The 236986-nt window shown below is 39.8% G+C and overlaps 15 protein-coding genes, 1 non-coding gene and 1 pseudogene across 22 annotated transcripts; 11 read left to right on the top strand and 6 right to left on the bottom strand.

Annotated features, from left to right (window-relative positions):
* Positions 1-2336: 2336 nt before the first annotated feature.
* On the bottom strand, positions 2337-5268 carry LOC139943030 (uncharacterized). Its single transcript, XM_071939848.1, has 3 exons — positions 5171-5268; positions 4102-4186; positions 2337-3185 (listed from the first exon to the last, which is right to left on the bottom strand). Exons 1-3 carry the CDS (start codon positions 5251-5253, stop codon positions 3027-3029), a joined length of 327 nt encoding a protein of 108 aa, XP_071795949.1. The 5' UTR covers positions 5254-5268; the 3' UTR covers positions 2337-3026.
* Positions 5269-16194: 10926 nt separating this feature from the next.
* On the bottom strand, positions 16195-25613 carry LOC139942945 (sulfite oxidase-like). The gene is made up of 4 exons (XM_071939774.1): positions 25288-25613; positions 24401-24469; positions 22471-22629; positions 16195-20670 (listed from the first exon to the last, which is right to left on the bottom strand). The coding sequence occupies exons 1-4, from the start codon at positions 25544-25546 to the stop codon at positions 19412-19414; spliced, it is 1746 nt and encodes a 581-aa protein (XP_071795875.1). The 5' UTR covers positions 25547-25613; the 3' UTR covers positions 16195-19411.
* A 504-nt stretch (positions 25614-26117) lies between these two features.
* On the bottom strand, positions 26118-111128 carry LOC139942909 (alpha-actinin-4-like). Of its 4 annotated transcripts, XM_071939739.1 has the most exons (23): positions 111056-111128; positions 74393-74515; positions 60759-60993; positions 59605-59691; positions 55811-55898; positions 48856-48934; positions 48216-48297; positions 47689-47774; positions 47058-47150; positions 46469-46546; positions 43603-43758; positions 43168-43244; positions 41528-41657; positions 40647-40738; positions 39264-39372; positions 38424-38564; positions 37959-38117; positions 37636-37720; positions 36926-37074; positions 35031-35132; positions 34463-34609; positions 34097-34339; positions 26118-33472 (listed from the first exon to the last, which is right to left on the bottom strand). In XM_071939739.1, exons 2-23 carry the CDS (start codon positions 74486-74488, stop codon positions 33314-33316), a joined length of 2673 nt encoding a protein of 890 aa, XP_071795840.1. In that variant the 5' UTR covers positions 74489-74515; positions 111056-111128; the 3' UTR covers positions 26118-33313. The 4 variants fall into 4 exon arrangements, with proteins under 4 accessions (XP_071795840.1, XP_071795846.1, XP_071795854.1 ...); XM_071939745.1 differs by lacking the exons at positions 55811-55898; positions 111056-111128 and adding an exon at positions 56609-56696 and having other exon boundaries at positions 74393-74631; XM_071939753.1 differs by lacking the exons at positions 55811-55898; positions 111056-111128 and adding an exon at positions 56224-56311 and having other exon boundaries at positions 74393-74631.
* LOC139941388 (somatostatin receptor type 3-like) lies at positions 77318-80033 on the bottom strand. The gene is made up of 2 exons (XM_071937858.1): positions 79328-80033; positions 77318-77661 (listed from the first exon to the last, which is right to left on the bottom strand). Exons 1-2 carry the CDS (start codon positions 80031-80033, stop codon positions 77318-77320), a joined length of 1050 nt encoding a protein of 349 aa, XP_071793959.1.
* Positions 85090-85806, top strand: LOC139941369 (octopamine receptor beta-2R-like). The gene has a single exon (XM_071937833.1). The coding sequence runs from the start codon at positions 85090-85092 to the stop codon at positions 85804-85806; it is 717 nt and encodes a 238-aa protein (XP_071793934.1).
* LOC139941360 (galanin receptor type 1-like) lies at positions 91887-93305 on the top strand (annotated as a pseudogene).
* LOC139941352 (galanin receptor type 1-like) lies at positions 94552-96318 on the top strand. The gene is made up of 2 exons (XM_071937810.1): positions 94552-95263; positions 95954-96318. Exons 1-2 carry the CDS (start codon positions 94552-94554, stop codon positions 96316-96318), a joined length of 1077 nt encoding a protein of 358 aa, XP_071793911.1.
* LOC139941346 (galanin receptor type 1-like) lies at positions 98988-100732 on the top strand. Its single transcript, XM_071937796.1, has 2 exons — positions 98988-99699; positions 100368-100732. Exons 1-2 carry the CDS (start codon positions 98988-98990, stop codon positions 100730-100732), a joined length of 1077 nt encoding a protein of 358 aa, XP_071793897.1.
* Positions 104054-107399, top strand: LOC139941323 (galanin receptor type 1-like). The gene is made up of 2 exons (XM_071937759.1): positions 104054-104765; positions 107029-107399. Exons 1-2 carry the CDS (start codon positions 104054-104056, stop codon positions 107397-107399), a joined length of 1083 nt encoding a protein of 360 aa, XP_071793860.1.
* Positions 111129-111401: 273 nt separating the features above from the next.
* Positions 111402-114353, top strand: LOC139942999 (COA8 family protein CBG23705, mitochondrial-like). The gene is made up of 4 exons (XM_071939816.1): positions 111402-111576; positions 112015-112245; positions 112477-112540; positions 113104-114353. Exons 1-4 carry the CDS (start codon positions 111460-111462, stop codon positions 113277-113279), a joined length of 588 nt encoding a protein of 195 aa, XP_071795917.1. The 5' UTR covers positions 111402-111459; the 3' UTR covers positions 113280-114353.
* A 145-nt stretch (positions 114354-114498) lies between these two features.
* On the bottom strand, positions 114499-125072 carry LOC139942955 (cryptochrome DASH-like). Its single transcript, XM_071939783.1, has 13 exons — positions 124918-125072; positions 124294-124466; positions 122459-122558; positions 121101-121219; positions 120438-120586; positions 119384-119472; positions 118730-118803; positions 118449-118538; positions 118258-118337; positions 117527-117744; positions 116629-116748; positions 115991-116164; positions 114499-115586 (listed from the first exon to the last, which is right to left on the bottom strand). The coding sequence occupies exons 1-13, from the start codon at positions 124981-124983 to the stop codon at positions 115491-115493; spliced, it is 1548 nt and encodes a 515-aa protein (XP_071795884.1). The 5' UTR covers positions 124984-125072; the 3' UTR covers positions 114499-115490.
* An 82-nt stretch (positions 125073-125154) lies between these two features.
* On the top strand, positions 125155-128243 carry LOC139943010 (large ribosomal subunit protein mL66-like). Its single transcript, XM_071939827.1, has 5 exons — positions 125155-125349; positions 126055-126086; positions 126509-126610; positions 127008-127131; positions 127798-128243. The coding sequence occupies exons 1-5, from the start codon at positions 125175-125177 to the stop codon at positions 127887-127889; spliced, it is 525 nt and encodes a 174-aa protein (XP_071795928.1). The 5' UTR covers positions 125155-125174; the 3' UTR covers positions 127890-128243.
* A 477-nt stretch (positions 128244-128720) lies between these two features.
* LOC139942988 (radial spoke head protein 9 homolog) lies at positions 128721-133445 on the bottom strand. Its single transcript, XM_071939805.1, has 5 exons — positions 133084-133445; positions 132328-132493; positions 131661-131790; positions 130708-130857; positions 128721-129737 (listed from the first exon to the last, which is right to left on the bottom strand). Exons 1-5 carry the CDS (start codon positions 133308-133310, stop codon positions 129577-129579), a joined length of 834 nt encoding a protein of 277 aa, XP_071795906.1. The 5' UTR covers positions 133311-133445; the 3' UTR covers positions 128721-129576.
* Positions 132851-132944, top strand: LOC139948835 (small Cajal body-specific RNA 14). Its single transcript, XR_011787486.1, has one exon. It is a non-coding gene; the product is annotated as a small Cajal body-specific RNA 14 (non-coding RNA).
* A 107-nt stretch (positions 133446-133552) lies between the features above and the next one.
* On the top strand, positions 133553-138490 carry LOC139942977 (uridine diphosphate glucose pyrophosphatase NUDT22-like). The gene is made up of 5 exons (XM_071939797.1): positions 133553-133801; positions 134676-135157; positions 135778-135986; positions 136488-136581; positions 137130-138490. Exons 2-5 carry the CDS (start codon positions 134684-134686, stop codon positions 137223-137225), a joined length of 873 nt encoding a protein of 290 aa, XP_071795898.1. The 5' UTR covers positions 133553-133801; positions 134676-134683; the 3' UTR covers positions 137226-138490.
* A 973-nt stretch (positions 138491-139463) lies between these two features.
* On the top strand, positions 139464-166808 carry LOC139942882 (bromodomain adjacent to zinc finger domain protein 1A-like). 3 transcript variants are annotated; one of them, XM_071939690.1, is made up of 25 exons: positions 139464-139767; positions 139923-140073; positions 141873-142148; positions 142477-142620; positions 143383-143481; positions 144332-144419; positions 144534-144756; positions 145452-145687; positions 145886-145981; positions 146547-146685; positions 147415-147567; positions 147811-147906; positions 148062-148286; positions 149329-149494; positions 149993-151145; positions 152202-152383; positions 153158-153315; positions 153598-153693; positions 154716-154954; positions 155159-155469; positions 156213-156377; positions 160000-160217; positions 160538-160921; positions 161400-161566; positions 162364-166808. In XM_071939690.1, the coding sequence occupies exons 2-25, from the start codon at positions 139961-139963 to the stop codon at positions 162667-162669; spliced, it is 5433 nt and encodes a 1810-aa protein (XP_071795791.1). In that variant the 5' UTR covers positions 139464-139767; positions 139923-139960; the 3' UTR covers positions 162670-166808. The 3 variants fall into 3 exon arrangements, with proteins under 3 accessions (XP_071795791.1, XP_071795807.1, XP_071795799.1); XM_071939698.1 differs by having other exon boundaries at positions 139466-139550; XM_071939706.1 differs by lacking the exon at positions 156213-156377.
* Positions 166809-167700: 892 nt separating this feature from the next.
* Positions 167701-210549, top strand: LOC139942868 (zinc finger FYVE domain-containing protein 26-like). Of its 2 annotated transcripts, XM_071939671.1 has the most exons (43): positions 167701-167819; positions 170086-170366; positions 172243-172327; positions 172705-172794; positions 173319-173990; positions 174480-174650; positions 175348-175439; positions 175838-176007; positions 177085-178353; positions 178871-178948; positions 181156-181325; positions 182222-183257; positions 184308-184428; positions 185263-185510; positions 186302-186531; positions 187215-187381; positions 187645-187730; positions 188245-188345; positions 188764-188856; positions 189554-189764; positions 190130-191169; positions 192011-192232; positions 192951-193016; positions 193476-193667; positions 193980-194075; positions 194488-194647; positions 195184-195345; positions 195885-196144; positions 196883-197022; positions 198301-198362; positions 198982-199199; positions 200448-200608; positions 200759-200935; positions 201573-201738; positions 202581-202673; positions 203196-203258; positions 203949-204098; positions 205575-205772; positions 206741-206994; positions 207159-207339; positions 208091-208150; positions 208463-208696; positions 208887-210549. In XM_071939671.1, exons 2-43 carry the CDS (start codon positions 170134-170136, stop codon positions 209115-209117), a joined length of 9909 nt encoding a protein of 3302 aa, XP_071795772.1. In that variant the 5' UTR covers positions 167701-167819; positions 170086-170133; the 3' UTR covers positions 209118-210549. The 2 variants fall into 2 exon arrangements, with proteins under 2 accessions (XP_071795772.1, XP_071795779.1); XM_071939678.1 differs by lacking the exon at positions 178871-178948.
* The last annotated feature ends 26437 nt before the right edge of the window (positions 210550-236986 follow it).

Here is a 236986-nt window from a genome sequence, read left to right as displayed (position 1 = left end):
GAGGACTTGGGGTGATGGTAGGAGAGTGGGATGGGCTGGTTGGGATAAGGGCTTGGTTGATGGGTTAGGGTTGGGACTAGGGACTTGGAGGTTGCTGAGTGTGCTGATGAGCAGGACCATTGATGGGGAATGACTGTATGGAGATATACATCATTGGGATTGGGTGTGGTCTCAAGGGGAGATGCTGGGTAGATTTAAGTATTGTTTATGGGGGATATAGGTTCTTGGGACTTCACTGTAGTGTGGTATTGTTTTAACGGAACAGTTTGAATTGCATTAAAGGGATATAACAACAAGTAATAAATATCTTGCAATATTGGTTTAAAGGTGTACATGTATTATTTAAGTGTTAGGGAATTTGTTTCTTTTAATTGTAATGATGGTATAAGGAGTGGTTTAAGTTTTTAAAGGTGTGGTACTTTTTGGATTAAAGGGGTTCATTTTATATTAAAGGGACTTGTTTTATTTAATTGTAACAATGGTATAAGTGGTAGTTAGGGTTTTAAAGGTGTGGTACTTTCTGGAGTAAAATGGTTCATTTTATATTAAAGGAATTTGTTTTATTTAATTGAAATGATGGTTTAAGTGGTATTTGGGGTTTTTAAGGTGTGGTACTTTCTGGATTAAAGGGGCTCATTTTATATTAAAGGAACTTGTTTTATTTAATTGTAACCATGGTATAAATGGTAGTTAGGTTTTTAAAGATTAAAGGGGCTCATTTTATATTAAAGGAACTTGTTTTATTTAAATGTAATGATGGTATAAGGAGTGGTTTAAGTTTTTAAAGGTATTGTACTTTGGGATACTTTAATTAGGCTCTATGTCTTCCATAATTAATTCAACAATAAACATAAGTACAAGTATATCACAACAAAATAAGAGAATAAATAGATGTTTTGCTTCATTTAAATAGGTATTTTATTTGACAACTCCAAATAATATACTATAAACAATACAATTTTAAGGTTAATATAAAACCATTAGCTAAATTACTGTACTTTGTAAAGTAACTCGCTTGAAAAACAGAATCTTGTGAAAAGTGATACTTTATCTATTGGACACAATACGTTTGTTACATTATTTGTGAGTTATCTCATTTATCAATAAATAAACAACACTGCTAAGCTGTTACAACTAATTTTGTGCAATAATTTATGCTGATTTCACGTAGTTTTTGGAAGGTTGGTTTCTGTCTGCATGGTTTTACTTTTCTGGTACTTTTGTTTTAAGGAATTGAGAAAAGTAATCTCAATTAGTACAGTTGTCATCTAATAGACCGATCCATTTGGCTCCTCCCACAACGCACGTGGGAGCAAGAACACGTCAGCCTCTCCAATGCCTTTCTGCACAACTCTGCCACGCGCGCAATTGCAAAGCATAAGCGCACCCATGACGGACTTGATTTTCGGACCTTCGTTTTGTCGTGATTGGTCAATACGCAATGGGGTGGAGCTTAATGGATCGGTCTATTAAATGTTCCCATTAAAAGGCTTTAACAAAAATTGTCAGACTTACTAAACATTCTGTATACACCACGTTTACTTTGATTAATTAAACTAAACTTGCCCGAAACATAACTACTTTCTTTACACGATAAATGTTTGACAACAAAAGGTCAACAATGACCTAGGGATGAGTTTGTGAGACTTTTATGTCAACAGTAAGAGAACTTTCTCATGTTTTTGATGAACAATTATAATATTTAAACAAAATTATTAAAATTCCCAATAAAAACACAAAAGGATGACTTTCTTCTTTAAATTAGTTCAACGTCAAGGGTTTACTAGAACCACAGAGCCAAAACTTTTGAAGGGCATTGTTTTACAAAATGCGAGTTATTATTTTAACTAAAACAATTATTTTAAATACTGACATGAGTAAACCATGATTCATTGATGTGTAAGATGTACAGATGTAAAGCCAATGGACACTTGGTAGTTACTTATAATAATTGCTACCATTAAAACTTTCTTGGCCATGAGCACTGGAGAGATGTTTATGGTATAACGGCTCTCTCTGAAGTAACGTAGTTTTTTAGGAGGTAATATCACTCAAATAATAAAAGACTTCAGGTCTGAAGGCTTTTATTATTCTCTTGAAAACTTCGATGACCAATTGAGCCCAACATATTTGATATTTTGGGATACACCAAGTGAGATAATAAATGTGTCCAGTGCCTTTAAGCTATTTGATGGTTCCATTATGCACTGCACTTCTCAAACTCAAAAAACTTATAATAATTACAATAATAATAATAACAATAATAATAATAATAGTAATAATAATAATAGTTATAATAGTAATAGTAAATAATAATAATAATAGTAATGATAATAATAATAATAATAAGTATAAGACTTGTAATGCGCACATATCCACCCCTGCTGGGTGTTCGAGGCGCAGTGACAGTTACTGGCTATAGACGATGTGACCCGTGACATCACATTAACTGCTCTTCTATACACATATCCTACATCTGTAAAACCTTATTAAAGGTAACGGACACTATTGGTAATTACTCAAAATAATTATTAGCTTAAAACCTTACTTGGTAACAAGCAGTTGAGAGCTGTTGATAGTATAAAACATTGTGAGAAACAGCTCCCTGTGAATTAACTTAGTTTTTGAGAAAGAATTTTCGAGATCAAGCATCTTAAATCAAGCATCTTTTAGCTTACAACTTAGTGTGACAAGGTTTTTTTCCTTTCATTGCTATCTCGTTACTTCGATAACCAATTAAGCTCAAATTTTCACAGGTTTGTTAATTCATGAGATACACCAAGTGAGAAGACTGGTCTTTGACAACTAGCAATAGTGTCCAGCGTCTTTAATTAATGAGTTAAATAGTTTTAAAAAGGGGTATTGTTAATCAAAACTTGTTTATATTTTTTAAGTCTGTTATCAATCTGTAGGGAAAACCATTCATTTGGGTTAGGCTGATGCCAGCATGAAGTCCCCAAAATGTTGTGGCATGTGGCGTATAGGGGTGCCGTCTGTAAAAGTGCTGCAAACACAGCCCACTTTTTTCATGTTAGTGTAACCACCGGGATGTTAAATACCTCTATTGTAACCCTCAAACATCTAGACAAGTGCAGGATGGGAAGACAGCGTGTAGATGGTAAGCACTTGTAGGTCTCAGACACAAACACTTTGGATGAGCATTCATTCGAGAATGGCACACATTTCTAGAGAGAGGAGAAATGAAAATCATTTTCAACAAATGCTAGTCATCTGGGCAACCATATTGCAATTCATCTAGGCAGCCAGTGCAATCTGGGCAACAATCGCATGCAACTGGGCAACCAAGGGCACACAACTAGACAACTATTGCCAATGATATGGGCAACCAATGCCAGTCATCTGGGAAACCATTACCATTGCCATGTACCAAGTACAACCATTGCCATACATCCGGGCAACCATTGCATGTCACCTTGGCAATCACTGTAATTCGTCTGGGCAACCATATGTCAATCATCTGGGCAACCACTACCATCTAGGCAACAATTGCTAGTCATCTAGCTGGGCAACCATTGCCATACATCTAGGTAGCAATTGCTAGTTATTAGGGCAACCGTTAGAATTGATCTTGCCAACCATGGCCATTTATCTGGGCAATCATTGCCGTACACCTGGGACACCATTGTAGTCTGGACAACAATGCCATGCATCTGGGCAACAAAGGGCATCCAAGTAGGCAACCATTGTCATGGACAACCAATGCATGGCACCTCTCACCTGGGCAATCACTGTAATTCATCTGGGCAACCAATGTCATTCATCAGGGCAACCATTGCCATAAATCTTGGCAATCACTGTAATTCGTCTGGGCAACCATATGTCAATCATCTGGGCAACCACTACCATCTAGGCAACAATTGCTAGTCATCTAGCTGGGCAACCAATGCCATACATCTAGGTAGCAATTGCTAGTTATCATGGCAACCATTGCAACTGATCTTGGCAACCATGGCCATTTATCTTGGCAATCATTGCCATGCATCTAATTAACTGATTGAGCAACCATTGCCGTATACAGGGCAACCATTGCCAATGATCAATCTGGGCAAATGAACCAATCCGAAATGAGATTTTACATACCTGTGTAGATGGTTGATGGATGATAGGGCAGGCACTTGCAGGTCTCCGACACCTTTGTGTATTCATCCAAGAATGGCACGCATTTCTAAAAAGAGGAAAATGAAATCAAGGTTGAGATTTAATTCAACTGGGCAACTATAGCTCGTCCTCTTGGCAACCATTACCACTATCTAGGCCACAATTGCCATACAACAGAGCAACCACTGACAATGATCTGGGCAACCATTGCCAGTCATCTTGGCAACCATTGCCAGTCATCTTGGCAACCATTGCCAGTCATCTTGGCAACCATACCATTTAACCGGGGCAACCATTGCCAGTCACCTGGGAAACCATTGCCATAAATCTGGGCATCCACTGCCATACATTATGGGGCAACCAATGCTAGCCATCTGGACACCCATACTGCCATTTATCGGGACACCATTGCAATCTGGGCAACAATGCCATGCATCAAGGGAACAAAGGGCATACAAGTGGGCAACCATTGTCAACAATATGGGCAACATGCCATTCCTTGGGGCAACCCTTGCCATACAACTGGACAACCACTGCCATTCAACAAGGCAACAATTGCCCTACATAAGGCACTCATCACCATTCATCTTGGCAACACTTGCCATTCTTCAGGGCAACCAACCCCTTTTCTGGGAAACCTTTGCCAGTCATCTGGGCAATAATTACCAGTCATTTATGCAACCATTGCCCTAGAGCTGGGGTACACCATTGCTATTCATCTGAGCAATTACTGCCAGTTAAAAGGGCAACTATTGTTTACTGGGCAATCATTGACCCATTAACAGGGCAATCAATGCAAGTCATTTTGTGCAACCATTGACAGTCATCTGACCATCACTGCCCTACATCTGGGCAACCATTGGCATTTATCTGGACAACAATTGCCATACAATGGGGCAACCAATGTCAGTCATCTTGGCAACCATAGGCAACTGTTGCCTATGATATGGGCAGCCAATGCCAGTCATATGGGCCACCATCGCCATACATCTGGGCAACCAATGCCAATTATCTGGGCAAATAAACCAATCACAAATGTGATTTTACATACCTATGTTGTGTAGATGCTACATAGATGACTGGGTAGATGGTAGGCACTTGCAGGTCTCTGACACCATTACTGTGTGTATTCATCCAAGAATGGCACGCATTTCTGAAAAAGGGAAAAAGAAATCAAGGTAGAGTGTCATGGCCGAGTGGTTAAGAGCATCGAATTCAAGTTCTGGTGCTAATTCACCGGAGTGTGGGTTCGAATCCCGCTCGTGACACTTGTGTCCTTGAGCAAGATACTTTACTATAATTGCTTCTCTTCACCCAGGGGAATAAATGGGTACCTGCGAGGGTAGAGGCTGATATTGTGAATGAAAAGCTTTCGGAGCGCCACGGCAGCTCGGGGCTGTATACTCCCTAATAGGAACTGATAAAGATTAAAGGGACCAGGGGACTAAAGTAAAGCATATTGATACGGTTTATTGTGAAATGCGCTATATAAGAACTTGTTATTATGAGGTTGAGATTAGTTCAACTGGGCAACTATAGCTTGTCCTCTTAGCAACCATAACCATTATCTAGGTAACAATAGCAATACAACAGCGCAACCATTGACAATAATCTGGGCAACCATTGCCAGTCACCTGAAAAACCATTACCATAAATCTGGGCATCCATTGCCATAAGTTTGGGCAACCAATGCTAGCCATCTGGGCAACCATATTGCCATTATCTTGGACACCAACGAATTTGGGCAACAATGCCATGCATCTGGGCAACAAAGGGCACACAACTAGACAACTATTGCCAATGATATGGGCAACCATTGCATATCACCTGGGGTGGATTTCACAAAGGTAGTCCTAACTTAGGACTAGTCCTAGGCAATGCTAAGAGATAGGATCAGTCCTGAGTTGGGATGAGTTACTGGTCCTAACTTAGGACCAGTCCTATCTCTTAGCATTGCTTAGGACTAGTCCTAAGTTAGGACTACCTTTGTGAAATCGACCCCGGGACAATCACTGTAATTCATCTGGCAACCATATTTTTGATTTTACATACCTATGTTGTGTAGATGCTACATAGATGACTGGGTAGATGGTAGGCACTTGTAGGTCTCTGACACCAGTACTTTGTGTATTCATCCAAGAATGGCACGCATTTCTAGAAAGGGGAGAAATGAGAAATGAAATCAAGGTTGAGATTGAACTCATCTGGGCAACTATAGCTCGTCCTCTTGGCAACCATTACCATTATCTAGGCAACAATTGCCATACAACAGAGCAACCATTGACAATCACCTGGGAAACCATTGCCAGTCATCTTGGCAACCATTGCAATAAATCTGGGCATCCATTGCCATACATAGGGGCAACCAACGCTAGCCATCTGGGCAACCATATTACCATTCATCTGGGACACCATTGCAATCTGGGCAACAATGCCATGCATCTGGGCAACAAAGACCTGGGAAACCATTGCCAGTCATCTTGGCAACCATTGCAATAAATCTTGGCGACCATTGCCATACATTGGGGCAACCAACGCCAGCCATCTGGGCAACCATATTGCCATTCATCTGGGACACCATTGCAATCTGGGCAACAATGCCATGCATCTGGGCAACAAAGGGCATACAAGTGGGCAACCATTGTCAATAATATGGACAACCGATGCATGTCACCTCTCACCTGGGCAATCACTGTAATTCATCTGGGCAACCATATGTCAATCATCAGGGCAACCAATGTCATTCATTGGGGCAACCATGGCAATACATCTGGGCAACCAATGTCATTCATCAGGGCAACCATTGCAATACATCTGGGCAACCAATGTTATTCATCAGGGCAACCGTTGCAATTGATCTTGGCAACCATGGGCATTTATCTGGGCAATCATTGCCATACACATGGGCAACCATTACAATTGATCAAGCAACCATTGCCATACATCAAGGCAACCATTGCAATTGATCGGGCAACCAGTGTGAGTCATCAGGGCAACCGTTGCAATTGATCTTGGCAACCATGGGCATTTATCTGGGCAATCATTGCCATACACCTGGGCAACCATTGCAATTGATCAAGCAACCATTGCCATACATCAAGGCAACCATTGCCAATGATCTGGGCTTAGGAACCAATCAAAAATGGGATTTTACATACCTATGTTGTGTAGATGCTACAGGGATGACTGGGTAGATGGTAGGCACTTGTAGGTCTCTGTCATCATTACTGTGTGTATTCATCCAAGAATGGCACGCATTTCTAGAAAGGGGAGAAATGAAATCAAGGTTGAGATTTAATTCATCTGGGCAACTATAGCTAGACCTCTTGGCAACCATTACCATTATAATGATAATAATTAATAATTTGGGGGGCTAATCGTCCTTACTCGCAGCTAAGAGCTGAATTGCAAAGGACGCGGCTACAACGTGTTCAAGAAGCAGGCATGCAAGGGCACATTCAGCTGCCAGCCACATCAACCCATTAAGACCACGGAGCGCAGCCAAGATCGAAAGTGTTTGATTTTTTCCTGAGGGAGGAAAACCGGATGGTCTGGAAAACCCTCGTGGCACAGCAGAGAACCAACGCACAACTCAACTCACATGTGGCCCCAACCGGGAATTGAACCGGGGTCACCATGGTGAGAGGTGAGCGCTTTACGAACAAACCAACCATGCCGCCCATTATCTAGGCAACAATAGCCATACAACAGATCAATCATTGACAATGATCTGGGCAACCATTGCCATAATCTGGGCATCCATTGCCATACATTGGGGCAACAAATGCTAGCCATCTGGGCAACCATATTGCCATTAATCTTGGAAACCATTGCAACCTGGGCAACAATGCCATGCATCTATGCAACAAAGGGCATACAAGTAGGCAACCATTGTCAATAATAAGGCCAACCACTGCCATTCAATGGGGCAACCATTTGCCATTCATCTTGGCAACCATTGCCGTCTGGGCAACCATCACAAGCATCTGGGCAACCAAGGGCATACAGTTATAATAATTAGTCGACCATTGCCAATGACAGGGCAACCAATGCCAGTCATCTGGGCAACCCTTGCCATACAAACTGAGCACATATTGCCAGTCATCAGGGCAACTATTACTATTCATCTGGGCAACCTAGTGCTATTCATCTGGGCAACCAATGCTATCTAGGCAAACATTGCCATATGGACAACCATCACAAGCATCTGGGCAACCATGGCCATACGACTATAGCCCCTATTGCCAATGATATGGGCAACCAATGCCAGTCATCTGGGCATCCAATGCCAGTCATCTGGGCATCCAACGCCAGTCATCTGGGCATCCAACGCCAATCATCTTGGCATTATATTGCCCAACTACTGGGCAATAACTGCCATCTGTTGTTGTTTGTTGTTTGTTGTTTGTTGTTATCTGGGCGACCATTGCCATACATCTGGGCGACCATTGCCATACATCTGGGCTACCATTGCCAATTCTCTGGGCAAATAAACCATTCAAAAATGGATTTGACATACCTATGTTGTGTAGATGGTTGATGGATGACTGGGTAGATGGTAGGCACTTGCAGGTCTCTGACATCATTACTGTGTGTGGCACGCATTTCTAGAAAGGGGTGAAATTGAATCAAGGTTGAGATTTAATTCAGCTGGGCAACTATAGCTCGTCCGCTTGGCAACCATTACCATTATCTAGGCATCAATAGCCATAAAACAGATCAATCATCGACAATGATCTAGGCAACCATTGCAAAACATCTGGGCAACGATTGCCATAAAACTGGGCAACCATTGTCTATCATCTGGGCAACCGATACTATACATTCTGGCATCAATTGCCCAACATCTGGGCAACCATTGCCAGTCATCTGGTCAACCATAATTTCCCTATATATGGGTATTAACTGCCAGTAATTTGTTCGACCATTGCCATACATCTGGGCAACCATTGCCATTGATTTGGGCAACCCTTGCCAGTCATCTGGCCAACTCTTATCATAGATCTGGGCAAACATTACAAAACAACTGAGCACCTATTGACAAATAATCTGGGCAACCTTGCCATACACTGGGCTCCCATCCATACATCCTGGCAGCAATTGCAAACATCTTGGCAACCATTGCCAGTCATTCGGGCAATCACTGTTCTTCACAAGGGCAACCATTGCAATTTATCTGAGCAACTTTTGCCATAGGCCTACATCTGGGCAACCTTTCCATTTATCTGGGCAACCAATGACAGTAAAAACCATATGTTTTGCATTATCTGCGCAACCATTACCCTACATCTAGGCAAAAACTGCCATCTGGGCAACTATTGCCATACATCTGGGCACCAATTGCCAAACATCTTGGCAATCTTTGCTAGTCATCTGGGCAACCAATTGCCATTTATGAAGGCAACCATTGTCATTCATCAAGGCAACCTTTGCTAATTACCTGGGCAACTAAGCCATACAAGGGAGTTTACATACCTAAGTTGTGTAGATGGACGATGGATGATTAGGTAGATGGTAAGCACTTGCAGGTTTCTGACACCAACACTTTGGATGGGTACTCATCGAAAAATGGCACGCATTTCTAGAAAGGGCACAAACAAAAATGTCTAAATCATGTAAAACTTGGTTTAACATTTAATTCAGTTTTGAAACTTTAGCTAGCTTCTCTTGGCAACCAATGCCATCTTCTAGGCATTCATTGCAAAACGAACAACCGATGAAAAAGATCTAGGCAACCAGTTTTGATACCTGGGCAACCATTGCCAGTCATCTGGGCAACCATAACAAATCATCTGGGCAACAAATGCAAGTCATCTGGGCAACCATTGCCATACAATGGTTCAACCAAAGCCAGTGCATTGATTGCCCTACAACTGGGCAACCATTGCCCCATAGACTGGGCAATCATTGCCAGTCATATATGCAGCCATTGTCGCTTTACTAGGAAACCATTGCTCATTCATCAGGGCAACCATTGCCTGTCTTTTTACAACCACCCCCTACATCTGGGGTAAGCATTATACAGCGGGGCACCCAAATGGCAGTCATTTGTGCTACCATTGCCCAACGGTTGCCCTACAACTGGGCAACCATTGCCATTTATCTTAGCAATCATTGCCCAAACAGACCGGGCAACCATTGCCAGTCATTTGGGCAACCATTATTGTACATCTGGGCAACCATTGCCAAACACCGAGCACCTATGCCAATGGTCTGGGCAACCATTGCCTTAAATCTGGGCAACTGCCATCAGGGCAACTAATACCTTACATCTGAGCAACCATTGCCAGTCATCTGGGCACCAACTGCCCTACATCTGGGCAACCATTGCCAGTCATCTGGGCACCAACTGCCCTACATCTGGACACCAATTGCCAGTCATCTGGGCACCAACTGCCCTACATCTGGACACCAATTGCCATATATCTTAACAACCATTCTGGGCAACCATTGCCAGTTCATCTTCACATGGGCTGAATGCAGTTCCAAGATGTGGTGGCATAAATGTATGATGACACTGCTTTAAAAACAGCCCAATGTACAAAAAACCGGGGAAAATCTGTTTCCTACTTACTCCTACTATCTGGGTGTACATCTTCATTGGGTTGACATGGGATATAGGTGTGCATCTCAATTCCCCTGACATTCACTTGGATGATGTTTATGTGCCAACATCTTTGGAGGGTGGCTCACCTTTTTGTCTGCAGAATAAAAAAGTTAGTTGAATTTAAATGAAGCTAAGATACAATTTCATTTTAGTGGAACAGCTTTTGATGGGAATCCTGCTGTAAAAAGAGTAAAGTTTTATAAGCAAACAGTAGGCCTTTCATATATTTAGTTCATCGTTTTCCAACCAGGGCCCAATTTCATAGAGCTGCTAAGCACAAAAATTTGCTTAGCAAGAAATTTCTTCCTTGGTAAAACCAGGATTACCAACCATATTTTCATTTGTTGCATATTGCTTGTTAGTCTGGTATTCAGCTGTTGTTTGCCTATCCTGAAAATCACGTGAAAATTTGGTTGGTAATCCTGTTTTTATCAAGGCAAACATTTCATGCTAAGCAAATTTTTATGCTTTGCAGCTCTATGAAATTGGGCCCAGTTCTTGACCCGAAAGTAAAGGCAAATTGGTGACACAGGGTATATAACTGAAATAAATTGTGGAGTTGGCTGTGTAGGTCTTGAGTTATGGTCAAGTTCAAGTCAACATGGGGTCACAGTTACCCAAGTTCAATCTTCCTTATGCTTAATCAAACTATAACTGAAAACAAATTGAAAATCGGTTGTTTTAATTTGTTATTATCTGTCATCAATCTGAAGGGAAAAACTATGCATCTGAGTTAGGCTAGCGACCGCATGATGTCTTCAGAATTTAAGTTACAGGTAGATATTATCTACGGCTAGATGACACGCCTTCAAAGTACAAACAGTCTAAAAATCAATTCTATTTCAGGACAAGCAAATGTTTTTTAAAGGAACATTGCAGAATTTGTTTTGCTGGCAGTGTAAGCACTTTATGTAATCCACCATATACATAAACTGACAAACCTGTAGAAGTTTGAGATCAATCGGCCATCTGGGTCACGAGAGAATAGTGACAAACCGATAACAAATGTTGCACTGATCAAAACTAGATTATTTATTTCTCATCAAATATGAAATTTCAGACAGAAACATTTCAAGGGATGTTTTCCACTATCATCATCATTAGACTGTGTAAGTTTTATGTAAATCTGTGATCTTCACAATTTTTGTTTCTTACCAATTCTGTAACGTTCCTTTTACTTTAAGAATATGATATTTAAAATGTTTCCTTTTACTAAGTGTTCAAATGAAACATTACAATTACATGTAAACATATTAACCAATGTCATTCTGCATAAACTTGAGGTTTGTGTAAGATAATTTTTTTGCCACAAAAGAACTTACAACTATTTGCTTCACATACCCCCCCCCCCCCCCTCAAAAAAAGGACACTAAACTAGAATGAAGTTTACTGGACAAAAATCCTCTACTGTAAATGTTTTTGTTACAATGAAATTGCCTAATCCATTTTAAGTTTGGCTTCTCCGCTGTCAACAACTTGAACAACTAAGAGAAAGTGATGAAACATTTTTATATTAAGGAAACTGCAATAGATCAATGAATGAACAGACGTCTCAATGTTCAGGAGTTTCCTTTCACTTTTGTGAAGGAGTGAGCAGTTTATTTACCAGACTGATTGTAGGAACTTACCAACAGCAGGTTACAGTCAAGTTGCTTGGTTGTTCATCATTGATTCTTTGATGTGTAGAACGTCTTAAAGAAATGCTCTAAGCCTTCAACATTGTTACTTGCACACTTGGGTTGTACGTCATCGGCTCCCTCGTGCTGTGAAAGATAAATATAACAGCTCTTATTGCAACATAAACAGTGCGCATAATTTGTTATTTAACCCTTCATAAGACAGAAATTTTTAACTAAACTCATACAAAAGGATTTTGTTTACTTTCAACAAAAAGTTAAGTGCACAAAAGGCGTAAAGAAAAATTTTTGGGTACACATGTGCATAGCATGATTGCAAAAAAAAACAACCAAAAAACACACCATACATTACAGTGAATTTCTATGACATTAGATGCCTAGAAGCTTTCAAGGATTGGTGACGATGTGAGCTCGTTATCACCGAGCTCTCACAATGAAACCAATCCAGTAGATTGCTTGCAAAAAGTGCACAACCAAAACCACCTCTCTTCAGAGGAAGTCACATTCAAATAAGATTTATTTTGATTGTTGCAATCAAAATAAGCAAGAGTTATTTAAAAAATGGTGAGGAATGTTGAGGAATGGTGATGACTAGGTTTATTCAGTGATTTTTCAATAAAACATTTGAGACTTAAAGTTAAGATTAACATGAGTTCACAGTTAATAAGGTTTAACCTTAAGTGCTCAAAGAGTCTTCAAGAAATGTTGTGTAATTCCATAGAAATGGTCCTACTTCCGGTTGAATCAGAATTTAAGGTATGAGGTCAAGCCAAGTTCAATCTTCATTGCTCACAAGGTATATAACTGAAAACAAAATTGAAAATCAGTGATGGTTTTGATTTTGGTCCCACTTCCGGTTGACCCTAAAGTAGGGGTCAAGATGGGGTCACGGTAACCCAAGTTCACTTTCCAATGCTCAAAGGATCTATATAACTGAAAAGAAATTGCAAATCGGTTGTGTAGTTCTTGAGATATGGTGCTGCAAATATTGACTAAATAAATATTCAAATGAAGATCACGTGATTTTAATTAACAAACTAAGAATGTAAACCAAATTCATGGCATAATTAGCAAGCTAGCCAAGCTGTGGTTTATAACTTGAGAACTTCACCTTTTTAAAGGAACACGTTGCCTTGGATCGGACGAGTTGGTCAAAACAAAAGCGTTTGTAACCGTTTTTTATATAATGCATATGGTTGGAAAGATGTTTTAAAAGTAGAATACAATGATCCACACTCGTTTGCCTCGAAATTGCGTGGTTTTCCTTCTACTGAGCGAACTAACACGGTCGGCCATTTATGGGAGTCAAAATTTTGACCCCCATAAATGGCCGACGTGTTAGTCGACGAGGTAAAAGGAAAACCACGCAATTTTGAGGCATGTTTGTGTGGATCATTGTATACTACTTTTGCAACATCTTTCTACACATATACATTTTATAAAAAACGGTTACAAACGCTTTTCAAAGACCAACTCGACCGATCCAAGGCAATGTGTTCCTTTAAGCTCAAGTATTAAGCTTCAATTCCAGAAGAAAAGAAGAAAAAACTTATAAAAACGCTATGGGGATTCAGGCGGAAACAAAGAGTAGAAATAACAATAAGAAAACTAGCCTTTAAGGAGTTGACAAATAAGTTCTGTTATATTAACTTTAACAGTCGACGGTAAAGCTAAAAAATAAATTAAATTATACAAGAATCTTGTTTCAGACCTCAGGCGGTTTGAGTCTATTTAACAAAAAGGTTGGATACCCCGGCGCTGTCATCTTGCCAAACATGGATTGTCCGACAGTCTTTAAAAAAAAACAAGTGACAATATATTTTGTGGACACTTTTATCTTAATCTTGATAAATTATTCCTAAAGAAGAGCATTACGTTGACAACATCAAATGATGACCCCAAAGTTGGAAGAACAAAATCATTGGTATGGAAACGCACGCAATGCTTTGCATACTACAACTTGCACCTAGGCTATGCTTTAATAAAATTTCAGTAACTTCCAGATGCACTCAAGTTATTGAGAGAAAGTTGTTTAGCAACAAATCTCCGACCCAATGTTCAACAATGGCATCGACTGAACATCAAAAGCAAGGCAACACGTTTGGATAGGCAGTTCATTTTAAAACTCGCGCCTTGCATGCACCGAAAAACACTCGAAATTCCTTCAAAACATGGGCAATAAATCCATTCCAACACTTCAATTCTCATGACGAGGATGTTCTCAACTCACCATTTGCACTTTTCATGTAGATTTTCCTCGCAACTCCGGTGAAAAATTCCGTTTTGTTGGAGCAGGACACAGCTCGACGGCCACGGCAGGCAACCATTTTCTTCAGAGGAGCTCGACAGTGCGCCCCCGGTCCCCACACAGGTCTGCTTAGTGCTTTGTGCTGGGTCGTCACGGATGCATCAAGTTTCCTTCATTTGCATATCAAAGCAACTGCCGCGTGTGTTAGGCTAATTTTGCCTCCCTAATCCATATTGGTAAATAAAATGGACTGATTCTCAATAGATGAATATTTATTTGTATTCAAGGGTCAGTCAGAGATTTCTGCTCCTAAAATGACCCTGGCGCTTTGGTTTCAAATAAATATAGTGTTTACCAATCGGTATAATTTTCTTTTCCCGAATAAAGTGTATAATTGAATAGAAAACTCAAAAGGACAGATCAAAGAAGTGCGTCTGAAAGTTATTGAGAATTTATAAGGTTATTTATACACCCATCCAATGGTTAATATATCTTCCGCGCGACTGAGAAACAGAGAGCATTGTTTTGGAAAAGGGTAAGGAGATTTAAAAAGTTATCAATTGACTTACATATTTTAAGGATGCTGTAATTGCAAAAGGTCTTTCGTAAAAATGGCAATTCTTCTGGATTCATACTAGGTTTCTTTTCTCTGGATTTTTTTTTCAAACTATAGGGCCTACTCCTTTTTGAATGAATGTTGTTGATCCGTTTTTTGAAGATCTCAAAACTTTACAATGTAATTACCTTTTCTTCCCAAAATAACCCATCAATTAATTATATTAAGGTGTTTTTGATGTCTGAATAATCAGTGGAGCACGAGGAACCGGTTCTTTAAATTTGGACCAATTTTATGAAGCTGCTTTATAGCAGAAAATGCTTCTTTAAGGCCTAGTATTTTTCTTGACGCAAAACAGAGTGCATCACTAGTCGTGACAATGTAAACATAACGGCATTCCGGCTGCCAACTAATCAGAATTAATTGGAATTTAATTGGATAAGTATAAAAAAGTTCTGGCAGAAAGGGGTTGCAGTAAATATTTTTGTTGCGGGATACACTGATTTTGTTTACTTATAATTTGTATGTATACATATTACGCATTACTTGCACAACTTGAGGTTCAATGTCGGCTGGTATAAAATAATATTGTTTTATGTTTTTGTTGTAGCGGTAACAGCTTTCGCATAACTGTGCTGCGCTTATGAATCTGCTTGCTCCCAAATGGTTTAACAAGTCACGAGTAAGAGTCTGGGAAGAGTATATCACATGCTGTTATACGGAACAACCTAGACAAACATTTTACGACTTGTTCACAAGTCTAAGTTTTCAAATTAATTTCCGTGCTGGCTGTGTAAACGAGGTTTTGCTAGGGGATGTCTGAATTGACAACTGCCAAGGTTGGTAAGGGCAGCTTAAATTAAGGGGCTACTTCACATCTACTAACCAGTCATTTGAGAACTTCTTAGATCTCTTAAAATTTATCGGGGGGGGGGGGCAAAAAGTGTGTGTGTGTGGGGGGGGGTTAACTGGTAATACACAGAAGACAGTACATAATTGTAAACATCAACAAGTTATGTACATAGCTTAAATAGAATATTTATTCCTGAAATTTTAAATGTAATTCTTATACATTCAATCCAATAGTTATATTATATAGAAATATATGTTAACATGCACCAAAGGAAGATGATCATTAGCACATACAGAGAACAATCCACCAGAGGTTCAAATACTGCCAACAAGGTTATCAAACATTCTTTTGCTAATCTACGTTTCCATTATCAGTGTGAGAAGCTGACCCTTGACACAGAGTTGAGCATATATCAGTATAAAAACGTATTAATTTCCACCCACACCCATATCTGCATCAATGTTCTTTCTCCAGTGTGAAACAGATCAACTAAATGCTGATAGGGCTTTTAAAGGCAGTGGACACTGTTGGTACTTGTCAAAGACCAGTCTTCTCACTAGCTGTATCTCATCATATATGCATGAAATAACAAACCTGTGAAAGTTTGAGCTCAATCGGTTATCGGAGTTGCCAGATAACAATGAAAGAAAAAACACCCTTGTCACACAAAGTTGTGTGCTTTTAGATGCTTGATTTTGAGACCTCAAATTCTAAACTTGAGGTCTCGAAATCAAATTCGTGGAAAATTACATCTTTCTCGAAAACTATGGTATTTCAGAGGGAGCTGTTTCTCACAATGTTTTATACCATCAACCCTCTCCCCATTACTCGTCACCAAGAAAGGTTTAATGCTAATAATTATTTTTGAGTAATAACCAATAGTGTCCACTGCCTTTAAGGTCAACCTCTAATTTGTGAGGCACTTATTTCCTCAATAGAGAACAAGCTTGAGACCCATTTTGTTGGGGTCTCAGTTGTCTCCACAGGGCTCAATTTGTATAGAGCTGCTTAAAAAACACAAGTTGCTAATCACAACAAAAGTATGAGTACACTTCAAAGTTATGTGGATATTTGTATACCGGTACACCAAAATAAAAACAGTTTTATGCCCCAAAATCAATTCTGTGAAGTGTTACCGCGTATACGCTTCTCAGATTTTGCATTCCTATCGGACATCCGCTCCAGATTTTCAGCTAATCTATAAAAAACAAACTTTTGAATTTAAATTTTCAAATTTTAGTTTTAATGTATACATCTACATTATTTTATAATGGATAAAACAAACTGAATGGTTCCAAAACACAAAGGTTTGCTTTGGCTTTAACAAAAACAAAACAGTTGCAGCAAATCTGATATATTTGTTTAAAGAAGTGCTATGTGTACTCAGGCTTGTGTGATAACTAACAATATCGTCGTACCCATAGTTTATCTACTATTTGTTCACGCCCAGAATGAACTATGATCAGACAGTAGGAGGGTTGACTGTGTACTGTGTATGCGTTCACCAAGTACAATAGATTGTTAAACAATTAATTCTTCAAATAAAAAATATTCTGTTTATCTTAAAATTACATAAATGTGCTGTGCAACAAAAGGTTGACTGTGTACTGTGTATATGCGTTCACCAAGTACAATAGATTGTTAAACAATTAATTCTTCAAATAAAAAATATTCTGTTTAACTTAAAATTACACAAATGTGCTGTGCAACAAATACAAAACAAGACAAAGCGAAAATCTAGATCAGGGGTGGATTTCACAAAGGTAGTCCTAACTTAGGACTAGTTCTAGGCAATGCTAAGAGATAGGACCAGTCCTAAGTTAGGATGAGTTACTGGTCCTAACTTCCTAACTTAGGACTGGTCCTATCTCTTAGCATTGCCTAGGACTAGTCCTAAGTGAGGACTACCTTTGTGAAATCCACCCCTGGACTATCCTGGACTATTGTTTTTTTTTCTTCAGAAGTACATATTAATTAATTTGGAAGAAAACAACGTTTCACCTGACAACACAGGTGCAACAATATTTTGTTGAGTTCAGACTTCATTTTATGCATTACTTTTAAAACATTTGAGATTAGTTTAAAGGGTTAAAAACAAACTGAAATGGCCCAGATTGCACCAGAGGGCATCAACAACCTGCAGTGTTCCCAGGGCCCTTAAGCAGGTCCCATACCCCCACATCGAAAGGGCTTTGCGCTTCACGCATGAAATGTAGCCTCTTATTAATTTTGTCCTTGCTAGAACCCTAGATGTGTAACAGGCTAGCACCATTCAAAACCACAGTGGATACTTTTGAATGGCCAGACAGTTGAAAGGTTGATTAAACTCATTTTAACTTATAAAAACCACCTTCAATAAAATTAAATCACAATATACTTTGGGTAAAAGAATAACTAACTTAAATTAAAAAGCTACAAAGGAAGATTTGTAATCCACAATTAAAGTGAAAAGTTGTTTACATAATTTAAATTCAAAATTTACTAACACCAGCTGCTTGAAGCAATAGCTTTACTTTGGTAAAATGAAAAGTATTAATAAATACCTTGGACAGTTTCCAGTCTCTGATTAGCCAAACCCCATCACGCGGGGATGTATTTATGGACGATTATTAAGGACGGCTTTGGAAAATAGCGTATAAGTGGTCCCTAAACCAGCATACATTGTGTACAATTAGACAATGAGTCTAGTGTTTTAAAACTCGTAAGACGTAAGTCATTGGTTTTAAATCTAAAGGGCAAGCTATTATTTGAAAACAACAAGTACTGTTTTTACAAAAGCAGTTTTACAATAAAACACAAACAAGAATTGATAATAGGTTCCCTTTCACCATTTAGAGTTAAAACCATACTATTTTGTGGTTTCGTTTGTTAAGACAATGTGTTTAGAGTTTACAAATTTTCAATGCAGTGATTTTAAATCTTATCACTACAACATTTAAAATAGTAAAAAATTGAGCAGGCCTGTTTGCTTCGTTTTTGAAAGGGCAAGGGCACCAAGGCATATTTTCTCCTTGGTGAAGGGCACCCTATGAGGAAATTGTACATTTCTACAAGGGCACCAAGGCAATGACCAGCAGACATGAAGACGATCACCTTTCGTTGCCTCCGTGAGGCATCAGGCCTGATTGAGAATATTGATTCTCTGAAAGAACTGAATATTTCTTTACCATACATATGGGTCATTGCATTTTAAGGAACCCAATGGAAATAAACCTAAGATATTGGTTTTATTGGGGTATCCTTATTTTTGAGCCATATATTTATCTCATGTTTTAAATCGGTTTATCTTACTTCATCATCTTTCCTCCCCTTGTTGTGTATGTGTTTTTGACAGGATTTTTATCCAAATAATTTCAATTCAAATCAAATCAAATCAACCACCTATACCTGTTTATTCGACAACCTTAACATTGACACGATGCCAAGCCGTATTCATCAGTCCCCGGACATTCCAGATTCCCTTCATTGTATCTGGCTGTACGTTATGAGACGAATCAATAGCCTTGCAGTAGATATCCAACTTGCCTTTGTGATCCTTTGGAATGGGTATCTCTGCCTCCCACTGCGTCCAGGCCCAGACGCGTTGGATCTTCTGACCGGCATCTTTCAGCTCCGCAACATGCCATTTCTGGCCACCATCCACGGAGACATCCACGCGCAGAATCCCGCGTCCACCTCCGCTCCACGCATACCCCTTGACGGTTACTTTCTCCTCGTCCACGTCAACACTGCTGCCTTCTTTCGGATAACAGATTGCTGACTGGACGGGGTACTCTTGAACGGGCGGTGCTGTATCATAGTTGAGCTGTCCAAATTCTACGGACGGATTGAAGCTCTTGTAGTCTTTCTGCTGCCAGTGACTGGGACTCTCTTTGTCGCTGACGATGACCTTCGAGAGCCATTTGACGCTTCGTGCTCCTATGTTACCTGGAATGATGACTCTTAGTGGATGACCGTGATCTGCAGGGATGTCCTGACCGTTCATTTTGTAGGCCAGGAGGACGTCCCGGTATGGATTCATGGCCACCGACAACGGGATCGAAGAGCCGTAGCTGCCACCATTGGGGTCTTTATCCAACCCTTCAAACTGAACATAAGCAAACTTAGCCTCGTCTTCCTCTGTTAGACCCGCCTTGAGTAGAACATCTCTCAGCATCACCCCAGTCCACTCAGCAGTGCTGATTGCTCCAAACTTCCAAGACAGACCTTTGACGGTTTTGTAGTTGGACATTTGACTGCGGCGATTTCCAGCACACTGCATGGTTCCGGTGATGGTATGCTCCTTGTACTTCTTCAATTCATCCACAGACAGCTTGATGGTCTTCTTTCCTGGGACCTCGACGTTGAGCTTGAAGTTCTTCTTGTCGAACACGGGGACTGGGAGGTGATTACGGACAAAGAAGAGCTCATTGGGTGTGATGAAGCTATCAATGAGAAGCTCTGGTGGGGGTTCCGCGTTGAAAGGCTTCTTGGAGTTGACAGTGAGTGCTGGGTGTCGGTGCGGCTCGCTGGCAAATGGATCATTTACGTCCTTCTTCTGTATCCTCTCATCATCTTTGTAGTTTCCGATGCGTAAGGTTTCCAGTAGAGCAAGCGTTTCATCGCTCTGATGCACCGCATACAGAGCCCAGAACGGTTCAAGAGAGCCACCTACAAATCGATAATAAAAAAACACAGTGATGAAAATAAACCTGGGGTCGATCTCCAAAAGCATTCAGATTCAATCTTAAGATGAGTTGTCAGTAAAGTAAATATGTATTCATCACACTATGCTCAGCAGTTAAGATTGATTTGCAGAGGTTTAGATCAATCTAACCTCTATATGACATCAACCTTTGTTTATTAAATGGCCTTTTTGTATGCCTCTTTTGTTAATTTACTTAATACAATTGTCTATTTCCTGCATACACTTCTGTATTTTCGTCTTTCTGTGATATGGAAATAAATGTTGTATGTATGAATGAACCCTAATGTGTTATAAATGCACTGTAGACTATTTTTGGGTCTGGTCAGCTGGTCAGCTGGTCAGCTGGTGGGGGAAAACAAATCGACAAACTACTCCGACAGGAATCAAATGAATGATCCCCCATTCTAAAGTAGATGTCATACTTGGCATACTTGGGCCCAATTCAAAGGGCTCCTTAAAGGCACTGAACATTCTTGGTAATTACTCAAAATAGTTGTTAGCATAAAAACTTACTTGGTAACGAGCGATGGAGAGCTGTTGATAGTATCAAACATTGTGAGAAACGGCTCCCTCTGAAGTAATGTAGTCTTTGAGAAAGAAGTTATTCTCACTAAAATATTGACATATCAATAAAGACTCGGCTAGGGTCTAAACGCCAGGCCATTAACAATTTTTTTGCATTTAAAATATTTAAATTGATTTCAGAATCAGCCGAGGTCTCGAATTCATGCATCTGAAAGCACACAACTTGTGCGACAAGGGTACTTTTTCTTCCATTATTCTCTGGCAACTTCGTCGACCGATTGAGTTCAAATTTTCACAGGTTTGTTATTTTATGCATTATATATTGGGATACACCAAGTGAGAATACTCGTCTTTGAAAATTACCAAAGGTGTCCAGTGCCTTTAAAGGGAAGGTACAGCAGCAGCTTTCGATAGGATAAAGCATTTTAAAAAACATTTCAATTCAAATTAATGTGGTTAAATGTAAAACAATCAATGTTTATGCCCCTAACTTTGCATCTGAGAAGTAATAACACTGCTTTAAAAAAAATTCATATAGAGCCCTTTTTCCAAAGGATACAAAGTGTAGGGAGAATGCAACCAAAAACCAAAATGAGAATAAAAACAATACATAAAGCAACAAAATCAAAAACACATTAGATGGAACTATTAAACCGATGTGTTTCTAAGAGTCCTTTAAACTGTTCTACAGAAGAAGCGTTTTGGACTTAAAGGAACACGTTGCCTTGGATCGGTCGAGTTGGTCTATTAAAAGCGTTTGAAACCGTTTGTTATGAAATGCATATGGTTAGAAAGATGTTTTAAAAGTAGAATATAATGATCCATACAAGTATCACTCGAAACTGCTTGGTTTTCCTTTTACGTCGCGAACTATCACGGTCGGCCATTTATGGGAGTCAAAATTTTGACTCCCATAAATGGCCGACCGTGTTAGTCGACAGGGTAAAAAGAAAACCACGCAATTTCGAGGAATATTTGTGTAGATCATTGTATTCTACTTTTACAATATCTTTCCAGCCATATACATTTTACAACAAATGGTTACAGAACGATTTTCAAAGACCAACTCGACCGATCCAAGGCAACGTGTTCCTTTAAGTTGGGGAGTGAGTCCCAGTTGCGGGGACCAGCGATGGAAAATGCACGGTCTCCAAACTTCCTGGAAGATCGAGGTACTACCAATAACTACAAGTGGCATTTAAAAGGTACTTTCTTCAAACTGGTTGTTTTTATCTTACCTCCAGCCAACATGATTTTGTCCCCTCCTGGATGATGAGCTACAAATGAAGTCACATCATAGACGCCATTTTTATACGTCATCCAGATTCCAGTTTCTGGGGAATTGTGTTTTTCAACATCATCATGGTTGTACTCTGGTAGCCCCTTGATGACTTTCCCTATTTATGAAACAATAAATAACTCACTGAATCAATGAATGTTTTATATATAAAAAAAATTGTGCTTTTAAAATTTTTGTTTGTCCACTTGTTTGTCTGTTTGTCTGTCCTGTAAGGCATCACTCTCCAAGCTCTGTTTTTTTTTTATTTATTTGCCCTGCCATGATCACTTCCCCTTTAAGTTCTTGTTTATTATATGGCCATTTTGTATGCCTCTTTTGTTAGTTTATAATTCTGTCACAGAAAAATGCAAGTGCTTGGATGTTAATATGAATATTCATTCCTTGCCTGCAAGATACTGCATAAATTTATTCAAAATCTTTTTTAACCTTGTGTAAATATTCATGAAGGGCTTGGTGCCAGGACCAAATTGGCCATGGTTGTTTGAGTCAATATTAATTATTCATTATGCGCACTTTTGACCCAGAGGGGATACCCCAACATGAGGAGCAGTGAACCTCAAGTTTAACCTTACAGCTTATTTGGGGTAAGTTTATCATAAGAAAGGATCAGGGTGTCGGCTAATAGAGTGTACATAGAAGTGTGTGTGAAGTATATGAGAAAGGATAGTGGGAAGGATTCAGTTGAGTCTCCAGTGGTGAAGAGTGCATGCCATTTGTTCTGCTGCTCTGCTGCTTAATTATTTGTACAGATATAATAGGTACTGTTCCTTAAAACCAATAAATTGAAGTGAACATTTTCTGCAGGCCAGATTCTATTTTTGCAGCCAGATTAATATTATGCCAGGTGAGTGCGGAGGGTTAGATTCATTCACCTAATTTTTGACTTTGGCAGCAAGGGAGACAGGTTGGACGGCCCGATCAGCAACCATGGCCTTTATGGGAGTGTGAAGCAGGCGCACCAAAGTATAAAATTCAGTGGTGTCACATCAACAAACCACCCCTGGACGGAGTGGAAGTGAGACGACGATATAGTCAGATTTGTACGGCGAGGGGGAACGTACGCCCACCATCGTGGAAGCAGGATTCGCTGAATGGGCAAGTTTGGAGTGTACAGCACAAGAGTGAACTGTGAACAATATTAATATAATTCCCCTCGGCCAAGTATTTTACTGTGAGTAAAGTGGAGTGCCTCCCAACCAAGGTGGGACAGACGACAAAAGGAAGTCTGCACATTGGTAGTAACGTTAAAGGAACACGTTGCCTTGGATCGGACGAGTTGGTCAAAACAAAAGCGTTTGTAACCGTTTTTTATAAAATGCATATGGTTGGAAAGATGTTTTAAAAGTAGAATACAATGATCCACACAAGTTTGCCTCGAAATTGCGTGGTTTTCCTTCTACTGTGCGAACTAACATGGTCGGCCATTTATGGGAGTCAAAATTTTGACCCCCATAAATGGCCGACGTGTTAGTCGACGAGGTAAAAGGAAAACCGCGCAATTTCGAGGCATGTTTGTGTGGATCATTGTATTCTACTTTTGCAACATCTTTCTACCCATATGCATTTTATAATAAACGGTTACAAACGCTTTTCAAAGACCAACTCGACCGATCCAAGGCAACGTGTTCCTTTAACAGAGTATCTTAACCATGCAAAAATAATGTTTCAATTGATGTTGTAGTCTGTATGTAATGCTTTTAAAAAATACATTTGATACATGTGTTTGTTTTTGCCAAAATTGGAACAAATGTCTTAATTACAACATTGAGGTCTTTAAGATGGCACGTATATATCTGCCAATAATGTACACAGGTGCTCAAACAAAAAATAGTAGCATTTTTATTTTATAATACAGAGTGTACTCTTACCTGCTGACTGTGCAGCCTGTTTTTTCTCGGCACACTTGGAACTGTTCACAAGGGCACTCAATCCAATTCCTAAAGTGAACAATTATAGACAATATTTGATACCTTGTTTAAATGGTGTTATCATTAATGGAGCTTATCATCTCAAATAGGATCTTTTTGGGAGCCAGACCATTCAAAATATTAACAACATTTCCACAACATTACAACAATGTACATTTTTTCATTCTTATTTCATCTTATTTATTCTGGGTATGAAGCCAAGGACAAAAGAAAAGTTAATCACTGATACTACTAGCCAAGAAACCAATGGAGAGAAGACAAGTAAGGAAGTTTTTAGATGTGGGAGGATTTAACCACAGAGAATTAATCCGGAGAAATCCAAGTAGTCACATAGCATAGGGATTGGTGACCAAACCCAAATAGTGCCACGGCTTGATTCGAACTGGAGTCCTAGAGACGGAACGCCTGAAGTGCTGTTGTATGAGTCAACAACGGAACTACCTCATTTTTTTTTTGGGGGGGGGGGGGGGGGGGTAATATCTAGCACAAACATAATTGCAAGAATCTTACCCCTGCGTACCAACTACTCCTAGAACTATTTCGGTTTCGTCCGCTATCGTCTCCCGGAACGGGAGACCCAACCATCGAGAGAACTCATACAGTGCAAAAATGTTGATGATATTTTAATTAAATGTCTATTTAACTGATTAAATAATATTAAACTTTTTTGTGTTTTTTTAAGACAGGAGAAAGGAAAGGAGGACAAGATTATTTTGTTAGAAAGATAGGCAAATGTTAACCACCAGTATTTTTTTAAGTAACGGTTTTTCTTTCTGGTTTATCATCAAATTAACTGCTTGAGTTTATCGTTGCAATGGTAAACGTACCTCCAATAACAGCCGCAGCTCCAACCATCAGTAACCCCGATGATGTTCCCCATTTACCGGGGTCCGAGCTGTCTTCTCCCGCAGCACCACCATGGCCGTGAAACCCACGTTGTTTACCCTCAAAGTTTGCGTTGCATTTCGTTGACGTGGCCACCACCAGTTCAAATCTTTTCGAGTCCCTAGTTGGCAAGAGATTGCGTCGGGTTAAACGGCAACACCCAACGGCAACTCTGCTACCAAGTAACAGTAGTTGAGACATTTTATGGGAAGAAATCCAGACAAAAAAAAACAAGTGGAATATTTTTGTCACCTCCCCAGCTTGTCTAGTCTGCTGATAACACATTGGCAGAAGTAGCGCCCTCTTGTGGACTAACCCCGACATTAGATTTTCTTGAAATATCCTTCATTAGACTTGCCTCCAGGCCTACAACATGTACATGTATTATTTATCCGGTGTCTGACTGGTTTTAAAGAAAAAAAATCACTTTTCAAATCTGTTTTTGTTTATCTTGTGGAGTTCCATCACACTGTGATGAATACCAAATGTGTTATATATTTTTTGGAGGGGGGGGGGGGGGCGTGACTGAAACTAAATTGTTAACAATGGAAAAACAGCCCTCAAAATTTTGTGGTTTCTTGTTATTCTAAGACCACCTCTTGGTAAATTCAGATCGTTTTTTTTTCCATTTAAAAGTTTCCAAGGCATACTATGGATAAGAATATAACATATTCTATCTAGGCAACTTCTCTGTAACTTTTCTCAAAATGAACTATTTTTAGTAAAGCTATACGCAAATAATAAACAACACAAATCAATTAATGGACAAATATAGATCATGGGAAGATTGCAGGCGGGTTTAATGAGTCAATTTGCATAGTACAGAAAATACACATTGGGAGAAAAACATTAATGAGATCTTGGCAATTCATGGTTTGAAATGTAGAAAGAAAAAAAATACTAAAAAGAAAAGTTATGTCTACAAACCCCCGACTATACTTGATCGATATTTTGTTCTAATTTATCTATAATTATCGGTTGTTGCACAAAAGTACAAAATCAAGTGAGCATTTAAGAACATATTTTGAATTCTTATTGACTAGAGTTTACTCCTGATTATTTTGTTCACAGAATCAATGCTCAAGCAGAAAATAATGCTTAGCACATTTCTGCTAAGCAAAGAACAACAGGCTGCCAGTGGCAGATGGTACATGTGCCATAGAATTTAAGCTGGTAACCTTATTTGCTAAGCAATAGTGGTTATGCTTAGTGACTTCTTTGTGCTTACTAAGCAGCTCTATAAAATTAGAACCTGTTCACTTTACAACGCTCGTATCCTCTGTTGCATTAAGCAGGGTTTTCATTTCAACAGAGTGCACTCAAAGCAGTGTAAAGAAACCACCCTACTATTTACAGAAATCAAAAAGTTATAACTTTTGTGTGTCAACTTATTATACAAGTCTTAAACGAGACAAACACAAAACATCAAAACCATATTAACATACTGAACTCATAACCAAAATTAATAGTTATTTATTACAAGCTGTCCCCAATTCCCATTCTAATACTTAGCATCTGTATAATTATAAGTAAATTATTGTTTTTATTATTAGTTTTCCCCCAGTACTCAATACAATGCAAGGTACACCAGAGAACACTCCATTCCCCAACATGCTCCTGCATATTCAAACCACTTCAAAAATACTCAAGAGTTTGTCATAATGCAGCAGAAGATTGTTAAAACTAAACTACATTTTTTACCCAAACAATAACTATATTTAAATCTTTCAATTTACATAAAGGTAGATTAGGTGGTTCTGAAAACAAAGGGTTGCATTCTAAAACTACATGCCGGTGCTGTTAATCCTGATTATTAAACAAAAAGTTTAAAACGGCTAATTCTATAACGAAATAGTCACAAAATGATTGAGATACATGGGGGCTTTTGCCCAACCTCAATTTAGGCTGGTTCCAGTGTCTGATTGATGTTGAACCACTTTGTGCAACATGAACAAACTGCTCCAAAATTAAAGATGGAGCCCAACCAGCTGAAGCTTGAGCCAAAGTCATAACCAAAATGGCCGCTACAGTTATGGCTACGACTGTTGCCAAGGGTGTTGCTAAGGACATCCTATACTATCAATGCATGATGATGTCGGAGTCTAGCAGTAGCCATAGCTGAAGCCGTCAATTTGGACATGGACCAAGTTTGGAAAATGCCCACAAGTTTAGTTAACATTCACTTTCCTGAGCTTGATAAATTATTCAGGGCTTTCATATTTCTTGAAAACAAAAAATACCAAAACCATTGACATGGATTTTCTTTAAAGATCAGAGAGAAGTGTAGCGTTTTACAACACACACAAGTAAAAAATGATGAAATAAAAGAAAAAAGGGAAACACTTTATTTACTTGTTTTGAATCTCATAAATTTGGTTAACAAACACCCTAATGCCAACGAAAAATACTGCAAATTCCTTTTAAGTACAGATTCCGAAAGACTGAGGCCGCGTCGGTTGGCCTCTCTCTTTCAAAAAGACTTATCACTGGGTCAGACATTCCTATCTTATCCAAGCCTAAACAATTTGGGCTGGAGTGACATAGGAGAGAAGAATATTGAAAGATTGAAGCAACATCTTAACTGCCTTCTGTCAGAGGCACACAAAATACAGGCCACAAATAAAATAACCATTACAGGAAAACTTCATTAAGAAAATGACCAAAACAATACATCCTTTTTTCTTTACCAACTCACACCTGTTACCCCCATGTATTTCCTTAACAGTGAACCCAAATGCTTTTCATTGAATTACAAGCCAGTGGTGCTGCTGATCAACCGCTCATCCAATACCTTAAATGACCCAAGTTATGACAATTTAAACAGACTCACTCTCTAAAAAAAGAAGATGCATAGTTTCAGAATTTCAGCGGCCAGAATTTTAACTCAATTTCTTTAATGGAGGTTTCTGTTAATGATAAGATCCAGTATTTGTTTATTGTAGATGTGCTGTACATTGCCCTGATGAGGATGTACAGTTTCTAATTATAAAATAATCAAAGACTTTTTCAAGAGGGCTCCAGCCTCAAGGAATTTGTTTTAAGATGTCGGAGTTTTATTTAACAAATTACTTCATTGAGCTCATTTCAATACAAATTTATTAGTGCAGGAAGAATTAGTCTGACAACAACCAAACAGTTTGTATCCACAGAATAAAGCCACTTAATTCTAATTACTGTTTACTCTAAACAAAGTGTACCCATAAAAAAAAAACTATCAACAGAATATATATTTTCTTGCATTATTTGAATTAAGGTTCATTATGAACTAACTGTTAAAAAATTGGTTGTGAAATTACATTTCTTAATTGTGAAAATAAATGTTCATATGAATTATGAAGGCAATAATAGTAAACTCTAAACAAAAAGAATTCATGAAATGATAATACATTAAAGAAGGAATCAACATTTGAGAATCAAGTGTAAAATCCATTGGATTAGCTTAAACGAGATTATTTTAACATCCAAGGAAAGGGTAGAAATTTTACATTTAAACTCTTCTACATCAAACTTAACCCGGGCCCAATTTCATGGCTCTACTAACCATAAGCAGAGTGTTGGCATTTACGGAGAGAATTTCCCGCTTAGCATATTTCACAGGTTAGCAGGAATCATTGCTTGTGCGTAGTCTACACGACTAGGCATTCTTTGCTTAGACAAGCGCAGAAATTTGGTGCTTACCCTGTAAGCAAAGAATGGTTTGACAGTACAGAGCCATGAATTTGGGATCTGATGCTTTCAGTAATTTACATTTCCATTTGACTTGGCTATCATAAATTTAGATTTATTCATTGTTTCATAGAGCCCTTGCATATGGCGTCACAAAATGGCGCCCTCACTGAGGTCAAAGTTAGACATATCATTGGCTGAAAGATGGACATAATGTACACAATTATGTACTTTTTGACCTCAGCAATGACGGCCAATGCAATGGGTCTATATCTTCTTTAGACCGTATTGAATAACACTTGTTTTGCTTTGAAAGTCGCCATCTTGTAGGGCAAACCGTATGCGCGTCCAAACGCGTACATCAAAGAAGCACGCAGCATTCCCGGTTTTATTTCTTCGGCACATGCACGCAGACACACACACGCACCCAATTACAGACGCCATGTTGTAGGGCAGATATTTGAACGGTGACGTCATATTCAATACAGTCTATTGAGGCTAATATAAAAATAAACGCAATAATACGGGAAATCAAGCTATATCTGGATTTGCTGGTTATAAAGCACCATTTGAAACAACCAATGCAAAGTTATAATTAATTGTGGGCGGTTGTCTTTACTACTGGACAAGACATCATGCAATTTTACAGCTGGGTTTTGTCACATTATCTTTGAGTTCTACACGAGCAAAAAAACAAAGACTCAAGCAAAGATTACAGCTTCTGGTAGCAAACTTAAAAACATTTTGTACAACGACGCCTAAAAGAGACAACCGGTTAACTGTCACAGCAATGTCTAACTCTTCCCTTCAGCAGACTACTTTGCCATTTATTATTTGTATTACTGTTGAATTCTGCGAGCATACATTTAGATAGTTTAAAATGTGGCTAACGAATAAACTCTCAATTACGGGGCTCACCACTACCGTACAAATGATGAGTTAAGGCACTGCTTAAATCTTTTTTCCATAATCATAAGTAAATTTTTAAACTCTTATTTGGTATAGTTTTTTTTCTTCTTTAAGATTTAGTTAATACATCTTAAATCTACAAACAAAAATGTTAACAATCACCATCAGTCATAAACAGTAAATAAAAATGAGTAATTTTAAAGAATTTGTTTATAGTTAATCTTGCTTTTTATGCAAACGGAAATATATAACAAACTTGTAACCAATCCCATTACTATTATCCCTGAAGTAACTAATTATCTAAACTAAGCAATGAACTATAAGTTGATAGTTATCTAACTAAGTGGTAAAACCAACTAACCGGGTTCAAAGCAAACTATAACGAGAGTATGTTGTACACAGGTCTGATTCCATGTTGATGTATACTGGATATCAGAGAACTGTTTAACGTCACATCACCGCACTGACAACACTTCAGATATCATCACAGTTTAGCAAAACATGCAAAAGTAGTTCTATTGGTTGAATTGCTTCGCGCAGACTACGCGCACGCTTGTTCAACCAATCGAGGGTTGGCATTATTAACGTGATTGTTATCGTTTTCGTTTATTGCTTCAGTGTGACTGGCCCTTAACTGTCCAAAATCCATCAATGTTTGACACTCTGTTCTAAAACTCAACGCCCAAAAATGTGTGGACTGTGATAAGACTCGTCAGCCTGGTCTCATGCCAAGAGTGGATGGCTCGAGTACAGAGCAAATCCATCAAATACAAGCAGTCCATGAGGTGGGTTGGGTAGAGTCAGGATCAAATGTGATTATTCTGCCTAAATCATACATTATATGCCGATATGCATTCGCTACTTGACTATGGCTGAGTAGGCAGAAAAACAAGTAGCAAGTAAAATGACTCATGTGAAAGAGGTGCTCTCCGCGCGAACTGCTGGTTGCGCGACTACTGTGCGCTGCCCGACTATGGGGAGTAGAAGTCGGCAACCAGAAGTTCGCGCGAGAGCAGTGACAACTCAACTATCTCACCACGTGGGACCATTAACAACTTGTCCACAAGTCTAATGTGGAAAGTAGGCAAAAGTGAAAAGCCTGCAAAGGCCTCAGATGTGAATAGCCATAACTGAGCAGGCAATAAGCCTCAGGTTTGATAAGCCAGCAAAAGGCCTTAAGGTGTGAGTAGCCTCAACTGAGTAGCCATAAAAAAAGGTTGAAGTATGTGAGTAACCTGCGAGATGCTTCAAGTGCGAGCAGCCAAATTTGAGTAGCCAGAAAAGGCCTTAGGTCTGATTGGCCAAATCTGAGTGACCATCCAAAAGCCTGAAATAGGCAACGGGAGGCCTCAGGTATGAGGAGCCAACTCTTTGCAGCCAGCTCAGTTTAAAATTTGACACTCTTTTCAATCGCTAAACAAGTGTGTTAGAGCGGACACAGTTGAGTGGTCTGTGAGGCTAAGCTGAGTAGTCCAACTTCATTCTGTATGACACCAGAATGAGTATTTAAATCCTTGAGAAAAAATTTGTGTTTTTGATTGGAGTAAAATGGTCTTGAACCGGGAGACAACATGAAGTGCTTTTTGTAACCATTGTGATAGATGCTGAACAAGACTCCATTAAATATTTATTAAGTTCATATAAATTGTTTTTGTTATTTGTTACTGTAAAATCGCAACATTGCTCCAACAACATTTATTCATTCAATGAAAATATAAAACAGCTACACTGTCACTTCAATGCTGCACATCTTAAATCTATTTTACAATTAATTTATTGGAAAGAAAGTTCATTTTAAAAGGGTGCTACGAATTAACCATTGGAGGAAGGATGGATGTTCATAAATTTCCCCCTGGAAGCTTGACGTCAATGAGGTTTGGGTCTTTGCTACTTACTTAAAAAAAACAAAAAAACAAAACATCTGTAGTTTGGTGACGAAAATGAAACAAAATATAAACATCAACTGACAAATATCTTATAAAACAATAAACTGCGTCTGGCTTGAAAGCATGTCTTGAACAAAAAAGGCAAGACTTTCATTCTGAATATTATGACTTCATTATGAGGGTAAATGACACAATAAAAAGTGAACAATCTCACTGCTATCTACCAAAACACTTCAGTGACTTTGTAATGCTGCCACTGGTTGAAAAACCTGAGCAAGAATTCAGCCTTAGAGAAAAGAAGGCTTCATTCGTCAAGCACCTGTTAGAATACTCATAGAGCATTGGAAGTAGCGAGTACCCCAGCCCAAACACCACACTCCGAGGCCTGTGAAAATAGCCAGAGACTGGCCTTGAGAATCTGGTAGTTACCAGTCGACCTTTGACCTTGCATGCCATAAAATTTGTGATGCGTAACACACACAAACCCAAACTCTGTAATCAGGGACCTCCTAATGTCCCTCTTTTGTTTGTAGTCTGTTTGGCAACAACTCCCATTGTTTTCTGTACACAATCTCCAACTGGGGACCTTCACCCAACTGGGGACCCTATTGTCCTCTTTTGGTTGTACATTACTTTTTGACAACACCTCCCATTGGTTTTGTACACAATGACCAACTGGGGACCCTCACCCAACTGGGGACTCTTCTGTACATTGTAATAGGTCCCCAATTGGGATGTGTATGCCTACCCACACCCACCCAAGTGTGTAGTGTCACTATCAGTCCGGGCCCAACTTCATGGAGCAGTTTCCGAAGACAGTTTTGCTTACCAAAGTTTGTGCTAAGCAAAACAAGTCAAAGACTGTGCATGCGACAAGGTACTTTGGCTGTTTACTTACGCTGGCAAGCATAATTTTGTTGCGCTTAGCTACTTTTTTGGCTTAAACGGCTCTATGATTATGGGCCCTGGTAGGTATGGGTCCTGGTATGTCAATCCAATGAAACCATTGGGTTTGTAAGACCAGTGCCATGCAGGTTAGACAGGGGACCAGTCTATGAGCACCCAACCCTGACTAATATAATATCAGCATAAGTCAGGAAGGGGGAGGGAGAGAAAAAACATCTATGATACATTTGTGTATTATACATCTGTGTAAATATTCGTTGTATATTGATTTGAGAAGCCCACAGCATAACTTCTATCACACCAACTGGCCTACTAACAAAACAAAATGCCAGATCTCTCGTCCAACTCATCAGTTAAAACCAACAACAACAAACAGAAACAATAAAACCTAATGATCTAAATGTGAAAGAGCAGATCTCAAACAAGAAGTTCGGTACTAGAGGAAGAAAGGAAAAAAACAAAAAATGGAAAAAAACAAAAACAAGAACCCAACCAATATACACTCTTGCTACAGCTGTTGGCATCCAACTAAAAGTACCATGAATTCACCTTTGTATATAATAACTTTGTCATCAACTACACTGTACTATTTGTAAAGCTCTTACAAGTCGCTCTCACCATAGAGGGCGGTAGAGAAGGACATATAATCTAAAGCTCCGGGGCTGCCGTCGGGTCCTTGGTAAGGGGCCATTCTGGCAATGCAGTACTCCGCTTGATCTGGGGGCAACTCGCGCATCAAATCTTCTTTCGTGATGTAGTTCTGTTGGAAAAGAGATATGAGTTTTGGTGATTACATTTAAATGAGGCTTGCCAGTTTGAAGATTTGTGTGATATTTTAAAAAGGACAAAAACTACTCAAAACATAAAACCGCAAGCACGGAATATTTTCGGAATACCGATGTGAATCGTTAAGGCCGGTTTATAGTCGGTCATGCGATGAACATCTTGACGCGCTATAAAAAAAACTCGCAGTTTTTAGGCCTCAGCGATGACTTTAAACTGTGTCTTGCGTCAAGATTTCCATCGTGCAACTGACTATAACCCGGCCGTTATGCTGTAGAAGTTCTAGAGTAGAGTGCATGACTTTCAAAACAATTCTGTGTGGGAAATCCTGTGGAATAACGGCTGGTTTTTTGACCCTTTGATCGCTCTTACCTTGCTTTACCCTCGATCTACCCCGGCATATGGGCAAATCCTGGGGAGTAGCCACCCCTGCTCTGGAGTACAAGGTAAGGGGTAAAACCCCAGGGTATTCTTGAAAAGTGCAGTGTGAAAGGGACTGTCAGAGTGCTCTGACATAACATTGGGGTAAATAAACAATCCCAGGACCTCCCCAGGGAATTGTTCCATGGGGATAAGAGATACAGTGTGGAAAGGGCCTTACCTTGTTTCCGGCCAGCACTTTGAAGGATCCCTTAACTTGTTCCGATGTATCGGTGTCCGTGGCCTCGCGGGACATATAATCCAAGAAGGCTTCAAACGTAACATGTCCGTCATGGTTGGGATCTACGCTATCCATGATGCGGTCAAACTCGGGGTTTCGTCCCGATTTGTCGTCAGGCGGGGAGAGACTGAGGGACATCAGGCACGATTTGAACTCGGTGCGGTCTAGCTTACCGGTGTGGTCCTGTGATTAAAACAGATGCAACATAATGAGTACTCTGTTACTGTATCCGCTAAACCAGAATACAGTTCAATCTTCAATTAAATCTCTGCATTACACTAGTCTTTAAAATGAAGTCTGTCTTACCTTGTCGAATATATTAAACGATTGTCTGAACATCTCAAACTGCTCCTCAGTGATTCCCTTGGAGTCCCTCGTAAGGATCTGGTTCTCAATCTCGTTGATGAGACGCCTTACTGTTGTCATCAGCTGCTCGTATCCAACACGAACTGTCTGTCAGTTTAAAAAAACAAACATTCGATAATAAGTCAGGGTTGAAAATTTAAACTGGACTATTTATCAAGCCCAAGGCCAGTGAAACTTCCTGGCGAAAAAACTCAGCATAAAGAAGTGTCCTGCCTAGATTGCCAGGATTTCAGAAACCCAGTAAAAGGCAACAAACTCAGCATAAATAAGTGTCCTGCCTAGATTGGCAGGATTTCAGAAACCCAGTAAAAGGCAACAAACACCACAAATAAGTGTCCTGCCTATTTCCAGCATTTCAAAAACCCAGGGAAAAAACACAAAAATCAGTAAGGAGAAAGGTCTAACGAATAATACTAATATCTAGTTTTTATTAAGCGAAAAAATGGGTGGAAAGAAAACCAACTCTACCAACATGTTTTAACTCGATGAGTTTGACCTATGACCTTACCTCCATAGTATATTCCGTGTGCTCATTCTCAAAGATCATAGCTTCTTGTACTGACTGGTTGTACATCTCAAGCTCGTCCATGTGGTTCTTGTAATCGACGACCTACAACAAAAAGTTAATAATAAACTCATTTAATGCAGAGACAATCAAAAACCACAACAGCTACAAGTACCAAAGTTGAAAACAACAGTGCAAATACAATCTCTTTAGATGTACCTGACTCTTGGTTATTAAACCAGTGATCTCTGCTCCTCTTCAGGGGAAAACTTACAGGTTTTGCTCTGCGATAAGTCTGGTTTATACTTCCTGCGAATGGGAATTGAGTTTCAACGACGCCATAATTGATTCACACTGTTTTTTTTCAATTGTGATGCAAGAAAATTTGCTTTGAAGGGAGCATTCGAAGTATGAACCGGGTTTTACTAAGATCATCAAGATCAAAATTATAATTTGGGAGGCTAATCATCCCAACTCACAAATGACCGCAGAGCACAGCCAGAGATCCAAAGTATTGGATTTTTCCATAGGAAGGAAAACCAGAGGGCCCGGAGAAAAGCCATCATGGCATAGGAGAGAACCATCCAACAAATCGACTCGCATGGCCTAAGCCAAGAATCTAACCCGGCCAATGGTGAGGGCTCCCATGCAACCAAGATCAGGGGTTTGACTTTTGTTTTAAAGCTGTAGGTGAGGTGTGGTGGGATGGTGTGAGGAAAAAAATGTCAAAAGTTCGGGAAAGGTTAATGGTTCGGAAACGTGTACAAAACCAATGGGAGCTGTTGCAAAAAAGAGAGAGTATAAACAAAAGAGGGACACATGAGGTCCACGGTTGCAGGCATATATACAAGCTTGGATAGGTTGGTGAGTTGGTTGGTGTGGGGGATGAGTGTGGGGGTGTGAGGGATGAGTGTGGGGTGTGAGGGATGAGTGTGGGGGTGTGAGGGATGAGTATGGGGGTGTGGGGAAAGAGTGTGGGGTGTGGGGGATGAGTGTGGGGTGTGAGGGATGAGTGTGGGGGTGTGAGGAATGAGTATGGGGGTGTGAGGGATGAGTGTGGGGGTGTGGGGAAAGAGTGTGGGGTGTGGGGGATGAGTGTGGGGTGTGAGGGATGAGTGTTGGGGTGTGAGGGATGAGTGTGGGGTGTGAGGGATGAGTGTGGGGGTGTGGGGAAAGAGTGTGGGGTGTGGGGGATGAGTGTGGGGTGTGAGGGATGAGTGTGGGGGTGTGAGGAATGAGTATGGGGGTGTGAGGGATGAGTGTGGGGGTGTGGGGAAAGAGTGTGGGGTGTGGGGGATGAGTGTGGGGTGTGAGGGATGAGTGTTGGGGTGTGAGGGATGAGTGTGGGGTGTGAGGGATGAGTGTGGGGGTGTGAGGGATGAGTGTTGGGGTGTGAGGAATGAGTGCGGGGTGTGAGGGATGAGTGTGGGGTGTGAGGGATGAGTGTGGGGGTGTGAGGGATGAGTGTGGGGTGTGAGGGATGAGTGTTGGGGTGTGAGGGATGAGTGTGGGGTGTGAGGGATGAGTGTGGGGGGTGTGAGGGATGAGTGTTGGGGTGTGAGGAATGAGTGCGGGGTGTGGGGGATGAGTGTTGGGGTGTGAGGGATGAGTGTGGGGTGTGAGGGATGAGTGTGGGGGTGTGAGGAATGAGTGTGGGGGTGTGAGGAATGAGTGTGGGGTGTGAGGGATGAGTGTGGGGGTGTGGGGAAAGAGTGTGGGGTGTGGGGGATGAGTGTGGGGGTGTGAGGGATGAGTGTTGGGGTGTGAGGGATGAGTGTGGGGTGTGAGGGATGAGTGTGGGGGTGTGAGGGATGAGTGTTGGGGTGTGAGGGATGAGTGTGGGGGTGTGAAGGATCAAGGTGGGGGTGAGGCAGGGGTAGATTGAGTTAAGTACTCACATCTCTTTCAATCCTCTTCAGGAGACTAAGATGGTCTTCTAGGACACCCTTCTCCTGGTACATGTTGTTCACTTTCATGGTGACACTCTCAATCCAAGGGCCGACCACGTTGGCCTTCTTGGCAAACTGGTAGCGTAGACGTTCATTGGCTGTGGGTACGCTCAGGAAAATAACAAGATTTCTTACACACTTTGTGAAGAGTGACTCCTTTGAATATCCATAAGTACCTAGCCCGGGTTTTCCCTGATTATGTTTTTCACCAACATCCATAACCAGGGCTACCCCTTCTCTTTTCGATAAGTGCACTCGGTTCTTTTAAACTAAATGACACACGGGACCTACAGCTTAACGTCCAAAAGCAATAGTACAAGTGTCAGGACCAGGACTCGAACCCATACTCTGGAGATCAGAAACACCAAAGCTTGAGTCCAGGACGCTCAACCACTAAGCCATGACAAACCACTAAGCCATGACAAACCACTAAGACATGACAAACCACTAAGCCATGACAAACCACTAAGCCATGACAAACCACTAAGCCATGTCAAACCACTAAGCCATGACAAACCACTAAGCCATGTCAAACCACAGTGTACTCTATCTACATGCCTACAGGTCACAGTGCTAGTTACTGTTATAAAATTTCTGGTTTCATTACTGCAAATATTATAAATAAATGTCAACCCTGACATCATGCAACAAAAGGATACATTCCTGTTTGAGGAGTTCTGACTGTAGGGCGCCATCTCTCTCCGGTACTAGCCTCAACACCTCTTGCCATTTACTGACCAAATCCTGTAGAGAATCAAACAGACATAATCAAAGCTTGTTAAAGGCAGTAGACACTATTGGTAATTACTCAAAATAATTATTAGCATAAAACCTTTCTTGGTAACAAGTGATGGGGAGAGGTTGATAGTATAAAACATTGTGAGAAACAGCTCCCTCTGAAGTGACGTAGTCTTTATCCCCGATGCAAATTTAACAATCTGTTCTAAAAACATCTTCTACACTTTGTCTAAAACAAACATACCTCTACACTGAGTGTTGAGTAAGGATTGGACTTGTCCATATTCAGGTCATGTTCCGCAAACAGGTTCTTGATCTTGTTGCCGATCTCTACCAGGTCATCAAAGGCTAGCTGGGCGTCGGGAAGAGTTGCTTTGAAGTCTTCGTGAGGTTGAATCAAACCCTGGAAAATATCCACAATAATTTACAATCAGTGAAAGAAAGGCAGATACGAATTACTCTCAGGTTGGTAATCCAATTACAGATCATTCTTCCTGTGAGGACATAAACGCTCCAGGTTTTCGGAGATATCGCAAAAACGCAAATCTACAGCAAATCACAATTATTGGTGAAAGAAAGGCAGCTAAGAGACGTTTCATTCGTGAAACATTTCTCAGTTCAGTATCCCAAATTACAGATAATTTTTAAAATGTATTGTCAACAGTTGACATTAAAAAAAAAAATGTTGTAGAACTTTTTTTTGACTTACTCTGATTTCATCCACAGTGTGAACACTGAAGACATCTACCAGGTCTTCATTGGCTCCCTCCATCCAATTGTTAAACGGTGCGGCCTTCTTGGCAAAGTCTAAGAACAGTGAGTCCACTCTTTGCAAAAGGTTTTCTATTTTCTGTGACAACGGAAAGAAAGTTTGGTGTAATAAATGGTTCCTCAAGGATGCGTTTACAGCCCCCTTTGTATATCATCTATTTATAAACACCCCATAGAGTTTTATTATTCCTATTCGTGGGGTGTTTAAACGTTTGATAATGACCAGCTGGAGCTGTTTAGGACCAGCTGGCTTCGCGTGTTAAGCGCGCAAGCTCATGTACGCCAACTTCACTTCTGCGGAACGCACTTCATAGCTATTAGTAACATCGCGTAATATAATGTGTACACGCGCCTATACACACCACCTGACACACACAAAATGTTTTCACAACAGATTTTGAAAATTTGAAAAATTCGAAAATTCGCACAGGAAACAAGTGGCAGATTGTCTAGAAATGTGACAAAAGGGCATTTATGAATGGGAATAAAAGAGTAGTGACTTGTTCTTACACGGGTTTTAAACATTGCCGGTTTTAAACGGCCGTTTAAGAACCCGTCGCTTCCCTTTTATTCCCTATTTATGGACAAAGAAACCCAGTTTTAACAGTAAGCAACTTGTTTTGACTTGTAATCACATCAGCTTAAAACATCGCTCTGAAATGGGCCTACCCCCCCCCCCAAAAAAAAGGGTTGCGAATTTTGCTGTGCATTTGTGATATTCTGACCCTATGCTAACAATTCTACCAGACTAGAAAGACACTTGAAGACAGGGACTTACTTCCAGTGTTTGTCTGCGTGCAGAAGTCAGGGTACCCAACCGGTCCCATTGATCACAGATTGCCTGGCATCGAGTATTGATGGGTCCGATGTCATGGTACTCTAGGATACTGTGCAGAAAATAAATCAAAACTTGTTTTAATATTATACAGACTCTTGCTAGACTAGAGTCTTTTTCATACGCTGCACCGTTTCTTTGGAGTCGTCTTCCTGTGTATATTTGCCAGGCTAGTTCTTTACAATGTTTTAAGTCCATGTTGAAAACTCATTTGTTTAAAACTGCTTTTTTGTAATTTGCTTATTTTTATCTTGTATCTTTCTCTCATTATTTATTCTATTGTTCTCCCTATGCGCTTAGATGTTTTTTGCATTAGGCGCTTTTCAAATGTAACTTTGTGTATTGTTAGTCAAGAGCAGTAACTTCTTGAACCGGAAACCGAACACCTTGAGTTTGTTCACAAACTCTCAATGTCTAGTTATTATTGTTGCTACGGTCGGGCGTAATTTGGATGTACATGTATGTGTGCAGACCGGGTCTGTTTGTAACACGTTCATCCCGTTCAGACAGACCCAACTTGTTACCAGAATTTAACTGATTAGGGTTACATTATAGATATTTTCCAGCCAACAAGCTAGACAAAATCCATTTTACAATTTTAGGACGAGTTCAGACGGTTTGAGAATTAGTGGTGTGACCCAACCTTTAGGTGTTTAAACTAGCATTTGGCCAGCAGACCACTGTTAAGGGAGAACGCTGATCAACACTTCAGAATCTAATTTCTTGAACTGTTTCCCCAAATCTACCTTTTGCTTTCCTTTCATGCGGTGATTTACAAGTAACTTAATTTCTGACCATTTGCAGTCCCTTCCGCAAAATGATTGGATCCAGGAAGGAAAGAGAGAAATTGTTGCCAAAAGCTTGCAGGAAAAGAGGAACAAAAACTCAAACAGGAAACTCACACCAAAAAACTAAGACCATTTCCCGAAACAAATATAAAAACGAAAAACAGGAAATGACAGAAACATTAGGGCTGTGAACAACGATAACCATTTGATAACTTTCACATGTGTGAAGTTATATTTTAAACACCATATACATGTTTACAAAAGAGCAACAGAGCCAGAACTTCACGCAGGCACAATTTGTACACAGTTCAATGGAAGAAAACATAAAATCTGACATTTCATGATGATCTTATACCTTTTTTTTTAAGAAGAAAGTTCTAAGGCACATCTCAAAACTTGTTCCATTTTTTTTACAATTCTCGTGTGGTGTACAAACATGTATTTATTACAACATGTCAAAATTTAATGGAGTAACACCTTATCTGTTGTGATTTGGATGAAAAACCTCCCTGTCCAAAGAATATAGACAAATTCTTACTTCATTTCTTGAGCGATAGCAGCAATCTGTTCTACACGGTCTTGATGGGCTGCCAGGTCACTCTCAAAGGCCTCGTGTTTCTTCTTCAATGCCTGTGAACAAAACAGAAGATGGGAGATGAAGTAAGTACACACAGGGGGATTGCTTGGCAACAGACAGGGCAGGATAGAGTGAGATGGAGAAATGGTAAAGAGGCTTTCCTCCTGCAGTGGAGTGAAACAGGCTAGACGACGGCCTGTGAGCAATCAGTGGAGAGAATGATTTCATTTTGTATATTTGGCACAATGACCTTTGCCAATTCTAGAGAAAATCTCTCACCAGTAACCACCAAGATTGTCACGGGTTTAAATCTCATCAGAGTAATCAGCTGGGCCCAATTTCATGGCTCTGCTTACCGCCGAATTCTGCGCTTACGATCACGATTCCCCGTTACGTGCAAGCGCCGAATTTCTGCTCTAGCCTTGTAAGCGTAGAATGCCTAGTAACATGGAGTACGCACGCGCAGAAGCCAGAATTCGCTGCTAACCTGTGAAATACGCTTGCCGTAAGCACAGAACTTCCTGCTTCCGTAAGCGCCAATTCTGTGCTTACAGTTAGCAGAGCCATGAAATTGGGCCTTGTTTTCTTTCACAGAACTCACTCAGGAAAGTACCGAGTATTCAGTGCTTTACATGTACAATCGGTAAAACCCAAAAAATATTCTCTATATCAGCAAGTCCTATTTCCAAGATGCTATCGTCGTCATTAGTTATACTTTTTAGGACTTCATCATCCTACATTCAAAACCTCAACTGCCCGAGAAACCTATTGCAAGATCACAGTAAGTTCGGATGGCACTTCTAAAGCTCCGTACTTTCTAATAACCAGAGGTTTGTACTCACATAAATTTCATTGAGCTTGACTCCTGTGTAGTCATTATTTTCAAGGTCTGGTTCCTTGCCTTCTGCCCATCCCTCGTGGATGTTACACTTGTGACGGAACTTCCTTGCCAAGTGATCCAAGCGCTCCAGTCTACAAAAGCCAAACAGTTAGTTTATTACATGCAAATTGTTTCCATGTCCTTACAAATTTTTACACTTCATTTCATTTTTTAATAACAATTAAACAAGTAAGCTAGCTTACTTTCTTTCCATGAAAAAAAGAGGAAAATAGAAAACCAGGCAAGAAAAAAGAGGAACAGATAATATTCCTATACTTTTGTTCACAGAAAGTGAAGAGAAAAAAAAGCGGAAAATCAAAACCAAAAACGAGGAAATCAGCTTAAAAACAGGAAGTCTCATGCGCATGAAGCTAGCGGTACTACCATGTTCATAATGTATCAATCTCTTGTGTTGGCTCTGAGAAGAACCGTGTGGTTTCCTACTCAAAAACCACCACTTCTTCCTTTCTTTTTAAAAGCAGCCTCCAAATCATGGTTGAAGATAAACAAACTGCCAGACACACCAGGGCGAACCCCTTCTTCTAGCGATAAGTGTACTGGGGGTCTTTTATGGGCATTGATAAGTTTTTATAACAACACATGGATGGAGCATTAATGGTTGAGTGTCTTCCTGTGAAGATACAAGTGTCATGAATAGGTCTGGAACCCACACTCTGCTGATCAGAAACACTGGCTCAGAGCTTAAGTTTGACGCTCTTAACCGCTTGGCCATGGGCAGCGTCACGGCAAACGATTTGTACACATGGTTGCACCCCCAATTTTACTACTCCAGTTTTTCTTACATTTTATGATCAAAATAACGCAAAGCTTCAAACATCATTTACATAAAGCAAGGACTTTTTAAGCAGGATTCTGTTTACTTTAACAGAAAGGATAGCTTGGGTTCCAAGTTCTTTACCCCTACATGGTTGTACCCGCAAGTTTTCTAGTCTAGTTTTTCCTATGATCCACGCCACGCAAAGCTTCAAACATCACTTAGACAGTTCTTAAGGATACCTATCCAAACTGCATTCTCAGCTCTTTTGGAGTTTTGAGTTTGGGTAAGCCTTGTTAGACCAGACAGCATGTGCATATTCATGACCCAAACAAATAATAAATTCTTCCTGCAGACACAAGCGCTAACGTCACTGTGTATGAGCTGCCTGCTGTTCCATAATGCACAGACACCATGTGTGGCCTGCAGGCCTATAAATTGTACCAATTCCACGCACCACTGCTTTCTGAATTTGAATCTAGCTGCAATGTACTTTCATAATGCATGGATATAACAAATTGTCTGCCATAGGTCACAGCTAAATGTAAGCAAACATGACATTGATAATCTGTTACCACAACAGCGGCCAATCTGTGGTGTCAATCTGGGGTGTTATTATATGTTGTTTTTTTAGGTTTGTTTTGCAAAAAAAAAACCTCAGGAGTTTTGTTTTAAAACTGAGAATCACATGCCTGTAATTGGAAAAATTTACTTAAGTAGGGAGAAAATCACGCCTGCATAGTACAGCCATGTTTTCACTAAAGACTGTACACAATCACATTGGCCATTTTTCGAAACAACGTAGGATGATGGATGACAATGTTTACCTTCTCATCTCCGACAGCAGCCAATCTTCAAAGCCACGTTCAGACTGCTCCAGCCCCTTCCATGCTTTGGCTATATCCTGGTGAAAAAAAAAAGCAAGAACAGAATTAATACCACAGAGGTACATGTGAAAATCCTTGAGCAAGTTCAGACTACAGAAGCATAGGAAGAATACCATGCCTGCAGTTCATATTTTTTCTTGGTACTTCAAAGATATTAAGGTCATATCAGAATTGGCGGCTACATCTATGGGTACGACAGTTGCTAAGGAAGTCTTATACTTTAAAGCCATTGGACACTTTCGGTAAACAGTATTGTCCAAGGCCCACTTTCCAACAGAGATGGCGCTGTACAAATGTCCGTTGTTATTATTATAGAGATCTGAGTTGAGTTAGTTTGAAAAGAGAAATGGGTTGAAGAAGAAGGTCTTGACGTACCGAGACCAGTTTGCCTTCCTGTGGGATGTACGCAGGTCTGTTGCTGAGACGGAGTTTAGTCTGCAGGGTGTTGTAGTTCGTCTCTAACTGGCCCTTCTCTTCTGTCTTTGGAGGCTTCTCCTTCCCACGGTAGTTGCGGAACTCGTCAAGCTTATCCTGCAAAGAATATCACAAAATAAAATGTCAAAAAACGTAAACATACTATGGTTGGGTGGGATGGGCAACTCACATGGAACTTAAAGCCGTTGGTCCCATGTGTTGTGTAATGCATGTAAAAGAACCCAGTACACTTATCGAAAAGAAAAGGGGTTCGCCCCTGTGTTCCTGGCTGTGGCTGCTGTATGCACCGTAGCACCTTGTAAACCCTTATACGGTGCTAAATAATTGGGTCTCAGAATTCATCACTGCAATAGCCTATCTTTCTGAAAGTTTGAATATACGTACTCAGCGCCTTGAGTACCTTGTGTGGTAGATACCTGCGCTATATAGGACTTTAATATTATTATTACTATTATTGATACTTCTGAATGCACAAAATCTGCACAAAATAAGCCAAAATGCCCTTTTTCTCTCAGCATTCCTGTTATGTAATTCTACAATGTACAGTACAGAATGTACCCTGAAATTTATTTGTGTTAGTTAGTATCCTTTCAGTATAAGCTCACAAACTCTGGCGGAGAATAATAGTCCAGATTTTCAAGTCAGTCAAATAGGGCCTATTCTGTAAAGAGGGGCTGCAGGCACAGTCTATCGAATCTAACAAACAGAACAACACCTACATATTGGGGATTGTATTTTAAGGGGAAATACAGGAATTCTAAACTACCACAACAAATATACATTAATAATAAATAATAAAGAACACTTAGTATAGCGCCGGTATCCGCCTAAAGAAGGCGCTCATGGTGCTAGAGGAGAGAAATACAAATTAGGACTGAGGATTGTGTGAGTATGCTTTTTTGAACAGGTGAGATTTTGTGATGGATGGAGATGATTCGGGAGCAAGGCATGTGATGGGATACCTTGCCCTGTACTGGCAGGCACACATTTCACATTTCCGCCTAACTTTCCCATCTTGTGCCGTAGCGCCCCATAATATTTTGTTACAAGCGTGTACAAGATTGCAATTTAGGGTAAGGTTGGTGACTGTTTTTGCATACATGTCAGCCATTATCAAGGCCCCAAACTGTCTGCAAAGTAGTAAAAAGTACTCCGCATAAAGGTAGTGGGAGTGTGGGTAACAATGGATAACATGTTTGGAATTGTTCAGAATACAACGTTCGTGGTCTGACCAAGACCGTGCCAAGACCAAGGGACAAACTGAATGCACATAAAGGTAGTGGGTGTGTGGTTAACAATGGATAAAATGTGTGGAATTTGTTCAGAATACAATGTTCATGGTCTGACCAAGACCACAGGACAAACTGAATGGAAAAAAACACAGGGTATGTACAAAGTCACTCATGCAAATCTCCAGACTTTTGTATTTACACATAAAACCACAAAATTGGGGATAGACTTTGTGCAGTAGGCACTCTACATCTGTTCACTGTGCACATACTAGAAAAAAACAAAATAAATAAATAAACACTTGATGAAAGACCAACCAGTGCCCAATATCATGGAGCTGTTAAGCAGACACTTGTTCGTACTAAGCAAAACAAAGAAGGATACCAGTCAGAAATGATGCATGTGACATGGTATTTTGGTTGGTAACTTTTTCTACAGAAGACAATCAGAGCATACTGATCGAACCGTTGAGTTGAAACCAACGGTTCTTTTCAGAACCACCCCAACTCGTTTTGAGATTATCATTACATGGCGTCACCGTAAACCTTTCCATAACCTTAATCTGGTAAGCATAACTTTGTTGTGTTTAGCTACAATTTTGTGCTTGAAGGCAATGGACACTATTGGTAATTACTCAAAATAATCATTATCATAAAACCTTTCTTGATTACGAGTAATGTGGAGCTGTTGATAGTATAAAACATTGTGAAAAACAGCTCCCTCTGAAGTGACATAGTTTTCAAGAAAGAAGTAATTTTCCACGAATTTGATTTCGAGACCTCAGATTTAAAATTTGTTGTCTCAAAATCAAGCATCTGAAAGCACACAATTTTGTGTGACCATGGTGTGACAAGGGTGTTTTTTTCTTTCATTTGTATCTTGCAACTTCAACGACGAATTGAGCTGAAATTTTCACAGGATTGTTATTTTATGTATATGTTGAAATACACCAACTGTGAAGACTAGTCTTTGACAATTACCAATAGTGTCCAGAGTCTTGCAGCTCTATGAATATTGGGCTCAGATCATTGCACACCAATACACACTGTATATCTACAAATATAAGCTATATATACGCTGTTCATTACATGAGACAAACCTCTGCTACTTGAAGACTCTACAACAGAAGCGCAGCCAATTTACAAAAGAAAAGTCAACATTACTAAGATAATGTAACAGTTTAAAGATTCTCGGTGTTATTTTTGTCAGATTTAAACCCAACATTTTACTTAGAATTTTGTTAATCAGCTTACTTGATAGATTCGAAAAAACAATCCGCCAATGATGCAATGGTTCTTGCATTGCTCGTTTGTTTGAGGGTGTGTTCCTTGGTTTGTTTGTTTGTTGGGGTGTTGGTTGGTTGGTTGGTTGGTTGTGGTTGGGAGTTGATTAGGTGTTATTTGGATCTCTACAGCAACTCTTTTAGTTTTTACTTGCATTTGTGCATTTTCCACAGCAGAGGCAAGCGTTTGTGTAATGTATGTGCACAATTCATTCAGAGAAAATCAGGGAAAACGTTTTCGCTTGGATTAAAATGAAATGTGGGGGGAGGGGAGGGGAGTGTAAAGGTTCTTACCTGGACAGCTGGCAAGTTGTTTTCTGGCAGAGTTCTGTCCTCAAGCCATGGTCGCTTACGTTTAATCCACTCCAGTAGCTGTGAATAAATATCAAATAAAACTTTAGATTCGGAGAAACACTCTGCGCTATCAGGTAAATGTGCTAGAATTACACGGATTTAAGATTTTTGTTCCATTGTTACTTTTAGCAACAGTTTATTTATTATTTAACTTTATTTTTGATATGTTTACACTTTAACATTGTCCTGGGGAATCAGGTAGGCTCAGTGGTTTCAGGGCGAGCATGGTTGGCTTGTGTATAAAGCGCTCGCCTCTCACCAAGGTGACCCTGGTTCGATACCCGGGAGTCGAGTTGTGCGTTTGTGAGCCACAAGGGTTTTCCAGACCAACTGGTTTTCCTCCCTCGGGAACAATTAAACAATCAAATCTATGGCTGTGCTCCGTTGTCTTAATAGGTTGATGTGGCTGACTGCCGAACATGCCAAAGGCGCCCTTGCATGCCTGCTTCTCAAACACATTGTAACGTAACTGCCGTTTGAAATAAATAAATAAATAAACAAATAAATTTATTTCTGGGGTACTACTTACGTCACTGGCGAGTCGGTCGTACTCATCCATGAGTTTCTCGTTGTCTTGATTCATTCTCAGGACCTTACAGAGACGGTTCGCTGCATTCTCTGCCTGTGCGTCAGAAAAAGTAAAGACAATAAGAATCTTATTGACACTGCTCTAGAATTGCAAGGGTCGTGGGTTCGAATCCCACCAGAGTAATATTTTTTTCACAGGACCCGGGAAAGTACTGAGTATACAGTGCTAATTCACATCGGTCTATGAGTGAAAACCCAAAATTTATATTCTTTATCCCCGATGCAAATTTAACTAATCTCTTCAGAATATTATGAATAACAGTATACAGAGCTGCCAAGATTCGCATCTTGCAATCAGGAAGATTTGTTTTACAACAATCGGGGAGATATTTAAAATAAACACTCACCATGATAAATGAAAACAAATGAAATGAAATAATAGGGGAAAGTTTCCATAATAAACAGAACTTGGAAAGATCTATTTATTTTCACTGAACCTTCTACAGCATGAGAGTTGATGTATCTCTGTATAAACCACACACAGCGCGTTGTGCAGCACTTGCCCGTATGGATCGGTCTATATATTCGCATGTATCTCTTTCAGTTTGCGCAAAAGCTGCGTTCCAACTTACCTGTTGAGCTCCAGCGAATGCGTGGTAGTAGCATGAGACGTAAGTCATGATGGAGCGTTCGTCTGGCTTGGCCGTGTTGATAATATCTGTCATGTAAAACAACACAAACTAGTGAATCACTGAACGACAAATCATTTCACAAAATGTGTTGTTTTTTCCTTTTTTCCTTTCACCTCCACAGACTTCAAGAATGCAGGCCTGGACTTTTCCATATTCTAAAACCATAACCTTCAAGCTGTTACAAGAGTTCAAAGACTCTATGCAACACCTTAAACACTTAACTACAAGTTAGTACATATAATGTACTATTTCCTTCTCCGTTTTGTGAATGCTTTACTTCTCTCAAGATAAATAAAGGGCTTCAAAGAAGATTTTGAGAATATTCTGAAATCGGGGAAAAATCCTCAGAAATTGGTAGCAATGTGTTTCCTAAACCGAAAATGCAACATCCCTTAGAAGTAAAGCATCTTGTGGAGCATGACCTCCACCCCCCCCCCATCCCTAGGGTCTGTTTGAGCCAACCGTACCTTGGGGATCCAACATCTTGGGAATGTCCAGGTGCTTCTCAGCCACTTCAAAGGCAAGTTCCAAATTCTTCTGGGGATCATCCTGTGTGCAAATAGGTAACAACAGAAAAATTAAAAAATTACCAGGTCATTTCTGACAACTCATACAAAATCTCTCCAAACCTTACTGGTTATTCATATATATATATATATATATTAGTAATTAGAGTATAAAGCCACACTAATAAGATACATGTACTCAAGGCAATGGAACAAACAAACATTTTGGAATTGATTTTATCTAGAATGATTCCCCCCCCCCCCCCCCCCCCCGAGAACAAGGTAAGGCATGTATGTCACATGGTCAACAAAGAATCAGAGGGGACCAGTTGCTCATACACCTTATTGCAAATACTTGGCAAACGCGTAATAGGCATAGAATGAGGTGCATGCTGGTCTAGCTAGCGATCAAGCTATAGATCAGCATGCAGCTCATTCAACAGTTAACTGCAATGTGTATTTGGGAAAACTAACATGATGCCTTATGAGAACGGATCAGCCAAATGCTTATTCCAATAGGCCTACTAACAAATACCATGGGTTAAATAAGCAAGCAGCGATCGATCACCCCTGGGAACGAGGTTGGGTACAATGTACTTACCTTACTTAGACTGTTGTAATCAAGAAGGTCAGGACGATGTCTGTGGATTAGAGCACAGAACGCCAAACCATCCTTCCAGCTGATGATCAAGGGGGAAAAAACAAAATAAATCAGTCACAGGTTTCGTTATGTCTTACCTGACAGCATTATTTATCCCAATGCAAAATTAACATCTATTATATCGTTGTGGTGCCCGCTGCTAAAAACATAGTATTTGAACTGCCTCTAGCTACCGGCAATCACTGAATAGGGAAAGTACTATGTATACAGTGCTTACACCAATCGGTGTTAGGGTAAGGGCAAAACCAAAATTAATATTCTGTATCCCCGATGCAAATTTAACATCTATTATGACAACATGGTGTTCCAATTTAAAACACGCAAAATGCATGTAAACCTTTTAAGGGGAAATGTTGTTTACAAAAATGCTCTTTTAGTTTGCATCTGAGTAGACTAGAAATTTTATTTCCAGCAGGGCCTAGTCTTGGCCCCTGCTACATTTTTCATGAAATGAATGGCATTTTAGTTGGTAACCTAAACTCTTGTAAGCATCATTTTGTGACGCACCAGCAGCTCCATGAGATTGGGCCCAGGACACAGAAAGTATTTAGTATGTGGCAAATCACTTGGGTGTCAGAAAAATGAAAAGACAAAAAAAACTAAATCAGACATTGATCTTGATTTTAGCATTAAATGGATGTGCGAGAAGCACTGTATACTTAGTGTTTTCCAAGTCTTGCGGGGGATAAGGAATACACAGGCTACTTGGGTGGGATTCAAACCTGGTGTTGTCAGATTTTGTCAAGACTCGTTGAAAGACATTTGTTTCCTTTTCTGTGAATATCTCTAAAATGTACACAACTTTCAGTACTTGCTTGGAGTATTCAATACATCTTGTAATAGATCTTCTTCTGTTATTGTAAGTGAGCTTTTTTAATAACTAAACTATATAAGGACACATTCCAGAAAATCAAATGCAGTTAAAGACAAAAAAGCAAGCACACCAAAGTTAAGTAGACTTTTCCATTTTTTGTTATCCTACTAGGAAATCCAACTAAGAAATTATTTGAAATTCTTTTTGCAGGAATGAATGTCAATTGTTGTTTGTGAAAGATAGTTCATGCTGCTGCTTGCTTAACCCTCCAACACTTGGTTCAATTTTCAAGTGAGTTGAACAAATATAAATAAAATAATTTTAGGAGAGGGGATTTTGGTGAAACACAAGATTTCAGAGGAGAAGAAGCAAAGTGAGATCATTCTAGCAAGTAATTGATTTGTGTTCAATTTGTAACTTTTAATGCATGCTGTCGCTGTCAATCTTTGGTGACCCATACAAATTTTACTCCAAATTTGGAATGAACCTAAATCCCCAGTGTATACATTCAGTGCAACTCTTATCAGGCTTTCCCATGCAGGTCTTGAAAAAATAAAAAATCATCTCACAAATAAACTTGTGATGATAAAGAAAGGTTAGATAAACGGATGCATTTTATCTTCACATGCAAAGACAACAAGCAAAGTCAACCCTTGCCGTATATTAAAATTTGTAAAATTAAATTTATTTTACAAACCCCATTTTTATGTTTTTGTTTAACTTAACTTGTAGGTTTCACTTTTTTTCTATTGGGAAATAAATTTAAATGTTCACTTGATTTGTTTTGACTCAGCAGCCAACACTTTTAAGACAATTTGTATTCATCTACTTGTTCCTTTTTTTTGCTATAAGTAAGCAATATATTGTTCTTTTATTTCAACTTTTGACCCTGTTAAAATTCTAGACTTCTTTGGAAAAAAAAAACTGGATATGATAAATGACCATGGAACTGAAAGGTCAAAATAATGTAAATTTATTTTCAGCCTTCACCAGATATTTATTATCTGTCACCAAACTGCAAATTGAAACATATCTCAGATTGATCCCCGCCCTAATTTTCGAACCCCCTGAAAAAACCAACAACAGCATCAAACAATAACGATGGTGTTAAAAGTGAGTAAACACACACTGTCTGTGCTATGCGACCTTTGACATGTTATAACACAGGCATAGTTTCTATTGCTGATGCACAAAGTGATAGCGTTTTAATAGATTGCTTTGTGCTGGAGTGTAGATATCCAGGGCAGATACACATTGGATTATTTACTCTTGGCAGTAAGTACACATATGTACATTGGGAATGGGATAAGAAAAAATGCTGATGAAAATAAACCAGTCTGAAACGGCAGCACTGGTAAACAGTGCAGTGACATCTCAGTGTACAATTAATACTGTAGGAAACAGGCCTGGAATTTCATCTTTGAGAGGGCAAGGCCATTTTCAGTTTGCAAAGGGCACTTCCATTGCAATATCTTTTAAGTCTATGGGAAACTTCTGAAGGGCATCAAGGCCAAGTTGCCTGTGTGTAATTCCAGGCCTAAGAAAGTCAAGTCGTTTTGAGCCAAAAAAATGAGTAGGAACTATTTGCCAGTTTGAGTTTTAGTTTCAAACATTTTTGCTGTACATGCATCCAAACTCCAACGAAAATCAAACTTCTGCTGTAAACCGTTTTCATTTTATCCCCCAAGGAGATCATCCAATGCAGGAATAATATACACAGGTATCATGTAACTTCGCTCAATAGCTTGTTCAGACAACTAGCTGAAATAACATTCACAGCACTGCATAGTGTACATTAGATACTGTGTCACCGTCAGACATGATAAAACAATTATAGAGGCTGAAGCCGTGGTGCAGAGATGTGTGTTTTCATATTTTCATAAGAACTACGCTTTTTCATTTTTTATATCTGTGAAAGATATTGATTTTGGCTTTCAAATGATAACAAATATGCACACTAGTGGTGAAAATAAAAATTAAAGGGACTTGTTTTTATAAAATGAGAAGTAAAAGTACATGATGCATTGAAAGAAACAGTTTCCATTTTGGCATTCTTTCAAGTCAGGTTAGAGTGAGAAGCGATGAAAAGTGATAGGAATCCGTGATGAGATGATGATGAAAGGGTGTGGTCAGAGGGTATGGTTAATGGTTGACAGGTGTAAACAAAGGGCGTGGATGATACAATGTAGGTTTAGGATATAATATGGTTAAAAAGTTTAAGGGTGTCCGTAGAGGGTGTGGAAAAGGGTGTGGTGGGCATGCACGTGCGTGGTAAATGGGTGTGTCAAATAGTTAAAGGTATGGGCAGATGGGTGTAAACAAAGGGTGTGGTCAAAAGGTTTGGGGTATAGTTGGAAGGTATCAGTTGAAGGGTTTGGAAAAAGGGCATGGTGGGCGTGGTAAATGGGGATGTCATATAGTTTAAGGGGTACCGGTTGAAGTATGTAAACAAAGGGTGTGGTTAAGAGGTTTGGGGTACAGTTGGAAGGTGATGGTGCAGTAATAGGGTGTGGTTGAAGGATTTGTGGGCAAGGATGAAGGATGGGTTGTTGTCAAATAAGGTGGATGGGTGTGGTATACAAGAACAGAAACACACATATAATATACAACTATTTAAAGACAGTGGACACTATTGGTAAATGTCAAAGACCAGTCTTTTCACTTGGTGTGTTTCTTCTCACTTGGTGCTTTCTGATGCTTGATTTCGAGACCTCAAGTTCTAAGTTTGAGGTCTCGAAATCAAATTCGTAGAAAATTACTTCTCTCTCGAAAACTACGTCACTTAAAAGAGGGAGCTGTTTCTCACAATGTTTTATATTATCAACCTCTCCACATTACTCGTAACCAAGAATGGTTTTATGTTAATAATTATTTTGAGTAATTGCCAATAGTGTCCACTGCCTTTAAAAAGTGTCATATGAAACGAACATGACCAAAAACACAATGAGAGAATGAAGAGAAATGAACCAGGCTTGAGGGCTCCCAGCAATCATTAATTCTAAAACGTACTGATAATTAATGAATCTTCAATTGAAAGAAAAATGTACTAATAGGAACAGCCCACTATCTATTTAAAGCATAATTATCTGAAACCTCTGTTACAACTTGCCTGAGTAAATTTCAGTTTCCTAACATGCTTCATCTTTCCCCAAAAACTGTTGAAATTAACACATTTCTTTTCAAACACTATACTTTCCATACTGTCAGTCACACATGTATCTTGCATTTTGTCTTGAAAACCATTGACCACAATCAAAATGAGACAGATACAATGTTCTATCTACACTTTCACATTAGACAAATTCATTTATATTTTCATTTGACTACAGTCTCTGTTTCATCTCATGAAACCCACACAAGGTTTTCCACCCAGCTACAACTGTCAAATTTAATATCCAGCGTTTCACATCTTAATCATTTGATTGCAACGTAATACTCCCACTGTCTACCTGAGACATCAAACTCACAAGGTCCGACCCCATGGGAGCACGTGCCCGCTTGAGGCCGGCCCAAGCATTGGAACTATTTTCGCCTTCAAAAGTCGTTCATTCTCCGCATTAACTGAATTCTTGTGGCTATATCTAAGAGATAAGAGTGGGTATGGTGCGAGACGGATGTGTCTCTGTACTGTCACTACACACATGCAGTCATCTGCAGACTATTACAGGCGACCAGTGCGTTTCAACACTGTGTGGTAAACAACGCGAGGGTACAGATTGCTGTTCAATTGATTAATGTAAGGTTTCACTCCTGATACAAAACGCATTGTGAGATTTTGTCTGACAAGCCTTTTTTCTTTCTTAGTCTGTTGTTGATGTTCCGCCATTTTTAAAAAAACATGACATAAAGATAAAACAGTTTTCGCTGATCTTTTTATCATGTATGAAGATGCAATAAATAACAAATAAACAATTGAATAAAGAGGGCCTCCAAGGTCCAATAATTCAGTTTTGTGACGACGCACTCATTTTTCAATAGATAGCATTCTCAAGTCTCTAACCTCACGTTTTGTTTTATACTCTTTCAGAACAAAATTTGAAACGTGACGTCATTGGATATTAATAACAACTGAACACTCTAACGAGGAATTGTGCGTCGTCAAAAGATAAATTTCAATGCCGCTTTGATTTAATACCATCAAAGTTCAGGAATGAACTAAAAATGAAACTACAGAAATAAACAAACCCATCTACAACTTCAAATGTCACGTCAAGTGGATGACTCAGATATTGACAAAGTTTGCACTGGAAGTGTATCAGGTAGACCATCAGATTAGATATCTCATTTGTCCACACACTTTTTATTGGAAATGGAAGCATACAGATCGAAACGTTGAGTCGTTAGTCATCATTTTTTTCCCAGAACAAACACTTCTCTAAAGAGATTTTCACATGGTATTACTGCAAACCTCTCTAACATGTCTTAGTTATTGGCAAATGAGTGCATTGGACTGAATATCGACCTTGGCACCCCTCTACTTTAACCAAATGTGCGTCAGTAGCACTCAAACTTCTGAAATACTACTTAGACGTTCAATTTGATGCCAGAGAATATCATTATTTCCATTCATCCTGATTGAGAAACCAGAAATTACAACCTTTCAACCTCTCAGCCCTGACTTTCAGTAATGAATGCCAATATAATGGGGAGGTCAAAAATTAATTATTTCAATATCACAACCGACCCAGAACGAGCCGAGTTGAAGATGAGGTTAAATGAATTGACTGGTAAATGTCAAAGGATGGTTGACAAGCCAAGCTGCTTCAGACGAAGAAAAAAAAAAACTCATCATAAATTGAGGCAATAAAATATCTGACTATGATCGTATGACATGAATTACGAAGATAAAAATATCTCATTGAGCCCTGCTCTTCCTCAGCATCATCCCAAAATGCGAGCGCCAATATTCCCCATAAATTCCTATTTCATATAATTCTGATTATATCCTATTGTATTTTACATGTTCTTGTAGTTTATCAATATAAACCACAAGGGAAACTGACTGGGTAAATTTTGAAATGATTTGTGGGGTTGAACAAAGAATTGACTAGAGTGGGATTCAAACCTTTAATTTAAGCATTTATAAGCGACATCTGTTTTCTACTGTAAAGTCATAATGTGGTACAATTCATACCTAATGTTTTTATCTTAGGTTTTGTAACTTTATACAGTAAGGGACGAGAGTTGTTGTTGACCAAAAAAAGTCTAAAACTAGGATCAAAACTTTAGGCATGTTGAGATGAGTGTGTTTCCACCTGGGGTTTAGATTTCACAGAGCTTTAAGGAATTCACAGAGCCTTTAGGGATGTGTATTCAGCACTAGCCGACTAGGGAAACAGATCAAAGAGCACAATTTCTCTAGAACGATTTACAGCTGACTTTCTTCACCAGGCTGACACAAAAAGTCTGACTTCAAAGAAAAGTGTACAATTTATCATTCCTACATTTACATACTGAAGTTGTGATTTCTTTTTGCTATGCTGTTGTCTATCTTGAGTAAGTCGACTTATTGTCTGAACAGTTTTATGATCAGCATGATCAAGGTCGTTTTAAATTATTTAATCGACTACTGTACATGTATCTGACCTGCACAAAACCAATAGATAACAAATCTAAACACAATAGGCCTTTATGATCGTACCATCATGTGGTTTTTACTACCCGTCAAATCAAAACTGAAACAGGTTACATTATCATTTTGATTCTGGTCTTCTGATAAATGTCTTTTCTCATTTTGAATCTGGTATTGTGAAACAATTTCTGCCCCAGTCAAAATTAAAAGCTATTAAGCCCTTCCCCAAATTGTTTTATTTCATAAAGCCCTGCTTACTTTGTTCATTATGCTAGGGAGCCCTCGTTCTGGTGAGGGCACCATTTTAATCAATTTGACGTCAATAAGCCCCTTTAAATTCCGTCAAACCGACATAAATTCCTGGTGGATAAGCAACTCTGCTTCAAGATCACAGTAATTTAAGTACAGACGTTTACAGACAGACTACTGTTGCAGTAGAATAATGAAGGAAGGAGGGTGGATGGGTGGGTGAGAGGAGTGAACTGGGACAGTCAACAATATGATATCACCTCGTGTGGAAGTTCTGGACGCGTACATTGTTGTAAGGGGCCGTCTTCCTCTGACACCACAAGAGCAGCCCTTCTTTGGCCGTGGATTCTGTGGTTAGACAAGATAACAAACCAAAATGGCCATGCCAAAAAGGTTACATGCAATGCACCAACATGCACAGTTAATGTGTTGCTACAGACCGATTGCATTGGCGGCCATCTTTGATGAAAAACACTGGAAATGTGTGCGTGTGTAGGCGCTGCGCATAACTCGCAGCCAATGATAACTCTTCTTGAGTGCACACGTTTCATCAGAGTGCACGTTTCATCAGCGTGTACGATTCATCAGCGTGTACGATTCATCAGTGATGGCGATCAATGCAAGGGGTCTACTAAACTATTAAAAGTCCGCCCTAGTGGGCCAGACTGATTACCTTGTGTCAAAGTTGGTGACCCTTACATTCTTATAGGGTTGTGTTTTGCGTTGACACCACAGCAACAGACCTTCCTTAGCGGTCATTTCTGTACATTTTAATTACCCAATGTCGGTAAAAAGGAGGGAAAAGTTCACTTCATGCACATTGTTAGTTTAAAAAACTCATGCCCTTTTTATAGTATACCAACACTAAAACAAAGTTACTCTAAAAAATGGATAAAAAACGCTTGATTAGACTCCATCGCAGGTCACGGATGCTGTTATTAAATCGTCAGTAGGAACACACTGTCTAGGAAATCTACATAAATAAACCTAAAATCGTTTGATAATAGGAGTGAAACCACGGGTGGGCTTTCGGCATGCTCTCTTTCACTCAGCGTTACCTAAGATGGAAGTTGGAGACGTTGACGTTGCGGTAGGGAGCAGTCTTGCGCTTGCACCACAACAGAAGGCCGTCCTTGGAGGAATGGGCTGAAACAGGCGTACCATCATTAATATTGTCATATATGAAATCAAGTCTGGTGTTCACTTTCTTAGAAAAGGGTGACTCCAGGGTTCTCCCCCGGATTTTACAAAAGCTGTGGGTCTTTCTGGCCCCAAAGTTTTGAAGCTTGGCCGAAGTACGCTGAATTGAAAAGAGATCCTTGGAAAATTTTCTACTTGGTGTGTCAGTCCTGGAATTTCATTTTGCAAAGGGCACTTCCATTGGAAAATCTTAAAGTCAACGAGAAATTTTTGAAGGGGCACCAGGGGCAACGAAGGCAATGGCTTCCGTGTAACTGCAGACCTGGTGTTTATCTTGGCGTAAAAGCTTCTAAATACTTCTTGAGTTATTTTGTGAATTTGATATGCAAACAGGCTGCAATTTGTGCTTATCGGCACGATACCCTATCAGCTCAAGTGCATGGGGAGAACCCTGGTAAAAAAATTATTTTAAAGGCAGTGGACACTATTGGTAATTACTCAAAATAATTATTAGCACACAACCTTACTTGGTAATGAGTAATGTGGAGAGGTTGATAGTATAAAACATTGTGAGAAATGGCTCCCTTTGAAGTGATGTAGTTTTAGAGAAAGAAGTAATTTTCAAGGAATTTGATTTCGAGACCTTAGATTTAGAAAGCTGAAAACGCACAACTCTGAAAGCGCACAACTCCATGTGACAAGGGTGTTTTTTCTTTCATTATTATCTCGCAACGAACCGATTGGGTCCAAATTTTCACAGGTTTGTTATTTTATACATATGTTGAGATACAGCAAGTGAGAAGACAGGTTTTTGACAATTGCCAATAGCGTCCAGTGTCTTTAATCCCCCAAATCTAAACTAGCTCTTACTGTACTGGGGTACAACAACAATTCTACGAACAAAGATTGGGAAGAAACAAGTTGTTAATATGTTGTGTGAAAGGCTGTCTCCACTACATGAAGTACCTGCATGAAAACAAAAACCTCTCATGTTACAGTTCTAAACACGTGTATAAATGGACATGCATGTTTTTCTTAACATTCCGATCAGTGTAAAACAAGTTTTGTTATGACAAAATGAAACTGAAGAGAAAATGGAATCGCATTATTTGTACAATGTACAAGGAATTATGACAAATTGTGTGAGCGGAATGAATTAATGATTTGGTGAAGCTCTTCATGGTTTAAAAGAGGACATTGAAGGCACTGGACACTATTGGTAACTACTTCAAATAATTGTTATCATAAAACCTTTCTTGGTAACGAGTAATGGGGAGCTGTTGATAGTATAAAACATTGTGAAAAACAGCTCCCTCTGAAGGTACCAAGTCTTTGAGAAAGAGGTAATATCTTACTAAAAATATTAAAAGACTTCAGGCCTGAAGCCTTTTATAGGCATCTGAAAGCACACAAATTTGTGGTTTTTCTTTCTTTCATTATTCTCTTCCAACTCTAATGACCAATTGAGTCAAAATTTTCACAGTTTTGATTAGTTTAAATGTTTGTTTGGATACACCAAGTGGGAATGCTGGTCTTTGACAACTACATGTACCAAAGGTGTCCAGTGCCTTCAAGGTCTCTGTTGCCTTCGTGTACATAATTCCAGGCCTGAACTTGTCAACATTTTCAAACAGTACAGAAACACTCATCATAAAAGATCAAAACCACAGTGGATGATACTGAGGGGCCAAACAGTGGGAGGGTTAATGTGTCTCTACTTTACCAAAATACCTACAAGAACCAAAACTCATGAAAATCTTGAACTTTGGTTTCATGAAGCGTAAATGATACAGTGGGCGAGCAGTTGTACAATGATCAACTTATAGTGGCGTCGATGTCGGAGGGCTAACTGATTACTAGCGTTTATTAGCTTCTCACTGTACTTGAGTTTCAACTCAGCTTGTTATCCTTGATGGATTTATTACCAAGCGTTTAATGCAGTTCTATGGCTAGGATTGGCAAGGTGATCCGCCCGGTAGTCAGCCATCCGGAACCACAGGGACGCAATCTAAAGTCAATCAGCAATGTGCGACATCTACTCATCTGGGGGGGGGGGGGGCTGACCTCCAACCAACATGAATAGCTACTAGATCTCATAGAGGCTGGGGATATATGATACAGTACAGGCATGCCAACCATGCAATGGATATAATAAACATACAGTAAGTTATAGATACCATTGGATACAGGGTGATTTTTATACAGAGCTCACCCACAAATTGTATAATACGTACATGCAATAATTCATCAGATTAATATTAGGTTTTAAACCAAATCCTTTGAATCAAATGAGTACAAATGGAGTGGAGTAAAGGGCCCTGGACACATTTGGTAATTACTCCAAAAAACTTACTTGGTCACAAGCAACATCGATAAAATGTTGCGAGACACAATTCTATTTGAAGTAACGTACATAAGTTTTTGAGAGAGAGGTAATTTCTCTCAAAAGTATTTAAATCTGAGAAATACTTCAGGCCTGAAGTCTCTCTCAGGCATCTGAAAGCACACAAATTTTGTGCAGCAAGGGTGTCTTGTCGGTCAGTATTCTCTTGCAACTTCAAAGACCAATTGAGCCCAAATTTTCACAATGAATTTGTAATATACCAAGTAAGGATACTGGGGTCGATTTCACAAAGAGTTAGGACTCGTCTTATCTGGAGTTAGGACGAGTTACTCGTCCTACTCGTCCTAACTTAGGATTAATCTTAAGGTCTGCATGCTACAGTGCAGGGTTGGGAATCGTCCTAAGTCCTAAGATTAGTCTTAAGTTAGGAAGAGTTTTGTGAAATCGACGGCTGGTCTTTGACATATTTTTACCAAAGGTGTCAAGTGCCTTTTAAATGAGGGACTGTCATCATGATCATAGCACGGCTTTGAAAAGTAAATGTTCAATTTTTGTGCGTGTATAAATTACCTTCAACAGAAATGTCTTGGATGGCAAAGCGGAGAATAATGGTCCAGATCATACCCAGCGTCATCTTCAAATTGCTGTCAACAATCTCTGCAAAAGACAAAACAATTCTTTAGAAGAATTTTAAATTTCAAGAAAAAAATATCCACGACATGAGGTTCAAAATTCAAAAATGCTTGGTCAGATTTTTGTTAAATTTGGCCCCAAAATTATTTGATTTGGGCTATTGACCTTGCCACCTACTGGGGGCTGAATACTGGGCTACCCCCTTCAGGGTGCGTTCGTTTAGCTTCCCTGGGTCGGCCCCGCAGTGCTCACTCGGGTGAGCCCCTGACAAGAGCTAATTCGAACGATCACACTCGCCCTCTCGTGGTGACAGCATGCACCTCAGGTCACCCACAAGTGACCCACTCCACAAGCAGGGCACTGGGGGCTGACCCGGGTGAGCCCGTCAAAGCTATTCGAACGTACCGGGACAGACCGGGGTCGACCCAGGGAAGCTAAACGAACGCACCCTCACATTCCTTTGGATGTATGCATTGGTATCATCCACTACGCGACTGGTAGAGCTGAGTGCAATACCTTCAAACTTTTTTTACAAAGCAATTATAGGCCTACAGTGTGTGCATGGTTATGTGCCTTGCTCAAAGGCACAAGTGTCACTACCGGGATTCGAACTCACACTAAACTGCTGAAAAAAACCAGAGCTATCGTCCGGTGAACTTAAGCGCCTGGGAATAACATGTTTTCTTGCTATTACTGCATTTAAGATCTTTGTCGTTTATAGTTAGTGACACGCCAATTATCAGGAAGTATTAGGGCTAAATACTTTGTAATTCAGAATTGGTTCAATGCATGCCTGATCAGAGGAAATCACCCCCAGGATTGTGCCTTGGTGTTCCTTGCCCGCATGGCAAGCTCTTTACTAAGGAAAAACTGCCCTGCCCTGTGTATGCACAGCTGCCAACATTTGCAGAGAGCCAATTGTTTTTATCATGATAGAAAGAGATTGTCAAACTGTCCATCAGAACATGGAAACATTGGTTTATTTTCAGACACGTCAGGGAACTTTCTGCAGAATCAGGGAGAGTTGTCAGCTCTGTGCTGTTAGTTTTAGATTTTGTGTTGACGGTGTCTGGGCACCCAGCAAAACCCACCTTCTGCCCCAATGCTGACCAGCCGCACCCCTTTACTCTGGATGTAATCCAAGGCCTTCTGCACGTTGGAGATCTTGTGCACCCTCATCTTTCCCTTCTCAGGCTTCGCAAGTCTCTCCCCGGAGATCACCTCCAGGAGGTTGATCAGCTTCAGCCCATTGCAGAAGTCTTTGCCAATATCCTCGATCTGCGTTCCTGACTTCCGAAGATGGGAGTTGCACCACGCTGTGAATGTCTGAGGATGACAGAGAGAGGAGAGTTAATGTCAGTATGTCTGAGAAGTTCATGAAGGACAAAATACAGTGCAGACAGTATGGGGTCCACACTACATTGTCATCAACCCAATTACCATACACAGTGTAAACTAAAGACACAAAAGGGTCTCAAACTATGAATTGGGGCTATAGCCATTTTCAGACCATCATTTTTTATGAGTGCAATCATTTAATTTCATTCCGTTAGTTCAATGTCATCATTACTTTCTATGTATCCAAAATTCAATCTGTCTCATCATTCTAGATACGGTATCAAAATTTCAATAACAGTAAATTTCATTCCATCATTTTATTCTATAATTTTATTCTAATTATTCATTATGCACTGTACCAATTCATTCTATCATTTTATCCTATTACATCACTCTATTAATTTATCCTATCATTTTGTTGTTTCGTTCTGCAATGTACAGTGTATAAATTGAATGTGTACAAATGCAATGACCGCATCTACACTGCACACATTAAGCCCTCTTGATACTATTCATTCATTAAACGTTAGAAGAAATATGTCAAGAATTGTCTCAAGGCAGTCTTATAAGAGCCAGGTATGAAGTTATGTGCCTGAAGGGTTTTTCTATAAGGGGATACATGTATACATGTAGATGTGCACATAGAATAGTTTGTGGCCAAGGGAAAGTCATCACAGTACAGTGATGTGGCGTGTCGTGGCCGAGTGGTTTAGAGAACAGGACTCAAGCTCTGATATTTCTGATTACTTAAATACAAAAAAACCAATCCAGTTCTTATAAACTCATTTTCTGTCACACCCTTGTCACACGAAGTTGTGTGCTTTCAGATGCTTGATTTCGAGACCTAGAGACCTGAAATTCTAAACTTAAGGTTCTGAACCAAATTCATGGAAAATTCTTTCTTCGAAAACTATGTCACTTCAGAGGAAGTTTCTCACAATGTTTTATACTATTAACCTCTCCCCATTACTCATTACCAAGTGAGGTTTTATGCTGATCGTTATTTTGAGTATATGCCAATAGTGTCCACTGCCTTTAAGATTAATTCATATTTCGTCACACAAAACCATTGTATCAATACAATGTACGTTGTACAAATATGGCATACATTGTAAACTACAATGCGTAACATTTTGCGCTGGACAAGTTCAAACCCAGCATTTCAGTTTTTCACATTATCAAATTTTTCCCCCTTGTAAAACATCCTGTGTCCATGGACGTGCTAGAGCGTTCAGTTTTTCACATTATCAAATTTTTCCCCTTGTAAAACATCCTGTGTCCATGGACGTGCTAGAGCGTTCGTGACGGATCGCACTTCCTCTGCTCCCCTCTTGACATTCACGGCTTATGCTCAAGGCTCAAGCCAGGAAGTGATGTTGTTGTTGCAGATACTCATGATCAAATTAGTGCAAGGAAAGCAACCATACATGTATAATAGATGCAGAATATCAATCAACTGCTTCACCAAGTTCACGCATCAATACTTTCAATACAGAAATATGAATCATAATATAATTTACATGCACGTCGTAATACACGGTCTGCTTATTATTTGCTAATAAAGTCTACAGTAAGGAGTTTCAACTTACAAAAATTTATAAGACAGGGTAGTTGTACCAAGTGTCTATTATATGTTTGAAGATGGACAATGATGATTTTAAGCTTTATGTTCAGTGTACGCATTATGTATAAACAGAGGTTCTGTAGGATGCTGCATGCTGATAAAAGCAGGGACAATTAGGGGAAATGTCACTGGTCAGGGTCATACATTGTACATGTATGTCATGCCTTGAGTGTCATTTAATAGTGTACACTGTTACACATGTACATGTAGGGACAAGGTCGCTTGCCCTTGACAAAATCCATTCTGGGGAAAACGTACAGGAACCGTGGTCAAGATCAGAGAATGGCAATACTTTAAGAAATCCCCTACAATGATGTAATGTGGGTTACTAGTTGGGCAAAGTTACAATTCCAACCGGGGACCATGTAATGCTACATATATTTGTACAAAATGTGTGCAGGGTTCCCAATTGGGTGAAGGTCCCCAGTTGGACAGTGTGTACAAAACCAATGGGAGGTGTTGCCAAAAAGTTGAAGTACAAACAAAAGAGGATAATAGGAGGTCCCTGATTGCAGGGGTTGACACTCTTGCTTGAGTGGGTGTGTGTGAACCAGGAAAGGGGGTGGGGGCACTTCACCTAACCCCTGAGGGATTGACACTCTTGCTTGAGTGGGTGTGTGTGAACCAGGAAGGGGGGGGAAGATGCACTTCACCCATAGAGTTACATGTATACAAGAACTAGAGGGCGCACTACACTGGTGATGCTTCTTGCACAACCGCAACGGGACCGCACTTCAATATGAAGTACACGTTGGAGTTTGTGTTTATTGAACGCAACGCGATGCTGTTTTGTCAACTTACACTGCACAAACACATGCTGGCTGCACAAACACACGCTGTGGGATGCCTGTTTTGTCAACTTAGAAAATGGCTGCCTGCGTGCATGCCGGGTCGCGTATATAGGCCAGTGCGCCCTCTAGTTCCTATAATATAACTCTATGACTTCACCTAATCCCTGATAATCTCTGTGTTAATCATGAGCAGAGAGTCATGAATCACTATCCATAGCCAGTGCAATGCCCACTCATGTCAAATCAGTAACTGTATCATGCTAAGCTATAGATGAGGCCTCTTGGTAAACAGATTAAAAATGTAGACCTATCATTAATAATCCCTCTAGTCAAATATTGTGAAATCTTTTGAGCTTTGCTCTAGGCCTACTGTTCCGAGTGCTACCATGAAACAATGGTGCTACTACACGTCATCTGTAGGGGGCCTGTGTGAGAAAAAAAAAGGGTCATTTTAACCTATGCAGGGCTCACCCTTAACACTAGCCTAGCAGCGTACATTATCTATTTTCCGACCTACGTACCTGGATTTTGTTCTCAGATCGCTACCAGAAACACAACATTTATTTTGTTTGGCCCTAGTAAAAAACGCTATGGGGTACATGAAGTAAACACCACTTCCAAACTTGTCCTGTGGGCTACTTACTAAAACTAAAACTGTGCAACTTAATAACAGTTAATCAAAACGCTCCTAAACAAAAATTTCATTCATTTTAATAAAGCATTCCTATGTCATTCATTGGTATACATTATGGACATTTGAAAAAGCTGAGTGTTAAAAGGCCAGGCTAACTTGTCCTGCTGGCCAGTCTGTACAAAAAGTCAAAGGGAAACACACCAAATCTGAGAGACATTTTTGTTTAAATGCAATTAGCAAAGATTCACCGCATGTTTTGAATCTATTCTGTGCATTCATTTGGAAGTGAAGTATTCAAAACCACCACAAAGTTGATTATCTATTGACCTAGTTATTTGTTAAGAGAGGGGGGGGGGGGGCAGACAATAGGGGTAGTTGGAGTCACTAAATGTGTAGGAGTTGGTGACTAACCATTAGTCTTCACTTCTTTGTCAGAAAGAGATACCTTGGATAGTAAATGGCAGAGGATGACTTATAATGGGTGTACATTATCATGTGTGTGTGTGCTACAATAACCTTTCACAATTCTGCGATCGAAATTAAATGGCGTCTGTAAATATTGAGTAATAGCATAGAAAGCAATGTATGGGAAGCACTGTGACAAAACTTGTTTAATTATCTGTTTTTAAAGGGAAGGTACACGTTTGGTAATTACATGTACTCAAAACAAATATTAACTTAAAAACTGACTTGGTAACGAGCATTGGAGAGCTGTTGATGGTATAAAACATTGTGGGAAGCGACTCCCTCTGAAGTAACATAGTTTTTGAGAAAGAGGTAATTTCTCACTAAAATATTTAAAGACTTCTAGCTAGAAGTCTTTTATTCCTATCTGAAAGCACACAATTCGTCCAACAAGGGTGTTTTTTCTTTCATCATTTTCTCGCAACTTCGATGACCAATTGAGCCCAAATTTTCACAGGCTTGTTATTTTATGGTTATGATGGGAAACACCGAGTGAAAACACTGGTCTTTGACAAATTACCATGAACGCGTACAGTGCCTTTAAAAGAATATTTTATATTCTGAGTGTAAGCTCTGATCCCACAAAATGATCATCCAAAATCTTGGCACGGAAACTGAAATGCTATAAAAATAGAGGAACTTGACAAACAAACTTGGCAACCGACTCATTCTGAAACTAGAACCAAAACAAAAAAGGGAACTTCCGGCAAAAGTTTTTCATTTTGTATTAATACACACACAAGACTTGCAATATGAATAATACATAATCCTGATTGCAGTAATTTACAACACGTTCTCATAGAAGGCCTGGTCTCGTATGTACTTATTAAACTGTGAAAGCATATGTAAAGTGAACTTTTGGTGGTGCAATAATCCGTTCGAGCTTTTCTCCCTAATTGTGAGCAAGAAAATTTGACTTGCTTTCACTTTCCCATGAACATGATAAAGCTTTACAAAATGTGTGTACGTAAAAATCAATTAAACTGTAGGCAAGGTTCATGAGTGAAATAGAACTAGAATTATTTATTGAGCCAATGCTAAAAAATGTTAAAACAAAAACATCGGAAATTGTAGTGTGCACTCCGAGCTCTCCAGATTTTACAATCTAACTAACAATAATTTGTGATTCATAAGCTGTGATTCATATTTCACAAATTCACTTGCTGTACTTTTGTGCGTAGTTGATATTGATAAGTACTCAACATGATTATTATTTTATCAGATTTTGAATTACGAGACACATTTACATGCAACTTGAAGGGTTTATAAAGCACTAGCTCTACATGTATACGCCTCTCTTATTCTTTATTCAGAGTACATCATAATTCTAACCCAAAACAAGGCCATAGGCGCAGCCACTGCAAAAATTTAGCATAAATTGCTTCTCCGATTAGTAGTACTAATTTACTGTTTTAAAAGCTGCTTGATAGCCAAGGTTCATCAGCAAAGCAAGGATCATATTCTGCAGCTCTTGTTCATAATAAACACAGTGCAGCTCATGTAAAGAAATAGCCCCCGAAGTAAAACTACCCCATGCAGTGAAGTAAGAACCCAGGGTAGACTTTCTGCCTTGGCACTATAGACAAGGGAGGGCTCAACGATTTGTAGCACTTTCCCTGAAGGTCCATTCTGAAGTGTCATTGTGGGGTACAATAACATTATTTCCCTGGGATAATACCCAGCTAAAGCAGGCCTTCAGAGCTTCTAAAGACTGGAATGTGACACAAAGGTTCAACTTAGACCGTATTCACTAAAGCGCTGCTTTATAGCATTGAGAGCATACAGGGCCTTTTAGAAACCACAGCTTGAGCTTTGGGCTCCAGCTTGGGCTCTATCAGTTACTTTGATGTGCTTTCCGTACAGGATTTTGAGTGGAGCCTAAGCCATTGCCCAAGTCAAAACCATAGTTTGGAAAAGGCCATGTAGTACCTGGGTCACTCCAAATATGTTGATTGACTTGATTTGGTTGCATGCATGTCTGATACTCCACAGAGGCAACAGAGGCAACTGCATCCATGCCCCTTGTCACTGCCTTGGTGCTTCATAATATGTTCCAATAGAAAGGTGCCCACTACTCGGGACTTGAGTTTGAGAGAAAAATCCACATGAGGGTTTGTAGCTCAGAAATTATACTAGACCATAAAGTATTTGTACAAGACCTACTGTAAGCTTAAATCAAAATGAGAAAAGAAATTGCCTCGAAACAGAATTTAAATAAGTTTATCAGACTCAAAGACAACATTTGATACAAAAATACAGAAAATAAATACTGTACAAGTTCAAATGATTTTTGTTTTTAGGGGAATGGACAGTTGCAGTCCTTGGCCATACACCTAGGCCATACTTTGCATTTTACAAAGGTATACAATTGTAAAGCAAAAACAACAAGTTCAACCACAGTTTGACCTACATACTTGAGAAATTATGCCTACTGAAAGACCTTGCTGAACACCATCCGGCAGTATCTAAATGCTCTTATAAAGACTTGTGAAATGCTGTCATTACTTTCTTTATTAGGTGTGAAAGACTGGACAACAAGAGAATGACTTTGCACAAACGGGAGCAACTTGTATACAATGCACCTTGGCTGATTTGGCCAACAGGCACCTGCAGAAGGTGTCGGGAGAAATTATATCAACTGGATTCAGCAAGTGTCAGTTGAAGTCATTTCTTAGATTGTATTATAGTCAACCAAGTCTGGAATCTAAAGAGGGCCAAGGTCTTCGTTGCCCTGGTCTTGCACTCTGTTGCCCAGGTCTTGCCCTTTGTTGCCCCTGTCTTGCCCTTTGTTGCCATAATCTTGGTATTGGTCTCTACAACTTACAAGATTCTATCTTTTAAGAAAAGTTCTACACCAAGTCTGGATTCAAACAGAGGGCCAGGAAGGCTATGGACTTTGTTGCCCTGGTCTTCGCCTCTGTTGCCCTGCAATTTGAACAGGGCAAATCCATGGGGAAAAGGACGTGACAAAAACAAAATTTTATTTTCTGAATCTACAAATTTGTTTTGCTTAGAGAATTTATGATGTCTGCTTCTGATTGTGTTTTTTTTCTTTTCCCATGGGGGTATTTCAATTCAGAATTTTACTATGAAATCATATGTGAGGAATACTATTTTAGAGTTAAAAGTCTAGCAGATCAATCAGCAGGAAGCAGTATGCCTATAGCCTTGTCTAAAAATACACATTACATCAACAACAAAAATAAATTCAAATGCCTGTCACGGTTGACTTGTTGTGTGACCATGGAAACATGACATATTGAAAAATGAGTACGCTGTGCACGCTAAGGAGGAAATTACAAATCCAATTGTCGTCTATATAAACAAATTGCTCCCTTAAATGAAAACAATAGAACTAATGCAAATTTTCATAAACATTATCAAACAGTTTTGTTGAAAGGGTTTGTGATATTACAATTTAACACAGTTTCATTTCATAACTCTAACACATCAAGTCAAATTTAAAAGCAAAACAAAAACTGATTTATTGAAAGAAAATGTTTTTTTTTTTTGCAGTTTTATAAGGGACGGTCATACTTAAGTAATGACCCAAACTTTTGTGTGTGCCGTAATTTCTATTGAAAAGCCTCCTTGTCCTTGTTTTAAAATAAAAGATGGTAATAGTCGTTAAGGTACAAGTCTGTTTATGGTCGAAAGCCTGATCCCATGTAGGACAGGTTTTGTATTTTATTAATTTTTCAGGCATTTAATTCAATTTGAGTGAAGTCCTCGTCCAACAGCATCAAACAAAACATTCCAACTTGAATCTGAGCGGTTGGAGATGATTTTAAGGGTTGGTGATAAATTCTAAAATACGTGTACTTCCATCATCTGATCATGTGAACAAGAAAAGGTAATTTTATTAGGGAGGCAGGTTTTTAAGTCTGGCAGCTGTAAAAATTATAACTTGGCATTGACGTAAAGAAGGATCGACCATCTTCAATAACATTGTACAGCCTTCCTCAGAAAGATTATCGTCCACATCTTCCACCCATCTTCTACCCACATCTAATCTGTAACATTCTTGAAATGCTAGGCATGTATGTCAGCTATCCCTAAAAATAAACCGGGTCTATGAACAGCAGACAGTGCCCGGGAATGTGGCCAGCTCAGACAGTAGAATTCAAGCCAGTCTCACACAGTGTAATTGGTAACACGGCAGAAAAAAAACACATGTACATTGTACTTGTAGGTCAAGGGGGCTTCGTAAACATATGAGTACACTATGTGTTTAGATAAACAGGGTTGTGAGCACTGGAAATGTAAATCACTCTATTGCGAGGACCACATCAAATGCGCCGGATCACACCCGACTCATTACATAGTACTACACTGTAAGCCACCAAGCTCAAGTACTGTACATTGTACCATTGCTAGTATTGAACTGATAAAACAAGTAAACTGAAAGGGCAAGGGCACCAAGGCATTTTCAAGGGCACCCTACATGTACAGGCCTGGAAATTCATCTTTTAGAGGGCAAGGCCATTTTCATTTTGAAAAAGGGCACTTCCATTGGAAAATCTTAAAGTCTATGGGAATTTTTGAAAGGGCACCAAGGCCAAGACAAGGGCAACGGAGGCCATAGCCTCCGTGGTCTCCGTGAAATTCCAGGCCTGGCCCTATGAGGAAATTGTTAATTTCTACTGTCAGCATTTTCAAGGGCAACAAGGCAATGGCCAGGGGGCATGGAGGCATCATGCCTGCATAGACCGTCTTTTCAAAACTCTTTCTGTGACCAGCCAGCAGAACCAGGTCGATATTAGTATCACTGTTCTGTCAGCTTATTGTCAATAATTAATATTAAATAGGACAGGCTTTAATATTAAACACTGAACTAGCCACCCACAACACTTGAACTTGAAGTGAATTTCGACTGGTCCTTGGGTGTTTTAAAACTAGCTATTTAGGCCAGCAGACCACTCACTGGTAAGGGAGATCTCTATATTTATTTACTCTATTTATTTATTAGACAATGTATGCCTTAGGAAAAACAACAAAATTACATACTGTTTTTCAGTGTACATGGTCAATATTCTGTTTGAAAATATGAAACTTGAGAGAGCGTTTACTCCTCCAATATTACCCCACCCCTCCCTCCCTCCCTCCACACACACCCAGGTTTCACAAGCGTACGGATACAGTACAGATTCTGATACGTCAACACTTTGTGTGTTCACGTGACGTGTATCCGCGCCTATCATATTTTGCATACATGTTAGCATCGGATATGGGAGCTCATACACATCGTAGAAAAACACATACTGTTTCGCAGACTTTTAGTTGTATTTTTGTCTCAGATCAAAAGCATTTCCCGCGAAATTGCTTTCACTGGCATTGTGCGATATAGATAGAAAATTGTTACTCATTTGCAAGCAAAACGATGAGAAAATGCAGTGTACATGTATAAAACACAGGGTCTCTATTGGTCATGTTTGTCAGAAAAACACTCATGAAGAATGCGAGCGCACTCAAGTGAAACATACCTACAGTTTGAAAAACAAAATTCAACACGGGGCTGGCGTGAACGGATACGGTTATCATATCCGTATCTGTATCTGCACGCTTGCGAAACCTCTCTAATGTACGCATAGTCTAAAACAACAACTTGGACATTGGACTACATGTATTCTCTACACAGAAGCAAAGTGCAATTGTTTGACATTCAGAGAATTAAGGAATACAATGGCCATTCAGGAGGGGAGGAACCATCCAATTATATACAGTTAGCTGAACTTTATTTGATCCTCTCAAACACAGTTCGCCCCTATGGTGGATACCTACACATCTGGCATTGCTTCAAATGACACCACTGTGGTTTACTATTTCATTCGAAATTTTTCAGAGGACTTTTCCAAATTTAAGCACGGTTGTTAAAACAAGGCTCCCTGCTGGACAACAGATTCAGGAAGTGGAAGCTGGGCATACTCAATGTGACATGCTGTGACCAAAGTACACGGTCATTCAAGCGGAGGTCAAAGTCAACATTATTGTGTGGAATAGAAACACGTTAAATGTGGATCCAATGTTCTGACTATAGCAGAACTAAAATAAGACAACAAGATGAAAAGTTTTAAAGGTACTGTTGGACACCTTTGGTAATTGTCAAAGACCCGTCTTCTCACTTGGTGTATCTCAATGCATAAAATAACAAACCTGTGAAATTTGAACTCAATTGGTTGTAGAAATTGCGTGAAATATTTGAAGAAAAAACACCCTTGTCACACAAGTTGTGTGCTTTCAGATGCTTGAATTTGAATCCTCAGTTGAGGTCTCGAATTCAATTCAAGTATTTTAGTGAGAAATTACTTCTTTCTCAAAAACTACATTACTTCAGAGGGAGTCGTTTCTCACAATGGTTAAATATATTATCAACAGCTCGCCATTGCTCAGTACCAAATCGGTTCATATGCTTTAATTTTTTGTCTGCAATTACCAGTGTCTTTAAGAGTGTGCTTAAATTTCATCCCACTGGCAGGCCTGAACTTCACTCTTGAAGGGGCACAGCAATTTCCATTTCGTGAGGGGCACTTATAAAAGTTTGTATTAGATTCTTGCCTAGATGTAGGGCACCACAGCAAAAGCACAGAGGACTGTGTCAATTGCTGTGGATGACATTGGTATTTCAAAGCCTGTACTGGTGTGTTTAACCAGCATTCTCTTTATGGGTCAACTAGCCAATAACAAAACAACCCTGAGGAACTGACAGGCCTGATTCTTCACGAAGGCAAAGAAGGCGAATGCATCCATGCCCCGGTCATTGCCTTGGTGCCTTTGAAGTAGAAATCTTACAATCTCCTGATAGGGTGCTCTTTACCGAGGAGAGAATGCCTTGGTGCCCTTGCCCTTTCAAAAACGGAAGCATACAGCCCTGGGACCAGTCATACGTCTCAAACTGGTCTGGCTTGCTAGTTCTTAGTTGAAAAGAAACCATTAGCATGAAACCATTAGCATGAAACTTTGATGAGTGAAAACCTGACAGACTGGTGTCACATTGACAAGCTAACTGTGGTCCTGCTGGCTAGTCACTCAAAATGTTTGAAGGCAAAATCCTGTAAATAGTAATGTTTGTTGCTCCAAGCCTGGAATAACATGGAGGTCATGACCTTAGTCTTGGTACCCCTACAAAAGCTTCCCATAGACTTCAAGATTTTCAAATAGAAGTGCTCTTTGCAAAATGAAAACTTTTAGTCGATAAATATAAGTTTGATGGGGGGAAATGAATCAGCACATGGATGCTTGACAGTTTTGTTTACACATTTTGTCTGGCATGCATGCCTGAAGAATGTAAGTCCGAGCTCTAATAGAAAAACAAGAATTTATGATTGGATTAAAATCACACCAAACACAAACTATACAGTACAAACCCCGGGCAAGGACCATACACAGAACTGGCAGCAAAGAATAATGGACAAAAGATGAGGATTATGAAGTCCATAGTATATTTACTTTTCTTCTTGACCCTAATGCAGCGAGATTTACATACATTCCATGACTCAACATTATTACAGAACTGGAACAAAATATTTAGGCCCGTCTTGATAACACATATTAACAAACTGACACTACAGATGGTGCAGTTTGGCGAGAGTGTGGCCTGAATCCTCCAATGTCCTTTTTTTCTCAGGCCTTGAAATACCCCACAGCATCCACTGCAGTTGCCTTGGTGCCCTGTGTTTTTGTGTTTCAAGGTGCATTGACACTGAAGTCGATGGAGGTTGTTATGCATTATCCCAGGCCTGTATGCTTCGTTTTTGAAAGGGCAAGGGCACCAACACAAAGACAATCTCCTTGTAAAGGGCACCTAGGAAGCTATGAGGAAATTTAACGGAACAGGATACCACGGCATTGACCAGGGGCAGCAGAGGTCAGAGTCGGAGGCAACTGTCTACTTGAAGAACCAACCGCCTGTTTAGAAAAGTGTCTTGCTCAAGGACACAAGTGTCATGACTGGGATTCAAACCAACACTGCGACAATGTAAACACCAACAGTCAAACGCACTACGTGCTCGGCCATGACACACAATAGAACAACCTACATGTACATACCAATACAAATGAGATTTTTCCTCAAAAGTATCACATTGATATGACCATAAACATGACACCAATTCTACTAGTAGCTAATAATACCCCAAATTAACAGTTGGGGTAAGTTTCAGTTGAAGAACGTAACCACTGTCCAGCATACGTACAGTATGTAGTTTCTTCTTACTCTATCCGGTTGATGAGGTTCATGAAGCAGGCTTGTACTGGATGGAGACTAGCAGCTGTCAGACCTGCGAACCATAGTGGCAGCTGGGATGGGATATGGTAAGTGCTATACTTCACTCCGAGGTGTTGAACCGCTCAGTGTGTCAGACTCTTTAGGCATCATGTGTTCGGGTGTGACATTTAGTGCAAGGTTGTTGGGAGAAAGTGTGTCCAACCTTGCTTACCCTACATGTACTTCGGATATTATCGCAGGCAATCACAATGTGTGTGAGGGTGCGAACTTCCACGTCTGGAACATTAATCACCGTGTAAACATTTGGCATGGCGGTCACTTGTTATTGCTGGTACCATAATTAATTAAACTTGTTTTATTCTTAATTGGCATTGAGTTAAAATGGTGTGTTTATTAGTAATTAATATAATATTATTTACATCAAATATTTCTGGTATTGCAACCAAGGACACTGTAGCTTGAAGTCTGAGGAAACATGTAAACAAGGGTGCTTGCTACATTGTATGTGAACCAAAAACACAAGCGGTTAATCTTTGCTCTTCCATGATAAGTGTTCTGGGCATTTTTACATGCACCCTCGTACTCAATAGTAGCACATCGGGCCTACAGCTTGAATAATGTCCTATCAGAAGGACAGAGTGTAAATGGCTTGCTCGGTTTACTGGGATACAATTACAAATACAAGTGTCATGACCAGGACCTGAAAACTGAACCACTTCTCATATGATCAGAAACACCAGAGCTCAAGTCAGGTGCTTTTTAAGTTTAAACCACCTGGCCAATGTTTTTCCCCTACAAATTGGGATTTGCATTAGGTTGCGTACTCACTTTTGTGTTCATGTATAAATTTGTTTACTTGGAGTTTGACTATCATCACTAAACAAATAAGTAAACCTAGTAGTAGTACATTTTTTAGCAAACCAAACTATATGATATTTCCCCAACATGTGAATTGAGAGGTTGGTAGCAATGTCACTACATAAACTTAAGCAACTGTTTGGGTGAACCCATAAACAAGTAAAGGCAGTTGGAATTATTGAGACCCTGGGTGACTGACACTCACACCGACACTGAGTGTGTGACACTGGCGACACACACATGACACTGGACAGGTTGCAGTGTGTTCGAGTCATTACATGTTCTCATTCTAAACAAATTGGTGCACCTCTCTTCTGTTTTATCTTGTTTACAACATACACATGATTACAGAACTGCAGTTTATATGTTATTTAATAATATTTATAATACTTCTACTAAAAAATTGTTATTCTGATCATGGAGGTAGAAATTTCTACCTCCATGTTCTGATCAAGGCCAGCATGGCCCGGCGGAGTGTTCAACTCCCATGTCCGAAATTCCTAAACTTCCTAACTGCAAGCTCGGAAACCATGCAAGAGCACCAACCAATTAATTTGGACCCTGAGAACTACAAATTAAATTGGTACCACACCAGTTTAAGTAAATTATTGAATAAAACAACAGTATGAATGTGGGAAGGGCAGTTAAAAAGCTCCCCTTCCGGGGTCACTCGTTGTCAAAGCGATGGAGTTAGTCAATCAACATTTCGGTAACGATCGGCGGGCAGACCGCTACATGTTACACGGTCGAGCCGTGTCAGGTTTTACGGTGCACTAAACTTAAATTTTTACCTTCGTTTGCTGGATTTCCCACATCGGATCGAGCACAGTGGCTCTATCCCAGTCATCGGCCTGGGCCATATACTCATCATCATCGTCGAAGCTCATGGTGGTTGATTATTTGGGGAAAACTTTCTGCAAAGACAGAAAATCACTGCAGAGTTTACAGGATTTTTCGGCGAGATTTCGCTGAATTCACAAACCCGTAAGGTTGTGCGAAAGTAATCAGTTCAGTTCGAACCCACGTACAGTCTATCCATGGTCTATCCAAAGGCCACGCCAGTATGCCATGTGACCCGGAAGTAAGTTGGGAGAATTTAGAAATGATCAAACATTACATCAGCGTATTCAACAGTCGACTTTATTTCTTCTGGTTTATTTGAAACACAACTTAATATTTCCTACGACTAGCATCTTGCAAGTACATACTGTTGTGAATAATATAAACATAATTTCTTAAGTTTATATTAAATGTGCAGATCAGGTAAAGTATTTGTGATTGCTGAAAACCTTGTTTTCTCATTTCCCAGTATTATGTTTAAATTCTTCTAATTCTATTGTCAATCTCCCCAAAGAAGATGAGCTCTTCAACATGATCTGATTAAATAAAAACAGCAAAAAATTTGATGAAAACTTGGGAGCAGACTACAAAATGGCTGCCGTTTGGTGCGTTTGTATGTTAAATTCTCCCAACTATTCAGAGGTTAAGATGTAATTCAAGGGCCATATTAGGGCCCCGCAATTTTAATGACAGAGCGCATTATTAACCCTGCCAGTTTGGGTTTACACACATGCATACCATTTCTTTTCACGTCCCATCATGCGAGGAATTCAAGAAAAAAATGCTTTTAACTGAGTTTTAGACCTAACATTTTGTACTTTCTTAAAAGTATGTCTGTCATTTTGTCGTTTGAGGAAATAACATGTATAACTTTGTTTGATTGCACCATGATTGCACTCTGAAAACATGGATTGAAAATTCATTGAGCCTACGCCCCCTTTGACTTTCGATCATGCATTGTATGTAATACGCGCGCGCAGTATCTCTTTTAGCGCAAAAGTGATTAGACTCAACACAGTCGACCGCCAGCGCGGCTCCTCTCCCTATTTGATAATGAAAGAGGGCGCCCTGTTAATATTTTACGGCACACAACCGTACCACCAAATTAATCACAACTCTTGAAACTTCTTCTGCACGGCAACACGATACAGGAAGCTTAGCCAAGTCTCGTCTGCGACTGGCGGGAGTAATGGAAGTTTGGGATATATACGACAATATTATCGCTAAATTTTAAACTTTTGAAGTTTTTTTTATCAAGATGCCGGAGCCATGATTAGTTTCCATTTCCTCTAGAAGTGCTTACAAGCTATGTCCTATAATTAGTGGTTTTTTTTTAAATTTTAGTTAGATAGCTAGTTGTAGTGGTCATAATGTTATTTAGTTTGGCTTTTAAATTCGGTAATGCGACGATTTTTGTAGGCGATGCAAGCAGCCAGGAAATAGGGTTACTACCACACATACGTATGGGGCTACTAGGTATTACTGAGACAAGCAAGAAATTTCCTGCCGAATAATGGCTTGAAGTAAATTCTGGTGGTATGCTCAACAATAAACATGCTAAAGACACAATTCAAAATCTGCCTCGCATACTCCTGCATCTGGAAATGGTAGTTACTTAGAAAAAGAAAAATGTAATGTCTCACGGAATGTGACGACTTCACTGCAGGGTAATTTTTGGGTTGGTGGATTTCACTGATCTTCAAGATGCCGTAAATGACTTTTAAGGATAACACTAATTGTTTGGCGGGTCATCAGTAAACGCTTCGAGCCGTCGTGCTTCGAGAATCCGGAATACACTACACATTTTGACATGAAGTGAAAAGTTATTTTCCAAAACATGACGCCATCCCAACAATTTTTTCAGCTAGTGTGGAGGTCGAAGAACGTACCTGAACGACGCAACGAACCTAAAGGAGCATTTGGCTAACGTGAAAAAAAACTTTCCAACTTTGAGGGCATGTTTTTAGCTTGCGCCAAGCGACACTATCTGGTGTTGGCACTGCATGCATCACGCCTCGATTGACGTCGGCTTATTTTCAAATTTGTAAATAACATGGAAACTAATTTGTTGAAACCTTAAATAAATTGTTTATTCGTATTCCACTCATTAAAACACATATTTTAGTGCAAAAGCTTTATTTTGACAAAATGCCACTTCCAGGTGACTTTAAGGAGTAAATAAATACGTATACTTTTATTTATAAACTTGCAATGTGCATGCAATACCAATATAAGTATACCATTAAGTTGTAAACTTGAAATACGCAATATCAATAAGTTCATCATTGTAAAAATTTTAATATTAAAGAGTAATGCAATATCAAATACATATACATAATAATAAGTAGGGTAATAAACAGGACCTTCTTCAGAGGCATAAAACAAGTACACAAAAATACATATCCATAGAAATAGGAGGGGAAAGGGATTAAGGGAAGGATCCAGAAAGAAGCTGGAACATTACAGCCAATCAAAGTTTCTATTTCAGAACAATTGGTGTCTATGAACCATTCGGAGGAAAGTGGTGCATGAAGAAAAAGGCTTTAGTATGAAAGGATGGATTGCTGGACCATTTTTTATACATAATAGGCAATAACAATAAGTATCGCATTACTTGAACTCTTGAAAATAATGTATATTATGCAACATCAATGAGTATAATATCATAAAACACTACTCACGATTGCGTGTAATGACCTCATTCCCCTATAAGGTAAAGACCAATCATTGGTATATTGTCAAAGACTATAGCCCGGCACACTTGATGCGTTATCTTGTTTTTATCAAGGAAGAAATGTCATGCTTGGCAAATTTGTGTGCTTGGCAGCTCTATATGAAATTGGGCCAAGCAGGCCATCGGATGGAGAAAATGAAACTCATCCTAAAGCCACATTTTCCGGTGTCCCATCCCCAACACGGGTAGAATCGCCCCCTTTACTGAACGCCTGCCGTATCCCCACACGGAACGACTTGTTTGTCATAGTGTAAATAATAGGGTTCACGCAGGAATTACCAACAGCTAAAAACACACTAATGTGATAGGTAGGGCTGGTGAAATCTGCATGGACACCGAACATGTAGAAGAGGTAATAGAAATTATTGAGAGCCAGGCAGGCAGCGAATGTTAAAACGAACGTCATGAGGGTCTTGGATAGCTTTCTGGATGTCCGAAGCTGCCACATTTCCCGCTCACCGTCTGGGTTGCGGATAGCAGAAGAAGCTGTGGGGCAAACAAATAAAATGATGACATAGGGTATCATTATCTTGGTTGCGGAATGCTCAAACATTGAGAGCATTATGCGATTTGTGTCTCTATGGGGGCGCTATGTTTGGGTTCTGTATGTCTGTGTCGTAGACCTTTTCGTAAGAATAAATATCCATTAAAGTCACCTGGAAGTGGTATTTTTTTCAAAATAAAGCTTTTGTCACTAATATATGTGTTTTGATGAGTGGAATGTGAATAAACAGTTAACTAAGGTTTAACAAAATCAGTTCTTATGTTATTTACAAATTTAAGAGTAGACCCCGACCCGAGAGGGCGCTGTTCGTGACGTCAATCGAGGCAGACTGCCTGTAATGCGTAGAGTAAACACAATTGCAAAGTACATGTACGGACCAAGTCGTGAGTTTGTACGTTTAAAAAAAAAAAAAAAAAATTGTTTTTTCCGGCAATGCCGACCAGGTGTATTGCTGCTGAATGCAGAAAAACACTTTTTGAAATGTACCAACTCACGACTTGGACGTACACGTACTTTGCACGTGTGTTTACTATACGGATTGCAGGCAAAGTCTGCCTCGATTGACGTCACAAAAGGGGTAGGCGGAGTCAGCCCCAAACAACTTTATATATTTTTTTAACATATAAATCGTGACAAACAATTACTAAACAAAAAAAATTGTTTTATTGTTCGTAAGCATATACTCTTATGTTTGAAAGAAAAAAAATTATATTTCCAGGTGACTTTAAGCGAGCGCTAACTGTTTGAATTAGGTGCATGCTGGTATAGCAAACGATCGCTAGCTAGACCAGCATGCTCCTCATTCGACGCCTTAAAGGCAGTGGACACTATTAGTAAGTACTCAAAATATTTAATAGCATAAAACCTTACTTGGTAACGAGTAATGGGGAGAGGTTGATAGTGTACAACTTTGTGAGAAACGGCTCCCTCTCAAGTATCGTAGTTTTTGAGAAAAAAAGTAATTTCCACGAATTTGATTTACAGACCTCAGATTTAGAATTTGAGGTCTCGAAATCAAGCATCTGAAAGCACACAACTTCGTGTGACAAGGGTGTTTTTTCTTTCACTATTATCTCGCAACTCATGGATTATAAGAAAAAAATAATTAGTAAACTTGCAGGCATAAAACCCTTTTGGTGTGTCAGGCCGAGTTAAAGGCAGCAGATACTACTAGTAATTCTTCAAAATAATTATTAGCATAAACCCTTACTTGGTAACGAGTAATGAGGAGAGGTTGGTAGTTAAAAACATTGTGAGAAACAGCTCACTCTGAAGTGACATAGTTTTTGAGAAAGGAGTATTTTTCCACGAATTTGATTTTGAGACCTCAGATTTTGAATTTGAGGTCTCGAAATCAACCATAGTGTGACATGGGTGTTTTTTCTTTCATTATCATCTTGCAACTTCGACGACCAATTGAACTCAAATTTTCACAGGTTTATTATTTATGCATATGTTGAGATACACCAAGTGAGAAGGTCTTTGGCAATCCAATATTGTCCAGTGTCTTTAAGAGTGCGTTCAGAGTATTTTTTTCCGATAAGGTCTAGCTGTGCAGAGCCGAATATTGAGACACGTTGCGATTTGAAGTTCCTTTTGTATGTAAGAGCTCATTATGCAATTTTGAATTCTTACAATTTGACTCACCCAGTCTACTCTTCAGTAAGTTTACTTGTCGGTTTAGCGTCGTAATGACTCTCCATTGCATGAAAGTCATCAAAGCAAATGGACCAAAGAAATAGAAGGCGACATTTGGAATTCCAATGGCTATCCGGAAACCTGGGCTTGGCCAATCCAAAAACTTGCAACCGACTTCTTCGTCTTCGCCGTACAGGAATACGCTAAAAGATTGCTCCATGGCGGCAATAATCCAGCATGAGGCAATCATCAGGTATTTCTTTCTTCTTGTCAGCAACAGTTTGTACTTGTGTGGGTAGACGATGGCTATGTACCGCTCCAGGTTGACCGTGACAAGACACAGGATCGAAGTCAAGGAACAGACCCAGAAAATATACTGGCTGATGTAAAGTCGACAGATAAGTTCACCCAGGAGTCCTGGATGCGGGGCTGCCGCGCCCGTAGTTGGGACGAGTTTAAAGGGAATGACCAGTACACAAACCAGGCAGTCAACAAGCGATAGGTGCACCAATAAATCACTGGTGTTCGTCCGTAATGACGGCACACGAAGGAGTACGAAAACTGCCAGTAGGTTACCAAGGATACCCAGCGTGCAGACGATGCCGTAGAAAGCTGACACCAGTTGACTATCGGCAAAGTTTCCCCAGTAGATAGTGACCTCATCGTAAACGCTCTCACCGTCCGTCGTGTTTTGTTGTGTCATGGCGATCGTCATTGTCGTTTTAACTTGACACTTCAACAATTAACGATGGTCGGACTGTGTTCACTTCTACAACATAAACATCATATAAAGAAGAAAACAATTACTATGAGTTACTCAAAATAATTGCAGTGTTTCCTGTAGTAGGAGGGAGGGAGTTTTCTGTTGCATTTGGCCAATAACTGGGCAGGTTGAGAGAATCGGTCTGAAAGCGTTTCAAACCCACAATCCACGATCGCATATTGTATATAACAAATGTAGCTTTGTATCTTACATGCTCTTTGCACGTTTGATGAAAATGTTATTAATAAAGTAGTGGTAGAACTAATGTTATAGGTTTTCTCGGTCAATTTCGGAAAACCAACCCCTTAATTTATTGTAATCACTGCACTTCTGGTATTTACTTTGTATTGCTTTGGAATGTCCAGTATGCCCGGGTACAAACGTAGTGGGCGTTGGCTGCTTTAACAGATTCTTGCAGCGAACACCGTAGGGTCACTCCTGTTCCTGTTTCCCTTGAGTTCTGTTCGGGTTTTATTATAGCTGCTCATGTAATTTTCCGTAGGCATCTCCAGTAAGTAAACCTCATTTTGTTTACAACTGTGTTATTTCTATTAAGCATTTGTTTAACCTTCCCAGGCAAAACTTTCCTTATGTAAATATTTCCTTGTTCGGTATATTCGGCTAGATTTCCTTACAATTATTTATCGCCGTTGAGCAAACCCTAACTCGGTCCCCCTTTTAACGGCCCACAGCCTTTGGAGTTAATTTCTCGTGTAATTCATTTTCTTACTATTTCATTCAGTATTCATTATTATTGATTGGAATGATTTCTTAGTGTATAAATCCCCCGTTGGTTCCTGTATATTTATTGTTTGCCTTTAAGTGTTTAATGTTTAACGTTCACTCCATCAGCCAGTCCTTAGTGTTTGCTCGTTTTATTGCTGTATCTCGTTTCTCATTTAAAGTCGTTTTCATTTTGACTATACTGTTCACTTTTGTCTCGCTTCTCTCAAGTGTTTAAAGGCTGTGTACACAATTGATAATTGTCAAAGACCAGTCCTCTCACTTGGTGTTTCTCAACATCTGCATAACATAACAAACCTGTGCAAATTTGAGCTCAATTGGTTGTCGAAGTTGCGAGATCATAACGAAAGAAAAAAACACCCTTGTCACACGAAGTTGTGTGCGTTTAGATGGTTGATTTCGAGACCTCAAATTCTAAACTTGAGGTCTCGAAATCAAATTCGTGGAAAACTACTTCTTTCTCGAAAACTATGTCACTTCAGAGGGAGCCGTTGCTCACAATATTTTATACTATCAACCTCTCCCCATTACTCGTCACCAAGTAAGGTTTATGCTGATAATTATTTTGAGTAATTACCAATAGTGTCCACTGCCTATGCCTTTAAAGGCAGTGGACACTACTGGTAGTTACTCAAAATAGTTATTAGTACAGAACCTTTCTTGATAACGAGTAATGGGGAGAGGTATAAAACATTGTGAGAAACGGCTTTCTCTGTGGAGTAATGTAGTTTTTGAGAAAGTAGTAATTTTCCACGAATTTGATTTAAAGACCTCAGATTTATAATTTGAGGTCTCGAAATGTTTGGCCTGTTTCAGATGTTCCACACAAGCTACTTATTGAAATAGGAATGTATACTTAGAGTCAGGCCAAATAATTGTGCAGCATTGTCACCTTGATGTTGAAACAGAAATCGTTTTTTTTTTGCTATAGAATGCCCATCATACAATGACCTTAGGAAATTATGTTGGCTTATATTATTGATCAATACAAAGACTTTGAAATTCTTGGTAGGGAAGATAGGTTTAAGTTTTCGATGGACACTTTCGACGAAGCTATAATTAATTGCGTTGCCAAGTATGCCTTTTAATTTACTGTTTCAAAAGAAAATCAAACTGTGTGATTAGGCTTGTCCAATGTAAATGTTTTAGTTCTAAATTAAAATTCCTTCCCGTATGACTTACTCATGAACTGTAATTTATTCTTATAATATTGTTACCCTCCCCAGGGTTATGGGGTATGTCCCAGTTTTGAATAAAACATAATACAGTACAATACAATACAATTCAAAATACATAAACATAACCTTTAAAAAATTACAACTATGCACAGGCTGAATACTTAGAGAAAAATAGCCAATAATTTGGGCACAAGAGCACATAATGAAAGAAAGTCAACTTACCTGCTACTGCGTTCTTTACGTGTAATCTCCTGGTTCAGATTGCACTAAGAAGTTGTTCGTGTGGCTAGCTGCGACAGAAAGTGACTTGTGATTTTTGAAATGCGAGATATATATACCTTTTTCTTTCAACTTGTTTATACCCTTTTAAAAACGTCCAAACACACAATTAATAGATTTTCTTGATTGTTTGCATTTCATCATTGTTTTCCTCCAAGACATCTTCAGACTTTTGGAGTTTCCAGTGCAACGAACCCTCTAGGAGGGTTGATTACCCTTCGAGAGTTGATTGAATAATAATTTCACAAAATGTCAGTATTATGCTTTGCAGTGACGATATTTCAAACCCAAACAACAATTTTAATTAACTTCTTTAGAACTCTCGCCTTCCATTTTTCACCCACTATTCATTTTAATGTTTGGGTAGGCAGTCAGTGTGATTTTAGTTTAAACATCTCTTGAACATGTTTACTGTACTATTGGACTCTACCTTTGTTACATCTCTAAAGTTATTACAACCATGAAATGATATCTTGAAAAGTGGTAAACAATTATTTACAAAAGAATTTTGTTTGCAACGCCCGTAAACTATTGTTGGTAACGTTATTGTTAGCATGCATGGTGATGATGATGTGTGCACGTGGTACAGGTTTTATCAATAGACACTGGACACTGGACACTTTTGGTAATTGTCAAAGATCAGTCTTCTCACTTGGTGTATCCCATCATATGCACAAAATAACAAACCTGTGAAAATTTGAACTCAATTGGTACCGGTAGTCGAAGTTGAATGGAAGAAAAAACACTCTAGACCATACAAAGTTGTGTGCATACAAATGCTTGATTTTGAGATCTCATCAAAATTTAACTCGTCTCGAAATCAAATTCGTTGAAAATTACTTCTTTCTCGAACACTATATGTTAATTCAGAGGAAGCCGTTTCTCACAATGTTTTATACTATCAGCAGCTCCCAATTACTCGTTACCAAGTAAAGTTTTATGCTAATGATCATTTTGAGTTACACTATTGGTAATTGTCAAAGGCCAGTCTCCTCACTTGGTGTATTTCAAACTTGTGAAAATTTGAGCTCAATCGGTTGTCGGAGTTGCGAGATAATAGTGAAAGAAAAAACACCCTTGTCACACGCAGTTGTGGGTTTCAGATGCTTGATTTCGAGACCTCAAATTCTAAATCTGAGGTCTCAAAATCAAACTCGTGGAAAAACTACGATACTTCAGAGAGAGCCGTTTCTCACAATATTTTATACTATCAACCTCTCCCCATTACTCGTTATACCAAGAAAGGTTCTGTACTCATAATTATTTTTGAGTAACTACCAATAGTGTCCACTGTCTTTAAACACTTGAGAGAGGCGATACAAAAGTGAACCGTATAGTCAAAAATGAAAACGACTTTAAATGAGAAACGAGATACAGCAAGAGAGGAATGAAGTGCTTTAATATAACGCATCAAATCCTCTTATATTACACAACAGCGTCAACATATTCTTAAATTTTTATATGCGCATTTTACAATAACCGTGTCAATGCGCTTTACATTAGTGCCATGGTCATTGGGCCAATAACATCCCTATAATCTTTCTCGGCTCCCTTTGGAGAATACAGCTGAGCTCTGGGCTGCCGTGGCGCTCCGAAGACTTTTTCATACACAAAATCAACCACTACACTCGCAGGTACCCAATTATACCCCGGGTGAAGAGATGACTTAACCAGAACTTGATTTTGATGCTCTTAACCACTCGGCCATGACACTCTAAAACTCTTTTTACCCACTCTATCTCGTTCACATAGGGTGCGTTCGTTTAGCTTCCCTGGGTCGACCCCGGTGTGTGGCGGTTTTTTTTTCCTGGACGAACGTGGGTAATTATCTGCCCACGTTCGTCCTAGGAAAAAAACCGCCACACACTGGGGTCGACTCGGGGAAGCTAATCAAACGCACCCATAACAACTTTCTGTTACGTTTACTTGTACATCAAATCGCAACCTGTCCACATTGTCGCGTATCTTTTCGACTCCGATTCTATTACAAATTGGTAATCAGCTCTGAATAGAAAGTCATGGTTGAAATGAATTTGGTCTTTAAAAAAACACAAAAAAAACAACAACATTTACAGAAAAACCTCGTTCTGTGTCTCGCAGACGGACGTAGGAGAATCGGGTGAAAATCTTGGATCCAAACTGAAAATCGAAACAACTATTGTTCTATATATCAACTTTTTTTTATGGTTAAAATACCCCACAAATAAAGAGAATGCAAACTTACTTATAGGCTTTTCAGCTTTTAATAGTTTTGAATTATTACATTTGGTCAAAGTCGTTCGATTGTATATACATGTTTATTGGTTCCTCTAAATACCATGAGACAACTTGAAGAACTTGAGATGAACGTCAACAGTGCTGCCTTGAACGATGCCATAAAGCAGATAGCCTTAATACAGAAACACAATAACGAGGTAACCTCAAAGACTTCTTGACGAGCGGAGAATTAGATCTGCCAAGACCGGATGATTGCCACCCTGAGGACATCGGGTAGTCCTTCGTGTGCACATCAGGGCTCCTTAATTAACTACTCTTCACTAAGTTTACCACGTTCATTTATTTTAAGACATGTTCACGTGAATACAAAGTCGCAGCCTTTCTCCGTTTGCGCACATCTTTTCGACAAGGTTGCTCTTGTGCGTGACGGCGCAGACAGGGTTGCCTTTGAAGATTTTAGTATAAAAAAAAACCGCTTAAATAAACCCATTCAACGAGTAGAACATGCACATTTAAAGGGGTTCTTGTGTCAATTCAAAGAAACGTTCGTACAGACAAATATTCAAAAACAAGACACACGTCGAACCATCATGGATCAATTTGAAAGTCTTTACACGACGCTGCCGACAATTACAAAAGGAGCGAGCAAAGAGGAGCTTGCAACGGGAGACAGCGATGGTTTCGCCAAATTCATTTTAGCTCTCTACTGCATAATCTGCGTGGTTGGTATCACAGGTAACTTACTGGTTGCCATCGTACTCCTCCGTGTGCCGTCCCTGAGGTCTAATACCAGTGATTTCTTGGTGCATCTCTCAATTGAAGATTTCATGGCTTGTGTTCTGGTCATCCCCTTTTATCTCATGCCTAGGCCCAAAGCTGCTCCCAGCCCCGGGTTCTTTGGTGAGTTTTGGTGTCGATTTTACAGGAACAGCTTCCTGTTTTGGTTCTTCACGATGACATCAGTCTTGGGTTTGACGGCGGTCAATTTGGAGCGCTATGTAGCCATCGTCCACCCACACAAATACAAGACTCTTTTCATCAAACGAAACAAATACATCATGATCGCTGCGTGTTGGGTTTTGGCAGCAGTTTCAAGATCTTATTTCTTCTTCATCATCTATGAAGAAGATGAAGTAGTGGGATGCCATTTCAAAGGCTGGTCTAGCGGGGGAGCTCAGGTGACATTCGGCTTGTACACGTTCACGGTCAACTTCTTCGCTCCTTTCATTGTGATGATCTTTGCGCAGCTGAAAGTTATCTCGACGTTGAACAGACAAGTGAAGATGTTAACTTCTCGAACAGTTTAGTTAAAAAGTCCGTTTTTCCGTTGCTTATTCTTTGTCGGTCCTAACCATGTTTTCCAGTTTTGCAAAAGTCTCGCCATTGGTTCATTCACCATCCCGTTTATATCTCGTTCCGTTTATTTGTCTTCCCGTTCAGTTTATTTTGTTTCTTTCCCGTATCGTTATAAGTCCTTTTTCAATTTTTTTTTTAGGGGGGGGGGAGATCTTGGAGTGTGTTATTATTTTCTCGTCCCGTTCTCTATCATTAGTTTATTCCCGTCCCTTTGATTTTCCCCCGGTTGGGCGCTTGTCGCATTGGAATTGTTCTTTGTTTTTTGCAAATCCCTGTGCTGCGGATCTTGATGGAGTAAAATTTTAAGGCGTGTTTTATTCATTTTGTCATAATTTGCATTGAGGAGGGGGGGGGGGTAACAAACTCCAAATATTCCCTTCCAGATCTCCTTAAACATGTTAGCGTAATTGTGTAATGTTTTTATTTTATTTTATTGTCATTTGCTTCCTGGCATTTCCGAATTACAAAGAAAATCGCGTGTTTGGGAGTAAATTAATGTTCTCGTCCCTCCGCAATTACATTCCGTCCCCGTACTACCACCGTGTGACCCTTCCTCTCCCCGTCCCAAGTACTCTAACCCTTCACTCCGTGCCTACATCAGTCACCGTGATACCCCGTTTCGATTATTTTTGCTCCCGTTATTTTCCTGTCGAGTATCTATACTATTAAAAGCGTAACCTGCGCCATCTTGGATTGAAAATTAGAAGGTCCAGTGGTATGGCATCCTTGTGGAATCCAACACGGTTGTTTGTGTGGAATTCAATACGTTTGTGTGGTTTCAGACGTCGGGTTGCAAGTCTGCAAAACCCGGATCCAAACTCGCACTTACAAGTCATGTGATTGGAGGAAGTTTGGGCGGCGACCGTGCGTTAACCACTGGTCGATGTTGTTACCAGACTTCCTAGAAATCTTTCTGACAGGCGACTCATTGGACAGTGTTTCGCAGATGGTGCTCCGGATTGGTTCATTCATTGCCCCTTGAACGCCCACCCGCCATTCGATCCGCCCTTTTTGGTCAGGTTACTTTCGTGTTGTACTAAGCATGGTTCTCCGGATTGGTTCATTCATTGCCGCGCAGGGTCGAAAGGGTCGAAGAGGCTGTGTGCCAGGACAAATCCGAAACCAATCTCACGAATTTGACCGAATTTGCATTGAATGGATTAAGTACCGTAGATTGATGTTTCGCAGGTGACCATGTGTCAACCACTGGTCGACGTTGTTATCAGACTTCCTAGAAATCCTTCTGCGGGTGACTCATTTGTTGAAAAGATTAAATGGAGAATATTTATAAAAAAGCATTCACTTCCAAACGGCATGAGAATTATCATGATGAACAAGGATGGGATCAAACGGAAGCTTAATAATTTGGAAACATTGGGTAGGGCCGGCTATAGGTTGGAAGGTGTCTAAGGGAACTTTACAATTAATAACATTTTGGGGGTGGGGGGCCTTACACAAAGAGCCATTCTGGTCAGTGTATTGAGAGCGGTGTGTTGTCTGGTTTGAGACAGGCCACCTGTTGCTTGGTGAAGAAGGTCGCCGTGGGACCACTTTAGGTTGACAGTGGGTGGCGACCTTGGACCTTTTGCCAGTAAACTCAAATGGGTACATGAATACCGTTTTAGAATACGGTCTGTTCATGTAGGTATAATGTTGCAGTTTCAGAGTTTAACCATGGCGGTAGAATTGTGAAACCATTCCTTACTCTATGGTGAAACTTATACACACACGTCAAAGGCTGTTTTGAAGCTGTAAAAAAAAGAACTTTGCTTTGCATTTGGTCAAAGTTGTTAAGCAAAACGACATTAAGTTTCCTTTTGAATAAGTCCATTCACAAAATTGGTTAGAGCAGTGTGTCGGTCAGGTCTCAGAATGTACATTTTGCCAAATCCATTATGAAGATTAATTTAGTCATCGGCCCGTCGGGTTGGTTACTGATGAAGATAATATTAACAAAAGAGACCTCGTGCGGCTGAATGGGGTACATTTTTAGGAGTTTGTCTATTGACCCAAACTGGACGTAATAAACCCTAAACATGACTTGACATGCTTTCTGAAAGTGAAATAAGTTAGAGAAAATTAAGGAGTGGGGACGAGTTTATCGTTTTTATTTAGTTTGTACGATATAGGGTTCCAGAGATATGGGATGTATGGAGGGTTGTTCCTAGAGCAGCGTGAACATGAACGCGGTCAGAAATTGTGTCGTTTGTCGTTCAAATTTCGCGAGATGCAATAAGCCCAAAGTGACAATAAAACAAAACCAGACCTGCCAAGTCTCACGCATTAGGCGTGAGACTCACGCATTTGGGCTCTGTCTCACGCTCACACGCACATCAACCATTATTGGGGCGAGATCGGGAAAAAAAATTAACGACATTTTTTGTACAAAATTTGTACAAACAGAGCGCAAAATTGCAGATTGCGCACGCGTTTGCTCATCCAGTAGGTTCAGCTCAAATTCGGCAGAGCGCAAAACGCTTATTGCGCACAAGTTTGTTCCGATTCTTTTAGCAAATTCGTTGAAATGCGCTCCACTAGCGAAGACACAACAGGCAGAAGAAGTGAGCGATTGATTTTGGACATCATTTTTAGTCTATTTTTTTCAAGTTTGGAAGGATATAATCTGACACAATCGAACCTCCACATTAACCATCAACATCTCCTGTGTACCTCAAGTGAGTATTAATTATTCTGAGGAGGCTTTTGATGCATTTTGAAACACTTTTTGTCCACAATTAAATTTCACATTGTTTTATTTATTAATAAAAAAAAAAAAAAAAAAAAGGTTGGGCGGCGATTTAAAAAGGCCTTCTTAAACTGGCAATTTTTTTTCCGGGGGATGGGGGTTGAGCTTTGAAAAATCTCACATATAGCTAGCCTCTGGACTTGGCATCTCTGCCTGCAAAACACTTTTTTGACGTTCACGTTAAGTGCTCCCGTTATACATGCAGCCTATTGACCAGAAAGTTTACAAGACCAATTCAGATGAGAATAAACTAAAAAGAGGCCTACGCTCTTACCACCCCCGCCCCCCCCCCCCCGAAAAAAAAAACAGTAGATAAATTAGATTTGTGGCACACAGCATGTTCCAAAAACTCGCTTTACTTATAGTGCTGTAGCAACGCTATGTATCGTGGGACGTAAAAATGTCATTTTTGACGATGTTTTGTAAAAAGGAAATGCAAGCATTATGAATGAATATTGAGTGTGTGGAGAAAGTTTTGGTAGTGTAGTACAAAAGAAACTTTAGTTATTGCTGGCTAACGGTCAGTTTCACCTATCAACGCTGATTTGAAAAACGTGTAACGTTAGGGAGGCCCAACATATTAGACCCCTATAAGGATCACGGGGGAGCCTTATAGTTTCTAGATGCATAAGGTACGTTGTCTAACCCAAAACGAGGTGGGTACAGCCACTGCAAGTAGTGGTGGACGTGCGAAATAGCTTCATTTTGGGTTAGAATTATGACGCCATGCATAAATATTGAGAGAGGCGTATAACACTCTCACCCACATTTCGAAATATTTGTGTAAAGGATTTTTATATCCTAGCGGGGTGCCGCGCGAAGCGCGGCATCCCGCTAGTAATTTATTATGACCTTTTCTTTGCTTTCGTTTCCCGTTTAATTTCCCCATCAGCCGCGTTCATATTTTACCGTCCTATAGTTACGCAGTAAGTCGGTCCAATCCATGTTTTCAGTTTCGCACGGGTCCCGCTAGCTATTTTCATAAAAACGCTTAAAAACCGTTCTGTGTGCGAGATATAGGTTTGTTCGTGGTACGAGCGACAAATATCGACTGTGAGGCAATGATCAAAAGTGTTCAATGGTAGCGCTTGTGACAACGTATAGTCGACTCCTCTGATTTTTAAGTGAAAAGTTGCGTCAGACTGTTGATCTCTAACGGCAAAATCGATCGATTCACAAGGTACAATAATTGTATCAATGGATACCTATCACAAACGGGACAAAATGGTGGGTTTAGAGCCTAATGTATTATAGTATTTTCTTGATTTTGCCTTTTCTTGCAGCCTCTTTGGGAGTAAATCCAAGAGACCAGCGTGAAATGTGACAGCTCCGAGCCTCCCAAACCCTGGTGAAGACACTTCTGGCCTGCGTCATCACATTCGGTGCGTGCTGGATTCCAAATCAAGTCTGGTACCTACTCTTCAATGTTGGCGTTCCAATGGCTCCAGGTGGACCTTTCCAACACATCACTGTCATCTTGGCCGTTGGTAATTCCTGTGTGAATCCAGTCATTTACACAATGACCAACAAGCCGTTCCGTAAAGGGATCAGGGAGCAGGGAGCTGTTTTGTAAGCAGCGGGATTCGAACCAGGTGGCTGACAGTACTGTAGCGACTGGTACTGTATCCGAGACCGTCTCCAATGGCTCAAATCAATAGGAGAACAAAAATCACGATGGAAACAAACGTCAACGCAAGGAGTTTTGGAACAACGGTTTCCATGTCGTTACGGTTAAACCCCTTTTAAGCACATTACAAAACCGACATGTGAAAATTCACCTCACTTAATTCAGTATTCTTCTACAAAAGAAGTTTGTCTTTTTAGCTATGGTTTAACTAAATAGCGACGCTCTAAGCGGACAGCTCGCATCGCGTCCACGGTAATGTTTGCACTGTGTACGGCCCCTTATAAATCAAAGCGAAGTGGGGCTCTAGCTGTCCATGCCAAGGGAGACTGAAGTTATTAGAGTCTAGCCGACATTTACTTTTTCGGAACAAATAGTACAAGGGAAACAATGAAGGAATTTGCAGCTTATTCCTATATATTTTCATTCGGCAGCAAAATCATTATTGGGGGCAGTTTATAGAAAATCCGTTCAGTAAAATATGCCATACATGGTGCGATATTCTCCGAGAATTTCCTTGTTGCAGAAACTGGCTAAAAACTCCGGAATAAACTCTGGGATATTCTTTAGAGGGTTCAAGAAGAAGCCTCGATCAAACACTGCAAAAATAATCGAGTACTTTTAACGCACTTCGGTGGTGGTTTCCATGATATGGAAAGGTTTGCGGTAACACATGTAATGAATATCTCTAATGAGTTGGGGTGGTTCTGAAAAGAACCGTTGGTTTCAACTCGACGTTTCGATCAGTATGCTCTGAGACAGCAGAAGACGATCAGAGCATACTGATCGAAGCGTCGAGTTGAAACCAACGGTTCTTTTCAGAACCACCCCCAACTCATTAGAGATAATCATTACATGGTGTTACCGCAAACCTTTCCATATCGTATTACCACCATGCAAGGTTTCAAATCCTACTTATGTTTGATGATGTTCACCGACCATCTCAGGTCACGTGACCAAGCTTGCGCAGTCGGTCTAAGCGCAGAAAGGACTGAAAATTGAACCAATTGAACAAACCTTTGAAGCTCAGCCCATATTCCAAGATGAAACTTAGTTTTTATACTCATTCACAATGCAAGCGCCGTTCTTGAACTTCATTTCAAATGACGTTTATACACATTTCACAATTATCTCTGTTTTAGCCTTGAATAGCAAGCGGATAACACTCAAAAACCAAAAATCAATAAGTTGCGGTGAATTCTTGCATGAAAATACTGCGTCACCTTTTTAGCGCTAAAAGCAACCTTGATGTTTATGGGGCCTTTATTGACAGGCAGCACACAGTTTTATATTAGAATTTCTGTAGTTTTTTTTTAGCAAGACGGGGAACTAAATTAAAAAAAAGTAAGGTTGGGAGATTTTATCAAGGCCACCCCATTTACTGTCCACCAATCTGTACAATTTGGGACCAAAATAAATAAATTGGCGTTCTCTGCATTGACGATTGAAAAAAGATATAAAATTAGTAAATTCCCAACAACTGTATATAAACTGCCGTCGTAGAGTTGCAGAAGGATATTCGTAAGTACTGTGGTGTGTCTTTATATACGAGCTGAACATTAGACGACAAAGAAAACTCAGCTGAAACCAACGAAAGATAAAAGTGAGTGAGGATATAAGACGCCAACAGTACCAGTTAAACAAAAGCCTTTGTCTTTATCATGGAGCAGCTCAACCTCTCAGAAGCATCAGTCAAAAGTATTGACGAATCACCGTCTGAAGGAGACTCCACAATGGGAGACACCGAAGGTTTCACCAAATTCACCTTAGCTCTCTACTGCATAATCTGCGTGGTTGGTATCACAGGTAACTTACTGGTTGCCATCGTACTCCTCCGTGTGCCGTCCCTACGGTCTTATACCAGTGATTTCTTGGTGCATCTCTCAATTGTAGATTTCATGGCTTGTATTCTGGTTATCCCCGTTTACCTCCTGCCTAAAACACGCCCCGCTCCGAACTCTGGGTTCTTCGGTGAGTTTTGGTGTCGATTTGACTGTTGTCAATTTGGAGCGCTATGTAGCCATCGTCAACCCACACAAATACAAGACTCTTTTCATCAAACGAAACAAATACATCATGATTGTTGCGTGTTGGGTACTTGCCGCAGTTTCACAATCTTTTTCCTTCTTTACGTATGAAGAAGATGAAGTAGTGGGATGTCACTTTAAAGGCTGGTCTAACAGAGGAGTTCAGGCGGCAGTTGGATCGTACACTTTCACATTCAGCTTTTTCGCTCCATTCATTGTGATGACTTTTGCGCAGCTTAAGGTTATCTCTGAGCTCAACAGACAAGTGCAGATTTTTAGTACTCGAACAGGTTAGTTATTCAGTCATTCTAGAATATTTTTTAATAATATATCAGGCTCTCGATCAAATGAAAACTTTCGGCATTTGACTCGTGTTTTTATTAACAAAAATCATAATGAGTAATTGCATTGAACCGATAATCAAATTTGTGGAAATCTTTTTGATGAAAACTGCTTAAACCGGTGTGTGGATGAGCATGTTAGAAAAAGACGCCGTGTGTTGCCACATACTTTACCAATAAACTAATACATTTTACACCAAAGGGTAATACAAAAACACTCATTTCTGGCAAAACATTGTTGTGTAATAAACATCTATCGATTGGTACCGCGTACCAAACAAATTGGAAGATGTCACTCTGTTTCGATTTGAATCTATATTGCGTTAGTTTGTGCCTTCTCTTGCAGCCTCTTTGGTAGTAAATCCAATCAACCAGCGTGAAATGTGGCAGCTCCGAGCCTCCCAAACCCTGGTGAAGACACTCCTGGCCTGCGTCATCACATTCTGTGTATGCTGGACTCCAAACCAAGTCTGGTTCCTGCTCTTCAACTTCGGTGTTCCATTAAATCTAGGTGGAGCTGTCCGATATCTCACTGTCATCTTAGCCGTTGGTAATTCCTGTGTGAATCCAGTCATTTACACAATGACCAATCAAGCCGTTCCGTAAAGGCATCAGGGAGCTGTTTTGTAAGCAGCGGGATTCGAACCAGGTGGCTGACGGTCTTGTGACTGGCACTGTGGCTGAGACCGTCTTCAAAGCCCAAGAACAATAGGAGAGAAGAAGGTTACGATGGGACCGACCATGCTAGGAGTTTGTGGACAATAGTATTTCCTGCCCCTACGACAGCAACCCACTTGATGATTTTGTGTTCTGCAAAATGGTCTAACTGATTAATCATTGTTTAATCAATGTGGCGTTTCGAAGAACAAAATAGACAGCACTCGAATTAGAAAACAAAAACCCGGGTGCGCTCCGCTAACGCAAAAACTAAAAATGATCGCCATCAACGTGTGCGAATATTTATGATTTTATGTATTAAGAACTTACAAGTAAACACAAAAATGAGTTTCGCATAAATAATACCCACTATATACATGCACAGTACACAGTATTCAAACTAGTGTAATTTAGAAATTGTGTGATAATTTAACTAAAATTTCAGTAAGACACGCAATTATGAACTTCTTAGAAATAAGGCCTTCCCGAACACTTGGTGGCTTACTACATCGCGTTGTAAAATAATTGCACCTATGTATTTGATGTTACATGTAGTTATGCACTATTGTAATATTCGTAACTTTAACTTTAAAAAAAATGTAGTCAAAAATTAAGTATGTAACGTAATTTACATTTTGCGTATAAGAATCTACACAGACATGTTTAATGGTTTTTGACTTTTCGACACTTACAGAGTTTTTCTCAAAGGTTGAATTACAGCACAACACAAAATAAATAAATTAAAAAGTAATTTAATCATCAATCAATCAGAGGAACGGAAATGGGACACACACACAAACTGCCATTAAATGTAACGGCTCCCTTTTATGAGAGAACAAAAAACATTAAATGACAACTCTTTTCTTGCACCTTTTAAATGTTATTACTTAACAAACGTGTGTTTATCATTCTTTCACTCATGCTAATAAAAAACGGCCTTGGCAGAGCCATAACAACGGAAACATTAATATTCTATATTTTATCAACTGAAAAGTTGGTTGATGAAGAGTTTTGAAGAGTTTTGAAGAATCATTCACTGACGTCAAATCACTCGGCAGTTTTGTATCAGTCACTGACGTCAAATCATTCGGCCGGCCTTTTGGCGGATTTATGCAAAGGGCACATTTTCGAGAATTCATTGCGGGAGCAGACACGGTAGCAAGTTGAGCAGGCTGCAACTGATGTCCGTGTGATAACCGCATGATAAATTCACTCAACGAGCACTGAACTTAATTCCTGTGAGCAGAATATTCTGTGACAAAATATTCCAACTCAAGACACACGCCAATAACTAAACCATCATGGATCAATTTGAGAGTCTTGGCACGGCTTTATCAACAGTTTTCCAAGGAACGAAGAGTTCTGAGGAGGTTCCAATGGAAGACAACGATGCGTTTGCCAAGTTCATCTTATCTCTCTACTGCACGATCTGCGTGGTTGGTATCACTGGTAACTTACTGGTTGCCATCGTACTCCTCCGTGTGCCGTCACTGCGGTCTAACACCAGTGATTTCTTGGTGCATCTCTCCCTTGTAGATTTCATGGCCTGTGTTCTGGTCATCCCAGCTTATCTTCTGCCTAATACCCACTCTCCTCCAAACCCCGGGTTCTTCGGTGAGTTTTGGTGTCGATTTTACACCAGCGGTTTCCTGTTTTGGTCCTTCGCGTTGACGTCAATCTTGGGTTTGACGGCGGTCAATTTGGAGCGCTATGTAGCCATCGTCTACCCACACAAATACAAGACCATTTTCATCAAACGGAACAAATACATCATGATTGCTGCGTGTTGGGGTTGTGCCACACTTTCAAAATCTTACAACTTGTTTATATTTGAAGAAGATGAAATAGTGGGATGTCATTTTAAAGGCTGGTCTAACAGAGGAGCTCAGGCGGCATTTGGCTTGTTCACTTTTACGGTCCAATTCTTCGCTCCGTTCACTGTGATGATTTTTGCGCAGCTGAAAGTTATCTCGACGCTGAACAGACAAGTGAAGATGTTAGCTACTCGAACAGGTTAGTTAATCAGTCTTTACATATCTCAAGATTGACGAGAGTTTTAATGTATCAATATTTTCCATTCTTCAATGGACTCTCAGTGCATACAATTTGTTTTTCTTTTTTGGTTTTCAGCAAATATCGTGTTATGCATCATACATTGATACGATTTAGTTGTGGCTTACACCTACTCGTCTATAGGCGCCTTTATAAAGCCGGCACCTTTACATTATAGAAGGCCAGGGCATACGTTTTCATTAATGCCATTGACCCAACGAAAACATCCGGCACTCGACCGCGATCCAACCGGTGGTTGAATAATTTTTTTATATTTTATAATAACCGTTATAAGTAATTGCATTGAAGCGATTAAACTATTTTTGACGACGCACTGCTAACAAAAAAAGTATCACAGTTTACACTAATTTCAGCCAAAACGTTGACAACGGTGTTATTTCAACACCATTTTGGTGATAATTTTGATTCTTTATAATGTGACAACACCATTTGTGTAAATTTTAGCGTCCAAGATGAAAGTGTAGCTTCAATGTGAGGCAATGATCAAAAGTATTCCGTTACGTTTAGCGCTTCTGGACATAGTTGCGATGATCTTGAACGGCTTAGTACCGTACAACACGCATATGAAGATTTAACTGTGGTTTACTCGCACCTTATGTTTTATTTTGTGTCGACTGCATTCTCTTGCAGCCTCTTTGGGAGTAAATCCAATCAACCAGCGTGAAATGTGGCAGCTCCGAGCCTCCCAAACCCTCGTGAAGACACTCCTGGCCTGCGTCGTCACATTCGGTGCGTGCTGGATTCCAAACCAAGTCTGGTTCCTGCTCTTCAACTTCGGTGCTCCATTAAATCTAGGTGGACCTGATCGCCATCTCACTGTCATCTTGGCCGTGGGTAATTCCTGTGTGAATCCAGTCATTTACACCATGACCAACAAGCCGTTCCGTAAAGGGATCAGGGAGCTGTTTTGTAAGCAGCGGGATTCGAACCAGGTAACTGACGGTGTAGCGACTGGCACTGTGTCTGAGACCGTCTCCAATGCCCAAGAACAATAGGAGAGAAGAAGGTTACGATGGGACCGACCATGCTAGGAGTTTGTGGACAATAGTATTTCCTGCCCCTACGACAGCAACCCACTTGATGATTTTGTGTTCTGCAAAATGGTCTAACTGCATAATCATCGTTTAATCAAAGTGGCGTTTCGAAGAACAAAAAATAGACAGCACGCAAATTAGAAAACAAAAACCCGGGTGCGCTCCGCTAACGCAAAAACTAAAAATGATCGCCATCAACGTGTGCGAATATTTTTGATTTTATGTATTTAGAACTTACAAGTAAACACAAAAATGAGTTTCGCATAAATAATACTCACTATATACATGCACAGTACACAGTATTCAAACGAGTGTAATTTAGAAATTGTGTGATAATTTAACTAAAATTTCAGTAAGACACGCAATTATGAACTTCTTATGAACTATGAAATAAGGCCTTCCCCAACACTTGGTGGCTTACTACATCGTGTTGTAAAATAATTGCACCTATATATTTGATTTTACATGTAGTTATGCACTATTGTAATATTCGTAACTGTAATTTAAAACAAAATGCAGTCAAAGTATGTAACGTAAGATACATTTGCGTATAAGAATCTACAAAGAAATGGTTAATGGTTTTGATTTTTGGACCCTTACAGAGTTTTTCTCAAATGTTGAATTATAGCACAATACAAAATAAATAAGTTAAAAAGTAATTTAAAACCAATCAACCGGAGGAACGGAAATCAGTCTTTGTGCTATATACCCAACAGTGTAGTATACAATGTGACACACACAAACTGCCATTATATGTATAGGGCTCATGGATGGGGTGGGCGGTTTCCTGAACATTGCAACCGACTCAACAATGAAAATCAGCTTTAAATAATAAACAAAAATAACCGAGCAAATCGAATTTGGTGTACACGCCATACAAATTTAACTCCCAAAAAATACAAACAAGACAAGTGAATAAGTAGGGGGGGGGCCCTCATATACAGAGATTCATTTCCGTCATAATAGTCAGCATCTTCCATCCTTACAAACGGTCATGACCTTAATCTTCCTCTCCGCTTCAATCCAATCTAAAATATTTACACATGGATACTTTTGTTTAATTATTAATAAGCTTTTGTCGGCAGGCCCAGAAATGTAGGCCTCCCAGATCTCCAGTGGACACTATTGGTAATTGTCAAAGACCAGTTTTCTCACTTGTTGTATCTCAACATATGCATAAAATAACAAACCTGTGAAAATTTGAGCTTGATTGGTTGTCGGAGTTGCGAGATAACATGGAAGAAAAAAATACTCTTGTCACACGAAGTTGTGTGCTTTCAGATGATTGATTTCGGGACCTCAAATTCTAAACTTGAGGTCTCAAAATCAAATTCGTGGAAAACTACTCCACTTCAGAGGGAGCCGTTTCTACAATGTTTTATACTATCAACCTCTCTCCATTACTTGTTACCAAGTAAGGTTTTATGCTAATAATTGTTTTGAGTAATTACAAATAGTGTCCACTGCTTTTAAAGCTTGCCAACGTATAACTCTATAATTGTACACGTTTACATAGGGGGGGGGGGTAACAAAGATTGCCGGGCGTTTTCGTTGATAGAAAGATTCTCTTTAATGTTTTGTTTAAAAAAATATAAATCACATAAAAGCCCAGTACAGATTTGGTCCATTGAAGGACACACGGTTGTGCTTAAAAATAAATAATTAAGACCGATAACAATACAGCACGATAATGAAAAAGTAATAAACAATATTTAAAATTGAAAAGTATCAAACCCGGACGGCATATCCACAAAAAGAAGCACAATAAAACAATGCCATTTAAAAGGGCGTAGCTGATGTGAAACATATATAGGCCAGAGGGAAACCGTATCACAAACTTAGGACTTATTTTGACAACCTTCCCCATTTGATCTTAGAAGGAAAATGATGAGAAAACTGCAAGTTGATGAATTATTGCATATTTGTTATCGTTGTACAGTATATCTGATCCAACGAAACTGATTGGACTATTTGTAAAATTTAGTAACACAAGTGACGGTGGGGATAAATTGGGGTTGGAGATTGGTGTTTGAACCCCCCGTTTGCCTCGCCCTCAGACACGGGCCGATTAGAAGTCAATCGATGCATCACCTTAATAAGAACTCTTTTAGGCGAATACTCCGACAAACAATAAACAAATTTATGCTAAGTTCAGCACAAAACGAGGCCAATGTCGAAACAAATAATTGTATTGCACAGAGGAATGTTTAGGAGATTTGATTAATAAAACCTTTTTTAAAAGAACAAAAAAACATTAAATGACAACTATTTTCTTGCACCTTTTAAATATTATAGTTATTACTTTTAATAAACGTGTGTTTATCGTTCGTGCACTTATGCTAAAAAAAACGGCCTCGGCAGAGCCATAAAAACGGAAACATTAAGAGTTTTGTATCAGTCACTGACGTCAAATCATTCGGCCGGCCTTTTGGCGGATTTATGCAAAGAGCACATTTTCGAGAATTCATTGCGGGAGCAGACACAGTAGCAAATTGAGCAGGCTGCAACTGATGTCCGTGTGATAACCGCATGATAAATTCACTCAACGAGCACTGAACTTAATTCTTGTGAGCAGAATATTCTGTGACAAAATATTCGAACTCAAGACACACGCCAAAAACTAAACCATCATGGATCAATTTGAGAGTCTTGGCACGACTTTATCAACAGTTTTCCAAGGAACGAAGAGTTCTGAGGAGGTTCCAATGGAAGACAACGATGCGTTTGCCAAGTTCATCTTATCTCTCTACTGCACGATCTGCGTGGTTGGTATCACTGGTAACTTACTGGTTGCCATCGTACTCCTCCGTGTGCCGTCACTGCGGTCTAACACCAGTGATTTCTTGGTGCATCTCTCCCTTGTAGATTTCATGGCCTGTGTTCTGGTCATCCCAGCTTATCTTCTGCCTAATACCCACTCTCCTCCAAACCCCGGGTTCTTCAGTGAGTTTTGGTGTCGATTTTACACCAGCGGTTTCCTGTTTTGGTCCTTCGCGTTGACGTCAATCTTGGGTTTGACGGCGGTCAATTTGGAGCGCTATGTAGCCATCGTCTACCCACACAAATACAAGACCATTTTCATCAAACGGAACAAATACATCATGATTGCTGCGTGTTGGGGTTGTGCCACACTTACAAAATCTTACAACTTGTTTATATTTGAAGAAGATGAAATAGTGGGATGTCATTTTAAAGGCTGGTCCAACAGAGGAGCTCAGGCGGCAGTTGGATTGTACACTTTTACGGTCCAATTCTTCGCTCCGTTCACTGTGATGATTTGTGCGCAGCTGAAAGTTATCTCGACGCTGAACAGACAAGTGAAGATGTTAGCTACTCGAACAGGTTAGTTAATCAGTCTTTACATATCTCAAGATTGACGAGAGTTTTAATGTATCAATATTTTCCATTCTTCAATGGACTCTCAGTGCATACAATTTGTTTTTCTTTTTTGGTTTTCAGCAAATATCGTGTTATGCATCATACATTGATACGATTTAGTTGTGGCTTACACCTACTCGTCTATAGGCGCCTTTATAAAGCCGGCACCTTTACATTATAGAAGGCCAGGGCATACGTTTTCATTAATGCCATTGACCCAACGAAAACATCCGGTGGTTGAATAATTTTTTTATATTTTATAATAACCGTTATAAGTAATTGCATTGAAGCGATTAAACTATTTTTGACGACGCACTGCTAACAAAAAAGGTATCACAGTTTACACTAATTTCAGATAAAACGTTGACAACGGTGTTATTTCAACACCATTTTGGTGATAATTTTGATTCTTTATAATGTGACAACACCATTTGTGTAAATTTTAGCGTCCAAGATGAAAGTGTAGATTCAATGTGAGGCAATGATCAAAAGTATTCCGTTACGTTTAGCGCTTCTGGACACAGTTGCGATGATCTTGAACGGCTTAGTACCGTACAACACGCGTATGAAGATTTAACTGTGGTTTACTCGCACCTCATGTTTTATTTTGTGTCGACTGCATTCTCTTGCAGCCTCATTGGGAGTAAATCCAATCAACCAGCGTGAAATGTGGCAGCTCCGAGCCTCCCAAACCCTGGTGAAGACACTCCTGGCCTGTGTCATCACATTCGGTGTGTGCTGGATTCCAAACCAAGTCTGGTTCCTGCTCTTCAACCTCGGTGTTCCATTAAATCTAGGTGGACCTGATCGCCATCTCACTGTCATCTTAGCCGTGGGTAATTCCTGTGTGAATCCAGTCATTTACACAATGACCAACAAGCCGTTCCGTAAAGGGATCAGGGAGCTGTTTTGTAAGCAGCGGGATTCGAACCAGGTGACTGACGGTGTAGCGACTGGCACTGTGTCTGAGACCGTCTCCAATGCCCAAGAACAATAGGAGAGAAGAAGGTTACGATGGGACCGACCATGCTAGGAGTTTGTGGACAATAGTATTTCCTGCCCCTACGACAGCAACCCACTTGATGATTTTGTGTTCTGCAAAATGGTCTAACTGCATAATCATTGTTTAATCAAAGTGGCGTTTCGAAGAACAAAAAATAGACAGCACGCGAATTAGAAAACAAAAACCCGGGTGCGCTCCGCTAACGCAAAAACTAAAAATGATCGCCATCAACGTGTGCGAATATTTTTGATTTTATGTATTTAGAACATACAAGTAAACACAAAAATGAGTTTCGCATAAATAATACTCACTACATACATGCACAGTACACAGTATTCAAACGAGTGTAATTTAGAAATTGTGTGATAATTTAACTAATATTTCAGTAAGACACGCAATTATGAACTTCTTATGAACTATGAAATAAGGCCTTCCCCAACACTTGGTGGCTTACTACATCGTGTTGTAAAATAATTGCACCTATATATTTGATTTTACATGTAGTTATGCACTATTGTAATATTCGTAACTGTAATTTAAAACAAAATGCAGTCAAAGTATGTAACGTAAGATACATTTGCGTATAAGAATCTACAAAGAAATGGTTAATGGTTTTGATTTTTGGACCCTTACAGAGTTTTTCTCAAATGTTGAATTACAGCACAATACAAAATAAATAAGTTAAAAAGTAATTTAAAACCAATCAACCGGAGGAACGGAAATCAGTCTTTGTGCTATATACCCAACAGTGTAGTATACAATGTGACACACACAAACTGCCATTATATGTATAGGGCTCATGGATGGGGTGGGCGGTTTCCTGAACATTGCAACCGACTCAACAATGAAAATCAGCTTTAAATAATAAACAAAAATAACCGAGCAAATCGAATTTGGTGTACACGCCATACAAATTTAACTCCCAAAAAATAAAAACAAGACAAGTGAATAAGTAGGGGGGGCCTCATATACAGAGATTCATTTCCGTCATAATAGTCAGCATCTTCCATCCTTACAAACGGTCATGACCTTAATCTTCCTCTCCGCTTCAATCCAATCTAAAATATTTACACATGGATACTTTTGTTTAATTATTAATAAGCTTTTGTCGGCAGGCCCAGAAATGTAGGCCTCCCAGATCTCCAGTGGACACTATTGGTAATTGTCAAAGACCAGTTTTCTCACTTGTTGTATCTCAACATATGCATAAAATAACAAACCCGTGAAAATTTGAGCTCGATTGGTTGTCGGAGTTGCGAGATAACATGGAAGAAAAAACACTCTTGTCACACGAAGTTGTGTGCTTTCAGATGCTTGATTTCGGGACCTCAAATTCTAAACTTGAGGTCTCAAAATCAAATTCGTGGAAAACTACTCCACTTCAGAGGGAGCCGTTTCTACAATGTTTTATACTATCAACCTCTCTCCATTACTTGTTACCAAGTAAGGTTTTATGCTAATAATTGTTTTGAGTAATTACAAATAGTGTCCACTGCCTTTAAAGCTTGCCAACGTATAACTCTATAATTGTACACGTTTACATAGGGGGGGGGGGGGGGGTTAACAAAGATTGCCGGGCGTTTTCGTTGATAGAAAGATTCTCCTTAATGTTTTGTTTAAAAAAATATAAATCACATAAAAGCCCAGTACAGATTTGGTCCATTGAAGGACACACGGTTGTGCTTAAAAATAAATAATTAAGACCGATAACAATACAGCACGATAATGAAAAAGTAATAAACAATATTTAAAATTGAAAAGTATCAAACCCGGACGGCATATCCACAAAAAGAAGCACAATAAAACAATGTCATTTAAAAAGGGTAGCTGATGTGAAACATATATAGGCCAGAGGGAAACCGTATCACAAACTTAGGACTTATTTTGACAACCTTCCCCATTTGATCTTAGAAGGAAAATGATGAGAAAACTGCAAGTTCAACTGCAAGTTGATGAATTATTGCATATTCGTTATCGTTGTACAGTATATCTGATCCAACGAAACTGATTGGACTATTTATAAAATTTAGTAACACAAGTGACGGTGGGGATAAATTGGGGTTGGAGATTGGTGTTTGAACCCCCCGTTTGCCTCGCCCTCAGACACGGGCCGATTAGAAGTCAATCGATGCATCACCTTAATAAGAACTCTTTTAGGCGAATACTCCGACAAACAATAAACAAATTTATGCTAAGTTCAGCACAAAACGAGGCCAATGTCGAAACAAATAATTGTATTGCACAGAGGAATGTTTAGGAGATTTGATTAATAAAACCTTTTTTGAGAGAACAAAAAAACATTAACCCTCTAGTCCCGGCACCGCCCGAGTTTGCTGAAAACTAATACTTCAAGATTCTTGCAGTTAATTACTGGAATCGTAGTTCAAATTTTAAAAGATAGCCACAGCTTAATTTTTATGCACAATTTGAACCTTGATATTTGTATAAAAGTACAAGTTCGCATGAGAACAATACATGTCTCTCGTCAAACGGCTACGGTAATTTTTATGGCGAATATTTGTTTGTAAGGATAGAATGGACACAATAGCTTTTCAAGGCTTTTATCTGACTCAATGATTATACTGATTAAATGCGAAGGCGTGAGTTTTCGACAATATTATCATGAATGATGAATAAATACAGTTTCCTTTGTGTTTATTAATGAGCGTCTTGTTGGGGTAAGAGCTAAATTGTTTCACCATCATTAGCTTCATTAGCTTAATAATGATTATCGAGGATTCTTTTGATGTTCCTTTTTTTTCTACAAACACAAGCTAGCAAGGTTTCCTCCTACCACTACAGTATATCGATAGGCGGCTGGGCGGTCCAGTGGCTAAATGGTTAAATGACAACTCTTTTCTTGCACCTTTTAAATATTATAGTTATTACTTAATAAACGTGTGTTTATCATTCGTGCACTCATGCTAAAAAAAAACGGCCTCGGCAGAGCCATAACAACGGAAACATTAATATTCTATATTTTATCAACTGAAAAGGTAACTTAGTTTTGTTCAACTAAGTTGGTTGATGAAAAGTTCTGTGTCAGTAACTGACGTCAAATCATTCGGCAGTTTTGCATCAGTCACTGACGTCAAATCATTCGGCCGGCCTTTTGGCGGATTTATGCAAAGAGCACAATTTTCGAGTATTCATTGCGGGAGCAGACACGGTAGCAAATTGAGCAGGCTGCACCTGATGTCCGTGTGATAACCGCATGATAAATTCACTCAACGAGCAGTGAACTTAATTCTTGTGAGCAGAATATTCTGTGACAAAATATTCCAACTCAAGACACACGCCAAAAACTAAACCATCATGGATCAATTTGAGAGTCTTGGCACGACTTTATCTACAGTTTTCCAAGGAACGAAGAGTTCTGAGGAGGTTCCAATGGAAGACAACGATGCGTTTGCCAAGTTCATCTTATCTCTCTACTGCACGATCTGCGTGGTTGGTATCACTGGTAACTTACTGGTTGCCATCGTACTCCTCCGTGTGCCGTCACTGCGGTCTAACACCAGTGATTTCTTGGTGCATCTCTCCCTTGTAGATTTCATGGCCTGTGTTCTGGTCATCCCAGCTTATCTTCTGCCTAATACCCACTCTCCTCCAAACCCCGGGTTCTTCGGTGAGTTTTGGTGTCGATTTTACACCAGCGGTTTCCTGTTTTGGTCCTTCGCGTTGACGTCAATCTTGGGTTTGACGGCGGTCAATTTGGAGCGCTATGTAGCCATCGTCTACCCACACAAATACAAGACCATTTTCATCAAACGGAACAAATACATAATGATTGCTGCGTGTTGGGGTTGTGCCACACTTTCAAAATCTTACAACTTGTTTATATTTGAAGAAGATGAAGTAGTGGGATGTCATTTTAAAGGCTGGTCTAACAGAGGAGCTCAGGCGGCATTTGGCTTGTTCACTTTTACGGTCCAATTCTTTGCCCCGTTCACTGTGATGATTTTTGCGCAGCTGAAAGTTATCTCGACGCTGAACAGACAAGTGAAGATGTTAGCTACTCGAACAGGTTAGTTAATCAGTCTTTAAATATCTCAAGATTGACGAGAGTTTTAATGTATCAATATTTTCCATTCTTCAATGGACTCTCAGTGCATACAATTTGTTTTTATTTTTTGGTTTTCAGCAAATATCGTGTTATGCATCATACATTGATACGATTTAGTTGTGGCTTACACCTACTCGTCTATAGGCGCCTTTATAAAGCCGGCACCTTTACGTTATAGAAGGCCAGGGCATACGTTTTCATCAATGCCATTGACCCAACGAAAACATCCGGCACTCGACCGCGATCCAACCGGTGGTTGAATAATTTTTTTATATTTTATAATAACCGTTATAAGTAATTGCATTGAAGCGATTAAACTATTTTTGACGACGCACTGCTAACAAAAAAGTATCACAGTTTACACTAATTTCAGCCAAAACGTTGACAACGGTGTTATTTCAACACCATTTTGGTTATAATTTTGATTCTTTATAATGTGACAACACCATTAATTTTTTTTGTGTAAATTTTAGCGTCCAACTGTTTATGCTGCATAATCGTTGTTATGTGGTGGATACTTTCGTAATGTACAGTTTCGATGAACTTACTGACCAACTAAAGAAAACACGCGAATAAGACAAAAACCACGGATTGCGCTCCGTTTACGCAAAAACCTAAATGATCACGATAATAAGACATCTTGTAAGCGAATGCTCAGATAAACAAACGTTTTTTATCATAGTTATAGCTCAACAAGAGGTCAATGTCAAATTAAATTATTGTATTGTTAAGAGGTACAAGGTTCAAGGAAGTTTTGATTAAAGACACCGGACACTGTTGGTAATTGTCAAAGACCAGTCTTCTCACTTGGTGTATCTCAGCACTACGATAAAATAACAAACCTGTGAAAATTTGAGCTCAATATTGGTCGTCGAAGTTGCGAGATAACAATGAAAGAAAAAACACCCTTGTCACACGAAGTTGTGTGCTTTCAGATTGAGTTAGAGAGCTCAAAATCTAATTCAGAGCTCTCGAAATCAAATTTGTTGAAAATTACTTCTGTCTCGAAAACTACGTCACTTCAGAGGGAGCTGTTTCTCACAATGTTTTATAAATTCAACCTCTCCCAAGGATTGTTGCTTATATAGTAATTATTTTGAGTAATTGCCAATAGTGTCCACTGCCTTTAAAACCTTTTGTGCGAGAACAAAAAACATTCCATGACAATGTAACTCCTTTTTTCTTCTTCTTTTTTTTCCTTTAAAAAATTATTAAAGTCACCTGGAAATAGAATTTTTCTTTCTTTCAAACATAAGAGTATATGCTTACGAACAATAAAACCATTTTTTTTAGTAATTGTTTGTCACGATTTATATGTTTAAAAAATATAAATAGTTGTTTGGGGGGCTGACTCCGCCTACCCCTTTTGTGACGTCAATCGAGGCAGACTTTGCCTGCAATGCGTATAGTAAACACACGTGCAAAGTACATGTACGTCCAAGTCGTGAGTTGGTACATTTCAAAAAGTGTGTTTCTGCATTCAGCAGCAATACACCTGGTCGGCATTGCCGGCAAAAAAAATATATTTTTTTTGAAACGTACAAACTCACGACTTGGTCCGTATGTACTTTGCAATTGTGTTTACTCTACGCATTACAGGCAAAGTCTGCCTCGATTTACGTCACGAACAGCGCCCTCTCGGGTCGGGGTCTACTCTTAAATTGGTAATTAACATAAGAACTGATTTTTTAAAACCTTAGACAACTGTTTATTCACATTCCACTCATCAAAACACATATATTAGTGACAAAAGCTTTATTTTGAAAAAATACCACTACCAGGTGACTTTTAGTTTTTACTACATAAATTTGTGTACAAACAGTCGTGCACTCATGCTAAATATCCCCCGGCCCCGAAAGAGCCATAAAAACCGCACGATTTATATTTAATAATGATATCAACTGTGATATCAACTGTAAAGGTTTACACTAATTTCAGCCAAAACGTTGACAACGGTGTTATTTCAACACCATTTTGGTAATAATTTTGATTCTTTATAATGTGACAACACCATTAATTTTTTGTGTGTAAATTTTAGCGTCCAAGATGAAAGTGTAGCTTCAATGTGAGGCAATGATCAAAAGTATTCCGTTACGTTTAGCGCTTCTGGACATAGTTGCGATGATCTTGAACGGCTTAGTACCGTACAACACGCATATGAAGATTTAACTGTGGTTTACTCGCACCTTATGTTTTACTTTTTGTCGACTGCATTCTCTTGCAGCCTCTTTGGGAGTAAATCCAATCAACCAGGGTAAAATGTGGCAGCTCCGAGCCTCCCAAACCCTCGTGAAGACACTCCTGGCCTGTGTCATCACATTCGGTGCGTGCTGGATTCCAAACCAAGTCTGGTTCCTGCTCTTTAACTTCGGTGTTCCATTAAATCTAGGTGGACCTGATCGCCATCTCACTGTCATCTTGGCCGTGGGTAATTCCTGTGTGAATCCAGTCATTTACACCATGACCAACAAGCCGTTCCGTAAAGGGATCAGGGAGCTGTTTTGTAAGCAGCGGGATTCGAACCAGGTGGCTGACAGTGTAGCGACTGGCACTGTCACTATGTCTGAGACCGTCCCCAATGCCCAAGAACAATAGGAGAGAAGAAGATTACTATGGGAACTAACAATGCGAGGAGTTTTAGGACAATGAGCATTTCATGTAATCACGGCAGCAACCCATGATTTTGTGTTTTGCACAACTGTTTATACTGCATAATCGTTGTTATGTGGTGGATACTTTCGTAATGTACAGTTTCGATGAACTTACTGAACAACTAAAGAAAACACGCGAATAAGACAAAAACCACGGATTGCGCTCCGTTTACGCAAAAACCTAAATGATCACGATAATAAGACATCTTGTAAGCGAATGCTCAGATAAACAAACGTTTTTTATCATAGTTATACCTCAACAAGAGGTCAATGTCAAATTAAATTATTGTATTGTTAAGAGGTACAAGGTTCAAGGAAGTTTTGATTAAAGACACCGGACACTGTTGGTAATTGTCAAAGACCAGTCTTCTCACTTGGTGTATCTCAGCACTACGATAAAATAACAAACCTGTGAAAATTTGAGCTCAGTATTGGTCGTCGAAGTTGCGAGATAACAATGAAAGAAAAAACACCCTTGTCACACGAAGTTGTGTGCTTTCAGATTGAGTTAGAGAGCTCAAAATCTAATTCAGAGCTCTCGAAATCAAATTTGTTGAAAATTACTTCTGTCTCGAAAACTACGTCACTTCAGAGGGAGCTGTTTCTCACAATGTTTTATAAATTCAACCTCTCCCAAGGATTGTTGCTTATATAGTAATTATTTTGAGTAATTGCCAATAGTGTCCACTGCCTTTAAAACCTTTTGTGCGAGAACAAAAAACATTCCATGACAATGTAACTCCTTTTTTCTTCTTCTTTTTTTTTCCTTTAAAAAATTATTAAAGTCACCTGGAAATAGAATTTTTCTTTCTTTCAAACATAAGAGTATATGCTTACGAACAATAAAACCATTTTTTTAGTAATTGTTTGTCACGATTTATATGTTTAAAAAATATATATAGTTGTTTGGGGGCTGACTCCGCCTACCCCTTTTGTGACGTCAATCGAGGCAGACTTTGCCTGCAATGCGTATAGTAAACACACGTGCAAAGTACATGTACGTCCAAGTCGTGAGTTGGTACGTTTCAAAAAGTGTGTTTCTGCATTCAGCAGCAATACACCTGGTCGGCATTGCCGGAAAAAAAAATATTTTTTTTGAAACGTACAAACTCACGACTTGGTCCGTATATGTACTTTGCAATTGTGTTTACTCTACGCATTACAGGCAAAGTCTGCCTCGTTTTACGTCACGAACAGCGCCCTCTCGGGTCGGGGTCTACTCTTAAATTGGTAATTAACATAAGAACTGATTTTTTAAAACCTTAGACAACTGTTTATTCACATTCCACTCATCAAAACACATATATTAGTGACAAAAGCTTTATTTTGAAAAAATACCACTTCCAGGTGACTTTAAGTTTTTACTACATAAGTTTGTGTCTAACAGTCGTGCACTCATGCTAAATATCCCCCGGCCCCGAAAGAGCCATAAAAACCGCACGATTTATATTTAATAATGATATCAACTGTAAAGGTAACTTAATATCTCACTTTGGTTTTCAACTGAGTTGGTTGACGAAGAATTTCTATATCAGTCACTGACGTCAAATTATTCCACCGGCCTCTTGGCGGACTGATGCAAAGAGTGCAAATTTTCATATTTTGTTTTCATAGCAGGAGCAGAGAAAAAGGCTGCAACTGAAAATTTCTTATGATAACGCATGAACTCACTTAACGAGCAGAGCTGAAAAATACCATACAGAATTCTTGTGAGAAGAAACTTCCGTGACAAATATTTCAACTCAAGACACAAGCCTTAAACTAAACCATCATGGATCAATTTGAGAGTCTTCGCACGACTTTACCAACAGTTTTCCAAGAAGCGAATAGTGACGAGGATGTTGCAACGGAAGTTCGTCACATCTCTCTACTGCATAATCTGCGTGGTTGGTATCACTGGTAACTTACTGGTTGCCATCGTACTCCTCCGTGTGCCGTCACTCAGGTCTAATACCAGTGATTTCTTGGTGCATCTCTCAATTGTAGATTTCATGGCCTGTGTTCTGGTAACCCCAGTCTATCTCCTGCCTAGGCGCCAATCCGCTCCAAACCCCGGGTTCTAAGCAGGTATTCAAGAGATTTTATGGGAATTCTATTCAAACTTGTTTGCTTATCATCAAATGTAATTTGGGGTACGTGACTATGCACTTTTGAAATGTTGTAATTGCGGATCACTAATGTAGATCTCGAGACTATAGTTAATCAGCGACAACTGAAGGAGAACGGAATGGAGAGTGCATTTTTTTTTTCTTTTTCTGGGAGCCATTCGTGGACAAATGAAAATGTCGTTCCGTTTTCCCCCTTTTTTTAATGAAACAAACCGTAATGGAAAAGACGTCTGCATTCAGCCTGGTTTCATTTACAAATCTGGGAGATCTACATTTTACAAGGACTGCCAAATTATTATAAGCAATCACAACAAATTGTATACACGTGAATTTCTTTTAGATTGAAAAGCAGCGAAGGGAAATGATATAAAGGTCATGAATAGGTATGACGGAAGATGCTGACTATTATGAAACAGAGTCTCTGCCAGTAAGGTATTCACTCGACCCATATACTTTCACTTATTTTTGTATTTTGGGAGTAATGGCGTAAAATACACAAAAAACGATCTGTTTGATTTTGTACGCACTCCAAGATCCATGTAAGGTTATTGTGGTTAAGGCATAGGGTCCACAGTCCACACATGCAAGTACAGAGCGTTTGGAATAATAAGACCAGATACACGATGTAGGCCCCTAAAATGGTCATTGCTTGAAAAGGTACAGGAAGGTTCATTAGGATACACAATTACCAGTAGGGCCTACATTAACTATACAAGCACAGGGATTTAATTTGGTGTTCTCTGACTAATTGAATTCCAATACTAGCTGTTTGTAGCAATTTAACAATAATGTATTGAGGAAACCCACAAAACCTCAAATTATAACATAAAAAGACATTCTCCATGCCAATGACAATAAAGTAAATACCAACATTCCTGCTGCGCAGCCAATACTAATACAAATGACGCCCTCGTGATTGCGCCAAACACCTGTACGGTGACGTAAGCTTTATTGTGTGTTTTGATTGGTCCGTAGTGCCGGTATGCAGGTGTCGCGCTTGCGCATTGTCCTTGCCGTGCGTTAAACTCTTTTCTTCGACGAAAAAGTGACAAATAAATTGTGTGTGCTTTTTCGTGTGTTTGTGCATATCTATCAATCATGGACTGCATGGTCGAGTTTGAACTTTACTTTGAGTTTGACTTCACAACGAGACGCATCACGCCACAGACAGAGGTGGGGTGTTTTCACTCTATCTAGTGAGCCTCGCCATGTAGGTTTTCTTCCTACATGGTCTCATGAGAAATGAAGTTAAAACAAATAATAATATAGGCCTAAGCCTAATAAAAAACAAAGCAAACGGACTTAAATTAAATAATAGTGTTAGGTTCAGGGGCCTACGTACGCTTTGTTTACGTGACAAACATGACAAACATTGTTAATAAAAAAAAATGTGGTAAACCACAACACACCAAGCAAGTTCACAAGGGAATTAACATTTTCACTACTAACTGTTCAAATCATATGCCCGACATTAAGATTATGTTTGACTTACCCCGACCATAAGTTTTGCATCCAGCTGATGGGAGATGAGCTCAGTTTATTCAACCATCTTCGACTCCTCGCACATTTCCACACTTTTTAAATGTCGTGCGTGGCGAAAAAAACGCCCGCCCTCTGTAGATCTAGAATGGTAAGTGCAATAGTCTGGCGCATCATACAAGTACTTTTAAGTACATACATTCTATTAAGGAACCAGACTGTATAGTTGCTATTTATGGCAGTATGTTATTGGTCAATTTATTAAACACACCCTAAAATAAGCGCATAATTTTGACCAATGAAATTACGTGTAAGAAATCATTTAGGTAAGAGTTAAATGTTCATCTCTGCTAACGATTTTGTCGACTGCATGCAAATGCATCACCTTGCAACACGGCGTTCATAATAAATGTCAAAATGTTCAAAACAATAACTGTTTGCAAGTGTTCCTTCAAGCAAATAAAGTATTCGAGACATTCGCCATGGGCATTGATGATGAGCAGACAGCTGGCTACTGCACAGAACCAGAATCAGGTAAGCAACCAACCAAGCCAAGGATTAATTTTGAATGAATCATTGGATTGGATAACTTTCCGCACCTCGCCACCACTTGTTCACAAATTTTTACAAAAAGGGATATCTCGTTGAGGTAAATTAGATACTATATTATTTCATATCGAATGAAAAAGTGGTGGCGCCATACGGAAACTTTTCCAAAATACAATTACAAGGTCACTTTTTTAAACTTAATTAACTTATTACTTAAAAAATTAAACAGTTAAATGCATATGCGCTTTATTTAACACTGTTTCAAAGCGTTAATAACCAATGTTTACGTATTCTATTTGAACTATTAAGTCTTGACTGGTCAATTTAGATCAAGTTTTATAAATAAATACGACATCATTTGGCTTCCTATAACAAAAGGAGGTTTGATTGCCAGTCTCGTTCAACTTTTTTTTTTTTTTTAAGAACAAGGAGAAAAATGTTGAATCGCAGTCAACGACATACCTGAGTGAACCACCAAGTAAGCCAGATCGAGATTGGATCGGTCCAGTTGATAAACGCTCCAATCTGCGGCAGATCCGTTTCACCGAGAGAGACAACGAAACAGAAACAGAGAGGGCGTATCGAGAAATGAGAGAGGAGATCTATGTCTGGAACCACACCTTCTGGGCCCGGCATAACCAGAACTTCATTGAGGTGAACAGTCTAGATGTTTAGAAAGTATGGAAGAGACATCGCTTAATAGTGGATTTAAAAGTCAAATTTTGATCATAGTTGTATTTTGTTATCCTTCAAATTGTATCACAGGTTTATGTCGTTTGACACTTTCGTCAAATTACGAGTAGATTTTCAGAAATTGTGGGTGACTATGTCACTATGTGCCTTGTAGCAAAAACGTCTACTAAGCCCCCTTTTTTTCTTTTTCAGGCAAAGGAACATTTTGTTAAGGAGGTGCTTGAAAGTAAAGAAGGTGGTCTGTTAGATGAAGATGGTAAGGATAATAATAACTAGTTCTAAATAGCGTATTCACAATGGTTCAGTGGGCTTTACACAATGTACATAGTGCCCTGGTCTTTGGGCTAATATCTTTCTCAGCGCTGTTGGGACTCTTGGGAGTAAACAGCCCTGCCGTCGATTTCACAAAACTCTTCCTAACTTAAGACGACTAATCTTAGAACTTAGGACGAGTCCCAACCCTGCACTGTAGCATGCAGACCCTAAGATTAATCCTAAGTTAGGATGAGTTACTCTTCCTAACTCAAGATAAGACGAGTCCTAACTCTTTGTGAAACCGACCCCTGGGCTGCCGAGGAGCTCTGAAGGACTTTTTTAAAACACAAAATCAACTTCTGTCCTCATAAGTACCCATACAAACTCCGAGGTGACAATAAGCAACTATATAGTAAAGCGCAGTCCCCCCCATTTGTGTAGTTGCACCTCTGAGCATGCTCATTAAACCAGACTTCACTCAAGGTATTCACATGAATCAAACAACAAAACTTTGTTTCTTCCACTCTGCAAAAAGTCTTAACGTCTACTATTATTTTATTACAGGGGCCAGGCGAGTGTTGAGTGCTGATGAAATGGCAGAGTTCTACAAGGAATTCCTTCAAGAAAACCAACAGATTCTGAAGCAGTATAACAGGGATTGGTACAGGCGAAACACTGCCCTCTTGTGGCCAGCATTCAAAGTTGCTCTTCAAAGACAATTCAGAAAGCTGACAAGTTGAATAAAGCATGTTTAGTATGAGGCAGTTTTGTGTACAAAGTTTATTAAGAACAGCAGAGTGTACTTTGAAAATGAGCTAATGGAGTATCGTACTATCGTACAATGCAAATGGAACCAGTTCTTTTGTTGGTTTGAGAAGTCCTACATCTCCATTCTGAATCTGAATTCTATAGTCGGCAAGGCATCCTAGTACAGCAACATCACACCAATCACCTTGGGTAACATTTTTTGGTGAATGAACGATATGATGTGATCATCCTGTTCGACCTGGCCGTTTGCGGTGTAGGGAGACTGGTGTAGTGTATAGGTGTGGATGATGAGAACTAATATATACGAGGGCTGCCTCAATGGCTTGCTCGCAAGTTTTCATTCCTGATCTTGCAGAGAACCAAGTGGACATTTCCTCAACCATTGTGAAGATGGCTGCATTTGACCCGGGGGTCTTCATGGGAGATTTCTGCATGATGGTTTGCAAAAGGACTCGTTTATATTAACTAGTGCAGTGAGGTGTTTGTTGGACCATGGAGGTAGACTCCCACCAATCCTGCCTTTGCCAGCCTGCACCCAGGATGGGGAGAAAGCCATCAACACTTTAAGAGATCATGTGCCGCCATTAAAGTCAGCGTCAATGCTTCCATGTCAGGCATGATATTCTTCGTAATTTTACTCTATTTTTTTTTCTTTTTAAATCCTTGTGGGAACATTTAAAAACCTGTGATTAAAAAAGCCTGAAAAGTCAATTGAACATCACTACATGCTTACAACTACATTTTACTTTTATACATCTTGCACTCGATAACAAGGTGCCTTCTTTTTTCCCCCCAAGGACAAAACATGATGCCTATCATCAAATATATGCGTCCAATATTTGGATATTCCATAAAGTTTGACACATTAGAAGAGTTTTGGTTGAGTCAACAATGGTCCTTTAATACTGTCCAAAACTGCTGTACCAGTTTTTTAATGTACATTATAATTATTTGGTTTTGATTGTTTTTCAGCTCGACTGAAATCATCGTAAGATTGGAACGGAATGAAAACATTCTATGATTAAACTTTGCAATATTAATTTTAACTGTCGTGTCAATCATTGCTTTTGTTAACTACAGTAAAGTACAGTTTTTTAATGTACATTATAATTATTTGGTTTTGATTGTTTTTCAGCTCGACTGAAATCATCGTAAGATTGGAACGGAATGAAAACATTCTATGATTAAACTTTGCAATATTAATTTTAACTGTCGTGTCAATCATTGCTTTTGTTAACTACAGTATTCAATGATTTTAAATATAATGTTAAGACTAATAGTATAATAAGGGAAAACAATAAATATTGTATACACAAATGTTTTTGGAAAAGCAACAAAATAGTGGTGAAATATAAATCAGCACAAAAGAGTTGAATGAAAAACCCAAAATGCTTACCCTGACATGATAATAAGGATGAATGAAGTACTGTTTAATAGCTACTTTGAACACTATAACCACTTCACATCTGTCTTAATACATTACTGTGCACATTATTTGTCGGACCTTCCAAAATCATATTTTCCACCGTCAATAGGTTCGAATCTTGGTCAGAAGTACATGTAAGGCTAATAACAGCTATTGTGGGCAATGGGAGAAGGCAATGGCATGCTGGATTCTTAAACCTGCATTCATTCTTTGTTGGTACAACATAAGGGTAAAGATCTGGAATTGAGGATAACACAACGATCCCCCCAAAAAGGGGAGATTTTGAGCATGGACTCCAGTTATCTTGTCCCTCTTTGTACAGGGTAAATGAAGCAGGCATGGAGGTGCATGCCTGTTGTATGCCAAATGCTGCATGGTTTTATTAGCCAGTACCAACTACATCGATTTAACCCTAAAGCACTGTCCCTAGTCAAGTTCCGAATTACCTCCATAATTTAGAGTATCTCATCAATGTTGGTAGGTTTTGTTTGATAAAACAATAATGTTTGCAGTGAGGTATAACAATTGCAACAAATAAAATAAAACAAAACAATGAAAATGATATGTCAACATTATGCTCCATAAATGTTAACATTAACCCTGTTGTCAACAGAATACAGCTTGACTAGTCGATGCATTCCAATGAAAAACAGACCATGCATGTGTGCTTTAAATTGCAAACTGGGGATAAGCATTTTGTTGTGCTCTGTATAAGCAGCTTTATAAACCTGGGCCCACAGGTTGGTGTATAACATCTTTATTTCTTGTATTTTTGACTGGAACTTGAAAAGTAGAAGTCTACGCCTCGGGTTTGCTGTCTCTGCTCGGGGCCTCTGCCGCTTTTTCCTCTTTCCTAAAATCAGACAAGAAAGAATGAAGTACATGAGAATTCAAATGGTACAGGGTGATTAGTGTGACCCCAATTAAACACAGGTGAAATCGGTGAACGGGCAAAACACAAATGATATTTTGCAATTCACGGTGAATGCAGAACTCACATTGTTCTGAAAAGAGAACAAAATCCCATAAGAACCTTTTGTCTTGCCTTTGTCAAAGCAGGGTTTCATTGTGACATTGATATTCTCAAAGAAAATTTATTACCCTGAAGTGCTGAAAAGTTATGGGGGAAAAAAAAACATGGTAAAAGAATTAATAATACCGACATAAAATGGTAACTTGTGGACAACTGACCACTCGGGCAGATATTTGTTGAAGCAAGAATTGAATAGCTTTTGGTATTGTATGTAACACACCAACCTGAGTTCTGATATGCTTTGCCCATTCTGGAGCTTTGACAACCGGCATGGGATAGGTGTGTCCCAAAGTCACCTCGCACTTCATTAGCATAGAGCTGCTGAGGGCCCAGGGGGTGTGAATGGCTCCTCCCTTAATAGCTTGTAGTTCAGGTATCCAGCTTCTGATGTAGTCACCCTGTGGAACAAGAACATCAATATTAGCGCTGAAGATATAATAACAATAATGTTTTGTTTTTTATAGTGCGCTTCCAACATCATTACCCCTGGTCACTGGGCCATAGTTAATTCCTGCTACTCTGCTAAATCAATCACAAGAATCATCTCAACCCTCACAGGTACCCATTTACCCTTAGGTGGAGAGAAACAATTACAGTTGAGTGTCTTGCTCAGTGTCACAAACAGGATTCGAACCCACACTCTGCTGAACTCTGAGTTTGAGTTCAGTGCTCTTATGCGCTCGGCCACAACAGCCACATAATCCAGTGAGTGTTCGTGCAAACGTCTTCGCATATGCGAGTCCTAAGCTTACAGGATGGCAGGAGTCAATAGTCACATGCCTAACCTGGCAGGCTTCAAACAACGTGTGCATTTCAAACTGGCAGCGGGCTCTCTAAATCTAGCCCTACATTTAAAATATACCTGTGCATCGTAGTCTAGACCCTGTTTGACCATGTTGAACTTCCTGGCTGGTCGTGGGTCAGTGCCAACACCAGCGCAGTACAACCAGTTGCCATAGTTACTGCATACATCATGATCAATCTGTCAATCAAATGATTAAAGAAAAAAAGACATTCATGCAAAATGACTATAAACAAAATTAGTTTGTTTCAATGGCGTAACCAGAGGGGGGAGGGCAGGGGGCGGGGATGTGGAGCTGATATAGGCCTTTGTGCCTACGAATGGGCTCAATCCTCCAATGTCCTCCTCTCCTATGTCACTCAATGCACAAATGTTTAGACTGGGATAAGATTGGAATGCATGCCTCAATGAGAAGCAGTTGTCGTTTGGGCCTACAACCTGCAATCCTTCTGAATCCCTTTTTTTCTGCAAAGAGGATATACATATAGAAGGATTTGGAAGGGGGAAGCTAGCTGGACGTCTATGTGTCCGTCATACATTGTGCATTTGTGCTTAGTGCTTAATCCTTCAAAAATAAAAGCACTTGCCAAGCAATGCACATGATTGTGAATAATGCACTACGCAATATGGGCACATGTGCATGACCCATTAAGCACATGGATTCTCGGCCTATGGGTGAATGAGATTTATACAAACTATTCTTAAGAGAAGTAAATAAATTCATTTGGCGTGTACTTTCATTTTCATGCATTTTGTACACACAGTTGGATTTCCAGTCTTAAGACTTAATGAAATTGATACGTAATAAATAAATGATTTTTGGGGTTGAACAAAGAATTGACTAGTCAATTCTTTGTTCAACCCCAAAAATCATTTAAATAGTTACCCAGTCAGTTTCCCTTGTGGTTTATATTGATATCTGTAATAAACAAATATATTTTATTTGGTCCACACTTACCAGCAGATGTTCAAACCATTCTGCCCCTAGCCTCCAGTCTAGTTTAAGATCTTTAGTTAGGAAGCTTGCCACGTTCTGCCTGCCTCTGTTGGACATGAACCCAGTGGTAGCCAACTCTCTCATGTTGGCATCTACAAACGGTACCCCCGTCTTACCCTCTCGCCATGCGTCAAAAAGCTTCTGGTTCTCCTGCCACTCCCTGTGTTTACCTAGAAGGCCTGAAGGGTCAACCAAACAGATTAGGTCATTGGGTTCACTCAGGGGTTGAGAGTCAATGCTAAGCCGTGTCCGAAACAGCCGTTTTGGCTAAAGCTACGGCTAGATCAGTGTGTCGGCCAATGTTGAAGAACAGGCAGGCGCGTGCGATCTAGCTGTAGCTGTATGTCGAAGCCACTGTTTCGGACACGGCCTCAACCTGGAACTTTGAACCAGACCTTAGGCAGAGCAGCCATGATTTGTATCTTGCAATCAGGAAGATTTTGTACAACAATTCATAGAATTTAAAATTACTTTCAACATTATAGGTAAAAAAGTCTTGATAGTCAGGATGTTTTTTTCAAATCAAATTCTGCAGAATCAGGAAATTTTTGCAGCTCTGCCAAGAAAGTGAAAAAAAAATGTTGTGGGTCTCAATATCAAGACCAGTCTCAAGACCCAATGAGAGGGTCTCACTCTTAGTGTTTTCTTTTTTACCCCCGGATGGTGGCACGGCTAGTTCTCTGCAAACTTACCACTTAGGTAGAAGAGACGATCCCCGAACTTGAGGGCCACAAACTTGAAATAATCCCTCCAGAGCAGCTCGAAGATCACCCTGAATCACAACAGAGTATTAAGGTTGGACAGTTTAAAGGAGGTAAAATTTGGTTTTGTGATGCACTCCTTTTCCAAGGTTTATCTAAAAGTCACTTCAGCTTATACATACCAGTAAGTTGATTGGTTTGTTTTTCGTTCCTTCTCGTATCTCTTGATTTCTTCATATATTTTCCGCGGTGATAGACATCCTAGAGCCAGCCTGGGAATGGAAAAGACAAATCGATAACAATTCAAACAATCGTGGGACACGATTAAATGTAGAAAGTCCAAAGATACAGGGCACAGTTTACTATCTTGGAGGGTTATTTAAAAGGGCCACACTGCCTTCGTAATGGGTGCAAACAAATTTGGTTTAAAAAAATTGCGCAAGCCTGGGTAGGTTTAACTTACCAAGAGGAGAATTTGGTGGAATAATCAGGACCTATGAGTCCATTACGAGTCTCCTTGTATGACGCTATATAGTCCTTTAAAACAAACACAATATGCAGCCATTAAGATTCAACTAAAAAGGAACTGGACATAATTGGTAATTGTCAAAGACCAGTCTTCTCACTTGGTGTATCTCAACATATGCATAAAATAACAAACCTGTACAAATTCAACTCAATTGGTCGTCAAAGTTGCCAGAGAATAAAGGGAGAAAAAACACCCTTGTGGCACAATTTGTGTGCTTTCAGATGCCTTGAGTTTGAGACCTCAGCTAAGGTCTCAGCTGAGGTCTTGAATTGAATTAAAATATTTTAGTGAGAAATTACTTCTTTCTCAAATGTTACAATACTTCAGAGGAACACATTTCTCACAATGTTTTATAAAACCAGGCAGTTAAATACCCTGTGTATTTTGTCCCGTTTATATTTTTTATACACATGTAGTTTCTATTCACTTAAATAATTTTGTGATATTTATTGTTGATGCACAATTTTCATCTCTTTTAACGTGGTGTTTAAAATATAAACTGAATGGAATTGAATTGAATGTCTGGTTCACTAAGCAGTTGTCTTAAATGAAGTACAGAAGGTTTTATGTGAAGAGCTTAAGACTCACATGATCCCAGAAGTAATGTTGAATTCTTGCAAGAGCCTGTCTCTCACCACCTCCATAAGGGAATGCAGAACGTGGATCCTGGGCTGGTTCTGTATAGAGGAGAGGATTAGATTTGAAATTGAGTCAAAGATACTTCTTTATCCATGCTACTCCCGGGGTCGATTTCACAAAGCAATAAAATCCAAATTGTCAGTATTATCATAGTGATTTGTATTGTGACATCACACTTTACTAAGCAACTACGATTGATTTGCAGTTAGGATAAATCTTGGCTCTTTGTGAAATCGGCCCTTGGTCATGTTCGAAAAAAATTCCAGCCATTTAAAAAACATTTAACTGCACTGATTATGGTCAGAAAAGTAGGAGGGTTGACCTTGTGATGTGCTGATGCACTCACCACGTAACTTAATATTGCAGGCTGTAATTGTTGAGCTATCATTAAAATAAAATAAAACAGTGGTTGAAAGTGAATGGTCAGACAGTAGGAGGGTTGACAGTGTAGTGCATTTCACATTCACCACATGATTTAACATTTCAGGCAGGTATAGTTTATCTATTATTCAAAGCCACAGTGGATGATATTGAATGGCCAGACAGTAGGAGGGTTGACTGTGTACTGCATAGATGCAATCACCACATTATTTAATATTGCAGACTGGCATCACGTATAAAACATTCGAAACCACAGAACATGATATGGAATAGTCAGACAATGGTCGGGTTCTGCAATCAGAAGGGGATCCATTGATTTTACGTCCTCTGTGTGCGGTACCCATAGAGTTATATATAAGAACTAGAGGGCACTATATACGCGCTGTGGCATGCGCCAGGCAGCCATTTTCTAAGTTGACAAAACTGGCATCTCACAGCTTGTGTTTGTGTGGCCACTTTGTAAGTTGAACAAACAGCATTGCGTGAGCGTTCATTAAAAAAAAACCTCAAACGTGTATTTCATATTCAACACGCGTACAGAATTGCCCGCTTGTCATCTTGCGGTCTCGTCGCATTTGTGGCCCTCTAGTTCTTATATATAACTCTATGGCGGTACCATTACCTTTCATTCCATACTCCTCCATTGTAGGTATATAGCCTGGGTCTACACCAGTTGGTAGTGGTTTCAGCCTACTGGGCATGGACAACGTTGGACGGACTCTTGACTGATTTTCAGTCCTCTTGCGGAACTCTGTGAACACATTTGGTAATCTGGGTGGAAAAAACAGTTTAAAGGCATTAAACAGGATTTAACACAAGTAGCCCCAGAGGGTGATGTTTCATCAGATTCACACACCTAACAATCATTCACCATCAATGCTAACGATCTACACAACAGTAATTGAGTGGAGAAGAACACAGGACTTAAGCTCTGGTGTTTCTGCTCGGCAGAGTATGGGTTCGAGTTCTGGTCGATGCATAGTGTCCTTAAGCGACACACTTAACCAATATTGCTTTGTCCTTCGAGTGGGATGTAAAGCCGTTGGTCCAGTGTGTTGTGTGATGCCCGTAAAAGAACCCAGTGCACTTACCACTGATCGGCAGCATATTGCGCCACAGCACTTGTAAACCATTACATTGTGCTATAAAGGAATAGGTCTCATACTTCACAAACGTAGCTCCACAAGCCTTGCAGAAAACAAAACTGAGCGCTTTGATACACCCGTGATCAAGCGCCATACAAGAACATAGAATTATCAGTAGTAATAGTCTAGCATGATCTTACTGTGGTATTCTGAATGGTATGTCCTCTTTGTGGTAGAGAGTTGAACCCCAGACTTTGTGGACGGGAACCTGGCAGGATTTCTCTACAGCTCTTTCTACATCCGTCTCCTCTCTAGTTGCCTAAGATATAAATGTAAAGAATCCTGTTGGTAAGTCAATGCGTTACACTTTGTAGGCCTGATACTTAAAGGAACACGTTGCCTTGGATCGGACGAGTTGGTCAAAACAAAAGCGTTTGTAACCGTTTTGTATATAATGCATATGGTTGGAAAGATGTTTTAAAAGTAGAATACAATGATCCACACAAGTTTGCCTCGAAATTGCGTGGTTTTCCTTCTACTGTGAGAACTAACACGGTCGGCCATTTATGGGAGTCAAAATTTTGACCCCCATAAATGGCCGACGTGTTAGTCGACGAGGTAAAAGGAAAACCACGCAATTTCGAGGCATGTTTGTGTGGATCATTGTATTCTACTTTTACAACATCTTTCTACCCATATGCATTTTATAAAAAACGAATACAAACGCTTTTCAAAGACCAACTCGACCGATTCAAGGCAACGTGTTCCTTTAAAGGCAGTAGACACTATTAGTAATAACTCAAAACAATTATTAGCATAAAACCTTACTTGGTAATGAGTAATGTGGAGCTGTTGATAGTATAAAACATTGTGAGAAACGGCTCCCTCTGAAGTAACATAGTTTTCGAGAAGGAAGTAATTTTCCAGGATTTGATTTTGAGGTCTCGAAATCAAGCATCTGAAAGCACACAACTTCTTAGGGTGTTTTTTCTTCCATTATTATCTCGCAACTTCACTGACCAATTCAGCTCAAATTTTCACAGGTATGTTTTGTTCATATGTATACATGTATGTTGAGATACACCAAGTGAGGAGACTGGTCATTGACAGTTACCATTAGTGTCCAGTGTCTTTAAGGAGGCAACGGCGGCAATTGCCTCCTGGTTATTGCATTGGTGCCCTTGAAATGCCCCAGTAGAAATTTACAATTTCTTCATGCATTGGTGTAGTTGTAGCATGACGAAAGTAATTATCATCAACGGACTAAAAGCAGCTCTCATGAAAACATTGCTCTATGATTTTAACTTTTTGTTCTCTAAAAAAGAAATTGACGGCTAATGAAGCTGAAAATTCTACAGGTAAACTATATTACATATGTCTTCATTCACAGAGATTTAGAATTCAGATCACGACAAAAACTTCACATGATCTACAAAAGTAAACGGCGGCTATCCACTGATCAATAATAAGTTTTAGTGAATAAATAAATAAATAAAAATGGTATCTACATGTAACGAACATTGATTATAATGTCTAAAGGCACACAGTTTACACCAACCTCTTGCTGTAATGCTACTGCTTTGACGTTCTCTTTACCTAGCTGGCTGATCAAGTTGGTAATAACTTTCTCAGGTTCACCTCTACTGACAACCAGTTCACTGGAGGAGATATCAAATCAATACAAGCTTAGAAAATGTTTTCAAGCAGCCTTCAGGAAATACTCTAAATTATGGTCAAGGCTGGATTTGACAAAGAGCTAAGACAAAGTCTTAAAAGACAATCCCAAGTTCTTAATATCACTCAGGACTAGTCCTTTATTAACCTAACTCTTTGTGAAATTGACTCCATGAATCATGAGCTACTTTTATCAACAGTAAGGAACAAATTCATAGGTGGTACAAACTCAGCGAGTTGTGGCAGAGTGCTCAATGAACACTGGACTCAAGCTGTGGTGTTTCTGACCAGCAGAGTGTGGGTTCCTGTCCCGGTCTAGACACGAGTGAGACACAGAACTTTGGATGGGGCGTTAAGCTGTAGATGCCTTGTGAGTTAGGGAACCCAAAACACTGTTTAAGGCAGTGGACACTATTGGTAATTTCTCAAATAATTATTAGCATAAAAACTCACTTGGTAACGAGTAATGGGTAGAGGTTGATAGTATTGAGTGAGAATTGGCTCCCTCTGAAGTGACGTATTTTTTCGAGAAAGAAGTAACTTTCCACGAATTTGATTTAGAGACCTCAGAATTAAATTTTGAGGTCTCAAAATCGAGCATCTGAAAGTCTCACACAACTTCATGTGACAAGGGTGTTTTTTCTTTCATAGTTATCTCGCAACTTTGACGACCTATTGAGCTCAAATTTTCACAGGTTTGTTATTTCATGCATTTGTTGAGATACACAAAGTGAGAAGACTGGTCTTTGACGTGTCCAGTATCTTTAAAAGAGGGGTCTTGGCCAGATGTAATAAATGGGTCTTATATTTCAAGCACAGCTCTGCGTACAATGTACATTGGTAGACAAAACAATGAGCACTTTGAGACATACCTGGGTGTGATTTTTTTAAGGGTTAACGGCACCGGACACATTTTGGTTATTGTCAAAGATGCAGTATTCTCACTTGGTGAATGAATCCAAACAATGCATAACAAAATAACAAACCTGTGAAAATTCGGGCTCAATTGGTCATTGATTTTGCAAGAGAACAATTTAAGAAAAACACCCTTGTTGCATTACTTTGTGTTCTTTCAAATTCATAATAAAATGCCAAAGCTGAAGTCTTTTTGTATTCGAGTGAGAAATTACCTCTTTCTCAAAGACTACGCTATCAACAGCTCTCCATTGCTTGTAACCAAGTAAGTTTTTATGCTAACAGTTATTTTGAGTAATTACACCATAGTGCTTTTAAAGGGAAGGTGCACGTTTGGTAATTACTCAAAATTAAAATTAACTTAAATACTGACTTGGTAACGAGCATTGGAGAGCTGTTGATAGTATAAAACATTGTGGGAAACGACTCCCTCTGAAGTAACGTAGTTTTTGAGAAAGAGGTAATTTCTCACTAAAATAATAAAAGACTTCTACCTAGAAGTCTTTAATTCTTATCTGAAAGCACACAATTTCGTCCAACAAGGGTGTTTTTCTTTCATCATTTTCTCCCGATCAATTGAGCCCAAATTACAACAGGCTGGTTATTTTATGCTTATCATGGGATACACCAAGTGAGAACACTGGTCTTTAACAATTACCAAAGGTGTACCTTCCCTTTAAATGACAGAAAATTTAATATTGAAAATAAAAGTGAAGTTGTGAGGAAGTTTTGGGGAATTTTTTTTAATCAAGGGGAGGAAATTTTTGCTAAGATTCTATGTAATAAAATAAATATTCCTATCACCTGCCAACACTCTTGAGGGAATCCTTCAGATCATGCAAGGTTTGCAGTAGGAACTTGAGACGATGTGGTCCAGTCTTGGGGAAGGAGTAATGCCATGTACCACTGTAATGACGAGGGTCTAAACAGTACAGCGGTATAACAAAGTCTGCATTCAGATGGGCCCAGTGTAACACCTAGAAATCAGGACGTAAAATAAAAAAAATTAAAAACTGACTGATGTCCGAGATTATGTATTTATAACTTAATGAGAAATTTTACATTTTGTAATTTTATGAATATAATTTCAACATAAATTCAAGAGCTATAACTTACAATAGAAAAATATTTGTACAAACAATCAGTTGAATAAGTTTCCAGATTTGCCCCCTTTTTAAAATCTTCAATTCAATCATACCAAACAAAAAATATAGTTACAGTTCAGAAAGGTGGAATTTGGAAAGGTGGACAAGTATGCAATGAACGAAAAAATCGAGAGCGCCCCCCCTCCCCCGGTCCGCCCCCTTTACACATTATGACCAGCAACATCCCCAGCCCAGCGCTGTACAGATCTGATGTTGCAGGTTGCAGTTTATTTTTTATTTTTTTAGAATGCAAACTTTGCAGCCAGACACAAGTCGTACTCACCTCATTATCATGATACCTTAAGTCATTTCTCAGTAAGCATATGATAGTCTTCAATTTGGTCGACATCTTGAAGTTTTTCCTCAACCACAATGGCTGAAAATTGTGTGTTTTTACTCAGTTCTTGTTACGCAAACGAGTATAGCATGCCTCGGCTTACGTAATGTAAACCAGCCGCAAATTGGACCTACAAATGCAAGCCGTATATTCAGGCCTAGAGGTATAGATCCAATGAGCGGCTAGACTTTGAGCTTCTAAAAATGGCGACTCGCAGCGTTCTTCGTGCGGCATGCTCTATTTTAATTAGAGAAATACCACCTTTTCACTCGACTCTTTTGAATATTAACCAAAGTAGTGGAATATCCAGAGTTTTGTTGTCAAATGCGGCAAAGTTTTCAACATCTTCAACCACACGTTCGAAGTTACGAAGGGAAGGTAGGGGCCTAACTATCTCTTTCCAACTTCCATTCTTGTTTTTTGTTACTTGTTAAAAATTAAACTGTGTAGTGTAGCAGTAGAGGGCGGATTTGAAATGCTTTTTTTTGGAAAAGTTTCCGTATGGCGCCACCAATTTTTCATTCGAAATAAAATAACATAGTATCTAATTTACCTGGGAAAAGTTTCCGTATGGCGCCACCACTTTTTCATTCGATATGAAATAATATACTATTTATATAGCATCTAGTTTACCTCAATCAATGAGATATCCCTTTTTGTAAAAATGATTGATAAAGTGGTGGCACCAAACGGAAAGTTATACTTTACCTGATTGATATATCCCTTTTTGTAAAAATGAGTGAAAAAGTGGTGGCGCCATACGGAAATTTATCCTTTTTTTTTAACAAGATCTTTGTAAAGTGTGGTAAATATGATTACAATGAGTGTAATTGTAACTTACAAATAATACAAGATCTAGGTTTTTAGTCTTGGGGTTGGGTTTGTTATTGATAAAAACAAGAATATTAAAGAACGGGGTTTGTTTGATTTTCCCCGTCATCTGCTGATTCTTCAATTCATTTAGCTACATTAGACTAATTAGAAATTTAGAACAGTTTAACACATTTAATCTGTGAAAAGTGTGAGTCTGATTCAATATTTTAACAAACTTCATGTTTTTTCTTATTTTCATTTTGTTTACAGTGACAGAAACAACTGATGGAAATCTAACTACAGTAAGTGTTAACTAGATAGAGCTGAAAATCTTAACCCCAAGTTACCAATTAGATTGAAAAAATCAAGGACTTTCAAAGATCAGTTTCTGTGTATGTATATTAAAACTTTTAATAGAGAAAATATAATTTATTTTATTTTAATACCAAAGATCAATGTATATGCAGTCAGGTCGAAGACCTGTGTTTGCGATACACTGTCATGAATGCGCTTTGTTTCTGCGGTCTCAAGATCTCAAAATGAATGAACATGGTATCAAGGCAAAAAAAATCCAATCAAACAAACAAACAAATAAACAAACAAACAAACAGCATACTTGTTAACCCCCAATGTCAATCTCGAAAATCTGGATTTGCTGCTGGTCATAGCTAAGTTATGAATAATCATCATTAAATTTGCATATTTTTTTTAAAATTTGCAACAGATTGAAGCCGTGTATAAGGATCCCCCAGAAAACTTCTATCCAACTGAGGATCCTCATAGGGCGTGTCCAATCTGCAGTAGAAATCTACGTGTCACATACAAGGTAAGGGAAAGGACTGTTACTGTTAAACTTATTAAATTTCTAGTTTACATCTTGAAAGGTTAGGGTCTGCCCCCATCAACCAACTAATTCATCGCTCGTCTGGTTGACAACATCCCAGCTAAAAATGCTCTAAGCATCGCCACCAACTCCAGGGGAGGCCTAGCACCAGCTCCTGGCTGGAAGAGATCTAGAGGCCGCCCTCAATCATCCTGGGCCCATCAACTTAGCTGGCCTAGCGAAATCGCCAGGAAATCACAGGAGATCGGCGCGTCGGACCCTTGCGGTCGCTGCGGTTGGTTGGTTGATTGATTGATTGATTGATTGATTGATTGATCTTGAAAGTTTTAATATTTAAAACAATTTGATAGGAGTGTTTTGTCCTTATTTTTGATGATAGGATGTTCTCATCTTAAGTCAGTTCATCAGGCCAGATGGTGGATTGCTTCCAAGGAGGATCACAGGAGTGTGTAAGAAACAGCAGAGGCTTATCCAAGAGTGTGTCAAGAGAGCACATTTAGCAGGTATGTAGCTAAGCTTGATTAAAGTTTATAATTTCATATACAGCCACAGGCCGGCTTTCACAAACCTAACTTTGATAGTTACTTAATTTTTGTGTTGTTGTTTTGTAGGTTTTTTTGTTTAGAGGGGAGGGGGAAAGGTGGAGTTTTGTCATTTCATTCAAGGGGAGGCCCTCTCTACCTTGATCAGATTGACTTTCTTGGCCAGTTATGATAGATCACAATGTGTTTTTCTTCTCACAGGCTCGTAACTCGATCAGGGGTGCTCTTTTCATTAACCACAGCCTTGCTACCCAATTATAGTTTTCTCTTTTAATTTACCGTAACCTTGTTAACCGATCACAATTTGCTCTTTTCATTTACCACAGCCTTGTTAACTGATCATAAGTTACCCTTTTTATTTACCATAGCCTTGTTACCCGATCACAGTTTGCTCTTTTCATTTACCACAGCCATGTTTATTTTGCTCTTTTCACTTACCACAGGCTTGGTACTAGGTCACAACTTGCTCTGTTCACTTACCAAAGCCTCACAGTTTGCTCTTTTCAATTTTAATACTGCAGCCTTGAACACAGTTTCTTGAACACAAAACTTTTTCTTTTCATTTACCACTGCCTCATTAATATTTTAGCTGATTACAATATTTCTTTTTTTCATTTAATCCCACAGGCTTGTTACCCGATCACCGTCCTCCAAAGGATGCTGGGAGGATTCCGCCAGGAGTTTACATCAGACCTAAAATCAAGTTCAATCGCTTCTGATCCAAGAAACAATTATGTTCTATTTTTGTAAATACTGTACAGCAAATAATTGTGTGCAAAAAAAAACCCAATAGAAATCACATTTTGAATAGGAAACTCTCCAATATCTATATTGGTTCAAAACTGGAATAAAATGGATGTGGAGACTTAATTTTTGTTGGTAAAGTCTGAACTTTACCGTACATTCCTTTGCAATTTCTGTAAAGATTTTACCTGACCATTTTCAGTAAGCAAGCTGTTTTGACATGTTTGAACAGCTAATTCTACTTTCTAAAACTTCACTCGTCTTTTTAAGCCTCACTGATTGCATTAGTTTTTGATGGAATAAAAATGGGTTTTTGTCCCACATCTAAAGCCGGAAAGTTTCTTCTTTGTCTTTTCTTCATTATATTAAAGTTACTGAGTATGCTTTTCTGAGAATCCCTTGACTTGGTATCCGGTATGTGATTGTGTTACCTGATAGCCAAAACATTGCCTGAAATAGCACCCTTTTGTGACATGAGATTGGGGATAGTACGTGTGACAGCCAACCTGGGGGTGGGGGCTGGGGTGTTGCAGATGGATGCAGAGAAATAGCCACTACTTCAGACATGGAATCAAGTCTAAAGAATCCTTGGCTTCACAACCAGAATAATTTTGAGTCCTGTGAAAAAATATCACAGGCATATTACTCGGGTGGGATTCGATCCCACGACCCTTGCAATTCTAGAGCAGTGTCTTACCAACTGTAATTAATTCATAAAAAAATGAAAATGTGTAGACTTTGTAACTTGACACACAAGAACATCATTGAGAACTTGATACTTAAATGTTAGTTCAACTCTTGTTTATTAGCACAAAAACATTTGATATGTACATGTAAATAGCCAAGAAAATGTTCTCTATATAACTTGGGAAATGGATAACACTTTCAGTTGACAAAAGTCCTAAATATGAAACTGCAGAAATTATTTGAAAATTTTCTTTCAGTCTAAAAAGTTTTCTTCATGGACGGAATTTGTAAAGTTCTTTTTTTTATTTCAATCAGCTTTGAAGAGTGTAGTAACTTTGTAATATAACCATAGAATACAAAAACAAAGTAATAATAGTTCAAAATTAATGAAAAATACATAAATTATTATCTATTGAGAGGATTTGTTGGCCATAGCCCATCAAAAATTAAGCCATCCTGTCTACTATACAAATGTTCATGTCAGTGCATTGAAGCAGAATATAATTATAGCGTGATTTTTTTCTGGGGCAATGCTTGAATGAAATGCATTGAATATTTGTTTTCAAACTTGCATATAGATCCTTGTCATTTTGGTAATTTTTTTCCACAGAAACAATAAATGGAGTAGACGACTCGGCCATGAAACAGTCTGAACTTGTTAAAAATTCTAAACAACATGGATGGCATTTGACACCAAACTTGTCCACCACCACTGTGGAATGACGGGCCTGATACTTCACAGCAGCAACAGAGGAGATCTGTGCCTCCCTGTCCCCTGGTCATTGCCTTGGTGCCCTCTAATGAATTGGATGTCCACCATTAAGGCCAAAGTTTTCTTCCACCAATCAAATGACAAGGATCTGTAACCATTCACATTTCTTAAATGGCACCATATAAACATTTTCAGAAGTTCCCCCTAGAATTTGCTTTCATGGAAGTACTTTAGAGACTGTACAACTCGACAATATTCCCGGCTCACAGTAGGAACGGCAGATCTTTGTTCTTTTCACCAGTCCCAAAGTAGACATAGCCAAACTTCTGCGAGTGAGGGACGTGGTAGAATGAAAGGCCGGGCCACAGAGTACTCATGATGCAAACAAGCCCACTGCCTCTCTCAAACTTCAGACTCCATGAACCTTTAGTGGAAAAGGAAAAAATAAGATTAACGTCTGAGCAGAAATGTAGCATAATAACTGCCTTTAGATGGACCTGCATTATGTTTGCTGCGATGCGATGGAACCATCGGGATCAGCCAGACATTTAATGCAGACTTTCACAATGCTGTTAAGCAGAAACAACTGCTTGAGAAACTTCTTTGGGTGCGTTCGTTTAGCTTCCCTGGGTTGACCCCGGTGTGTGGCGTTTTTTTTTTTCCCAGGACGAACATGTGCAGATAATTACCCATGTTTGTCCTGGAACAAAAACACGCCACACACCGGGGTCGACCCAGGGAAGCTAAACGAACGCACCCTTTGTAATTTGAGTGGGGCACCTGTAGAGTGGTAACCTGTTTTTGTTAATAGCAATACACGATTTTGTATGTGCTTAGCAAGGTTTTGTACATAAAATACTGGCTTTGAAATTGGGACCAGGCCACTATGAGAAATCATATGGCATATGTATAAGTGTCGTGGAACAACCTCAGGGGTCGAAATTAAGTGTATTCCATGGTAGTCAGCAGGGCTAATGACCAATAAGTTTTAGTAGCCCTGATTAGAATTTGGTAGCCCGAAAGACACATTATGTCTCGCGTCACGGCTCAAACTTTACAATACACCAATAACATAGTTCTTTATTGTTTGTGATGATGATTTTTGCATTATTTTTCCACTAGCCTGTCGGGCTATCAAACTGGAAAAATGAGTAGCCCGGCTGTAAATCTGGTAGTCCCGGGCTAGCGGGCTAGTGGCAATTTCGACCCCTGAACCTTCACTGTGACAAAACCATGCTCATGTCACCAACAATCGAAGACTGGCTGCTAAAACACACTCCTTTTTAAAAGCTGTATGCAAGCTTACACAGGCGCTAATAAGCATCGTTTCTCGCATGGCTATCCTCGGGTGGGATTTGAACCCACGACCCCTAGTATGAATGTAAATCCTTTACCTCCTCTTGGGATATCTTCACTGATTGGATCCAGGAAGTCAATGGACTTATCAAGGTCAGCTTTCTCAAGTAGGCTCTTCTCATTCAGACGTACAGGCTCTCTGAAGTGGAAGTAGTTGTGCAGTTTACCCGATTCTGTCACCGACAATCCTTGGGGTTAAAAAAATAATGAAAAAGATCTCAATCCCTGCCTGATGAACCTTCATAAAAAAGACATTGTCAACATGGATCTTAACTGGGCTTGGTGCAAGATTTTTCTTTATCTTTCTCAAAGTACCTAAAAAAGTAATGATCATAAACACTGCTTTGGTAAGAAGCACTGCAGCTGTTGATAATCTTTAACATTTTGAGAACGGATTCTCTTCAGAGGAATGTGGTTTCAGAGACAGAAACTCAAAAATATTTCAATCTGAGAAAAATTGTTAACAATCGTCTTTTTGTGTCCCATCTAACAAGCCTGGAATCACATGCAGGCCACAGAGGTCACGACCTCCGTTGCCCTTGGCCCAATTTCATAGAGCTGCTCAAGCACAAAATTTTGCTTAAGCAAAAAAATCCTTGCTTCGTAAAATCAGATTACCAGCTAAGACTCCACTGAATTGTTATATGCTAAGTAAACAATAGCTAAATACCAGTCACAAGCAATGTATGTGGCATGAAATTTTTGCCAGTATCATGTGTAAAATAAGTGAACTATTTTCGTGCTCAAGCAAAATTTTTGCTTAAGCAGCTCTATGAAATTGGCCCCTGGTCTTGGCACCTTTCTCAATGACTTTAAGAGTTTCCAATGGAAGTGCCCTTTGCAAATCGAAAATGGCCTTGCCCTTTCAACATGTTTAAAGATGAAATTCCTGGCCTGCTCTATATCAGCCAATGGGACACAGAATAGCTGGATATTTTTGTAGACTCCTGCTTTTGTGACAACAGATATTGACACATGCGGTTGGGCATACCTTCAAAGCTGCGATTCTTGAGAACAGTTCCATGAGGTGTCTTGACGTATGACCCTCTTGGAACAATGGCAACCTCTTCATCGATGTGAGCAATAACTGAAGCGAGACGATCCTCCTCCTTAATCATGATCTGCATCAAGGAAACATGAAATAAATTAAATGTCTTAAACATTTACTCTTCTAGAAAGTTGTCGTTTAGATCCCCTGCAAATAGCACAAGCCTTGAAATAACCCACGGCGCCCACAGCAATTGCCTTGGTGCTGTGTGCTTTTCCTGTGGTGCCTCGTCATGCAAGGTAAAAATTTACACTTTTCTCAAAGAGGTGCCCCTTAATGGGAGACTTTGAGGCGCTAGGTGGCAGAAGACTTACCAGATAAATGTCCATTGTTTACATAGTTCTAAGCATGCGCACATTACCGAGAACAATGGATTTTACCTGGTAAGTCTGCTGACACCAAGCATCCTGAAAGTCTCTCATTACCAATGGTACGTATTGGCAACACATGAGTAAAAATATGTTATCGTTCAAATGTGAATGGATGCTCTTCATGGAGATTTCCTGGAACTGGTTGCCTGTAAAACTGCCTCATTGCATCTAGCTCTTAGTATCACAGATGCAATAAATCAGTTAAAGACAATACAAAAATTCTTCCACTCTAGACTCACATTGCTCTCTTCCTCGGTTGCATCTTCTCCTTCTCCGATTCTCTTTATCTCCACATGCTCGTACTCATGAGACGGATCACCAAGGAATCTCCCTTTTACCACTGAGCACTGCTCTCGGATGGCTTGTGTCGCTTGTGGCAGAAGTCCCCATGTAACGCAGTCGATACTGTAAAAGAAGGGTCACACAACAAGTTTACCAAAATGTCTGTAACAATATTGCTTTTATTCAACAAAACAAAAATTATACAACTGCAAACAACAATTTAGATTTTCCATGACAAAAGTCTACTTACTATGTTAAAGATATTTGCAAATAATATTAGTTTTTGTGCGATGTTTCAGGTAAAACAAAAAACATTTTCTTTAAAAAATTAAAAGACTTTATTTTAAGTTTGTCATATAGCCTAACTAAACCTGATACAAACTTTTGATTTGTCATTACTGGTACTACTACTAAAAGTACTAGTTATAATAATAAACAACTGAATCTAATTAATATTAAACGTTAAATTAATTAGTGTGTCTGTCTATCTTTGAATTTGAATTTAAGTTAAAACTTAAATTCAAAGATAGACAGACACACTAAAAACAGTGGTTAATGTGGAGATCCATTCATGCGTGGCTGACTGTGTTTGTTGTGTGTATAACTGTAAATCTTCTGAGTGACAACTGAATATTTTATTTGATGTTATTCTATCTTTTACAGAATAAAGTACACGACTTGGATCAATATGTGAAGCCTATTGTCTATCGTACCTGTACAACGTTTTCTTGTCTGCCATCTCATCACTGCCGGTACCCTGAGCAATGAAATAATCTCCCTTGATGCCCAGAATCTTTCCCCAGAAAAACACCCGATTAAATTTGTAATGATTCCGCAGAATCACAAGGGAGCTTTGGAGTGCTGCTTTCTGCTCCGTGCTCAACAAAATACCACAGGATCCGACGTAGTCGATATTTAGATGCAAACCTTCGGCCTCCATGATTGAATTTGATGTATTCAGCGACTTGAAAAGTGGAAAAAGAGGTGTTTTTCTTAACTTTTCCGCGGAGGTTTTTCTACTGCTCTGTGGAGGTTGTTGTTTATGGTGTGTATTGTTGTCAAGGGCCTCGCGCACGCGCTGTGTGGTCCCTCTCCACGCCGGCCGTGGAAAGGTCAACTTAATTAACTGGTTCCCTGTTATTCGATGGACTTTCGTGCGGTGTGGAGCACCAGTGCTCACAGGTCACCGCGTTTCGTGATGTGGCAGCAGCACTGTGTGCAGTGAGATGGAACATCAGCGGGAAAGCCCCGTCTGCAATAGAATGCAAAATTAAATATTTGCTTTAATTAATTAAAATAGCGAGATTTAAGAGATGATTCATTAGATGCTATGGAGCATGTGTGATCAAGTTTGAGGCTCACAAGATGACGGTCCGCAGCTAGAATCAACAATGCCTGACAAACGAAATTGAGAGCAGAACTGAAGAGCAGGTGGTTTAGTTTATAACTTAAATTAAAGTTTAATTAATCGTTCATTCATAAAACATAAACAACTTTAAATTGAATTTCTCCCTGTATTCTGTTCTGTAACTTTCAATGTTGAACTTGTTGTTGTTAATGTCAATGATTCTTAATATTAATTGTTATTGTTATGTCAATTTAGTTATATTTTATTACCCGAGCCCATAGCGTTACCACCGGCAAGCCAAAGTGATCAGTCACAACATAGAGGAAGGACAAGCCGGACTTGTGTTGTGTTTTGTTGTGTTGTGTGAAAGTTCTCTTTTTTGTTGGTCTTTTTTTAGAGGCCTATTATGTATTTACCCTAAATGCATTAATTATCTGATTCTGCTACTTCCACTTCAGTCTTCACATGTTAAAGGCAGTTGGTTCCATATACTGATATAAAAGTGGTGGTTGATCAACTTAAATAGTGTTTGATTAAGTTGCGATAACGTAACCCTGCTCCCGCCGTCGAGAGGAGGGTTTTACGTTATAGCAACTATGATTGATTGTAATTGGCCCAACCTTTTAAGTTTTCAAATCAAGGCATTTTCTCCTTGGTATATAAACCCTACAAGGAATTTTTGTTTTGAATTACTCAAGTATTTCCAGGGCACCAATCATGCCAATGCAATGGGGGCAATCACCTTTGTTCGTTGCCTCCATGAAGTATCAGGCCTGACAGCTATTCTACTTGGCTGGGTGATTATTGGAAGTTCATCAAGAAAGCAAGTCAAAAACTAGTTGTGATAACATACCCTCCTCCCGACGGCATCTGGAGGAGGATTACGTTGTCGCATCTAGCACAAATATTTTATAATTTATATGTTTTGGTTGATATTATCAATTCTTTCCTCAACAGATGCAAATATGGATCCAGAGATTTCAGTGATATTCGCAGCATCACGGCCCCCAGGAGTTCCACAGTCGAAGCTCAGGGTGAAACTACTCGAGGAATACAACCGGAAGACTTTGCCATCACACGAGAGCAACATCAACAGAATATGGGGACTACGAACCGAACAGAATCCAAAGCTTTACAACGGATCCAAGTTTCGGTTTCACTCACTCTATACTGACAACACTAGCGGCGAGGTCACGTTTGGTTTAGGTATCACTGGGTATAAAGACTTCATCGGGACCAACTGGGCGGATAATGCAGCTGAGCTTTTAGAGTCTGGCAGGAGAGATTTCAGTAACAGCCAGGCGTATATGTCCGATGCTTTAGGTGTGGGTGCTTTTGTGCAAACAGCAGATGATTGTGTCATTTTCATACGGAGGAGTCAGCATGTTGGTGAGGCGCAAGGACTATGGGACATTCCTGGTGGTCATCCTGAGCCAGGGGTACATACATTATCTTCTTCTAACTTCCTAGTCTTGGTGCAAGACCTTCTCTTGTTGATTTGAAAAAATTTCCCCCACTAGAGGGGGCTATCATCCACGATCCGCTCTCACCCACGATCGGCTCTCACCCACGAACCGCTCGGAGCGGTTCGTGTGTGAGAGCGGATAATGGATATGAGAGCGCCCTCTTATGGGGACAATTTTAACAAATCAACAAGAGAAGGGCTAGCACCTAGACTACTAACTTCCCTGCAAAAATGTTACCTATATGAAACATCTATTTGGGAATGTGAACAAATTAGGGTTGCGCATCTTTGTCCAGTGATTCCAATCATTCCACATTGAGAATTGGAACGAAGCTGCAAACTTAGTCAGAAACCCACAGTATGACCTGGTGCTTTGTTTTTTTCAGCATACCAAGCAAAATATGTGAAAACAAAATATTTTGGGGATTAAATTATGTTTAAGGCACATTCCTGATCAGTAAAAGGGATTTCAGTCATTCTGTCAGGATGAAAAATTACTCAAGCACTACAAATTTGGTAGCGTTGGAGTAATTCAGTTGCAGTGGTTTCACCTACTCTGCAGTTTTATTTATGACTTTTGTCCCACTTGTTTAGGAAGTCAAAGGTGGTGCAGCCCGACTCGAAGACATCATCCTGACCGACATGACTGATCTGGATGTCAGAAATGAGCTCATCTGTTCCACAATTCGTGAGATCCGAGACGAGATCAACATCCCTGAGTCTGAGTTGGGAGAGCCTTACCTAATAGGACTGGCTAAGAATAACACCAGCTCAGGACGACCAAGCGCTGAATTCTTTGTCAAGTATGTGTTGAACTTTGTCACACTTATCAGACTAAAGCTCGGTTCATATTCCTGTGAATCCGGTGCAAACTTTGACATCCCAGGGCAGCTAATATTTCGTAGGAGTTGAAGCACATTTCAATTAATGAGAATTATTTGGTGCAAATTTGTGACGTCAAAATTCATATCACATTCACATTCGAGTTTGAACCGGGCTGAAATCTAGAAGTTTGTTGAGAATAGCTTAAGAAAAACTGGGTCTTCTTTTTTTGACAAATCAAACAAATAAATCTATACAATTTTTTCATTTTCACACCCCACCACTGAAAATTGTTTTTTAAAGCCTATTATGATATCAAACATTTTATGAATTTGACTGAATTGAGTTCTGCCAGCCAGCAAGTAATCTCTGATCTTTACTTAAATCTGCCCTTTGTCCATCTGCTTTTTGTTTTATCCTGGCCCGCTCTCGTTTATACCAAGTGTTCATATAATGTCTTTGCTATTAAAATTACTTGACAGGTGCACATTACATTCTAGCAAAGTGATGGAGTTGTACAAAGCTGGTGGTGCAGAGGCAGATGAATCAACTGGGCTGAAACTCGTCCCGCTAGCGGTAACTTTAATTTCTGTTTTTTCTTGAAAAATCTGTTTCTGTTGTTTACTGAGTAGTACTGAGTTAACTTAATGGCAGTGAGTTTACTCAGTAGTACTGAGTTTACTGACTATAGTGCTAAGTCAACTCAGTATTACTGAGTTAAGTGATGAGTAGCACTGAGTGGCACTGAGTAGCACTGAGCACTGAGTAGCACTAAATACTGATTTTACTAACTAGTGCTAAGTAATTTAAAAGTAGATGAGTTTACCCAGTAGCACTGAGATCAGTTTACTGACTTGCACTGAGTTAACTGAGTAGTACTGAGGTAATTGAATAGTACTATTAAGTTTACTGAGTACTGAGTCTACTGAGTGGTACTGAGTTATACTAAGTAGAACTGAGTTAACTGAGTAGCACTCAGTTAATTGAGTAGTCCATTTACCGAGTCAACTGAATAGTACTGACTTTACCGACTTGTACTGAGTTTACTGACTTGTACTGAGTTTACTGAGTAGTGCCAAATTGTTATTATATAAAACCATGACATTTTATTAATCCATTTGCAGGAGGTGATGAGCCTGGAAAACACTGATATGTGGAAGAAGATGGCACCATCTGCTAAAGGATGCGTCAAGATGTATACATTAATGATAGACTCATAATCAGATCTCATGACTTGGGCCCAATTTCATAAAGCCTGTAAGCACACAAAACTTGCTAAGCACGGAATAGTATTGCTTAGCAGAAACGGTTTACCAGCGGAGCCCAAATTACATTAAGTTTGAATTGTTGTTGCTGGTGTCTGACTCAACTTTCAACTAGCAAAGACATTTGTCAAGCGGTATTTTCTGCTTAACAGCTTAATGACATTAGGCCCAGACATGGTCATGACCTTTGAACTAGCTGCACTCAGTCTAAACATCTGTCACTCTAATGAACTTGATGCTTCTTTCAATCTCTTCTCATTTGCATGAACACAATTTTAGTTTATATTGTCTTTGGGTGAACTTTATATAATTCACTCACATAGGTGCAATTACAAGGGCATTGTTGGTTGATATGTCAACAGCTGTATACATTTATAGAAATATAATTTTATTTTTGGTAGAACAAGGCTCAGTGCTTATTAACAACCGTATATATTATTATTATTAATATTATTATTATTATTATTATATATGTTTTTGTTATTTGTTAAGTTAAACCCTCCTACTCAGTGGTAATAAACTATTTAAAAAAACAATTCAACTGAATGGGTTGTGCCTGGTGGCACAAATTGGCATAAAATAAACCACTTACACATGTGTTGGTGTGTAATTCTATGGCCAAATGATATATTGCGTAGCTTGTCCATTACTCATGATCTTAGAAAGTACTCAGGAGGAGGGTTAACATTTTTTATATTTCTGATGACGTCAGTTTGGAAAAAAGACCAAGTGCCTTACATATATTAGAGTTAGCCAAAGAAACCATATTTTTCCATTGTTAACATTCCAAAGGGTAGGATGTGCTTTATTTATTGTCTTCTTCTTTCATTTTAAAGAATTTAATAATGTGAGGTGTGTGGATGACACAATGTGTATAAACCTCATTTTGAGTAGACAGCTCAATGTCAAGTTCAAAATAGCTGGATGATGAGTTTAGGCATGGAATTGAACCTAAAACTGAACTGAATCTACTTGCTCCAAACTGGGTCACAACTTGTTAATTTTTTTACAAGTGATGGTGAAAAGTAAATTTTAATATTTGATAGCTATTTTTTTCTTCAAGTAAGAACTTTGATTTATTAAACGATGTGCAGTGCTCTTCTACTTATAAATGTCACCATGGCTTTCTGCCATTTTGGGGTGGTCACATCATTGTATCTTTATAGTTTTATAGCAAATTAATTTTGTAGTGACTTATAAATGCACATGACTAATAAATAACACGGAATCAAAGTGAAATTTAAGAGTTTTGTTGTGTTCAGTTGTTTTGTTTAGATTGTTTGGTTTGCTTTTAACAATGTTAAACCTGGTTTTAGAGGGTTAATTTATTGACAGTGACCTCAAACTGATAATTGATTGGTAATTGTTCCCTTTTGCTGTTGTTTTTGTTGTTTGTGTTGTATGTTAACCTCATTTTCCCCCGAAATATTTGAGGTACATTCAATGCACTGACATTAAAAACTCAAATAGGTAAAAACAATTTAATTGAGAGAAAATTGTAAAAATAAAAAATAAAACAATAATTGTGCTCAATTAACAAAATTCAGCCGAATGCATTTTTGTTAAAGTAGGTTTTACTTTCATAGTTATTTGTAAAAATAGAAACAGGTTGTAAAATTACCGGAACATCAAATAACAAAGGAAAACATGCTATAAATTATTTAGGAATTGAACATTTTGGAAGAGTGATATAATGTCTGCTTGTAAACACACATAAAAGACATCCCGGAAACTGTACCTATATTTGAGTTTTGATGGAGCTAAAATAATAGAAAATGTTTATAATTTGTACATTCATTTGCCCAGATTATTTAAAGTATGTAGAAAAAAAACCTAAATTCCCCAACATGAACAGGTGGTTTCTTTTACTTTATTAACTTCACGCGCACGAATAAAGTAATTTCATTTGAAGATGCAGGTAACCATTTCTCTTCAGTAAGAAAACAAGTGCGAGGTGTTGTTTAATAATGTACCTCTAGTTATAAGACAAAGAAGCATTTTTTATCAATAAAATTACAACAAACAACAAACTGCAAACAATAATTTTCACCCCATCAAAGAAAAACACTCAGTGACCGCCGCGCATCTTGTGTGTGATGTGCCGCGAATTTTAATTATTCATTACTTGTCAATCATTTTGTGACGTCACACGTGGACCTTCCAAATAAGGCGAGTACTTCCCGCCCTCTTTACTCTCGATAGCCACTTCTGGTCTAAAAAACCGCACCAAAAACTTCATAACTTTGCAACTAAGGCACCTGTTGTATTGCAAATTTGCAGGTGTGTTTCGGGTAATGTGTCTGAGACCCATGCCAAATTTCATGTCTGAGTAGTGTCTCTGTACGGAGTAATTAAATGTTTTATCTACCCTACCCCAAACTCAACTGGGATGTGGAATGCGTCATTGCACTTGCATAAAATATGAACGTTGGCGCTACTCCACACGACGAGGAGAGAAGTTGTTCTCAGACTGTCCAGAATTTCACCCTTTTTTCAGGCAAGTCTCCCATCATCCATGTCTTAAATTAAGTAATTTGTATATTTACTTCTTCGTGACATGGCTGGTGGTCATTATGGGTTCTGTGTAACTTGAGATAGAGTGTTTTGGGTCATTCATAAAAGTATGTTTTCCCGGTCATTGTTTGTTTGCAGGTATTCCGTGTGAGTTGCAGATGGTCAGCGCATGAACGATGCCTCTGCTTCGGCGCCGAGAATTCAAACCACTAAAACCTCCACCAGATTTACATCCAACTGAGGAGGTTTTCGTCTGCAGACTCACCAATGAACTATTCAGGGATTACAAGTGAGTCTTCAAGATACTTAATACACATTTCACACGTGTTTTCATTAGTTAGTAATCTTGTTACGTGAGGTTGAATATGGGTGGACCAACGTGTGTACAGTTCTTAAAATTGCGCCATTTTTGTTCAGGCTGGAAGCAGCAGTCCATGGCCGACTTCAGGCCTAGGCTTAACCGCACACACACGGGGTACACACACATGCCGTGTGTGGAGGTGCCGGGGGTTTTAGACTGAAGGTCTAGCATGTCTAGAGACGTTCAAAGGGTGTTGTTACATGGTTCTACTTTGCATTGTGTACTGTAGTAAGGCATGGCTTGCCTAAATAAAAGCAAGCAAGAATGTTTGGTTCGTGCTCTGTCTGTGTGTGTTGTTTTTTAATGTTGTTCGTTCACACTCACTGACTCAGGCAGGTGTGTTTGTTTCTGATCTGCCGGGTGGGGGTCTTGGTTGGTCATCTATATTGGGGGGGGGGGGGGGGGGTACTCTCCTTAAGTCTTTAACTTGGATTTGGTGTATGGAGGAAGGATGGTTGGGGAAGAAGCAAATCAAGTTCCACCACAAAACCGTCCATGGCATGGCCATGTTGGATTTGTTTACTTACGAGAAGTTAACTTGGTTGGGGTGAAGGGCAGTTTATGTAGCAAGGGATCATTCGTACACCTTCATACACAGTACACTGTAGATTAATACTTATTCGAGCCACTGTACCAATTATGTAACAATTAAAAAATAAATGTTATTGATTTTTGTGAAATTGTTGTTGTTTTGCTGTGTGGAAAAAGAGTTTCGTACAGGTTGTTTGTATTGTAGAAGTCAATTAGAAAATATGCCAAACCCGACTGCCACTTTTTCACTCATTTTAATTTCCAAAAACATATAGGTTGCTTTACAAAAGAAGGTTTTGTTTTGGGATAATATTATTACTAATCCCAGTTAAGACTTTACTGTCATAATACAGAATCTTATTATTAGGCTCATCAAGGGAAATATCAATCCCCAGATTTCAATGCAAGAGTGGCCCGGTGTTAAATGTACCAAGGTGTTGGGTTTTTTATTTTGATATTTTGAGTTAGCTCCATCCATTTTAAACCACTGTTTTTACAAGAAAGAAATCTGATTTTTAACATGAAATTATTTACAAAACGTGTGTAACCCAAATTTTGGAAAACCAGTAATGGAACATTAAACTTGTTTACGCTAAAACTTAAATTCTGGTTGTTTTGAATTTTTAGGGGGAATAAGTTTACAACTTATTGATCTTAATTATGTTGCTACCATTATGAAATTCTTTCCACAAAAAGATACAGAACCAAGGCGGCAAGGGAAAAAAATAGTCTGACACCCTGCATACAACAGTGGCAATGGCAGTTATAATGTTTTCATCATGAAAAGAACCAGACTATCTTTTACTTCCAGCCTTGATTTGGTTACATTGGGCGAATAAAAAGGCCATGCCATGATAAAGGTTTTAAATCAATACAGGATTACAACAGGAGACTTTAGAGATGCCGGCGCCAGCAGACATAATGGTCTTTTTTGCGGCTCTGAGCGTGCGCGGGCATGCTCAGTATTGCGCGTAGTGTAGGTCTGAGCATGCGCACTACTGCGCAGAAAGGACGGTCTAGAAGTCTCCCATTGATCTTTGTCAATGTGTATGTTTATTTTACTGGATTGGTTAAAAGCTGGCGGACTAGTGAATTAGCTAACTGGTCTTACTGGTTAGTCACTAAATAAGTAAAGGGCAAACTCTGTAGTTGAAATAGTTCACAGTTTCACACAACTTTTTTCTTTGTTTCTGCAGTGAGTTCTTCAAGCGGACGATTCTTTGCAACAGTCTAGTATGGAGTTGCAGCCTGACAGGCAAGCCTGGCCTGACGTACCAGGAGGCTATAGAGAGTGAAGTCAAGGCTAAACGCTACCTGGCAAGTTTCCCTGTGTACCTAGAGGCACCCGTACTGTACCTTGTGACCCTCACCAAGAGAGGGCGCTTAGCTGACCTCTGCGATGACGTATTTGTCTTCTCGAGGGATCGCTACTTTATTGGAGAGATTGTGGATGTTTCTCATAAGGGGACAAGGTAAGTACGGAGGTTGTGGACTAACACTTCGCTTAAAAAAAGTATTGTGTTTGTGTACCTTGCCCGGTTGCACATCCATGCAACACCGAGAGAAAAATGCTGTTCTTAGGGAAAATCTGAGGGAGGATTCCGCTGTGTCTCATAGCTCAGTTGGTAGAGCATCTGCCTCGAGTGTCAGGGGTCTTGGGTTCAAATCCTATCTTGGCTCTGTAGCGATTTTCTAAACATATACACCCGTTATTACTATTTTATTCTTTTAGTATCGTTTCCTTTCAACTCAGAGACAAATTGCATGATGATTTATCCTGAATTCTTGTTGATCATGCAGGGAAACATGTCGAGTTGTGAGGGTTGTACCCCCGGTCGCCAATGACGAGTTGGTGAATGGTGAGTCAAGCGACAACGACGATGTCATCCTCGTTGATGACAACGGGCAAGAAGAAGTACTCAAGATGGGCTCACCAAAATCCAGGTAAGGGCAGAATGGTAGATGAGAAATTAGCCGTCCCAAACTGCTTACCAACCAAAAGGACCGTTGGCATAATTGCAAAAAATTAGTCAATGGTCTGAAGTTTCGACCCAAGCAGAGTCTTTCTCGAAGGATAAAGAGAAAGCCTTTGAGATAGCCTTAAAGAAAGACTCTGCTAGGATTGAAATGTCAGGCCATTAACTATTTTTTCGCAGAATGGTAGATGAAAAGTAAAATAAATGCAAAAATTGTAATTGTTAAATGATTTCTTTCAACACAACACCCCTCCAGCTCTGAAATGGTAAAGCCCTCCGCCGCCCTCGGGTAAACAACTCCTTATCAGGGAATGCTGTGCACGTATCACGTGATGTGGCACAACTGTTTCAGCCGTTGCTCTCGACCAATAGGAATGAAGAAACTGTCTTATAAGAACAGGTGCAAGGTCTCGTGTCACGCCCATAAATTAACACTTTTTACCAGTCATAAACAAAGGTTTATACACACCCAGGTGACGCGCTCTCCACCAATATGAATAGCGGAACTGAATATTTTTTTGCAGAATGGTAGATGAAAGGTAGATGAGCACATTTATTACAAGCATTAAAATAACCCACGTCACTCGCAGCAATTTGCCCTGTGCTTTTGCTGTGGTGCCCTCGGCAAGGTTCCATTACAACTTACATTTTCCCCGTAGAAGTGCCCTTACGAGAGGACATTTTAATGTCTGCTTCGTGAACATGTAAAACTTTTTTTTTTCCCTGTTAGGCTACGTCCTCCACAGTGTCTAGACTCTAGCGACTACAAATACGTGGTGATGTCTCTACAAGGCAACGGCACCTATCAAGTGGAGTACAAGAACATTGGGTTAGTGATATATAAATAATAACAGTAATATCGGAAGTCTTATATAGCGCCGGTATCTACCAACAATGTACTCAAGGCGCTTAGTATATACATGTTTACAGAAAGAGAGGTTATTGAAAGTTATGAATACTGTGACCCAATTATGTAGCACCTTTGTTTTCAAGGCATTTATCAGCCAGGAACACCAGGGTTCTTTTACATGCGTTACACAACACATGGGACCAATGGCTTTACGTCCAATTCGAAGGACGAAGCAATGGTTAAGTGTCTTGCTTAAGGACACAAGTGTCAGGGCTGGGCCACGACACTTCCATATTGTCTATCCTTCAACACAAATTGACAGACACAGATCGCAAGTTTGCAAAATGCGGGTCCACCATTTCCCCTGGTCTTGACCTCGGTTGATGTCCCTTCAAGAGTTCTCACTAGACTTGAAGGTTTTCAAATGGAAGTGCCCACTGCAAAATAAAAAATCGCCAGTGTGCTTTGCAAAATGAAAATGGCCTTGAAAATGATGAAACGGCAGGCCTGGAATGCTCATTATGATAGTGAAAAATTCACCCCTGTATTCCAAGTTTGATAAAGTGGAAAAACTGTAACTTTGTAAAAGCTTTTTTTGTCCCAGGTACTTAATACATGGAACATCAAACAAAAATTTATCCCATTACACTGTATACTGTATACTCAGTAATTTTCCCTTAATTCTGTGAAAACCCCACAGGCTATCACTGGTGGGATTCAAACCCATGACCTTTGCGTTGCTTAATTGAGCAGATGTCTTACCACTAGACCACCGAGCCAAATCTTTAAACACTGATGAAAAATGTTGTTTTGATGAACTTATTTGCAGGAGGAAAAAGGGTCTCTTCACACGTGAGAAGAACAAACTATTCTTGAAGCAGCATTGCGCCATTGTCAACCATGTCTGGTGTGTTAAGGTAAGATATTTGTTGACACTCACTGTCAAAATCAGGTAATAATGTTGAAGCGCCATGAGCGTCACTGTGTGATGGACCACTGTGTTATTTATGATTGTTTGTTTATCTTGACAGCGCGAGTACAAAGCCAAGTACAGTCTTAACAACAAGAGTTTCAAGGACTTCTACGGCGGGCCGCAGCCTCAATTTGTCTTCTCACCCGGGAAGAGAACCTGGAAGTGCAGCACGGAGATTGTGTCGTCGGAAGATGATGACGATGATCTGCCTCTCTGTGAAGTCAAGAAGAAGGCTCAAGCCAAGCAGTTCAGAGACGGCAAACCAAAGAAAGAGGGATCTGGTGAGTAGATACATTGCTCGAAATGTACACTAGAAGAACGCTGGTCCGCAGGCATTGGGCCAGTAATCTTATGAACGTACAAGTCCGGCGGTCTTTGACTAATATAAACACCACTGCATTTTTATTTTATATTTTTCAATTCCATTGAGTATTGATGTGTTACCCTTGCAGAAATATGAGGTAAATTTTCTCTTAGTGCTTGTTCCAAAAACAGCTCAAATGTAAAACTGTTGAGAGTGTTCTTCTCATCACTGGTCTTGTAAGGCAGTATGCTTCTTACACAATTCATATCAGATTTGTATTAACCCATTAAAGGCAGTGGGCACTATTGGTAATTGTCAAAGACTAGCCTTCACAGTTGGTGTATCTCAACAAATGCATAAAATAACAAACCTGTGAAAATTTGAGCTTAATCGGTCATCGAACTTGCGAGATGATAATGACAGAAAAAATACCCTTGTCATACGAAGTTGTGTGCATTTAGATGGTTGATTTCGAGACCTCAAGTTCTAAATCTGAGGTCTGGAAATCAAATTTGTGGAAAATAACTTCTTTCTCAAAAACTATGGCACTTCAGAGGGAGCCGTTTCTCACAATGTTTTATACCATCAACCTCTCCCCTTTACTCGTCACCAAGAAAGATTTATGCTAATAATTATTTTGAGTAATCACCTTTCCACTTGTTCAAAAATCAGAAAAACAACGACAGAGATCTCCTCCGTCTGAGCCGAAGAAACCCAAGATGACAATGGAGGAGAGAGAAGCTATCCGAGAGAGAATCCGCCAAGAGAAGATGATGATCAAGGAGCAACTCATACTAGAGAGAGCCCAGGCTAGGGAAACCCTGAGACTGCAGAGGCTGGGCGAGAAAGAGGCAAGAAAAGAACAGATGAGGAAGATCATGGAGGAAGACCGTCTCAAGAAAATGAAGGTATGAAAGTTCATCAACAAGTGGCCTGACACTTCACGGAGGCAACGGAGGCGATTGCCTCCGATTGCCTCCGTTGCCCCTTGCCATTGCCTTGGTGCCTTGTTATCCTACAGGCATATCCAGCTTTTTGGGGATGATTTCTAAGCATCTATACAATGTCTTAGGTTATGAATAATGATTTTGTTCTTCACTTTTTAGGAACGTGAAGCCTTGCGAGAGGAAAAGCGCATCCAAGACGAACACATGAGGGAGTTTAATCGTACAAGAGACGATCTGGAATGCGATGACCTCAAGGTAAGGTCACAACTTGTTAACATAAACACCCCTGTACATTTGTGGACTGTGTGTTATGCATTCGCCAAATAATGTCATATTGCAGGCTGAGTGGATGTTATTGAATGGCAGACAGTAGGAGGGTTGACTGTGTACCATGTAGATATACTCAACACATGATATCATATTGTTGGCTGGCATGGTTTATGTATCAATCAAAACCACAATGGATGATATTGAATGGTCAGACAGTAGGAGGGTTGACTGTGTACCATGTAGATATATTCAACACATGATATCATATTGTTGGCTGGCATGGTTTATGTATCAATCAAAACCACAATGGATGATATTGAATGGTCAGACAGTAGGAGGGTTGACTGTGTACCATGTAGATGCATTCAACACATGATATCATTGTTGGCTGGTACGGTTTATGTATCAATCAAAACCACTGTGGGATGACATTGAATGGTCAGACAGTAGGAGGGTCAACAGAATCTAACTACATACACACTGTATCAAAGTAACTGTTAAGAAATTTGATTGTGTTAATGTGTGACTCCACTCCTATTCCACACTGCAGGATCTTCCGTGGCCAACACCTGTGAACATGAAGCTACCTCATGAGTTATTTGGTGACATGGTCATGCTGATGGAGTTCATGTATCACTTTAAGGACTACCTGGGTTTCAGTGATGACTTCCCCGATGGAATCACACTTGGTGAGTAGTCTTTCTAACAATCGTCATTGTCAGTTTTTATTTTTACAAATCGAAATATCAGAAGTTCAATATCGAGTGTATTCGATATTGATTATATCCAGTGTGCAAGATGAAGCCTAAAAACAGTGCCAAAAAATACTGAAGCTAAATATACAAATTGCTCTGCCAGCCTGCTTGGTTTTGGTTTGCAATGAAGTTGACATTATTACGGTTGCCGCTTCCGCTTGCTAGTCTGAGGAATTCAAATGTAAGCGATTAACTTGTGACCAAGTAAGTCATTTTACTATACATTATTCAAATCTGACTTGCAAACGGCTCATTCGGACACTGCCATATTACCTTTTTGTGAACCAACTAACAGGCCTTGAACTTTGCTCTTGAAGGGGCACAGAAATGTTCCTCTGGTAAGATGAACTTCTATGACAGAAATTACAAAGGATCATTGCAAAGGGCATTACAGCAAAAGCACAGGGCACTTGCTGTATGCAGGCCTGATGCTTCACAGAGGCAACGAGGGCAATTGCCTCGCTGCCCCCTGGTCTTGCCTTGGTGCCCTGGAAATGCTGACAGTAGAAACTTACAATATCCTCATAGGGTGCCCTTTACCAAGGAGAAAATGCATTGGTGCCCTTTCCCTTTCGAAAATGCAGCATGCAGGACTGTGTATGTGTCGCGGGTTATTTCCAGGCCTGAGCTCAAACTTAACCAGTCTTGTTCTACTTAAAACAGAGCAATTGGAGGAGAGCTTGATCAGTAATAAGGTGGAAGGATTGTTCTACGACCTCGTCAACAGTCTCCTGACGGCGATCTTCAGGATGCAGGAAGAGGAAGAAGAGGATGAGAAGGTGGATCTCAAGGAACAGGAACACGATGCAACTTCAAGTAAGAGAAAACAAAATTGTTTGTTTCATTTTATATTTAAATGCTTTTCAGGAAAAAAAACTTGCAAAGTTTCAGGCCTAAGGGCCACTCGAGTTGAGGGCTACAAGGAAATAAAATACCAAGTTGAGGTGTGCCACATTTCCTTTGTACTGCTAGAAATTAATCCATTTCTACCCCTGGAACGATTGTCAAGGTTTTCAAACATTTTTGTCAATGACCCAGTTTTATTGATTTTCTTTGCAGCTGATTTGGCGGAAACTTTGGGTGACGATGACCCAACCTATGCAGCCATGACAAAAGCAGCAACTTCAGCTATGATCTGGCCACAAATACATCAAGGTGAGTAGATTGTCAGACATTCGTGCAGAAACTCAGCGAAAGAGTTGAAACATTCTCTTTGTTGAGAAATACTTGCCTTGTAGGTCCTTCTTAGGCGTTTTCAAGTGATAAACCACTAGGTTGCTTATGATTTATTTTTTATTTGTTCCAACCAGGTACACTTCTACGCCAGTTGCCCATTGATTCTACAACAATCTCAGAAGTCTTGCGTCTTCATTTCTTATCGTCCGGTTCCCGTACCACATCTGAGAACACCAAGTGGCGCTGGCAACAGAGGGGTGGCTTCAGTCCCCATGATGATCCTGGGCTGGAGTTCCGTATGCAAGACCCTGACATCTTGAAGACATTGACGACTGGAAACATGTTTGATCTGAGTCCTGGTAAGTCTGATCGATTTGAAAATCTAGAGCAGTTCTGATACTTCTTGGAGGCGTACATTTGTACAGCGCACGGGATGGTCTAATGAGCAATCTTCTTATGAGAGTTTGATGCGAGGGGAGGATTGAATGCTTCCTTTGGAGAAGCAATCACCACATGATATCACATTCATAAATACCTAAGACAGTTTATCAATTCTGATTGGTCGAGAGGGCATCACGAGGGGTTGTTTGAACGGATGGTATAACACCAGTAAAAAGTGTTGAAACAATGGTGTGACACGCGAGCTTGCACCTGTGCGTATAAGACACTTCATTCCTATTGGTCGAGAGCAGCGGCTGAAACAGTTGTGCAACATTTCGTCTTGGTAAAATTATCAAGTCCAGGCCTCGGCGCGGGTTTAAACCACTAGTTGAAAACCTCTTCACCACACATTGATTCCCTTGTTACAAGCCTGTTATTTTTTTTTTTTTTTTTAAAGGGCAAAGCCATTTTCATTTTGCAAAGGGCACTTCCATTTGAAAGCCTAAGGGAAACTTTTGAAGGGGCACCAAGGCTAAGACATGGGGGTACGGAGGCCATGGCTTTGTGGCCTGCCTGTAGTTCCAGGCCTTATATTACTAGATGGCATAATAAACCCATTATTAAAACCACAGTAGACGATGTTGAATGGTCAGACAGTAGGAGGGTTAATATTTGTTAAAACAATGATCAAACGACGAAAAATGCTATGCTCTGTGTGTTTTTCCATAGTTTCAGTTCTAAGATAGCGTCCTGAGGAACGCGATGCATACAGTCCGTTGTCCATTTAGCTGAGTAGCGCATATTAATGTTACACAGGCTGTATACTCCCATTGGAGCTGAGATGGTTTAAGGAATGAACTTAGGCCAAGTGGCCAGGGGTAATAATGTTGGAAGCGCTTTGAGACGCCCTTTGAAAAGCGCTATATAAAAACTGGTTAATATTGTTATTATTATTATTATTATTATTATTTTTATTATTATTATTATTAGAACTTGTTTTTGTGTATTTGTTTATGGCAGCATCCAAAATGAAGATCCTGACCTCTGTCTGTGGCCAGTTGCTGAGCTACGTAACAATGCGGGACATTATTGAAGAAAGCTTGGAGACATTCCAGACCTCTCGTAAGGAGTGGAGAGAACTTGCAAGACTGGAGCTGAGAAGAGAGCGTGAAGAGGCAACAGCCAGGTAAATAGAGAACCGATTACGAAGGTTTGATTACAAATCAATGTCTTTAAAGACACTGGACACTATTGGTAATTGTCAAAGACGAGTCATCTCACTTGGTGTATCTCAACAATGTAAAAATAGCTGCCCATTACTTGTTACCAATTAAGGTTTTATGCTAATAATTATTTTGAGAAATTACCAATAGTGTCCACTGCCTTTAATACCAGGGATGAGGTTACACATCAACAAAAACAACAGTGGATGATATTGAAAGGTCAGACGGTAGGGTTAATACAGATGTATTTGGCAATACTGTGGCGTTAAGTGTCCCAACAGTATGTGAAATAATGTGTTTGGTCTAATAACACAACTGTTTAAGAACTTCATTGTGTCAACTCATTGCTACCAGATCCTTGTCTTTGGTAATAATTTTTTATTTTTATTTTTAGAATTGTCTGGTAAACGTCAAATTCAGTGTCAGTGATAATTTCAAATGGTAACTGTTTTTCTTGACAGATGGAAGCGACGGTTGGAAGAGCGTGCTTTAGAGAGAGATCATGATAGTCTCAGAAGAGAGATGAGAGAACGGGAACGTGAAGCCCAGCTCCGACAAGACCAGCAGCGACACGACCAGCAGTCTACAGAAATGGAAGTCATCAACCTGGACAGCAGCTCTGAAAATGACGACGACGAGGAGGTGAAAGTTAAAGACTCTGTGAAGATCAACGAGCCGGTGGATCTTACCGATCTTGTCGCCAGGTTGGAGAGCCTGAAGCCGTTACCGACTCAAGAGGAACTGGAGATGAGGCAGAAGAAGGAAGAGGAGGAGAGTGTCGCCATCAAGGCGGAGTACACCAAAAAGAATCGGGAGTATCGCTTGGAGATGGCCGAGGCAGCGTCGCGGTACAGCATCGCGCCCCTTGGAGAAGACAGGATCTACAGACGGTTCTGGTTGTTCAGCTCCGTGCCAGGATTATTTGTCGAGCGAGACATGTCGTACCTCGCCGACATGGACTTCAGCCCTGTTCCGCAGAAAGTGGACATTAAGTTGTCGCCGTCTAAGACCAGCTTACCCGAGGTTCAGATGGATATTAAATCCGAAGGAGATAAAGAACAAGATACGTCGACGAGTAGTAACAAGGAGAACATTGACATGGAAGCTGTCAATGGAGAAATGGAAGTGGACGCTTCTCCACCCCAAGAGAAACTTGTGAAGGACCTCCTGATGGAGAATGGTGTGGTCAAGGAGGTCAAGCAGGAGGTCAAGCACCAATTACCCGACCCATGCATTCAGCAAAGGGAAAACGTTAAATGGGCCTACTACAGTACTCCTGAGGAACTTAACAGTCTACTAAACACACTCAATCGCCGTGGCTTCCGCGAGAAAGCTCTGAAGGAGACGATCCTCCACGAGATGATGCGGATCGAGGAGTCCCTCAAGGACGTCCCCCTGGAGGCCCTTAATAGCATCGAGAAAGATGAGGTTGAGGAAGTGGCTGAGACCACCAAACAGGGCGTGGCACGGCAGGTGGTGGTCAAGATGAACAGTGGCAAGAAGGGTCTTGTGTCGGATAAGGCCAACGGGGATGAGGCTTTGGAGTTACTTCTCAGGGAACAGTTATTGGATATTGAAGAGAGGGTCTGGAATGGAAGCTTGGGTATCATCAAGGTAAGTAGCAGAAAGTTGACTTCTCATATGATTTCTCACAATGTTTTATACTATCAATCTCTTCCATTACTCGTTACCAAGTAAGGTTTTATGCTAAAAATTATTTTTAGTAATTACCAATAGTGTCCACTGCCTTTAAACTAATCCAAGAATCCAATTTCATAGAGCTGCTAAGCAGACGATCTGACATGGGGATTCTAGACCTCATGGTAAAATTTAAGGCCTGTAGAATGGTACCTGTACTTAAAAGGGTCTGTGTACCTTTGGTAATGACTGGTTAAAATTAATATTCATAAAAACTTACGTGGTAAGAACTACGGCAGCTTTGGAATGTTGGTATAATGCATTTTGAGAAAGATTTACTTTGGAGTACTGCGGTCATGGAAAAATACCACTTTCTTCTCACCAAAAGTTTGAATATAGAGATCGTTAACTGATACTGCTTCTAAGATTATGTGTATTCCTATTAGAGGTTATTCTTCCTGTTGGAGATATTGACTCTGGATTTTCGGCGATATCTCAAAAATGCGGTCACCTTTTAAAATGAAATTTTCATGGCCTAGTTTTATTGTACATCTACATTTGTATAGAAGTGAAACATTCAAATTTTTCCCCAAACCAATTGTGTACAGATCCTTTAAAGGGAAGGTACACATTTGGTATTTACTCAAAACAAATATTAACTTAAAAACTGACTTGGTAACGAGCATTGGAGAGCTGTTGATAGTATAAAACATTGTGAGGAACGGCTCCCACTGAAGTAGCGTAGATTTTGAGAAAGAGGTAATTTCTCAGTAAATTATTAAAAGACTTCTTGCCAGAAGTCTTTTATTCCTAGCGTAGCAGAGATTTTGAGAAAGAGGTAATTTCTCAGTAAAATATTAAAAGACTTCTAGCCAGAAGTCTTGTATTCCTAGCTGAAAGCACACAAACCCATTCAACAAGGGTGTTTTTTCTTTCATAATTTTCTCGCAACTTTGATGACCAATTGAGACCAAATTTTCACAGGCTTGTTATTTAGTGTTATTTTGTTCTGTCTGTGTGTCTTTACTAAAGGTTGATAAAAGGGCTGACTGGATCAGCGCCATCGAGCAGGGATCCTTTGACCGTCAGTGTAAAGAGATCAGTTGGGGTCCGTTGTACGCTCGCTCCATCCTGGATGACAAGGACTTCCTCAACATGTCAATCTCTGATCTACCCAAGCTGGAGGAGGGAACCACTGGGTATAAAAAAAACAGGTTTGTTGGATTTTAGAACTTGATATGTTGAGCTGGGTTTTACAAAAACAAATCTGTAACAGACCTGGGCCCAATTTCATAGAGCTGCTTAAGCAAAATATTTTGCTTAAGCAAAAATTTCATTGCTTTGTAAAATCAGATAACCGGCCAAGTCTCCACTCAATTGTAATGCTAAGTAAACAACAGCTTAATACTAGTCATAAGCAATGCATATGGCAGGAAATTTTGGCCAGTAACCTGTGTAAAATAAGCGAGCTATTTTCGTGCTTAAGCAAATTTTTTGCTTAAGCAGCTCTTTGAAATTGGCCCCAGGGTTAAACTTCACGGCTCTGCTTACTGCGTCATTCTGCAATTACATCCCATATAGACACCTGCTTTACAATGCTCCAGAAGTGCAGAATATTGCGGTAAGCAGAGCCCCTGGTGTGTTCTCAGAAAGGCAAGACAATTTTCCTTTTGCAAAGGGAAACTCTACTTTTCTGCTTGGGCAATCAGGCATGCAACTTTTCAGCTGATAGGCTTAATTCCTCTTTTTCTTTTCAAAACAGTGCCATAGAAAACTGAAAAACACTTTTACTTTACAAAAGTTAAGTGTGATCAGCCATCTGCTCTCTTTTTTTGCAATTAGAAAGTTGCATGTCTGGGCACTTGAACTCCAACGGTAGGCATGTAAACCTGCATAAAAAGACTTGATAGACCGTGAAACCATTCTGTGTGGTGTGTGGATCAGTTTAGATGTTTAATAGTTATTTCCCAAATTTGAATATTCATTAGGTTGGCGGAGCTACGACGGGCAGATGCTACAGGGTCACCGTCATCGACCCGATGTAGCACCCCAACCAACCCATCCGAGAATGTCGTCAGGGACTTGGCCTGTGCCTTACTCCAGGTGTCTCAGGGAATTGAAGCCAAGTATCTGAAAGCTCCACTGGGTGCGTACACAATTATTAATAAGACAATTTTCAGTTTCATTGTTGGATGCTGTGAATCACTATACAGTCAACCCTCTTACTGTTTGACCATTTATTATTATCCACTGTGGTTATGAATATTAGATAAGCTATTTCAGCCTGCTGTTTGATATACATCATCAGGCAACCCTCATTTTTGGTTCGAAAATGTACTCAATGAATGTTCATTTCCCAATGCTATACATCTGAGGAAACATTTTGCAGACAATAATTTATTTCTTACCATCTGACATCATCTGACAGGAGCGGAGGATACCGGTCGATATGCAGCCATCAGAAAGAGCAAGAGGATGCAGGAGAAACTTGAAGGCAAAGAGGAGAGCGAGGATGAGGAGGAAGGTATGTCTCTCAGCACCAAGAACGTTTGACAAAAGTTTTCTCAAAAGTTAACCCTAGCAGTGCCCTGTGTAATGCCATACATTTTGGACTGTGAGTTGATACTTCCATTAGTAGAATTTGCAATTGAAAGGTGTTGCTCTTTCCACAAAATACCACAGGAGACTGTGGAACCAAAGTACACAATACTAATAATACAAGCTGTACAGACAGAAGAAATCCATGCACCCAATGCTAGCCTAGTAGTTGTGGTTCTTTGTGGAAGTCTTTGCCATCTCCTGCCAACTGACTCTTTCCACACAATACCACAGGAGGCTGTGAAACCAAAGTACACAGTACTGATAATACAAGATGTACAGACAGAAGAAACCCATGCACCCAATGCTAGCTTAGAAGTTGTGGTACTTTGTGGAAGTCTGTGTTATCTCCTGCCAACTGACTCTTACTACAAAATACCACAGCAGTCTGTTCACAGTACAAAAGACGGCTGTACAAATGGAATGAACCGATGCACCCAATGCTAGCCTAGAAGTTGTGGTACTTTGTGACAGTCTGTGCTATCTCCTGCCAACTGACTCTATCCACAAAATACCACAGCAGACTGTACACAGTACACAAGCCACCTGTACAAATGGAATGAACCGGTGCACCCAATGCCAGCCTAGAAGTTGTGGTACTTTGTTGAAGTCTTTGCCATCTCCTGCCAACTGACTCTTTCCACAAAATACCACAGGACACAGTACACAAGCCACCTGTACAAATGGAATGAACTAATGCACCCAATGCTAGCCTAGAAGTTGTGGTACTTTGTTGAAGTCTTTGCCATCTCCTGCCAACTGACTCTTTCCACAAAATACCACAGGACACTGTACACAGTACACAAGCCACCTGTACAAATGGAATGAACCGGTGCACCCAATGCCAGCCTTGAAGTTATGCGTTAATAGTCTGCAGTTTAACTATGTACATGTAGATGGTTAGTAAACTCATTAATGAAATGTTTTTTGCTTGTCATGTCTGAGCAGCTGACAAGAAGCCCAGAAAGACGTGTCGTGAGTGTTGGGAGGAGTCCCTGATGGCAGCCACCAGCCTTCCTCAGATCTTCCTGCATCTCTCCACGCTGGAGCGCTCCATCATCTGGTCCAAGTCCATCCTGAATGCTCGATGTCGTATCTGTAGACGCAAGGGAGATGCAGAGCAGATGCTGCTATGTGACGGGTGCGACAGAGGCCTTCATATGTACTGTCTCAAGCCCAAACTAAAGGTCCGTATTTTTTTCTACACAAAAAGGTCATTCCTCCTTAACTCCCCCCATCTTTGTTGGGCGCTATATAAATACTTATATTATTTAGCAAAAAAGGTGACGTACTCGTGAAAAGACAAGCTAACTGGGCCCTCTGGCCAGTCACTAAAAATTGTTAAGGGCAAACCCTGCTTATGCTTTACCGTTACTTTCATCTAATTGCAGAAAGTACCTCAGGGTGAATGGTACTGCAAAGACTGCAAGCCCAAGGAGATTCACCGCAGTCCGAGGAAACAGCGGCGTAATATGATGAAGAAAGAGGAGGTAGAAGAAGAAGAAGAAGAAGAAGAAGAGGAGGAGGAGGAGGCATCATCCGAAGAAGAAGAAGAAGAAGAAGAAGAAGATGAAGAGCAGGAGGCAGATACCTCATCCGAAGAAGAAGAAGAAGAAAGTGAGGAAGAGGAAGAGGAGGATAGTGATGCGGAGGACAGTGAGGAGGCGGCCAGCGATGCTGAGATGGAGAGTGACGACGAAGAGTAAGAATTCATCTTAATTCATTTTTAGCACTCTTCAGTTTCTTTTGGTGTCATCGTCAAGTTAATAGTCCTATTTCTCTTTTCTAAGAAGAAACTGAACTTGTTACACTTTTGTACGAATCAGGCATGATATTCAACCTACTTTAGTCTGTTTTTCAATTATTGAGCCCACAAAAGGGGCACCCATTTCATTTTGCCAAGCGCACTTCCTCTGGGCAATCCGAAATTCTATGGGAAAGTTTTGAAGGGGCAACAAGGTCAAGACAGGGGCAAGGAATGCCGTGCCCTCTGTGTTATTCCAGGCTTGAAAGTGAACCAGAAACCTGGTTTCACTTTGCAAAGGGCACTTCCAGTGGTCAATAAGAAATTTTATGGGTATCTTTTAAAGGGGCATCAAGATAAAGACTGAGGCAATAGATGCCCTGCCCTGTGTGTAATTTAAGGCCTGCTAATGAACCAGAAACCTGGTTTAATTTTGTAAAGGGCACTTGAACAATCAGAATTTCTATGGGAAACTTTTGAAGGGGCTTCAAAGTCAAGGCTGGGGCAATATCCTTTGTGTAATTCCAGTTCTGAGTATGAACCGCGAACCTTTTGCAATTATTAGTAAATTCTCTGGGGTAGATTTGTAGATGAACCTTTTTCTTTCTCCCTTGTGACTCGTGTGATCTTCATGTGATCTTCATGTGATCTTGATGTGACGATCAAATCTTTGAGTTCTTCTGGTGACTCTTTCATTGCAGTATCGACCACAATGATACATGTGGATGGTGCAGACACGGGGGTGATATGGTATTGTGCCATAGGTGCCCCTCTGCATTCCACATGGAGTGTCTGCAGCCGCCCCTGCATAAATTCCCCCGCCGGAAATGGTTCTGTCCAACGTGCTCTAAGCATTTGCCTAATGGGTAAATTTTCAAAATTCCCTTCGGTGTTTTTTTTTTAAATCTTGGCTGCATCCCTGCATGTAAAAACTTGATCCTCCCTGAGACCACCCCTACAAAATAAATCCACCCTTCCACTCCCTTTGTGTGTTTCGTATGAAAAAAATATAAAATTATGAATCAATTAGAATTTAACTTAATCAATATAATTGTAAGTTCTCATTTCATTAGAAACACATTCATGAGTATATGAACTAATGTTCTGCGCCTTGAACACCCAGTAGGGTGGATACGTGCACATGACAAGTCTTATTGTTATTATTATTAAGGTTGCACGCAAGGCAAAGTGTTGAGATTTACAATAGTATTGGGTAGTTCACATATAGGCCTCTAAACCGGATAACACAATTTCTGCAAAAATGTTTCCTGCAAAAATGTTAAGCACAATTCACATCAGTGGGCTTATTAAATTAGCATTCACGTTTATGTGATATGCGGCCAATCATCGACACAGTACAAACTCAACCCTCCTACTGTCTGACCATTCAATATCATCCACTGTGGTTATGAATGATGGATAAACATACCAGCCTGCAATATGACATCATGTGGTGAATGAGACTCACTTGAGTACACTGTCAACCCTCTTATTGTGTGACCATTCAATATCATCTACTGCCATTTTGAATGATACATGATGCCAGCCTTTAACATGATGTTATGCAGTGAATACTCCTACATTACACAGTCAACCCTCCTACTGTGTGTCAATAATACTGAGTTCTGATACATGATGTTATGCAGTGAATACTCCTACATTACACAGTCAACCCTCCTACTGTGTGTTAATAATACTGAGTTCTGATACATGATGTTATGCAGTGAATACTCCTACATTACACAGTCAACCCTCCTACTGTGTGTTAATAATACTGAGTTCTGATACATGATGTTATGCAGTGAATACTCCTACATTACACAGTCAACCCTCCTACTGTGTGTTAATAATACTGAGTTCTGATACATGATGTTATGCAGTGAATACTCCTACATTACACAGTCAACCCTCCTACTGTGTGTTAATAATACTGAGTTCTGATACATGATGTTATGCAGTGAATACTCCTACATTACACAGTCAACCCTCCTACTGTGTGTTAATAATACTGAGTTCTGATACATGATGTTATGCAGTGAATACTCCTACATTACACAGTCAACCCTCCTACTGTGTGTTAATTAATACTGAGTTCTGATAAATCGCTTTATCACACGCGAAGGGTTTATCAAAGTGCTCAGTTTTCCTGCAAGGCTTGTGGAGCTAGGTTTTTTAAGTACATACGTACGAGACCCTATACACTGTATTGAATAACCCCTTTTTGCTATGAAAAGTCGCCATCTTGTAGGGCAAACCGTATGCGCGTCCAAACGCGTACATCATCGAAGCACGCAGCACGCAATATTCTCAGTTTGATTTCTACGGCACATGCACGCACACACGCAGGCACACCCACACAGACGCCATCTTGTAGGTCAGATATTTGAACGGTGACATCATATTAAATACGGTCTATTAGTTTACATTTACATAGCACCATGTAATGGTTTACAAGGTGCTGTGGCACAGTATGCTGCCGATCAAACCAGGAGCACCCTGGCGAACCCCTTCTCTTTTTGATAAGTGCACAGAGTTCTTTTACATGCATTAACACAACACACATGACATAGGGCTTTACGTCCCATCCGAAAGATGCGGCAATAATGGTTAAGTGTCTTACTTTTAAGAACACAAGTGTCTCGACTGGGGTTCGAACCCACACTTTGCTGAGCAGAAACCGAAAGCTTGAGTCCGGTGTTCTTATTTGCTCGGCCACAACACATTGTGCAGTTACTGATTCAGACTTACCAAACTGTCCTACATGTATTAGACTAATATCATAATCAACATACAAAAGCATGCACTAAACTTGTATCCATCCACGTTTTTATAGCCTTAACGAATTTTTGAAATGCCTTAATCTGTTTTGAATGACATACATGTACTGCAGTAGTAACAACCCAAAATTGTCATTTAACTCATTGAACTAAGCACCTAATACCCCTAAGAAACATTTGTGTTTGAAATGCTGTAGTCTTCAAGAAATTGAAGCCTAAACAGGAAAACAGTTCAGAAAGCAGCTTTGGGTAAAATTTAACTAGCAACATCGCCGACAATAGTTGATGTATTCTGTATTACAATACAATGTGTGATGACTTAAATAACAACAAGTTATAATGTAAGTTTTCACACAAACACGAGTGGAATACGGAAAAATATAGCACATTTGCATCCCATATCCAACGAGGCTGAAGCTGTTGCATGTATTGTAACAAGATGCAAACCACCTAAATGCTTTTCAAGTACCCATTTTTCTGTGTAATATATTGATAGCATGGTAGTTTTAGCTAACCGTTCGATTGTTTGACTCCTGTCCTGTCGTTGTTTATCGTTGATTGTTTACTCATGTGTCTGCCTGCAGACTTCTGTGTATTTGAACTGTATGGGGGCTGATAAAATGAACATTTTCACAAATTAAGCAAAAGTGTGACGTCACAACACAAATTACTAGTCAATACTAGTCTTTTAAAGCTGATTCTTAGTGCGTTGTGAAATCTGGCCTTGGTGCTTCTTTAAAAGTCACCCACAGACTTGAACACATTGAAAATGGCCATGCCCTCTCAAAGGTAATTTTCCAGGCCAGATGCAAAGTACCGATGAATCTTGGTTCCCCACAATGTTTGAATATGCAGTTTCCATTTATTTGTCTCCAAACTTTTGTCAATGCTTCATTCTTCCCTCTTCCCGATACTCTGCTTTTTGTTGTTGTAAGTGTAAGTAAAGGATTGAAATGTAAACACGGCTGCTGCACAGCTGTAATAGATCTAAAGCTTTTGTGTTCGACTCATGCGGAATTATATTTAGAAGGTCACAGTACCAGTTCAATTGTAAAACCATTTTGTGTACACTTGTTATACATTGGCAATTCCACATGAAATATGCCAACTGATATATTTTTAAAGGGAGAATGAAACCTTTCCTAGTTTTCTTTTGTCAAAGTGCAGTTGCACGCCTGGTAGGTCAAGTGCTGTGAGATAATATTCAGCGACACATTTTCCTGTTGGCTTCTGCATGCTTTTATTTATTTGCGTTATCTTTTATGAGGGTAAACTTAAATCAAAACTCAGTATAAAAATTGTATTAGTAAAACACATTATTGCATATATTAAGCCATCAAAGTTGTTAAAAAGGAATGACACCATGGTCTCCTGCTTAAAAGCACTGGACACAAGTATCTGAAAGCACACAACTTGTGCGACAAGGGTGTTTTTTCTTTTATTATTATCTCGCAACTTCGACAACCAATTGAGCTAAAAAATTTCACAGGTTTGATATTTTATGCATATGTTGAGATACATCAAGTGAGAAGACTGGTCTTTGACAATTACCAATAGTGTCCACTGCCTTTAAATAGCAAATATTTTCACAGAATTGTAAGATTAATTGTAGATTGTAGACACTTGTAAAATAGCACTCAAAAGTAAGCAGTATATATTTGAGCTGGTCATTTGTACCGTTGTAATAAGACAAATAATGCATTGGTTTCAGGGGTGATGCTAGTGATGCCGACGCCCATGATGACACCTGTACCAAGTGTAGGCACGGCGGTGAGCTGATCTGCTGCGACACGTGCCCCAAGGCTTTCCACATGGAGTGCTGTATACCAGTCATGTCTCGCATCCCTAAGGGACAGTGGAGCTGTGAAGTGTGTAAGAAAGGAACGTCCAAGGGTGCTAAGAAAAATCAAAGCTCAGGAAAATCTAAGGGTGAGATTTCTAGAGGATTAATAAAACATTGTAATAATAAAATCATGCTTAACATAATGAGGTTACCAGCCAAGCTCTCGTGTCACATGCTGATTGGTTGACTGGTATCCTGCCTGATTCTGCTAAGTAGAAAAGTGTTAAGCATTTCCTTCTGCTGTTGTCACTTAGCCCCCCCAAAGTTTTTTGTTGTTTGTGAAATACTTTATCTTATGTAACAACCTACTTAAGAAATCCTCTTTTGTGGTTTAGGTCTTGTTTCTTTAGTTAATTATTTTAATTATTTATTTTAAAGAAAGATTGTTATTTACTTTTTGCCACAGCGAGTCCAGCAACAAATAGTTCAAGCAAAAACTCCACCCCAAAAGGTTCAACAAGCTCCAAGAACTCGACCCCCAAAGGTGCCACGCCTAAAGAAGCCACACCCAAAGCATCCACATCTAAGAATACCCCAAAGACCACACCCAAAGGGGGCAAAGCACAGGCCAAGTCAACCCCAGCGAGTAGTAAAGCCAAGGCGGGGTCATCTCAGAAGGAGACCCCGAAGGAAGGGCGGGGCAGCAGGAGACAGTCCTCCGACTCGCGGTCCTCAACTCCTGATGTGGACGTCAAGAAGATGAAGATGATGAAAGGGGTGAAGGTTGTCCTGACTGCTCTCAATGGTGGTAGCAGGAAGCAGAGATCAAGGAGCCAGTCTTTGGATGATGGTAATGTTTGATTCTTGAATTGATGTAACAATTTTCCCTTCCCATGCAAGGTTTTAGCTAGGATTTGCTGGAACTTTAAAAACTGGGTGTTCAAATAGTACAGACGCTATTGGTTGGCAAATGCCAGATATCATTTCATTTTCATTTATGATTCTGGTTGTGAAGCCAAGTACTCCTATAAAAGCAAACTTATTCGCTACACTAGCCAATAACCCCCTAGACGTAAGGGATTTTCAGTTTTAGATGTGGGACGAAAAACCTAGAGTATTTTTCCAGAGAAACCCGCCACGCAATGAGCTAGGGACTCGAACCCAATCCACACAGTTCCCCTGGCAGGATTTTAACCGGGGTCCTAGAGGTGGAAGACGAGGAAAGATACCACTAGCCGACCCGACCACCCAAGAGTGGTGCGCTAGGCTTGAACCCACCGAATTGTTTTCAAAGGTTGTTCAATCTAGTTTCATTTTTTGATTGATAGGTTCGGCATCGGAAGATTCGGGTCCTTCCTCCGTCTACCGGAGGGTGTCGTCCACTGGGCGTGGTAGTCAAGAGATGAGGCAATTGACCCATTGTGAGGAGCTTTTGAAGGAGATGGTCAAACATCCAGAAGCAAGACCCTTCCTCTCCGCAGTCAGCAAGAAGAACGTGAGTACTTTGTTTGGACTGTTGTTGAATTGGTTCTTACTGCATTAGCCGTCTACGCTCCGTGCCCCACAAGCCTGCAGTGAAGACATGGTCCGTTATGAAAGCTCGATCTAGGAGGCTGGCGGGGCCTGGGACATGGCCCTGACTTGGTGCAAAGAAAGTCTTCCCAGAGCACCGCAAAGCTTTGAACATTTGTCAAACAAGTTCCCCAGTCAGTTTGAAACATTTGAAAGTTGTGGCGGCACAACTGTGCACAGAACAACATGTGGGGATATGTCTTGTGTAGATGCATTTGCCACATGGTATAGTGTTGTATCTATCATTTGAAACCACAATGGATGATGTTGAATGGCCAGACAGTAGGAGGGTTGACAGTGTGTACTATGTAGATATTTTTATCACTTGATATCATATTGCAGATATGCATGGTTTATTTATCATTCAAAATTATATGAATGGTCTGACAGTAGGAGGGTTGACAGTGTACTATGTAAATGCATGTAAATTTTTCAACAAAAGAATGGTCTACAATTATTCTGTTATCTAAGTACTTTAAGATTTAGCAAACTATTTCCTTGCATCTTTATACTCTCTTCAAAAGCTTAATACTTTTTTTCAAAAAGCTTGATACACTTTTCCAAATGTGTATACACTTTTCAAACGCTTAAAACACTTTTCAAAGGCTTTATACCCTTTCAAAGCTTCAAACACTTTTCAAAAGCTTTATACTTTTCAAAGCTAGACATTTTGACAGGACTGTAACTCAATGTGCTTTTGTTGTTTCTATTCAACTACAGGTGCCAGACTACTACAAGATTATCAAGCGGCCGATGGACTTTGCCACGATGCAGACAAAAGTCAACGCCGTGGAGTACCACGGCGCCACCGAGTTCATCGCGGACGTCCAGTTGATCTTCACCAACTGTCAACAGTACAACCAGCCGTATAGCGACACGTACAAGTCAGGGACCAAACTCAGGGCCTTCTTCGAGAAGAGACTTAAGGCGTTGGGGATTGATGTGGATAGCGGGAAGGATAAACAGGCGGGAAAAACCACAAACGAGAAAGAGCAACCGCCTAAAAAGAAGCCTAGACGGAGATGAGCGTATTCCGGCTCGAATTGATTGAGTTTCGAAAGAATATGAGTTTAATCGGTAGCCGGCAGTCTCTTCGTTTTAGACTCCAGGCCTGGAATTACACGCACAGGCCACTGAGACCATTGCCTCTGTTGCCCCTGGTGTCCCTTCAAAGGTTCTCCATGGATTTTTCAATGGAAGTGCTCGTTTGCAAAATAAAAATGGCCTTGCCCTTTCAAAAATGAAGTTCCAGGCCTTAGACTCTGTAGTGAAATGGGAGGCTGTTCGGCCATGATGCCTTACATATGAGCACATAGTTTTGTGGTAACATAGTTCCAGGGCCCAGTTCCAGGGCCCACATAGTTCCAGGGTCCAATTTCATAGCGCTGCTTAGCAGTCGATTTTGTGCTTACTGTGCAATTTCTATTTCATAGCGCTGCTAACCGTAAGCATACGAAAAGGCATGCTAACCTTCCGGTGCTAACCGCACGAAAAATAAATGACATCACAATGCAAATCCACAGTAAACACGCAATACGGCCGCCGAGTTTTTCTGCTAACCTGTGTAATACGCTAAGGCTTAAGCAAATTTTTCTGCTACAGTTAGCACGCAAATTTGCTTACCGTTAAGCAGCTCTATGAAATTGGGCCCAGGTCATAAAATGAGGTGCAGATTGCGTGCAGTCTGACAGCTACATAATAACCCTCATAGGGTCAGGATTACTTGATTTTGTTTGTTTCACATAACTGAGAGGAAGTTAACAGGTAAAAGGCTGGGAAACAGAAACAAGTATTTTGTTTTCATAAAATAAAAAAAAATAGCAGACCAGCTTGGGGCATTATTATATTGGGAACTAATAGTATTATAGTTTTGACGGTGCTTGTTTTAGGTTGGCAGAAAATGTGTGCTTTCTAAAGAGCTTAAGCAACTTTTCAACCAAATTCGGAGAAGTATAAATTTGTTTGATTTGAAGTCATCAGAAAGGCACCCCAAAACATTCCATTTACTAGTACTATAGCAAAAGTGGTGAGACTTGTTGTAATTTGCGTGCTTTTGGTTCATTTTGTTTATTGTTTTTTTAGGGTGGGGCTAGTTGGAGGTAGGTTTATTTATTTTTTAATCGTTGACTTGCACAACTTATTAGAGTTTAAATTAAGGGTTTCTGTAAAGATTCTCCTTCAGTGATTGGAGAATTACTGTTAGGTAATTGATTTCACTTGTTCTGTTCTTTACTTTAAAGTGTCACACTTAAACAAAATAAAAAGTTAGAAATATGCGAAACCCTTCTACATTGACTGGGGTTTTGGGTGATAGTTAAATTATGCCAGTCTGTAATGTGATGTTCTGAATGCATCTACACAGTACACAGTCAACCCTCCTACTGTTTGACTAGTCATAATCACCCCCTGTGGTTTTGAATGATAGATTAACTATGCTAATAGTAGGAGGGTTGATCCTGTGTTGCATGAAGTCTCTGGCCACATGTGATTTATATAGAAACGCCTATCATTTAAACAATTGTTTGAGTTACCGTTCTCCTAATATTCATTTCAAAAAATGTTGCTAGCAAAACACCCGCTGCTAAAACATAGGATTCGAACTGCCTCTAGCCACCAGGCAATCTCGGTGGTCTAGTTGTCATGACTATGGGTGCGTTTGTTTAGCTTCCCTGGGTCGACCCCGGTGTGTGACGTGTTTTTTTCCCAGGACGAACGTGTGCAGATAATTACCCACGTTCGTCCTGGAAGAAAAAAACGCCACACACCGGGGTCAAGCCAGGGAAGCTAAACGAACGCACCCATTGCTCTTAGAATTGCAAAGGTTGTGGGTTCAAATCCCAACCCCAAGTATGCCTGTGATTTTTTTCACAGAACTTGGGTAAGTACCGTGTAAACAGTGCTAACACACATCAGTGTATATGGGTAAAAAAAAAATAATTTAAAAATATTCTTTATCCCTGATGCAAATTTAACAGTTTGTTTGTTCTTCTGGATAAAAATACACTTCATGCTTCACAGTAAATTTGTAATGACTTTTTGAACTTGTATTATAGATATTTATCTCAATTTTGTATGTTCATCAAACTTTTGTAATAATTTTTTCATGAAAGAGTTGTCACCATTTGAGGACCCAGGAACGGCCTGTAACTTAACTAACAATTAATTGTAGTGATTAATTATGATTATTAGTTATTTTATGTTATAAGCATTAGGTGAGTAACTAAAGCAAATGAAAAAAAAGGATGGTAAAAAGGAAAAATAAAAAGTAAAAGTTGTGAATTTATTAGGTTTAATGGAATTAAAACCCCTCAACGTTTATCCCTATTAGGGATCACTGATATTATGAATTTGAGGTTAAGTGTTCCTTGTCCCAATTGGTGATCACTGATATTCTTAATTGGCAATCTCTGATATTCTTAATTGGCAGATAAATGTCCCTTATCCCAATTGGGGATCACTGATATTCTTAATTGGCAATCTCTGATATTCTTAATTGACAGATAAATGTCCCTTGTCCCAATTGGTGATCACTGATATTCTTAATTGGCAATCTCTGATATTCTTAATTGACAGATAAATGTCCCTTATCCCAATTGGGGATCACTGATATTCTTAATTGTCAGATAAATGTTCCTTATCCCAATTGGGAATCACTGATATCTTTATTCAAGGATATAGTGAATTTTTCCAAAGGGGGATCACTGATATTCTTAAATGGCAGATAATATCCCTCATCCCAATTGGGGATTACTGATGATCTTACTTTGCATACAAATTGCCATTACCCCAATTGGTGATCATTGATATTCTTAATTTGTAAGATAAATGTCCCTTAGCTCAATTGGGGATCAAAGATATCTTTATCGGTGGATAAAGTGATAGTGACTTTTATCCCAAATGGGGATTGGAAGTGTCCGAACTGGGTTAAAATGATGACAAGTCAGATAGGAAATATTTATTCCATTGACATTTTTAATTTCCTTTATTTTTTTTTGGAAGTTGGGCGCACTGAAGTAAAGTTTGATTGCAACTTGAAGAAATATATGATGCCTTTGATATTTTGTTGTCTTGTGTTTGATAAAAACTAGAAAAAATAAGGGAGACTAGATAGCTCAGTTGGTAGCTAGGTTCATCTCCTGAAAAGAATGCTCTATCGTTTCCTTGAAACTGTTACACATGTACACCACAAACTGTGTACTGTTACATTGCAAACTATGTAGTGGCGTTACACTGCAAACAATGTTGTGTTACACCGCAAATCTTGAAGAGTTACACTGCAACTAATGTGGGGTTACACCACAAAGCATCCTGTGTTGTACCTTAAACTGTGTGGTGTTACACTGCAAACAATGTTGTGTTTCACCGCAAATCTTGAGGTGTTACACTGTAACCTATGTGGGGTTACACCACAAAACATCATGTGTTACATCTCAAACTATGTGGTGTTACACTGCAAGCCATGTGCCGTTACACTGCAAGCCATGTGGTGTTACATCGCAAGCCATGTGGTGTTACACCGCAAGCCATGTGGTGTTACACTGCAAGCGATGTGGTGTTTTACTGCAAACCATCCTGTGAGTGATACATTGCAACAATCAGGTGTTACGCCTGAAACTTTGTGGTGTTACACTGCAAATCGTGTGGTGTTACACCATGAATAGTGTGGTATTACACTGCAAACTATGTGTTGTTACACTGCAAATCATTCGGTGTAACACTTCAGACAGGCCAGTGTGACACTGCAAACCATCTGGTGTTACACCACAAACCATCCGATGTTACACTTGAAACTATGTGGTGTTACACTGCAAACTATATTGACACTCCACTATACATTGCCTCATTACTTAAATCAATTATGCCTCTGACAAATTCCTGAGAAATTTTGTTACAACTTTGCTGTTTCTCCAGCCTTTAGATTTGTCGGAAAATCACCAAATAAATGTTTTAATTAATTGATTGATTGATTGATTAATTGACTGACATTGTTATTTCGTAAGTATTGATTTGTTATGGTTTCTGTACTAAATGTACTTCTGTACTTCAAGTTCATTCTATCGAAAACTATATCTTTTGTGTTCATAATAATATGATTCGTGTATTTTCTGTTGCATAATTTAGTGATTACTTTATTATGTAAATACACAATGAATAAAGGAGTCCTTTGTTTCAGTACACATTTGTTCTTGGTATTCTTTTATTTTGTCTACTGATTGGTTATTCAATATCAACTTTGCCAGCCTGCATTATTATATGGTTAATTCATAGTCAACCCTCCTACTGTCTGACCATTCATTATCGTCACAATACTACATGGTACCTGCTCAACCCTCCTAATCCACAATGCTGTCAAATGATAGATAAACTATGCTAGTCTGCAATGTGTTATTATTTTTTGTACAGCACAGCATCTTCACTGTACAAGGTCAACCCTCCTACTGTCTGACCATTCAATATAATCCTCAATTCTTTTGAATTCTAGATGATCTAGTATGCCAGCCTGCAATATTGGTAAATGCATCCTGCATAATTTACAGTCAATTATTAATGCACAGTTGTGCCACCAAGCATAACCAGTGAAGTGAAAAGGGTTTTGAATGGGTCGGTAAACTCACTGGAAATGGTACAAAGAGTAGGAGGGTTTACTCAGTTTTCCAAAGTAAAAACTATGTACCTAAGTTTAAACATTTCATATCCATGCAAAATGTTAATTCTAATTCTTCCTCTTGCATTTCTGGATTGAACAAACTATTTTTAAATTATTTTTAGTAATTTCATAAACTTATTCATAACCCCCTTTTTAACCACGCCCACTTTGCCGACCCCGGAATCACTCCTTCTTATGTTCATTGTACACAAACAACACTACTTTTTCCCTAACATGGTAAAAGCTTTGAATAGACGACCTTCATAGTTATAGGAAAAAATATAATAAACAATAACACTAATAGTCTGGCGCACCATATGAAGAAACTAAAGTTAACAATACAATAGGAGAGACGTTTGGGATATACGCCACCTGTTATCGTGCGTATTATGACATTGAAAGATTGTCCAGCTGATTGTGGCACCGCCAGTTTTTAGTACATTTTGTTTTCTAAAACCCTTAGTATGTTAAATAAAGTAACACTTATACTTTCCAGTGATACTATTAGATGAGTACAGCCATATATTCGGTAAGTTTTTTTTGTTTTGGGATGTGTTCTTCTTAGAATTTAGACGGTTGTTTATTGTTATTACAAAAAAAAATAAAAAATTACAATACAATTACAATACAACTTACAAGCATTGCTCTGCATTCACTTTTCAGTCAAAGAACAGAAAACATACATTCACATTGCCCAGCCCCCCTTTCTCTGTTCATGTATTTCGATTGGTCATAACCCCTTCTAACACCTTTTTGTATACTTGTTTATGAATTATGGGTGACTGTGTGGGGTTGTCACATTTTAGCCCTTTGGTTTGAGAAAGACTCTGTCACCGTGTTGAAATGTTAGGTTATAAGGTTTATCGCGAATAGCAAAATATCAAGAGAGGGCGCTGTTGAACCCGCACAAAGATATAGGCGTTGCGTGCGCGAGTTGTAGAAACTGCATAGAAACCGCCCATACAAAAAGGGATATATCAATCAGGTAAATAAGTTCCTATATTATTCCTATACGATACCCGCCGCGTCTTGTCCAAACTAAACGAGAGGAAGGCTCCTGGTCCGGATGGGATTTCCTCTCGCCTTTTGCGATCTTGCAAAAATGAACTGTGTGACATTCTCTGTATTATTTTTAATTGGTCATTAAAGATTTGTCATGTTCCTAAGGTATTTAAACATTCATTTGTCATTCCTGTGCCCAAGCGTACACCTGTTTGTTTAAATGATTACCGACCAGTTGCTTTGACGTCAATTGTTGCGAAGTGTTTGGAGTCTCTGGTACGGCAATATATTTTAGCTAATATTTCACCTGCTCTTGATCCTTATCAGTTTGCTTACAAGAAAGACAGATCAGTAGAGGATGCAGTGTCTCTCGCATTATTTAATGTAACACGGTTTCTGGATCAAAAAATGCCTAATTATGCCAGACTTTTATTCATTGATTACAACTCGGCCTTTAACACGATTTCGCCTTTTAAATTACATGACAAGTTGACTCTTCTAGGGTTAAATGTTAATCTTTGTGAATGGGTGTTAGACTTTCTATTGGATCGTTCTCAGATTGTCAGAGTCGGAAATAATTACTCCAAACCCTTGGTTTTAAATATCGGGACGCCACAGGGTTGCATTTTGTCTCCTTTGCTGTACTCGTTATTTATATACGACTGCGTCAGTACTTCAGCCAGCAATTTTATAGTTAAGTACGCTGATGACACGACTGTATGTGGATAAATTAAAAATGACGAGACATCGTACCGAAATGAAGTACAATCTATTGTTAACTGGTGCACTGAGAACCATCTAGAATTAAATGTCAATAAAACACAGGAATTTGTTATTGATTGTCGCAAAAATCCTGCAGCTATTGCTCCCTTGGTCATTAATGGTTCTGAAGTGGAAATAGTGAAATGTTTTAAATTTCTAGGTGTACATTTATCATCTGATTTGAAATGGGGATGTAATGCAGATTCAATTGTTAAGAAAGGTCAGCAAAGATTATTTTTCTTGAGACGGCTGAGAAGCTTCCATGTCAGTCAGCCACTTCTGTTGAAGTTCTACCGAGCGGTGATTGAGAGTGATCGTTTGGTGGGGCAATGCAACAGCCGATGACCGGAAGCGTATCAGCCGGATCGTTCGCACCGCTAGTAAAATCATAGGTTGCCAACTTCCATCACTTGATGAACTGTATCTCTCTCGAGTTAAAAAACGAGCCCTCTCTATAGCCCATGCGGTCTAAGAATCGTTTTCGTTCAATTAAATCTGGATCCAACCGTACTTTGCAGAGTTTTTATCCCATAGCTGTTCGTGTTCTAAATGACAGGTTTTAATCATGAATGTCTATTTCTGATTTTAATTCTTCGTACTATTTTTATTTTTCGTATTTCGCCTGTATATTGTAATACTTTTCAGAGTTGTTTATATTATATTTCCATGTATTTTTGTAAAAGGTTAATTTCTAGTGTAATTTGTATTCAACATAATATTTTTAGACCAAAACCAAAACGAATTTCACTGTACTAATATTTGTTTTTTTACAAGTGACAATAAAACATTATTCTATTCTATTATTCTATTCTATAGACATGAAAGAGGAAGGAAAAAGAACCAGCCAGGAGCCTGGTGGTTTTTCTAAAAGAAAAACAGTTCCTGTCTAGAGGCTCTCCTTTCCAGCTGGTCCTAAAGAGAGAAAAATAAGCATACATGTAATTCCAGGTCTAGGAAATACATCAAAAAAACTTAATTTGTTTCAGTATTTACGTAGTCAGCTTATAGCAAGTTTTTATTTGTCATTCTAGATCAACCTCTTGACCAATTTTGGTTAATGTGGTGAGACTTTTCCAACAATGGCGCACTACACCCCGATCTCCAATAACACGCATCCCTTTGGACAAGAGGAGGAAGTGTCCAGGCAGCAGCTCTTCGTTGCTTTCTGTAACCATCTCCACCTCGGGCAATGGGAGCTTGTCAGGGCATGCGCAAGAGGACTACTTGAGTTTGGTAACGCGGGGCAAGGCACCACAGAGCCTGATGTGAGGAAAGTACTAGAGGCAGTGGTTGAACATCCATACGATTGCAGGTAAATGAGCAGGCCTGTGTGCTTCGTTCTTGAAAGGGCAAGGGCACCAGTGCATTTTCTCTTTGGTAAAGCACATACTATGAGGAATTTGTCAATTTCTACTGTTTTAGCAGTTCAAGGGCACCAAAGAAATGACCAGGGGGCATGGAGGCACTCGCCTTGGTTGCCTTAGTGAAGTATCAGGCCTGAATGAGGCTGTCTGGAGTTCGAACTTAGCCATGCCCGCTTGCGAAATGGAAACAAGGGCGAGTCAAAACCCATTCTTTGCAGTCCGAAAATAATGGTTTCTTTTTGTACATTTGTACAAGATTGGTGTATGTCAAACATAGGTTATAAACTAAATATGAAAAAGTAAATACATACAAAATAGTGCAGGTCATTGTGGTAAATCATACAGGAAAAAAAGAAATGTACAATGTACAGCTTAATATCCCATACTTTTTTACGTGTGACTTATAATCTCACACTGCGTCTGACTTTAATATCTTGTACTTGTACGACTTATCATTTACGGCTTATTTTTGCAAAAAGGAAATTGTTTTTATTTCAGCAGTATGCTTCCGTACATTTGTAAGATTTTCTGATAGAAAAGAAATTTGTAACTCAAAGTGCTGGCAGGAAATCATTGGTTGGTTTTTAACCGGCCCATGTGCATTACACTTCCTGTTGCTTGTGTAGGCCTATAGAACAATCAGTGGCCTTCATGTCCATAAATCCATGGTCCCAAAAATTGAGGTCCATTATAAATTATATAATCTCAATGAAAATCAGATTAATAAATTATATTATTGCGTAGTCTAAGACCCTTACTCACAGTACCAAATCCTTCTGTATCCAATTGCCCAAGAGCTGGGGCCAGTAGGCCTAAACAACAATTCGCTTATAGATCACAGGTCATGAAAGGCGTTCCTATCTCATCTAAAGTTCAAACAATTTGATGTGGATTGACATAGGAAAAGAGTATGTTGGAGGAAGCAGGCCAAATGCAACCCAAACTCAACTGCCCAGTCAATAGGATTCTGATGGCCTGACGTTTCAAACCCTAGCACCTACATGTACATGTTGCAGAGTCTTTCTCGACTCTGCTAGGCTTGACATATCAGACACTTAAAAGCAGTTGACACTATTGGTAATTACTCAAAATGATTATTAGCATAAAACCTTACTTGGTGACAAGTAATAGGGAGAGGTTGATTGTATAAAACAGTGTGAGAAACGGCACCCTCTAAAGTGCCATAGTTTCCGAGAAAGAAATAACTTTCCATGAATTTGATTTCGAGACCTCAGATTTAGAACTTGAGGTCTCGAAATCAACTATCTAAATGCACACACCTTCGTGTGACAAGGGTGTTTTTCTTTCATTCATATCTCGCAACTTCGACGACCGATTGAGCTAAAATTTCCACAGGTTTGTTATTTTATGCATATGTTGAGATACACCAACTATGAAGGCTAGTCTTTGACAATTACCAATAGTGTCCACTGCCTTTAAAAGGCAGGGTACAATTTGGTCACTATAAAAACTTACTTGGTGAGGAGCGCCAAAGAGGTCTGGATAGAACAATCATTGTGAGAAACATTGACTTGGTTCATCAGGAACGTTTTAAGCCATAAATTATAAAGATCTGAGATCATATCCAATCAATGTGATGTACTCACGGATAGAAATAATTCTGTTCCTTTCAGACACCATGTTTAGTCTGTTGTGTACTGATGCACGGAAATCCTTTTTGTTGGTGGATGACTTGATGTTTATCATTTCTTGTATACCTTTAGAATTACTTGATCAGAGATGTTGTTCATAGCTACACAATTTTACACCGTATTGTTTAATACTGTGTTTTTCTCTTTTTTTTTGTGCAATTTGACTGGTTAGTTTGGCATCTGAGAGTCTCCCATCAGCGTATCACATAGCATGGCTTGCTCAACAAGAACACAGAAACCTTACCACAGACCTAGTGGTAAGTACATACACCACAAAGCAACATTCTTTCTCAGGACTGTAGACGAGCAGAGTATACTGTTCAAAACGTCGAGACCAAACCGGCTCTTTTCAGAGCCACCACTCCTTCAAAAGAGATTTACTTATGGTTGTACTCGCAAGTTTACTTTTCATATTTATATTTATAGTTACTCTTGATCTCCACACCATGCAAAGCTTCAGACACCATTTAACATTCTATGTTGTTTATTTGTTATAATTTCCCCCTAAATTTTGCATAAAACCAAGGGGTTCTGCACCACCTTAGACTTAAAGTCGTAGAGAGAAAGGGAACCAATAAAGTAAAGACTGATTACATTTTTGTTTTAATGATTTTAACAAATTTGCATTATCTAGGAGAGACTTCCACACACCCTAAGTGCCTTCATTGAGTTTAGACTTCTTCTCTATAATGTAAGAGACTGCACCTCGGCTGCTGTCATTCAGGTATGTTAGTTTATTATTATTATTCAGCGGGGACAGGTTATTATAACCCGTCTGTCATTAGTTATGCGCCATACAACTTCCATGACCTTAAGATGAAAATGAAAGAGCCTTGTTTGTTATGAATACATACTTACATAATAGGGAGGTTTTAGCTGCAGGTTATGTGAGCAAACACGTGAACGTGAAAGTCAACAAATTGTGTCAATTCTAGGTTTAACCTCTTGTACCTATCATGATAAGTGTTACCTTTTATGTGCACAATCTATCCTGGTACATGTGATCTACATTGTGTAGGCTTTATGTCCTATCTGAATGACAAAAAAATTATGGTGAAGTATCTTGCTCAAGGTGATTAGTGACATGAACGAGACTCAACAGTCAACGAGAACCAACAATCTGCTGATCAGAAACTCTAGAGTTAATCTGACGAGTGCTCTTAACCACTCAGTAATGACACGTTGTATCTTTTGGAGTGTACGGGTAAGATGGTGTTGTCTTAAATATTTGTTTTATCTTTTCCATAGGATGTTTATAAATTGTATATTCATGTACAAACAATTCACAATGCTGACGGGTTAGGTAACCCTCTCCCAAGGAATCCCCAGGACCTGCTGGTCACAGAGAGACTAAGGACCTTCCTCAAGACAGTCATCCAGCGTGACGCCCATCTCGGCAACTCCATCCTCCATCAACTCAAGCTGCCTGCCTCCTCGAGGCATCATCAGCACAATCAGAGCCTCCAGCAGGTCTACCTCGACTGTATCATGGAAGACGTCTCCACGCTAAGACAGTCGCGAGGAGACGATGTGGCCAAAATCATCGCCAGAATCTACAAGGTTCTCTCCATGTTGGACCCCACGGAGAATATGAAAGATCTCCAAGTGGAACTACTCTTCCTAAATGTCTTAAATTTAACACGAGCTCCGTACAACCTCCTCAGAATCCCGTCCCTCTACTCTTCACTCCTCGGCCGAGACACCCCGTACCTCATCAAAGAGTTCTGTAGGCTGGAGGGACGAGAGAGAATAGAGGAGCTTAACGGGGAGCTTAGGATCTCTAACTCCAAGTTGGAAGTCCTGTCGCAGGAGTTGAGAATCACCTTGAGGTTGGCTCAGATGGCGGATAGAGAGCTTGCCTGGAAGGAGATGTTCCATTGTGCACTCTTGCGAGAGAGGCACGTGTTGGCTAATGTAGTGGTGAGTGATAAACACATGTTCAATCTGTTCTTCTTTTTGGGGTGATTTGGAGAGAAGATTTTTATCCAAGTCGGTTCCCGCTTTCATAGAGAGACAAGCATTTAAAAATGTATACACAACGTTTTTGATAATCACCTTTTAACCCTTCTTATAGACACATTAAATGTCTGTGTTTCTGGAGATAGCCAGATCAAACCTCAGTATGCCTCAAAATTAAATGGGTGATTACATATTGTTTTTTGTTTTCATTTCTAGTGTTAGTTCCTTTCCTGTCCTTGGGCCAAATGTCCTAGAGCTACTTTAGCCGCAAATATTTTTCAACAATTTTTTGCTAAAAGCACAAATTAGCAGAAAAGCAGTTACCTTATTCTGGTAAGCACTATTTGCTCCGCTTAGCTACTTTTTGTAATTTAAGTAGGTTTATGAAATTGGGCCCAAGAGACAAAGTGTTACACAAATTGGTTAAAACTAAGCTGTTATTTATTTCAGGATACAAGCTTGTCGTTCATTCGAGACGGTATGTACGATGAGTTGGTAACCCTCCTATCACCAGATGAGTTTGCACCTCTGAAGCCGCTGGTATTACTCCTAGGTTGGAACTACGTCTACAGCTGTGACAGTGCCAATAACCTGTTGGATGCTCTACATGAGCCCAGTAAAGTAAGAACTGGTTTTAACCGATTAGCAGATTTCCTTTTTTTCTTTTAAGTAGTGCCATAACAACACAGTACTGTTCAAAGTTTGTTGTGCTTATTCAGTTTCTGTTTGCTGAGTTGCATGTAGGCTTTATACATACGTTTGCTCAACAACCATCGGTTCTTATTGCAACCAACAGTACTCAAAAAGAGATTTACATATGGTGCTACAGCAAACCTCACCTGATTATACTCCCACAATGTTTCAAATCTTACTGAAAGACTGTTGTTGATGTGCACGCTTTTTTCTGCTTGGGTGTGTACACAAAGTTCAGAATTTCTGGAACTGAAACTAAGAATCCCTTAAGCATGAACTTAATGTCTTGTCGGAACGATAAAGCAAAGTGTTTTGCTGTAGGACACAAGTGCCGCGACCGGGACTCAAACCCACACTCTGTTGACCAGAAACATCAGAGCTTGAGTCCAGTGATGTTAACTGCTCGGTCATGACGCGCCACAAAAAGATTCTGTGAAACGCACATCGGTGTTTTTGAGACTACTGTCAGCAGATGTCAATGCTGGAGGCACAAGCTATTCTAACCTCCTTCCTAGTATTTGTTTATAACGCAAAGCGTCAAATCATACTTAGGGGGTCAATTCAAAAGAAACTCACTCACTCACTTAGCAAATCCATTGTTTTTGTTTCCTTTCTTTACCACTAGGCCACCATTGTGAACGAGCCACTTCTTGACCAGGCTTGCGGCAAACTGACCCACCAGGTGCAGTTGGTGCAATGGTGTCTGGAGAAAACAAAGTAAGAACATGTTTTGAATTGAATGAAACCAATGTGTGTTAAAACACACATTGGTTTGCGGGTAATATTTTGAACAGGTAGAAACTATAAATAAATGGTAAACTTGGGGGTACAACTGAGTGTAAATTTCTTTAAGTGAGTGTTGGCTCTGAGAAGAGCCGGATTGGTCTCGATATTTCGAACAGTATACTCGGCTTACTTCAGATTCTCCTGAAGATGAGCAGAGTATACTGTTCGAAACGTTGGGACCAAACCGACTCTTCTCAGAGCCAACACTCGCCCTACGATTGTACCAGCAAGTTTACTAGTTATTTATAGTTTCTTCCCATTTCTCCACACCATGCAAAGTTTCAAACAATACCTAATATTTTTAACATCGTTTCTGAACTTGACTGCAGGCCCTTGCTAGTGGCCAGCGGTGCAGATCTAGCATTTGATCCTAAAGTGAATGAGATGTTTCACAGTCTGGATTCCCGATCCGTTCTGCACATGCTGGACCACGCCATCAACCTCACCCAGCTCGATACTGCAGAAGTCTTTGACATCCTGAGCAAGAAACCACAACTTGGTAAGAAAAACCGCAACCCTTCAATAGATCTTAAATAAGTGACAGCTTTATAACCTTTTAGAGACCGTAGCAGCTGCAAGCCACCTTGTTCCTAGTGGTTTATGATCTTGTTTTTTGTCTTTCTTTCTTAAAGCCATTATACATTTTCGGAACAGAAAGAAAGAAAAAAATCACAGATTTACAAATAACTTACAGGGTTTACAGAAGGTAATGGTAAAAGACTTCTCTTGAAATATTATTCCATGAAATGCTTTACTTTTTGAGAAAACATTAAAACAATTATTAATTCTCCACATCGAGAATTACGGATTATAGTAAACACATGTCATGATATGCTGAAACGTGCAGAAACAAGGGTGGGTTTTCCTGTTATTTTCTCCCGACTCCGATGACCGATTGAGCCTAAATTTTCACAGGTTTGTTATTTTATATATAAGTTGTGATACACGAAGTGTGGGCCTTTGGACAATACTGTTTACCGGAAGCGTCCAATGGCTTTAAAATGCCTGATGATAAGATGACTATCTATGGTTGCTTTGTCAATTTTTATTTATGATAGATTTACTTTGTCTATTTTTCACAATTTTTGTGTATATTTTTTGTATTGATTTCATTGTAAAGCGCTATGATTATGCTACTTGGAATAACGCTATACGCCTGGTTATTATTATGCCTTTCTCAATTATAACCCCTGGAATTGTGACTTTGAAATATCCAAATATATTGAATATTTTGATAAGTCCTACAGGTTAATAATTCTGTTTTAGAGACTACACAGATTGTGCTTTCAAAAGGCGCATCAAGTTAAAAAGCATCTGCCCCCCCCCCCCATCTCGCTCTTTTTACGCTCCTGTGATTTGTCAAACTTTATGCAGTTTAGGTGACCATAAAAAGCATGATTCATTGGAAATGTATTGTGTCAAAATACGTGCATTAGGCCTATTACATGCGCGTACTAATAAGTGCCTAACAAGCCCCCCTACAAGCCCTCGAATGTATTTAACAAGTTTGTTGCTCATAATACTTGTCAATATTGATGACCTTGCCTTTCGATGTTGTGGCTGATTTTTACCTCAGAAACCAAACCTTCCAAGGAAAGTAATAAATCTGGTGGGAAGAGCGTTCATTTTGAAGACCCACGGGAGATGTCCATCGAACAGGAGAGGGACATTGCCATCTACCGTAGCTTCTTGGCCATTAAGAACTGCATGACTGCACTCTCAAATAGCACACAGTGTAAGAAACCACCGGTAAGCCCAAAGACGAAAAAGCAAGGGGTGTCCAGGGAAGGTTTGGCAGCATCAAAGACTGGTGATGAAGCACAAGGTACCGTGGATGGTACTGCTAGACAGCCTCAACATGCTGCTACTTCCGCTAGCAAGGACAGTTCAGGTTCGGATAGTCGGTGTGCGGATAGCGAACACGTAGACTCATGGGATAGGAGTGTCGTCCAGCACCTCCAGGAAGCCAGGCACCAGCTCTCTCTCCTGTACCCCTTGACGTACAGAGTGGAGATCCTTGAGAATGTCTTCTCTCTGCTCTTTGTACGTAGTGAAGACGCCTTTGTCGGGAAGGCAGTCATGTCTGACAGCGGTGGGGAGGAAGGGCATGTCGACGAGGAGTGGCAGAACAGAAGTGTCGTCAGTATCGAAAGCATCACCCCTAAGAATGAGGATGCTTCCTTTGAACTAGCAGCACAACCGCGTGTTGTTCAGTCAGCGGGTGACGCTAAGGTTCCAAGACTCAATCAAGAAGAGACGATCGTAGAATCAGCAAGCGCTGGTTTCTTAGAAACAATGATGAATGAAGAAAAGAGAGATAGGACAAGCTCCGGATCGATAGTTGCCAAGAGATCCAACACCTCAGAGACGCACAGCCAGCACAGCTTTAACATGGCAGGAGGTGCCATGATTGGTTTCGTGGCTGGCGAAGACATTATCGATGCGTTGTTGAGTATGCTCAAAGATTGCCTCGCCGATCTCTCTGAGGCAAGGTACTCCCTGGCCGGACCTTCTGCATCTGTCGGGATCCTCCAAGAAGCCGGTGGGAGTCTCATGAAGTATATGCACTGCTCTGTATCGACATCATCCATGGCGCAACGCATCTCTCTGCTGACGCAGCGAATCAACGAAGCGTGGTGGCGCTATCGGCTCGTATCCCAAGCAACGAACTCTCAGAGTGCAGCGCAATGGTCATCTGGTGGCAGTAAGAAGCAGGGAGACAGCAGTAGTGATGAGGGGCTGTACACTTCTGGTTTTCATAGAGAAAAGGAGGACAGTAAAGAGGAGAAGAAGCAGAGCAAGAAAGTGAAGCATCGTCACAACAGTCGCAGCCGCAGTGCTTCAGGTAAAGTTGATTCAATTTCATGCTAGTTTATCAGGTTTTTTTACATCTCATATAATGTTTTTAAAGGTACATCTCATATAGTGTTTTTAAAGCTATTATACAGGACTGGTAGAGCTGACAAATAGTCACAGACATTGTTCATGTTTTTCAGTGGCTTTTGAGCGCCTGGTGTTAATATGCTCACATTACGGACATCTTTTTACATATTGTACTGTACCACAAACCATCACTGAGCTTCTCTTCCATGAAAGAGACACACTGTAGTGAATACAGTTTTGAAAACTTTTGGGTTAAAAACGTGTTGAATAGCAGTTATCACCATCCCATGCAATGTACCTTCATGATCAAGAGCCAAATTCTCAACGATCAACTTAGGTTTAATTTGTGTGGGCAGTTGATAGCAGGTCTCCTCGGTATTGGAGCTTTGCTCAGGAACTAGTTTGATCACCTTGGAAGTTAAGATTCTAGACGTATTTTTTTTAAACATGTTTTGAAAATGAAATTTTGCAAACTACAGGTCATATGAGACGCAGTTCATCAGGGTTGTATTACAGATCACTATCAGCCAAGTCCAACACTGGCATGTTGTCAGCAGGTCAGATTCAGGTCATGTGGAACTTAATGAGAGAAAATACTCAACTCATTCTAATACTCATGGGCTCACCAAAACATTGCTTCTTTGTTTCTTACAGACTGTCATAATCTCATGCTTCATGCTTTTATTCAAACCCCCTACTTTTGGTATACTCTCAGGCCCGCAGGAGACGCTCCTGCCCGACTGGCTCTTGCCACAAAACACCACAGGAGACTGTGGAGACTGACATGACTGTACACAAGCCACTAGTGGTGTACTCTCCTGAACAGCTGGCTCTTTCCACAAAATGCCACAGGAGTCTGTTGGTTGAGGCTAGGTCCACACTTATGCACAATCCACTATCAGTAATACTCTCCTGCCCGACTGGCTTTTGCCACAAAACACCACAGGAGACTGTGGAGACCGAGTCCACTGAACACAAGCCACTAGTGGTGTTCTCTCCTACCCAACTGGCTCTTAAATGTAGCACAAAACACCACAGGAGACTGTAAACTGAGTCCACTGTACACAAGCCACTAGTGGTGTTCTTTCCTACCCAAATGGCTCTTGGCACAAAGACCATGGAGAGTACATTCACAGTAGACAAGCCAAGGGTTTCCTGTCAATGAGCATTCAAAATTGCCTCCCGAATTCAAATACATTATGACAAACCAATTTTGGAAGCCTATCAATCTCTTGTAATCTGGAGTGATAAAATACACGATGACCTCCGGAAAAGGGAGATTTTTAGCATTACTTCCAGCACCCTACATGTATGCCCCTCTTTGTCTGGGGGAAACAAAACACTGCACGATGACTTAATTACTGGAGAAGGGTTCGGGAATGGTTAAGGAATGCTAATAGGCTCTGCAAAATATTTATTTTGCTTTTAACTTAATTAGAAATCATTACTGGTGTCACGGAAAAGGAATGCTGATAAAAATGTTTTTGTTTCTCTAAGGTTGACGGGGTTAACCCTTAACACTAGCCTGGCGTATTATTGTTTTAATAGTAGAAACTGGTATGAGGCAGTGAACAATACCTTGCAGGCTATTAATAACTGTGCAACTTTTAAAATGTGTTCTTTATTTTTGAATGTGTGAATGCAACTTCATTTGACCATTCAACTTGTTGTGATCGGTACTTTTAATACATCAGAAAGATACATTTAATGACAATATTATATGTTTGAAATCTGGGCTACTACTAAATCTTCCTCGGACAGGGAAAAATCACAGTTTACTAGCCCAGTGGGCTAATTTACAAAAAGCTTAAGCCAAGACCTTAATTTTTATTTTGTTTATTTGCCAAGGATAATACAGCCTCTAAAGCAGATGTTGAGGGTATTAATTTTAAATTTCAGAATAGCCATAGTGCATGCTAACAAGGAGCTAACAATACGTGATTGACCAATGACTCAGAGTCCAGTAATTTTAGCACCTTGGACACTAACTTTACATCCTACGGCTGAGGCTTCACCTCTTGTTGAGGCTTCACCTCTTGTTGAGGCTTCACCACTGGCTGAGGCTTCACCATTGGCTGAGGCTTTACCACTGGCTGAGGCTTTACCACTGGCTGAGGTTTCACCTCTGGCTGAGGCTTCACCACTGGCTGAGGCTTCACCTCTGGCTGAGGCTTCACCTCTGGCTGATGAGGCTTCACCTCTGGCTGATGAGGCCTCACCTCTGGCTGATGAGGCTTCACCTCTGGCTGAGGCAAACTGCATGCAAAAGACTAGCTGCACGTATGAGATCTGTAGACACTCAATCAAGAAGCAGCCTTTTTTTGTTTAATTTTGTTCGTTTATTTGAGTTATAGATAAGAATTAAATACAGTCTTGAAATCCCAGCACTTTTTGTATGATTCTCAGAGCACACCACTTCATTGCACTGATTTCTAAAGTTGTTTGGGAACCGACTGGTGGAAGATTGAACTATCTCTCTGAGACTAAGGTTAACCGGTTTTGTACATGTAACATCTTATTTCATAGAGTACGCTCAGATTGAAACGCCAACAAACAAAATAAAACTTTGCTTTTCAGAATCACAAGAGCTATTTCATGTACATGGTGTTACTGTTCAACTTACTAAGTTCAGGTTGAGATTTTGAAGTCTTCAACTTCACTTGACAAAACTGTTATCATAAAAAGTAAAAACATCCCTCGAAACATTTTCATCTTGTATCATTGGAATTTCAAAGAGATATCTGTTTATCATTTCTTCTTAAAGAGGGCAGTAACAGCAGTGCTAAGCAGCGACGTAAAAGGAGGCGAAGACATCGGAGGTCAGATGCCAAACTGTCGTCTAGTGAGCGAGGAGTGGTCGCCCGTATGCTGTCGTCTCAAGACACACTTCTTAGAATGTGTTTACATAGAGGAACCTATGCACAGGCTCTTCAGGTATCTGTCCTAAATATCATCTCAACCAGGGGCCAATTTCATAGAGCTGCTTAAGCCAAAAATTTGCTTACAGTGTAAGCACGAAAATAGCTCGCTTATTTGTCACATGTTACTGGCAAAAATTTCATGCCACATACATTGCTTGTGACTGGTATTGAGCTGTTGTTTACTTAGCATAAATTGAGTGGAGTCTTGTTCGGTATCTGATTTTACTAAGCAAGGATTTTTTTTGCTTAAGCAAAATTTTGTCTAAAGCAGCTCTATGAAATTGGGCCCATGGGTGTAGTGACCGGTGCCCAGTTTCATATATTGATTAAGAAATTTCTGCTTTGCAATAATAAGCAGGGAACCAGTCGCAAACTGCACATAAGATGGTTATTTGGCTGGTAACTCTTTTCCAGCGTGTTTCCGGTAAGCAAAATTGTTAGTCAATTTGTTTGCTTTTAAGCAGCTTTATGAAATTGGGTCATTGGGAGTGTAAGGGTGTGACCTCCCTCCCTTGATAGTTTTGAGAGCTCTGAGATTTGCAAATGGAAACTTGTAGGAATATCTAGACTAAAAGCATTTTGTAGACCAGGCATTGTAGGTTGGGTTTTGACATTGATGATTGCAGTTGTCTTGTGTGGTGGGTTCACAAGTTCTTATTGAAACATTGGAGTACTTATATTGTGTCATATCAGCGAGTCTACAAACTGGCTTCCATACACCCCTTAAAAACGAAATGCCTGTCAATTAATCTGCTTTGATGTAGCCTTTTCCAGCATAGCACCAAGACTCTGGAATTCACTTTTATTACTCATCACACTTGGTTTCGTTTCACATGGATGCTCCATCAGACAAACATACAAATTCTGTGAAAAGCAGTAACTGTCCCCTTTCTTTCACTTGTAATGTAGGTGGTGAAGATGTTTGAGCTTGAAGATAAGCCAGAAGTTTCTGAGGTTTACTTTGCCGAACACTGGGAGCACACAGTCAGACGACTGCAAAGCCTTGATACCAAAGTTTCCAAAATGACTTCCACTTCAGTAGCAGCAAAACCCAGACTATCCCCGTCATCCTCCATCGGGAAAATCGCTGCTTCAGGGACAGCATCATTGTCTGTTTCGGGTGTTGTGGACGACCTCCTGGCAACGTCGCACCTTCCGTTATTACCAACGACGCCGCTCGTCAACTCCGGTCAACACGAGAAGCACTCCAGTGTGGCCACGATGCTGAAGAGCATCCAGATGCTGAATGTTGCGGGGGTTGTGATCTTCGATCTAGCATGCACAGCCTGCATATCCTGGAAGGCCAGCACGGACTTACTGGACGTCGCCAAGGGTCGCCTACAGCTCGGACTGCACAGTCTTGGGGAGTATGACCAATCGTACAAGGCTCGTTCACCCCCACAGTCGGCCGCCAAGTTGGACCCTCTGCAACTCCTGGTGGGCGTCTTGCCCTTTGTGCATCAGATCAATAATTTAATAGCACCAATATCTGCCGACTCGACTGCCCTCATCCGTCAAGATATTCTAGAAGAGTTTTATCAGCGAAGCGCCAGCGAGGCTCTCCTGCAAGCCACAAGGCCATTAGATGCTGTCACACTCCGGGCTCAAATCAATACCATTCTGGAGCACAGGAAGGCAGTGATGGGGTTCAGTCGGGCTATCAAGACAGACAGCAAACGCCAGGTGCCGTTTTTTCCCGGATCGTCCAATGAGCTGGACGCCAGCTTGAGCTCTGCCAACAAGGGACAATCCATGGTGCACCAGGCCATGAGGTATCTGCTGCAAACGTTTGACAAGAGTGGAAGCTCGTGTCAATCTCTGGTAGGGTTGCTGGCTGCTGCAGATACAGACCAGAGTATGGTGTTTAGTAACTATCTGATGAGTCTGTATAGTCATGTCAGTGTGCTGTCGTCACTACTTGTAGAAGCAAAGGACTGGCATCCAGGTACGTCTAACCAGTAGACCCCTATAAAAACATGAGGTTAAAGACAGTAGACACTATTGGTAATTGTCAAAGACCAGTCTTCTCACTTGGTGCATCTCAACATATGCATAAAATGAAAATTTGAGTTCAATCGGTCGCAGAAGTTGCGCGATAATAATGAAAGAAAAAACACCCTTGTCACACGAAGTTGTGTGCTTCCTGGTGCTTGATTTCGAGACCTCAAGTTCTAAACTTGAGGTCTCAAAATCAAACTCGTGGAAAATTACTTCTTTCTCGAAAACTACTTCACTTCAGAGGGAGCTGTTTCTCTTAAAGTTTTATACTATCAACCTCTCCCCATTACTCGTAATCAAGAAAGGTTTTATGATGATAATTATTTTGAGTAACTACCAATAGTGTCCACTGCCTTTGAACAAATGTGTATGTCTCGTGCACAACTCACAGCCAATGATAGGTCTTCCAGGACTTAACTTAATTAACTCAAGGCACCCACAGCAACTGCAGTGGTGCCCTGTGCTTTTGCTTTGGTGCCCTTTGCAAAGTTCCAATACAAATTTTTATTTTTCCTGATAGAAGTGCCCCTTACTAGCGAAAAAAAAAATGCTGTGCCCCTCCAAGAATGAAATTCAAGGCTTGGTCTACATTGGCCTCAGTGAGGCACTGTTTTGGTCTTGTAAAATCAAAATTCATCTTAAGACTCATTTATACAGATATAGATGACTGTTTTATTTCACTTTACATACATTGGAACATCTTGAGTTTGGACTTCTTTGTTGCATCTTCTGCTAGGCCCTTTGTAACCTTGGGAAAAAGGCACCTCATATAAATAAATGCTGATATGTATGTTTGTAATGTAATGTATGTATGCAAGGGGATTTATATTTAACATTTTGCTACATATACCATTTGTGAGTTAAACCAGAAAACATTTATAGAGAGTTTGAGTAGATACAGATGCCTAACAACGTCTAAGGCAAACAAACCACCTCTTTTCCGAGCAAACACTTCTTCCCGAGAAACAATAAACATCCCACTCTTGTATTTTCACAGGCCATGAGCAGCCATTGCATAGTGGGGGCACGAAGGCTGTCAACCCATTCTGTGTCCTGGAGGAAAGCCCTACCTACGTTCTCGGCAAACTTATGTTCCAGAACCAGATCCCTCCAACAAGGTTGTCATTCTGGATTGATTTGAAGAAATAATATATCAGTAATAGATGAAATATACTATACAAGTATTAGATGTGTATGAGTGCATTGTCATAGAATTGAATCAGAAGACATTAACAACAATTTCATTGGAAAAGCAAGATTTCTCCAAAATACATGTACATTCAATGTTTGTTTGGTACAAACTTGCATGATCCTTGTCATTTGCATTAAAGCCATTGGACCCTTTCGGTTCGAAAAAAATAATAAAAGTTCACAGATTTACAAATAACTTACAGGGTTTACAGAAGGCAATTGTGAAAGACTTCTCTTGAAATATTATTCCATGAAATGCTTTACTTTTTGAGAAAACAGCAAAACAATATTAATTCTCGTTAACGAGAATTACGGATTTATTTTAAACACATGTCATGACACGGCGAAACGCGCGGAAACAAGGGTGGGTTTTTCCGTTGTTTTCTCCCGACTCCGATGACCGATTGAGCCTGAATTTTCACAGGTTTGTTATTTGATATAGAAGTTGTGGTACACAAAGTGTGGGCCTTGGACAACACTGTTTACCGAAAGGGTCCAATGGCTTTAAAAGATAAAATAGACATGACTTTTCTTTTTAAAAATCAATATTTTTACTTGACATTTGAAATAGATAGTCGCATTCCCGTAACCTATGCTGCCATCTAGCAAGGGATCACACCTAAGCTTTATGATACAACCTGGGAAGAGGCAGCCAGGGGTGCATCACAAAACTAAATTCCACCATAGACATTTTAGAGCTCCTCTCTAAAGTTGACTGGCTCATGAATATCGCCAATATTATGTCTACTCCTCTCTTCCAGGCTTGAAGGTGTTGCCGACCAGCTGAAGCTCAACCTCGTCCATGTCATCGTTCGGAGTTGTTGCCCAACCATCCCAATGCAGCCCATCAAGGAGACTAGGCGGCCCAGATCACACAGCGTCCCTTCCAGACCGTCTGGGCATGTCATTCTGAATGATCCTGGAGAGGAGACTAGATGGATTCAAGAGCCTCGACATCCTACAGATGTTGCAGAGGAACTTCTCTCCAGAATGATCACGCTGATGAAAAGTATGTGAAGAGTACAACAGATCTTCTGTGTTCTTTTAATAGTTTATGGCTGCGCACACACGCATACATGCTCTGTTTTTTGCATGCTGTTTTGTCAACTTACAAAATGGTCGCACAAACACACGCTGTGCGATGCCTGTTTTGTCAACTTTGAAAATGGCCGCCTGCGCGCATGCCGGGTCGCGTATATAGGCCAGTGCGCCCTCTAGTTCTTATTTATAACTCTATGCCACGCGCAGACGAACTCACAAGCACACATTTCTCAGGCTGGTTTATCAAAGACTCTGCTTTTTCTGCCATTCTGAAATGGTTCTGACATTTTTTATTAGTAAATTAAGAATTCATTGTGTTGAGTTATATATAATATTGAAGTCTTATATAGCGCACGTATCTACCAAACAAGGTACTCAACGCGCTGAGTATAATACAAACTTTCAGAAAGATAGGTAATTGCAGTGATGAATTTTGAGACCCAATTATTTAGCACCTTATAATGGTTTACAAGGTGCTACGGCGCATACAGCAGCCACAGCCAGGAACACCGGGGGAACCCCTTCTCTTTTCGTGCACTGGGTTCTTTAACATGCCTTACACAACACATGGGACCAACTGCTTTACGCCCCATCCGAAGGACGAAGCAATGGTTAAGTGTCTTGCTTAAGGACACTGTCACGGCTGGGGATTCGAACCCACACTCTGTTTGAATTCGGTGCTCTTAACTGCTTGGCCACGACACTTCCACGGTTGGAGCAAATTTCGAAATCAATTTCGTTGCATCTCTTTTTCTCCAGCCCATGCAACAACCTCCAACCATAGCAAAGTGTTTGACCTACGGGCCAGCGTGTTGGCCTGCTGCTGCCAAGACTTCCTGGACATCTCAGAGGCAACCAGGGAGCTGTCCTATGTTGATCTGGACCTGCTGGAGACGGCTAATCAGAAGCTGGGTTTCTTTGTGAATGTGATGAACCTCTTGTTGGCTCATGCCTCCCTCTACCACATCTATCAGCAGCTCATATCCAAGGTGAGGACCCCTTGATGTCACATACCATCTTCTTTTCAGTGGGCTCAAGTTCTGTATGTTACGGAATGTGAGTTTGAGTCATGGCCATAGCCCAATTTCATGGCTCTGCTGACTTTAAGCAAAGAATCGGTGCTTACGAAAGCAGGGAATTCTGTGCTTATGTCAAGCGTATTTCAAGGGTTAGCGGGGAATTTGGCTTCAGTGCTTGCAGACTTCATGTTATTCGGCATTCTCTGCTTACACAGCTAGCGCAGAAATTTGGTGCTTGCAAATAAGCGGGAATGGTGATCGTAAGCGCAGAATTTGGAGGTTAGCAGAGCCATGAAATTGGGGCTAGGTGAGCAAGGCATCTTATCATAATTTCTTCTCTCCATCATAGAGTGCTAATGGGTACCGATGAGAGCTGGGGAGTAACCTGCCATATACTGGCATCCTGTCCAAGGGAATAGAAATACTCTGTCGTTTAATGCCAACGAACCTGGTACCCATTTGTACTGCTGTGTGAAGAGAAGCAATTATGATAATATGCCTTACTCAATGACACAAGTGTCACAACTTACCAGGCCAGGATTCAAACCCACATTATGCTATTACAGAACTTCAGTCCATCTCCCTAGATTGCTCGGCTATGACACCCCCTCCTTGGTATATTTAGAAGATCCATCCTTGTTGTTTAAATACAGGATGTTATGCGACAGACTTCTAGTCACACGAGGCACAGTTCACTGACGGAGAGACTCCATTTTGAAGATGAGGTCGCCCTACCAGGCACCAGCAGTAGGCAGATCAGCCACCGTATCACGTATCTAAACAAGGTGGCGTATTGCATTGGCCAGCTAGGCAGAGTAACGTGAGTAGGCACTAAGGGGTCATCCTAAGTGTGAAATAATTGAGAGGGAATTTCGGGTTCAACAATGGAAGTTGAGGATTTGAAAGCCTGAATGAGCTTGTTTGGGGACGACATTGTTTTTAGTTAATTGAGAGTAAAATATTGAAGAAGAAAAAAGTTGCAGGAAAATTTGTTACTTATAATTTTTTTGAATGTTATGAGCATACTCAACAAATTTCTTCTTTATCATGTTTATGTTTTGTACATTTATTGTTTGGTTGCAGTGCCTTTGAGCTTCGTTACGCCATTCTCCGGGCAGGTCTCCATCCACCATCTTGTTTCAACAATCTACTCCAGCACAGATTACATGGTATAAATACACCTCATTTTTCTCCTTAGATGATTCACAAACCTTGTATGAAGAAGAGCAATGTTTCCTTAAATTGCAAAATGTTTAAAGTATTTTTCTTTGAAGTACATGTACATAGTCGACCCTCTTAATGTCTGACCGTTCGAAATCAGCCACTTTGGTTTTGAATGATCGATCAACTACATGTATGTCGGCCTGCAATATGATTTCTTGTGGTAACCACATCTACAGAGTACACAGGCTACCCTCCTACTATCTTACAATTCAATATCATCCACTGTGATAAGCTATGCCAGCCTGAAATTTAGTATCATGTGGTGAATGTAATCTACATCATAAACATGTACGTACCCAGTATATTCCTTGTACACAGTATATGACAGTTGTCATGGTTGGGTCACCAGACACAACTTATGCAGTTAACTGTTTTCAAACGTTTTGTCAAGTCACTTGAATATGTTACCAAGAGTAGGAGAGTTAATGTGTAGTCTATTTATGCTTTCTACTTTTGAAGCATTAAGCCCAAGTGACCCATGGCATAAGTATCTACCACCAGCTGAAACACGTTTGCTATTCGTCATCTCAAGTGGATGCCAAGTATCACCAATCCTGGAGGTAGAATAATTTGATCAATATTCTGTATGGTAGTTTTGTACAATAAAGAATTTCAGAGTTTGGCCGCAAAAAAACTGGGAAAGTAACATTGACTTACTGGGGTTATTTAACTTAATTGATGAGCAGTTCATCTGCCAGGGGGCAGTCGGCAGACCTACGGGTTTGTACTTGATCCAATTAAGTCCACCAGTTGAAAAAGGAATGATATAACCAAAAGGTAACAGGTGTGAGTTGCTAGATGAAAATGGATGTTTGTGTTTTAGCCTCTTTCCTGTAATATGGCCACTCTGTGAAAACTTCACAAAAATTTGGTGTAAATTTTATCGAAAAACCTTGTCTTCAGACCTTGGGGAATTTTGAATTTGTAGACTAAGAAGACTAATCATGCTTTTCCCTCCTTCTCTGTTGATACTTGTAGGTTATGAGATCGGAAGACGTTGAGGGGCAACTGGAAGTTGCAATGCAGCGGTTCCTGGAGAATTATGTCATAATAGACGAAGAGAAACTCAAGGTAAGTGGTTTATGCCCTAATATCTCTTTTTATCTGGAATGTTTTTACATACATGGTAATGCACAATTGTACATTGCTGTTGTCCGCCAATTCCCTTTAAATCGGGCATTAAAATTATTACTTCAGTTACTGGGCAGTTTGTTTCATTCCTTAAACCATCTCAGCTTCGGAGAACTTGAGTCCAGTGCACTAGAGCTCGGCCATGATATGTTGCACACTGTGTTGATTTAAAGGCAGTGGACACTATTGGTAATTACTCAAAATAATTATTAGCATAAAACCTTTCTTGGTGACGAGTAATGGGGAGAGGTTGATGGTATAAAACATTGTGAGAAAGGGCTCCCTCTAAAGTGCCATAGTTTTCGAGAAAGAAGTAAATTTCCACGAATTTGATTTCAAGACCTCAGATTTAGAACTTGAGGTCTCGAAATCAACCATCTAAACGCACACAACTTCGTGTGACAAGGGTGTTTTTTTCTTTCATTATTATCTCGCAAGTTCGATGACCGATTGAGCTCAAATTTCTACAGGTTTGTTATTTTATACATATGTTGAGATACAGCAACTGTGAAGACTAGTCTTTGACAATTACCAATAGTGTCCACTGCCTTTAAAGGTACTTTCTTTGTTTCACTGAAACCGTTTTTTTTCTCACACTCATCTTTCAATGTTCTCTCTTTGCAAAATGTCATTGTAGGTTACGATACCTAAACAGCTAGACTGGTTCCGTAAGGACTTCACTGGAAAGAGTCTGGGTATAGACATTGAACAGGGTCATATTTATGGTGGACTCCTCAACGTAGTGGCTCCTCATATGTCCAATCACATGGGGGAGAAATTAGAGAGTTACGTCCTGAGCTGTTCACCTGGGCACATTCAGCTGGAGGAAAAGACACCCTTGTCTGGTGGTATGTTAAAAAACTATTCAATTGTTTCATTCCGGAAAAGCTCCTACAGAATTTCTGAGTTTGTCAACAACTTGGAAAGTGTTCAACCTTTTCACAGAGTGGGTGTGTTTAATTATTTGGGTGATTCATATTAATGGATGAGCAGTTAACTTACCTAAGGGAAGTAAGCAGCCCTACTGGTTTGTGCGTGATTCAATAAAGTCCACTGTTTTGTAGAAGGAATTACATGGAGATAACAGGTGTTAGTTGTAAGATGAAAATGATGTTTCATTTTAGTCTCTTTCTTTAACATAATAAAGAAAGGTAGTGTTTTAGTGATGGGGAATAGTCAACAAGTAAATGTCATTTGTTTTATTTTATACTAGGTCCGGCCGACAGACCACTGCTTAACAGAGGCCGCTCCTTCCGATTCACAGTCAGAATCGAACCCTATGATTTCTCATATGGTTACAAGTTTGATTACCACTCCACGCCTACACTCAGCACCCCTCAGACCCTCAAGCACAAGCGAAGTTCTTCACAGCCGGAGAACCTTGCGAGCGTCGAGCCGCTTCAAAGTCTTCCTCATCCAACATTCAGCATGACTGAGTCTACCATGGCCTACCTCCACTCCAAGTCCAAACTGGTGGCATCGCTCGCCGGCCTCATCAGCGTGGCAGTCGATGAGAGACCGGATCGGTTCGCTCTGAAGAAGTCTTTTGAAAGCAGTGGGAGCCTGACCAGTCCCATGGGTACCCCGAAGAGCCTTGTCTTCGATGAGGGGGCGTTCGGGGAGGACAGGGAGTACCATGCTACCAAAGCTTCCTCAAGAGTAGAGATGGCTAAAGTCTTGCAGCATGTGATGGGATACTCCACAATGCAGAGGTATGTGGAGACCTACCTGAGCAGTGTTGTTGAAACGGCCGAGGCAGTGCAGAGCGAGGCCAATGGTTACCTACCGGAGAGCCTGAGTGCTGCCATGACACTGCGCGACGCACACTCCTGCACCCTTGCAAACCATCGCAGTGACCACTACCAGGCAATGATGTCTTACACATTAGATTACCTGGTCACACACTCCAACTGGATGGAAGCGTTGCAGCTTATCGAGGCTCTGCCCAAGACAGATTCTTCCTCTGATTGGCTGCCTGATCTGCCAATCATTCGGGACTTCATACTCTGCTGTGCAGCCCAGGCGGACCTTCCTCAAAAAAGCGTGGATATTTTGATTTCGGAATCCTGGAGGTCCCTCCTCTGCCTTCACGACAAGGACTTGTGCTCTCGCGTGACCCTTGGTCTGTTACCCCGTCTACCAGTTTCGGTGTGTCTGCAATTACTGAATCACTGTGTTGCACATCCGGCTTCAGGAGCCAGCCTAAGAAAAGCTGTTTGTGACAAGTTGGAGCAAATGAAGACATATAATAAGGTTGACTTTCTTGATATTTTATGCAAATTTTGTAGTGTTTAGATTTTGTTTTAAAACATTTAATGCAAAACTTTGGGTGTTCTGTTACTTATAATGCTTTTTAAAGCTGATTTTTGAAATTTGCTTATTTGTATCTTGTATCTTTCTCTCATTGTTTATTTTATTGTTTCTCTTTATGCGCTTAGAGGCTTTTTGCATTAGGCGCTTTACAAATGTCTTATTATTATTATTATTATTATTTATAATCCTCCTTTTGATTATCAAATTTTATGATCACCCTTTTTGAGAATTCCTGCTAGGAAAAATTATTGCTTACTTTTTAGTTTAGTCAGTCAACTACTGTGCAAACACCACTCTAATGGGTTTAGATCAACCTTGCTATTGACATCCATGTAGTATATAAATATTGACTACCGGGTGCTCATTGCTATGGGTATAATGCATTAGTTGCTTTGAGTATATATTTATTTATTTATTTTTTATTTTAATTTTATTTTATGCAAGTTGCCTGACATACAAGGCCTGAAGGCCACTTCAAGGAGTGGGCTACAATTATTTTTTCCAGAGGACTTTGCCACCTACTCCTAGGGCTGAAACAGGGTTACCCCTTTCACAGTCCATACGAATGTAGGCTTGGGTATCATCAACTCGAGGCCTGGTACATTGGTTACTATGGGCATTGTACATTTGTTGCTATGTAGTGTGCTGTTTTTGCAAAGCTTTCTGGTCCAAATAAATCACATCTTGTGAGGCGCTGTAAATCAACACAAGGCAGAGTGTTTTTTTATTTAGAGGCTTCATACCATTCATTAATAAATCAACCATACTGTTAAATTCCTAGATCACAGAATATGCCCAGGTGAGAACCTCGCCGCTGATTTCGGAGGATGAGTCTGACCCTAACTCTGTGGCGTTACCAAGTCCCTATACCCAATGGCAGAGGGTGGCAGCAGACAGTGTAGAGGACCCTAGCGAGGTTCTTGATGTCATGTTGAGTGCTGGGGACTTTGATCTGGCAAAGCGATGGGCTGTCCTTCACGGCGTGTACCACGCGCTGAAAGAGGTTAGCATGAGAAAATGTTCTCTTTTATCTATATTCTAAAATCTTGGCTTGAAAGTTTTGAAGTAGCCACCAAGTGAGAGTAAAAAAGAAGTAACTATAACTAGTTATCTTGTGGATACAACCAAATGTAAACTGCTTTTGTGAGGAGTGTTGGCTCTGAAAAGAGATTTGAAGTACATGTAGCCAACAGGTATTAAGAAAGGAAGGAGTAACTACATATGTAACTTGTAAGCTTGCGAGTACAACCATGTGTATGTGTAGGAGTGGGGGCTCTAAAACAAAACAAAAACGTTTTGAAGTAACCAACAAGTAAAGGAAAGAAAGAAGTAACTTAGTAAGCTTGCGAAAATAACCATGTGTAAATCTCTTGGTAGGAGTGTCGGCTCTAAAACAAAAACAAACGTTTTGAAGTAACCAACAACTAAAGGAAAGAAAGAAGTAACTAGTAAGCTTGTGAATTTAACCGTGTGTAAATCTCGTTTGGGAGAAGTATTGACTCAGCCGTTGGGGTCTTGACACTTTGAACAGTTTACATTGCTCAGCTTCAGGAGAGATGGAGACTAACAGAGTACATTAAAGTCATTGTTTCTTGAAGTTTTATTTTCAGTTTCTTTTAAAGAGTAGTAAAGTAACAACTTAAAATGCGAGGCATGACGTGTATTTATCTCAGGGCACTCTGCTAGGTTTAAGTGGCAATTTTTCTTGTATTTCTTTCCAGGCAATTCATGAGAAACATCTGCAGCATTTATTAAGAGACGGCAGCAACACTCTTATTGCATATCAGGTAAGTAAACAACATCATTCATTTTCTTCTTACTGCCGTCAATGGACCACCTTGGTCTTATATCAAGAAACGGACTGGCTTGCAGACATTTGTGTTTACCAAATACTACTTTTTTGTTGAACCAGTGAGAGTTGGGCTATCGGTCATGAATATGTGTGAGTATAAATATGTATGTTATCCATCTCCTTCAGATCCTAGAACATATCCCCGACAAGCTGATGTGTCTGCAAATCTGCCAGAGTCTACTGGTGAATAGACCAGTGAGAATTAGCCTCTCAATCATGAATATGCATGAGTTTGAAAATGTATGTTTTCTCTCCTTCAGATCCTAGAGCATATCCCCGATAAGCTGATGTGTCTGCAAATCTGCCAAAGTCTACTGGTGATTGGACCAGTCAGAATTAGGCTATCGATCATGAATATGTATGAGTATGAATATGTATATTATCTTTCGTTCAGATCCTAGAGCACATCCCCGACAAGCTGATGTGTCTCCAAATCTGCCAGAGTTTACTGGCCGAGGAGGGTCCAGAGGATCGGATTAGTCTGGCCAGCACAGTGTTCTTGATTCAGTTCATGATGGATCATTTCCTCGACAAGATAAGCATGGAGGAGATGGAGGAGCTACAGGCTTTGAGTCTAGGAGTCAAGGTACTGTACCTTCATTCAATTGTTTCACCAGGGGTGGATTCCACAAAGATTTAAGACTAGGCTTGTCTTTAGTTAGGACGAGTTACTCATCCTTATTTTTAAAATAACTCTTAGGACTAGTCCTAGGTTAGGACTATCTTTGTGAAATTGACCCCTGGGCCGTTTTACAACCTTCTGCTTGGGGGTCTATTTCTGTTTCTGCTAAGCAAGGTATTTCTGAGCTTAGCCGTTTTTGTTTGTACAAGCTGTATGAAACTGAGCCCTGGCGAATGCAATTTTAATGTATAACCATGGCACCTTTTTTCATTGCAGGCTTTGCTGTGTTTACCAGAGCCAGAGAGATCTGAATGCGAGGATCTTGTTTCCAAACCGATGCTGATACTGGAACAACTACTCATGAATACCAAGGTAATGGTCGTGGGTAAACACTCAAGAACAGTGAGGTAACACTCATGAACACTGAGGTAACACTCATGAACACTGAGGTAACACTCATGAACACTGAGGTAACACTCATGAACACTGAGGTAACACTCATGAACACTGAGGTAACACTCATGCACACTTGGGTTACACTCATGAACACTGAGGTAACACTCATGAACACTGAGGTAACACTCATGCACACTTAGGTTACACTCATGAACACTGAGGTAACACTCATGAACACTGAGGTAACACTCATAAACACTGAGGTAACACTCATGCACACTTAGGTTACACTTGTTAAACCCGTTAGAAATAAACCCTCTGGCTAGTACTTGTAAACACTATACACACACTGAGGCAAGTTTTCAACGTCCACTTTGGTGTTTTACAGATAGAGCATGCCTCAGCCGTCCTGGACTGTTTGAGACGCGAACTTCAAACCAACAACTTCAGAGGCAGTGAATTATCACTACAATCATGCGATGCATTAGTGGCTAAGTACGCCAAGAAAGCTATACAGCTAGTTGTTGCTGTACAGAGCCCACCACAAGGTTTGCTCCTCTTTTTGTTTATCTATGGCCTGTCTGCTTTTGTTTTTGTTTTTGTTCTTGTGTTGCCCTCCCTTTGTTAGGCGCTCTGTTCTTTGTACAATGTATAGCGCCTTATAAATGCTTTGTATTATTACTTATTATTATTACATGCCCAAGGGATACCAGTTTTCCGGCTATTGCCGGAATTACGGCTATTTCAGCGATTTGTTTTCAGTCTCTGAAGGAAAGAGTCACTGGCATCTCTGATGCCCAAGTTACCTGAAATCAGGACCTCCTAGTGTCCCTCTTCTGGTAAAAACGCTTCTCAGATTTTGTATCCCATGCTTCTCAGATTTTATATTCGACTAGGGATCAATCTTCCTGCAAGGACATTATTCGCTCCGGAGTTTTGGCAATATCTCAATATTGCGACCATTTTGAAATGAAATTGTTGTTGTATACATCTCTGAAGATTAAAACAATCAAACTTTTCAAAAGAGAATATTTCTTTTGAACCAGCTTTCCTCACCACCTGTGGTGTTTGTTTTCCTTGACAGATCTGGATTGTACGATACGGCCCGTATCGAGCCTGAGTGTTACATCCCCAACTGGGCACAGAAGAAGCCGTGGTAGACTTAGTGTATCATCTATGTTATCTACAGTGAGCTCTCCAACGTCACCATCATCGTCACAAGCTATACCTGTACCTAGTGAAAGAGGTGAGTTGAATCTATGTCTGAGTAAATTGGATAAAAGAGTGGCAAGGAGGTATTCAATGGGCAATTATAACCGGCAGGGTCTTGACCGTGCGATAAAGGACCATGCCCAAGGGGAGGTCCTTTGGGCACGGTCACGACCCTGCAAGGTTTAAGACGAACTGTTAAGCCTGAGTCACTGCTCTGTAATTCCTGTTACGACGGGAATGCTCCATTTAAGAAAGATGCTAAAATTAGACACATCCTTTTCGTCTGGCAACTAACACCTGTTGTCTCCATGTATTTGCTTTATTAAATGGTGAACTTCAATGGATCATACACCAACCAATGGTACTACTACTGCTACTTTATAGTGTTTAATCCATAATATAAATTGAACAAGTTCATTTGGAATGTAATTGTTCCTTCCCAGGATTAAGGTGTCTCAGCTCAGTGGCTTTCTTTTAAGCTTTGTTAAATCATGTCAAGAAATGAATTTAAACAAATTTCTATTTACCTTTTATAATGTTTAACAACATTCAATGCTTTCTCTCAATGTATAGGACCCAGCCCCACCCCATCAGTTCAAAGTGTATCTCGTGGTCTCTCCCCGCGTGGCCAGTCTCCACGTGTTACATCATCGTCACGCAGGTCCTCATTATCCACTGTGTCGGACGCTGTCTCTATAACAGGAAGTATAGCGCCCTCAACCATCGCTCCCATCCAAGAAGGGCTACCCACCTCGCCACCGAAAAGAGACAGTTGGGTACCAGACACTAAGGTGACACACTGTATGGTATGCAAGGATGAGAGATTCAGCATGGTGAGTAGCCTGATACCCTAACAAGGAGGTTCTTTAAGAAACATTTGAACAAAGGTTTGATTGCTTGCATGTGATATTTTCTTTCCTGAAACGAACTGACTTGTTAAACCACTGGTTCTTTTTGGAACCATCGCAACTTCAAAAGAGATTCACTAGAATTTTTTCTTCAAAACCTGAATATTTTTCACACTATTTTATTTAAGTTGTTGAAAAATGATCCAAAGAATTGAACACTGAACACTATTGGTAATTGTCAAAGACCAATCTTCAGACTTGGTGTATCTCAACATTTATGCATAAAACAACAAACCTGTGAAAATTTGAGCTCGATTGGTCGTTGGAGTTGCGAGATAACTATGAAAGAAAAAACCACCCGTGTCACACAAAGTTGTGTGCTTTCAGATGCTTGATTTCGAGACCTCAATTTCTAAATCTGAGGTCTCGAAATCAAATTTGTGGAAAACTACTTCTTTCTCGAAAACTACGTCACTTCAGAGGGAGCCATTTCTCACAATGTTTTCTACTATCAATCTCTCCCCATTACTCGTTACCAAGTGAGGTTTTATGCTGATAATTATTTTGAGCAATTACCAATAGTGTCCACTGCCTTTAAACTTCCGAAGAAGTTTAAAATTTCACAGGCTTGTTATTTCGTGGACAGTACTTGGAGGGCCACGTAAAGTGCAGTTACTGGCTTTTGACAACTATCAATACTGAAACCAATTGTTGTTATTACAGTTCAACAGACGTCACCATTGTCGTCGTTGTGGTCGTGTTGTCTGCTGGCGATGCTCTCAGCTGAAGGCAGTGGTGGAGGGTTACGGTGACACTCCAGTTAGAGTCTGCGATCAGTGCTATCAAGCATTCATCATGCCAAGGTAGGAATTCAAGTTGACTTCAGGCGATTGTAGCAGGAACAGAATGTCACAATGCATGCTGGTTTGGACCTATAGACCGTTATCGCGGCGTGGCCATCTTGATTTTACTCTATTCCAACTCATTGTTACCAAACTGAGGCTGGACGAAATAATAGTCTGCTGCCATGCACAATGAATGTTAGCATTCATCACTGTTATTGGAAACAGGGAACATGACCATTATAATAATAGTATTGATAGCCAGTTTTTATACAGCGCTTTTCACACCCGGAGGGCGTCCCAAAGCGCTTCACATTATTACCCCTTGTCACTGGGCCTTAAATCACTCCTTAAACCATCTCAGCTCCCTGGTGGGGAGTATGCAGCCTGTGCAACATTAATATGCGCTACTCAATATGAGCTAAATCAATCACAAGAACCATTTCTGCCCTCACAGGTACCCATTTACCCCTGGGTGGAAAATTATGGTGACAGCGTGATTAAGGTCTACACTCCAATATTTATAGAATGGTATTAGTTACCCATAAAACAAACATTTATTTGTTTACACTGTATATGTACATGTATAATTGGTTTTGTGGTTCTTATTATTCATGTACATTCAATTAACATTTTAAAAATATGTATTCACTATTGAACAGGGTTTTTATATGTGTACAATTGCTGTGGTTTAAACCACTTTTACATACCTGCTTATTCTCATTTTGTCAAATAATCTTTATATTTTGAAAAAAAAAGTATTTTGTCTATTTCTAGCCTTAAGTGTTAATGCTTTTATCTGGAGCTAGCAAACGGATGTAGTTGCCCATTGAGGATGATTGAAGTTTTTTGGAATTGAATTTAATTGAATTGAACTGTAATTCTGATTTGAAAAGCATGGTCTAGTCCCAGTGTATAGAAAAGGCTTGGTGTGTACGTTACCATCCTTACCCGATCTGAGATCATCAAACAAACTACTGTTGAACCATCCTATATCCCATTCGTCATTGGTGATAGAAGCTTCATTTCGTGTGCTTCAATAATGGATTGACTCCCCTATCAATTTTGCACACTTGACTCCTTACATATCTTCGAAAGCCATGTTAGATTTACACCAGGATATTTGTTGTGTTTTACCCTACACTGTATACTCAATACTTTCCCAAGTCTTTCGGACAAATCGACAGGCATAACACTCGGCTGGGATTGGAACCTACAACCTTTGCAATTTGTTGTGATGTTTTAAAACCCCATTGTTAACTTAGCGCTACTGTTTGACTATTTTCCTCACCCTTGCAGACCTCAGCACGGAAACTCATCTTCTCAGATTCTTGAACAACGCCTCAAAGTCAGGCATCCAGGTCAGAAAAGCTGCAGTATATTTATAATTTTGTTTACAGACAAACAGCGAGATTGATTATCCAAGAAAACAAAATTTCAATGTTTTTTTTAGTCTAAGAGCCAAAGGATTAGGGAGTTAACATTAGTGCTGTGCCTACAGGGAAATGTGTTGTGCTGAAATTCCAGAGCAATAACAAACTGTAAATTATTACAATATTAATAATATATTAGTTTGATAAAGTCCTGGAGCCATATAGTTTCACAGCTCAATTTCATTTCCTTTGTGTTCCTGTTGTGTCCAAATCTCCCTTTCCTCCAGAATGTTGCTGTTTTGTTGTAAACTCCTGTTTGTTTTGTTTTAGGTTTGTGTCCACAAACCCCCCCCCCCCTGTCTATGGCTGTTTTCCCAATTCCTGTTTGTCTGTTTAACTCAAGTAATATTTTTAATATTAGTGTATTATCATATAAACTTGTACTTATATTTTTTATGTAATTTTACTGTTAACCAAATGCCATTAGTCTGTGACTTTTTATTTGGTGTTGTATTTTTCTATGAAAATAAACCAACTTTGAATTGAAATGAATTGAATTGAATATTAATCCAAAAAAATGTTTTTATTGAAATGTTTACATTATCAGGGAGTCGTAGACAGTCGCCCAGCTGCAGCAGAGGAACATCGCCCAGCTTCCGGGTCTCCCCTAACTCATGGCAACAGCGCACCCCCGTTCCTGGATCCAGTCTAACCAGTGGACACTCTGGAGGATCGGAAACACTTTATATGGAAATCATGGAGTGGAAGTTAACACTGGATAACGCCATGAACACGTTCATCAGAGAAGACTTCTATTATGAACAGGTAAGCAGCGAGTTGAACAGCTAAAAAGGGAGATATCGAGTATGATTTACAGTACCCTTTGTCCCTTGTTGAACGAGGGAAACAAAAACTAAAAGTTGACTAGTTGTTAATGTCAGCCTACCAATAACTATTAGTTTAGTTGAGCGTGTTGGATAAGTAACTAAATGTTGAGTTGGTTGATCGCAAGTAACCATTAACTATATCAGATTGAAGGTTGGGCAGCTAACTAATAGTTTACTAGTGGTTGATGTCATTCTACCATTAACTAGTAGCTTTGTAGATGAGTGAGTTGGATCGCTAACTGAGAAGTGGTTGATCACAATTTACCAGTAACTAAACAAGAATAAGGTTGACTAGTTTAGATGAGCAAGTTGGGCAAGTAACTAATAGTTTACTAGTGGTTGATGTCATTCTACCATTAACTAGTAGCTTTGTAGATGAGTGAGTTGGATCGCTAACTGAGAAGTGGTTGATCACAATTTACCAGTAACTAAACAAGAATAAGGTTGACTAGTTTAGATGAGCAAGTTGGGCAAGTAACTAATAGTTTACTAGTGGTTGATGTCATTCTACCATTAACTAGTAGCTTTGTAGATGAGTAAGTTGGATGGCTAACTGAGAAGTGGTTGATCACAATTTACTAGTAACTAGACAAGAATAAGGTTGACTAGTGGTCGATCTTGATCTAACAATAGTTAACATGGTTTGACTAACTATTCCTTGACTAGTGGTTGATTCCAATTCTTGAAACTTGTGTAAACCCAAGTCGCTTAATGCACACTACACTGTATAACACACAAAATAATAACAATTACACGAAATAATAACAATGATAATGATAATGGCTTCTTATATAGTGCTCAGGTCCATCACGCAGTCACGCTGGTCACTGGGCCTTAAATCATTCCTTAAACCATCTCAGCTCCCTGTGGAGTATACATCCTGTGCCGCCAAATATGTAGCGCAATCAAGGCTAATCAATCACAAGAACCATCTCTGCCCTAACAGGTACCCATTTACCCCTGGGTGGAGAGAAGCAATTATAGTTTAGTGTCTTGCTCAGGGACACAAATGTCACGACCGGGAATTAAACCCACACTCTGCTGAACAGAATCATCAGAGCTTGAATTCGGTGCTCTTATCTGCTCGGCCATGACACCCACGAAATGGTGCAACCAATTTTATTGTGATGAGTACGTCAGTTCAATTTGCACTACATTTGATATTTTGCCTTTTTTTTCCGCACAGGCACCAAGTACTTCAGTCTGCCTGTCCATTCTAGATCTCCACAGTGATCCTAGAGCCTGCGGTGCCCTCATATTACAGATGTGTCGCGACTTGTCTGAGTATCTGAGGCCGATCCGACCCGGAGTGCCCAACCCTGAAGTGGACTATAACCTGATTATAAGGTAAGGCCATGTACGAAATGACCACAGCTTTGTCTAAGACTGGATCTGACATCATGCATTGAAGTTATTATAATTTATAACAAAACCCCAAACTTGATTTTTTTGATAAAAAAGAGATAAATTGCCATTTGTGTTTTTGCCTTAAAATAGTATGATGAAGACGCTCCTGTTCAACGCTAAACTGAAGTTCATGACGGACGGAGATAGCAGTAGCATTGAACTATGTGACAGTTACCAAAGCTTCATTGATCTACTTAGTCTCTTTGTCAGCAGTAATAGCGCTGATATACCCAGTATTCAGCAACTGTCCAATACGGACTTGGCAAGGTGAGCCTTGAATGGAGGTTACAGCATTTATGAGGAAATTTTTCAAAGCTATTAGCATGATTAGTTAAGTAATTTTATGCTAGCAGACGTATTGTATTGATTCAAGAATTTATAAATTTTAGTATGGATTCCAGTACCTTTTCTCCCATGTTGAAAGGGGGGAAACAAAAAAAAACATGGTAGATGGTGGCATGGTTGGCTTGTGCGTAAAGCGCTCGCCTCTCACCAAGGTGACCCCTGTTCGATTTCCGGTCGGGGCCATATATGTGAGTTGAGTTGTGCGTTGGTTCTCTGCTGTGCCACAAAGGTTTTCCAGACCATCCGGTTTTCCTCCCTCGGGAAAAAACAAACACTTTCAATCTTGGCTGTGCTCCGTTGTCTTAATGGGTCGATGTGACTGGCAGCCAGAGGCGCCCTTGCATGCCTGCTTCTCGAACACGTTGTAGCCGCGTCCTTTGCAATTCAGCTTTTAGCTGTGAGTAAGGATGATCAGCCCCCAAATTATTAAAACATTATTAGATGCCTGTACATCCTAAGCAATGGTGTATTCATATGTCATTTTTGAAAAAGAATCAAAATTGCTTTTGACCATTAATTGGTTTCATACCTTGATCTCACGTCAATGTTGTATTTGCAGACAAGTGCGAGACCGTTTAGTTCTTGCCGAGCGGCTGTCACTGGCGAGCGAAGTATCCACCAAGTGTATGCTGGATACATCTGCTGTGTGGTCAGCATGGGGAATGAGCTGCCTCAGGGCAGGGGACTACCAGGGAGCCAGGGAAAAATTTGTCCGGATTCTCAAGGTGAGGAATGTGAAGGAAGTGCGTGTTTTTGCGTCTTTGTGCTTAAATGCCCGGTCACACAGGCCCCGATAACGAGAACCAAAACGAGAACGATAAAAATGCACGCTCGCGATTGGTTGAATTGCTCCACGCAGAATACGCCCACGCTCATTCAACCAAATGAGGGCGTGCATTTTTATCGTTAACGTTTTCGTTCTCGTGATCGGGGCCTGTGTGACCGAGCCTTAAGAAGGAGATGGTGTTTATGCTTCTCATGGATGGAATAGACCTACCCATTAGGCTCCACCCACGGCGCATGTGTGAGCAAGAATACGTGAGTCTCTCCAATGCCATTCTGCACCACTCTGACGCGCGCGCCAAGCATATGCGCACGCATATCAGACTTTTGGTGTCAGACTTTTGGTTGAGCAATGGATTGTCATTGGTCAATGCGCAGTTGGGCGGAGCTTAATGGATTGGTCTGTTCATGACAAGACTGCTTCATTAAGGAAAGAGGCTAAAAAAACATCCTTTTGGTATGGCAACTTACACCTGTTATCTCCATATAATTTCTTTTCCAAACAGTGGACTTAATTGGATCATATAAGAAGATCCTGTTCATGTAGGGAATTCATGATGGGAATGTTTCAATACAGAAAGAGGCTAAAAAGAAACATCCTCTTTGTCTGGCGACTTACACTTATTATCTCCATGTAATTTCTTTTCCAAACAGTGGACTTAATTCCCATCTAAGAAAGAGAATGTCAATCTATGAAACTCAAAGATTAAAAACTGCATAATTTGATGTTTTAGTATGGTATTAATCCATTGTTTTGACATTTTGTTTTTTGTTTTTGCTGAAGGCACCAAGTGAGAAGAATTCCATGTCTCCTGCTTCCAAACTGGTCACTGATATCATTCAACATCTGGAGACGTCGGCATCTCAAGCTGATACTGTACGTACTCATATTGTTATTGTTTATTCGGTTTACAGTGTGACAATGTGTATATCTACTTTGCTGTGTAGATTTCGTTAGGAACTATGCCTTGTTTTTTATTCTACTGCTATGAAGTAGATTTTGTAATCCTGGAGACTATTTACTTCTGAGAAAAGAACTGACCTGCTTGTTAACTACTACCCGGGGCCAATTTCATGGAGCTGAATTGCTTAAGCATGAAAATAGCTTGCTTATTTTACATTTGCCATTGACATCGCTGTTGTTTACTTAGCATCACAATTGAGTGGAGTCTTGGCCGGTAATCTGATTTTACTAAGCAAGAATTTTGTTGCCTAAGCATAATGTTGTGCTTAAGCAGCTCTATGAAATTGGGCCCTGGTCTGGAGGATGGTTTAGTAGTTTTAATAACTTGTTTCACCTTCGCTATATTTCTAAATTATGTTTCTCAGATAGGCATGTGACAGACAGCGCATTATAATTTGACTTATTATCATTATTATTATTTTAATTTTTTTTTAGGTTCAAGCGATCTTGAATGCCTCAGCATCCTCTATCAGAGATTTCATCGCAGAACCTCAAAATGTAAGTTTTCATCTTTGTATTTTTAAGTATCTTCTAACGACCTGAACATTTCTTCTTATTTCCTATGATGTATGCATTGTTGGATGCGTAATGAAGCTTATACAAAATTGTTATGCACTGAACACAAACTATCGTGGCATATCGTGGTGGAGCAGTCTAGACTGTGCCCAGTCGGTGGTGTTTTTTGCAGCAGAGTATGAGTCTAAATCCCGGTCATGACTTTTGAGCCCCTGAGCAAGGCAATTGCTTTTATAAAAAGATGGAAAGGTATAGACGATGTGACCTGTAACATCACATGTTTACAAAAGAGCCACAAAGCTTGGACTTCCTGCAGGCATGATTTGTACACAGCTCAATGGAAGAAAACATACAATATTATATTGAATGGAGATTGCACTGTCTAATTCCTATCAACTTTTGATATGATGCAAGGGGGCTCATCTAAAAACTTGTCCAGCTTTTACTTTCATAATTCTTGTGTATGTGGAAAATATGACACAAAATGTCAACTTTCCCATAGGACCTGTGCAGTATCTTGCCTGCCAGAATACTCAAGGAATTATGTCACAAATAAGGTCACACTTATTGTAAACAAAGTTCACATGATCTATTGCATTCTGCTCTACCTAATAAATATATTATAAATAAAATAAAATACAAATACTGACTATGATCCGTTTGTCATTTCAGGCATCCTTCTCCTCCAGTGCAGCATTAGACAACCCAGCACTGCAGGAATGCCACTACTACATCAACACATACTGCCCCCATATCACTATGGTTAATTTTTACCGTAGACACAACAGACTACCTCTTGCTGTATCCTACATTCTTAGTCAGGTATGTACACTTATACAACCTCTAATAAACAAACTCAAGCAGCGCTCGGTAATTAACTTGCATATCGAACCTGGGGGCCTTTCTCAAACCTCGACTTGGGCTCCAGCTCAGGCTTAGGCAGCTTGGTCTTCAACCTGCATTTTGGAGCAGCATGTGTTGCATGAACATCAGCACACTAAGCCTGAGCCGGACCTTAAGCCGTGGTTTGAGAAAGGCCCCTGCATTGGTAGAAAAACGGCATCACCATCTGCATCATTTGACCATGTGTATGACCCTGTGCATTTGACCATGTGTATGACCCTGTTCATTTGACCATGTATATTACCTTGTGCATTTGACCATGACCCTTTGCATTTGACCATATGTATGACCCTGTGCATTTGACCGTATGTATGACCCTGTGCATTTGACCATGTTTATTACCCTGTGCATTTTACCATGACCCTGTGCATTTGACCATATGTATGACCCTGTGCATTTGACCATGTGTATGACCCTGTGCATTTTACCATGTGTATGACTCTGTGCATTTTACCATGTGTATGACCCTGTGCATTTTACCATGTGTATGACTCTGTGCATTTTACCATGTGTATGACTCTGTGCATTTTACCATGTGTATGACTCTGTGCATTTGACCATGTATATTACCTTGTGCATTTGACCATGACCCTTTGCATTTGACCATGTTTATTACCCTGTGCATTTTACCATGACCCTTTGCATTTGACCATGTGTATGACTCTGTGCATTTGACCATGTGTATGACCCTGTGCATTTGACCATGTGTATGACCCTGTGCATTTTACCATGTGTATGACTCTGTGCATTTGACCATGTATATTACCTTGTGCATTTGACCATGACCCTTTGCATTTGACCATGTTTATTACCCTGTGCATTTTACCATGACCCTTTGCATTTGACCATGTGTATGACTCTGTGCATTTGACCATGTGTATGACCCTGTGCATTTATTATCCTGTATTTGATCCTGCATATTTGACCTTGCGTTATATTCTATATGACCATCTTATCTATTGATATTTCGAATTTATTGATTGCTTGATTGATTGCTTGATTGATTGATTGATTGATTGATTAATTGATTGACTATTTGATTGATTGGGTGGATTGATTGAATGATTGACAACTGCTCTTTCTTATTCCACATCATGTATTTATATTTTACACTCAAATGCGTAATAGTAGTATGTAGCACCATTTTGTATTTTGCAAGTTAACCCTCCCATATTCCCCCCAAACCCTCCCCTCTTTGACAAACTCATCACCTAAATGTTTGGACTTAAAGACGTAATTGTAACATGTATGCCTAGTGATAAGCAATTATTATTTGACCCTATGCAGTCAGACAATTTCCTTAGTAAGGTTTTAAAAGAGTAGGTAATGCTATAGTTAACAATAAAATCATTTTGTGTATTGAAATAATCCATTTACCTTTGATTGCCCCTGTAGCATTGTTCGAGCGATGTATTCCTGGAAGGTTTACTGGTACCCTGTATAAAGCATGGTAACCTGCATGACCTTCAGAGTCAGATGTTACACCAAGACCCAACACTGAATGCATGGAACCAGTACCTGACTGCCTCCTGCCGATATCTAAACACACACAGCTTGGCCCATGTGCTCTACGACGTGCAGCTCTTTATGAAGGTGAATATTTACATTATTATTACTTAGTTATTTGCTGGTAAGGATTACTGGAGCACTATGTACATGAACATGAAAATAATTTCTCCATAAATTATTGTTCTGAAGAGAACCGGTGAAAGTGCTGCAATTCAGATTCTTATATGCGAGGCTTTTGTCTATAGCAATGCATTTTTTGTGTGTGATGTTACCGGTCACAACCAAAAGTGACCTTAGTGCAAAAGGACATCTCCTTTGTTCATCAGGGTCATCTGGTGCCAGAGCTATTACAATCAAAGACTAGTCTTTATGTAACATTATATGTAAGATTATATGGCTAGTCCATATGTAAAATTATATGGCAAGAAAAGACTAGTCTTCACAGTTGGTGTATCTCATATATACTTGACGAATAAACCATTCAATTCAATTCAATTCAATTCAATTCCTAATTCAGGACCTAACATATACCTCACTCTACCACATCAGTGGCTTTCTGAGGCAAGCACATGCTGATGTAGAGAGTGGAGCCGTACCCCAAAGAGCTTTAATGAAAGCGCTCAGTTGCAATGGAAATTGGGGCCACCTCTGGTAGAGATGAGGTTCTTAACCATGTCAGTTTCTGCAGTGGTAATATGTGGTACTGGGATCATACAAACAAGTTCAATTGACAGGAAAGTGTGGCATGGATTACTTCCCCGTTGTGTGCACCTTGGAGTATGAGCCTAAAGCCTGGTTCATACTTCATGCGAATGCGAACCAAATTTGACGTCACAACCCTCCTTTCGCAGCGATATTCGCATGTGAGGTGAGCAGAGTTCAACTGCTGCGAATTTTTCGCTGCGAATTTGTGACGTCAACATTTGTTTGCATTTGCATTTGCAGGAAGTATGAACCAGGCTTTACAGTCTTGCACCCTTAAGAATGATTTAAACATTAAGCAATTGTTCCAGTCTTTTTTTCTCAAACTGACTTTCTGTCTCATCCTTCAGGATTTTGTCCGAGCCTCCATGACGTGCATCAAATTCTACCAGTCCGGAGCACGATCCTACTCGGACCTGTTTGACCGTCTCCAGTACCTGACTAAAGCCAAGATTCACATGAAAGCTGTATTCGAAGAGAAGGAATGGGAAAGTGTTCCCAGACCTCCGATGGCGACCCCGTCTCCTAAAGCTAGCGCTCCATCTTGGGGACCAGCCAGTGATGTTAACATCAGATTGATGATGTCTGTGTCACAACTTACCAAGTTAGCAAATTTGTCCTAAAAACTTTTCTTAGCCTATTCTTTACTAGCCTTTCAATGCCTTAAGAGAAAGATCAAGTAGTGGGTAGCATCATACTATCATGAACTTGTTAAGGAAATGCAATTTTATAAAACATTGGTATTGATGTTTTGTTTGTTGTCCGCAGTCACATGAACACCATCACGTTACAGATCAAGGTGACCAAGTTCCTCCATGGGATGCTTTCGTCTGGCAAGACGTCTCTGTCAGGATCAGCTGCATTGACAACACAGGGAGCATCAGACTCCATTCCACAGCTGCCGACACTCTTTGGTAACAGCAAGGTCAAAGCTGAGGTTGCCTACAGGGTGAGTCCTTGTAGTTATTTAGGTTTAGGTTTATCTCTAGGTGTTATGTCTTGCGTATATTTATGTTTTGTGTGCCCTGCACCATACCATGACGGCCAACCTTGTTGACCTAAAATGACCCTGGCTTAAAGGAACATTACAGAATTTGTTTTGCTATCTAGCAAAAATCCGATTACAAACTTTGCAGTGCATCGATGCTAAAACAAAAATGAATAAAACGCTCCCTGAGCGATAAACTACAAGCGCGAAATAAGATTATTTATTTCTCATCAAATACGAAATTTCAGACGGAAATATTTCAAGGGATGTTTCCTACTACCATCATCATTAGACTGTGTAGGTTTTATGTAAATCTATGAACTTCGCAATTTTTGTTTCTTACCAATTCTGTAACGTTCCTTTAAGTGTACAATCTTTATTTTTGCCCATTGGTATTATGTATGTATTGATTTGCTCAATGAATATTAATAGTAGTCGTAGCAGTAGTAGTTAGCAGTAATAGTGGTAGTAGTACTAGGTCAGTGGTTATCCTGCTTAGTCAATTTGTCTTTGTTTAACCCCTAATCATTTAAAACTTACCCAGTCAGTTTCCCTTGTGGTTTATTATTTTTAACATGTATATCAGTGTATTAAAGTGACCATTTATTTAGAATGTTATTTTTAAGTGTTTTTCATGGTTTGCTCGTTTGTGTATGTACCTGTTTGATTCAGTAAGTATTTCAAGCTATTTAAACACATTGCATCATTGCAGGTTGTCTTGGCTGGTTCTTCTGTAAATGATGGCTTCCAGCTCGCATTCCAGATAATACAGGTAAGTAACCACTAGTCGTTAAACTTGATGGGTAAGCAGTTAATGATCCAATTAAGTCCACTGTTTGAAAAAGGAATTACATGCAGATAACAGGTGTAAATTGCCATAGGAAAAGGGTGTGTTATTCTGGCCTCTTTTTAATGGAGCTTTCCTGTAATTATCAAAATTGCACATTAAAGGTTTTGAGCTGAGCGGAGATGATTTGGTGAAAATTACTTTGGGTTCTGAACAAAGACTCCCAACCCCTGTCTCCACTTAGTTACGCCACTGCAATCAACATGTTGTTGAATTTCTCTTCATTTTGGTGTTTAGGATTTCCGTCTCCCCGACACGCTGATATACAGCAAAATCGGCCGCAACCTCGCCACTCAACACAAGTACAAAGACATCCAGCAGCTGCTTACCTGTGTGCGAGGTACCGGTCTGTCCAATGACCAGTGCTGTGATGAGATTCTAGATGCTTGCGTCAGAGTACTGGCCAATGATGGTGGCCAGGCCAAGGAGGTCGAGGGACTGATCAAACTGATTAAGAGCGACACCAATAAGGTACTCGGAGATTTTGGCAACTCAGTAGTAATGGAATTCAAACTTTCAGATGCTCAATAGTTTTGGTAACAGTAAGGTCTTTACTGTTACCCTTACAGGGGGTGAAGAGTTGATACTTTTATAGTTGCCTTAACAAATTATCTGGGAGATTTGCTTTTATGAATAATATGAAATTCTGTTTTTTACCTAGATTAATGCTTTGATGCTCTGCGGTAAACTAAAGTCGGCTTACCTCATAGCTGTGAAGGCAGAACGGGTGGAAGACGTTGAACGTATCCTCCATGTTGCACAACGTGCCGGTCCTTCTCAGGCACAGATGAGGACCATCTGTGAGACCTGGCTAGCTTCTCAACAAGAGAAACGAAAGAGAGAGATGAAGACTAAGGAGCTTCTCATGAGGAGCAAGCAAGATAGAAGGTAGTGAAAGTAGAAGATGAGAACCATCTGTGAGACGTGACTGGCTTTTCAACTCATGCGAAGCAATTAAGAGAGAAGGTAGTGATGCTAGAAGATGAGAACCATCTGTGAGATGTGACTGACTTCTCATCAAGAAAAAATTAAAGAGAGAGATTAAGACTAATGAGCTTCTCATGAGGAGCAAGCGAACGAAAATTTAGTGATGCTAGATGGTGAGACCTGGCTAGCTGTTCAACTTGTGTGGAGCGAGCAAGAGAGAAGGTAGTGGCGTTAGAGGAAAACAGCCATCTGTGAGATGTGTCTGGCTTCTCATCAAGAGAAATAAAAGAGAGAGATGAAGACTTAGAAGCTTCTCATAATGAGAGCAAGCAAGGGAGAAGGTAGTGGAAGTACAAGAATCGAAACACTGGTAAGACCTGGCTAGCTTCTTGTTAGATGTGATAGAGAGATGAAGATATGCGGTGCTTATATTCTATTATATACATCTTCTTTAAGGTACTTAGTTGCAGCTAAATTAAGGACTCTGGGATTACAATTGTCATCTTGACCTTTAGGTTAATACAGTAAAAGTTAAAGGAAAACTTTTACACCAGAAATTATTAATTCTAGTAGAGGTCTTTCCCTAGATGAAGGACCAAGATAAGTTTATAAAATGGCAATATTAAAGCAATGTGGGAGTTGGATTTGATAGATGTTTGGTACAGCAGGTCGAGGCTGTAGACTCCTTAGGGAGCTGAGAAAGATAAAAGGAATGTTATTTGCCCAATGACCAGGGCAATAATACAAAGCACATTGAGACATTTTGATGAAAATTCGCTATACAAGAACTGGTTATTATAATGTCGTAATCCAAATTCAAATTCACTTTATTATCCACGATGGGAAATTCATTTCTGCCTTTTATACCTCAGATTTACAAAATTTATATAAAAATGTTTTTTACAATAAAACAGTACAAAAAACACCTAAAGCCACATTGTATAACATGTACCATTCAATGGTTTTAATATTTGATGGAAATTACTAATATCTACTTCATGTCAACATTAACATTCCAACAGCTCTCACTGCCAACATAAAATTATAACTAGTTAAGAAAAGAAGTCTTGGTTCTTTTTGCATACCTCAATCCTCTCCTCAACTCACTCCTATGTTACTCCATACCAAATTGTTCAGACTGGATAAGATTTGGGTGCCTGACTATTCTTATTCGAGCCTGCAGCCGTCAGCCCTTCTGAATCCTTCATTTTTGATTTTTCAAAAGGATACATGTACAGGGTTTAGGAGGGCGAGGCATTTGAAAGATCTAGAAAGGTTGATCCAAAGGGATTGATTTGGTTTCTTTAAAAGAAATTTGCCAAAGAACATGAATAAATTTAGTATTTTCCTTTTTTCTTTATTCAGTGCAATAATTCTGGGCATTTTTTGTAAACAGAAAAAACAGAAAAATATTTTTTAATAATTAAAATATCTGATTAGTTAATTGGAGATTGGTATTAAAGGACGTTTACCCTATTATGTTTCTGTCTCTTTTTACAGTTGTTGTTTGTTTTTGTTTTTTTGCCCAAATCACCCGACGTCACCTATGTCAAATCTTTGTTATGCCTTATGGTCGTCAAATCTCACATACCCCTTGATCACCCACAACAAAAGTAGTGTATAAATGGTAATAGGTCAATACACACTAAAGAAAATCTCTTCTAGCAATGCAATGGTCGTGGGTTTGAATCCAACCCGAGTGGTTTGCCTGTGGATTATTTTTTTTCAACAGAGCTCGGGCAAAGTACGGATTACACAGTGCTTAATTGTAAGGTTAAAAAAACAAAATGGTATAACTACAAACGATGTGACACGGATAGCAGTTGCGCTAGGCCTGTATAATAAAACAACTTTGTTTGTCAAATCCATTTATATTTAGTTTTAAATGGCATTTTTTACATTGCACCATTTTGCCCGATTTTAACTAAATACGCGAACGCAGCCGAAGAGACTTTCGGTAAAAACTTGTTAACGGCTTTTGCAAGTCTTCCGGAAGTCGTGGCCGAATCGATCAGCTTGCGACAACGAATTCTGCAAGTAGGTGGGGCTAGACATGCGCAAATCCGCTTAAAGTTATCTCTGTCCGTAAACGCGGATGACGGATACAAAAGCAAGTATGAGTCGAGTGTTTAGGGTAGCAAAGCAGGCGAACGGCTCGGTTGAATGCTGAAAATTGCCGTGAATCAAAGGAAATATGTTGTTAATTAAAATAATCCTCGTTATCTGCTGATCTCAAGAGGATTTCAATTCGTTAAAATAACATTCTTTAGAGAGGAGTGACTGTTTACCCGAAGCCTTTATTACGCCTATGAAAGCACACACATTGTGCAACAATAGTGTTTTTTTTCCTTTCATTGTTCTCTTACAATTTCGAGGACCGATTGAGTCCAAATTTTAACAAATTTTTAAACAATTTTATACATAATGTTAGGGTACACCAAGTGAGAATACTGGTCTTTAACAACTAAGGTGTCCAGTGTCTTTAACGCAACCTGTCGTTAATTAAAATAATCATTCTGTTTGCAGATCTAAAGATGATTCAAATGTAATTTTATATAGTAGTAAATGCATTATTGTTCAATCTTTAAATCAAGAGATGGATCTCTGATGTGGCCACAAAGAAAATGTTTTAGTCATCAAATACGTTTCCATGGGTCAAGAGCGATCATTTTGCACTTTTACAACGATTGGTTTTTGACTAAGTGTTGTTTACAATATCCAGGTGTTGCTTGTGTTAAATTTAGCGAGTGTGTTTGTACAATTATTTAAGTTTTATAATTTCGTTTATGATTGACTATTGAATGTCATCGATTTTGTTCAAAACGCCGATTTCCGTGGGAAAGGATGCTGGCAGGCAGAACTGTGTTCCTGCCCCTCAACCAAGCAAAAATCGTCAATTTTAATTTTGATTAAACTACAAATGTGTTCGATAACCAGGGAAGCCACTAAAACTACCGACGATACAGAACTTTGTTCTAAAGTTCTAAAACTTCTGGTTCATTTGAGGCATTACAAGTTGTTCTTCAGTGTATAAAATAGAATTAAGCCATACATTTAAAAATCTATAACTGTCTGTTTTTACATTGACTTTTATTCTGAATTGCACCTAACAAGCAATGTCAGTCATTTTTAAAACTGTCACTTATTAGTATCATTATGTCAAAATTCAAATGCGATGACCATATAGCCAAACATTAATGACATACTTTGACTGCGTGCCAATTTTCCTTCATGGCATTTCTGGAGCTCCGTAGCATTCTTTTCTAACCCAGGTGTATCTGAACGGTTCTTTGCACTTGTGATTGCCATTATAAGAACTTGAAGGCATTTTGAACCCGCGTCAATATTTTGACTTCAAACACCCAAAGCAAACACAGGGTTGATGTACATTGGCACACTCGGCCGAACTAATAGTGTCAACACGCTCCACTCTGAACAAAGCCAATCTGGCAATAGGATTAAATTGGGTCGGTAAACGGTGGAAGTTTTTTTCCCGTGCGGCTCGTTGTGAGTAATGATGAATAATTATAATGTATATAAGGTTATATATATTTTTTTCTTCGAAAACCTAATATCATACCTGAAAATCTCTATCGTCATCCCGATGTAATGTCAGGATGACGCATCTTATTTTCAAGATTTCGACATTTCAAGATAAGTTATATTGGGAAGACGACATCTTACTCCGGGATTTCGTCTTCCGAAGATAAACCATGTCAAGATGAGGTCATCTTACGTGTTCTTAGAATATGTGCGAGTCTCAGATGCTCAGATTAAACTAAGAGTTTGTGTCAAGTAGCCGGATTGTTTAGCTTGTTCAGGGACCGTTTGCCGGGCAAGTGTAAAAAATACAGTTACTATAGTGATGTGGACAATATTGTTTGTAGAGCAGCTCTGTACTCTCAAAGCTGGACTTGCAATCCTGAAGCATCTCGGAATATCAGATGGCACTTCTAGAGCTCCGTAGAAATGCCAAACAAAATCAATGAGTTCTCAGAAGTGTCTCTTGAGGTGCTAGCGTTGTTAGCTTCAGCCTTAAGACAAACCTTGCGGATGAAGGATGGAGGAAGGACCTCATTGGGATTAAGATGTGCGGGTATAGGGTCAACATCAGGTTAGGGCCAAACCCCTTATGATGTTTGTCTGAACATTGTCTTGATCTGTGTTTATCTTCTGACCCGTACTCATCGTTTGAAAAGGGGATTGCAGTTTATAGCCCAGCGTCCTCGAATTGCACATCTTCGGTACCTTATTGATACCAAGGACAAAACAAAAAATGAAAACAAATTGACTCCACAAGGGAGTTCTACTAAACACTTGGTGCTCCAAAAAGAACTTTGTGCACGAGGTCTAGGAAACTGTTAAGTGCAGCATGAGTGCAGGGACAAAAAGGAACAAAATAATGCTCTACGAGGAAGCATTTTTGAAAACTTGGTGTTTGACAAATGGAATACAAGTTGGAAGGTAGAAGCGTGACCAGATTATGCTGCTGTTAATGTTTCTTTTTGATGAGTTGCCTTTATTCATGTTTCGGACCCATCATTTGTAAGTGGGTTTTTGAGAGGTGGGGTGGGCAAGAAGGGAAAACTAGTTGGAACTGTGACCAGATTATGTTTCCATTAATATTACTTTTTGAAGAGTTGCCTTTATTCATGTTTCGAACCTATCATTTGTGAGTGGGTCTTGGAGGTTGGTGGTGGTGGTGGTGGGGGGGGGGGGGGGCAAGAAGGGGCAAGGGTTCTACGCGGGGGTTCTCCAGCGGGGGTTCTCCTACCCCCCCCCCCCCCGGTTTTACGTCACTGTGGTAGTGTTTTTTATCGATATTATTATTGGGGTGTCGTACTTGAAATACTTCACATAATTCACTGATGCCTCAAAAGATTTGCGTATAGAAAATTACTTTTTTTATATTAAAGTTTTTTGGTGCTTTGCACTTCACTGATTACTTATGTTTCTTTATCGATGTAGGGCAAATATGTTTGACAATTGTTTATTATCTTTGATGGAAGATCTAGGCTATATCGTATGATTATTAATGATTGACACCCTTTGGAGAGGTTGGGATTCAAAACCTGGCAGTTGGTTTTGTATTCAGAAAAAAATCTGTTTTTTATTACAAAAGTAGACTACAATCCCGGACATATCTCGTCGGGCCCCCTACCCCCTTTCCATGTTGGTTCCAATTGCCAATCTTCTGCGTTACAATCAACATTGAGCGGGGGGCGGGACCAAAATTTTTATTCTCCGATGGGAAGTGGACAGTGAATTGTTATATATAACGTTAGGAATGGGTAACCCAAGCATTTTGGCCGGGATTGTAACAAAACTGCTCATTAAAACATCACCTTGCGTTGAAATAATTACATAGCGCTTGATATTTAAATTCACAAAATATACAAATGCTTATTAAACAGCAGAAACAATATAAATTAGTAACATTTGGTACAGAGGAGAATATGTAGACCTTTGTTAGGTGTGGTTATCTTGATTTTACTCCGTTGCAACTCATTGTAACCAAAGTGAGGCTGGATGGAATAATAGTCTGGTGCCATGTGCAATAAGTGTTAGCATTCATTACTGTTATTGGAAACTGGGACCACGACCAAGATGGTGACAGCATTCTAAGAGATCCAAATAAATAGTGAAGTAGTGAAGTATTAAATTAATGTGGTTTTCGAAATTTTAATTATTGTTTGTGCATATGACAACATATAAACTGATGAGTAGTACATCACAAAGGATTGAGCCTTGTCACATATTACTAATTAAGACTGTTGGAAAGTGCATGCCATTCAGTACTTATAAATAACAGCCATGTAGGTACGAGTTGACTCGGGTACGAGTTGACTTAGGTAGGAGTTGACTTGGGTACGAGTTGACTTAGGTAGGAGTTGACTTGGGTACGAGTTGACTTGGGTACGAGTTGACTTGGGTACGAGTTGACTTGGGTACGAGTCGACCGAATTCATGTCCTGCATGCACTTCCTGCTGATGGTTTCTCCCAGTAAACGTATTTATAAATAACAGCCATGTAGGTACGAGTTGACTCGGGTACGAGTTGACTTAGGTAGGAGTTGACTTGGGTACGAGTTGACTTAGGTAGGAGTTGACTTGGGTACGAGTTGACTTGGGTACGAGTTGACTTGGGTACGAGTTGACTTGGGTACGAGTCGACCGAATTCATGTCCTGCATGCACTTCCTGCTGATGGTTTCTCCCAGTAAACGTATTTATAAATAACAGCCATGTAGGTACGAGTTGACTCGGGTACGAGTTGACTTAGGTAGGAGTTGACTTGGGTACGAGTTGACTTAGGTAGGAGTTGACTTGGGTACGAGTTGACTTGGGTACGAGTTGACTTGGGTACGAGTTGACTTGGGTACGAGTCGACCGAATTCATGTCCTGCATGCACTTCCTGCTGATGGTTTCTCCCAGTAAACGTATTTATAAATAACAGCCATGTAGGTACGAGTTGACTCGGGTACGAGTTGACTTAGGTAGGAGTTGACTTGGGTACGAGTTGACTTAGGTAGGAGTTGACTTGGGTACGAGTTGACTTGGGTACGAGTTGACTTGGGTACGAGTTGACTTGGGTACGAGTCGACCGAATTCATGTCCTGCATGCACTTCCTGCTGATGGTTTCTCCCAGTAAACGTATAAAAACCATGAATTCTCCCAGTAAACGTATAAAAACCATGAATCATGTTTTTGTCCCCGCTGCCTCCCCCATAATGAAAATGTCTAGTTACGCCCCTGTAAATCGCTGACGTGTCCCACATTAGAGATGAAGTTGAAGTGTCATCATTTCCCCCACATTGAACACCTGGATTTTTTTTGTAATCATCCACACAGCATAGTACAATGGGTTGTCATTATACTCGACGAATCATGGCAACATGCAAAACCGTTATTATCCATAATATTATCAAATCTCCTATTATACTATGGCGACCCACCTCAAATACATGTTGCATATTGAGGTCAAATACTTGACGTCGAAATACTGACAAAAATAACCAATTTAACCTTTATAGACCCTGTAATTAATTTCCTTTCAACGAGTCTAGTAAAATAGGTCCCTCATCAAAAATTGGAAGCTTTATATAGAAGACCCGCGCCAATAGTATATCGCGAGCAAACACAATTTACTTCGCTTTTAGAAACGGTCTCCCAAAAGTCTTTAAACCAATATGTTTACCTAATAGTTCTATACACACAGCCGGCAATAAAGACCCCCATACGACTCCAATACACACAGCACTTCATGCACTTCTCCATTGTTATTGACGATGGTGTCTTGTTGTTTCTGCAAATGACTATAGCATCGCAGCAACGGCTTTGGTATGACGATGGAATGCACTGGCAACCGCTGAGCGTTATTTTACAGTCAGTCTCTGATCACCCCAAAACACCGCACAATGTCTTTCAAAATTCTTCTGGAGGTGCCTAGTAGATGAGATAACAGAAATATACCAGGCTAAATAAACTGACTGGATATCATTTGTCATTAATTTTCCTGACAGATTTGGGCCTCATGGTCTTAAAGATATCACTGGATGACGAATTAGAACAGCAATACATTTAGTCATTACACGGTATTGTCAACGATTGGATGGTTATATATTGCTCTAAATGAGGTCAAAAAGCATCAACATGTTTTGTATGCACAGAAAACTGAAGCCCCTTGGGGAAAATATTCTCTAGTTCATTCCAATCTACCTGTTGCAATTACAATAAAATACATTCAATAGAAGTTGAAGGTGATGTCATGTGTATCCGAAAATGAGTTATACTCATCCTCTTGGAATAAATACATAAATTATTCTTCTGATTCGTGTCGAATAATGGCACGTTCTTGTCATTCAAACAAAGGCATATTCTTCTAGTTCATTGTGAGTCTACTTTAAATGGATATTGGTTTATGTTATCATTTACGCCCATTTTTGTTGATGAGTTAATTACATTTTCTATGGTGCCTGTTTGGGGTTGATAGTCAGTGCCTTCTTGTGGTGTCACCAACGGCTCTTCTCGTTTGTTTGGTTGATTTGGTTATGGTGGCCGTTTGTTGCAGAGCTGTCGATGGTTAGATTTGATAGTTTAGTTTATTTCTGTGTATTATTTATAATAAGGTTTTGTCGGGTCTGACACATCTACGATTACCGGGTGTGTGTTTTTTTCTTTTCTTTTTTAAATTTGTCGCGACCAGAATTTTAATGTCCAAACACTATACCATTGCGACAGGAGGTTTAAGTGCACTGCGCGATTTTGTATCGCAATGTAAAGGGCTCTAACTAGAGCTGCTTAAAGGTAATGGACACGATTGGTAATAATTCTTAGCTTAATAACTTACTCGGTAACGAGGAATGGAGAGCTGTGTTTTAGCTTGTAATGTTTGTCATGTATGGTGAGCATAGTTTTGTTGTGCTCAGAATGATGTGCTATGGAGATCTATGAAATGGGACCCACATAGCTAAATAAAAGGCTTGTGACGTCAGCGTTGTGGTTGCTGCCATATGTAGCCCTGGTAGCTTTTTATATGGACACCGTTAGTTAGAGGTCTTGGCCTAACAAAATGTCCTCGAAAAGGAAAGTAAATCAATCTTGCAGAGCCATGAAAATATTGAGACGCTGATATTTGTATTGAAGCAGACCTGGGTTTAATTGTGATTTGTCCTTCAGTATTTCAGCTATTCGTTAATCAAATCTCGGGGACTATGTAAAACAAACTCATCGAGTTTATTCCAATTTATTGACTTGAAGTATTGACTCACGTATTCCAATGGAGGAAGAAGACGACATAATGGCGACTAGGGCCCAATTTCATAGAGATGTTTGAAGGAAGGGTTTACGTTAAGTCATCACTCTTAAAATTAATGGCAATTACTTGGTTAGAAGCCAAGAGCAGCTGTCGATAGTAAAAAGCATTTTGAGGAACATTTCTCTTCAAAGTTATGCGGTTGTGTAAAAAGGTATCAGTTTGTATGTCTCAAAATTAAAATCTGAGAAGCGTTAGTGTCAGTAACGTATAGTAATAGAGTTTTATAGGAACGTTTACAATAGGTTTTAAAACAATGGAACGGTTCCATGGGAACGTGGTTATTTATTGTCATGTGAAAAGGACTTAGGACAGCTCGGGATTCTTTTAACTTTTTTTTTTTTTTTTTTTTTTTTTTTTGGGGGGGGTTCATAAGAGCACAACATCTCGCAGCATCGGAATTGGATACTGTAGAATAGATGCGTCATTTACTTATTGCTTCTTGAGAAGAAGAAGAAATTGTTTTCTTTGGTGAGGATAGAGTATGGAATAAATTCAGGAATTTTGTACTATAATGATTTTGCAGAAAGACACTTAACCATTGCTTCGTCCTTCGGATGGGACGTAAAGCCGTCGGTCCCGTGTGTTGTGTAACACATGTAAAACTACCCAGTGTACTTATCGAAAAGAGAAGGGGTTCGCCCCGGTGTTCATGGCTGTGGCTGCTGTATGCGCCGTAGCATCGTGTAAACCCTTATAAGGTGCTAAATAATTGGGTCTCAGAATTCATCACTGCAATAACCTGTCCTCCTGAAAGTGTGTATATACTCAGCGCCTTGGGTACCTTGTTTGGTACATACGTGCGCAATATAAGACTTCGATTTTATTTGTGGTTAATTTACCGCGTATACCTCACCAGAACTAGCCCCTCGTTTTCTTTTTTTTTACAACTGCTCAAATAATTCAAGAAATAAATTGTCCAAACCCTCGCACATTCATCAATGGTTAAGTATGTTTACATCGACGCTCGCTACGTTTCCATGGTTCCCAGGTTGTGTAATTACGCACGATGGCCAAGATGACCTTCGTCATAATTTATATAATTTATCGTTATATACCCCGCAGAGAGAGAGAGATGCCTATGATAGTATGCGGCACTGCGATATACCGCACGCTGTGTCTCAGCGTTGTTAAAGGCATGGACACTATTGGTAATTACTCAAAATCATTTTTGGCATAAAAGCTTACTTAGTAACGAGCAATGGAGAACTGTTGATAGTATACAACATTGTGAGAAACGGCTCCCTCTGAAGTAACGTATTCTTTTTAAGAAAGTGGGGATTTCTCCTCCAGATAGTAAAAGACTTCAGCTGAAGCCTTTTATTAGGCAGCTTTAAAGAGACACTGAACACCTTTGGTAATTGTCAAAGACCAGTCTTCTCACTTGGTGGATCCCCAAAATAGGCATAAATAAACCTGTGCAAATTTGGGCTCACTTGCTCATCGAAATTGCAAGAGTGGAAGAAAAAACACCCATGTTGCATTACTGAGTGTGCTTTCATATGCATAATAAAAAGTCTTCAGCTGAAGTCTTGTTTTATTATTATAGTGAGAAATTACCTCTTTTCCAAAAACTACGTTACTTCAGAGGGAGCCGTTTCTCCCAATGTTTTATACTATCAACAGCTCTCCACTGCTCAACACCAAGTAACTTTTTATGCTGACAATTATTTTGAGTAATTATACCAGTAGTATCTAGTGCCTTCAAAGCACCTTGTGGAACAATGGTGTTTTTCTTTTATTATTCTCTTGCGACTTCCATGAATTGAGTCTAAATATTGTTCCCAGATTTGTTATTAAATGCATTTGTTAAAATACACCAAGTGAGGAGACTGGTCTTCGACAATTACTAATAGTGTCCAGGGCTGGATTTCACAAAGGTAGTCCTAACTTTGACTAGTCCATGGCAATGCTAAGAGATAGAACCAGTCCTAAGTTAGGATGAGTTACTGGTGCTAACTTATGACCAGTCCTATCTCTTAGCATTGCTTAGGACTAGTCCTAAGCAATGCTAAGAGATAGGACCAGTCCCAAGTTAGGATGAGTTACTGGTGCTAACTTATGACCAGTCCTATCTCTTAGCATTGCTTAGGACTAGTCCTAAGTTAGGACTACCTTTGTGAAATCCACTCCTGTGCCTTTAAGAATAAAGCCAAGTCCATCCACCTGGTGCCGGTATTATGCAAGCGGGATGACGGTGCCGGGAAAAACGCAAGTCACGAACTCGGCTTGCGTCATTTTTTTTAAGATCACATAAACAACCAAGACAAGCAAGCAAACAAATAAATGAGCACACATGGGAAGAAAATAAGTCGAGAAAGTGACTAACAGCCACAATTAATTACATGGGCAGTATTGGTGACGAATCCTGTTGACGAAAAATGACGATCGCAATGATGACGAGACCGGTACTCGTCATCATGACATTTAAAATATATATATATATTGTTTTTGTAAGGCAATGTCGTCCAAAACAAGGCTTAATGTCACTCTTGGTAGGGGCTACGGGAAGAACAATTTTTTAAACCGTGAAAATTGACTTTAAGGAAGCTGAAGGTATGAGTTGATATTTCCCTTAAAGACCTGGACACTATTGGTAATTGTCAAAGACAAGTCTTCTTACTTGGTGTATCTCAACATATCTCAATGCATAAAATAACAAACATGTGAAAAGTTGAGCTCCATTGGTCGTCGTCGAAGTTGCGAGATAATAATGAAAGAAAAAACACCATTGTCACACGAAGTTGTGTGCTTTCAGATGCTTGATTTCGAGACCTCAAATTCTAAAGTTGAGGTCTCGAAATCAAATTCTTGGAAAATTATTTTAGAGGGAGCCGTTTCTCACAATGTTTTAAACTATCAGCCTCTCCCCATTACTCGTTACCAAGTAAGGTTTTAAGCTAATAATTATTTGGAGTAGTTACCAATAGTGTCCACTGCCTTTAAAACAGTCTAGACTGTACTAGGGTTGAGGAAAACATGCCACTGGCAAGGAGCTCCAAGAAGAATGGTATATAGGCCTACGTAGGCTCCTCGTTGTACATCTCAGCAAATCAAGAGTTGCAGATGAAACTAAACACTCAGTCATTTTTGAAATGTTTTCATCCTCCTCTTTATCCTCAAGGCTTTAGTTTGTTCCCCTTTGGACAATAAAACCCTCCTCATAAAACTTCCATTTGCCTCCACTCCTAGCCACTCTGATGTAGCCCTACCTCCCGTCTCTCTTTTGCTGTCCTCTCTTTCTCCTGCGTGTGCCCAATTTCGTTGTTTAACAGCAAACACTGCTTAACAATTTTCTGTGAGGCTGAAATGAGCAGGATACCAGTCGCAAATTGAACTTAGTGGCATGGTATTTTGGCTGGTAGCCTAATTTTGGTTAGCATAATTGTGTTGTGCTAAGCTGTTTTGTGTCTTAAGCAGCTCTATGAAATTGGTTCTCGGCTGCCATTCTTGTTTTTACAACCACCCAATACCGCGTGTTGTTCTACGTCTTGCACTAATGACCAATTACACACAGTCCCGTCGAACACCTTGTTTTAATTTTAATTCCATTATTCTCAAGGGTATCTCATAATAATTCTCTCCACATTTTAATCACTACAATACACACATCCAAACATTGATGTAGTACTTTCTATGTTTTTTAAGCTGCGCCATCCAACCCCGTTTAAATCGCCTCGAGCCAGCAACTCCACGGTCTGCCATGCTATCGCAGACCTACCACTGAGGGTCCATTGCAACATTGTTTTTGTAGTGTTCCGTTAAAGGCATGGCCACTATTGGTAATAACACTCAACAATATTGTTATAAAAACTTACTTGGTGACGAGCAATGGAAAGCGTTTGATAGTAAGAAACGGCTCCCTCTGAAGAAACGTATAATTTTGAAGAAATTTCTCACTCAATTTAAGATTTCAGGCCTTTTTAAAAGTTTTTTAAATTTTGCATGTGAAAGCACACAAAGTAAAGAATAATGCAACAATATAGTGTTTATTCTTTTATAATTCTCTTGCAAATTCGATGACCAATTGAGCCCAAAATATTTCACATGTTTGTTGTTTTCTGCATATGTTGGGATACACCAAGAGAGAATATTGGTCGTGGACAATTACTGAACGTGTCGAGTGCCTGTAAAATGCATGCTTAAGAAATTCTACTAACAAAATTAAAACATTGTGCACAGAGTATGTTTTGAAACGCGACTAATAGGTCAGAGCGTGATTTGCCAATGTTTCCATGGGTAGCTTCTCCCATCGCTGATGGGATGAGAGAGGCACGCTCGTTTTGAGCGACAGCAGAGGAATGGTGCCGCGTCTTGCCCCAAGGCGCCTGCATCATCCTTTTATATGAAACATGAATACAAACACAGATTAGTCATTATGGCATGCGCGATCAATCTTAAAGTTAGGACAGACTTAACAGATGAACAAAGGGGGACATGTTGAGCTGTATTAACGGGATTGCCCGAGGGAGACTGATGAGACCGAAATAATATGCGCTCGAATGATTCGATACGGCAATAGCACCCCCCCCCCCCCCCCCAAATTATGTCTTTTCCCCTGCTTTCCCACAGGGAAATGTGAGTTCCCCCCCCCCTCCTCCTCCCCTATAATGACTCTGAAAAATGCTCTCAAATGATTCGACATTGATAGCCACTACCCATTTAGATAGTGTATTTGCCCGCTTGCATCCGGGGAAAATGTAGGAGCCCATCCGCTCCTATAGCTCCCTCCACCATGAGACCGAAAAGCACTCAAAGTTATTTGATACGTCTGAATAGCCCTTCCCCTATTTGTCTCTTTGCCCTCATTTTCCCCAGGGAAAATGCCTTATTTCGCCACCCCCCCCCCCCCAACTACCGAGTTACATTTTTATAAGCATGAGTTGTGTCAATATGAAGCCTCACTGATTATCGCAAGTCGGACCACTCCTCATTTGTATCGTTGAAAAACACAAGTTATACATACCGTTGTAAAAAAAAAACATGCCTCTGTATCGTCAAAGACCAGTCTTCTCACTTGGTGTGTCTCAACATATGCATAAAATATTAACAAACCTGTGAGAATTTGAGCTCAATTGGTCGTCGAAGTTGCGAGATAATAATGAAATAAAAAACACCCTTATCACACGAAATTGTGTGGTTTCAGATGCTTGATTTCGAGACCTCAAATTCTAAATCTGATGTCTCGAAATCAAATTCGTGGAAAACTACTTCTTTCTTGAAAACTACTTCACTTCAGAGGGAGCCGTAATTATCACCATCGTCAACATGTGCCCATGACGTCACATTGGTGGGCGAAGCCTTCCACCAAAGTGTGTGAAGTATTTATGTGTTGATGTGTGCATCTAATGGAAATATTATATTATTTTATTATTGAACAAGATGTGTCATGCATGCAATTTGAACCTTTTTTAAAATTCCTTCAATTTGAAAGAGGGCACAATAATAATAAATACGTGTTTAATTCAGCGACGTATGTTTTGTGTATGGTAATAAAAACATGTGCTACTAACATGCAGCATTGGAAATTCATAAAAACCTTCAACAGTTGGTAGAAAATATAATTATCGACGGCTGCCTCACCAGCAGGCGACGGCAATTCGAGCGGGGGAGGCACTTAACGATTGCTTCCGTCACAAGTGAGGGATCGAAATGCCTTTGTTTCTACGCAGCGTCATAGTACTCCAAGGCGGGGAAAATAGACGCACGGAGGGTCAGTGACGTACTTCAACACCCCCTGTGTGGTAATGGAGTGTTCCACGGTTGTCGTATAGGCTAGGCATACCCCGCGCGCACCAAGCATTTCGTTTGAGGATCAAGGATTGAGCAAACAGTATGATACTCAGTGGTGATACTTGCCATAGAGATAACTAACGAAGGTAGTAGTGGATGCCAGTAACAACAGGAACTGTCACAACATTTTGCTCTGGTGTGTGTTTTTAAAGACGATTTCAATGATGGGAGAAAAGCATGAGAACGAGCAGAGAGGCAAGCGGCCCTCCCCAACAAGCGTGAAAGAACTGCTTGATATAGTGCACCTCCAACAGACTGGTGTGACACGGAAGATAACCGTAAAGCATGATGCGGACGTGTTGTCATCACGAGCATTCAACCCGTTACCGGCTATCGGCAAGAGCTGTGGCTCTCCTCCGGTCATCTCGCACCCTAGACCGGAGGATGATGAGTACCGCACCCGGGCAAACTCTGATGGGGTGTTGAGGAGTGGTGGTGGACTATCAGATGTTAATAACAGTGGTGCGGGGACGATGCCGAGTTTGCAGTCACCCCGGGAGTCCGGTAATCACACCGTCTCCGGACGCCAGCATCAGGGTCGACGTGACGGCACATTGCCGCCTCTGTCTGAACTTATAGTCGAGAAACCTCAAAGTCGGCAGAGGCATAGGGACGCCGTCAAAACGCCGCTCCGGCGCACTGCATCCGGAGGAACCCATACCTCGTCGCCTGTGAACAATCCGTCAGTGCAGAGGAACGATGACCGGAGCAAACTTGCACGACCGAAGAGTTCTCACGGACGCAGGAGACCCACGCCGAGTGAAATCATCGAGATCCACAACACCGTGCCGGCACCACACGAAGACGATGAGATTTTTACTACCTCCCCGCGAGATGGGAGTAACGTCAGGTCGACGCCGGGGTCTACTAAGCGCGACTCTACCTCCAGGTCGAACCAAAGACCGAAGAGCAGTAAGGGTCGGGCCCGTCCGAACGTCACGTCAACGCGGAGTCTCAGTCAGGGCGATGACTGGAGCAGCGAGGACGACGCGCGTCCACGAGCCCCGTCACCCCCAAGCCCCGGGCTGGACAGCGACCTTGACTCGGACAGTGACAGGTACTACGATGGTAGCAATGGGCGGATCGTCCGGCCGAGATAGTGCACTCCCTCATCATCATCTCATGACACTAGAGTTTATTCGGGTCAGTGTTGAATAAACATGAAGTGAAACAAATCCAGCAATAATTATTTTGTTTTTCGCGCAACCTCAGGAGTTTTTGTGCAGACTATATACATTTAAGGTGTTTCACTAAATGGAATTGGGCCGCCATTATTTTAACTGCCAAACACCAGCAGCATCTCAATTCAACTCTAGTGTAACTACATCAGTATACAACCCGTTGTAGACAAAACCATTCCTCATCACAGTGAATTATGCTCGTTGCATGCAGCTACACGGCTCCGAAGAAAGCTCAGGTGTTTTTTTGGCAGTCTGGATAATAATTAAGATACATTCATATATTGAATTGGGCCGCCATTTTGAACTGCCAAACATCAGCAGCATCTCAATTACAACTCTGGTGTTCTACATCAGTATACAACCCGTTGTAAAACAAAACAATTCCTCATGACAGTGAATTGTGCTCGTTGCATGCATGCAGCTACACGGCAAGGCTCTGAAGATCCATGTCCCCCTGCAGCTGTATTTAAACACAGTTTATTATAGGTTGTCGACCGACTTGTCCCTGATGGTGTACTATCACGGCTAGGCTCAATGGGGACAAATTCATCAGTGAGTGCTACGATGTTGCCATGGTGCCCTGACTGTGTGAATTCTGTCCTAAAAACCGCACTGTTTGATCAACGCGCCATTTTGTAAATTGCATACAGCCAAATGCACACACACCGAACAAGGATATTACCCGGATTATGGATGTTAAATCGTGCATAATCAAGCAAGTAATGAGATTGTATTACCATGTATATGTAAATATTATCTGTGACTTTGCACGTGAGAGGGCAACCCAAGCAATGTATATTGTGCAATATTAATTAACTATTCTTATAACTGTTATTTGTATATTGTTGGCCAAATGTGGGCCAAATGTCATACGGATTTGTGAGCTTACGGTTTTCCTGTAAAGCAGCGCACCGTTTCATAGAACTGAAGCAGTAAAGATTGCTTAATATTCTGTATATATTTTGTTTGCCGAATTTTCAAATTCCGAAAAATGTACTCTCTGGTATAGTAAACTATATAAAGCAAAACAAGTTTTCAAAAGAATATTATCTACCCAGCAAGTAGATCGCAAACCTACTATTGATACCTCACCATGCAATGCCTCAAACCCCGACACTATTCTGCTCAGCAAACATGAGCCTGAGGATGTCAGTCACAAATGTGACGTCATGGTAATTTGGCTGGTATTATATTGCATAAATATGCATATTTTTGGTGTGCTCAGCTTCTCCTTGTGCTGTGGATGCAGCTCTCTGAAAATGGGCACAAGAAAGAGCCGTAAGCGCAGAATTCCGCGGCAATTAGCAGAGACATGAAACATCTAATTTATTGCTCCATGGTAAGATGTTCTCGAGAAGCTTTTGAATACGAATGTACAGAAACAGGGGTCGATGCCATACATTTAATAATTCAGCAAATAGCGTAGAAATAAATATGTTTGTTGACATTTGTGGTTGTCCCGGCTATAAACAGTGACGTGTTGTCTCTGTGCTTGTACATTGGAGCCACGACTCGTACAGTGATTCAGCAAGTTTCAACTTTGTGGCATTTATTTTGGTTAAGGGGTGGGGGCTGAATTGCCTAAAAGTGACACAATTTTTAGTACCGCTTAAAACGTAGTTTGTTGCTGTCTCTGTCTTTTTCATCTCTTCTAGCTGTGCCTGAATTCTCACCACAGTTTTGCCTACATTTTGGGGGCTGCTAGTTTTACCCTGCACCGCTGGGTCACACGCCTGTGATTTCGGTGTCTATTGCACTTTGTTGCACCCGAACAAAAACCTGTAAATGTACAACCCTCGAGTTTCTTTCTCCAGCTTTTTGAAGAAGACAAAAAAGAAAAGTATCATGTTTCTGTTTTGTATGAGGTATACATATTTTAACAATGAGCGATATGCATTTTTACATGGCAACTGTGTATCCCCTGATGTGAATGGATCGAGGAATCGTAACAATCACGAATGGCCGTGGGTGTCACCATGGTGTAACATTACCCAGCTATGAAAAAACAGACTGTCAAATCATTCACTGAAAAATTCACACAAGTAATCGGATATATGTATCTCATAAATATCAATTATCACCTTTTATGTTTGAGGAGCGCAACCGTCCCCGTGTTGTGCCCGTGTGGCGTCGGGCCTTTGTGCCGGTAACATCAGCCAAGAAAATGAAACTAAATACAAAAGTCAGTAGGCCATGCAAATCTAGCATATACTTTTTTGTGTAAATGCCAGATACAGTTAACATTACCTGTGTAATATTGAAAAAAAAAAAAAAATCAGGATTGTCGAACTGGTAAAGCCTACTCATTGTAAAAGGTAGCAGGTACATTCTAAACACTTCCGGGTCAATGACCCGGATGTATGGGTCACAGGGAAGCCCTGACTTAAGTATGGGTCAGCATGATCCATAATCTGTCCCAAACTGACCCAGTATCAAACTGACCAAGAATTCGAGTCAGAATTCTCATTTTGAAACCAGTTTTTGTGTCAGCTTGACCCAAAATGGGTTAGTCTGACCCAGGAATGGGTAAGGTGCCCATAGGGCCAGAAATCCGGGTCAATTCTGACCAGGAATTGTCTGCAGAGTGTGCCATTGATCCTGTTAAATTATCATGTAATGTTGTGAAGTAAAGTTACGGTCAAACAACTTAACAACGTGAATATGGAATTTGAAAATCAACCTGAAACGAATTCGAAAGTTGCATTTTTGTTTTCACTAGTTGGTGCTGTGGGTCGGTTCCAAAATAAGAAAACAAAAGTATACAACGGTTTTCCAATTCATGTTAACATCTCATTGTTGTTGTTTTCCAAATAATGCCATTATCAACCACAGGGTCGTCAATAACTGGTTTCCCTGATGACAGTATGTAGGCCTATTTTCTGTGAAAATTGCCCATATGTCACTGAAAGGTTTCACTTGTTTTAATCACTCACCTTGAAAAGTTTCACTCGTCCTTGATTTTCGGCCTGCATTAGAAATGTCCTTAATTCTACACTCTTATAGCTCCAAATTAAAAATACACTCGAAATCAAGGTTTGAATAAAGAGGAAACTTAGATCAGATTCTGCGTCATTTTGACTCATTTCTGGTTAATTTTGACACAGACTCCGAGTCACAGTAACCCATAGGTCATGATCAGGGCCCTAGGGCCAATAACAATGAGTGGTTGCTGTGCTGGCTTTGGACAAAGCTAGTTTAATTTGTCTTATCTTAAATAACATTACTATCGCAGCACGCAAGTGTGATGATGCTTTTTCTTATAGCTTGGATATTTTCTCTGTCACGGATTCATTAAAGGCAGTGGACACTATTGGTAATTGTCAAAGACCAGTCTTCTCACTTGGTGTATCTCAACATATGCATAAATAACAAACCTGTGAAAATTTGAGCTTGATCGGTCGTCGGAGTTGCGAGATAACTATGAAAAAAAACAAAAAAAAAACACCCTTGTCACACGAAGTTGTGTGCTTTCAGATGCTTGATTTCGAGACCTCAAATTCTAAACTTGAGGTATCGAAATCAAATTCGTGGAAAATTACTTCTTTCTCCAAAACTACGTTACTTCAGAGGGAGCCGTTTCTCACAATGTTTTATACTATCAACCTCTCCCGATTACTCGTTACCAAGTAAGGTTTTATGCCAATAATTATTTTGAGTAATTACCAATAGTGTCCACTGCCTTTAAGATATTGTTAATGATAGGGGCACTGGGGACAGTTTGATCATCGCTATCGCTGAATCACCGCCAACATAATATATATAGATATGTAATATATTTATTGCAATTTCATAAGGACCACCAAGGTTATTTTAAGATATATTATTATAAGCACTCGCGGAACTGCCATTTAACGATGCATAATGTAAGACAAATTATAAACAGCTAAGCGGTTGTGGTGATACAAAAACAAATTCATAGACAAATTGTGTTTTTGTGCTTAGCACAAGATAATTATTAACATAATTGAGGAGGATTGATTAACAATTTGGTTAACTTGGATTTGATGTGTTGATGGTACGTCAAATATTACCAGTGTATTGTTTTGCCTGCCAGGAAATACCCTGGAATACACAAGGTTTAACAAAAACGAAAAAAAAGTGTATTCTATAAGGCAAGAGGACAACAGGCTACATATTGACAAGTTAGGTTAACTAAATTTTCTGAAATAGTTTTCAAACAACACTCTTAACACTTTCGAGTCAGAATTGACCCTGATGTAATTTCCGTGGAGCCTGAACCTTTCTGGCTCAATCTGACCCGGATTCTGTGTCAACATGACCCATAATCAGAGTTAAGATCACCATATTAAACATAGGTTCAGCCCGACCCGAAAATGAGTCAGACCCCTGTGAATTTAAATCTGGGTAAATTTTGACCCGGTATGTATAGTTTGTAGGTACATCTCATAAAATGTGTTTTCGTGTATATGAAAAAGTAGTGTATTATCATTACTATAAAGTAGCTATTTATTTATTTCATTTTGCGGTAGTAGGATACAAGCAAATCTTTTAGTTATTTACAAAAGACAAAAACAAAGAAAATATATCAATAAAAATACCAAGCGCTTTCTATGTTGAAATATTCTTCTGTCTTTTTATCATTGCGTTCGAAATAAATGTACACGTAAACATTTTAGGCAAATCAAAGCTCAGGCTGGCAGTTTGTTGTGATTTTGTCCAAAAGAGTGAGCAGACAAATATTTGACTTGCATTTTGGGGTGTTTATTTATATAAAACGAAATAAAAGAATGGTAGTTCTTGTAGTGTACTGCCCATACTCCTGACGCTCGGCCTATTATTCTGCAAAGAGTGTAGAGATTTTGTTTAAGATGTTTGGACAGAAAAAGCTACTCAGCTTTCTTGGATAGGGGTTTAACCAGAACAAATTGATTTGTAGACAGTTTTAAGGTATTCCAAGTATTTCGTCAATGGTTGTAATACTGCGATTGAAGGATATCCGCCATTTGTTTTTCTTCTATTTTTTTAGTTATTCACAAAGACGTTTACAGCATGTCATTATACAGCTTCAGCCTCAGCAGACAATTTTTACAAATCACTGCTAAGCAAAAAATTAACAGAAAACCAGTCACAGGTGGTATGTTATCGCATGGTATGTAGCCGGTAACCTTATTCTGGTAAGCCAAATTGTTTTGTGCTATATATTTGTTTGTGCTTAATATAAAATTATGAAATTGATCCCTAACAAATGGCCATTGGCTCGATTTCACAAAGCACTTTAACTATCATCTTAAGATTGGCTGTCAGTTCCACCATAGTGATTTGTATTGTGACATCACTATTTGCTTAGCAATTAAGATTGCTACACAGTCAAGGTCCATCTTAAGCTCTGCTGGTGTATCTCGACCAGGGCCCTGTACAAGGACAAACTCCTCTAGAGTATATAAGACTGTAAGTCTGTAACTTTGTAAGTAGAAGGACCTGGGGAAATTGAAATCTAGTCCGAGTTTGCCAAGTGTCAATATTGATGAATCCATTAAGCCTCCGTACCTCAAACTCCTTTACAGTTGATTGTTTTTGTCAATACCGAAATGGTCTAAATCTAATAAATTGACTGTGCTGGTCTAGCGTGTATCGAAAACGAGAAAGTAACTGGCGTAGGTATAGGTAGAAACATAACATTGGCGCACGATTTAAACTCTACATACGAAATGACAAGCCGAGAACAAAATAGGTCCACACACTATGTGGGACTCGAAACACTATGTGGACTTGAACACGTCCACACATTGTGGAGGTGGGTTTTTTTTTCAGTGTTAAAGAGTAGGGTTTTCCAAAGGAATGTCCACAGAGTGACTGCATTACAGAGCTGGTTGTGTGTGCAAAGGCCTATGTCCGAAAAATGACGCAGCGAGGAAAGTCTTAGCTTTGCTTTTGTGTACAAAACTGATGGGGACTTCGCTAATAAAAACCCATTGAAAAACCCAAGTCCAAATGGGAGAACAAACCACTTAAAACATTGGTGAGCACATGCATTGTAAAGAAGTGTTTACCGCAACTAAATGAAACCTTTCTCTCTTCATGATGTTGAGTGAGTTGGGACCGCCAATACTACATGCAATAAACCCACCTGGCGACCATCCAAAGTAATCACAACTTGCTTTTAAATGTGCGGTAAACTGCTTCACGGGGAATTCACTTTGCGTATCCTCCCCGGTCCCCGAACGCTGAGCAACCGTCAAGTGGTTGATAGACACACACGGGAAAAGACCGTACTCAACATGATGATATTGCAGCGTTATTAATTTTGACCCAATAGGTATTGAAACAACCATAGCGTTCCAGGGATGTATTTTGCAATCCCGTCCCCCTAGATGGAGTTCACTGTACTTTTTTTTTTTTTTTACAGCATCCAGCTATTACGAAAACCTTGGTGTATTTTGCATCTCGTCCACCACCCTCCCCCCCCCAACATGAAGTGCACTGTCCTTTTATACAGCATCTATTATAAAACACTTGATTGGTGCATCTCGCCCCCCCCCCCCCCCCCCCGATGGAGTTCATGTGGTTCACTGTCCTTTTTTAAAGCATCTAGCCGGAGACACAAAACATGATTGATGTAATTTTGGTATCTTGCTGGTTAATGACGCCATCAGTCATATCTTAATATCTGACTATAGTTAAATGTGTTCTGTTAATTCGGATAAATGAGTGAAGTAATCGCTCCAATGGGTGAACTTCCAAAAAGTTAAAGGGGCACACTGCCTTTATTCGGGTTTGTCGATATTTTACCAAAATCTTCCTAACTAAGGGTGAATCTTTAGGACTTAAGGACTTAAAAGTTCCGTACCCATAGACGGACGTATTGAACCCATTCTAAGTTAGGACGAATTACTCGTCCTAGTTCGAGATTAATCCTTAGCTTTACGCGAAATCGGCTGCAGTGCTACAACAAGCGTTTGTTATGAAATTAGTACAGTTAGAAAGGTATTTTATTAGTACAATATATCTGTCATGGCCTGCAGTTGAGAGCACCGGATTCAATCTCTGGTGTTCGATCAGCAGAGTGTGGGTCCGAATCCCGGTCGTGACACTTGCTACATAAAGTTGGGGAGGTAGTGCTTTCTACCAGCCAGGCTTCTGATTGATGATACCCAAGCCTACATCTGTATGGACTGTAAAGGGAGTAACCCTGTTTCAGCCCTTGGAGTAGGTGGAAACAACGGCCCCTGGATGAACAAAAATTGTAGCCCACACCTTGAAGTGGCCTTCCGGCCTTGTGTGTCTGGCGAATTGCATACAAAAACAATATGTTTAAATCAACTCGCCGCTGCCTTTAACGATGGTGTTAGAAACGGGAGTTTATTTATCTGTGACTTTAATACTGTAGCATGGAAATACCGCACTGCAAGCCTTCGCAAATACTTAACGTATATTAGATTGGAATAGATTCGTCGTGGCAGATCATCCCTGCATTGAATATACATGAAGTAATGTCATCAGTGTGCGCTAATGTAACATAGCTTAGCCAGACTGACGCCACCTTTAAAGTTATACACATGAGCAATATTCAATACTGTGTGACAAAAACGGAACCGGGGCCAATTTTTGCACACAATTATGTTGTATCAAAAAGGGTACTGCGGCTTTATGTTTTACTGTAAAGACACTGGACACTTTTGGTAACAGACGAGTCTTCACAGTTGGTGTATCTCAACATATGTATAAAATAACAAACCTGTGAAAATTTGAGCTCAATCGGTCGTCGAAGTTGCGAGATATTAATGAAAGAAAAAACACCCTTGTCGCACCATGGTCACACGAAGTTGTGTGCTTTCAGATGCTTGAATTCGAGACCTCAAATTCTAAATCTGAGGTCTCAAAATCTAATTCGTGGAAAATTACTTCTCTCTCGAAAACTACGTCACTTCAGAGGGAGCTGTGTCTCACAATGTTTTATACTATCAACCTCTCCCCATTACTCGTAATCAAGAAAGGTTTTATGATAATAAGTATTTTGAGTAATTACCAATAGTGTAGAAAAGAGGGGAACTGTGGCTACTTTTGCGTACCGTTCATTTGACCAACAAAGGGAACTGGGACTACTCCTGCGTACGGTGCAACCTCTCGTTGGCTGCATGCTTTTGAATGAAAGAGTAGCAAGATGTTTGCTTCGCAGTCTTTCCTGCACAATAAATGAGTGCAAATCCTTGTTCTTTTTGCCTTCTAGACTATATAAAACCTGGGGCAAAAATTTAGTTATTAACCTTTTTCCGATGCGGTTTGGTGTTCCACTAAACTATTAAAGTAGTCGACGTCACGATGACGTACTGAGTGCCATCATTCAGATGATCTCAATTAAAATTTGACTCGTGGTTTATTGCTTGGCCTCGTTTTGTTATTTTGCCCTTCTCTTTTTTTTTTTGTCATTTTACAGTTTTTATCCACACAACCATGTCCTTTATTTGAACGGTCAGTTCGCAATTAACCTCGAGTTTGTAAATTACTTTCTGACGTTGCAAGTTCACACGTTAAAGGGCAAAAGATGCGTTTATTGTTTGCTGCACACAAACTCCCAGGGAAAACCTGTCTTCAATTAGCCTCAACAATGCGAACAGCCTCCTGCGCGCTCTGTTTTCCCGGTATTTTCTAAATTAAGTTACGCATTTAGATCTAAGTGTTTTTGGTTCACCCGTGTCTTGCGTAAGCTCTTCAGTTGCCCACGAGTTGAGCTAACGATGTTTTTCACCTCGTTTGCAGAGAGGTCGTTCCCATGGGATTATACTTGGAAACAAACGCGTTGAACATGTTATTGAATTGAGAAGAAGTGGGTAAAAGGTGTGAACGATCCCGAGGCCGAGTTTAGATTTATTGTCTAGCTGCTTGGGAGATGAGGTTTTGACTTGGGAATACGGAGTCCCTAAGAAGACAGGTAAAACTAATGGAAATGCAAACAAAAGCAATTATTTCGTTCCCTCAAAATATTACTCCGAGTGAACGAAACAGTATTTCGAGTGAGGAAAGAAACACAAACTTGATTTTTTAATTTTTATTTGGGGGGAGGGGGTACCTTTAAATATTTTTTTTACCTGTCCCTTAAGGGCTTCTGTAGTGAGTCTGCCCTGTTTAAAGAAACATGCACGGCACGTGTCATGTACACTAACTATCTCAATAGAAATCTCATGTTGTTTTGCACACCTATTATTGTTGGTTCTGCTAAGAGTGTCCCCCCCCCCCCCCCCCCGGGGCCTGACGGTCTTTACTTTCAACTCATGACATCTACTTCGCCGACACAGTTATATCTGTGATAAAATATATTTGGCGAAACCATCTTCTCAATAAGTCCATGTCGACGAAAATAGAACAGTTAAGTTTCTGGCGAGGTAACCTAACGCACAAGGGTGTCAGTATGAATATCAAATTGATGTTTACAAAATATATGGTTTAGTGTTTGTTAAGAAAATAAAATGTTTACCAACATATTTATTTTGTTCCGTTAATCACCAGTTCTAAACGTTTTCAATAAACATCACCAACTAAAGGAGCCTGTATTGATTTTGTTTTTTACCCATACACCGATGTGTGTTAGCACTGTATACTCAGTACCTTCCCGAGTCCTGTGAAAAAAGTATCACAGGCATGTTACTCGGGTGGGATTTACCAGTCCCCCTCCTCCTTCTATTAAAGGACATGGTTGGTAAAGAGCGGAATGCGCTATACCTTCCTAACTGTTCATGTTGTTCAATGCCTCAAATCCCATATTCCAAACTGTTGTTGTGCAAAATCTCTCCAATTGCAAGATGCAAATCTTGACAGCTCTGCAAATGTCAAAACGCTTAGAATCCGAAACGGATAAAGACTCTAGGGCATTGGCTCTAGGTTTCCCTAAAAAACAGTGGGCGATAATGTGGGCGATTATTACCGTCATGTAGATCCGGTTTCTATGTTCTAAAACACATGTCTTTGAAGGAGCCTTTGATGAAGGGAAACCAGACGAAGACAGCGCCAGTCAAGGTTTGGGTAGCTCACCTGTTCTCTAATAGAGAGAACATAAATGTAGCTTTTGTTGTGTGTTTTTAGTTTCCTCTCCTAGTATGCCGCTGCTGTCAGCATGGATCCACAACATCGCATGATCGAACCCCGGGTTCATCAACCTGATGTTGTCCTTTAAAATGTCATTGTGTGGTGAATGCTTAAGTACATTTAATTCGTCTGGTTTGGTAACATGAAAGGCAGTGGACACTATTGGTTATTACTCAAAATAATTTTTAGCATAAAACCTTACTTGGTAACGAGGAATGGGGAGAGATTGGTAGTATGAAACATTGTGAGAAACGGCTCCCTCTGAAGTGGAGAAGTTTTCGAGAAAGAAGTTACTTTCCACGAATTTGATTTCGAGACCTCAGATTTAGAATTTGAGGTCTCGAAATCAAGCATCTGAAAGCACACAACTTCGTGTGACAAGGGTGTTTTTTTCTCTCATCCTTTTCTCGCAACTCCAATGAGCAATTTAGCTCAAATTATTACTGGTTGGGATACACAAAGTGAGAAGACTGGTCTTTGACAATAACCGAACGGGTACCCGCTGCCAAAACATAGGATTCGAACTGCCGCTAGCTGCCGAGCAACCTCGGTAGTCTATAGTTGGTAAGACACTGCTCTTGAATTGCAAGGGTCGTGGGTTCGAATCCCACCCGAGTAACATGTCTGTGATATTTTTTCACAGGACTCGGGAAAGTACTGAGTATACAGTGCTAACACACATCGGTGTACGGGTAAAAACCCAAATTAATATTCTTTATCCCCGATGCAAATTTAACATCTATTAAACTTTAGAACCGTTCAGACACACAGAGTTGAACTCGATCGGGTTGAACCATGAGTTAAACCGACTTTAGTACTGTGTCTGGTGGGCCGTAAAGAGCCCTTCCCACGCTCAAGCCCCGTAGAGCATTATTAAAGTTCACTGCGGTTCTTCCTATACACGTCAAAAACTTTTAAATGAATTCTTTTTGCGGCTGAACGACAAAAGGGAACCAAAAGCTGCCAAAGTAACGCCTGAATGTTGGCCATCATGTTGTGCTCACATGACGACAAAGATTTGTAAACAAACTGCTTCCTCTTCATGCAATCACAATGCAGTTGCCTCTGAATAGCATTAATTGTACAGTTTATATAATTGTCGTTTTTAGCACCAGAACCTATCCATTCACAACGCACACACAATGTCCAAATCACATAATAAAGTTTTGGTTCGTCATCTTTCAATGCAATTAATTAAAATCATTAGCTCGTCTAATGGGCCGACGGGCATGATTGGGCCGACGGGCATGATGAAAGCAGTAATCCCTGTTAATAGAAAAACTGTTTTCATGTTTCAATTACAATGGTTTTGAAAAGGGCAGAACGAGTCATAGCTCTTTACAAACATGTGAACAGCCCCCTGACTCACTCATTTTTTTAAATTCTCAGTATCGTTATTAGTTGTCATTTTTTTTTCATAGTGAGTATGGAAATTAATGTTTCATTGAAATGATTTAAAAGTCGTGACGGAGGTCTAAATCAAATGCGTGGTTTTATTTATTCACTCAGCCATCGAGAAAGACTCTGCCATTAACTATTTTGTTGCATTTTCACCATATTTTGGGGTGTTATAAGCAGTTTGCAATACCTATACATATTATTGTTATGAAATTTGTTTAAAAAAATTGCCCCTACACTGTAAACAAGCTGTGAGACTTCTGAAGTATTTGTTCATTTTTGGGGGTTAACTTTAGCAATTTTCACTGTATGGTATGGGAGTTTGTTTGTGTGCACACTAGGCTTCGGGTATTTTCGGACATGACCTAGCAACCACGTGACAAACGAAATACCCGGTCCCTGTATGTCGCAGATTCTCTGGTGTTGCCCAGGGGCCAATTTCATAGCACTGCTAAGCACAAAAATTTGCTAAGCATGAAATTTCTTCCTTGATAAAAACAGGATAACCAGCCAAATTTCCACGTGGTTTTGAGGATAAACAAACAACAGCTGAATACAAGTAACAAGCAATATGCAACAAATGGAAATAATATGGTTGGTAATCC

Source organism: Asterias amurensis, chromosome 1 (genome assembly GCF_032118995.1).
Source record: "Asterias amurensis chromosome 1, ASM3211899v1".
NCBI classification, from domain to species: domain Eukaryota; kingdom Metazoa; phylum Echinodermata; class Asteroidea; order Forcipulatida; family Asteriidae; genus Asterias; species Asterias amurensis.
This window is presented reverse-complemented; position numbering and strand designations above follow the sequence as displayed.

Bases quoted from the DNA above. Each gene is read 5' to 3' on its own strand.
- LOC139943030 (XM_071939848.1), bottom strand. From the start codon at position 5,253: ATGAATACACACAGTAATGGTGTCAGAGACCTGCAAGTGCCTACCATC. The intron at 4,187-5,170 runs GTATGTAAAATC...TCCTCTTTTTAG, and splicing joins GTAGCATCTACACAACATAG to AAATGCGTGCCATTCTTGGA. The intron at 3,186-4,101 runs GTATGTAAAATC...TCCTCTCTCTAG, and splicing joins TCCATCAACCATCTACACAG to AAATGTGTGCCATTCTCGAA.
- LOC139942945 (XM_071939774.1), bottom strand. From the start codon at position 25,546: ATGTCTCAACTACTGTTACTTGGTAGCAGAGTTGCCGTTGGGTGTTGC. The intron at 24,470-25,287 runs GTACGTTTACCA...TGTTCACTTTAG, and splicing joins AGCTGCGGCTGTTATTGGAG to GAATTGGATTGAGTGCCCTT. The intron at 20,671-22,470 runs GTAAGATAAAAA...ATCGATTTGTAG, and splicing joins CAAAATCATGTTGGCTGGAG to GTGGCTCTCTTGAACCGTTC.
- LOC139942909 (XM_071939739.1), bottom strand. From the start codon at position 74,488: ATGAGCTTCGACGATGATGATGAGTATATGGCCCAGGCCGATGACTGG. The intron at 48,298-48,855 runs GTAAGTACATTG...ATTTGCACACAG, and splicing joins ATTACAACAGTCTAAGTAAG to GATGATCCCCAGAAGAATTT. The intron at 39,373-40,646 runs GTAAGAATTTGT...TTTTCTGCACAG, and splicing joins GCTATCGCTCAAGAAATGAA to TATCCTAGAGTACCATGACA.
- LOC139941388 (XM_071937858.1), bottom strand. From the start codon at position 80,033: ATGACGATCGCCATGACACAACAAAACACGACGGACGGTGAGAGCGTT. The intron at 77,662-79,327 runs GTGAGTCAAATT...TTTGCCCCACAG, and splicing joins CTTACTGAAGAGTAGACTGG to CTTCTTCTGCTATCCGCAAC.
- LOC139941369 (XM_071937833.1), top strand. From the start codon at position 85,090: ATGGATCAATTTGAAAGTCTTTACACGACGCTGCCGACAATTACAAAA.
- LOC139941352 (XM_071937810.1), top strand. From the start codon at position 94,552: ATGGATCAATTTGAGAGTCTTGGCACGGCTTTATCAACAGTTTTCCAA. The intron at 95,264-95,953 runs GTTAGTTAATCA...ATTCTCTTGCAG, and splicing joins GATGTTAGCTACTCGAACAG to CCTCTTTGGGAGTAAATCCA.
- LOC139941346 (XM_071937796.1), top strand. From the start codon at position 98,988: ATGGATCAATTTGAGAGTCTTGGCACGACTTTATCAACAGTTTTCCAA. The intron at 99,700-100,367 runs GTTAGTTAATCA...ATTCTCTTGCAG, and splicing joins GATGTTAGCTACTCGAACAG to CCTCATTGGGAGTAAATCCA.
- LOC139941323 (XM_071937759.1), top strand. From the start codon at position 104,054: ATGGATCAATTTGAGAGTCTTGGCACGACTTTATCTACAGTTTTCCAA. The intron at 104,766-107,028 runs GTTAGTTAATCA...ATTCTCTTGCAG, and splicing joins GATGTTAGCTACTCGAACAG to CCTCTTTGGGAGTAAATCCA.
- LOC139942999 (XM_071939816.1), top strand. From the start codon at position 111,460: ATGTTCAAAACAATAACTGTTTGCAAGTGTTCCTTCAAGCAAATAAAG. The intron at 111,577-112,014 runs GTAAGCAACCAA...TTTTTTTTTAAG, and splicing joins CTGCACAGAACCAGAATCAG to AACAAGGAGAAAAATGTTGA. The intron at 112,246-112,476 runs GTGAACAGTCTA...TTTCTTTTTCAG, and splicing joins ATAACCAGAACTTCATTGAG to GCAAAGGAACATTTTGTTAA.
- LOC139942955 (XM_071939783.1), bottom strand. From the start codon at position 124,983: ATGTCGACCAAATTGAAGACTATCATATGCTTACTGAGAAATGACTTA. The intron at 121,220-122,458 runs GTTGGTGTAAAC...TTTATATCTTAG, and splicing joins CAGTAGCATTACAGCAAGAG to GCAACTAGAGAGGAGACGGA. The intron at 116,165-116,628 runs GTATATTTTAAA...CTTGTTCCACAG, and splicing joins GTCTAGACTACGATGCACAG to GGTGACTACATCAGAAGCTG.
- LOC139943010 (XM_071939827.1), top strand. From the start codon at position 125,175: ATGGCGACTCGCAGCGTTCTTCGTGCGGCATGCTCTATTTTAATTAGA. The intron at 126,087-126,508 runs GTAAGTGTTAAC...AATTTGCAACAG, and splicing joins CTGATGGAAATCTAACTACA to ATTGAAGCCGTGTATAAGGA. The intron at 127,132-127,797 runs GTATGTAGCTAA...TTAATCCCACAG, and splicing joins CAAGAGAGCACATTTAGCAG to GCTTGTTACCCGATCACCGT.
- LOC139942988 (XM_071939805.1), bottom strand. From the start codon at position 133,310: ATGGAGGCCGAAGGTTTGCATCTAAATATCGACTACGTCGGATCCTGT. The intron at 131,791-132,327 runs GTGAGTCTAGAG...TCCTTGATGCAG, and splicing joins CAACCGAGGAAGAGAGCAAT to ATCATGATTAAGGAGGAGGA. The intron at 129,738-130,707 runs GTAAAGGATTTA...TTTCCACTAAAG, and splicing joins TGAAGATATCCCAAGAGGAG to GTTCATGGAGTCTGAAGTTT.
- LOC139942977 (XM_071939797.1), top strand. From the start codon at position 134,684: ATGGATCCAGAGATTTCAGTGATATTCGCAGCATCACGGCCCCCAGGA. The intron at 135,987-136,487 runs GTATGTGTTGAA...ATTACTTGACAG, and splicing joins AGCGCTGAATTCTTTGTCAA to GTGCACATTACATTCTAGCA. The intron at 136,582-137,129 runs GTAACTTTAATT...ATCCATTTGCAG, and splicing joins TGAAACTCGTCCCGCTAGCG to GAGGTGATGAGCCTGGAAAA.
- LOC139942882 (XM_071939690.1), top strand. From the start codon at position 139,961: ATGCCTCTGCTTCGGCGCCGAGAATTCAAACCACTAAAACCTCCACCA. The intron at 140,074-141,872 runs GTGAGTCTTCAA...TTGTTTCTGCAG, and splicing joins GAACTATTCAGGGATTACAA to TGAGTTCTTCAAGCGGACGA. The intron at 148,287-149,328 runs GTAAGTCTGATC...TGTTTATGGCAG, and splicing joins CATGTTTGATCTGAGTCCTG to CATCCAAAATGAAGATCCTG.
- LOC139942868 (XM_071939671.1), top strand. From the start codon at position 170,134: ATGGCGCACTACACCCCGATCTCCAATAACACGCATCCCTTTGGACAA. The intron at 192,233-192,950 runs GTTAGCATGAGA...ATTTCTTTCCAG, and splicing joins TGTACCACGCGCTGAAAGAG to GCAATTCATGAGAAACATCT. The intron at 201,739-202,580 runs GTGAGGAATGTG...TTTTTGCTGAAG, and splicing joins AATTTGTCCGGATTCTCAAG to GCACCAAGTGAGAAGAATTC.